Here is a 288,358-nt window from a genome sequence, read left to right as displayed (position 1 = left end):
AACAGCGGAAAGCTTAGACCATTATTCATGGAGGATTAAGGACTGACAGTATTGATTCTTTCCTGGATTTGGTTCAGAAAGAGAGGGATAATAATACTGGCCTAATTAACTAGCTTGTTGGGTAGATTAAAGTGCTTTGTAAACATTAATTAAAGATGCAGGGAGTTGGATGAGGCCAGTGTGTTATTAGTGCAAAAGAGGTCTCCCTCCTTTCATCAGGTATATCTTCCTGGGGAGGACAAAGGTATTAGGGCTCAGCCTGGAGCGCCGCCCATGACTGTCCTTCCCTGCTGCCAACCACTTCCTTCCTCAGTTTTCTGTAAACGGGGACACACCGCACATGGCATGTTGGGGGCACACTGCACATGGCACGTTGGGGACACACCGCACATGGCGTTGGGGGGACACACGGCACATGCAGGTTGGGGGGACACACTGCACATGCACATTGGGGGGACACACGGCACATGGCACATTGGGGGATACACTGCACATGGCATGCTGGGGGACACACGGCACATGCAGGTTGTGGTGGGGACACACCGCACATGCACATTGGGGGGACACACTGCACACACATTGGGGACACACCGCACATGCACGATTGGGGGGACACACGGCACATGGCACATTGGAGGGATACACTGCACATGGCATGCTGGGGGACACACGGCACATGCAGGTTGGGGGGGACACACCGCACATGCACGTTGGGGGGACAACACCACAGACACTGCACATGCACGTTGGGGGGAACACCACATGCACTGGGACAGCACATGGCACTGGGGACACACTGGCACATGGCACGCTGGGGGACACACGGCACGCACTTGGACACGCACAGGCATTGGGGGGACACATGCACATGGCACATGGCACGTTGGGGGGACACATGCCATACGTTGGGGGACACACGCACATGCACGTTGGGGGACACAGGCACATGGCACATGCACGTTGGGGGGACACACGGCACATGCACATTGGAGGGATACACTGCACATGGCATGCTGGGGGACACACGGCACATGCAGGTTGGGGGGGACACACCGCACATGCACGTTGGGGGGACACACTGCACACACACGTTGGGGACACACCGCACATGCACGTTGGGGGGACACACGGCACATGCACGTTGGGGGGACACATGGCACACACACGTTGGGGGGACACACCGCACATGCACGTTGGGGGGACACATGGCACATGGCACATGGCACGTTGGAGGGACACACGGCAGATGCACATTGGGGGGACACACGGCACATGGCACGTTGGAGGGACACACGGCAGATGCACATTGGGGGGACACACGGCACATGGCACGTTGGGGGGACACACGGCAGACGCACGTTGGGGGGACGCAGGCACACGCACGCTGGGGTTCAGGCGTTGCGACGCCTGCCAGCCGAGTCCCCCCAAGCCCCGTGACCGCGGGCTCCTCCGTCCTCCCCTGCAGCGCCGCCCCGAGGAAGCGCGGCGCCAGCGGCTCCCGCTCGCTCCCGCTCCGCCCGGCGGCTTCCAACAACCCCGCTCGGCATTTCCAGCGCGACCAGCAGGCGCTCGGCTGGCAGGAGCGGCAGGGGCGGCAGGAGCTTTTCTCCTGGAGTTTCGCTCCCGGGCTCGGGCCGCGGGCTCCGCGAAGTCGTGGGCCTGTGAAAGGCCTTCTGCGAGGCCGACAATTCCGTCCGTCCTCGGGGTTCGCATCACCCGACATGAAATAACCCGTCAAAGCTGAGGGCCCCCGGGGGCTGCTGGGGGCACGAGCCCCGCCTCCCGCCGAGCTGCAGACGCTCACCCTGGGGCTCCGCCGCGCGCGGGGGGCTCGGCCCGCGGGCCTGGCCAGGCGGCGGCGGGGCGGGCCTGTCCCTTTATCTTTAGTTTAGTTTAGTTTAGTTATTCATGAGAGACACCGAGAGAGGCAGAGACACAGGCAGAGGGAGAAGCAGGCTCCATGCAGGGAGCCCGACGTGGGACTCGATCCCGGGTCTCCAGGATCACGCCCAGGGCCAAAGGCAGGCGCTAAACCCCTGCGCCACCCGGGGATCCCCGGCCTGTCCCTTTACAGGTCCGGGGCACGCGCTGTGCTTTTTAGGGGGCTGAGCCCGGGGTGGGGGGTAGCGCGCGGGCGGGTGTGAGCGCGCAGAAGCGGGAGCGCGGCGAGTGGGGGAGGAGGGCGCGCGGGCGGGGGTGAGCGCGCGGGTGGGTGTGAGCGCGCGGCGGACCGAGGTGAGCGCGCGGGCGGGGGTGAGCGCGCGGCGGACCGAGGTGAGCGCGCGGGCGGGGGTGAGCGCGCGGGCGGGGGTGAGCGCGCGGCGGACCGAGGTGAGCGCGCGGGCGGGGGTGAGCGCGCGGCGGACCGAGGTGAGCGCGCGGCGGACCGGGGTGAGCGCGCGGGCGGGGGTGAGCGCGCGGCGGACCGAGGTGAGCGCGCGGCGGACCGGGGTGAGCGCGCGGCGGGCGGGGGTGAGCGCGCGGCGGCGGGCATGAGCGCGCGGGCGGCCCGGGCAGCAGGCGGCGCGAGGGCTCCGGGTCGCGCACTGCGCGTGGGCACCTGCGGCCCCCGGGCGCGGCGGGGGCTCCTTCCGGGTGAGTAGGCACCCTCGGGTCCCCGACGGGGTCGGAGCGGCGGGCGGGCGCCCTGGCAGCGGGGCCTCGCCTGGCACGTCGGTGAGCGCCCGCGTCTGCAGCGGGCGGAGGCTCGGGCTCGGGCTCGGGCTCGGGCTCGGGCTGGGCGGGCGGACCCCGAGGGCGCCCCTCTGCCTGCGGCGGCCCCGGCTGCGCGCCCCTCGCTCCCCCGCCGCGCCCCCGGCCTCCCGGAGCTCAGGCAAGACGCGCCGCGCGGGGGACGGTCTCCGGCCGGCGACCTCCCTTCACCCGCGGGGAGCCCGGCGCCTCCTTAGGGGGTTCGGGGGTTCGCGTGCGCCCAGGTCGGGGAGGGCGTGGGGGGGCCGCGGCGCTTTCGGCTGGGAGGTTGGCCTGCTGCGGGGTGAGAGGTGGTCCGAGGTGCGTGTGTGACTCCGGGCGCAGGGGCTTGCGGGGTGCCCCGTGCCCCCCACACCTTCCCCGGGCGCGCGGCCCCTCCCCGGAGTCGGCGGAGACTCGTCGCCCGCGTCGCCGCCGCGGCCCTCGGGTCCCGGAGTCCGCGCCGCGCGCTGCGGGGGGGGGGGGGGGGCTGTCCTAAGCCACCTGTCACACTCGCGTCCCGTGCAAGGTGACCCCTGGAGTTTCGGCCCCACCCCCGACCACGGCAGGTAGCCGGATCAGGTGGGACCCAGGACCCGCCGGGAGCGAGTCGGGGGCCGGGAGGGATTTAAAAGGGGGAAGAAACAGTGGCCCGTGCGATGCAGTTTAACAAAAGGCAATACGATAAATTCCAGTATTTCTCCAAGGCTTTGAAAGTTTCCCAGTATTGTTTTACGGAGTCTAAATTTAAGCATCGGACTTTTTTTTTTTTTTTTTTAAACCGCAGGAACTAACCTCAGAAAATTCTTAACTCTTTGCCAGGCAGGATGGTTGGTATAGAGTACAAAACTTAGCAGTGAGCAAAGGAAAGTAACTTTTTTTGGTGCCTCTCCCCCTCCCGACCACCCTTCCAAAGAGAGTAAAACAAACGTTCAGATCTGTTGCAGGGAGAAAAGTCCTTCTGGTTCCAATTTTAATGGAGAACTTTTGTTTTTTCTTTAAATCTGTATTTCTGAAAGATACAGAAACACCAAGCCAGGTGTCAGTGTAAACTTGAGAAAGATGCTCACGGGAGAAAGGTTTATTAAAGACACATTTCTACCTTCTTTTTCTTTCTTTCTTTCTTTCTTTGTTCTTTCTTTCTTTCTTTTTCTTTCTTTCTTTCTTTCTTTCTTTCTTTCTTTCTTTCTCCTTTCTTTCTTTCTTTCTTTCTTTCTTTCTTTCTTTCTTTCGCACAGCATACTTGGGACCCATGCACTACAAAGTTAGCCCTCAAATTCCATGCCTGAATGTTAGAGATTGTTTTTCTAGGTGGAGGAGGTATTTTCGTTCATGAGGCCAATGTGGAAATACAAACAAATGCCCTGTTTACTTGGGATTGGGTGGGAAGGACGGAAGTTGTCTAAAATCTCTCCTGCCAAACTTGACGGTGTATGTATGGAATCCGGTGCGTTTTCTTGCCCAGGCCAATAATAGGCACTTTTAAGTGACTGGGTAGATTCCTTGGTAGCAGCGTTTCAAATGAGCTTTTCTTTGAAAATTTTGGATGCTGATCATCTAAAAGTAACACATTTTCTGTGTTACTCAAAATCAGAGCAACATTGGCTAGTAATCATTTTGAGAAGGTTGGGAAGATGAGAGACCTGCTCTTGAGAAGATGTGGGTGTGTCAGGCCCCGTGACGTCCCCCCTTGCCTACGTTAGTGCGGGCACGGAGTGCTGGTTACTTCATGCAGGGGTTTTGGAGACTCCCCACCTTCACCATGCCGAGTACTGAGTTCATCTTTGGGCACACAGACGTATCTAGATAACAGCCATATGGCCCAAACTGATTAAAAGCAGATCAAGTGAGCTTTCAATGGGAGCTGAAGACACACCTGGCCCCAGTTCCAAAGTTCTCAGACACCTAAGGAGTCTGTAGTTGGCACCCTGTGTTGATTCTAAAGATCATCTCAAATAACTAACTACGCGAGGTAGAGTGGAGCCTTGCAGCCTAAAGGGAGCAAGGTGAAAGGTTTGGGTGGAGCCGAGCTAAGAACAGGGGAGCCTCTGGAAGAGAAGTTCAGGTGCCTCTTATCTACATGATTGTGGGACAGCCGCCAGGGGCACGGAGGCCACTCAGGGGTAGGTGCCAGGGAATCCTAGGAGCATCCCAGAACTTGAGCTCTTTGCTTTGCTCAAGGGCAGCATTGCATTTCAGTTTCCATCGGCTTCGTAGCTGCCTGCGTGCTCTCGGGAGGATGAGTCCGCCGCCCTGGCCCTGCTGCACCGCAGCTCCTCCGTCCCTCTTGAATCTTCGAGGGACTCTGCTGGCCCTTGCAGAGAAGCCTCTGTCCACAGAGGCTCTGGCACAGCAGGGTCAGTAGAGTGGAATCACTGCTGGTAGCCCCTGTCCGTGGAGAGCCAGCGGGAGGCTGTGCCTCTCAATGAATGCCCTTGTCCCCACCCCCCACCCCACCCCCTCCCAGGCTCGCAGCACCAGTATTGAAACCTATTTTAAGAAAGTAGGTGCTGGGTTTACAATCCATGCAGTCAGGATTGGCGGCAGAGGAATGTGGAGAGCAGAACATTCCACCTTGTTGGAGAGAGCTGTGATAGCGCCTTATGAATGCAGATCTTCAGGCTGGATATTTCTAAAGAGCTAGCAGTGCGAAGACTCGAATCTTTTTTTAAATCGGAGCAAAACATATGTAACTTCAAAGTTGTCATTTTAAGTGGATGTCAGTGGCATTAACTACATTCACATCCTATGTGTTAGAGAAGGCTTTAATTTTTTTTTTTCCTGTAGAGGTCCGCAGATATCCATTCCATGACCCTTACTAATTGAATTACTCTTCACTAACTTTGTGTCTGCTTAACAGGCCAATAATTGAGAGAGGTACAGATGGTCCCCCACTTGATGATGTGTAGACTTTCCAGTGGTGCGAGAAAGTGATAGGCATTCAGTAGAAACTGTCCTGAGGATTTTGAAGTTAGATCTTGTCCTGGTTCAGTCCTCTCTCGATGCTGGGCAGTGAGCCACAGCTTCCAGGCCGCCAGCGACCACGAGGGACCACCCGTCCCGACACCCATCCTGCACCCATCCCGCTGGATTAGAGGATTTTGCCCAACCGTAGGCTAATATGAGTGTTGTGGGTACATTTAAGGTAGGCTAGATAGGTTATGTGTATGAAATGCGTTTTCAACCTAATATGGATTCATCAGGATGACACCCTATGAGATAAATCAAGGAAGATCTGTATATGGAAACATAACATTATCATGGGGGATTTGTCACTCTCTCCTTGTATTTTGAGCTAGAAAATATTCTGAGACTCTGTGTATTGAAACTTTGTATGTGAATATGTAACAGTGCGCATTTGTAAATTTATTTTGGTAGCTACACAGGGCCTAATAGGAATTGAACTTTTTACTATTACATACTTTCATCTATTTAATCTCTTTTGCCTGATCTAATATAGCTAGAAGCGGTCCTTTCATTGTTGCTGTTGTGGATCTTGGCTTGATTTTTTTTTTTCCTATCACTTTTATTTTCTTTTAAGTCTTTACTGGGGTATAATTGACATTCAGTAAACTGCACATATTTAAAGTGTTTAAAAAAAAAAAAAAAAAGGAAAAAGGACATTCACAATGTTGTGCAACCATCACCACTATCTGGTTCCAGAAGTTTTTCATCATCCTGAAGGGAAACCCCATTCCCATTAAGGAGTCACTCTCCATTTCCTCGACTCCAGCCTCCTACTCCAGCCTCTGGCAACCACTAATCTGCTTTCTTTTTCTATGGATTTCTCTGTTCTGGGTATTGCATATAAATTGGATCATACAGTATGGTGACTGGCTTCTTTCACTTAGCAGTGCTCTCAGGATTCATCTGGGGGTGCCTGGGTGGCCCAGTTGCTTGAGCCTCTGCCTTCAGCCCAGGTCATGACCCCAGATGGGGTGGGGGAAGGGGGGCCTGCTTCTCCCTCTCCCTCTACTCCTCCTCGCTATTTGTGCTTTCTCTCTTTCTCTCAAATAAATAAAATCTTTTTTTTTTTTTAAGGATTCATCCATGTGATAGCATGCATCAGTATTTCATCGCTTTTTATTTATTTGTTTTAAAATACTTTATTTATTTATTTGAGACAGAGAGAGAGAGAGAGCACAAGTGGGGGCAGGGGGTGCAGACGCCCCTGAGCAGGGAGCCTGATGCGGGGCTCGATCCCAGGACCCTAAGATCATGACCTGAGCAGAAGGCAGACGCTTCACCCGACGGAGCCACAGCTCAGTCCCTTTTTTAAAGTCCCTGAATAATATTTCCTCAATAGACCACAATTTGCTTACCCATTTATCAGTTCATAGACATTTGTGTTGTTTCTACCTTTCGGCTGTTGTGAGTAGTGCTGCTATGAACATCCATGTACAGGTTTTTGTTTGAACACTTGTTTTAAATTTTGGGGTCTTAGGGAGGCCCGGGTGGCTCAGCGGTTTGGCGCCTGCCTTCGGCCCAGGGAGTGATCCTAGAGACCCAGGATCGAGTCCCCCGTTGGGCTCCCTGCATGGAGCCTGCTTCTCCCTCTGCCTGTGTCTCTGCCTCTCTCTGTGTGTCTCTCATAAATAAATAAATAAAATCTTTGAAAAAACATAAAAAATAAAAAAATAAATTTGGGGGTCTGTACCTAAGAGCAGAATTCCTGAGTAACACAGCAATGCTGTATATAACCCACCAAGGAATCACCAGACTGTTTGCCAGAGCAGCTGCACTATTTTACATTCTCGCCAGCCATGTGTAGAGGGTTCCAGCTTCTCCACATCCGCCAACACTTGTTATTGTCTGTATGCATGCGTGTGTGCGTTTAAATTGCCATCCTAGTGAGCATGAAGTGGTATCTCACTGTGGTTTTGATTAGGGTTTCCCCCATGACTAATCATGTTGAACATCGTTTCAAGTGCTTGTTAGCCACTTAGAGGGCTTCTTTGGAGAAATATCTATTCAAGGACTCGATTCTCTTCTGTGTTAGTGTGTATGTTGCCAAAATCCTGCATGGGAGTGAGAGTAGTTATTTTTATAGGGCTTGGTTTGTATACAATGTTCCTTTTCAAACCTTCATTCTGTTGTTTTGGGGGTTTTTCCCCTGCTTTCTTTTTCAGGCTTCTGCTGCTCCTCCTAGGAGACTAATTGTCTGACTAGTGCTTTAAAATATTTAATATTCTTCCTATGTTAGTTATTGTTCCAAAGGCCTGGGTTGTTCCTTTGTTCATTCAGCAATATTTGTAGACTGGCCACCTGCATTGCACTTTTGCACTGAGCCAGTCATTGGGAATACAAACATACCAGTCTGTATATGCTTCTCTTTTTGATGTCTGCAGATACCTTTTTTTTTTTTTTAATTAACAGATTAGTAGAGCCTGGCATAAGGAAAAAGAGCAGCCCTCAGCTGGGAGGTGAGGGAGGCTGCCCCATGTTTCATCGGGCTCACCACTTCGTGTTTCTAGAACCTGGTTTCCTGGTCTGTGAAAGTTGGAGTAGGACTAAATGACTTCTCAGGCCACTCAGACCTTGAAACTGAGGATTACAAATTAAGGATTCACACCAGCTTTCTTTTACACACCTAAATCTGTGAGTGTACTTAAAATAGTTTGTGTTGCACAGTTTACACTGTCTTGTGGGGAGAAAAATGATGCTTGTGCTCTTTTGCACTGGACTACCCAGCTGAGTTTGGTCGATTGCTTCCTAACAAACTGGTGCACTTGGGTTTTTTTCTGGAAAGATTCAGAGGATTTGAAGAGCTTTAGTGAGCATTTAAGTTCCTACCATGGTGGGTACAAAGGAATGTAGAGATGGATAAGGTGTGGTCCTTGCCTTTGAGAAATTCATGGTCTCATGAAGGAGATAGAGTAAATGTTCATAGCAGAGGCCCATTGCTCTCTTTTGGGAGGAGAAGACAGAGATATTCTTTTCCTTCAGAACATCAGAACATCTAAGGGAGAATGTAACGTTGGAGCTGGGTCAACAGGGGCAAGATACTGGAAAATCAGAGTGGTACCATTGTGGCTGTGGTTTGAACGCTGAGGAGCTTAGCCTTGTATCTGGGGGCATTAACCATGGAAGGCTTGTCGGTTGGGTTATGACAGCAGGTCTTGTGTTCTGGCTTCACTGTGAAGTAGACTTTTGTATACACAGGGAGTAGCTTGACATTGAACAAGATGTTCAGGGTTGAGGAAGGGAGGATAGAAATAGGAGATAAGGGATCCCTGGGTGGCGCAGCGGTTTGGCGCCTGCCTTTGGCCCAGGGCGCGATCCTGGAGACCCAGGATCGAATCCCACATCAGGCTCCCAGTGCATGGAGCCTGCTTCTCCCTCTGCCTATGTCTCTGCCTCTCTCTCTCTCTCTCTCTCTGTGACTATCATAAAATAAAAAAATAAAAATTAAAAAAAAAAAAAGAAATAGGAGATAAGATGGTGCAAGCAAGGGCATGGCATTGAAAATGTCAAATGTCAAAGAGATGGTGCAAGAAGAGTTTTAAAAAGCGTTATTCTAGGGGCACCTGGGTGGCTCAGGGTTGAGTGTCTGCCTTTGGCTCAGGTCGTGATCCCAGGGTCCTGGGATCGAGTCCCTCATTGGGCTTCCCCTGGGGAGCCCGCTTCTCCCTCTGCCTATGTCTCTGCCTCTCTCTGTGTGTGTCTCTCATAAATAAATAAAATATTTTTTTAAAAAGTTGGATGCTTAACAGACTGGGCCACCCAGGCGCCCCTCCTATTGTGATTTTAGAGGTGTCTTCTGAGGAAAAAACATTTCTGTATTAACATGTAGTAAAATCATACTTAAACCATAATTTCATTTTAAGGATTTTTTGTCCCCATGACTATTTATTAATTCTATTTCAGGAACATTTGGTTAGCCATATAAAATTACTGATATTCAGCTATTTTGGCCTATACAAATAGCAACTTCATATGATTCAATCTAATACTTGTGGGCTGCTTGTTAGACCCTTCCCTTTTCAACCATTGTAAGAACGTAGTCAGCAAACTGGAAAACTCACATAAAAACACAGTGCCTTTAAATACTGTGTTTCTTAGCTAATTCCCATTTTTCCAGGATGAAAGTCCTTACCAATGGTGTTGCCAGGAGGTGTCTAGGAAGAGTCTAGGGAGAAGAAGGCAGCCTCTCTATATACATCCACAGAAGGAGGGCTCCCAAAGGCCTTGGGAGATGGGGCTAAAGATCCAGTACAGTGGGTTGACCAGCAGGATGTCTTGTGTGAGCTTTGCTCCCCCTGACTTGGATCTAAATCTGTTCAACATGAGGTAAGATATGTCAATCAGATCACTTCCAATCTAACCAAGTGTTATAAATGCCAATATTAGATGAACATACTCTCTACCTCACCTTTATTTTCTTTGTGAGGATCAAAGAAACATTCAGCTAAGACTTTTGAGCTTCTCAGAAAGAAATCATATTATTTAATAATAAGGCATAATTATTAGTTCTAAGTAAAAAGTATGACATTTTGACTCACTATTGTAGCACGCAGTGGGCGCTCTGGGAATATTTGCTGAATAAATTCAGAGAAAGCACACAAGCTTGTTTAACAAAAGTAAAAGTTAAGTGGAGATTTTCTTTTCTTTTTTTAATTTCCTAAAGAATCCAAAAATCCAGAAATATGCAATAAGCATATAGGATGTCAATTTTTTTTTCGATGAGCTAAGAATTAAATTTGAGGTGTCCATCTTTGTATACAATTCACCAGATAGAACTAGATTTTGCTCCTGTCAGTGCTTTTCTGTTTGCTTCCTCGTGTTGCAGGGGTCATTCCATTTTATAACAAGGAACTCACCTGGAATCTAGTCAAGGTTATTTTCAGGAGAGGTTTCACTTTAGGGAAATCCAATTTCCACATCTTCTGTTCAGTGATAGGAAACGGATAACAGGAGACTTCTTTCCTTAGGGCCTGTTAGCCCAGCCTTGCTAGGTGAGGCCTCTGCTATGAACTTGTTTGCTTACGTGTGGGTGCATCATTTACTCTCATGTGCTTCGTAGCCCTAAGTAAATTACCATCTCCTATAAATAACTGAAACTATTCACAATTGAGATAATCTTGGTTTTTGACATCGTTCAGAAAGAGCTTTTCAAAAGAAAAAAAAAAGTCTAAATGAAAGCATGGTAATTGTTCTGGGGAAGTAAAATTACTAGCCTTTAAAATGTGTAATTGTATTTAATACCCTTGAGTGCCAGTTAGAGTTTAAGGTCCTAAATTCTTACAGAAGACATTTCAGTGGTAAGGGGCGGGGGGGAACCCAATCAGAGAAAAAAACAAAAAGTCATGTATAAGGGATGCTAAACCATTGGCTGCATTAATGTTTTAAAATTCCAGAACAAAACTAAGTTTCAAACTCCCAGCACCAACCAGTTCCTACCAGAAGAGGACTTTCCTCTGATCTTCAGGGCTGGGGTCCAGTTGTCATTTGCCAGTTGGCTCAGTGAGTGTTTTTTGGAAGCTTTCTTGCCTTTCCAAGGTTTTTGTTTTCTTGACGTTGAGAAAGAGCCTACAATAAAGAATAGTCACTACATATTTATTTTACTTCAGCTGTTTGTTAGAGGCTTACTTTTTAAGTTAATCTTGGGCATGGATTACACCCATAGATGTACACATGCATGCATTTACACTGATATTTATTACATGTTAATATTGGGAAGCATTACCGGTTTGGTGCTTCTGATGTATTTATTGGCGCTGACTTTTTAATAGATCATAATTTGTGAAGCTAAGTGAAGCATCTCCTCCATGACTGTATTTAATGTGACTTCCCCTGTGTGCCCCATTTGCCCTTGATTGAAATATATTGGTTGTGAGAGTAATTTCTTTTCTTTTTTTTTTTTTTTTTTGTGAGAGTAATTTCTTCTCAGTTTGACTGCTTTGGTCTATGGCTATGATAGGGGGATAAAGGATGGTCACCCCAATGAAATTAGTGTGTTTGACAGGACTCATATATGTTGAAGCTTTTCTTTTAGATCGAAGGTCTATTGGAAGGATACTCTAATTTAAAAGATAATAATAAGATGGTTTTAAAATTTAAATGTTGTTAAGTACTGAAGAGTCCGTCTCTGTTTTGTGACAAATGTTTTCCAAAGTCCTGTGTCTATATTGGAAAAAAAAAAAAAAAAAGAGTGAGAGAGCTCTCTGCCCACAAGGAGCTTGCAGTCTAATTGAAGAATAAATGATTCCTTGCAGAGTGAAACCTGAGGTGACTGGCTTGCATCAGAGTGACAAAGATTGTGGGATGTCGTCCACCAGTGGTGAAATAGACCCCGCAGTGGTGAAGGAGTGAGTGGATAGGTCAGTGATGAGCAACATCAGGAAGCAAGATTTGAGGTTTGGTTGAGTTTTTGAGCGAGGCTTTGGAGGAGAGCCACAGGGGATGCCGTCAACACCGGGCCCATGATTACGCAGAGTATTAAGCAGACCAAGCTGGATAAAAGGGTTTATATTGTGGAAAACAGGGTGGAAGAGATACGGTGAGGTGGCGTCCTGGAGACACCTTAATGCCCTGTGTTCTTACAGATAGGAGGACCTTTGGCAGTAAAATTGGGGAGACAGAAACTGTGCCAGCTCTCCCAGGCCTGTGGTAGCACAAGTAACCCTCGATCTTGAGAAGGTTCTTTCTGTCCTTGCGATTCACTGGTGAATGTCGGACTCTGTATTCATTTTGTTATTTTTTTTAAGTTTTTATTTATTTATTTGAAAGAGAGAGCACGTGTGTGTGAGTGAGAGGGAGAATCTGAAGCAGACTCCGCACTGAGCACAGAACCTCTGACGTGGGACTCGATCCCACAACCGCAAGATCAGGACCTGAGCTGAAACCAAGAGTCGGATGCTTAATCAACTGAGCCACCCAGGCGCCACTTATTTATTTATTTATTTATAGATTTTATTTATTTATTCATGAGAGACAGAGAGAGAGAGAGAGAGAGAAAGGCAGAGACACAGAGGGAGAAATAGGCCCCATGTAGGGAGCCCGATGTGGGACTCGATCCCGGGACTCCCGGATCATGCCCTGGGCCGAAGGCGGCGCCAAACCACTGAGCCACCCAGGGATCCCCATATTTGTTTTATTTTTAACATGAGTTTTCAGAGTAGAAAACTTGAAAGACAACATGTGGGACCAACAGCTACTGTCCCCCCCCCCCACCCTGCCCCAGACCCGCGGTGCACACAGGCATCTCTGTGTGCGTCCGTGCAGCCCCTGTGCCGCTTGTGCAGGGGGTACGGGAACCCAGAGCCGTTCTCAGAACCATCACCTGTTCTGTGACACCCGCTGTGAAGTCATTTTTATGGACTTAATCTGGTGAATTATCTTTAGGGGAGAAGTGAAATGGTGCATTTAGTCTAAGAATTTTGTTAAAGCCCTAATTAAGTTGAATAATAGAAAAGAAAATGTAAGTATTCAGTTTCCTTCTCAATTATGGATTGGGTTAATAAAACAATAGAACGGGCCCCTGCCTGGCTCAGTCGGTTAACATGTGACTCTTCATCTTGCATTTGAGTGTGAGCCCCACCGTGGGGGTAGAGAGGTTACTTAAAAATAAAATCTTAGAAAAGAGTCGGTGTCATTCATAGCTTCGTCTTCTAGTTAATTTCTTGTTATAAAGAACCCATTAATTTTGTATAGACTTTTTAATTTAATTTCGTAAAAAGGTTTTATTTATTTGAGAGAGAGATAGAGAGAGACCACAGCAGGAGGAGGGGCAGAGGGAGAGGGAGATGCAGACTCCCCACTGAGCAGGGAGCCTGACGTGAGGCTCAAACCCAGGACCCCAGGATCATGACCTGAGCTGAAGGCAGGCGCTTAACCCATTGAGCCACCCAGGCGCTCCTAACCATAGGGATTAACACAGACCCAGATAGAAATGATAAAAGTAGGACTCCTGCCTTTTTGTTTGAGTAAATCAGAACAGAGTGCCTATCACATGCATTAGTGTTCACATGAATGAATGTTGCCAGGACCTACTAGCATTAAGGCCGACAAAGGCTATTTTGTGTTCACTGCTTATTTCATGTAGGAGTGTGTACATTCTGGTAAAAATGGCTGTTCTCTTTATTTTCACCCACTGCTTAACCATATGAAAAAGCCCATTTATGATAATGAGCTGTAGTGACTCAGAAACCACTCCCACTGTGAAACAGCTTCATTTTTAATGTTCTTGAAGGTCCAAAAAAGAAAAAAAAAAATCCCTACTACAACCCCTACCTTTGAAAGTGGCTTGGCTGTTAAATTGTCATATTGGGATTGCTCAGGATATAACTTTAAGATTTTATTTATTCATTCATGAGACACAGAGAGAGAGAGAGAGAGAGAGAGAGAGAGAGGCAGAGACACAGAGGGAGAAGCAGGCTCCATGCAGGGAATCCAATGCGGGACTCAATCCCAGGACTCCGGGATCACGACTTGAGCCGAAGGCCGATGCTCAACCTCTGAGCTATCCAGGCGTCCCCAGGATAGAGCTTTAAAGAGAATTCCTTTGCTAGGATTGTTTTCCTACTTTTTGGAACAAGTCTTCACAGAACTCCTGTGGATGGAAGTGGGAGAGACTGGGCTGATGGAACAGTGGGACTCAGGTGCAGAGTGATCCTGCTCCCGTTATTCACAGGTGTGCACACTCACCCTACTGCACAGCCTGGTGTTTCTCAGAAAATTTCTACCCCTTTCCCAGCCCAGCTGTGCTTCTGCTGACTGAATCTTAGCGCTGTTGCCAAATGGTGGGACCCTAGACAAAGAGTGAGGGTCTGTAAACAACAGGTCTCGGAGTTCCACATCCTAGGGCCCAACCTGGGTGTTTTCTTTCGTAAAGAGTTTACCTTGGCAATGAGCTGGAGCACGTCTCTTTTTAAAGTGTCACCTAGGCACGCTAAGCAAACATTAGTTCTACGTCGCTCCGTAACGCTGGGTCATTTCTCCATTCATGAGCAGATGGAGCAGAGGCAGGGATCACCCTCCTGATTTTGTTTAGCTTGTGGGCAGGGCATCGAAGCCCCGACAGGTAGGATTCCCTACCCCCCCCCCCCCCACCTAGGAGGTGCAAAGCCCAACAACTGAACGTGAGGGAACTTACTGTTATTTGTCCCAGCTTAGATTCTTCAGTAAACTGGGTCAGCCGTCCCCTGGCGAAGTTCAGGCTAAATTGTGACCCGGGCAAAGTTTATCTTTGTGGTTTCTCCTTCCTTTGAAAGCGCTTCCCTCCTGCATCGCCCTGGGGTTTCTAGATGACATAGGTCTTCTCTTCTTCCCTCATAAATTCCAAACTCGTCTGGATTCTGCATCACCTCCTTTGGTGCTGGACCTTGCAGACATTTCCCAGGTGATGGAATGATCTGATAAATCATGAATCTACAAACCTCCAGCTCATCTACCTTTTTTGTTTTTTCCTGATAAATCATGAATCTACAAACCTCCAGCTCATCTACCTTTTCTGTTTTTTCCTGATAAATCATGAATCTACAAACCTCCAGCTCATCTACCTTTTCTGTTTTTTTCCTGATAAATCATGAATCTACAAACCTCCAGCTCATCTACCTTTTCTGTTTCTTCTGTCAAAAGAGATAGGTACACGAAGGAAACAAGAAGATATTTTCCAGGAGCGCCTGGGTGGCTCAGTCAGTTAAGTGTCTGCCTTTGGCTCAGGTCGTGATTCCAGAGTCCTGGAACGGTGCTCCCTCCTCAGCAGGGAGTCTGCTTCTCCCTCTCCCTCTGCCTGCTGCTCCCCCTGCTTATGCACATGTGCTATCTCTGTCAAATAAATAAATCTTAAAAAAAAAAAAAAGTAAAAAAAAACAATATCACCCAGCAAATGAGGCAGACCAGGTGTGTACTCTAGGACACCCATGTTGTGCCCTCCCATCCCAGCCACTGGCATGTGTTCCTGGATATGGATATAAAATACAGTGGTGTGGGTGTATTACATTTAAATAAATGGAATTGTGCTAACAATCTGATTATAATTTTTCACTCAAAATATTTTAGGACCTATCCATGCCACTGTCCAATTGATTGCTTCTGACTAAGGCATTAAGCACGGCCAGACTGCTCCATGGAGAGGTCGTATGAATTTCACACTCCCAACAGTGAGTGGTACATGAAGGTTCCTGTTTCCCCACATTTTTGCTGGCATTTGTTATTTTTTAGTTGTCTAATTTTTGCCAATCCTGTAGGTATAAGCTAATGTCTTGTGGTAGGTCTAGCTTGTACTTCTTTTGTTTACCAGCAACGTTGAATGCCTCTCACATACTTCTTAGTCACTTGGGTTTCCTCTTATTGAACTGCTTAATCATATTCCTTGTTTGTGCTTCTTTCTGATGAGTTTCCTGTCTTGTTCCTGTTGGTGTACAAGAATTTTTTTGTATATTCTAGCTAGCAGTTTCTTTTGTGAGACTGTAAAATGTCTTTCCACCCGCCTACCTCTTTTTCTGTTAATGTGGCCTAGAGTGCCTTCCATTTTTACATAGATTCTTTGCAATTTTCACCTTAGGATTTGTGGTTTTTTTGAATCCTAATGGACAGAAATATCAATGGAGAATAGGAAATTCCGAAATAGAACCTACCACGTAAACATTAGCAGAAGATAACATTTAGTACTTCAAAACAGTGGAGAAGATGAATTTTTCAGTTCTTGGTATTTGAGTTACTGCCATTTTGCATAGCTATTTGGGCTTGGGGATGGGGAAATAGATCCTTCCACACTTCACACAAAGATACATTCAAGTTGGATCAGATATTAAAATATGAAAACTGAAACCATAAAAATGCTAAGGAGAAAATATGAGAAGTATTTCATTTATATCCTTTGAATAGGGAAGGCCTTTTTAAAAATTTTAAAGTAGGTTCCATGCTCAGTGTGGAGCCTATTGTGGGGCTTGAATTCAGGACCATGAGATCAAGACCTGAGCTGAGACCAACAGTCAGATGCTTAACTGACTCAGCCATCCAGGTGCCCCAGGAAAGGCCTTTCTAAGTTTGCAAAATCCATAAACCAAAAGACTGATGAAGTCAACTATATTAAAATTGAAAAATTCTCAAAGTACACATTAAGAAAACATTTTTGTCATGTGTATCAAACCATTTCTGGGCTTTCTAGTCTGTTCCATGGGTGTATCTGAATTACTATTACTTTATAATGACTCTGGAAGCTTGATGAGGCCAGTTCCTCCAGCTTCTTTAGGACTTTGCTGGTTGTTCTTAGCTCTTTGTTCTTCCCAATGCATTTTTCTCCTTTTTTTTAAGCCCCTAATAAGTTTAAAACCCAGCCTATTGGATTTCCCACAAAACAACCCTATTGTGATTTTGATTGCTCCATTGGCTGCATGGTCCAACAGAACTTACTAGGATGATGGAAATTTTCCATTAATTAATGCTTAAAATGTGGCTAGTGCAGCTGAGGAACTGAATCTTTCAATTTAATTTTAATTAGTTTAAATTTAAGTAACCACATATGGCTAGAGTTTATTGGACAAGCCACATCTATAGCTTCAGAGCAATTCAATTTTAGGAGAACAGCTTGTCTTAATGATATTGACTCTTCCAGTCCTGAATATGGTATCTCTTAGTTCCTTACTGACTTTCAGTAACCTTTTATTATTTGCGTTTTTTGTGCAAACCTAAGTAATATAATACATATACATAGGTATATGTTATGCTGTTTTATTTTATACAATTTTAAGTTTTTGTTATTGTTTATAGTTTAGTTGTTTGTGGCTAACAAATAGAAATTGACTTTTTGTATATTGATTTATATCCAGCAACTTTGTAAAAAACAGTTGTTGATTCTAATAATTTATGAGATTCTTGGAGTTTTCTACAAAGACCATAACTATGCATAAATACTAATGTTTTGTTTCTTCCTTTTCAATCCTTATGCATTTTTTTCTTCTCTATATGTAGGGTAGGACTTAAATACAATATATTATAGAGGACAGCAGCGGTGGTAATGAGAATAGTTTGTAATATTTTGTCAGTAAGTGTGATGTTTGCTGTAATTTTTATTGGATATTTTTTATTGGGTTAAAAGAAGTTCTCCCCTCATCCTGTGTGAAGTTTATTTAAAAATTGTGCCTAATATTAAATTCATCCAGTGCTTCAGTATATTAAATCTTCTGTTTACCCCATCCACTTGAGTTTTTAAATTGCTATTAAAACAATTTTTTTTAAGTTCAATTTGGTTCTTTTTCAAGTTACCCTGGTCATTTTTTTATGACCAGACAGTTACCTTCTGCAAGGAAGAGAGAGTCATAGAGGTATTTTTCATACAGCATTCAGCATCTGAAATAGTCTCAATAGAACAGGCAGGCTTCCTTGTCTCCTCCAGCAGACTCTGGAAATGAGGGTTTCTCCAGGAGGCTTGTAACTTCTCTTTTCCCCTTAGCTAATCAGTAGGCCTCTCCAACTCTTAAAATCAAAACAAGGGGCACCTGGGTGGCTCAGTGGTTGCCCCGGGGTCCTGGGATCGAGTCCTACGTCAGGCTCCCCACAGGGAACCTGCTTCTCCCTCTGCCTCTGCCTCTCTCTGTGTGTCTCTCATGAATAAATAAATAAAATCTTTTAAAAAATATATAGGTAAACAAAACCAGTGACTCAAAATACCTTTCTCCAACCCAGTTATACCTGTAGCAACTGCCTTTTTATCTTTCCCATCACACCTCAACTTTTTTTTTAAGTTTTTATTTTCATTTTTTTTTAAAGTAGGTTTCATGCCTATTGTGGGCCCCAGCCCAGAACTTGAACTCATGACCCTTAGATCAAGACCTGAGCTGAGATCAAAAGTCAGCTACTTCCCTAACTGAGCCACCCAGGCATCCCTTAAGTTTGTATTTTAATTCCAGGTAGTTAATGAACAGTGTCATATTAGTTTCAGGTGTGCAATTTAGTGATTCAACATACAAAACCTGGTGCTCATCAAAAGCCCGTGCTCCTTCATCCCCATCACCTGTTTCACCCTTCCCACCCTCTCAACACTCCATCTTCCAAAACGACTCGCTAGGTACCCCACTCCTCCCATCCACGCGTTGGCCCACAGTGGGGGCTTTGGGTCATGTCTACTGCTGGCTCCTTGTAAGGTCACCTTCGCTGGGGAGGTCACTGGGCAATGTTTAGCCTTTACTCAGTTGTGGCTTTTGGCGGCCAGGGTCCCGTCTCTTTTGTTCTTGAAATACACTCCCGCCCTGCCTGTTAGTCATGAAAATTTCATAGTCCTTTCTCTCTCATCTCTCACATTCTTCTGTTCCAACCTTACGGCCACAGTAGTTTCCAGGTCTTTATCGTCTCTCATGTGAACTGGTAACAGCTGGATAGCTACTCGGATTGTCTCCTGAACCCGACTGGATGGTGAGTATGCGCCGCATTCCAACGACAGAAAAGATCATTCGTGCACGTGCAGGTGTTGTCTCCACCCTCACCTCCTGGCTGTCCCTTCTCCCTCCCCGCGGGTAGCCGCTGCGAGTACTTTTTTATTTTATTTTATTTTATTTTATTTTATTTTATTTTATTTATTTTATTTTTTTATTTTATTTATTCATGAGAGACACACAGAGGCAGAGGCACAGAGGGAGAAGCAGACTGCATGCGGGGAGCCCCACGTGGGACCTGAACCCCAGAATCTGGGATCATGCTCTGGGCCAAAGGCAGGCGCTCAACCGCTGAGCCACCCGGGTGTCCCTGCGACCACATTTCTGTCTGTCCTTCCAGAGAGACTCTGCACACAGGAGCACGAACTTAGGTATTTTCTCATTTCTTGCCTTATACAAGTGGAAGCAGATGCAACTCTGGTCTTGCCCTTGCTCTTCCCACACACGAACGTGTCCTGGAAACCACTCAGCTGCCCCTGCCCCAGCTTGTTGTAAACAGTGTGTGAGGGGAGCCTGGGTGGCTCAGGGGTTGAGCATCTGCCTTTGGCCCAGGCGTGATCCCGGGGTCCTGGGATTGAGTCCTGCATCACACTTCCCTTAGGGAGCCTGCTTCCCTCTGCCTGTGTCTCTGCCTCTCTCTCTGTCTCTTATGAATAAATCTTTTTTTTAAAGAACCAACAAATTATTTTTTAAAAATAAGCAATGCAAGGTATTCAGTTATAATTACTTCCAGCTCTACTGCGGGTCCACCCTGCAGAGTGGTGCCAGACTTACCCGTGTGAGCCACACGTGCCACCACGGCTCTCCGCTGGGGCACAGTCTCTTCACCCTGGTCACCTTGCCCTCTGTTGGCACTTCCCTCCAGGCCTTTCCCACTCCTTTCATCCTGTGCTCCAGCTAAGTTGAGTGCTCAGCACCCAGCACCCCTGCAGCCGCGTGTGGGGCCGCGCGTTTGCTGATTCTTTTCCTTCTGTTCAGGATGCACATCGTCATGGGTTTGACCGACTGTCTCCTGAAATCTCAAACATCCCAGGGGAGCTTGGCCTCGCTGTCACTGTCTGTGAAGTCTCTGACCACCACCGGGAGGACTGGCACCCCTTGCTCTGAGCTCCCGTGGTCCCTGTAAGGTGCTGAGCGGAGCCCCTGCTGTGTGCAGAACTGTGTGCAGAACTGTGTGCAGTGCCTTTAAGAAATACACCTGCTCAGGCTTTACTCCCATCCACATGTTCAGTAGGCCAGATACCTTACCGAATTAAGAACCGGTGTCCACATCAGGTTCCTCTGACTCACGGGTGGTTGCCTGGCACCTGGAATCTGGTCCAGGTGAGGTAGGAAAACAGTGAATATCTGAAGAATGTGCTTGGCCTAGAAAGGAGGCGAGGCCTCAAAGTGAAGCGTGTTGATGGGTAGGAACGGAGGTGGCATGGGGTAACGGCAAAGGCCACTTTGTGCTGGATGCGTCTGGGTCATTCTAGATCTTTCTGGAATGCACGAGGAAGACGAAGAAGAGGAGCCGCCTTCCTCTGTTGGCTGCAGGGCACTCACTTGGGGGGGGGTCACTTGCCTGACTCCCACAGCCCCAGCAGCCCCAGGAGCCCTCCAGCCCCATAGCTGCTGTCCTTCCCACCTGCCATGCTCACCAGGTGTAGATTTACTGAGACTGTAGATCAGCTGTGGCCTTGTCTTCCTTGTCTCTGCTCAACTGACAAACTAGACCCTTCCAAACAAGGAGGTTACTAGTAAATGATGAGGAAATAAACACAGGAAGGGTAAGAAAATAAACAGAAAGTGAGCACGGCTTGGGGGTGCCTGGATGGCTCAGTCAGTTAAGTGTCCGACTCTTGATTTCAGCTCAGGTCATGGTCTCAGGGTCCTGGGATCGAGCCCCACATCAGGTTCTGCACTGATTGTGGCACCTGCTTGAGATTCTCCGTCTCCCTCTCCCTCTTCCCCTCCCCCTGCTTGCTCTCTCTCTTGAAATAAAGTTTAAAAAAAAAAGTGGGCAGAGGCTCAAAAGTGGGCAGAGTGCTCCTGGTGTCAGGCTTGTTGGGACTTCTCGGCGAGGCTGGTTCTGCCCTCGGGTAAGAAGTCAGCTTCTTCACCTGTGGGGCTAATCTCTTAACCCAAAGGGTGAACCCGTGATTGGACAAGGATCCTAAATATTTTAGGATAGTAATGACCATCCCAGCAAGGGGCCACTGCCTTTCAGCTCAAAGGGTTACAAAAGGAGGGACAGTGTGTGAGGCTCAGTTGGTTTGTGCACTGGACTCTTGATTTCCACTCAGGGTCATGAGATTGAGCCCCACCTTGAGCTCTGAGCTCCGCACAAAGTCTGCTTGAGATTGTCTCTCCCTCCCATGCTCATGCTGTCTCCTAAGAGTGGGGGAGTCCCTCCTGTCCAACCTGTCTGCCCTGCTCTCTTCCCAGTGCAGACCAGGAAAGAAGGCTGCTTCCTTTCCCTTCTGTTTCAGAAGACTCCTCTCTCCACAGGGGACCACCATGCGATTCCATATTTTTAGTTCCCAGGGAAGTAGGAGTAGGGAGATGCCTTAGGAGATCACAGAGGAGGGCGCCTGGGTGGCTCAGTCGGTGAAGTGTCCGACTCTTGATTTCAGCTCAGGTCATGATCCCGGGGGCCTGGGATGGAGCCCCACATCGGCCCCCTGCTCAGCAGGGAGCCTGCTTCTCCCTCTGCCTCTGCCCCCCGCCCCTCACTTGTGCTCTCTTTCTCTCAAATAAATAAATAAACTCTTAAAAAAGAGAGAGAGATCACAGAAGATTGACACCTTGAACCTGTGAAGGATTTCAGATCAAGGTTTGCACTTTCTCCCCAATAACCTCTGCCTTCTGGAGAATTCTGGTCAGCTTCCTCATATTCTTTTAAGACAGCAATTTGTAAAAGTCTAAATGTTACAGTTTTACGGTGTCCGAATAACTTTTAAAATTGCAGTAACACAAGAAAAAAGGTGTGTTCTCCAACGTGCTGGGAAGGTAGCGCCCTCCAGCCGAACTGTGAACACCTCAGAGCGCTGTTCCTAAGCACAGGCCTGTTGCACAATTCCAGGCCCTTCCCAAAGACAGGGCACTTCCGCTGAGTTCCTGCCTTGTGTGGGGCTAATCAGCATCTCACCGCCCCATCCTCACCCCCTTGTTGTGTTGGGGGAAGACTGCCCCGCATCTCCATCCTTTCCTGGGAGCGGTGACTTAGTTCAGGAATGAGAGTCGGTGGGTCTTTTCTAGATTTCCCACCCACCTCACCCAGGCCCCCGACACTCATGGTCCCAGGGATGTGACATGTTTTGGTTACGTAAGACAGTTTAAATAAAGTCTGTGCATTGTTTAGGCTTGCTTCCTATTAAACAAATTTTAAAGCCTTTAACGTTTTCTGGGGCGCTTGGGTGGCTCAGTTGGTTAAAGCGTCCAACTCTTGATTTCAGCTCACGGCATGATCTCAGGGTTCCGAGATCCAGTCCTGCGTCAGGCTCCGTGCTTAGCAGGGAGTCTGCTTCTCCTGTTCCCTCTGCCCACCACCCCCTCCCTGCTTGCACACTCTCTCTCTCTCTCTCCCTTAAATAAATAAATCTTAAAAAAAAAAAAAAAAACCTAACATTTTCTGAAGTCTTTTTTTTAACCATTCAGAATAATGGCAACTTCCAAAAAGCATATCTAAGCTCAAAATCTTCTATTTCCTAGCCTTGCTCTTAAATTGCTTGTTAACTTGGGCTGATTCACCCAAAAAATGAAGAGAAGCCAGGCGAGGAATAGTTTCCTTTTTAAACTGTTCTCACACCTTCAGGATTTCCCTAAGGAGATCTCACAGTAATTTTTGAAGTTTTAAATGGCAAAGTCCACCCAGAGGTATTCAGTACTGATTGGACTTTCTCCACAGATGTTTGTTTCTGTTAAAAATGGATGCACATGCAAGCGTGCACACACACACACACACACACACACACACACACACACTTGTGCCCATGGTTATCTGAGCTCACATGCCCCGCAGAATTCTTACAAGGGCTCATAAGACCACCTGGCAGTATTTTCAGTTTAGGAATGAATGACGTGGGCTCATATCTCTCCACTGGTCCTAAAGCTCCACAAGAGGCTTATTCCCTTATTCCCTATTAATCTTGTTTGGTCTTCTAGAAGGTTTTGTTGAACTCCATTGTCCATTGTTCAGAGACTGAGCTGAATTTCCTGCTAAAAGAGTCAGAGTGTGAAACCAAGGGGCTGGTAGGGGAAATTTCGCTGTCTTTATTCCCGAAAGTAAAAATATGAACTTCCTTGTAGTATTAACTTACGGTACCTTCGTATCTTATGTAGAAATTGCAAGAGCATCACGGCCCCCAGAGAGTCTAGAGTCTCAGAGATGTCACCCAGACTTCCATTCGCAATTTGCTAGCTCTTGTCACCTCACTCAGCTCTGAACTGCACCGAAGCTGGAAGAGGAACCATAATTCTGTGGTGTCTGAGGTAGAAGAGACTAGAATCGATAAAGAGCCTGGGGAAATCCTGTATCTGAGTGGGAAAGAGCATGAGAATACAGGTCCTCGGGGCAAAGGAGGGAGCAAGAACCTTATCCTATCCATGTTTCAACAACAAAGTAACTGTTAGTATGTCCCATTTTTCCCTAAAAATGATTCACCTTGGGATGCCTGGGTGGCCCAGTGGTTGAGCGTCTGCCTTTTACTCAGGTCGTGATCCCGGGGTCCTGGGGTTGAGTCCCACATTGGGCTCCCGCAGGGAGCCTGCTTCTCCCTATACCTGTCTCTGCCACTCTCTGTGTCTCTCATGAATAAATCCATCAATCAATCAATCAATCAATCAATCAATAAATCTTAAAAAAAATGATTCACATTTCCATAATGGAAAGGGGTATAAAGAAGAGATGAAAATGAGCAAACAGGTGGATCTAGGGGCTCCTACTTCTCTTCGTCTTGACAGCTCAGGCTGCCAATCGAGGTGACCTCTGACCCACGCGGAGGCCTTCTTTTCAGGGGACCTGGCATTCACTGTGTAGACTCTAACCCCTGTGCTTGGTTTCTCCAGACGCAGTGGCTACTTGAGAATGGCACCCTGGCCCCTTCCCCACCTCCTGTGACCGGGCCAGCGGCCGGGACGTCTGTGGGGATGCCTGTAAACCGCCAGCAGTCTGACTCTTCGGACATGGACTCGGATGTGTCCCCTAGCTGCGGGCTCAGCGACCTGAGCAGAGGGGACAGCCTGGGGAGTCGAAGCAGCAGCTCCCGCTCTAGGAGTTTGACTTTGGTGAGTGACCGTCTTCTCTGATGCTCTGGCCGGCTGATTTTTGCGCCAGGTCCCTCCCTAGTGAGGAATATCTCACAACATCCTCTTGGGTTCACTAGCTTGACATCTCGGCGCACTTCCTTTGCAAAGTGGCATTTTATTTGGAATCATCTTAAGGTCTGCCCAGATGCGGAGTGCTCCACTGGGCAGCAAAGGGAATCTCACGCTGCAGCTGGTAACCCGGTTGCTGAGCCCCCCAAGGAGACCATGCCCTTCAGGGGCCCTAACACACCAGCTGGGGCCTGCTACCTTTCAGCTCAAAGGACTGAAAAGAGGGGAGCCTGGGTGGTTCAGTTGGTTTGTGCATCAGACTCTTGATTTCTGCTCAGATCATGATCTCGGGGTTGTGAGATCGAGCCCCACCTTGGGCTCAGCACAAGTCTGCTTCAGATTCTCTCTCCCTCTCCCTCTGCCCCTCCCCCCACTCATGCTCTCCAAATAAATTATTTAAATCTTTTTTTTAAAAAAAGAGTTGGAGGGCACCTGAGTGGCTCAGCGGTTTAGTCCCTTCCTTCGGCCCAGGGCATGATCCTGGGGTCCTGGGATCAAGTCCCATGTCGAGCTCCCTGTATGGAGCCTGCTTCTCTCTCTGCCTGTGTCTCTGCCTCTCTCTGTGTGTGTATCTCATAAATAAATGAATAAAATCTTTATTATTTTTTATTTATTCATGAGAGACATAGGCAGAGGGTGGTTCTAGCCCCCCACATGGTCGCTGTGATGACAAGGGCTGTTCTACATAGGCAGAGGGAGAAGCAGGCTCCATGCAGGGAGCCCGATGTGGGACTCAATCCTGGGCCTCCAGGATCACACCCTGGGCTGAAGGTGGTGCTAGCCCACTGAGCCACCCGGGCTGCCCGAATAAAATCTTTAAAAAAAGGAACTCTTTCCCCAGGATGACTGTAAGGATGAGCTGGCCAGCACAGAATATGGCCTTACTAATGCCAGCCTCTTTGGCTAAAGCCCTCTTTGCTTCCAGGTTGTGTGGGATCCTGCTTCATCTGGTTGTTGCTTCCTCTTGGATCCATGCTCTCTGTTTTGTATCTCGGTCTCATCAGTAGTCTGAGTTTTTCCTTCAGCCCCTAACAATGACACAGAAAGGGAGAACACCCGTGCGTCTCGTGCACTTCCTATCCTGGCACCTGGCTTTGGAGTGAACACCCAGGATGCCTACCTGGTGGGGGTCTTCCATGGGTCTTTCCTCCCTGGTATGTCCTGAAGTGGTCCTGCCCTGTGTGCGACTCCTCCCTGTTCCCCGGCAGCACCCATCCTTGCACCCAATGGAGCATAATTGTGGGAAGGGCACTGCAGATTCTCCTGTCAGAAAGTGCACGATGAAATTGTATTTCCAAGATGTGTGTGTGCGTGCAACTGTAAAATCCTGCCGCATACCCCCGCTTGGCTACCTCTTTCTCAGAAGACACATCCCAGTCCTGTTCTAGCATCTTCTACTTAGACCTCTGCTCGTTTCCAAGCATTTTTCTTTCTGGAAGATCATCGAGCCAACGTTAGCTGTCATCTGTGTCCTCGCACAATTGTGGATTCTCCTTAGAGCAAACTGGCAGACTGGGAAAACTTGGCATTTTAATTAGGAACTGAACTTTTCTTTTCTTTCTTTTTTTTTTTTTTTTGGTTATTAGATTGGTTATTAATATCAACATTTATTAAAATTTAAAAAAATCCAACACAGGACTTTTCAAACATTTTACATTATATATTTGATTTCATGTGCACTTGAGAAGAATATGCATCTTACTACTCTTGGGTGAAGTACTCTACATGTGTCTGTTAGGTCTTGTTGGCCTATAATGTTGTTCTAGTCCTCTATTCCTGATCTTTGGTCTACATACTCTAACCATCATTGGAGAGGGGTACCAAACTCTCCCACTATTAATGTAAAACTGTTTCCCCTTCACTTCTGTCAATGTCTGCTTCATATATTTCAGAACCCTGTTGTTTGGTACTTATGTTTATAATTACTATATCTTCTTGATGAAGCATACAATGGAACTGAACTTTTTCTCAACAACCATGCAGCACTTGACTTTTACGAAGCACTCTTAGCCGCCGGCCCCTTTCACCAGTGAACTAGCTACACCGTTAAAAATCATGTGAACTTTTGGGGAGTCTAAATGTGGAGAGGGGCTCTGTGTGTTTCTATTCTAAGTCACAGGACTTTTTCTGACTCATCTTTTTGGAATGAGACTCAGCTGTAGTAGTTGTGCCACTTGCTTCCCTGTAATCCCCAACCTCATGAAAAGAATAGTCAGTGACAGTGTTTTTAGGCTTCTTGATTGTTTGGTGTTGGAAGTGCCTCTTGGAAGGCTCTTTAAATAAGAGATGACCTAGTTCTGACTTAGGGAAGCATTTCTTTTAAGCAACGGTTATTATTTTCTTTTAAAGATTCTATTTCTTTGAGAGAGAGAGAGAGAGCATGAGTGGTGGGAGGAGGAGAGGCAGAGGGAGAACCAGGCTCCCCATGAGCAGGGAGCCTGATGCGGGGCTGGATTCTAGGGCCCTGGGATCATGACCTGAGCTTAAGGCAGACGCTTCACCGACTAAGCCCGGGTGCCCCAAAGCAAGGGTTATTTTTTTTAAGATTATTTATTTATTTATTCATGAGAGACACGGGGGGTGGGGGGGGGCAGAGACACAGGCAGAGGGAGAAGCAGGCTCCATGCAGGGAGCCCAACGTGGGACTCCATCCCGGGTCTCCAGGATCATCCCCTGGGCCAAAGGCGGCGCTAAACCGCTGAGCGGGCTGCCCAGCAAGGGTTATTTTTAAAACAAGATAAAACATTAATGCCTGATGTTAAATGAGAGTATCCGAAAGTTTTCAACCACTAGTTGAAGGGTTGCCTGGGGTATAACGGATCTTTACTCTATGGAAACGTTTCTCTTGAGCCAGCACAAGCTAAAAATGGAAATAGCAGCTTAAAGAGCGTGGTTCTAGCCCCCCACATGGTCGCTGTGATGACCAGGGCTGTTCTAAGAGGGGAGAGGATGCGGTCTTTATCAGGAAGAGGCTGGTTGTATTTGTATCTGTACTTTGTTTCTCTTGTAAGGAATTTTTCCTCTGAACACTTTTTAATGAAAGGCAGAGCTAAAACGAGAACAGAACGGCCAAATCCTGAAATCTTGAGTAAGAGGATACCTTTGGAACTTTTTTTTTCCCCTTTGCAACTTAAGAAGGATGGTTTCAGTGCAACACAAGGCAGCACATCTTTACAAAGTGGGTGAAGTGGTTCTGGAACTAACTACCTCGGTCAGTGATGCGGATTCAGAATAAAAGCTTCTAGAAGATTCTGGAGATGTTCATAAGTGGTCGCTGTTTAAGGGGACTGAGGAAGCTTAGGTCATAGGGTCACCTATATTCGTGACCCCTCCGGGCTGGGATCTGGAGCACGGATCTCACAGGATGCCCAGGGCTGCCTCCTGGTGCTGCGCTTGGGTGCCGCTGCCACAGCTGGGCCTGCAGCCTGCAGGTGTCCTGGAGCTCCCTCTAGAAGAGAAGGTGACCACCTGGCGGAAAAGCGAGGGAAACTCTTGACACCCGCTGCTCTGAAGGGACTTGGTAAGGCACAGGCTTCTGTGAGTGTGGCTTGGGAGCGCCCCGACTCCCCAGGCGTACCTCCTGTTCATCTTTACTTCTGACTTGGGCCAAACTAGCGATCCAGATTTCAATCCCGAGTGTTCGGAGGTTGACTCTGCAGTAGCCCATCCACCCCCCTCCCTGAGCTAACAAACGTCGTGGCCCCAGAGTCACATAACAAGTCTGCGGTCAGACAGCAACTGTCAGCTCCTGATTACCCCCTTCCTTCCGCGGAGCCTCCGGGTGCCTTTTGGCCTCACCCCTTGTCAAGGAGCAGGAGGGAAGGGCGAGCAGGGGTGGCCTGCATGGCTGGGTCAGGCGAGGTCTGGCTCCTGGGCAGCGATCGGACACTGCAGGGTCTGGAGGATCTCCAGGAGAGGAAGCAGTTCGGCGGAGAGGAAGGAGAAGCCGCCTGGGTCAGCGGGGACCCCGACTTCCCTCCCATCCTGGCTCCTTACCCTCCGGAGCCCAAAACTTACGCCAAAGCTTAAATGGCTTTTAGGGCAGTTCCATTCAATACACCTTTAATAAACACCTGCTACGTGCAGGAACTGGTGGGAGAGGTCAACACGGTTTTCATCTTTCCAGGAACCCACAGCTGGGTGGCGAGAGTGAAGCTTAGGGACAGCATGACCTGCTCATGACGGACCTGGGGTAGAGGGTGCTCAATGCCAGTCTTGCAAGGCGGTTCCATCCGTGTCAGGATGGAACTTTCTAAAACTGCCAGCCGAAGGGTGTTCAGGGCAGCCGGGAGCGCAGTGGTGACCCCTGGAAGCCACGGCTTTAGATGCGTAATCACAGCGGTGCGCATGGCCCGGCCCACTCTGGTTTGTGTGTCTCTTTTCCAGCCAGAAGTATAGGTTTCAGTCCCGGTGCAAAGTCACCACAGTGACCGGCCAGTGGGAACCACAATGAAGCCCTTGCCGCCCCCTGTGGTCTCTCTGGGGGGCCTGGCCAGGTCGGCACAGTGCTTGAGGCCACGTAGGGAGCTCCACGGAGGCTGACGTGGGCGGGCTGCACCCACCAGCCCCGGCTCGGCCTTGGCTGCGGGGCGAGGGGACGCTCAAAGCCATGCTCAGGTGCCTCGAAGGTCATTTGGGTGTGTGGGCAAAGCAAACGGGGACAGCAGATCACACTCTGCCAAAGCAAAATACTCTAGGCTGCCGACCCCAGAGGCTGGCATCCAAGAGATCTTGGTTCATCTCAAGAGTATTTTTAGCCACTGTAATCTTGTGATGACTTTTTTTTTTGGTTCTAGACTAGAGATGAGCTCTACGAGGTCTTTTTTCTCCCTCACAAGGAGCTGCCACATTGTCTTAGTTGGCAGTTAAGCCACATTTCTTTATTTGATTTTTAAAAAATATTTATTTATTTGTTTATTTATTTGCAAGAGAGCGCACAGCAGGGGAGTGGGGAGGAACAGGAGAGGGACAAGCAGACCTCTGAACCTAGAGCCTGACACAGGACTCGATCCCATGACCCTGAGATCATGACCCAAACCAAAACCAACAGTTGATTGCTCAACCGACTGAGCCACTCAGGCAGGCCAAGCCAAATTTCAGGGGCACCTGGGTGGCCCAGTCCATTAAGCATCTCACTCTTGGTTTTCGCTCAGGTCATGATCTCAGGGTCCTGAGACTGAGCACCACATCGGGCTCCATGCTGAGCGTGGAACCTGCTTGGGATTCTCCTTCTCTCTCTGCACCTCTCCCCACTTGTGCGTTCTCTCTCTCTCTCTCTCTCTCTCTCTGTCTCTAAAGTAATAAATGAATTTGAATAAAAAAAAGAAAAACAAAAGAAAAAACTTCATAAATTGATTAACTCAGTACTTTTAAGTCTATTATGAGTTTATTTTACTATGAGTATTTTAAGCTTCCTCAACTTTTTTGTTTAGCCAAACAAAGGTCATTTTCCTCTCTGCATTTCTGCTGACATGAAAACCTGTCCCAAATCTGGACTCCCACAGGCATATCTAGGACTGTTGACCTTTAGAACTGTTGCTAGCATTCATTATAAAAGTCTGTCATCCAGGGGTGACTAGATGGCTCAGTGGGTTGAGCATCGACTCTTGATTTGGGCTCAGCTCAGGTCATGGTCTTGGGGTTGTGAGATCAAGCCCTCTGTTAAGCTTGGAGAGTTTGCTTGAGATTCTCCCTGCCCCTCTTTCCCTCCCTCATATATCAGTGCACCTGTTTCAGGTACGCCTATCAGGGGTTTTTAGTAGAGTTGTGCAGTCACCATCACAATCACACTTAGAACATTTCCACCAGCCCCAAAGAAACCCCACACCTACTAGTGATCACCCCCTGTTTCCCCCGACTCACTTACTTCCTGGCCCCACAGATTTGGCACAGAGGCATTCCTGTGGAGGGCAGCTTCTGGTTTGGGGAATTAGGCAGCCTGCGGAGCCCACAGCTTTTTTGGGGGTCCTGCCCCTTAGGTCAGCATGCAAGGCTGGGCCAAGCACAGAGAAGGTGTGTGTGGATATGCACCAGTCTCATGGCCTCTAACTCCAGGGAGAGACCTCACATGGATTGGGGATGCAAGAATCTGAGGCCTCTCATCTTGAATAAGTATGGCATTAGAAACAGAAATGACGGGCAGCCCCGGTGGCCCAGCAGTTTAGTGCCGCCTGCAGCCCAGAGCGTGATCCTGGAGACCCGGGATCAAGTCCCACATCCGGCTCCCTGCATGGAGCCTGCTTCTCCCTCTGCCTGTGTCTCTGCCTCTCTCTGTGTGTGTGTCTCTCATGAATAAATAAGTAAAATCTTTTTAAAAAAAGGAAAGAAGAAAGAAAGAAAGAAAGAAAGAAAGAAAGAAAGAAAGAAAGAAAGAAAGAAAGAAAGAAAGAAAGAAAGAAAGAAAGAAAGAAAGAAAGAAAGAAAAGAAACAGAAATGAGTAGGGACGGCTGGGTGGCTCAGCGATTGAGCATCTGCCTTCAGCTCAGGCCGTGACCCCAGGGTCCTGGAATCAAGTCCCTGCACGGAGCCTGCTTCTCCCTCTGCCTGTGTCTCTGCATCTTTCTCTGTGTCTCTCATGAATAAATAAAATCTTAAAAAGAAGAAGAAGAAGAAGAAACAGAAATAAGTAGAACAAAACAAGATGCAAGATCAGACAAGTTCTAGTCTTGGCCACTCTACTGCGTCATTGTATGACCCTCGGGATCATTCCATTGCCCCCAACCCAGCGTTCACATCCCCCAGTGAGAGAGCTGGGCTGATTGATCTGCATGCTGTGTCTTGCGGCCCGTGGGTCCTACAGTCTGTCCTAGAACACAAAATGGTTGTGTAGGAGCTGGCCTTTCGAAGCCCGTTTTCCAAATGAAAACATTGGGATTTCTTGCTTTGAAGTTAGATTAGATCCATGAGGGTTATATGCCCTGTTCAGACTCTCTGCCCCTCACTCACTGTGAGAAGTTGGCTTGTGTCTTAAGCTGAAAGTCTGTTACAGGCCAGTTGCCTGTTTGATTCTACTCCCTGTGCACCCGACCGAAGTAGAGTATTAAAAAATCTTGTGCATGGTCCTACTGAAACACTGAGTTGGAAGGGCAAAGTGGGAGGAAGAGGGTAGAAAGCATTCATTTATTTCCCCCAACATTTTATTTGGTTATGCTTGTTATCACGTCATCCTAGCAACATCTGTGACGGTTGTAATTATTAACTACAGGGACCTTTGTTATGCTAAGAGCCCTAATGATTTTTAGATTTGCAAGCTTTTTCCCCGTTGAATCACTGAGCTGTGGTCGGGTGGGTCTGGGAAGGCGGAAGAATGGATGCCAAATGGATGGGGGGACAGGATGGCCTGGCAAGAATAAGGTGTGTGGAGAGAAGACGAGGCAGGAAGGCCCTGCACCATCCATGGTGACCCTCCAGATGATCCCACCACGTGAAACTCTGGGAAAGTCACGAAACGAATGATGTCCCTGGATTTCGTATGCAGCTTACCTGTTCTGGTTGTCAGAGGGACAAAGCAGCCAGACGTGGTGGAGAGGCAGCTGACATTCTGGTCACAGTGACAAGGCAGCCTGTGAGCTCTGTGGGTGGTTCCGGGAGACAGGGGGAGGCGCATCGGCTGCATGAGGCTCCTAGGTGTGAAGTCTGGAGAGCTGGAAAGCTGGATGATGAACAACTGTAGTAGAGAATTTTAAATGAGGGGCTGATTCTACGTTTTAAATCTCTCTGAAGCCCCGCCTCCTCCTCTCTATTCCCATCACCCCGGCTCTCGTTTAGGTGACCTTGAAGTCTCATCCAGATTGCTTCCCACATTCCATATTTCCCATGCGATAGCCCACGTCATCTCTCAGACACAGAACTACCTAACCCCATGTCCCTTCGTGCTTGACTCTCATCCACTTCTCTCAGATTGTTGACAGGTATCGTTTCCTCGCCAGAATGTTCCAGGTCAGACCCCTGCCCCCAAGAGTGTGGACTGACACCTGTTTCCTTAGCACCCTGCAGTCACCATGTTGGAGCCATTTCCAGACTCTGAAGTAACTACCTGTTTTCTTATCTTTTTTTTTTTTTCCTGTTTTCTTATCTAAAGCCCTCATGAGATGGTCAACGACTCAGCAAGAACATCATTCATGCAATTATATTTACATTGCCTGATGCTTAGGGGATGCTTAAATATTTGAATGTCTGATTCAGTAGATGCTATGGAATAGGCTGGAGGTGTGGTGACATGAAGGATAGACAAGACAGAGCTACGCAGAGACGGGCACTGCTGACATGAAAACCAGCAGAGGAGATGGCAGGTGGTTTGATGTGATTGGAGTATAGAGCAAGAGTTGGCCAACCACGGCCTGTAGGCCAACTCTGGCCCCCCGTCTGTTTTTGTAAATAAAGATTTATTGTAACAAAGCTCTTCTTGTTCATGACCACACTGTCTATAACCTTCATACTACGTGTAGAGTTGAGTAGTTGCCACCGTAAAGCCTGCAAAGCACAAATTTTTTACCCTCAGCCCCTTACAGAAAAAAGTTACCACCCCTGGAATAGAGGAGAAAGGGAAGAGTAGTAGGAGACGAAATGTGAAAGGTTAGGTAGGGCTGTATCCTGGAATTCTCTGAATAAAGTATAAATTCCTCAGTCACATGCCCTGTAGACGACCATACTGGCTTTTTAAAAAACCCATTTCTCTTTCCCTTGGTCCGGTGCTCAATAGAAAGTACTCAGTCATGAACACGTTGTGCTCATTTTCCCTCACACTAGCCTGCCCCTCTTCTAATGCCGCTCACACCGACCCTGTTCTTGGGGTATTGAGGGTCTCAGGGACTGTACATGGCTAGGTATGCGGACTGATAAAATTACACAGCTCTGGTTAATGTGAATGTGCTCTAATTGCAGCTGGAGAAAAAGTATTCTTAAACTCAGTCTTTCCTCCACGCCCCACCCCCAAAATCTCAGGAAAGGTGGAGCAAAAAGATAAGCTATGAACTAAAATTAAAATCTTAGGGCATATTGTTTCAAAAGTTGACATTTTAAGAAGAAAGGTATACAAAACCTGATCTCAGGGCGCCGGGGTGGCTCAGTAAGTTAAGCACCTGTGTTCGGCTCAGGTCCTGATCTCGGAGTCCTGGGATCGAGCCCCACATTGGGCTCCCTGCTCAGCAGGGAGTCTGCTTCTCCCTCTGCCCCTGCCCCTCCCCCTCACTCATTCTCTCTCTCTCTCTCTCTCTCTCTCTCTCAAATAAATAACATCTTTAAAAAAATAAAACCTGATGTCAAAGAGAAGAAACCTACAGGCCAATCTGTCTTGTGAATATGGATATAGAAATTATAAACAAAATATTAGCAAATCAAATTCAGTGATGTCTAAAAACAACGACATCACAACCAGACTGGACTTGTTCTGAGAATGCAAAGTTGGTTTAACGTTTGAAAACCAATAGTTGTAGTTCAGCTCATTAACAGAATAAAGGAGGGAAAATAGATGGTCATCTCTCCTCAGGCTCCTCAGCCAGGTCATTCTTTACGTGGGGAGTTGTCCGGTGCCTTGTAGGAGGTAGAGCATCACTGCTGGCCTCCAACCCCGAGATGCCAGTGGCAGCCACCCAGTCGTGACAACCGGAAGTGTGTCCAGACATCGCCAAATGCCCTGTGAAGGGTAACATCACCCCCAGCTGAGAACCACTGTAACACATAAAAAGATTTGACAAAATTCAAAACCTGTTCATTATTTTCAAATCAACATGCTCAGCAAACTGGGAATAAAAGAAAACTTTCTTAATCTGATAAAAATCATTTTTAAAAAAATCTACAGCAGTGAGCACTTGGGTGGCTCAGCGGTTGAGCGTCTGCCTTTGGCTCAGGGTGTGATCCCGGAGTCCTGGGATGGAGTCTTGCATCGGGCTCCCCATAGGGAGCCTTCTTCTCCCTCTGCCTGTGTCTCTCCCTCTCTCTGTGTGTGTCATGAATAAATAAATAAAATCTTTAAAAAAGAAAAAAGAAAATCAAAATGAGACACTGCCATATGCCTGCCCCAGAGGGAGAGCCAGCAGGCTGGCCGGAGGGAGTGTGCGCTGGCCGAGCCCTCCGGAGAGCTGTTTGTCTGCATCTACCAAAGCAGACACATGTCTGTGATGCAGCAAATGTAGGTTTATATCCGGACCCAGCCGCAGACTGGTCACCTTTCCCTGAGTCCTCCTGCCTTCAGGCTTAAACTAATGTAGCCAAGGCGAGGTTGAGAAATTTGCATGTATTCTTTGGTTGATCGTACCAAAAACAAATGAATGCTTTCAACCATCTCTGAATTTGTGAAGCCTGCAGGCTCTGCGATGGGCCTGGGAGTCAGGTGCTTTGGGTGGATGGGCATTTGTGTAACCGCCCAGATCCCAGTGGGAGAAGCATTCTCCCTGCATCACCTCGGTGAACAATTTTTTATCTTTTAAGTAGGCTCTATGCTGAGCGTGGAGCCCAACGTGGGACTTGAACTCACAACCCTGAGACCAAGACCTGACATGAAATCAAGAGTCAGATGCTTAACTGATCGAGCCACCCAGGTGCCACCACCCCCCTCCCCACCCCTCTGCTGGGGTCAGCTCTTTAATCCTGTTTGCTTCCACCACTTTTTTGGTTGTTTTGTTGAAGTTTGTACTCATAGAGGGTCAAGTAGTTTCCTAGGATTTTGAAAAACACCCTCCTCCCATATCCTACTCACTAGAAGACATGACTTTTTTCTTTAAAGATTTTGTTTATTTGAGAGAAAGTGAGCAAGAGTAAGTGAGAGAGAGCACAAGGTGGGGAAGGGGCAGAGGGAGAGGGAGAAGCAGACTCCCCGCTGAGCAGGGACCCCGATGCTGGACTCGATCCAGGACCCCGGGATGGTGACCTGAGCCGAGGCAGATGCTCAACCACTGAGCCACCCAGGTGCCCTGGAGGACACAAATTTAACTGCCCCCATTTCTTCTTTTTTTGCCTCCATCCCCCTCTCACTGCCATTGTCGACATTTTACTGTGTATACTTTAAGTATTTTGTAGGGGGGGTTATGTTAAGTATGTGTATTTTTTTTAAAGATTTTATTTATTTATTCATGAGAGACAGAGACAGAGAGAGAGAGGCAGAGACACAGGCAGAGGGAGAAGCAGGCTCCATGCAGGGAGCCTGACATGGGACTCGATCCCAGGTCTCCAGGATCACGCCCTGAGCCGAAGGCGGCGCTAAACCGCTGAGCCACCAGGGCTGCCAGTATGCATATATTTAAGTCAAATTGAGACAACTGTTTTTCTATCTGCATTTTTTTCACTTTATATTCTTTTGGAAAAAGAATGGCCTGATTTTCACTCTGGGAAGCTTTCAGGGTCTGGGTCTTTGGCATCCTGAGATTTCGGTGATGGGCCTGGATGGGGGGCTGCTGTATCCTGGTTCATTAGGTGGTTCTCATGGTGCCTTCCCATCTGGAAACTCAAAGCCCTCAGTTTAGGGAACTTTTCCTTGAATTCTTTTATTTATTTTGATACTTTCTTGCCCTCTGCTTTTCTGATTTATCTTTCTGGAGCTCTTGTTGTCAGATGTTGGCCCTCTCATACTTAATCTTCTAATTTTCTTGTCTTCCCTGTTTTTTTTTTTTTTAATTGTCTGTTTGTTTTACTTGACTCGTTTTTCTACTTTATCTTGTGGGCATTGGTTTCATTTTTCAGTGCTGCTGTCCTTGTGTTCATTTCTAAGGGCTGTTTTTGGTCCTCTGGATTGTTTTTTTCTTTTCTTTTCTTTTCTTTTTTTTTTTTTTAAATAGCATCACATTCTTGGAGGGTTCGGTATCTCCTCATCTCTCTGGGGACATTAATAGCAATCTTTTAGAAATTGTCATCAGTTCTGCAGAGTTTGTTTTGCAAGTTGCTTTCTTGTCCTGTTTGTTCGGGTTTGTCTTTCATGGTGAAGGGTTTTCTCAGCCGCTTGGTGATCCTTCGGCGTGTGCACGTATTTAAAGAGAGGACATTGAGAAGCTGATTAGAAATTCAACAAATTCACGGGTTTGTTGACTGTGGCCTCTGCCTGTGGGGGGATCTTCCTGAGCTGCTTGGTCGGGGAACCCATGGTGTCCGCCCCTTTGGGCCCCTGGACTTTCAGACACCCCAGGGAGAACTTCCAGGCTTCTGTGCAGAGGGTGTCGCTTTGGCCTCATATCCTATTTCCATTACGGTCCTTCATGATCAGCTCCGCTTCACATCCCTCTTTTACCTTCTTTAAGAAACAACATCGAGTTTGCTGCCAGGGTGACCTCATTCCTGCTGAACCCATTCTGCTCCTTTCACCATCCTCCTGGCCCCCCATCCCAGCACTGCCCTGCGCCCCGGTGCCTGAGCGTCCGAGTCCCCGACACTCAGCACGTTGGTCACCGGCTGACACTCAGCTCCCTGCTGCTTCCTCACTTCCCACATTTCGTTACTGCTGTCTCCTTGCCTATTATTTTTGTCTTTGTGATTTGCACCTTAAAAAAAATAATAATAGGGGCACCTGGGTGGCTCAGGGGTTGAGTGTCTGCCTTCAGCTCAGGTCGTGATCCCAGGGTCCTGGGATCAAGTCCTGCATCGGGGTTCTGGGATTGAGTCCTGCCTGCTTCTCCCCCTGCCTGTGTCTCTGCCTCTCTCTCTCTGTGTCTCTCATGACTCAGTCAACCAATCAATCAATCAGTCAATCTCGTTGTTTTGGTGAGGTTTCCAGAGAAAGAGGACAGAAGTGTGTGCGTAGGTGCCACTCTCTTTAACCAAAGACGTGCCCCGCTATGTTGTGGGAAGACGTCTGAGAGCAGTAAGGTGAGACCAGTGTTCCAAGGAGGTCCGAAGAAGAATGATTTCTTTGGTCATTGACTCACCAGGAACCACAAGACTGATGTTGGTAATAGGTCCTAAGACCCTTTATCTGCTGTAGCTTCTTGGCCATGTTCTTTTTCCTGCAGGTTCGATGGGGAGGGACACACAGACACACGTTTGTCAGTGGGGCCACCTGAACGGCTGACTCTCCCCAGCGGGAACTTTGAAAGGGCCGTGGATTCCACTCCGGGCTCTACACAGATCCCAGCTCCGTCTTATTTTTTCTCTCCAGACTGGCTACTGTTTGTCTTATCCCTTCTGTGTCTGTAGGATGATGAGAGCCTGAAGTACCTGACACATGAGGAAAAGGATGTCATCCTGTTTTTCGAAGAGACCATTGATTCCCTGGAAGATGACTTTGAGGAGCAAGTCGAGTGTGACAGCGGCCTACACTGCCACTCTCCGGGGACCCTGGAGGAGAGCGCTTCTGGAACCTCAGAGCCAGGAGATGTCATCGATTTGGTGCAGCCAGCACTCCCCAAGGCCGAGGAACCTGAGTGCCTCCCAGCTGCGACCGAGACAGCAGGTGAGGAGCGAAGCCCCATCCCCAGGCCTCTGGCTTGGTTCATTAGTGTTTCAGGGGACACTGTGGCCTTCCCCTGTGTGTGCCGGGATGGACGCCATTGGGCCCCATTGGGTTTTTGCAGGCCAGAGGCATGCTCTTGGCAGCTTGAGCGTCCAACCAAGTAGGTGCTTTCTTTACACATATTAAAGAAAAAGAAAGAAAAGAAAAGAAAAAAGAAAAAGAAAAGAAAGAGAAAGGAAGGAAGGAAGGAAGGAAGGAAGGAAGGAAGGAAGGAAGGAAAGAAAGAAAAAAGAAAAAGAAAAGAAAGAAAAGAAAAGAAAAGAACAGAAAAGAAAGAGGGATGCCTGGGTGGCTCAGTGGCTGAGCATCTACCTTTGGCTTAGGCCATGATCCCGGGGTCCTGGGATCAAGTCTCACATTGGGCTCCCCGCAGGGAGCCTGCTTCTCCCTCTGCCTGTGTCTCTGCCTCTCTCTCTCTTTCTCTGTCTCTCATGAATAAATAAATAAAATCTTAAAAAAAAAAAAAAAAAAAGACCAGCTGAGTGTGCCAGACAACCCTGGGTAGGCCTCAACACACCAGCCATCGAGCCTTTACTACGATCTTAACAGATACCGATTGCAGGCGGCCCAGCACTGCTTGCATGTACATCCATGCACCATCTCCTGCTGCACAACTGAAAGCCTCATCTCACTTATCTCCATCCTCAGAATCTCCTGTCCCACCTGCCCCAGCCGGTACTTAAACAACTACTGTGAAAACACCACCCGAGGGACGGCAGGGCGGGGTGGCTTTCTCTCGGGAAGTGTTTCCCTTGGCACAAGTATATGATCTGGCATTTTTAAAGGATCAGCAGTTCAAATTAACTTCAGGAACTAAAAGTGTGATAACAACAGGAAGCTCAGTCTCTTCTTTGCCGACAAGGCTGCAAACGAGGGTCCACATGTAGAGTCTAGAACCCCGGTCTGTGAAATTTGATGGAATATGTGGCCTTGCTCTCTCTCTCTTTCTCCCATTCGTTCTCTCTCTCTCTCTCTCTCTCTCTTCTCTCTCACACACACACAAAAGAAAAAAAAAAGGAAAAAAAGGAGAAAAAATACATCTAGAGGCTTGTGACAATGGCAGTATTTTGTAGTAAGAGCCAAAATACTCTCCTTTCTGTTTCTACCTCATCCTTATCCCGTTGCCCGTGTTCTTTTCCAGTATCTTTTCCAATCACACAAAAAAACAGCAAGATGATCCCCCCTCGTCCATTCCCTCTGCTCTTCCCACAGGATTCAAAAGACAAAAAGCAGGCCTCTCCTTTGCGGCCTCCCCGAATCAAGCAAACCTACAAGGAAGATGCTGAGCCAAACTCTTGTCCACTCTTTTCCTGTTTTCCTGAACCAGCTGAGTTTCAAATACTCTCAATATGAAAAGTCATGCTATGGAAATAGGGCTCTAAGATTGCTCAAAATCTGAGCTCAAACCCAAAAGCTAAAACATAAGTACATTGTACGTTTTCTTCGTAAGATGAATGATTACACCTGGAAGTCATTTCCAACTTACTTTTTTCCTTCCTTCCTTCCTTCCTTCCTTCCTTCCTTCCTTCCTTCCTTCCTTCTTCTCTCTAAAGGTTTTATTTATTTATTCATGAGAGACACAGAGAGAGAGGCAGAGACACCGGCAGAGGGAGAAACAGGCTCCATGCAGGGAGCCCAATGGGGAACTCGATCCCAGGACCCTGGGATCACGACCTGAGACGAAGGCAGATGCTCAACCACTGAGCTGAATAATATCCACTGGGTTATTATGCCCTCCTGGTCCACACATCCCCAGCAGCCTACACACTCCGTGTGTGTCCCAGGGACAGAGCATTGAGACTGGAACCTTCCCCATCACCAATGGACTCCTCATCCGGTGGTGGTGAGACTCACACAGGACGTTCTCCTGGTCCAGGGAGGGTAGGTGACAGGACGTGCTGCTGCTCACCCTGGCCCTGTGTCCCTTGGAGGCCTCGTGAATTCAGCAAGAAGGAAATGCGGTGCATTTACTTTTACCTAAGGTGGTAGCTTATGAGGATTCTGTGTCCTTTTCAGGGGCTGGTCCTGTCGCGAAGGAAGACACCCCCGATGTCGTCGTGGAATGCAGGAAACCAGAAGCGGGGGGTCCTCCCTCACCAGGCTCTGCGGCCTCAGAGGCCCCTCCCGTGCCACCAGCCCGGCCTGTGGCCACCGCCGCAACATCCCCCAGGAAGGAGCTGCTGGCCCCTCCCGCAGAGCACCCCAAACTGCCCCGCTCTGTCCCCACCCCGCTGGTGATCGCTCAGAAAATGTCCGAGAAGCTGGCGGGAAGTGAGGCATTTGCACCCCCGTCCCCCTCCAAGGAGAGCAAGCCTGGGGACTGGAGGACACTGCCTTCGGGGGCCCCTCGGAACGGGGACCCCTGCCTGTGGCCCAGACCCGCGGCGCAGCCTGCGCCCAAGATCCACCGCTTCCCGAGCAACATCAGCGTGACCAACAGCGCGGGCAAGGAGTTCAACAAGACCATCTCCAAAGCGGCCGTCAACGTGCAGGAGCGGAAGGCCCGGGTCCTGGCCAACATCAACGGTGTCTCCTTCCTGTCGCCAGGGGCCGCGGGGGCAGAGCCCGCCGAGCCAGGGAGGAGCAGCTCTCCGGAGCTGGGGCCGCGGGGCCCGAGCAAGCCGGTGGGCCCAGCCCAGGAGGCCGTGTCCACGCGGGCGGGCTTGCAGCCGGGCGCTCAGCAGTCCAGAGGCGTGCAGACGGAGCACTGCTTGCCCCTGGCCAACGGCTTCCAGAGCATTCACGACGTGCTCAGGAGTGAGCCCAGCACCTTGGTCTCGACTGGGAAGACTGTCACCTTCCGTGCAGACCCGGCGCTTGCCACCAAACTGGCACGCCAGGATGCCAGCAAGAGCTTCTATGAGCCCCGGCAGCCGGGCTGCAGCCAGGATGCTCGGAAGCGCTCAGGGTCGCTGCCCCGTGCTGTGGGCTTCAGGCCCCAGGGCATCACCGTCCAGTTCTCCGGCCGTGGCTCCACGGAGGAGGCCCGCCGCGAGGCCCTGCGGAAGCTCGGCCTTCTGAAGGAGAACTTGTGACGGGGGTGGCGGGGGTGGCCTCGAATGGATGTGCCCGTGGGAGGAGCCCAGGCTGTGGACCCTGTGGAGGACGACAGATGACAGATGACGGGTGCCGGGACTCCGCGGTCCGGGCCGCCTGCCGCCTGCCACCTCTGAGCTCAGTGAGCCTGCCAGGACAGTCCGGCCCCACATCCTGTCTCCCTTTTTCCGGGAGCTCAGAGACTAACCCCCACAACCCTAGATGCCATACCTTTTCTTGGATTTAGAAGGAGGGGGATTGGGTCTGATTTGTTACTGCTTCAGTCGCTCATCTTAGACTTTTATCCCAAGGACGTGACACCCGAGCCAGGTTGGAGGTCTTATACGCAGTCATCGATGAAAGGGATCTTTCTCTTCCTTTCCTGCGAAAATAAAACAGAAAATGCCCGTTCAATTTCCATAACATCTCAAAGCATCTCCTCCGGTTTTCCTGTTTGTTTTTCAGGGGCCAACGATGGTGTGTTTAGCCCTGGATGTGCCCTTGTTTCTGGATATAATTTGGTCTGCCCATTGGTTGTTGTGGTTGTTTTAATTGAAAACTGAAATGAAACCTTCAGGGTATGATTTACTGTAATTTTGAGTTATGGGAGCGGAATGGAAAGGTTGGATTTGGAAAAGGTGGTAATTTTCAGAAAGCAAGTCTCGTCAGCCTCCAGGGGGCTTTTGTCACTGGGACATACGTGGGTGAGCGTGCACCGTGTGTATACATGTACATAACGTGTTTATAGAAACGTGTGCTCACACGTACATACGTTTGTTAGTCCGCATACACAGACTTCTCACGACCCTATCAAGTCACTACAGGATGGAAGCCCTTCCTCTCTCGACAGGTGCAGCTGTCCCCGCTGTGACGGTGGCACAGAGATCCGTACCTCTCAGGGCACATCTCCACAATCAAAAGTGCTTCTTGCTCACCCCCGTGTCGCTCTGTACCCAAGGAAAGTGATATTCCAAGTAGGCTTCCAGAAAAGCAAGGTAGCTCCATGTTTTTAAGGATTTATCACCCCATCGTAACCTGATTTCAGTTTATCGCCCCGTCTTTGCCGTGCGTGCGCCAGGGTAGCTAGCAAACGGAGGGAAACAGAAACCGTTCCTGAGATCCCTCACGTTCTGTGAGCAGGATCTCTCAGGATTAGTTGTAAAGGGGAAAAACACCCCAGCAAACTAGGTTACACGGTATGAAAAGAACTGGTCGTCTCCCAGGCTGTGGGTTACATGCTGACTTGTAGCCACGAGCGTTATTAAAACTATTTAAGGCTGGAGTCTTAAGCCTCTAAAAATAGACTGGGAAGGGCCACAGTTACAGTCATGCCCTTTTGTTATTATGTCTCAGCCAGTGTCACAGAATCGGTTTCCTCCTGTTGAGTATTATTCAAATTAAAACTTTTAAATGTGCTGCAAAGCACCTCTTTCATAGTATTCAGTTCACCTTGTAAGTTACATAAAATGATTGTCATTTTTTTCCCCTTAGAACTACAGTATTTAGTGTCTCTGAGTCCTCCTGAAATAATCCTGTAGGTTCCCGATGGTCTTAATTTAAATAGGTGCTTTGATTTTACAGGTTTTTAAAATAGTTTTTATTGTACTCCTATTTATGTTGCATTTGTTTGAAGAGTTCTTGAGGGCTGTATTACCTTTCCACAGAGTGAGATGCCGTACACAGTGTTTCAGAATAGAGGGTCTTGATGTGGCTGACGTTTTAAATATCCTTTACGTACGAGAATTATCTCTTTTATGCTGTCCTATGACTTTGTTGTGATTAAGGTGAACGAGACACTATATTAGTATATTTGTTCTCATAATGACGTTTTTGAAAAATAAATTTTAGAGATTTATCTTAAGTTACAAACAGCTTTGTTTTTGCATTTTATACTTAACGCTCATTTATTTTTCTTTTAAATGGTTCTATCCTCCCCTCCTATTTATTCATAATTACCCTGGCCATTTCTTGTGCCCAAAACCCTAGTAATTAAAGCCATGCGTTTTGCATGAGGTTCCAACGATAGCTGCTAATGAAGTAACCTGTATGTGTCCGTATCATGTTAACGCAAACATCTAGTTTGCAGAGAGTCATTAGCTCCCTCACCGTAACTACGTGATAGGACACTCACAAGGGGTCGTCTTCAAGGTTAAGGACCACATTTCCAAGCAAAACTGTAATGAAAAGAAAAGATCGGGGATCCCTGGGTGGCTCAGTGGTTTGGCACCTGCCTTTGGCCCAGGGAGTGATCCTGGAGTCCTGGGATCGAGTCCCGTGTTGGGCTCCCAGCATGGAGCCTGCTTCTCCCTCCTCCTGTATCTCTGCCTCTCTCTCTCTCTCTATCATAAATAAATGAATAAATCTTAAAAAAAAAAAAAAAAAGAAAGAAAAGATGACTTTTGAAGTGTCCAGTTGTTTTTTTTTTCTTTTTAAAGTGATAGCTGTACCTCACTCTCCATTTTTATGAAACTCTTCATCTTAATACTTAAAATCCAGAAAAAAGAATTCTTTGCTTTTAGGAGAGGTACACGCACCCAGCCTGGAGTCTCCTCTGCACACAGTAATACTCCGCAGAGACCAGAGTAACCACATCTGTTCTGAGCCCTCTTCCAACCCCGCTCCGCTCTGTGGCTCCTCTGCGCTTGCGAATCTGCACAGAAGTGAGAGAAAGGCCGACCTTTGCTTTTCTCGCCCCAGCTGGCGTCATCCTCTTAGGAGACCCTAAGTGGTGGAAGAGGAGAGAAGACACAGGGCATCCTGAGTCCGTGCAGGTGCACAAGGCGGGCCGGGCCTGAGCCCTCCTGCTCTTGTGTCTTCCCCGAGCTGCACACGTGGACATGGACGGTACAGGGTTCTTCACCCCTAACTCCCCGTGGGTGGGCTCCCCGTTTTCATGGGGTTGATGCGTGAGGCCTCGGCAGATCCTGAGGATTGGCCTTTTTATCTGTAAGAACTCAGAGAGGGGTTCTCTTCATGACACTCGTACAGCTCTGGCCACGGGGACTTTGACCCTTCAGTGGGTTTGGTTGGGATATTTTTGACGCATGTGATCTCCGAAATCAGCTCTTTATGTTTATTCAGGAGGAACGCAGAGCGAGAACTAAGATAAATATGAAAACAATATGCTCTTATCGAGAAGCACCGTCGCCCTGATGGAGGTGACAAAAGGAGGCATTGTCTTCTCCAGGAGTGTTTCTCTATGACCCGGACAAGTTTTAATAAACTTTTCTCCCTCGGCTGTCCCTTGGGTTCTTAAATGTTTGTCATCAAACCCTTGAGTTCCCTAAGGGCTGGGGAGCCGGTGGCTGTGTTTTTCCCCCCACGGCCCCGCCCGCCCAGGAGGAGGGGGGGCGGGGGAGCAGTGCTCACCTGTGAAAGGTTCGTGTTGTCACCGCAATGACAAGCCACCAAACAGGTTCTGTTTGTTCTTTTCACGGCGAGGCTTTCTCCAGCTTTCAAGTATGGGAACAAGTTGGCATATCCTTTTCTAATCTGCTCGCTGGACAAGCCCTGCTTTCAGATACCTGAGAAAGGAGAAGGCAGGGCCGTAAGCCGCGTCCTGGGAAGACGGGGACTCAGGGACTCGAGTTGGCGGAGGAGGGCCGCGGGCCTGGGGCTGGGCCCGGAATGTGGCCACCTGCCCCCTAGCTGACTGTCCCAGTCATCCAGGCCCTGCTTCCCCGTCCTGCCGGGTTCTCTCCGTTTTCCCCAAGGGCACTGCTGGGGGAGAAATCCACCTGCCCACAAGAGGGAAGGCCAGGCATGAGGGCATAATGACCCAAGGCCACCACCCTCAGCGTAAATGGTCAGCCTTGTGTGTGACAGTCTTCGCAGTCCTTCTAAAATGTCTCTTTCTTTCAAAACAGATAATGAAACTCTTCCCTACAGATTCCGAACTCATAAGACTTCAGAAATGCCACCCCCTGCCATCACCAGCAGGCTGGCTCTGTCCTGGCTGTTGTCCTTCCAGGGAGGCCCCCGGGGCCACCGACCCCCGGGAGACCCGCAGAGCCTGTCTCCCCCAACCCCCATACCATCTTCGCACCCACCCTGCCAGCCCGGCTTCTCCTTATCATCTGAATCGGATGAACTTTCTATCCAACAATGAGCTAAAGGTGCAGAAACAGGGTGATTTCCAGAAATGACCCAGAGAGCCAAAGTAGCCAGCATGTGTTTTCGAAGCTGGGTGGGGGAACCACTGGTGGCCCTAAGTTAGGACTGGCCAAGCCTGGGACGCCTCCTAGAGTTGTTTCCTGCCTTGGATGGATTCCTTGGCAGTCCCCAGACCTCTCTGCCTTGGGGCCCCACGGGCCCTTCCACTCTGGGGATGTGCCAGGATCCAGAGCGAAGCCAAGTCAGAAGGAATCTCCCTGCCTCGACGGCTGAGTTCCATATAGGTTTCCCTGGTTCCCACTGCTTCTTCACGGTCCTTGAGGCCAGCTCTTTCCCCAGCTGAACAGGTCTCTGAGGTTCAGAGAACATTTCCAAGGGGAAGGCCACCCTAGTTTTGTGGAGGGCCTCAGGGTCTACTTTCTGGGTGCTGGAGCTGCTAGCCTGGCGGCTTAGGTTCAGGACTCGGGGGTCAGCCCCACCCCACACCTGCAGTGAAGGCTGTGGCTGTGCCAGTCGGGCCCCGGGCCCGAGGTAGGAATGCACGTTCACAAGCAGAGGTTAATGAGACTTAGTCGTTGATCAACACGTCACACTTCATAAACCAGCCTCCCGAGATTTGTGTGTGAGGCACAGCTGCCAAGGGTAATAACTTAAGTCCTGGAAATAACTTAAAGGGGTGGGGTGAGCGAACAAGGAATCTGTGTGTCAGGCAGAGAGGCTCCAGAGGACAAGGGGCCGTGTGCGCACACACGTGTGTACACTGGCAGGTGCATGCACGCTCGCTTCTAGGCCACTGGTGGGTTTCCGTCCAGGACATTCGGTGATCACTGCTGAGTGGTATGTGTCCCTTGAGCGCAGGGACATGCAGCACAAGAGGCTTGCCCTTGTTACCAAAGATGCCTTCAGGTCCCCATGGTCGTTGTAAAAATCACATAACTCCTCAGGAGTTACTGGGATGCTAACGACATAAAGGTCTCTTCTGCTTCCAACTGGTCCTCCTGTGGGACCCAGCTTCCCAGTCCGTGAAACAGGACAGAATTTATCCGGTCACTCAGACATCCTTTGGTGTCTGAGCGTTTTGAAGTTGGGGGAAATAACCTTTGCCTTGTGAAGACAATTTCAAAGAGCAGGAAAGTTCAGGAAGTGCCTCTCCGGGGCCAGGCTTGCTGTGCTGGCTGAGGAGCCTCACCTCCCCGGGGCCTGTTTTCCAGCCCCAGCCCTGGGGCGCCCCCAGCAGCCTCTCCCCGACTCCAGGCCAGGTGTTTGTGAAACTTCTTGTAAGGCCCTTTATTCTTCAGGCTGCATCTCCAAGACCAGATGAGCTCAGCTGAGATGTTAGTGATGGGAGGCAGTTGTCTGAAACTAGTAATTCGTGAAGCTTGGGAGGTGAACCAATTTGGGAGCCATAGGGTAGTCTTGATACCAGCGATTCACCAGGCGAGGCTTTGCGTCCCTCCCGTATGGCCCATGGTGCCAGAGGTGCCACAGGTTCCCACCTCTTCCTCAGGACTGCCTGCCCAGTGGGGGTATGAGGACCTCTTACAGATGAGAAAATGCAGACTTCTGTCCCCCTCACAAGGGACTCCCCGGGGAGGGCAATGCATCTACACCCTGGTTGCATGGCGTGCAAACTCCCTGCTTCCCGCACCATCTAGGATGCTGCCCATGCGGCACCAGGCCTTCCAGCCGTCCCCTCCCCCAAGTGTGGAGAGGGCTGACCCTCCTTGGTGTCACGACCCCCACCATCCCATTTCTCCTCCACAGAGCCCTTCCTGTCCCCATGGAGCCCCTTCCTCCAGTGTCCTGTCTGCCCCCCACTCGCTAGGCTGGTCCCTGACTTAGAGCTAGGCCCCAGTTTATAGGGATCTGAGTTTATAGGGCGTCTTCAGGGAATGCAGGGAAGGCAGGTGAGGACCGTGCTATTTCCGCAGTCAGGCTTGGTGGAAGGATCATTCCAGTGGGCCGCACAGAGCTTCTGGAAAAGAGGAAAGGGAAGTGAGTTGTGTTCCCCTGCCTGGGGTTGCTTGAACCTGCCGCTGCATGTGACCTGCGCCTCAGGGGATCCAGTTCAAAGCAGGTCCTTTGGCCCCCTCCCTCCACTCCCTCCTTCAGGACTTGCTTCTGGAATCCGGAATTGCCAGTCATGGTTTCCAACACCCCCGTGTGCAAGACTCCCACGCACACACAGCCACGATCACCGGGGACATTGCCCAATCGGCTCCTTGGCAGTCCTCTGAAGTTGTGGTTGCTACTGGAAAGGCGGCCGGGCTTCGGTGGCAAGTCTGGGACCCAGCTGCCCCAAGCAGCAGTGCTCCAAGCAGGGCAAGGGAGAGGGGAGGCCCACGCCTGGCCTCAGCCTCGCCCTCTGCCCAAGACCACCCAGCTCAGGGTGGGAGCCGTGCTGGAGGGTGCTGGGGCCAGACTTGATCCCACCATGTTAAATCTCTAGGCATGTTTCACGCAGGACACAACAGCAGCACGAGCTGGTGGTCCTTCCCTGGTCGTGTTGGAAATTGTTACACGTCTGCCAACATTTGTAGGTGCCATTGTTTGTTTGTTTTGTCTAATATTTTATTTATTTATTCATGAGAGACACACAGAGAGATGCAGAAAGAGAGAGGCAGAGACCCAGGCAGAGGAAGAAGCAGGCTCCATGCAGGGAGCCCAATGCGGGACTTGATCCGGGGTCTCAAGGATCAGGCCCCGGGCCGAAGGTGGCGCTAAACCGCTGAGCCATCCAGGCTGCCCTGTAGGTGCCATTGTTGATGCTTTGTCTACATTTTACTGGGACACACCAGCTCTCAGAGAACTGGGCATCTCCTTACCTTGAAAGGCTCTTCGCTGCCTCTAATAATGAATGTTGCTGGTGTTTTAAGCTGTGTTTTGGTACATTTCTTCCAGGAATGACTTCTTTCAGTGCTAATTTGGGCCAGATTTCAAAATCATTCAAGTTTATCTTTCAAACCAGTTTTTTCCTCTTAGCTGCATCATCCACGTGCACAATGATTCCAAATGATCACTTGCTATTTCTAGAAATCAGATCCACTTTCAAAGGTATATTTTGCCCGAAGTGCACTCTGCCCGATTCCAGACTCCACACTGAAACCCAAAGGGCTTCATGAGGAGCAGAGACCGCTGAGAGGACCATGGGAGTGGAAACCGCAGAGAGAAAAGACTTGAGAGGCGATGAGACCTGCCTCCAGAACAGGGAATTCTGTGCAGCCACAGAGATTACACAGGACAGATTTCAGCTCCATACAGGGGAACTTTAGGGGCTTTGAGCTGAGGGAAGAACTGTTCATGGGAGTGTGAGCCCCATCTCCACAGAGGTGTGCAAGCAGAGACTGTGCCAGCACTCTGGGACAGGAAAGTAGCAGGAACTGTACTCGGTGGCACCCCTTCCAAATCTGAGATTTTGTGATGGGTTCATATAGAGTGGGCTTTGTGGTTACCCTGACCTGAGTTTGAATCCAAGCCCTATGACTGTTGGCTGTGTGACTTAACTTCTCTGAGCCTCACTTTCTTCACCTGAAAAAAGTGGGTGGTGACCCATACTCACTCCTAAGGTTGTTGTAGGACTGAATGAGATCACATATGCCAAGTGTAGGCCTGGCCTACCACCACCACCAGTGCCACCATCATCACCATTACCATCATCACCATTGTCATCACCATCATTCCCACCATCATCACCACCATTACCATCACCATCACCATCAGCACCATCATCACCATCACCATCATCATTGTCACCATCACCATTATCTGATCATCATCATTCGCCCCATCTCTACCTCCATCATCGTTACCACCACAAAATCTGTGCCAGAATTCCTATAGAGCCTTCTGGAATGGCCTGTGCAAGTCCAGCAACATGAAGGATAAGCAGGCACCAGCCTCACAGCCCCATTCAGATACCACCACTCACCACAGTCCCATTCCTACATGTAGTCCAGTGGTTATTTCAGCAGGGAAGCGAGTTTTAGACTTAAGCTCCACTGCCAATTGAGAAACAGAATTTTGCCACTTTCTAAATATAGGTCTCCAGAGTTTATTTTCCTTCTCCAGAGCTGGGTAGGTCTGGCTTCCTGCTTAGATACACAACATCAGAGGACTCCCTCTTGCAAGTCCACACTTTTCCACGTCTCCTTTCCTTTCCCCTTGGACTCACAGAGCTCCTCTCAGAGCTGGGCTCTCTCGCCACCTCCCAGGGCCTCCTCCCAGATGAGGAAGTGCCCAGCCCAGACTAGCGCCCAAAAGGCTCCAGAGAACACTGAAGGATTGTCCAGTCAGAGCCCCTTGGCCGCCTCACTGCCCAGGAGGAAGTGCTTATTTTGAGTTGCTGGGCTGGCCAGACTGCGGCCCTCAGACTTTCCATCCTACCCAGCACACTCCCAGCCAGTTCTGGCTGAGGGAGGTGCCAGGGCAGACTTCAAGGAGGCGGGCGCTCTTCAGCCAGAGCTTCCGGAGAGGCTGCCGGGAAGCAGGTGGAGTGATCCAGGCCCCAGTCACACCTGCCTCAGGTCAGGGGGCTCCTGGGCCAGTTCCCTTCCCTTGTGGCACTACTTCAGCCTTCCTCTGCATTCTAGGTGGAGGGGTCCAGTAGCTAGCTCTTCCACCAAGTCACTGTTGCTCACTGCATTGTGACCCAAGCCAGTTCTCCTTCCGGAGCACAGTACTAGACCTTGCATCCCTCCATCCAAGAAATGTCCTTCTGGAGCTTTCCTCTGTGATTTGATGCCCCCTTGCTCTGACCGGACTCATCGTACGTAACCTTCTTGGCACTCCTGTGGTGGTGGGGATTTTGCAGGTGCCACCCAGTGCCACTAAGAGAGGGGGCAGCCTCCCATAGGAAGACCTGGGCTTAAGAGCCCATCTTGGCCCTCACCAGCTGTGTGTGCTTATCATACTCGGGCGAGAGATTCTGAGAGACTGAACAAGATAATGGATGTGTGTAGCTTCTGAAAACTGTAAGAGTGGTGTGGTCTTGGGCAGTGGTTCTCAAAGTGTGGTTCCCCAGGCCGGCAGAACGAACATCATCAGGAAATTTGTTAGAAATGCAAATTAGCAGACTCACCTCAAGTCTGAATGAGACACTCTGGAGGTGGGAACCAGGAGTCTGGTTTTAACAGCCTCCATGTACGTGAATCTGATGCACTGGACTAGCGAACGGAAAACAGGCCCCGCCTTCTAGGGTGCACAGCTGGGGAGGGTAACCTAAAATGCACAATAGGTGCTGAATGTAATATTTTGGAAGGTAGGGACCCTGCTCTACTATGTGCATCCCCAGTGCCTGGCATAGCACCTGCACATAGTAGGTGTTCAATTAATAGCTCCTATATAGACTAGGTGTGTCAACACTGAAAGACAAAAGTAGCTCAGAAGTCTTACAATGAATGTATGTTATTTTTATAATTGAGGAAGCAGACAACCCCATTTGAGGAAGAGAGAGAGGTATGGGGTGACAGAAAAAATAGTAGACATGGGCCATTCTTTTGGTGCTGCCCAGAATGGCTACGGGGAGAGGATCGGAGGGCACCTGCACCCAGAAAAGAAGCCTATATCCATGCACCACTGCATCTCTAGGTCTCCCTTGAATGGACCAAGAGGTCACAGGTTGGCTGTGATCAGCATCCACTGTTCATCCTTTGACTATTTGAGCACCTACTATGTGCTATCCTCGGGGCTAAGGATAGGGAGGTGAGCAGGGCACACACAGACCCATGCTCCCAAGCTGGCAGCCCAAGAAGAAGAAACACAGGAATTGCAAGAAGGTAGGACAGTATTGTGACAGGGGACGTATGAGGGCCAGGGGACAGAGGATGGGAGGCAGTGGGCAGGGAAGGGCATGCCAGAGTCAATGGGTAGACTGTCTCAGGCAGAGGTCACAGCCTATATGAAAATCAGAGGCACAGAGGAACTAGAGAGGTCAGGAGGGGAGGGCACCTGTGAGGGGCCATCAGCCACTGGTCCTGGTATGAGATATGGTGTGAGGCAGGGGTGCAAGGCCCTGCCATTCAGCAAACACTCTCTAGACGCTGGGGAGACCCCAGAACAGAGACAGAGCACAAAATAAGACACTTGGTGGGCTTACATCCCCGTGGCCAAAACAGAAAGAAACCACAAAGCCAAGAGCAGTGCTTTAGGGAGAGGGGTAAGCAGACACCAGGGAGGGAGTGCCTGACAAAGGAGGGTGTGGGGGGCCAAGGGAGGTGAAGGTGGTGTCGTGGCACATAGGTAGGGTCGGGTACATACCAGCTCACCCCCCACATCACCCCACCACGCAGGGCTCTGTTACTTCAAACAGATGGTTCCAGAATGCTGGTTTGCAGTCAAAGAATGCAAAAAGTGCCAAACTTTCAGGGGGAAAAAGACAAAAAGACTACTATGCTATGTTATAGTAATAATATACGTATTATACATGCTATGCTATCTGTATGCACCATACATCGCTGTTAATGCTATACGTACCGCACTATGCTCTACGTGCCACGTAGTATAGTACTGCGTAAATAGCATAGCGGAGCATAGCATAGCATGTACGACAGAGCAGAGTTTACTGCTATGTATGCAACCTACGGATTACTCCATACATACTGTACTGTGCTAAACCAATGCCCCACCACACTCTGCGCACTGTACTGTACGTACTATACTGTGGCACACTGAGCTATATGTACACTCTACACACCGCACCATACATACTATGCTATGCTATACACAATATGCTATACTATAGAGACGCCCGGGTGGCTAGCAGTTGAGTGGCTGCCTTCGGCCCAGGGCGTGATCCTGGAGTCCCGGGATTGAGTCCCACGTCGGGCTCCCTGCATGGAGCCTTCTTCTCCCTCTGCCTGTGTCTCTGCCTCTGTGTGTGTGCGTGTCTCTCATGAATAAATAAATTACATCTTTAAAAAATATATGCCATACTATATACCACGTCATTATACCATAAACACAATACTACGCTACGCTAATGCTATACTATGTGATACGTACACCATAAATGCTGCTAACACGCTACTACATTTGCTAAACTATCCATAGCACACTAAGCTGTATGAAGCCCGTACTATACGTACCACACTATAGTATAGCCTAATACCTGACATATAATCCATGCTTCACAAATGTTTGTGGGACTGAGCTAAGTCTTCTGTAGCTGAGAATGGGGGGAGGAGTTTATTTATTTATTTATTTATTTATTTATTTATTTATTTATTTTTGCTTGCCTTTGAGACTTGAGTTCTATGCCCTGAGAGCATCATTTCCAAAACTGGTTCTCTCTCCCTTCAAGTCCCAGACCTGTTCAGATACGCTCAGAGGGAAGTGGTAAATGACAGGACCAGGGAGGGGTGCTTGTGGGTGAAACATCAGCCAGGCTAATGACAGTTAATGGGAGGCTGAATCCCACACACCGGCCATACCTGCTGATCCTCTAATGAAGGAGGGTGTTTGGTGGACGTGCTTGCTGGGCTGGTAGCCTCAGGCGGGCTCACCATGAGTGGGTCCTAACCAGTTATCCTCTGAAATGGGGCTTTGAACAAGAGTCGTCCTGGATTCACACTTTATTCTCTACTTCCAAAAAAGTGTTTGGGAGGCAGTATGTATTTTTTATTTTTTTCATTTTTTAAATTTATTTATTTATGATAGTCACAGAGAGAGAGAGAGAGAGAGAGAGAGGCAGAGACACAGGCAGAGGGAGAAGCAGGCTCCATGCCCGGGAGCCCGATGTGGGATTCGATCCCGGGTCTCCAGGCCAAAGGCAGGCACCAAACCGCTGCACCACCCAGGGATCCCCGGGAGGCAGTATGTATAGGGAAAACGAAGATGGGCTCTTGGCCCCGGCCCCGCCACTAACAAGCTATGCAGCCCAGTCACCAGCTGCCTTAGTTTGATTAGTCAGGATAGGTTAGCCTCTGCTGTGGTAACAAGTAAACCCCATGATCTTAGTGGCTGAATAAAATAAAAGTTTCTTTTACTCAGTCACTTCGTGGTCAGGATCTCTGTCATGTGACTACCCGATCAGGAATACTTGGCCTCCGGGGTCCCTGCGGCAGGGAAGGAAGAAGCTTCTGGAAGGTCTTGTCTGAAAGGGGCTGGCATCACTCCTACCACACACACCATAGCCAGCTGACCTCATCACATGGCCATACCCCAGCATGCGAGGGCCTGGAACACAGTCCCTCCCCAGGAAGGGAAAAACACATGGAGAGTGCACACATCACCGTCACTCACTCAACTATTAAATCCAGAAATTATTTAATTATGTTTGGGGAGGGGTACCTAATGTGTGCCATGGAATTAAGTGTTAGAGCTACAGAGATGTCCTTGTCCTCAGGAAGTTCAGGGAGGGAGGCAGACTGCACAGTCTACTACAGGAGCAGCACAAGAGGCACTGGAGCCAGCCTGGGCAAAGGGGTGGGCAGCAGTGTGTGCATAAGAAGAGTCATGCGTGCCTATATATACATACACATGTTAATCGTGAACTTTCCTGACATAAAGCATATGTAGCATGCAATTTATAAACTGCTGAAATACACAAAACTCTATACTATGCACAGCCAATGGATTCTTGTAGAATGCATTCATTGATTTTTGCCAAACCCCCACCTTCAACCATGGGTTGATAAGCAGAGTTGCATCCCAATCAGCTCTCTCCCCAATAAATTTGTTGTCCTTAAATCTGATATGTGGTCTGCTCGTACACTCTCTCTCCCTTTCATACTAATTATATCTATTAAACTGAAACCAGGGATCCCTGGGTGGCGCAGCGGTTTGGCGCCTGCCTTTGGCCCAGGGCGCGATCCTGGAGACCCGGGATCGAATCCCACGTCGGGCTCCCGCTGCATGGAGCCTGCTTCTCCCTCTGCCTGTGTCTCTGCCTCTCTCTCTCTCTCTCTCACTGTGTGCCTATCATAAATAAATAAAATTAAAAAAAAAAAAATTAAACTGAAACTTATATTATTATTTATTTATTTGTAAAGACTTTATTTATTCATGAGAGAGAGGCAGAGACATAGGCAGAGGGAGAAGCAGGCTCCATGCAGGGAGCCCGATGAGGGACTCAGTCCCTGGACTCGAGGATCACGCCCTGAGCCGAAGGCAGATGCTCAACCGCTGAGCCACCCAGGTGTCCCTGAAATCTTTTTTTTTTTTTTAAAAAGGACCTATTATCCATCCTAAAGAGAGAGTACAAGCAGGAGGGCCAGAGGGAGAGGGAGAGAGAACCCCAAGCCGACTCCATGCTGAGCACAGAGCCCGACGCGGGGCTCAGTCTTACAACCCTGAGATCACAACCTGACCCGAAACCCGGTGTCGGATGCTTCACGGACTGCCCCACCTGGGTGCCCCTTAACCAAAACCTCTTTTGACATGAGCAACTTCTTTGCTAAATCAGTGAGGTTTCCAAATGCTGAGAAATGTTCCCTCCGTCTTTTGTATTATTCACAACGTAATGGCTGCGGACACAAAATATGCTGTTGAGTTTAATCTGAATTACTAACGTTCCTTTCTCACATCACTTTCTGAAGTATAGACAGCCAACAGGTCAAGCCCTGGTTCGCAGCATTCGCCATTTCAGGGGTGTAACTACTTCACTGTGGCCAAGACCCAGCTGCCAAGCTGATGTTGCTGAATAGAGTCAGAAAGCAAAGTGCATGGGGATCCCTGGGGTCCCCGGGTTGAGTCCCCACGTGGTCCTGGGGTTCCGGGGTCGATTCCTGTGTCAGGCTCCCTGCGTGGGGCCTGCTTCTCCCTCTGCCTGTGTCTCTACCTCTCTCTCTCTGTGTGTCTCTCATGAATAAATAAATAAAATCTTAAAAAAAAAAAAAGAAAGAAAGAAAGAAAAGAAAGCAAAGTGCAGCAGTAAAAGCCAGTCTGCAATGTTTCCACCACACAGATAGAGTGGACATGCATGATATCAAGAGCACAGAAAATAACAATGCAATTAGGAAGTAATGAATTTAGGGTATTTATGCCCTTATTTAATTGTGAGTTAACATCATTTAATTTTAAGATGTTGGCTGTGTGTAACAGCCGGCCTGTAAATTCCTTGAAAACTCAACAGTTGGGCCAACCCAGACAAGCCGGAGCTCAGGGGCAACCGGAGGCGGGTGCAAGGAGGCATTAGCTTTGCCTGGGCCAAGGGGAAGCAAGCGTTGCACCTATGCCAGAAGTAAGACGGACCGTGCAGGCTGGTGGGAGCACCAGCTAGAGCTGGAACTCGGTGACCCCCTAGCCAAGCCTGACCTTGATCGGGACAGTCTCTGCCTGTGCTCATCGTCCCACAGTTGCCTTTTATTTGAAGTGCTTTGTTAGGGGCAAAAATGATATAGCTACCCTCCACTCGGTGAAGAGCGGCAGCCCTCCTGGGGCCCCGGGGTCCTGCGAGGGGAACGGTGGCCTGGTGGGCAGAGAAGGCAGGTAGCAGGGCAGGGAGGAGGAGGAGGAAAGGAAATGCTGGAGCTGGCCATGGAAGTCACGTTCTGGGAAGTCAGGATAGAGAGAGAGGGAAGGCTCTGGGACCTGGGGAGGGTTTCTTCATGGGAGGACGGCCTGTTCCAGAACCAGAGCCTGTGCTGTTATTCACTGTAGCCCCCCACGGCCGGCTAGGGGGGAAGAAAGATATGCACATGAAAGTCAAGTGTCTAGCACCCGGTCTTACAGCAATAAGGAAAGGGGTGGGCAGGACAGTGGCCAGTGGGGTCACAATTCCCCCACGTGGTCCATCTCCTGTGGGGAGCTTGAAATTCCCAGGACAAAGCCGGAGCACCTCCCAGGTAAGCCCATCCTGAGGCTTCTGTGGGGGGTTTTCCCCACAGCTGGTTCCTATCTATCTCATCGGCCAGCAGCCTTCCTGAATGCCCCAAAGCCTCATCCCTCCCGACCTTACCAGTCCACGCATTTTCTCACTCATAGAGACAGGGAAGGGCAGTCCCTTCTCTGGGGGAGGGAGCCGGGTGGCAGCACAGCCAAGCTAGGTGTCCTTAGTCTCCAGGGTGCAGCAGCCTATGTGTCAGGGTGAGGCCAGACCCCTCTCTGGCATCATGATCCCAGATTCTAAACATCCTGAAACCTTTATGAGTCTTTCAAATCTTCCAAAAATAAAGCAGTTAGGGGACATTCTTTGGCCTTGGAGAATGAGGGGAAGACTAAGGACTCTCCAAGCTGCACGACATGCACACACGAACCTTTCTTGGTCGTGTTTTATAAAGAGCTAAATGGATAGGTAACACATCCAGGTGCCATTCTGGGGACCCTTCCTGCCTCTGTGTGTTCGGATGACACAGAGGTAGGTAGAGATAAAGTTCACATACACGAATGAGCGTATTTATCCTCACATCAGTCCTAGGAGGTGACTTCCAAAATCCCACAGCTGAGATTTGAACCAGGGAGCATTGCTCTTGACGGCCACGTTAAGGCCACTTGCCAACCCCCGGGGGGACAGGGCAGGGTCCCATCACTGGGCCTTTCCCACCCCTCTGGGACACACAGGAGCTGGGAGTCACAATCCACGTGGCATTAGATCTGGGGCAGGCTCCACCACTTAGACAATTTAAGGTCCTTCTTTAAGACAAAGACAATTAGAAAAACAAACAAACAAACAAACAAAACTGTGACTGCCCATCGTGCAGGCTGTGGACGCGGCCCAACAAGTGAGGATCCCTGTACGTTAGGCCTCGTGGGCCTCGTGGTGGATAGGCCCCAGCCCTGTAACCTCTGGGGCTATTGCTATCTACACTAGGGCTCCCTGAAGTCTCTTCTGCTCCCTGGCACCTTGTCTGTCTCTCTGCACCCCGGAAGGGGAATCTGTGATGGGGTCTGCGAGAAACCCCCCAGCATAGCCTGCCAGTCTCTCTGCATGCTGTTGAGACAAGCACAGGAGCCCGGGAGCCCCGGCAGCGCCTGGACAGATCCAGACCAGAAGCTGCTGGCACCCAGCCTGCTTCCCAGAAGCATGCACAACCAGGAGGACGACGTGGAAAATTTTCTGAAGCTGGTGGGATCATTAAAATGTAACCCATCTAAGGTCACCCAGGTGTCCCGAAGCTACCGTGGAAACACACAGATGGAAAAAAAAGGATCTGTTCCCTCCTGAATGCCACAAACGGCTCTTCTTTTTAAGAGGTACAGACAGGGGCACAGATGACCTGAGCTGGAGAGCCTCTGTCCCCAGGGATCGGGGCATGTGAGGATCACCATGGGTTGTCTTCGGCTCCTAAGCTTCAGAGACCATCACCCCGGACTGGAAGATTCCACGGTCAGAGGCTCTCATGGGCAATTCCTCCCGGCTCCTTCCCTAAGCAACAGGGGTGGGGAAGGGCAAGGTCAGGCTGTGCAGGGTGGGGCGGGGAGAGGGCTGGTGAGGGGAGGTGGCCCAGAGCCAGGGAGGCCAGGGGGGCGGTGGGCATCTTCACGGAGGAGGGGGCAGTGGGACAGGAGGTGAGTCACACACAGTGGGCGTCGAAATGGTAAGGGCGAGGGGAGCCAGCCTTGTCCCCGTGCAGGAGGGGCCACTGCCACAGAACCGAGGAAACTATTGTGAACCCTCTGGTGCTGGACTGGGATTGGAGACACTGAGCCTTTCCCATCTACATTGACGGGAGTAGAAATAAACTGAACGTAATGTGTGTAGACACATATTCGCACGCACATGTTCCCACGGGCTGCTCACAACCTGCAACAACCACAGGCACCCGTGACACGCGGATGTGGACTCCTGACCACTGGGATAGAGAAGTGGCTCGTGACACGCGTGAAGGACAGGACGGTGGATGATTCGGGGGGGGTCTGTGATAGGGGAGAACGATCAGACGGGATCCAACCCCAACCAAGACAAGTGGGGTTGCCCCCCAGGAGCAGGGTCGGGGGGGTGCAGAGGATAGGAAATCTCTAAGAGGGAAGTCAAGGGTAAGGGGCATTCGTGCTGGACAACCCCACAGAACCCCTGCTGAGCACAGGCCAGCATTGTAAGGTGTCCAGGATGGGGGACAAGGAGTGTGATCAGAGAGCGAGGGTGCTTGGTGGGGGCCGGAGGTGGCGGCAGGGAAACTGATCTAGCATGGTTCTTGCCCAAAGGGGATTCCACGAGGACAGGAGGGAGCCCAGGCTGGGCCCCACAGAGCCAAGAGCTCAGGGCAGCACGAATAAAGTTGGATCAAGGACAGTCTTTGTCACCATCCACTGTCCCCCCAAAAGACTTGGGGCTTTTCAGAGGAATGGCCAGTTCCAGGGGTTGGAACAGGAAACTGCAAGATCAGTCTGAGACCTATTTTTGTGCCAGAGAATCCAGAAGAGCTCAGGGAACAATGGGGACACATCAAAAGGACACAGAAGCCACAGGGACTGGGTTCCCACTGACCACAGTGGGGACAATCTGAGCATCAAGATAAAGGATAATAATAATAATAATAATAATGAGTCATAACCCACTGGATGGACTAGGAAACCACAAGTCCACGTATATGCCAGTTAATTAATTATATCAATTAGTTATAATTGCATTTAACATTCATTAACTATAACTATTTGATGAGCATAAATGGATCTATTTCCCTGGTTTCGAAGTACCTCCCCACAAAATACCGAATAATCATAAATGAAAACTGGCTTCATGTGGGGACCGGGCGGACAGACCCTGATCAGGGAACCAATGCTCCGTCAGTGATGGAGCAGCTGTCTCCGGGCGTCCGTGCTGTTCCCCCGCCATGAGGTTCAGAGCCCGGATCCAGGTGCGGGGGAACATCGGAACACCTGCACCGAGGGGCACCCCAGAACCAACGGGGTCTGCAGTGCTCACGAGTCTAGACGCCGTGAAAGCAGCACAAGACTGTTACAGACCGTGGGGGGCTGAAGAGAGCTCGTGCCCAGATGTGATGCATGATTCTCTGCTGGAGCCATTTGGCAAAGGGGCAAAAAATTGGGGACGGTGGGGGCATCTGGAGGGACCTGGGTGGCTGGGCGGTAGGGACGGAGCAGTCACACTCCCTGATCTGACGGGGGTGTGGTGCTCAGGAGCAGAACGCCCGGGGTGTGCAATTACAATGCTGAAATGTCCAGGGCTGTGCGGGGCCCCAGGTCAGGAACCCAGTCCCACACAGATCTGGACAATGTTGCTTGCAACTTTCCTGCAAAAGTTTGAGGCCGCTTCTAGATGAGTCAATCTTCCATAAAATTATAGGTCCCAGGGCTGGCAGGGAGCTCGGGAGATCCGTTCATGGGGCCCCTTGTCTTGGGGGCCTGGATGGGAGTTATTGGCCCCATTTCCCAGGAGACACAGTTGAGACCGAGCGGGACCAGGTGCAATGGGCCTCGTCTCCTGGCCTCCGTCGGACGTAAAACAGCACAGGCTGCCCCTGCCCCCCTGACCCTGCATGACACCGCGGGGTCCTCTGCTGGGCAGGAGGTCTCCGCGCTGAAATCAGAAGAGGAAAAAAATAACAGAATTATATGTAGACTGACCATCAGGGCTAAATGCGGAGGGCTGAGGACCTTCCATCTATAAGGTCCCCTCAAGAAGAGAAGCTGCCTCTGTGGCCCATTCGCGCACCGGGTACCCACGGGGGATACGAGGGCAAGTGGAGAAGGAATTCAGGAGAAGCCTTCCCCACGAAAGAGGTAGATATTGCTTGTGAAAAGACAGTTATTTTCGGGGAGACAAGGACATTTATTTTAGGGGAGGGGGTCCCTCACGGAAGCTAAGAGTAAGAGGTAGAAGGCCAGGCCATGTGATCGGTGGCGAGCAGCAGGGGACACACGGCTGTTCCAGGGAGCCTGTCTGCGCGGCCCTGGCCTGTGACGGCAACAGACGGTCTCATCTCTGCCTGGAAACACCCTCTCGTCTGTGCTGGGCCCCATGACACCCGCTGGCCCTCACGACAGCCCGGCCCAGCCACACTCAAGGTTTAAAACGAAACACAAGAATTGCTGAGGTCCCATGGCTGCTGTGTGACAGGCAGGATGGCCCCAGGGACCCACAAGGGGCACCAGCTAGAAATTCTTGCGTCAACAGCAGAGGGGACATTTTTCCCCGGAAGCCAACCTCCTGGAGGCCTCCGATCGAAGACGGCAGTCATCTTTCAAAACATACAACCTGCCATAGACTTGAAAAGAAAAAATGCTCCCAGGTTCCTAAGGACAGACCCTGGTGACAAGGCCCTGTGAGGAGCAGCCACTGTCATTTCTGTCTTTACATATAAAGAAACTGGTCCCGGGCCACTCTGCGACCTGGTCAGAACCAGAACACAGTCCTGCTCCCTGCCCTTGGGGCTTTTCATCCCCTATCAGCTGTGTTTTTATCAAAATAACCTCAGTTTGAGGGGTGCCAGGGGGGCTCAATCGGTTGAACATCCAACTCTTGATTTTGGCTCAGGTTGTGATGTCAGGGTCGTGGGATCGAGCCCCACCTCAGGCTCTGCACTGTGCGTGGAGCTTGAGATTCTCTCTCTCCCTCGCTCTCTGCCCCTCCCCCCACCTCATGCTCTCACTCCTTCTCTAAAAAAATAATAACAATAAGGGAGGCCTGGGGGGCTCAGTGGTGGAGCGTCTGCCTTGGCTCAGGTCGTGACCCCGAGGTCCTGGGATTGAGTCCCACATGGGGCTCCCCTCAGGCAGCCCGCCTCTCCCTCTGCCTGTGTCTCTGCCTCTATCTCTCTGTGTCTCTCATGAATAAATAAATAAAATCCTAAAATAATAATAATAATAATAATAAAAATAGCCTCAGTTTGAGTGAAACAGAACCAGGTTTGGTTCCCTTTATCCAGAAGCACTGACCAGTCAGCCTGCCTGGAAGTGGTCGCAGGCTTGCAGGGAAGGAGGCTGCCAGGAATGGTCTTCTCTTCTGTTTTCCGACAAACTCCTTCCAAAATTCACTCCCTTGGAGACCACGCAGATGGGGTCTGGTACTTGCAGAGCCTTTACAGCATGATGTTTCATATATGTGAGAATTACCAATCACACCCAAAGGGCACCTGGGGAGCCTATCTGAGCTTTGAGCGGCATTAGTAGGACATCAACTTGCTTGAGACCCAAAAAATATTGGCTTAAGACAGAAATCTGTACTCCTGTCATGTGAAAGTTCAAATATGCAGGCAGAGCTAGCATGGCAGGCGCACAACTATCAGGATCCAGTACCCTTTAACTATTTGCTTTGCCATCTTCAAACATGTGCTTCCGTCTCGTGGCCCCAAATCGCTACTCCGGTTCCTGCCATCATGTCTGCATTCCAGCCATGAGGAAGGTGGCAGAGCAAAAGGTAAGGGCACACGACTTCCTTGAGGGACATGACCCAGAATCTGCACACACCTCACTCCATGCACATGGCATTTGCCAGAACTTTGTCACATGGTCCCAGCCAGCTGAAGGCAAAGTTAAGGACCTAGCACCTCTAGTACAACATACTATATCATAATAACAGTACTATGCAACATAGTGCTATGTCATCAATGCTTACTGGGGCATCAGCTAGCAAGTCTGTCCCACAGTAATGCATTTTAGGGGCTCAGAACTAAGAGAGGAGTCCTTTTCTCCAGCGCTCACACTCTTAGGCCGAAGCTGGATCCAGTGTCCTCGGCTCAGAAGTGCACACTGGACCTGAGCCAGGCTAGACCAGCGTGCCTACCTCGCCTCTCTCAGGAATCTGTGCTAGCATTCCACCCTCTCTCTCCCTTGTCTCGTTCACATGCTTTCTGCTTTGGATTTGGCCCGGGGCTCTTGCTCTGTCTTCAGGGGGAAGCTGCTGGGCACCTCCTCCTGCACATCAAGACTTCACCTCCTTCCATCTGGCCAGGGAGAGGTGACCCAGGAGAAACAAGCCTCCCGTGGCAGAGGGTGAGTTCTCAAGCTCATCGACTAGCCTCCAGCGCAGCCTGTGCCGTGGGCCAGAGTCAGAGCCAACCTGCTGGCACGGAGGGAGAGGGTGAAAGTGACCCTCACCGGCGTGTGCAACCAGTGTCGGAGGCGGGTGCCCACAATCACAGGGATACCCGTCCCAGAGGCACAGTGTGTGCCCCGCTGCGCACATAGCTGGCAGCTGCATCCCTGCATTTCTTTTGCAACTGAGCCGTTCTGGAGCAGCCTCCTGTACCAAGGGAGGTGCTATTTGGCCTCAGACGTTGGGCATTCGGGACGGCTTCAGCAGAGGTCAGAGATATGGGAACCCAGGGTCCTGTGTCTAACAACTCGGTGACCTGAAGGGCAGTGCAGCATGGTGGTGAAATACATAGGCTTTGGAGTCAAAACTTCTAGACTCTGGTCCTGGCTCCAGTGTTTATTACCTTGGGACTATGGGTAAGTTACCTGGTATCTCTAAGTCTCAGCTTCCCATGTGTAAAATGGAGATGACTGGGGCGCCTGGATGACTCAGTTGGTTAAGCATCTGCCTTTGGTTCAGGTCATGATCCCTGGATTCCGGGGTCTGGGATGGAGTCCCATGTCAGGCTCCCTGCTGGGTGAGGAGTCTGCTTCTCCCTCTCCCTCTGCCCCTCCTCTGCTCGTGTTCTCTCTCCCTCTCAAATAAATAAAGTCTTTAAAAAATAAAATAAAATAAAATGGAGATCCTTGTGCCTATGTGGTGGGATTGGTGAGTAATAAATGGGTAACACAGGTAGGTGTCTGGCCTGTAGGAAGCCTTCCATGAGCATCAGCCACACTCAGTCCTTAATCTCCTTGAGCCTCAGTTCCTCCTTGCACATAAACAAGGAAACTATTTCTACACTCAGTGTAGGACATTAAGGGTGAAAATGACTTGCATCTATAAAAGGTTTTTCTCTTTTTTTAAGATTTTATTTATTTATTTGACAGAGAGACAGAGAAAGAGCACGAGCAGGGGGAGGGGCAGAGGCAGAGGGAGAAGCAGGCTGCCCACTGAACAGGGAGCCTGATGGGGCTCGATCCCAGGACCCTGGCATCATGACCTGAGACCAAGGCAGATGCTTAACCGACTGAGCCACCCAGCTGCCCCAGCCATGTTTAGTTTCATGAGAAACCGCCAACATGTTTTCCAGAGTGCCTGTGCCGTTTTATTATGCCACCAGTAAAGTACACAATGCATTTATTTTTTGACCTGCCTTGCCATAAATGCCACTAATCTCATTCTCCCAAAGTACATTTCCTAATTATAATACTGAATGTCCCGAGAACACCACCACGGGAGCAAAAGTCATCAGAGAGCAAATAGAAGCTTTGGGAACTAGAAGCAGTGACTGTCAAAAGTCAGTCCCTGCACTTGGACTTTGAGCTGGCTAAGATGCTAGGAACTTTTTCCTTCTAAAGATGCAAGGCTTGTTGGGTGTGGGTGCAGAACGAGGATGGGGTCCCGCACTGCTCCTCTTAGACTCTCCCCATCCAGCTCCTGTTTGACGGGCCTAGTGCTGCCCCTCCCCCTGCAAGCATCCTTCCTTGTTTTTAATGTTCTCAGCTGTCCTTGCAGCCTGTACTCTCTACCAAGGTTGCATTAAAAGTTTCCCCCTGTGATTCTGCAGTTTTACAGCTGGTTCAGTCACGTCTGCCTTTCTTAAAACTTGTGAGCCTTTAAGTAAACACATGCTCAGAAACACAGAACATTCCTGTGAATTCCTTTGAAGCTCCGTGTTAGGTTCAGAATGCGTAACATGGGTTTATGCCGACAGAAAGTCTGACCTTAATTTCAAAAATATTTTGTGGATGTTTGGAAAAGAATGTAAGTCTTGTATACCCGTGGTCTATCGGGTATCCCTGGAGATTCGTGTTTCAGAAGCCAAGACTAGGGCCATGTCAAACCTGTTTAAAAAAAAAAAAAAAAAAAAGACAGAGAAAGAGAAATGCCAGAGGGCTGCCAGTCATTTACACTATAGTCTAAATGCTATGGTCTAAAGTCTACCTTTCCTGAGGGACGTTTCAAGTCAGGAGTGGGAGGAAGAAAGAGGACAGCGATGGGGAAGGGACAGCCAAAGGGGCGGAGAAGGGCGGAAGCTGGGATTAGCAAAGTCAGCCTTCACCTCTTTGCATCCTCTGACATCACTGAACAGGCATTTGTAGCATGTGTGATACACCTCCTGGTCCCAGAACATTCCATTCTGAGGCTCTTTGCCAAGAGAGGGCTGTCTGAAGCCCCAGGGAGACCAGAACCTGGCTGAGACCAGGTTGGAAGTTCAGGCCACTGTAATTATCGAGCTGGGCGGCTTCCTCGGGAGATCCTTTCAGCTCCTCGCGCAGCTCCTCTTTCAGTCATGGCCCCTGGGCTGCCTGGGCCCCACCCTTGGGGAGGAGGAGGCCAAGTGTGGTGTGGCCAGGCCCACCCAAAGGTGATTTACAGGCCAGGCCAGAAGTGACATCATGCTTCCCCCATCCCCCACCCCACCCGCAGGGCCCAGAGGGCAGCTGGCCAGAGTGTCTTTTCCTCAGGGGTCTTGGGAAGGGGATTGAGCTGGTTAGTTTGGGTTAGTGCAGCCTGTCCAGGGAGTCATTGGGCCCCAGGAGCCCTTTCAGTTTAGGATGACTTCAGACCAGTTGGGTCTTACCTATGTCCCTGGGCCCTGGTGTGCTAAGGGGTCGGCATGGAGTTCACATATTTAAGTTGAGTGTGTCATTTAGGACAAACAAAGCCCCTCCAAGGTAAGGCTGTTTCAAAGCCAAGTGGCCAGGACTCAATTTGATGAGGCCCTATGAACCTCTTGACTCCAAATGAATACTCGCTCACTGTTCTCCTGCAGCAGACACCTCAGACTCAGTCCCAACCCCCCTCAGCTGGGAGCGCTCACAACCCCCGGTCCACAGCGGCCACACAGGCAGTGCGTATTTCTGTGCCACGTATGGTGCCAAGGGCTTTATGTGACTCCACCCCATGATGAACTCATGGAATTAGCTTCCCTTATCATTTCTACTGAAGGACGAGGAAGCTGAAGGTTAGAGAGACCAAGGTCCAAGGTCACAGGCCAGCAAGTGACCAGAGAGACTGGGCACCCAAGAAGTGTCTGACGCCAGACGCTGCACCCCACCCAGAGTCCTGTGTGATGCCATTGCTCCAGGGAGCACAACGGGCTGGCGAGGCTGCATCCACACATCTGAAGTCAAACGGCTGGGTTAGGGGCACTGTCCAAATATCCTGTCCAGCTGGGTATGATGCATTCCCTGGTCAAGGGCATTCAAGAGCTGACTGGAAGACCGTTATGCTCTCCACCCCTGCAGCCCTGAGATCTAAGCCACACACGGGACAGGTTCCGGAGGTGGGGTAAGGTCACATCCACACTTGCAGGGGCTCCCGGGCCTGAAGGATCCACACTGACCCCGGGTCAGCTAAGAATGGAAACAGTTCCTGCCACATCAGCAGGAAGCAGGGCCTTCCTCGGCAGGCCCTTCGGGGCTTAAACACACTCATTTCTTTAGTAAACCAAACACCGTGGAATGAAGGCTATGTGCCCACTGACCACATTTCCCAAATCACCAGTCTCCCCCCCAGAGCCGCCTCTAGGGACTGTGGGGCCGAGCATCTGGAATCGGGATTGAACCAAAACCCAGCTCCTGTGGCTCTGGACATTCTGCGTCCCTCCTTTGCCCATGCACCTCTGCTCGCCCACCAAGGGAGGGCGCGGCCACGAAAAACAGAGCCAACAGCCGGCCTCGAGTTTCCTCCATCACCCTGGTGGGATGGAAGCGTGGGGTCCCGTAGAGCGGGACTCTCTCCCCACCCAAAGGCAGCGTCCGAGAGAAGGGATCTGTGTTCTGTAGTCTTCTGGAATCTCTTTATAAAGAGAGGAGGCTCATTATGTTATCTGTGGCCTCCCAGGCTTGGGGGTGGGTGGGGACCTCAGCAGCTGGCAGCCACCCAGAGATGCCCTTCCGGCCTCTTCCTTTCTTCTCTGGTCTTCTGAACGAGGGCAGTGGCTTCATTCCACCGAGCCAGGAAACACTGAGCCCAGGTCATAATCAGGCTGTAGCAAGAATTGACTGATTCATTCTTGTGCCCTCTCCTGTGGTCTCTCCAAAGACCATGTATCCCACTGCAAATCGGGAGTGACACTGCTCAGAGTGCCAATCGCTCACTCACATGACCCGACAAGGCAGGTCTCGGATTTTTCCTAAAAAATGGCATCTGTGGGTCTGAAAGGGATGGTGGAAATTCATTTTTCAATGAAAACATCATTTTCTCAAAAAAGAGAAAAAGAAAAAAGTCTTTTGGGCCTGGGTCAGGGCAGAATTTTGCTGTCAGGGGTATGGTATGGGAAGAGAGAGAGGGAATGAGAGAGAAGGAGAGAGAGAGAGAGAGAGAGAGAGAAGGAACATCACAGCAGTTAAGGCTGTCCCAGCAGAGGTCCAGCAGAGCAGGGATTAGATGGAGTAGGATTGCCTGCAGGGGAGCCTTAGAGAGGCTAAGATACAGGAGGAGGGAGAAGCAGGCTCCATGCCGGGAACCCGACGTGGGACTCGATCCCGGGACTCCAGGATCACGCCCTGGGCCAAAGGCAGGCGCTAAACTGCTGAGCCACCCAGGGACCCCTAGATTGACTAACTTCTTGGTTTAAGATTGTTCATGGTTTCTCTCTCAATAAATAAATAAACAATAAAAAAAAAAAACACCTCTCTCTGAGAACCCTCTCAGCTGGGCTGCAGCCACCCTGCCCTCCCCACCCCCAGCCCCCACACCAGTCCCCACCCTGGGTGGCAGCTGCCCACAGCTTCTCCTGCCTGCTCTGACCCGACCTTGCCCACCCAAACTTTGGCCCCCCTCTGCAAACACAAACGGATGCTTATCTGCAATGCCTAACCAAGGTAAACAGCCCGGCACATGCTCTGCTCCCTGCCCTCACCCCAAGGTCAGGCTGCTGGGCCAAAGGTATGCTCAGGGAGATTTTTTTTCAGGGACTATTTCCTGCTGGCAAGCCTTCTGGATTAGAAACCTAATGTAGAAACCTAAATCTAGATGGATCTTCAGTTATGAAATCCATTCCCCGGCCCTCTGCCCAACTTTCTGCCATTTTCCAAGTTTAAAAAACCAACAACCCGTAATTGCCACTGGACACACTTGGCGGGGACTCAATTTTTTCAAACAGAAAGTCTTCCTGAGGTCTAAACTAAACCCTTCAGGGTTTGGGGTGGGCCTGTTCCCCTCTGCTCTTCTCTCAAATAAACAGAGAATTGCTGGTGAGGGGCGTGCCTATGGCAGGCCTCGCCACACTCAGCCACATCAGCTGGAAGACGCTGTCCTAACGGCCACAAGTCTGGGAGATGTCAGGCCTGACCTCCAATCTGGTTGTGATGCTAGGTAACTGTGTGACCTTTGGCAAACTGCTCAACCTCTCTGAGCTTCAATTTCCTCATCAGGAGAATAAGGGGGCTGGACTAAATGGTCTCTTAGGCCCTGTTATGGACTGAATTATGTCCCCTCACAAATTTGTATGTTGAGGCCCTAACTCTCAACAGGACTGTATTTGAAGATAAGAGCTCTAACCGTTTGCAGTGATGTGGATAGAACTAGAGCGTATTATGCTGAGCAAAAGACGTCAATCAGAGAAAGACACTTATCATATGACTTCACTCATATGTGGAATTTAAGAAACAAAACAGAGGATCATAGGGGAAGGGAGGGGAAAATAAAATAAGATGAAATCAGAGAGGGAGACAAACCATAAGAGACTCTTAACTGGGAAACAAACTGAGGGTTGCTGGAGGGGAGGTGGGTGGAGGGATGGGGTAACTGGGCGATGGGCATTAAGGAGGACACGTGATGGGATGAGCACTGGGTGTTAGATGCAACTGATGAATCACTGAACTCTACCTCTAAAACTAATAAGACACTGTATGTTAATGAACTGAATTTAAAATAAAAACAAATGAAGATAGGTGCTGGTGCTCTGAGGGCTTCTAATTAAGGTTAGATGAGATTGTAAGGGTGGAGCCCTCATCCAGTAGGGGTAGAGTTCTCATAAGAAAAGACACATCAGAGAGCATGCATTCTCTCTCTCTCCCTGCTCCTGTAAATGACAGAGGAAAGGTCATGGGAAGACACAGGGAGAAGGTGGCTTCTGCAAGAGGCCTCCCAAGGCCCAGCCCTGCCCATACCTTGATCTGGACTTCCAGCCTCCAGAGCTGTGAGAACTAAATGTCCCTGGGACTTGGTTATGGCCGCCCAGGCGGACAAACTCTTCTCCCTCTGTCATCCTGGGTGACAAGTGGATCTGCTCTTCTGCGCTGCAGACTTCGGTTGGAGTGAGACCTGGGTCAGGTCTGCTGCAACTTTCACCTTTGAGAGACATTAAGATGGCCTGAAACCTGGTGGGAAAACCAGTGACCCCCAGGCTCTCCAAATATTCTGAGTAGGAGATATGTTCCTGATGCTCTCTCTGGCGGAGAGTGTCTGCTTCTGCAGAATTCCTTCAGATACAGATAATCCTTCACTGCCCACCCCTATCCCGACACCACCCCACTGCCAAAGGGCCCCTGACCCAGAGCCCATGAGGAGCTGAAGGCATGGGGGAGCAGAAATAAAAGGAGAGAGAAGAGATGGTGTGTGTGTGTGTGTGTGTGTGTGTGTGTGTGTGTCTGAGTGTGTCTCTACTGTTTATGACCAGGGACCCAACTATACTTCTTGAGTCCTTGTCAACCGAAATGTCCAGCAGCTACCCACATGCATCACACTGCTGTGGCTGACTTTTCTCAGGCGGCGACCTCTAATTGGACTCTTCTTTATCCAAGTATCTCCCACCACTCTTAGAAAGTTCTCAAGGGTCCCCTCCTTTGGAAGCTCCTTGCCCACCTGCTTCTTCTGGGCTCACATGGAAACTGCACACATACTCTGGGCTCATCAATCCTACTAGGCTCTGGGATCCTGGGGAGAAAGAATGGGTCTTCTTCATCCTCCCCCAGGGTGTGGAGCATAATGGGCACCTAACAAATGTTAGTGGATGGCAGACAGATGATGGATGGACGGGTGGGTGGGTGGGTGGATGGTAGATGAATGAATGGGTATGTGGGTAGATGGATGGATGGATGGGTGTGTGGATGAATGGGTGGGTGTGTGGATGGATGGGTGGGTAGGTAAGTGAACAGGTCGCTGAGTGAGTGGGTGGGTTGGGGAATGAATGAATAGAAAATCACTCTGCCTTTAGTTGCCCGGCTCTGTGTCTCCATTGAGTGATTTGCAGGCCAATCTTCCTAAGGTCCGGATTGGCTCACTTCATGACCCAAATACCTTCAGAGGTTGTGTGCTAGCTGCCAAATACAGTTTAAACTCCCCAGGCTAGAATCTGACCCTATTTGTCTAATTCTTCTGTCCTTCTCCCCCACTCATCTCCAGCCAATTAATAGCAGATGTTCTCTACACCCTGGCTCCTCGAGCCACCCTCTGACCTGCAGCATCAGTTGGAACTCTCAAGCCCTCTCCAAGACCCACCAAATCAGAGTCTGCATTTTAACATCTCCACTGAGTCACACCCACACGAGCATTTGATAATCACTACTCTAAGCTGTCCCTGAAGCTCCTGCCAGTTATCTGTCAAAATCCTGTGCATCTTTTAAGGCCTGCTTCTCCCTTCATGGAAACCCCTTGCTCCCACTTACCCTAACCCATCCCCTACACCTACACACACACACACACACACACACACAGACGCACGCATGTACTCTTTTCTCAGAAGGACCACAACAGTTGGTTTATGCCTCTCTTGTCTCAGAGCTGACATTGTTCCTGAGGTGTAAGTATTTGAGACTCTATGTCTCTGTTGTAAATTACAAATGTTTGGTTAATAAGGACGCTGTTAGTCTATTTCACCCCGCGCCATGTCTTAAAAGATGCCTTGCACCTAGCTGGTGCTAGACAAATGCATTCAGTAAGTACAGGGATTATTGGAGGAAGGAATAAATGAAAGTCAGTTTCCTACTACAGGAAGAAGGCCCATGGGTTCCCCATTGTTGACAGCTGGCCTGGGCACCTTGGGACAAGAGTTCCATGTGCTGGCTTTTGGTTTTCTTCCCTGGAATGGTGAGGAGCATCTCAGTTTGCCTGCCCAGCCCCAAGTCTGCTCTACACCCTGGAGTGATGGGAAGTGAGACATCCCCTGTGGTGGCACAAGACCCTCTAGAGACTGTTTGGCTGTCTTATCCATGGGTCTGGTGGGAAGGAGAGATCTACCCTGTTGGGGAAGCACAGCCATGCCAGCAACAGCTTCAGCAGTCCTGAGTCCAACCTCTTCAGCTATCAGCTCCAGTACTGGAAAGTCAGGACAAACTCAGACTTCCTGACCTCGGTGAGTTCATCCTCCCAACTCATTTCCTTGGGAAGCCTTTCTGGAGGCCCTTGCCCAACCCACCCACCCCCTTTACCAAGAGGCTAGTTCTTGGTCAGTATATGGTTTTCTCTGCACTATACTACATGATGAAAAACAGAATGCTTTCTTCTAAGATCAAGAGCAAGGCAAGGATGTCCACTCCCAGTATTTCTACTATCATACTAGAGATTCTAACCAGGGCAATCAGGTAAGAAAAGGAAATAAAAGATATCCAGATTAGAAAGCAACAAGGAAAACTGTATTTGTGGAATGACATACTCCTCTATGATGAAAATCCTAAGGAATCCACAAAACAACCACTAGAGCTAATTAAAGGGTCAATGTCACAAGATACAAGGCCAATGTAAAAAAAAAAAAAAATAGACTGCATTTCTAGATGTGAGCAATGAACAATCTGAAAATGAAATTCAGAACATAAATTCATTCACAATAGCTAAAAAATAATAATGCAATTCTTATCAAAATCTTGGCAAAATATTTTGTAGACACAGACAAGCTTATTCTAATATTTATATGGAAAGCCAAAGGATCTAGATGAGCTAAAACAATCTTTTTTTTTTTTTTTTAAGATTTTATTTATTTCTTTATGAGAGACACACACAGAGAGAGGGAGAGACACAGGCAGAGGCAGAAGCAGGCTTCCCACCGGGAGCCCGATGTAGGACTCCATCTTGGGAGTCTGGGATCACACCCTGAGCAGAAGGCAGACGCTCAACCACTGAGCCACTGAGGTGTCCTAAGCTAAAACAATCTTGACAAAGAAGAATCAAATGGGAGGAACCACTCTACCTGATATGGAGGCTTACTACAGAGCTACTGTAATCAAGACAGTGTGGTATTTGCAGAGGACAAGACACAGAGCTCAATGGAACAAAATAAAGAAACCAAAACCAGACCTGCAAAATATGTTCTGTGGTTGGTTTTTGTTTTTGTGTTTTTTTTTTTTTTTTTCTGACAAAGACTCAAAAGCAATCCTATAGAAGAATGACAGCCTCTTCAACAAATGGCATGTAACAGAACATCCTAGGCAAAAAAAAAAAAAAAAAAAAAAAATCCTTGCCCTAAATCTCACATCTTACACCAAGATAAACTCAAAATGGATCACAGACTTAAAATGTAAAATGTAAAACCAAAAAGCTTTTAGGAAGGAAGGATGGCAGAAAATCTTTGAGAACTAGGATTCGGCAAAGAATGGAGTACTTGGGGCATGAAATAATTTATGGGGATAAAAAAGTAAGTTGAACCTCATTAAAATTAAAAACTTTTGCTGATAAAAAAAAACCACTAGTAAGAATGAAAGACAAGATACAGATTGGGGGAAAATATCTGAATATTATGTATCTGCCTTGTATCCAGAATCTATAAAAAAAATTCTCAAAACTCAAAAACACTGGCGCAAGCCTGCTTATAATCAAATTAGAAAGGCCACAGACCTGAACAGGCGTTTTACCAAAGAGGAGATATGATTAGCAAACAGACACATAGAAAGATATTTAACATCCTCAGCCACGGGGGAAGTGCAAATTAGAACTACAAGGTGATACAACTCCACACCTATAATGGTAGCTAAAATAAAACAGTGGTTAAGCCCGAACCCTGGCAACAATGTGGAGAAACTGGATCTCTCATACACTGCCGGTGCCATCACTCTGGAAAATAGCTTGGTAGTTGTTTCTTACGAAACCAGACATTCATATACCATAGGATCCAGCAAGTGCATTCTTGGACATCTGTCTCAGGGAAATAACAACTTGCATTCACACAAATGCTTGGACACTAAACTGTAATAATTAAAGGTAGTTAAAATGGCAATTTTTGTGTCTATTTTGCCACAATAAAAAAAAATAACCTGTACACAAATATTCGTAGCAGTTTTATTTAGAATAGCCCCAAACTGGGAACAATCTAAATGTCCTTCAGTGGGTAAATGGTCAAACGAACTTTGGTACATCCAGCAGGATACTGCCCAGCAATCCGAAAGAATAAACTTCCAACACATGCATCACCCCGGGTATCACAGTGTATGATTCAATTTATATAACATTCTCAAAATGGCAAAACTATAGAGATGAAGCCAAATTAATAGTTTCTTGGTGTGATGGTTGATTTTATGGGTCAGCTTGTCTGGGTTAAGGGATGCCCAGATCACTGGCAAACAGTATTTCTGAGTCTGTGTCTCAGAGATTTTCTGGAAGAGAATAGTGTTTGAATCGGTTGACTGAGTGAAGAATATTGCCCTACCCAGTGGCAGTGGCATCCTCCAATTTGTTGGGAGCCTGAATAGAACAACAGGTGGAGGGAGGGCAAATCTGCTCTCTTTGCTCCACTTGGGACATCCACCTTCTCCTGACCTCAGACACAAGGGCTGGTGGTTCTTGGGCCTTCAGACCCAGACTGTGAATTATACCACTTGCTGTCCTGTTTCTCCGGCTTGCAGAAGGCAGACTGTGGGACTTCCCAACCTTCATAACCCCATAAACCAATTCCTATAATAAATGTCCTCATATATGTCTATAAATATCCTATTGGTTTTGTTTCTCTGGGGAACTCTAACCTACCCAGAGACAAGAGATAGTGCATGAATTCCTTTGTGATGATGGAAGTCCTCTATCTTGATTGTGGCAGGGTTACATGAATCCCTACATGGAATCCCATTGTACAGGACCACCCACACAAACGTGTATGTATAAACTAGTGGAAATTGGACGAAGTCTGTAGTCTAGTTATCAGTATTGAACTAATGTCAATTTACTGGGTTTGATACTATACGATCGTCATCAAGATGCCACCACTGGTGGAAGCTGGATGAAGGGTTTGTAGGACTCTGTACTATTTTTGCAACCTCTCTTGAGTTTATAATCATTTCCAGCTAAAGGGTTTAAGAAGTAAAATGGGATTAGGGATTTTGTAAATATTTTAGGTTTCCTCCCTCAGTAACATGAGGGGGGTTGCCCGCCTTTCGTGCATTTAATCTCCATATTTGTTTTCAGACTGAGCCAGCAGGAACTGAGGGCCCTGGGAGCCTGTGCGGAAACACTGGTTGACCATGGAAGGGGCAGAGTCACACAGAGCTGGCACTAGAAACCTAAACATTTCTGCCAGCCCCAGATCTCTCTCACCTTCCACCTTTCTCCCACCAGGCTCTGAGTTAGCAGAAGTCTTTCTCCCATGGGGGCCCTGCTGCTGATAAGAAGGCAACTTCTCCTGATTCCTACTGCAGTTGGCAGGGGAGGGGGAGTGCCCGGGTGGGTGTGGTTTGCCTGGCACTGAACCTTTAGGAAGCCCAGGGTTTTGCTGCTAAGGTACTGGTCTCTGTGCCGCAGCTTGTGGGTGTCCAGGCTGCAGCACGGAGACCTCTGGCCTGATCCAGGTGTGCAATGACACTGCCAGCCTGGCCTCCTCTTACGTCTCTTGAGTCGCTCGGAGACAATGCAAAGCAAACAAACAAAAGTCAAATTAAAAGGAAAGGAAAATCCAGGTCACACAGAACAGAGAGAGAGGGATCAGTTTGCAATCAGCCCTGTTCTCACGGGTCTGCACAGCCCTGCAGGGAGCATTCCCTCAGGCATCAAGCCCCAGGCCCGGGGCCCAAGGGGCCCAAAGGACAGGCAGGGCCAGAGCTCTACAAGTTTCACGTGGAGCAGTTCTGGAGAAGAAGCCTCTGGTGCCTCCTTTCCCTTTTCCAGGGCAACGAGATCTCAGCTGTCTGGCTAAGACCTTTGCCTGCCCACCTGCCGACTAGGAAGTCTCCAGAAACCAGGTCCATTTATTTGGCAGTGTCCATTTTCACTGGCAGCCTGTGAAAACTAGGTGTGGGGCCCAGCTCTGCAAAGGGGAAGCGGGAACCTCCATGAGACTCCCTTCCCCCATGAATGACACCTGCCTTGCTCTCTCTCAGCACCCCACCAATCAACTGCTCAGGCTGGGGACTTAATGGTTCTTTCTGCCCCCTCCCCATGGAATCCACCAGCTGACCCTCTTGGCTGTCCTCAGGAAATAGGTCTGAAACCTGATCCTTTTCCCCACCGTCACCCCCATGACCTCTCACCCTCTCCTCGGGGCTCCTGCCTCAGGGGTCTCTCCAGCTCTCCTATGATCTTGCCCTCCACTCAGCAGTGACTCATTAAAATCAGATCAAATTAATGCTATCACACCTGGAAGGAAACCCAAATTTCTCACTCTGGCGTACAAATTCTCTCCAGTATGGGCCCTGCCTCCTACTGCTTTTCCCCTGAGTTCCTCAACAGGTCACACTCTTTCCTTTTTCTGCAATCTCATGTGGCATGTGTGTCCCCCATTTCCAAGGGCTGGTCTTTGTCATTTGCGTCTTGGCTGAGCCAGTTCTCTTTGCAGAAGGGAGGACCCCTTCTCTACAGACCCAATCTCAAGAAGACGACTGGCCACAGCGGCTCCACCAGCACAGCAGCTGGGTTACAGTGTAGTCTCAAGAAAGCAGGCCCTGAGGAGGAGTTTAGAGCATGGAATGTTTATTCCATGAGCAGGACGGATAGGTAGAGGGGCAAGTGGGCTGATGCAGGCCCAACAACACTCCTGTGGGGAGCTCTACAGTTGGAAAGGCCCCAGAGCCCTAACCAGGAACAAGGATGGTCAGGCCTTCATACTCCTGCACTGACCAGTCTCTGCCTGTGGGCCGCCCCAGGCCACATCCGGCAACGTCTGCAGCCCAGCAGTCCCATAAGGAGCGAACCGCTGAAGGCCACCTGCCAGCAGTGCTCCCAGAACAAGGACGTCAGCCAAGGAACTCTGGAAGGCACACCACAGTAGCCACCCATTGTGGCTTCTCTGACATTTTTAACCTTTTTTTGATTACATGTCTCTCTCTCCTAGAATGTAAGCGCCATAGAAGCAGGATTTGTTTGGCCTTGTGCATCCCTGTCACCACAGCCTAGCACATACCGGGTGTTGAACAAATGCTTCAATTTTTTCTTTTTTTTTTTTTGAATGCTTCAATTTTCAAAACAACCCTGGAATATTCATAATTTCTCACTGAATAAATGAGTTAAATGAGGCTTAGGTTATGACACTTACCCAACAAGGGGCAGGACCAGAATTCCAGTCGGCGCTGTCCAGCATCCCTCACCACATTGGGGTCATGGAAGGGGGAAGTGCGGTGGTTGGTCCTGCGTTGACGTGGAAGGGTACACATTCTGAGTGCAGCTTTGATCAAGGTTATAACTTTCTGAAGCATTTGGGCCATTCCTTACAATTCCTCTCAATGCTTCATCAATGGCCCCTGTGCACACAGAAGTTGTAGTAAACTTGAGCTCACTGATTTGAAAGCCACGCCCCACATGCCCTTGTGCTACACACACAAGCAGGTTGTCAAACTGGTTAAAGCAAGGAACTGCACTTTATTTCAAAACTGCTTCTTGTTTTGCCCCCCTTCACTGATCATTCTTTGTCAGCGCCCTCTCAAAGAAGCCTAATGAAAATCCCACCTCAGTCCTAATAGGGCTCTGAAGTACTTTCCTGGCCCACCTTGCCTGCTGGAAGAAGTCGCCAGCCTTTGGAGTTTCTAGGACCCCCATCTCTTCCAAAGAGCATCTGGGAATTTTGTCAGTCTGACCCCCATCCATGATATGCTTTGGGAAAACACTGGGGATGGCCTGAGCCAACAACTCATTCTCATTCAGGAATGTTAGGACTCAGAAGCTACCACGATACTTTTGGAGTCATATGAACTACGACCACCATGTAGTTCTCCTTAATATTCAAGTCAACCACTGACTCTCTGCTGTTGAGGAAGTTAGACAGGAAAACAATTAGTGAGAAAATAAGAGGTTTATGACTGAATTTAAGTGGCTGGTATTCTTTGGGGTAGATGGGCAAGGAGACAGGACTTAGTCCGGGCCAAATTCACTTGGAAGGGTGGCTTTCCCACTGCTTTTCGGGCACATCTTTGTATGGGCAATAAAGTTTATAATTTGTTGGAGGTCATGTGTATGATTTTAGCCACCCAGTTCTGAACGTGACATTCATTCCCTGTACACTTGAAGGATTTATGAGTTCAAGGGCAGAGTGTGTCAGTCAACTTTTAAGCAACACTGCATCTGGCACATAGAAGTTGTGGTGGTACTATAACTACTACTACTCCTACTACCACCATCACTACTACTAGTTAACCTTCACTGAGTACTTACTACCCAACAGCTGCTGTGTTAAGACCCTAATGTTCATTATGCCAATATTTCTTCATACAACCCTAATAAATTATCCCATTTTACAGATGAGAAAACTGAGGTCTAGAGGTTAATAACTACCTAACGTCACATAGGAAGGAAGTGTCAGAGATGGTGCTCAATATACAACTAGTAAATGAGTGATCAGTGGTTACCTTGGCCCCTTTGAACATAGTAGGTATTTCTGGCCTTTGGGCTGCTACTGAAAATATGTTCCAGACCCGAGCATCCCCTAATGGTAAGTGTATACAGGCACACACAGTTGTTGGGGGGATACATTAAACCCATTTCTTAGATTACAAGTTTACCTCTTAGATTACAAAAAGTTCATAGAACCAGAATGACATTAAAAACGTGAGCATTTGCACACACATGTACACACTCTACAGAATTTGAAATGTTTTTCTCAAAAACTAGAAAATTAGAATTGCTTCTGAGGAAACAGTTGAATAATAAAGTTATTTATTCCTCCAAAAAAGCTTATTTATTGAGATAACAGGTGGCTGAATGTCCTTTGATTTCCAAAAGTTAAAAAATATATTTAAATGAGAATGTCAAAAATGTGATTTTACTATAGCATGTTAAGTATTTTGAAATTTATTTTAAATGGATCCTACTTCAATTTTGTTTTCATTTAAAACAAGTCTAAGGACAAGCACCAAATGGAGAGCTTGATGCAGCCACACAACGTAAAAGGGATGCTTTAATGAGAGGTTGTACAGATAAAATGTTTGGGGTTCTTTAAAAATCAAACTTGAGAAATAAACTTAGAGCTGTGTGGGAAACCTCACATTTAAAATCTGAGAACCAAAAAAAAAAAAAAAAAAACAAAACAAAAAATAAATAAATAAAATCTGAGAACCCCCAAAAATAAAATAAAATCCGAGAACCCCAATTTTGTAAAACTGAGAGTAGGAATTGGCCCTCCCCCAGGTAATTCGGAAGGTCCCTGCAAGAGCAGCCACGATGTCGATGTCGCAGAACCGTCCCTCCACCACAGCTCATTGGCCCAAGGTCAGAAGCCTGTGCCAACTGGGACCAGCCGGCTGCGTGTATGCAGATGTGGTTGCAAACCATCAAGTCGTCTCTATATCTACAGACAGAAGACTCAGCAGATGTCAGCAACCAAGTTGATGGTGAATGCTATCAACTGAATCATGTCCCCCAAATTTCATAGGTTGGACCACCAACCCCCAGTGTGACTGTTGTTATTTGGGAGGGGCCTCTAAAGGAGATAACTAAGGTTAAATGAGGTCATAGGATGAGGCCCTAATGTGATAGGGTGGTGTCCTTACAAGAGAAAGATGTAGAGAACATGGAAAATGCAGAGAGGGAAGGCCACGTGAGGATATTGTGAGGTCAGCCAGAGAGAGAGGCCTCCCCAGAAGATAAGTGTGTGGCACTTTGACCTTGAGCTTCCAACCTCCACAACTGTGAGAAGAAATGCTGTTTAAGCCGCCCACTCTATGATGGCAGCCTGAGGAGACTTAAGACAGTAAGGAAGAAAAGAGTGGAGGAGCAGAGAGCACATGTGGATTCAGACTGCATGTAGTTATTTTAAAGTCCAACAATTCTCCTGTGTTGGTTTCAAACTTTAGGATTCTTATAGTCTCCCATGGGTTTAAGCAAATTCAAATCTTCTGTTTGCAACTACATAGCACACTGGGCTTCTGGAGAGCTAGAAGGTCATCCATAAATGTAAAACTTTTAAACCAGTTTAGAAGGAAACACAAGATGTTTCACCTCTGCCTTTTATAAGAGATTTTGCTGTTTTTTAAATGTTAGGTTTTCCATTATAAGTGCTATTAAGATTTTACACACTACAGTGGGAGTTATTAGGAAATCTGAGGGCTCTCTTTGCTATTGGCCTCACCACTTTGGGCCTATTTCCTTCCTTAAAAAAAAAAATTATTTATGCGGATTACCAAAATTCTGATTACCACCAATGACTGACTTCACTACATCAAGTGGTGTGAAGTCACCGCACCCTGCAGGATGATTCACCATCTGTTCACTGTTTCTTCCGGGACTGACATTCCACATGCTCCAGGACCACCAGCCCACCAGCCCGGCTCTGCACCATGCTCTCTTATCTTTTGTGTGTGTCTTGCTCACGTGATTGTTAGGTTTCTAGTCCTGCTCCTCTTCACCTCCTCCAGCTACTGCATACTACCATTGTCCTTCCTTCCCTCTGTCTGGCCTGGAGGTTCACATGGGGATGTTTGTGGTGACTATATGCAGTCAGAGAATGCAAGGTATGGGCAACTCCCACAGCAGAGTGCAGGCACTCACCTAAAGAGGGACTTTTGGGCTGCCAAGAAGCCTTTTTGGCTCATTAGTTCCCAAACAGAATCAAAGGATCAAAGTCTGGTATCTGATCTGTTAACACCTGCTCATCTTTGATGGGCCATAAGAGAAAAAAGAGGCCTAAAACACTGTGACAAAGTTATGAGAATCAGAATGTTCCCTAGAAGTCAGGAGGCTTCCCTTATTTATTTTTAACATAAGTAAGCTTGCTGGTGGTTAACACATAAACTATCTTCCATGGTGCTATTTCGTCACCAGTAATCTACCTTTGTTCCAGTAATCTAACTGAATAAAGTACCCATGCTACACACCATCTTGTTTGGTCCACTTTCTTGATGGTTCCCAAAACATGTTGACACCCACTAATGACCTTACTCTTTCTAAATAAAAGATTGAAGGTGAATTATCACAGCTAATTTTCAGATACTCTCTGGCTGGTACATGATACACATTAGAATTAACCTTGGCTCTAACAATTTAAAACTTCGAATACAAAAAAAAAAAAGTAAACCATTGTCCCTAACACAGAATCACAAGTAATGGCATATCGAACAATGATAAAGATAGTGATGAGGGTGGGAACATGGGGTTAAGGGAATTAAGTGGAGTTTTGAAACTTCCTTTTCTAATTCAAAGTTTATTTCTTTTCAAATCTGATGACTCTCAGATGAATTTTTAGAAATTTTAGCAATAGTGATTACAATCATTTCTTTTGGATTGTGTAAGGCTGCCTTGAAATGAACACCTGGAAAGAAACTGAAAACAATGGTTCTTGTGATTCCCTTCTGAGTCGCACAGAAGCTTTTGTCAACCGTGCTGCACACACATGGTAAGACTGTGAACACTGCCTCACGCTGGGCCAGGCTATGTCAACCTGTCCCATCCTAACCAGCTTTAAGCCCGTTCTGAAAATGCTTATTCTACTCGACTCTGTGGCTTCCCTCTGCACCAACCCACGGGCGAGCTGACCAGGCACTCAGGAAAACCATGCAAACACAGGAATGGTCTCTGAGACTGTCGGAAAGGACAGGGGTGACCCTGGAAGACACAGATCTACACATTTAATGAATTTCCAAAACCCAAGCCAAATAAAAAACGCAACCATGCCAAATCTAAATTACAACACTTTATTGCAGCATCGGCAAAGGTCAGATTTCTGAAGCTGGTGAAGATCGGGCAGCATTTCCATGTGAAATGTTACAACTTTACAAGTTTTGTGTCTTATTTAATTCTACATGCAGAAACTGAAACATGGTAAAAGAAAAAATGCAAAATAGCTAGAAAAAAAGATGTAATCAAGTTGTAGCATACGGAGGTGCTCTTCAACTTAATTTACTATGCCTACCGGAAAGCCAACGGAAGACAACTACCCTAATAAATTAACAGATCGCCAGAAACAGACTAAGAACCCTCATTTCTATTTAGTGGGGCTGGGGGGGGGGGGGGACAAAACAAACAAAACAAAACAAAAACAAAAACAAACGCAAAATAAAAGCTCTACTGTTTCCATACTTTGTTTAGAGACAGAGGCTGTAAACCCATGAAGGTCAACAAAATCTTCTGATCCCCTTCTTGTTGTCCTTCGTCCATTTCCTGTGACATGCTGACCGCACGCTGTTTGTTTTCAATGATACTTACAATGGGCTCAAATCTCCCTGTTCTTGGGCTGGTGTCAGACTCCCCTAAGCCATCTGAACTCATGCTCTTGGTATAGTAAGTCTTCACATTTTTCTTTTACCCTAATAGGCAACTTCGTATTACTGACTCTGATGGATAAAACTGATTTTCTCCCTCATCCCTTGTTCCTCTTGAAACAAATTCCTAAACAAAAGCCTTCCTGGTGGATTATCTGGTATTTGGTTATCTTTCATCATTTTGTTGTCCTGCATGTAAGTTTTTACTAGAAGATTTTACTGCTTGCTCTATACTTTTCTACTGTAGTCCTGGAGCCCCCAAATGTATCTTCTTCCAACATGGGATGTTCAATTCAGAGACACTGTAACTCAAATCAAATTTAAACCTCAAGTTCATTTCCCCCATACCATTACCATCACAACCGTCTCTTCTCTGGCTCAGTCATCTCACTGACGCTCTTCTGGGTGTAACTGCTCAGGAGTCAAGTTAACCGTCTCATTTCTTGACTGCCATTCTCAAGAGAAGATTAACCCTCACGTGATTTCCATTACAAAAGGCCTTTCCGCCTTATCTGGAAGCGTCGGCTTGTTCCGGTGTTGGCAGAGGCTGCTGTTCCCGCCTCATGGCCCCAGCCTGTCCCAGGTTTAGATTCGCAACTCTCTAGACCGACATGCTGAGATGTGTCCACTGCTCTCATTCAATTGCTGGAGGACTCCACTATCCACAACATCAGATACAGGACCTAATGAAATGACACGTGCTGCTGGATCAACGTCTCCTGGAGGCACAAACAGGGCAACGTTAAAAAGAACTAGTACTGAGGGCAAGCTTGTGGTAAGAAAAGGCCCCCTCAACACCACCAACCACTGTTTTATGAATGCCTCCCAGGTAAATCGGTGCTTCTTAATGAGCACATGCACTCCTACTGGACTAAGAAACAATAGGAGCAGAGGGCCATCAGAAAGAGCAATTCTGATGGCCGGCAGGTAGGTGGCCCTGGAGTCTCTGCTATAATTACTTTCTAAAAAGCTGAGGATAGGGTTGATGTCCCCCCAAGTCCCCAGGCTGAAGTCTAATGCCAGCACCTCAGGATGCGACCAAACTTGGGAAGGGTCAGTGCAGATGCAATTAGTTAAGAAAAGGCCACACTGAGGTAGACCAGGCCCCTGGTCCAGCCTGTGTCCTCCTAAGGAGGGGAAATGTGGACAGAGACACACTTATAGGGAGAATGCCAGGTGATGATGGAGCTGCAAGGATCAACAGTACTTCAGAGCCAAGAGATGCAAAGACAGGCCAAGCAGCAGAAGCTGAGGGAGGGACCCTGAACAGACCCTCCTTCACAGTGCTCAGGAGGAGGCAAACCTGTGGACGCCTGCCCACCATGGCCTGTCAGTCAATGTGTGCTACTTCCTTCCGGCGGTGCTAGCTAACAGTTCACTACTCACAAAAGCAGCTTACATGAGCAAGAAACTGATTTCGAAGAATGAGATGCGAATATGGAAAAGTATCTTTGGCTGGATAGATCTATAACAGGACTGGAACTGAACGGAACAAGTTCAATAATACAAGCATCCCCTGAGAGAAAGAAAGTCTTTTTCCTGAAGTCAAGACCAATGGTCTAAGATAGAGTATTTTAAATAAGTACAATAAATGACAGGAAAAGAAATGTCCAGTCTTTCATAAGACAAATATATCCCTTGGGATCCCTGGGTGGTGCAGCGGTTTGGCGCCTTCCTTTGGCCCAGGGCGCGATCCTGGAGACCCGGGATTGAATCCCATGTCGGGCTCCCGGTGCATGGAGCCTGCTTCTCCTCCCTCTGCCTGTGTCTCTGCCTCTCTCTCTCTCTCTCTGTGTGACTATCATAAATAAAATAAAATTCTTTAAAAAAAAAAAAAATATATATATATATATATATCCCTTAATACAGGCTAGAATGTCATTTGACTGCTTTATAGGCAAACAGTCATTTTGAGAGATTTAAAAATTTAAGAGCTCAAAAAGTAATTTAAATGTACACTTTGGATTAAGCACTATTCTACAAGGGACACTATTTACAACAAAAATATCATTTATTTAGGTTTATACAGGGACATAAAGAAAATACCTAATAAAAAATGCACATCTTTTCAAGATGGATCAAAAAAATTCTGATAGTGTAACACCATACTCAGAGTGTGATCTGTGTTCCAGCAGTTTTGACATCACCTGGGAGATGTTAGAAACGAATGAGAAGAAGCAGTTTAGTATGAGTCACTATGGTTAAAATATAGTATTTTAGGGGCACCTGGGTGGCTCAGTTGATTGAGTGGCCAACTCTTGATTAAGGCTCAGGTCAGGATCTCAGGGCCATGAGACTAAGCCTCACATCGGGCTCCATGCTGGATGTGGAACCACTTAGGACTCATTCTCCCTCTGCCCTCCCACCGTCCTCAGCTCAGGCATGTACTCTAATATATATATATATATATATATATATACACACACACACACACACACACACACACACACACACACATATAATGTAATTTTAAAGTTTAAGGAGCACTGGTCTAATTCATATGAATTTTAGCATAGAAACCATATCAGCACTAACACTTGCCAAAGTTGTGAAGTTTCACAGTATTTTCAACACTGGTAGAGTAGAAAACAACCTTTTCTGCATTGGTTAACTATTTTACTAGAACCCTATTGCCATTTTAACTCATTATAAGCAAATGCTTATGCTGTTAGGGCATCACTGCCCAGTGAGAATGGCTGCAACTTTAATTTACAGCTTATTTTAAGAATTCCTTGTGATTAGAAAAATTTTACATCATTATAACTAACGTCTAGGAACCTAACAAAATCTGCTTTAATAACAAAGTCCAAATGAATTTTCACCTTATCTGCCATACAACATTGACAATATTAACAACTAATTTTAAAAAATAAACATAGTCAACGTTAAGAGTCAAGTTGAAAACAGTTTCTCAGACCTGATTCGAGTTTTCTCCTTCCTCCTGTTTAGGGATTCACCTCACAGCACGTTGTCCCTAAGGGATCTGATGAACCACTGCTCCAGATACACATCTTTCTACGGTCTGGCCCAGTGTTAAAAATAGAATAAAAAAGAGGTGCCAAACCACCAGGAGACTTCACCCCACCAGTTATGTTCCTTCAAATGACATTTCTTCACTTAAAACTTATGTTTAAAAAAATGGTTGGGGATCCCTGGGTGGCTCAGTGATTTGGCACCTGCCTTAGGCCCAGGGTGTGATCCTGGGGTCCCAGGATCTAGTCCCACATTGGGCTCCCTGCAGGGAGCCTGCTTCTCCCTCTCTGTGTCTCTGCCTCTCTCTCTCTGCATCTCATGAATAAATAAAATCTTAAAAAAAAAAAAAAAAAAGGCAAAGAACATTTAGTGTTTGAATGGGTCAAAAACTTAGGTTTCTGTGATTCCTTATTCCTCTACCATGTTCACTCACATCTGTATTATAAGAGCACTGGCTTTAAAAATATTATAATAATACCTCAGAGAGAGCCATTTTTTAAGAATGATGGACAAGTTAGCATTTTTTATTGAGTTATGGCTTTAAGAAAAAATGTAAAACAGGAAGAGATAATAGCTCAAGAATTGGACTTGCACAAAATCAGGAAATAAGGAAAGAGGGAGCAAAGCTTAGGGGAAAAGTTTATTAGATGACTAAATACAGATTTTTTTAAAGATTTTTATTTATTTATTTATTTATTCATGAGAGACACACAGAGAGAGAGAGAGAGGCACACACACAGAGAGAGAGTCAGAGACACAAGCAGAAAAAAAAAAAAAAAGAGACACAAGCAGAGGTAGAAGCAGGCTCCATGCAGGTAGCCTGATGTGGGACTCGATCCCGGGACTCCAGGATCACGTCCTGGGCCAAAGGCAGGCACTAAACCGCTGAGCCACTCAGGGATGCCCCAAATACAGATTTTTAAAAGTTTCTTTGTCCACTCCACAAATATTAATTGCGCACTTACTATGTGCTAGGCACAAGAGCTACAGAAGAATTATAAAAAAACAAGACAAGGCTTTATTTCTGCTCTCAATCTTCAGTCTCACGAGGTTTAGATAAAGACATGGTAGCAAGAGATGGATCACACAGGATAAGATCTGTAGAAATATACAGTGAATGAGGGCAGCATATACGCACCAACCTACATCAGATTTGAAGAATATCAAGGTAAGATCTGAAAGAAGAGCAGGAGATATCCCCAAAGGAAAGCATGAGAAAGTTCCAAACAGAGAACATTAACCAGAAGGATTAAAAGGCCAGCTTGGTTGGGAACAGAGGGAGAGAAAGAGTTAAGGCCAATAAGGTAAATACAACCAACCACCCCCCCTTCATGTAGGGCCATGGTAACCGAGTTTAGGAGTTTGGACTTTATCCTATAAGCCATGAGGAGCCGCTGGTTTTAAGCAGAAAAGTTCATTTACCCAGACAACAGATGTACATTTTAGAAAGAACATGTGAGTACAGCAATGAGAAGGAATTGGAAGGGGCTGATATTGGAGACTGAGAAGTAGGTCAGGGCGCTGCTAGCAGCAATCCTACAAGAGGTGATGGTAGCTTCATCTAGCTTGATCTACCTCCTCTAGCAGTGGAGGTAGAATAAATAGGCAAGTGTGAGAGGCATTCAGTAGTAGAATCAAGATTTGTTAATTAACTAGATATGGGAACCGAGGGAGACAACAGTCCAAACTTTTCTAGTGTGGACAACTGGCCTGGCAGTGCCTCCACTTGCTGAGCCAGAGAAGATAGGAGGACAGAGGCTGGGAGCAGGTGACATACCTTCTAGGTAGTTGTTTAGAAGACAGGTAGATATACAGTCAGAAACGAAAATGTGTGACCTAAGCTGGAGCAAGGGAAGGTAACTGGGTCACAGGAGGGAAGGACACCTCCCACGGAGAGTATGCAGGGGTAGGAGTGGAGGGGCTAGGACCGGCCCTGAGGGACACCAGCATCTCCAGGCAGAGGCTAGCCCATAAAGGAGTCAGGAGACAGGAGGAGGAGTCAAGGAGAAAGAGAAAGACCAGAAGACAGGAGAGCCACATGAGTCCAGAGAAGAGAGTATGTCAAGGAGGGGTCCACATGCTAAGTGCTGGTGAGGCAGCCTGAAAGAGACAGAATGGACCCCTGGGAGGCGGCTGGGGGCAGGCAGGAGACTGCAGTCAGCCACAGCAGTGAGAGGTGAGGAATAAAGAGCAAATATGGTCAATCCTTCCAAGTTTGGTTAAATAGGGCTGGAGGGAGGGGAAGAAACAAGAAATTAACAAAGAGAATTTTGAAAAACTGAGTAACTGGTAGCAAACTAAGAAAGCCATACCTTTGTGTTCATCTATCACACATCTATTAGCATATAAGTTTACACATCTGTTTTCCCATATTTTCTTCCCCTGTTGCTTAATAAATTTTGTTGCCTGGTACTTAATAAATTTTCAATGACTTTTTCAAATAAATATATGACTTGGACTTGAAAGAATTAGCTCTTTCAAATACCTATACTTAGTTTTCCTATTGGACTAGAAGCTTGTGCATACTTTGTCCTTTTTTGTACTTTTTAATTTGGCATGGTGCAGAACTGAACCCGTGGTAAGTGCAGTAGGAGTGAACGCTCAGGGGGGCAAATGATATTGCAAGTATCAATTAGGCATCAAATGTCATAGTTACTGATTCTTAATTCTACCCAAAATTTAAAAATTAGGAAAATGTACTATATATTAATAGAAATAATCCCATTCAGAGATGTGAAGCTCTAACATGGAAAAGCGAAGTTGATGGAAAATATCAAGATAAAAATATTCTAATAGTTCTGTTCACCTATCATGAGAAGAGAAATGGGTATTATCAAGAATACTGATACATATTTAATGCTCTGTAAAGAAATGTAAAAGCAGAAAAATAAAATTTTCATGGCCTGTTAAAACTACCTAGATTCTACGTTTTAGTAGCAATAAAAGGTTTTATTAAAGGACTTTAATGAAGTGTGAATAATTAAAAATGACCTAATATCTTATGCCTAAATAGATGAACTTGTACTTTACTTCTAACTTGGATTTCTAAAAACATTATACTCACTAGATGTTAAAAAGTAGACCCCTTAACTGCTATGACAAATCAATGTTCTAACCTGTAATTTGATTAGTTGTCTGAGCATATAGGTCAAAGAAAAAAGTTATCAAGAACACATAAACAGGGGATCCCTGGATGGCTCAGTGGTTTAGCGCCTGCCTTCAGCCCAGGGTGTGATCCTGGAGTCCCGGATTGAGTCCCACATTGGGCTCCCTGCATGGAGCTGGCTTCTCCCTCTGCCTGTGTCTCTGCCTCTCTCTCTCTCTCTCTCTGTGTCTCTCATGAATAAATAAAATCTTAAAAGAAAAAAAAAAAAAAGAACATGCAAAGAGTGAGGACAAGACAGAGACTCCTGTACTTTCTCGGCACTGTTGTCCACAAATATTGAACTATTCTGCTCCCAACCCTTAGCATACTCCTTCCACATCTACTTTGCCCACCCCCAAGAGCAAGTGACATCCTTGGGACTCTTTTACGTCCTTAGCCTAAACACTAATATCTTGAAGATCAGTAAAGCAGCAAAGCCAATGTCACCTTTGATTATAACCTGACCACAAGACAGAAAATTGAGTTGATGGTACGGGTCCTTTAGATCAAATCCCAGAAAAACTTTATTATTTTTTTTAATATTTATTTATTTATTCATGAGAGAGAGAGAGAAAGAGAAAGAGAGAGAGAAGCAGGCTCTTCGCAGGGAGCCCGATGCAGGACTCAATCCCAGATCCTGGGATCACTCCCTGAGCCAAAGGCAGACACTCAACTACTGAGCAACCCAGGCATCCCCCAGAAAAACTTTAAATAATATTCCCCCTTAAAAGATGATGAGTAGGTCTTATTAGAAAACATCCTCTAGGGGCTCCCCAGTGGCTCAGTGGTTGAGAGTCTGTTTTCGGCCCAGGGTATGATCCCAGGGTCCCGGGATCGAGTCCCGCAGAGAGCCTGCTTCTCCCTCTGCCTAAGTCTCTGCCTGCCTCTCTGTGTCTCTCATGAATAAATAAATAAAATCTTTTTTTTTTTTTTTTTTTTTTTGCAAAAAAGGGAAACATCTTCTATGTGAAATTCCTTATGGAATTTTAACTGTTTCACTTTAAGCAACTCAAGTTTAAGTAGAACTGGCATGGATCTCAGCAGGACATTTTATAATTAAAAACAAACAAACAAAAACACGTCAAAACAAATTCAACCTCCAGGCTTAAAAGTGCAGAATATAGGTTTTGGGTTTTGGTAAACATTAACACTGACTTGAAAAGTTCTAACACAAAAGTGTCATCTCTAACTAGTCATCTCTGTGAATGCAAAAGAGAAAAGTAAAGAATCCAAAGAAGTCCACTCAGAGAGTGAAAGCCAAAATCAATGGGGCTGAAATTAAAAAACAACTGTAATTATTTTAAAATTTTTTCTTTTTCTCAAATAGTTACAACTCAAAGACTTTTCTATTTTGCTAATTAGGCCTTTATCAGTAAGTATAATCCAGAACTATCTAATTTATTCATACCTCGTGAAAAATAAGTAGCTAAAGGAAGAAAAGAAAAAAAGAGAGATGGTCCTACCTCCCACCAGTCTTAAAGATTAGATCCGCATTAGGTGCTCCCTTTGGATGTTGGTAACGAGGGCGCCGCTCCCGATTGGTGTTTGCTGGAGCTGGGCGCTGGGCAAGAGACTGCAGCATTTCTGTAAGCAAGAGCAAAACAGAAAAGGTGGTTAACTCTCATAAATGCATTCCCCTCCGTGAAGCAAATAAACCCGTAAGGAGATGAAGTCTTTTAGTTCTGTCAGGTAAGCGATTAAAGAAAAACCACCATTACACAGACTACAATGATTAAGAAGTTCTGAAAGAGTACATCAAGGGAGGAGACATGCTCTGGAAGCATTTAATATCCAATGTCAATTTGGCCACTATATAAGTGTCTTGTGAGGCAGTAAAACAGTATGAGAAGCAGTCTGGTTCAATAGCTACAAACACATCTGGAGCCAGACAATATTGGTTCAAATCCCAGATCTGCCACTTATTAGCTACAGGACTTCCGGTTCATTTCCCTAAATGCCAAATGGGGGTAATAATAAGCACTTATCTCCTGGAATTGTGGTGAGGGTTAAGTGCTTTGTAAAAAATACGTAAGACAGTGTCCAGCCCATAGTAAGCACTTACACCATTGGCTGTTACTGATTTTTAAAAATGTTGATATCAACCAGAAGAGACTCTACAAGAGAGATTCAAAGAAAGAAAACCTAATGTTTATTTACTTAACAATGTCTCTTGCACAAAAAGCAGTTTGTCAGTACAGTGCTATATAAACAACCATGTTAATGGCTCTAAAATCTGGGCGCCACAGAAACGTCAAGAGGCTGGTTTATGAGTGGACTCTATACATAAGGTTACAGTTAATTGAAGAGTGTAGGGTATATCTGCGCAAAACTAGAATCTTAATCTGAGTACACCCTCAAATTTGAAGAAGCGGTCCTCGAGACAAGATTCCCAAATAGACAAAATGAGATAATAATATGTGTTGAATTAATTTGCTCACAGATGACTGGAAACATGAGACAATTAAAAATGATGATCAGGGATCCCTGGGTGGCGCAGCGGTTTGGCGCCTGCCTTTGGCCCAGGGCGCAATCCTGGAGACCCGGGATCGAATCCCACATCAGGCTCCCGGCGCATGGAGCCTGCTTCTCCCTCTGCCTGTGTCTCTGCCTCTCTCTTTCTCTCTGTATGACTATCATAAATAAATAAAATTAAAAAAAAAAAAAATGATGATCATCTCAGTTGCAAACATAGCTGTAACAGCACAGAATCTAACTGAATTATGGAGTTAGCAAAATAGGATGAAAATTATATCATTATTATTTTGTAAGTGGGAAAAATGAAAACAGAATGGAATATAAAAACAATTTCTTAGGCTCAATATTTACAAAGATGTTGTGAAAAGGAGGGGGAGGGTAAGGACTCTGGTATTCTATATTTAAAAAGCCCAAAAGACATCCAAATTTCCCACTTCTGTCCTATAAATTATTGCATACCTTGATAATCTTCTTGCTCTTGCCGTTCATTGATATCTAGTGTGAGTTTTTTCATTCTCATCCTCTCTTCTTGTTCTGCCTGTTGCTGGTTCCAGTGATTTGCAGCAAGTTGGGAAGACATGGGTACATTAAGGATCTTAAACTGAGAAAAAAATAATAAGGAAATGACAAATGGCTTGAGAAAATCAAAGAAAAAAAGATTTCAAATAAAATGCTAAGTAGAATTAAACAAGTTTAGAAAAATAATATCTTTCCTGTAAGTCAATAAAGACAGTATCATCTAAGAACATAAGGACATAGAGACCTGTGGTCAAGATCCCAGACCTCTCTCTGATTGATCTATGCCATTTTGAATGCTTGCATCCTTGAAATGATTAGTAAAGCTTAATACTATGTAAGTCTCTGATTCATCTGAATCTGACTGAACAATCTGATTCTTCACATTATCTCAAATGTCCTCTTTTGGTAGTCTCTTTAATATGATGCACTTTTTAGTAAGTCCTCTTAAAATGTAATTCCCAGAACATTAAATGCACCAGGCCAGATACACTAAGGTGAAAAATCTTAAGTGTGGGTGTGAAACATCTACAAACCAAACTGCATTTCATTTTTTATTACAGTAGATAACTATTTCCTGTATCAAAATAAAAATATATTTGAGGTAGTCCATTTGGCTACCAGCCTAGCAGACCTCACTCACTCTTCCCAATGAGATGAGTCTGACTTAATGTGCTCTTACTGGTCAAGTACAGATTCCTTACAACTACCCTTTCTATTTATGAGCTCAAAACCATCTTTTAAAGAAAAAAACACATACACATACAATCAAGAAAACCTCACTGCTATCAAGATAATGAGCATGTCCATTGCTTCAAGAGGCTCCTCTGTTCCTCTGTAACCCATCTCTTCCCCTGCCCTACCCCCAAGCAACTGCTTACTTCATTTCTGTCACTACTGATTAGTTTGAACTTCCTAAAATTTTATGTAGATTCAATTATACAACACATTATTTTGTCCAGCTTCTTTTACTTCCCACAATGGTTTTGAAATGCATCTATGTTGCTGTATGCATGAACAGTTTGTTCGTTTTTATTGTAGAATATACTTGTATGAATGCATTACAATTTGCTTATTTACTCACTTGGGGTTTCTCTTTTGGGTTATTAAACTTATGTTTGTGTGGACATAGGTCTCCAATTCTCTTAAATGCAAAATGCTAGTAATGAAAAGCTGGGAATGGCTGGTGCATTTTACTTTTTTTATTTTTTTAAAGTAAACTCTATACTCACAATGAGGCTTGAACTCATGGCCCCGAAATCAAGAGTCACATGCTCTACTGAGCCAGTCCAGCACCCTGTGGTGTATTTTACTTTTTAAGAAACTACAAAACTGTTTTCCAAAGTAGTTGCACCACTTTACACTCACTAGTGAATGAGAGTCCCGGTTCCTCTACACCCTTGTCAACACTTGGTATGGCCAGTCTTTATAATTTTAGCCATTCTAGTGAGTAAAGAGTGGTATTTTCATTTTGGTTTTAACCTTCATTTTCCTCATGACTAAAATCATTTTTTAAAATTCAATCTAGAATTATGCTAAAAGTTGACATCAAGTTTACTGGATTGTATTGTCTCCAGAATGTACTTTTCCCTTGCTCTTTGAACAAGGAAATTATCTGCCCATTATGAATCTTTTGACTACTGTCTCATTCTGAAAGACTTTCGAAGTTTAACGACAACTGCTCTACAATAACACATAGAAGTTATTTCAGTCTTTGAGGATATAACTTGTTTTTGCCTAAAGACTGGGACTCATTTAAAGTAGATAAATTATCCCTTTTGGCACTAATTTTACCCAATCTTAAACTTACCTTTCCAGATTGAAATCTTCCTTATTGATAAAAGCAAAAGTAAGTTGTTCCCCCCCACCCAAAATCTCTCTGTAACAGTGGGATTACCCTTCCTTGTTCTTATGACCCTGAACATAACCTTTTAAAAAGTACTTCCTCAGGATGCCTGGATGGCTCAGCTATTGAGCGTCTACCTTCGGCTCAGGTCATGATCTCGGGCTCCCTGCAGGGGGTCTGCTTCTTCCTCTGCCTATGTCTCTGCCTCCGTGTCTCATATGAATAGACAAATAAAATCTTCTTTAAAAAATTTAAAAAAAAAAGTACTCCTTCAGGTCAACTACATTCCAATTTTTTTAAAAAGCGCCTAGGGGCACCTGGGTGGCTCAGTCAAGCATCTGCCTTTGACTCAGGTCTGATCCCGGGGTCCTGGGATTAAGCCCCGCATGGGGATCCCTGCTCAGTAAGGAGTCTGCTTCTCCATCTCACTCTCACCCTGTGCTCTCTCTCAAATAAGTAAATAAAAATCTTTAAAGAAAAGAAAAATCCTCCACACCCTCTTAACTACATCTCCTTTAGAAACTGCAAGTTGTGGGTTATTTCTAAATTCTACTGTATATGGTTTGATGATGGTCCATTTTTCCTTCACCCACAATTATAAATTCTGTGTTTTCCTGCCCCTCCCTCAAACTTCCTTTCAGTTCCACATTACAATCAGGGCTTTCATGAAATGTACACTTGCCAGGCACTGCTGTAAAGAAGACCATGGATTTTTGTGGTCAGACAGATGGGGTTCACAGCTCAGCCCTACTAATTATTACTACAATTTAGCAAAGCACTTAAGAGTGTACTTTCTCTCAGCTATAAAATGAGGATATGAACACTACCTTTTAGGGTTGCTGTGAGACTGAGACATATGTACAGTGTACAGTATGGTGACTAGCACACAGTAGGTTCTCCACAAATATTACCTATTAATAATGCATCAAAATAACAAAGTTCAGAATAATAGCTACCCTCAATAGTTAACTATAACAGCTGAAACTAAAACTGCAGCAAAATAAAAATCACCAGTCAATTAAAAACATTACCTTCTTAGCAGAATATGACTGACAATCACCAAGTAGAAACTGAAACGCTACTTCTGTATATTGTTTTGAGGCCTGTGTAATATAGTCTGCATCAGGAATGTGTCTGTCTCAGATGGCACTTGCCCCAACTGTGTCTTATTTTTACTAACAAAAACTACTGAAACAAAGTTCAAATAAAATGGCCATCATTCTCTCTAATAAACTTTTATTTTTCACAATCAGGAAGACACACAAAAAGTAAGTTAGTGGAAAAGTTCAGTCAAAATGAATTTTCTGCCACTCTTTACATGTTACCTAATTATGTGAAAGAAAAATAAAAGAAATAAAAAGTAATAAATTTACTCTTCCTAAGGAGAATTACTGATTGGTCACATTAATTCAAAATGAAATTTTGAATTTTCAGCGCTATTCATGAGGAAAGCATTCTGTTGCACCTGCTTTTTCAAATCCAGGTGCCATAAACTATTGGTAGATAAAATCTGAATTAGACACTGCAAACAGAGTGGGCCAGATTATTGACAGTAGAGACAGAGATGTCAAATTCTAGAAAGACCACAACTATAAGAATCATTTCTAGAATGATGACTTGAAGCAATTTTCTAATCTTCCCGTTACAGAATACAATTATGAAATCTGATTACCAGATATCTAATACAAAGATTCTAAATAAAATTTAACCTACCAGTATAAATCAATAAACAGAGCTACATAAATTAATATACATTAGTTTTAAATATAGGATTACACATAAAAGAACAATGTCTGAAATATAGTAGTAATTCTTTTTTTTTTTACACTAGTAATTCAATATGTTTTAGCTGTTACTATTATCACAATTATTTTATTTTTACTATAAGTAAGAAATCTGGCAATGCGGAGTACTGTCTCAGTGAAATACAAAATACCTGTTAGGTTTCAAGAGTCATTTATCAACTCTTTAGGGCTCTTAAAAAACACTGTCAAACTGCATTAAGTTCATATTCAGTAAAAACAAATCAACCGAGGGCAGCCCGGGTAGCTCACTGGCTTTGGCCCAAGGCATGATCCTGGAGTCTCGGAATCAAGTCCCACATCGGGCTCCCTGCATGGAGTCTGCTTCTTTCTCTGCTTGTGTCTCTGCCTCTCTTTTTCTGTCTCTCATGTAAATAAATAAAATATTTTAAATATATAAATAAATCACCTTTATAACAATTATTACTCCAGAAAATCTAGTTTGAATGGCTTCAATTTTTTTGTCATCTAATTTGCTATAAAGTTGTAACTTTTTTATTTTTTTTATTTTTTTATTTAAAAGATTTTATTTATTTATTTATTTATTCTTGAGAGATAGAAGGAGAGAGAGAGCCAGAGACACAGGCAGAGACAGAGCCAGAGACAGGCAGAGGGAGAAGCAGGCTCCATGCACCGGGAGCCCGACGTGGGATTTGATCCCGGGTCTCCAGGATCGCGCCCTGGGCCAAAGGCAGGCGCCAAACCGCTGCGCCACCCAGGGATCCCCAAGTTGTAACTTTTTAAAAAAAATGTTTTGGCAGCTTTACAGTAAAGGCACTTGGTAAGGGTGGCATCAGGAAATTTGTGTCCTGTGCTCTCTGTATCTATTACTATCTCTTTTAAATCCTTTTTAAGTACTCGAGAACATTTTCCTTTGTAAAACTTGTATCAGATCAGTCTTATAAATAAATAGAAACCTATATTTTTCACATTTTTGATCAAATCATTATGAAATTTCTTTTATAATGTTATACTGTTTCATTAGTGTGATAAGTACCATAATTATTAATCTCATCAGTTCTGAATTATGAAGGACAGTTCAAATATTATCAGGAACCCAGTAAGGGGGGGGGACGGCCCACCCTCTTTTCTTTGTGTTAATGTGGTGACAGATAGAAACATCTTAGAATTGCAGCTTGTGATTTCATGGTGATCAAGAAACTATGTCTGCCTTTCTTATTGGGCTGCTTTGCCTTGAGTATTTTGTGAAATAGTAACATGTCACTTTTTCTGTGTTTGTATATACATTTAAAACCAGTTTGTAAAGTTTCTCAGGAAAACCAGCTAGCTGAATAAGTAAGAGCATTTTAATATTGGAATCTGTAACTTACCTTGAGGAACTCAAATTTTCACCTCTCTTTACCCTTATCATCTCAAATAAAGCATCTATTTGGTACTAGGGACAGAAAATGACTTAGAATTTAGCTGTGATTCTTTTTTTAAATAATTTACTCAAGTAATACAAAATGCATAAAGTCCAAAAGTATCTTTCCCCTACCCCACCTACCCATATTCCTGGCCATCCCCACTGCTGCTGTAAACATTCCTATAAATATCTTTATATATTTGCGGAAGTATATAGTATAGATATGTAGAAGTGGAATTGCTTAAAGGTTAAAGAAATAGAAATTACTAATTTGAAAAACTAGTCATAGATGTGCTCATACTGTCTCTCAAATAAATAAAAATAAAGATAAGAAAAGTGGTTCACAAGATGTTTGCCAGTGATACAAACATTCAGCAGCTAAATTGGAATGGGAACCAAGACGTATCTAACTGAAGTTGCCATGTACTGCCCTTCACAATGGAAAAAAATCCAGGCATCCAATGAAGGTGTTTTAGGTTATGTTTTATTTTTTTTTCTAAATATTTTATTTTATTTATTCATGAGAGATAGAGACAGACAGACAGAGAGAGAGAGTGAGTCAGAGACACAGGCAGAGGGAGAAGCAGGCTCCATGCAAGGAGCCCTATGTGGGACTCGATCCCAGGTCTCCAGGATAGCACCCTGGGCCGAAGACAGGCGCCAAACCACTGAGCCACCCAGGATCTGATTTACGTTGTATTTTTTTTTTTTTCTTAAGATTTTACTTATTTATTCATAGAGACACACAGAGAGAGAGGCAGAGACACAGGCAGAGGGAGAGGCAGGCTCCCTGCAGGGAGCCCGACGTGGGACTCAATCCCAGGTCTCCAGGATCACACCCTGGACTGAGGGCGGTGCTAAACTGCTGAGCCACCGGGGCTGCCCTAGGTTGTATTTTAAAGCTACTTCATAACTGTAGTTGAAATTGAAACATACACACACATGCACACTCACAATCCCAGGTATAAATTGCTCCAGTTAAAAGATATATAAAACAAATGATTCCTTATAAATATTTATTGCAAAAAAGTGAGTTGTTTACGAATATTAAGCTATAATAAATATACTGTATATTTGTTTAAAGCAATCAAAAAAGCTCATTAAAACATGATATAATAGTTCTATTACATTAAAACTTGTTTTAATGATCAAAATATTTTTTAAATTCATTATTCTAGTTCATAAATATTTAAATCTAGAAAAATAAAATATAAATAGCATTATCCTCTTTTCAACTACTCATTTCCTTAGTAAAAATTTTTATTTTCCTAATAACTACAGAAGAAAGTTCTTTCTGAGCACAAACCTGGTGCACAAAGAGATCATTCACCTAAGAACTAAAGATTCCTATAAGGCAAAACATTTCACATTTCTAGAAAAACTGTTGCACCAGAAGGGCCAACACCCAAAAGTTAAATAAAGAAATAAAAATCTGAACAAAATAACTTTCTTTTTCAGACCACAAAATACCAGTGATGTTTCTTCAAATAATGTTCCTAAAATTGAACACTTTCCAAAATTCCAAATAAAGTTTATGAGTTGAAAATGTACTTAATAACCAAGTACTCTGAGCTCTCATTTCATGTTTAATATTTTTAATAAAGTTCAATGAAAATGTTTCCTTAAAAATTAAACTTTCATATTTTAAGAAATATGAATTTCCATTCCTCGTTTTGTATAAAGTTATATGGGTTATACAGAATATATACGCCAAAAATATTCCTTCTAAAAAATGAACACATATTTTTACTTTGATCAATGCAATTTAGAATTTAAGACTGCTGAAATGAACTTACCTTTCAAAGTGCAGAAGTTTCTCAGGGCAGGCTATGGTTTAATTTATGCCTACATGTTCTAAAAAGGTCAAACTGGGTATGACTTGACAAAGTTAAAATGAATTTTCACATGTGCCTCACGAAAGGGAAGGACAAATGAAGAAAACAGATTTAACTTTTGTGCTCATACTGTCTCTCAAATAAATAAAAATAAAGAAAAGTGGTTCACAAGATGTTTGCCAGTGATACAAACATTCAGCAGAACTGAAATGGGAACCAGACGTATCTAACTGAAGTTGCCATGTACTGCCTTTCACAAAGGAAAAAAACTCTCTCTTTTGTGCTCAGAAAATCTGGTATGGGGGGACACCTGGGTGGCTCAGTGGTTGAGAGTCTCTTTTGACTCAGGTCACAATCCCGCATCAGGCTCCTCACAGGGAACCTGCTTCTCCCTCAGTTTAAGTTTCTGCTTCTCTGTGTCTCTTATAAATAAATAAATAAAATCTTAAAAAAAAAAAATCTGGTATGGGGCACAGGGGAGGAGCTAAGAGCTTTTAAAGAAAACAGAGAATGAAGCAGACCTAAAATGTAATGATGAAATAGAAAAGTGAAGCTCAGAGAACGAAGTAATCCCTAAAAAAGAAAACAAACTCTGGGCTTTGAGAATCCTGGGAACTGTGATGAACTAGCAGTTTCAGGTGCTCTGAGGAGAGCAGTTTTGCAAAGATCTTGGTTCAAGACCAAGTGTGGGATCTTGGTCAAAACACCCCCTTATTTTCCTAGGGGCTGAGTAGAGGATGGGGGTACGGGGGAAATGCCAGAGCTCAAACTTGGCCTGAGGGTGGATGAGGACAGAGCTCTCCTAAAAAAGCAATGACCCCAGCAGCGGGGATGGAGGGGCCATGACGGGAAAAGAATTATGAAGGCAGTTTCTGAAAGACACAGCAGTGCACCAAGACTAAGCCAAAGTTAACTACTGACATACAATGTGATGTGAAGCCTTCCCTGGCCCTCCTTGTCAGGATTCTAAGTGGTGTACAGTTTTGCACCTCAAGATTTACTTGCAATACAGCAAAATAATGGTATCCTGAACAACTCTGAACCTCTGAGTATAGGAGAGGTTACCTGACAAAAGCAAAGATAAAAATTAATTTGGACGTCATCTCTTCGTGGCTATACTAGTGGAGAGGAACAACTATCCTTTCCATCACAGATGTTCTCTTATTAGAGGTCTTGTAGACCTTCAGCACACAGACTCCCCTCTCTCCCCACCCCAGTCTCTCTCTAGCCTCTATTTTACTTTATTTTCCTTCATAGCATTTTCCCCATGTCTCCTGACATTATGTATTTCTTTTTTTTTTTTTTTAAGATTTTATTTATTTATTCCTGAGAGACAGAGAGAGAGAGAGAGGCAGAGACACAGGCAGACGGAGAAGCAGGTTCCACTCCATGCAGGGAGCCTGATGTGGGACTCGATCCTAGGTCTCTAGGATCACACCCTGGGTTGAAGGCGGCGCTAAACCGCTGAGCCACCCGGGCTGCCCGACATTATGTATTTCTTCACTGTCTGCCTCTCAGCACTGGAATGAAAAGTCTCCCCTCACCACCTCCAGAGGAGGGACTCTGGTAACTGCTGTACATTCTGCACCTGGGACAGTGCCTGGTGCATACAGTGAACATCAAATTACCTGTTACAGGACTAACTGAAAGAATACAGCTTGTCTCTAAGTTGTGGTAGCCACCATATTTCATAGAATCTAACATTCCCTTAATTTTAAGATGCTCCATTATTTTACATACCACTAAAAGCTGAATAAAAAAATGTTGCCGATTATCACAAGATCCCATCAATGCTAGAAGGCATAATGTTAATGTGGGAAAACTTTTATAGAACTGGTGATGGGGGATATATCCTAGAGCTGTGTCTGAGAATTGGGCTTTTTTTTTTCTTCATAGCACGTTGCATTCTGCAAATAGACATTTGTCTATCACCCTTGGCAGGATGTGAGTACACAAGGACAGGACTTTATCTTATCTATGCCCATAGACTCAGCAGCTGGTATTTTTGGCAGTAGTAGATGCTCAATAATCAATAAATATTTGATGAATGAGTATATAAATCCCTAAAGTAACAACTTAGCAGTCAGGGAAATGATTTTGAGGAGCGTCTATAAGATAAGGAAAGATAGGGGAAGCAGTATAAGGAGAATGGAAAAGGATCAAAGGTCAAAAAACAATGATTTTCTTTTTCTTTCTTTTTTTTTTTAATATGGTATTTATTTGAGAGAGAGAACGAGCACAAGTAGGGTCAGGAGGGCAGAGGGAGAGGAAGAAGCAGTCTCCCTGCTGAGTAGGGAACCTGACATGGGGCTCAATCCCAGCACCCTGGGATTACAACTTGAGCCAAAGGCAGACACTTAACTAACTGAGCCACCCAGGTGCCCCCAAAAAACAATTTTCAAGAGAAATCTTAACAAATGAAGATTTTCTTGAGCTGTATCTGTCATCATCTTCCTTTCCTTTTCTATTTCTACCCTGAGCTTACTTATGAAACCTTCCTCCTGAAAGTCAAATTATTTATATATTCTAATATATAAGAATTTAAAATTTAAATGTCCTTTCCTTTAAAAAGTATCCATTCAACAGAAGTCAGGTGTGTCTTCCATACATATAATAAATAAAATTATTTCTACCACTGAATACTTTAAATATTTCTAACTCTTTCCACTTATAGGCAAATGATAAACTTAGAACCTACAAAACAGTTACTACTTAAACCTGCGAACAATCAATTGTGAATGTAGAGAGGACAGTCTCTTACCTGTTGTTTATTGCCTTTTCTAGTTAACATGACAAACGGCATCGTGTCTGCAGACTCTGTTTCTCCCTCCCCACCACCAAGTGGGGGCCCTTTCCTCAGCTGGCTTTTGAGATGCAAGGGAATAGCAACATCAAGTTGGTGCACTTTGACAGATTCACCACTTCGTTGCTTAAAGACAGAAATGAAAAAATATAAATATACTCTAAAGTACACATCAGTATATGTAAATACAAATTGCAAACAATTCATTCAGTGCCGTATTTCTTAAAACACACTAATCATTAGAGCCAAAGTAATCTTTCTGAAAGGTAGCTGTAACGGAGTCCCCCACCCCACCCCGCTCCCAACTCTTTACATATGACTTGGCAGGCCTATGTGACTGGCTCCTGTTTATCTCTGCAGCCTCTCCCAAGCCCAAACACAATGCTGTCGGTTCTCCTAACTTCACTTGCTCCTGAAATGCATACCTATACCACACATTTTCCTTCATAATTATCCTGTGTCATAAGTGTCTGCTCATCTGTGAGAATCTTCCACTAGGCTAGTGGGGTTCAGCACTGGACACCCTTCCCGGGGTATTCTTAGCAGTGTTTTACATACCACAGGTGCTCAATTAATATTTAAGAATGAATGAAATCTATTAATGTTCAGATTTGTTTGCTTTGTTAATATTAAGTTTTTAACATTTACACTGGATTTATCAACCAATTATTTAACCAAACCTTTATTGAAGACTTACTGTGCATTACGCTTAGGGGTACTAATACTAAAAACATAGTCTCTACCCTCAGCTCATAACTTAAGTAAGAGAGAGAAACAAATTAATCACAATTTACCCAAGTTATATATATAACCTGGGTGGGGGTGGAGTGATTATACAGGTCTGGTTGGGAGTGGGTACATGTGAGATTTCATAAAAGACTGAATAAAAATGGGAGACTTGAGAATGCCTTTAAGGCTTCATATGATTTCTAGTAAGTAGATGGTAGCAGAGCAATTTGGGGATATGGAGGGAATTTAGGAAGGGGAAGAACAGGTGCAAGAGCAAAGGCATGAAACAGCATCATGCATTTCAGGAACTGCATGTATTTTCTATATTTGCTGATGGAATACAAATGAGGAAAGAGCTGAGCATGATTCTTCAAAGCTAAGCAGGTAATCCTGAAAGGGCATGAAGGTTTTGAAATTGCTTTACTACAATTTAAATGGTCTTTTGATATAGGCTCCCTATTTTCAAAAGACTTCACATCAAATAAAAAGGTAATAAAGGTGTAAAGTTTTATTTCTAAGCTCCAATTTATTAGAATTTGCCAGAAGTTCTCCAAGGTTTATAAGATTTATAAAGACTTTTTACTTAAAATCTGAAAGGATCAGGTTAGATCACTTGATTCATAAATTACTTACTAATATAAATATAAGCTGCAACTATGTATACTGTTCTATATTACACACGTTTTTCTTCTTTTTGATTCTATGTCATGGGTGTCTTTCTAGTTGTATATACAGGTTAATTACATAGCTCGCCTCACTTATATAGTTGGTCCTCTATTGACAGTCTAGACTTTTTTTTCTATTACAGTATGACATCTTAGTATATTTTAATTCCATGCATTTGAGAGAAAGTTAGTAAGGGAAGTTAGTAAGTTTATATATCTAAAAATTTAGATCAAATAGCATGCCCATTTGACAGGCATACTAAATTTTTCTTAAAAGGCTGGGCCAATTTACATATTCCAAATGTAGATGTTTATCCATATTAACCACAATGGGTATTATTATCTTAATATCTGATGATCTGAAAAAAAGGCCCATCTTTATTTGCTTATCTTTGATTATCAGTGAGTTTCAGCATGATTTTACCTAATTTTTTTCAATCAACAAAAAAATCCTGGGTCACTGACTGGCTGCATCACTCAGCATCACTGGCTTATAGGATCTGTTGCTATAGTACAGCTATGAACCCTGTGTTATTTTGTAGGCTATATATATAGCCTACAAAGGGAATAAACTGCTTATCTGTCTCTCCAAAGGGAGTACGATTATGTCTTATTTGATAACTTATGCTAAGTAACATGAATTTAAGACTTCCATGATATTTCTATATATGAAGAAACTTTAAAATAAGTAGGAAGCAGCAAATTGGCCTAATATACCTAAAACATGAATTTGTACCTTATCATAGCTACTGGCCCTGTAGCATCCATGAAAGTAAAATCCAGTATTTCTTTCCTAAAGAACTACTCCATCAGCTCAAAAAGAGACTATGATATCTTCCATCCTAAAAATAGCCCTCCTCTTTTACCTCGTTAACTCCCCCTTTCTCCTCCCTTTCTAGTAAAACTCCTCAAAAGTCCTTTGTCTCTGTATCTAGTATTTTTACTTCCTCCCTATTTTCCAATGAGCCTGCAGCATAGGACCCTCATTCCCTTTCCCCAAAAGAAGCTCTTTCCTTGAGTCACTAATGGGTTTAACAACAGCCATATACAAGGTGGTAGTAAAGAGTCCAAGGTATATGACCTCTAACTAATGAAAAATATAATTAACCTAAATTACTGCAAAGATGGAGCTTTTTATAAAATCCAGGGTATTGTCAAGAATATATTAAACAACATTTCTTTAAACATCAAATGAATGACCAATATTCCTCTAAATATTTACAATAAGTTGTTCAAATTTTAAATCAAACTTAAGAATTTGGCATATTAAATTTCTCCAAATATTTATCTTTGGCAAAGTTTGAATCCTAAACAAACTAGAAGTAAAAAGGTCTTAGAAACAGATAGGACTTCAGAGAGAAAAGGCAGAGACTGGTATAGTGAAATTACTCTGTTCTAAGTCTTATATTTACGACTACTATTTATTTTCCTGCAGTGTATCTCAAAGAAATGTGCAAATGGGGATGTGGGATACAAGAAGTACTGGCAGCTACAAGCTGTATAAATGAGGAAAAAGCTGCTGCAGAGGCAAATGTTTACATGCGGAGACCCCTGTCTCCAGAACTGAACATGCTGCAGTATTCTATAGTGAGAAGACACTTAGGGAGTAGAGTAACTGATTTGTACCTGAAGATTTTCCAGCATCATTTTATCCAGAGCTTGAATGAAGTCCTCATCTTCCACACAAGGTACATGCTTAAGTCCACCTCCCTTAATCATTACCTCCTTATTAAAACAAAACAAGAAACCAGACAAATCTTAACTATAAAGTTTTGGAGAACAGAGTCTTTTGTACTGATAACTTGGTTCAACATAACTCAATGAATGAATAAGCAAAGTATGTAATATGATTATGCTAAAAAAAAACTTATTAATATAGTAAAGTACTTAGGAAAACAAACTGAAAATGAATTTCCAAAGGAGTATTTTTCAATAATCACAAGAAACACACCTTCAGTGACTAAAACTAAAATAATAATGAGAATGTTGCATGATTTCAAAAGTCAGTTTTCAGCCATACATACAGTATTTTCTTCATCAGTTTCGTTCTCTTTATTGGAATCTGTAAGGTAATCAGTATTCTCTTCCTCTTCCTCCTCGCCTTCATCATCATCATTATCAGAACCCTCCTGAAATTATTTAACATTAGTGGAAAATTAAAACATCTTGAAAAGGGTTACTATATTTTACATGCCTTAAGATTCAAATACTTCTGTATAATTGTTCATTATTCTCAAGTTCCAGCAGTCTGCCTACAACTCAGGGCAAAGTCAGCTGGCAGCCTTAACTGAAAACTAATGCACACCAGTAGCTGAAAACTCATTCACTATCTTCTACTGATCTAATAATACAAAGATCCTTTGTAGAGACTCTTCCTTGAATTACACAAGGAATGAGCTTCCTGAACCTTTTGTGTTATTTCTCTTCCCTATTTTTTTTTCTCTTCCCTATTTTGAGACTATATTTCTCATAGTATTTCTTTAATACCCATCTAACTCTGGAATGAAACTCAATAAATAGTTCAAATTTAACATGGTTAGCAGCTGAAAGCAAGGACACTAAATTTATAAAGTGCTACATTGTATAAAGCACCTCAGCTTGGAAGGTGCTCTCACATACTTCATTTTGTTTGCTCTACTGAATTTTGAGGAAGGTAGGATAAGCTTTCATGTCTTCATTTTTATACATGAAAAAACTAAGGCTTGGATAAATTAAGTGACTTGCCCGAAGACACATTCCTTATTAAGCAGAGGAACTAGACATTCTGATCCCCCTCACCACTTCTCTCCATCCTCTCCTGCCAATGTCCCCAGCTCTTCTTCTATCAGCCAAATTTCTTTTTCAAACAGAAGACTGGACAGAACTTGAGTGATTTTTCAAAAGGGCACACACACACACAAAAAGCACACAGTTTGTACCCCATCTGCCTATTCTTCCACTTTCAACAAAACAATTCACTCTCAGTTTAAAAAAAGACTACACTAAACTCAGCTTCTTTTCATTGTGTTAAGAGAAATAATGTGAATGAGAAATAATTCAAGAGAAAAATGAATTATTTAAATGTTACAACTCTTTTGGTATACATAACAATTCCCACAGTCCAAATAGTGTCTTATAATTCACTATATAGATATTTGAAGATTTTTTACTGTTTCTGAAGTGGAAATATTCTGGGAATGTAAGAAATACATTTACTTATTTCAAATGTAATGACTTTTTAAAACATAAGTTTATGATTCAAAATCAAATTTGCTCTTAAGAGATGCTCTTAAATTTGCTTGAACAAAGTAATCATTTCTTAACATTTAAAAAATACTTCCTATTCAAAAATTAAGTTACACTAAGCTAAAATGCATTTTTTTCTCCTTACCCTTTATTATATTACCCAGGCAAAATAAAATGGATTAACTGTTGAAATTGAAATGCTGAACAAGAATTCCACTATCCTAATCCCTATTTTACACAATAATCTGTAGGATCAGGAAGTGAATGGATCACAAACGCTGGCTGAGGAAAGCAGAAGGGGCAGCACACAAGTCACACTGTCTGAGTCCAGATACTGGCTCACCACTTCCTACTATGAGATTTTGGGCAAATTAACTTACCTGTGCCTTATTTTCTCACCTACCTCATGAGAGGTAGGTGGTATGAGAAATGGTAATGTAAATATTATTTGCATTTACAATGATAAATCTGTACTTACTGTTAAATTATGTAAATGCTACAAAATACTAAATTGTAGCAGAACATTTACTTTAAAGTTATCTTTAAATTTACATAGCTGATATTCAGGAGGAAATATTCTCATTTAGGTGCTAGGAATAACTTCAACAGGCCATATGGAGCCAGGGACCAAGGTGAGGACCAAGATGAAAACAAAGTACAATTTGTCTGAAGAGTGAACTCTAGCCCTTTTCTTTCACAGCTGAAGCAAGCAGTTGAGTATCTCACACTGCTCTTATTAATCAACCTATCTTCTCTAACAATGTTCTCCCTATGCTTGGAGAACAGCTGTGGGAAAGAGTGGTCTTAGGTAGGAGGAGAAGCAAACTCTTCCAACTTCATTTATTAAACCACATCTTTTCACTTCTCCTTCTGGATGAGGCTCAGGCCAACATCAATTGAACACTGTTATTTTTCTATACTTAGCAAACAAACATAAATCATGTAGGATATTCACAACTGCAAATGGAAAAGTAAGCAATGGTTAAAAATGATACAACTTTCAAAATTACAGACATTTACTTTTGAAAAAGAGGAAATACATCCCAAATCTTCAGATAAGAAATTTGTAGGAAAATGAGTCACTTTTTCAGTGACGAATTTACTAAGGATGTTTAATTTATTAGATTCTGTTTAAATAATGCAGCAGCAAAATCTACTCTTAAAAAATGGTCCTAATAAAAAAATGTCCTATGATCCTCTGATCAATACTATGATTTTCTTAAAAACAAAAACAAAAAAAAACCACCTTAATTCCATAGGTTTTCTAACAGAAATACACTACTGGTTACAGTTCCTATAAAAAAAAACTAAGGAGATTTTATTTTATACATTAAGGAAGTTTGGCTTAAATAATCAATATACTCTTGTACAAATGTACCTATTGGCTATAAATAAAAGTCATCACCTCTTCTTCTGGTTCATTTACTTCACTCTCATTTCCAGACTGTTCTTCAGTTTCAGCTCCTCCTTCTTCTTCTTCTTCATCCTCTTCAAGATTTTCTCCTTCTGTCATAGAATCTTTGGAATCTTTGTCATTAACTAGGCCTTGAAATGAGAAAATGGAAAAGTACGTTAAAAAGGGTAAATTTTCAATATTATACAACTTAATTCAAAAGTATGTATTAAGTAAGATAATTCAGCAGCCAATTTCTCAGACTAAAATATAAGAATACAATTTAAAATTATTTGAAAAACATTTTATAAAAATTAGAGGCTTTCATTTCAACAAAAAAAATCAACAAAAAAAAAGGCAGTAAACGTTCATCATATATATAAACCAGCATCTATATGTGTATACAAACATATATGTATTTTTTCTCTTTCAGCTTCTGTTTATCTCCATTTCAGAAGAACATGGACAACATATACCAGCATATAAAATTACAACCTCAACCGTGTAAGCTGCAGCTTTGGTCACACTTTTTATCAAGTGACGTTTCAGAATCTCTCAAACATCAAAGATATAAAATTATGTTGCCTTTATGGAGAACACACATTTGGCTATCAATCTGAGTGTCTGCACATGAAGACTAATAAGGGAAGGAGACAAAAGTGTGTCACCAAAGGGCTTCATTTTTTTTCTTCAGTAAGAGCATTTTCCTCCTAAGGGAACTTCCTGGCTGGAATTTGCTTCCACCTCCCAAATTCATCCATATCTCACTATCTCATCAATTCTTCTTAATTAACATATAAATTCCAAGCCACTCTATTTGCAAGTGCCTTATCTGATGTGCTCTCTCTTCTTCTGCAGCCTTCTATAGCTGGGTCTCTTCTCAGTCACAAAGCATACTATCTTGGACTCTTGCTCATCTGATATTCTTAATAGAGAATATCCTCAATGTGCACTTTCAAGTCCTCCCTATATATTCTCTATAACTCGGTCTAAATTTTACTTCCTGTATAAACACAATGAATACCTGAATCTATCACTCTTCCTCCTACTTGCTCCTAAAGCACTTGGAGAATAGCTCATAGCATCTTACATTTAAGGATACACCATGTAATGTTTTTCTCTAATGATTTCACAAATATTACATCAGATCATAAGAACCCTTGAAGACAAAGAACTATTTTATATATTCAAAACTTATCAGAGCCCAATTGATAAACACACAGTAGATGCTAAGTAAATACTTGTTTATTCAGACTCTTAGATTAGAGCAGAAAGAAACTTCAGCAATCATGTAATGATTTAACTCTTTCATTCTGAAGCCCAGAGTTCGAATAACCTAATCAATAAGAGTAAAAAAAATTATTCCAGTGTCTTAAGTCTAAGAAACTAACCAAGAACTAACAAAATATGAAAGTACAAGGTGATTAAAGTTGGCACACTCAAGTGTGGAAATAAAAAAAATTTAAAAAGTTGGATAATGCTCAGAGAGAAAGGAAAATTAATGCTGAGAAAAGATGGTGTTTTGGAATGAAAATCCATTAACTTAAAATATTTTCTCTTATCACCTATTAGTTTTCATATACAAATATATTCTAGGTTTTATACACGTAAATTTTATATATTAACTTATTATTTTTTTTTTATTTATTTTTTTTTTTATTAACTTATTATTTATAGGGACTTCAAGAAGCAGAATATTGGATTGTTATTTAGGTTATCAAAGACAAAAAATTTAAAGTCACGACTGTCTAAACACTCTCAGCAAAAATATCACAATGTGCACATGAAATATCCTTACACCTTTGTTCTTTCTATCCACTTAAAACACACTGTGGGAAGAACTATAACGTATAAGTTGCTTTGATAGTCATACTTCTAATTTGTAAGGAAAATACATACTATTTCTAACACATTTTTATTTGCATTGCAGGTTACTTTCAAAAGCAATTTATAAATATATTTTGCATTTGCTGAACAGTATAATAATTATCCAGCTGTTGATCCCCAGGACACTGTCGATCTAAAATACACAACGGAGGTAAAAATGTACACCCACAGGACACCGGGATAACAAAATACAAAACACAAACAACAAAATGCTGCTTTGTGCCTCAGTCCTCCTGCTCAAAACAGAGATAGTAATAATTGTAATACTTCCTTTCAGACTGCATTAAATTACACTTCTCTACTTACTAGACAGGTTGTGCGTTTCCTGGCTTGACAGGTTAACCGAGTGTTGATTTGTCAATGACTAAAGTAATGACTAACATTACCTTCCTGTGTCATTCTAGCATCAGATAGTACTCAACAAAAACACCAACTCTCAGCTGCACTCGCGTATGTAACTATGTCATTCTATTTTATTACCAATCTGCCTGTGCTTTTTGTGTAAGTGAAACTAACCTGGCATGGAAACTATTTTTACTTTATTTTTCTGTTGTATATAAACTTTAAACACCCAAATCTGTTGCCATGAGAGCGCTTTCTTCTACTGTTTTAGAATTTGGGAAAATTAATACCTCTCCAAATATTTGGAGATCCAGTTTTAAAAGTATTTAACTCTTTAATCCGTCTGCAGTTTAGGAAGATGTGGCTCTGTATCAATTTTACTCCAAAATGCTGATCCATTGTCCTTATCCTATTTTTAAGATTCCTAGTTTATTAGATAGTAAATTATTTTCTATTTAATTGGAGGTGCTTCTAGGCCTTTTATTCTGTTCTACTGATTTTATATCTGATTTGTGAAATACACTGTTGGCTTTATAATTTATTCATGTACCTTTTCTTTTCACCGGTTTCCCTCATTTCTGTTCCTTATACTACAATACAATCTAAAAGTTCCAAACCAGATTAAATTATATTGCCTATAACCATTTTGGTTTTGTTCTTATATTTAAAGAGGATGTCTTGGCCAATAATTCTATATCTATACTTAGAAAACCAAGATATACAAAATTAACACACAAAAATGTTACTTATAGTAACATAAAACTGGAAAGAACCTAAGTGTCAAATAACAGGATTAAATAAATTATGGCACATTCATACAAAGGAATACGGCCAATTAAGAAATTAGGAAGAAAAAGTCCAGCTATTAAAACTGCAAACATGCGAAAAAATTTTAAAGAACAGAACATATACCAAAAAATGTTAACACATGATCATCTTTGTATATGGAATGTGATTTTTGTTTTCTTGGTATTTTTCACAATTTCTGCCATCAAAAAGTACTACTTTTTTTTTTTTAAGATATATTTATTTGAGAGAGAGAGAGAGAGTGCACAAGTGAGGGAGGAGCAGGGAAAGAATCCTCAAGTGGACTCCACACTGAGTGCAGAGCCTGCTTGACCTCATGACATTGAGATTATGACCTGAAAGGAAATCAAGTTGGCCATTTAACTGATCCACCCATATGCCCAAACAAGTACTACGTACTACTTTTAATAATTAAAATGACTTTAAAAATACAAGGGAACTTTGTAGTGCTTTCTCATGAACTATTATGTTAGCACTGGGATGTTATCAAGTTAAAATAATAATGAATTTAGAAAGTGCTTGAAAACAAAAAATTCCAAAAGCAAAATATGTTATCTTATGGTTTATCAATAAGAAATAGTTAATATAGATTCATTCATGTACATCTTCCTCCTGATATTTACACTCTAAAACAGAGGAAAATGGGACAACTTGGAAGCAGGGAGCATACTGATTCTAGTTGCCATTATCTTTGGAGCTTGGTTCACAAATGGTGGCCTGTTTTTCCTTCCCATATTCTAAACAAGAACAAATCCCTTAAAAGAAGCCTGAGGTCCTTTAATTTAACCCTTTTGTCTATAAAGGATAAAGCGTACTATATTCTTCATCGCTACCAAACTAGGTGTCAAACTAGTGTTACCTGACACCCATACATAGTTCCATTTGTAAAAGTTTTGGGGAAACAAGGCTAAGACTTAAGTATATCAAAGCATTTGAAGTAGGGGCACCTGGGTGATTCAGTGGGTTAGCCTCTGCCGTTGGCTCAGGTCATGATGTCAGGGTCCTGGGATGGAACCCCCTGTCAGGCTCCTTGCTCAGTGGGGAGTCTGCTGCTCCCTCTCCTCACTTCCCCTCCCCCCTGCTCCTGTTCTCTCAAATAAATATTTAAAATAAAAAAATGTTTGAAGTAAAGGAAATAATTAAGATAAATTAGTACTCTTCTTGATATGATCATTTTCTACAATCAGAAATCTGAAAAGGAAAAAAAAAAAGATAACTTGGGACAAAGTTCAAAGAATGAAAGAAATCACTTAAGTCCTTCTGTGTGGAATGGTAAAAAAGTGAATAGCTGCACAATCAGTAGCACCTTTAAAATTACTGCTCAAATAGATGACAGTAAACATATTCTCCAAAGGAGGATGGACCTTTGGAGAAAGAAATCCTATGAAAATGCTGGATATAATATGAAAAAAATAGTTTTAGAGGAAAAAGTCACAAATACCTTTGTTATGAAAAGCAGTTCTTTAGATACATAACATAGCAAGTTTATGCCATTGGCATAAATGGTGAAGCTCAAGGATCTCCTAACGACAGGCATATGGGTACCAAGTGCTAGCAGGAAACAAAACACTAGCTTCAAAGCCTAAAAACATGTTATTTTGAAATAATTATAATAAACATGCTAACATGCTAAGAACTATTAGCAAGCAAACCAGGTTGGTATGTACCTCATTCCAGTTATTTCCATTGACAAAAGTTAGTCGGCTCCTTATAGTCTCCTGTGGGAGCTGTTCAAGAGCTAACTCTTCTTCCAGAAAAGTCTCAGAAAGATGAAAGTAAACAGACCAATTCTCCTGCAGCACATAATTCTCACATTTTCTCTAGTTGTTAGAAAGAGAGACAACTCTCCCAGAGAATAAGGTCTGAAATTCCACAGGGTAGCTCCAAACTTCTAACAGATACTCCCTCTACGGTGTCCAGCCTGAACTAATATCTTAGGAAATAATGCTTGTTGAAAACATATACTGTGTATGTGAGATGCTTTCATCAAAAGTGTTTTGTATTAGCAACTGAAAATTCTAAAAAAATTAAGAGAGGCTGAGAGGATGGTGTTTTTCCATCACTATCCTTTCCTTCAAGTCTTACGTGACTATTTTCCTCTAATTTGGGATTTAATGAAATCAAGAAGTATGCCACCGAGGACTTAACACTATTATATAACACTCAACACTGAAAACAGAAAGTATACGAAAGCAAATATAACAATATAAGGCAAATTCTAGAAACAATCTGTTAAATATAATTTTCATTTTTCCTCTATAATTAACTGCTTACCTAGTTTTATTAAGAATTCTCGTTCCAAGTCGTGTACCTGCCTGATGGATTCTTCCAGAGAATTACAAAGTTTGATCTTTGGTCTAAGCAGTTCTAATGTATCACTGATCATGTAATCTATGTCAATAGGAAATGGATGGTCTTTTGTCCAAACCTCCAAACTTTTCTTCCACCAAACATAACGCTGATAACAAATGAAAAATAAATTTAGCTCTAAGAAATTAATAATAAAAATATTTTAAAACAACAAAATATTGTAATGTTACCTAGTTATAATAACTAAGCTAAAAAGTTGTATAAAACACCTACCATTTTTATTAATGGTCAACGGTAATAAAATCTTACAGTTTCTAAGCCATTTGATTGTAATTTGAATTTTTTTATAGCAACTGTCAAAATCCTTTTTAAAGGGAAGGAAAAAAGTCATAAATAAAATACCAAATAAATTCCCAGGTACTGAAAAGAGGCAGAAATCCAACTCCCAAACCCCTAAATGGGGTTTAAATATTTATTTTACCAAACAACAAAAGCAACCAGATTCAAACCCATAGTTATGATATTTATTTATTATTTTCTCTATGCTACCTGCTTTGATTTCTAAGCAGGTCAATTAAAGTACCTGAAAATACAGTTTTTGAAAATGTAAAAATTATTTTATTGAACTCACAAGCATTTACTGAACAACTGTTGTATATGTGGTACTGTTTAGAGATCTTCCCTCTCTCTTCCAAGCCTGGTTCCTTCATTCTATTTTCTACTTTGTAATTCATAAGTTTAACTAAAAAGCACAACCCAAGAATTTGCTTGGATATAAACGGGTATACTTCCAGATGCTTTCTCTTCTCTAGGTTGGTCTAGGTCCCTGCTACTCAAAGTGTAAGTTGTTTGAGCTGGTTAGAAATGCCGACTCTTAGACACGCCCCCCCCCCCCCCCATCCAAGACCAAATGAATTATAATCTGCATTTTAACAATATCTCTGGGTGGTGCATATGTATTTTAAAGTTCAGAAGTGGGCAGCCCCGGTGGCTCAGCAGTTAGCGCCACCTGCAGCCCAGGGTGTGATCCTGGAGACCAGGGATGGAGTCCCACGTCAGGCTCCCTGCATGGAGTCTGCTTCTCCCTCTGCCTGTGTCTGTCTGTCTCTCTCTCTCTCTCTCTCGGTCTCCCATGAATAAATAAATCTCAAAAAAATAACAATAAAGTTCAGAAGTACTGTTGCAGGTGGTCCTCTCCGTCTGATCTTCCCATTCTCCAACCTAGGAGAACACATCACCCTCCTCCCCTTAGGCCTCCCTCACTCCTTGCTCCCAATTCCCAGGTAATATCCTGCTGCATGTTAACTAATATGGAAAATATTTTTGTCTCTTTCTGCTCCGGGATATTTCTGAGTGGCTTTTTTCTCTCAGGCTAGGATTTCAAAGTGAATGCAATATGGACACGCTTCTGAAAGAGAGTTTACTTTTGATGCTGATAGTTACAGCTAACATTTTGCAGCAAAACTTTGGTTTTCAACAGTCTCCAACTTAAGATAATCCTTACATACAACAGTCAATCTGACTCTCAAATTTGCCTAACTCCCCTCATTTTCTTATCAGTTCAAAAAACCAGGGAGTAACAAGCTGTCCTCTGCTGCACAGGTATAGTGATAGAACAAAGTTAACAAACTGCTCTTCCCCCAGAGTATTTACCCTACTTAACATCAACCACTATGTGGATGTATTTTTGATATCTCAAAAGTTATAGTTTTAAATTTATTTTCTTCACCAATAATGGAGAAAACACTAACAAGATATTCTATAGAATAGAATGATCAGGGACGCCCTGGGTGGCTCAGTTGTTGAGAGTCTGCCTTCAGCTAAGGGTATGATCCCAGGATCCGGGATCTAGTCCCACACATTAGGCTCTTTGCAATGAGCCTGCTTCTCTCTGCCTGTGTGTCTCTGCCTCTCTCTGTCTTTCTTGAATAAGTAAAATCTTAAAAAAAAAAAAAAAAAAAAAGAATGGAATGATAGTATAGAATTGAATGCTATTTTGGGACTTTATTTCAGTAATACCTAGAGAATTTGATAGTGAGCAATTCAACCTAATCAGTACTTAACAACATTGTATTATATGGGAAATAGTGATTAGGTTCCAAACAACCAACCTATAAGATAACTAAGGTGGAACACCAACCTTACAAAAGTTGTAGAACTGTCTCCGTATGTATCTGAATTTAATTTATACCATGCTTGCTCTACACTGTAAGTTTACATAATTAACTGAACTTAGAGAGGGAAAGTACAACCCAAAAATTTACCATGAATGAACAAATATTTTTCCTGTTTTGAAAACATATTTTCCAAAACATGACATTTCTAAAAAAAAAAAGGTTAAATTGTTTAGAAATAAGAATTTTATTTATTTTTTTTTAAATCTTTATTTATTTATGATAGAGAGAGAGAGAAAGAGCGAGGCAGAGACACAGGAAGAGGGAGAAGCAGGCTCCATGCTGGGAGCCCGACGCGGGACTCAATCCCGGGACTTTGGGATCGCGCCCTGGGCCAAAGGCAGGCGCTAAACCGTTGAGCCACCCAGGGATCCCCAGAAATAAGAATTTTAGATATACAAACAATACAAATGAGTTAAAAATGTTTATTAGATATATAAAAATTGCAAGTAATTCATAAACTGCCATACCAAATACGACAATCCATAAATTACTGCACCACATATAAACCATATCAAAATAATACCCAGAATTAATGATCATTGTTAATCAAAAAAGTGACAGACAGTGCAAATTGAATATTTATATAGAATTCATAATATATTTTAATCTCTAGAATATTCTTAACAGGAAGAAAAAAATCTAATGACAAACACATCTTATATGTGATACATGAATGCTACTGCATTTCTTCTCTAATATTTTTCTGTAACACAAGGAATGCATTAAACATGCCAAACTGCATATTTGAGTTTACATACCTGAAAGTATACAAGGAAGCAATCAAGTTTTCGTTTACTGGAACCTCTGTCAAAGTACTGGCCACAAGTATCCAAAATAGTGCACACTAGTCTAATTCTGAAAAGGTGCTCAGGAGGGTCTAGTGAACTTGGAGAGCCATCTGAGTTAACACCAAAGGAGGTAAAAGAATAAAGTGTTCTAAAAATAACAGCTGATTCCACCATTCGATAATTATAAAGTTCCCCTAAGAACTTGGCACTGCTGATACGTCTCTGATTAAATTTAGGTTGATTAACCTAAAGGAAAAAATACACATAGATTTCCATTAAAGAACAGTAATGTGTTGAGGTAAAATTCTCGTCACTTGATAATATCAATTACTGAAAGAACACTAAACAGAAAAAATGAGTTCTTCCTTCTTTTCTAAAAAAGTGATCACTCCTGGGTATTCTTTATTCCTAAAAAATGGCTGTCTTTACCTCCCTATCAGCTTTCCATAACTTACTTTTTCTGTAACCCATGAATTAGGGAAATGGTAAGTCAACAGAAACAGGAAATGGTTTACAGAAATTCTTATCAAATGATTACCAATTCACCTAATTAAGAGATTTATAGAGTTCTAAAGTTGAATTCTAGTGCCCCAGAAATAGTAAAAATCTCGTATGCTCTTCCAAAATAAGCCTAACTGAACTTGAGAAAAAGCAGCAAAAAACTCTCCAGCACTAGCCTGAAAAAGCCACAAAATCTGAAACAACAGGGTTCACTAAAAAAACATAAGTTGAAGAAACAATAAGCTGACATCATAAGGGGAAAGGAAGGTTTCCAAATTATTATTTTTAAATAATCAGATTTAAGAGTTGTTTGAATTCTCTACAAACTCCAATTCGATGACTTTAAGGGAAGTCCTCATTACCTCCATTCCTAATCGAATATCTTCTAAAACTCCATCCACAACATGGATTCCAACATCTTCTTGGTAGAGCACCAGTCCCGCTAAGAGGTTGGCTACACAATGAATACTATTATATTTCACATTCCAGATGTTTATCATACAACAAATAACATAGTCTTTCACTTCTTGGTCCTGCCAAGGCAACTTTCGCATCTGTCTCAAAACCTACACGAAGGGAATTTTGTTTTAATTACTAAGATAAGTACATAATACTCTAATACATCCAATAATATATTTGATTGTGCGGTCATAGAACTTTTGGAAAGAAAAATAGAGATCCTCTACCAGCTTCTTCACTTTAGAGATAAAAGCGAGATATTTCTAATTATGGCAAAACTTATTCACATTACCCTATATCTCTTCATAATGCCCCTAAGTTTTCTAGAGTTTCCAGATCTTCAATAGTAATAGTAATAGTATACACTCCTAAAATTTGTAATAGTATACACTCATAAAATCTGGTTGCTAAAAACAAATACCTATATGGTTTATGAAAAATAGTACTTTCTTTTGCATATCACTAATATAAATAATCTCAGACACTTTTTTATAAATCAAAAATTTCCAGGGCACCTGGGTGGCTCAGTGGTTGAGTCTTTGCTTTTGGCTCAGGTCATGATCCCAGGGTCTTAAGATCAAGTTCCACATCAGGCTTCCCACAGGGAGCCTGCTTCCCCCTTTGCCTGTTTCTGCCTCTCCATGTCTCTCATGAATAATCAAAATTTTTAAATAAATAAATAAATAAATAAAACTCTACTGGTAACGAGATGGTGAGTAGAGCTCTACATAAAATGGAGCTCCTTCCATTTTTATTCTGGGGGGGAAAAGGATACTACTGGCATATTGCAAAGCACTCTTCTCATCTCTACTCTATAGCCACCACTCATCTTTCAAGCCCTTAATATGTTCTCAAATCAGCTTCAGTGGAAATGTTAATGTTGTCTCAAATATATAACAATCTGTATTTTTTAATCTTTTAGCTAATTCCGAAACAGCTTTCAAACTGCTTGTTTGAAACAACTACTATCTCTGACTTTGACTCAAAAGTTGAGTCCAATTTCCAAAGTCGTGTGATCATTCCTCACTACCCATGTAGACTGCATGTATTACTGCATGCCTTTCCTCCTCCCCACAGGTTTTCTCTGTCCAGCAGTCAATGTTTTACATTTTTTTCCTAAAAAGAAAAAAAGTTTTATACTGTGTTGTTTCAACTTCTAGAGTTATCCATGAAATGTTCTGTTCAACGTATCTTACTTAAAAGTGAAGTTTCTAATAACTACAATAATTAAGAAAACAGGTCAGCACTTCTTAACCTTTTCTGGAAAGTGTCCCCTGCTGAGAATCTAAGGAAGACTACAGATCCTTCCTCCAGAAAAATCGCAACAGCCCCAGAGATCCAAAACTATGAAATTTCAGAGAGCCATGGACCTCCTTAAGCCCATTCAAGATTAGAATGCATATACTATACTGCATGCATATAGAATGCATATACCTATACTGAAGCAGAATATTTAAAGTCAAAGCATTTAAAATATCAGAAACAAAGTAGTAACTTCAAAGGAGCCATGGACCTCCTTAAGCCCATTCAAGATTAGAATGCATATACCTATACTGAAGCAGAATATTTAAAGTCAAATCATTTAAAATATCAGAAACAAAGTAGTAACTTCAAATATAAATAGCACCAAAATAAAAATTAGAAGAATTACTACTTCAGAGTAAGAATCATAAAAAGAAAAAAAAACATATGTCTTATATATTCTGTATTGTCATATGAATTCCATTTTAGGATTACTTGTATAGAAGTAATCCCAATTTAATTTGCAATCTAATCTTAACTCTGCTAAACTTCACCGCTGAAGCTCTGCTTCAACTTCTCCAGTTACAAAATGTGAATAAGGCAAGCTGCTTACATTCCTTATCTGTATTTTGCCTAACACTGAAGCAATTTATGAACAAACTGATCTGGAGAAACTGAAACATATGTTTTGACCTAAACAATTTAGTGCACAGGCTAGAAGCTAAGTACGCGCACTGCTCTTAAAACTATCATCATTACGATGAAAAAGAATTAATGTGGTTGAATATTGTATCTTAGCGCTACTACAAACCTCGAATTGACTATTACTTTATGGTTTCAATGAGATTTACCTTCTCAGTGGTAACCTTGGAGAGATCCTTGTACAAAAGTTTCCGGACATATTCTTGGAGAGGAGGACGTTTCTTTTTCACTGTTTTTTCAGCTGGAGGTGGGTTGCAGTAGTAGTATGCATTCTCCACCATTGTAACATACCTTGCATCAAGGTGCATTGCTTGTTTCTTTCTCATCATTTGCTCCTAAAAATAAAAAAGTCGAAGTCAAAATACTTTCATTCTAAATGTTTATTCCTAACCAAATTTTTATTTTCAGAGATAAGATTTCAAGATAAAGGACTAGAAAAGGAAAAACAACAACAACAAACCAATCACTAGGTATTCCTAAAAATATGCAAGCACACTATTTTACCAAAACTGTATTTTTAGAACAAACTAGTCTATGACTGCAGCGTGTTAGGCCTTACACTCTGACACAAGAAAACTAAAAGCACCCAAGGTTTATAACTTGGGTTATAAACATCAACTCAAAGGCAGTGATTCAACACAGATGCAGTCAATCAATGATAAAGGCTAGCTAGCTGCTTTTAATATAAGGGGAAAGATCCACCGAGCCAATCCAATATTCATCCGTACCACCAAGATCAGCAAAACAGAGAATTCAAATATTGTAAATAAATATAAGACATTAAAAGTTAGCTCTATTACATTTTTACATGCACTGTCTCATTTAACCTTGAGAGCCTGAGCCAAAGAGCAAGAACAATTTTTTCCTTGTTACAATAAAACTTTGAACTTGGAATGACTTTTAAGTGGTTAGTGTGATATAAGCCTAGACAGATTGTGAAAATCAATTCCACTTGACGGCCTTCCATAATATTTTTACTAGAAAAAAACTGTTTCTTCATATTAAATGTTACTGGCAGAGACTATTCAGGCTTATGTATGGATTCCAAAAAGTAGGTTATCTAAAGCAAACGACACAGTCAAGACTTTTGTAGCAGCAACACTGATCTAATGACAGTATATGGCCCAGGGATTCCTAAACCTGAGCTCTCTTTAACACCAATATTCCCTCTGCCACTATACTTCCTATTTTCCCAAGGCAATGCATGGATATTATCGACAAGCATAATAACTTAATTGCTTAATAAACTTGATAACTGTTTCAGCATCCTAAAGTAACTTAAGAAGTAACTTCCTTAAGTAGCTTAAGTAGTAACTTCCATCCCAAGTTAATTTTTCAAGCTTGGGCAGCCCCGGTGGCACAGCAGTTTGGCATCGCCTGAAGCCCAGGGCGTGATCCTGAAGACCCTGGATCGAGTCCCACGTCAGGCTCTCTGCGTGGAGCCTGCTTCTCCCTCTGCCTGTGTTTCTGCCTCTCATTCTCTCTCTGTGTTTCTTTTTTTTTTTTTTTTTTTTTATGATAGTCACAGAGAGAGAGAGAGAGAGGCAGAGACACAGGCGGAGGGAGAAGCAGGCTCCATGCACCGGGAGCCCGATGTGGGATTCGATCCCGGGTCTCCAGGATCGTGCCCCGGGCCAAAGGCAGGCGCCAAACCGCTGCGCCACCCAGGGATCCCTCTCTCTGTGTTTCTATGAATAAATAAAATCTTTTTAAAAAATTTTTTTTCAAGCTTATAGTTTTTAATTTAAAAATTAAATTTTGTATTTTTAAGCTTATAATTTATATACTGATGGCACATTAACAATGGCTTCTTTGAAGATTCAAGAACATCCATAAAAAGCTATAATATAACAATATTAACAGTACTTGCTCATTTGCATCATCTATCAAGTTATTTGGGATTGAACTCAATCCTCCTTTAAAATATTGTGAACTCACTGACAGCCAAGTGAGAAAAATTCTTACAACTCCTGGAATGGCCACAACATATATATATGAGTGGTTCTAATTTAGGGAGAAATGCTTCTACTTATATAGCAGAGCAAGATCACAGGCACTGGTTAATATTCTAACCCCTGAAGTAAATCAAGAACTTCAAGCCCTTACCAAAAGTACGCTGGTCCTCAGGTGTGATTCTGGCGATCTGAAAAGAAATCTTCCACATGTTTCCAGCAGAGTACATGCCATTTCAATATGGTGATGGGAAAAGTCTGACAGAAGCATCTGTAATAATAATGATGATGATGAGAAAACACAAAGACAACACTTCAATCCTATTAAAGAAAGAAAATACAGATCTAATGTGTATAACAACTTCAAAATATCAGTGTAAAAAACAAAAGCTAGTCTACTTTAACTTAACAAGCTTCATTGCTGGGACACCTGGGTGGCTGAAAAGAAAAAAGATTTCTTTTCAGATTCTTTTCAGATCGGTTAAGCGTCTGCCTTCGGCTCAGGGCATGATCCTGGAGTTCCACATCAGGCTCCCTATAGGGAGCCTGCTTCTCCCTCTGCCTATGTCTCTGCCTCTCATGAATAAATAAATAAAATCTTAAAAACAAAAACAAAAACAAAAAAACAAGCTTCATTGCTGAGTATCTTTTGTGTTCAGCCACAAAAATTTAAATAAAAACTTCAATATACTTAACTCCTTTTCTTTCAGATAAATAAATACATGAACACCAGTATCAAAGTCCTTTCTAGGGATCCCTGGGTGGTGCAGCGGTTCGGCGCCTGCCTTTGGCCCAGGGCGCGATCCTGGAGACCCGGGATCGAATCCCACATCAGGCTCTCGGCGCATGGAGCCTGCTTCTCCCTCTGCCTGTGTCTCTGCCTCTCTCTCTCTCTCTCTCTGTGACTATCATAAATAAAAAAAAAAAAAAAAAAAGTCCTTTCTATAAGGACTATGAGATGCTATGTACTTAAACATCTGTGACATACACAGCTAACATTTCCTAAATGGGTTTTTTTTTCTTGTTTGTATGACATTTACTTGTAAAGTTCTGACCTATGTGGTTAGACCACATTATCATAGCATTTCAATATTCATCCTCCCAATCTTTCTCTATGTATATTTTCTAAACCAAAACAGATTCAAACAAACCTCATTTAATGACTTGGTGTTTTTTAGTTAATATGATTTTTGCTGTGTCCTTATTTGTCCTTCTGTGGCATGATTTAAAAGGGGATCATTACTGTATAACATGAACTACACTACTGGATTATTTATTGGATATTAAAATTGTTTATGATTTCTTGCTACTTAAACTGTGGGACAAACATCCTTAAAGATAAATTCGTGCATGTTTATGATTATTTCATTAAAACAAACATAGAGAAATGGAATTTCTATGTCAAAGAAATGTATATCCTTCCTATGTATTTGTGATAATTACTATAAAGAAATATACTAATGTTTAAATTGTTCCATAGTATGATTCCCTTCAATTACAGCATTGGGAAATCTTTCACAATCCCTCTTAAAATGCTGTCCAGAGAAGACTCTGTTGTCTTCTGAGATGCTCCAAGTATATTTAGGAAACTTAACCCCTTGAATATTTACAATGACTATTAATATTTTAAACACTCTTAAGAAACCAAGCAATAAGAAACTTGAATATATTAAACTCAGAGTTTTCCAAATGTTTTTGAATCCAGAAGTCTCACTTTGTATAATATACCTAATATCCTAAGGAAATCAATTTTTTTTTAAATTTTTTTTTTTTTAATTTTTATTTATTTATGATAGGCACACAGTGTGAGAGAGAGAGAGAGGCAGAGACACAGGCAGAGGGAGAAGCAGGCTCCATGCACCGGGAGCCCGACGTGGGATTCGATCCCGGGTCTCCAGGATCGCGCCCTGGGCCAAAGGCAGGCGCCAAACCGCTGCGCCACCCAGGGATCCCGAAATCAATTTTTTTAAAAATTATTTATGATAGAAAGAGAGAGAGAGGCAGAGACACAGGAGGAGGGAAAGCAGGCTCCATGCAGGGAGCCCGACGCGGGACTCGATACCGGGACTCCAGGATCGCGCCCTGGGCCAAAGGCAGGCGCCAAACTGCTGAGCTACCCAGGGATCCCCAGGAAATCAATTTGATACAAAATATATCATTGTTAGTCATGATACGTTCCAAATGCAGAGTTATTCCATCTCTGCTGCATCAACTTTACCACATATAATTACTTACCAACTTCTAGCTTAACTCCATTGTGGACAGAAAACATAATCTGAATAATTTGTCTTTCCTAATTTGCTATGATTTTTTTGATGAATTTTGATGATCCACCTGCATCTAAAGAGATTTTAAATTCTGATGCTCTTGGGTATAGTGTTAATTAGATCCAGGTTAACTGTATTGTTCAATTCTGTATATATGTATTGATTTCGTCTGCCTCTTCTTTTAAGCTACTGAAAGGTATTTCTAAGTCTCTATGATTGTGAATTTGTTTACTTCTTTCCTTGTTCATTTTTGCTTTATATATTTTGAAGGTCCCTTACTGGATTCATATCAGTTCAGGAAGGTAATACTTTCCTGTTAAAATTAGCTTTTCACCATTACAAACTGTCCTTTATTCCTAATAAATGCTGTGTACCTTAATTGCTTGCCAATAATGAAAACAGGTAAATTTTTTTTTAAAGACTTTTTTATTTCTGAGAGAGCATGAGTGGGAGGAGCAGCAGGGGAAGGAGAGAAAATGTCACATTGACTCCATACCCAGCACAGAGCCCAACTTGGGGCTCAATCCCATTACCCCAAAATCAATCACCACTGTAGCTGAACCAGATGCTCAACCGACTGTGCCACACAGGAACCCTGAGACCAGGTGACTTTTAGTCAATGCTTTTTTTTTTTTTTTAAAGATTTTATTTTTATTCTTGAAAGACAGAGAGAGAGGCAGAGACACAGGCAGAGGGAGAAGCAGGTTCCATGCAGGGAGCCTGATGTGGGACTCGATCCTGGAACTTCAGGATTACACCCTGAGCCTAAGGCAGGCACTAAACCACAAGCCACGCAGGGATCCCTTAGTCAGTGCTTTCATGATATATTCCACCCAACTTTTTTGTTAGCCTTCCTGGTCTTCATACTTAAGGGTATCTTTTTTGCAGGCAACCTACAATGTTGTTTATATCAAGTCTTATATTCTTCAGGCTCTTGTATTTTGTCCTTTTACATTTCACGTAATTGCTGTGATAGCTACGTTTCTACCTACCATATTATTTGTTTTCTAGTCTGCTCATCTTTAATGCTCCTTTTTATTCCTTTCTTGTCTTCCTTCAGATTAAACAAATATTCCTTACTTATTTCATTTTTTCCAGCATTTATAACTAAAACTTTAAATTTGTCTATTGAAAACAACTCAAGGGACACCTGGGTGGCTCCGTGGTTGAGCATCTGCCTTTGGCTCAAGTGGTGATCCTGGAGTCCTGGGATCGAGTCCCACATCAGGGTTCCTGAAGGGAACCTGCTTCTCCCTCTGCCTGTGTCTCTGCCTCTCTCATGAATAAATAAAAACAAACCAAATAATGTAGCACTAACCTTTAAACAATGTAGTGTATCATTTTTAGTGAACATCTTAAATTTAGTTAATTCTCCAATAAAGCGAACAGTTTTGTTCTTTGTTTCAATATTGATCTGGTCCTTTTTTCGTACCTACAAATTAAGAGAAAAGAGACATTAGCTTAGAGAATTAATATTTTGAAATCTCTGTGACAAGAAATGTAATTTTAATAAGACTGCATTCACTCTAAATATTTTAAATAAATTTAGCTAAATTTCTTGCTATTCAGATTATTTTAAGTTAAGGCAAAATATGCTCTGTGGAACACGAGTGCTGGGATATGATTTGCAAACAGTTCCATGGTCAAATAATTTGGGGGAAACAATGCACTTTATTGGGCTTAAATAGGTTCCCAAGTAAAGAAGCCTATTTAACCTAATCTAATTCAATTTATCTCAAATTTATTTAGCAATATAGACCTCCTTTTGTAATAGTAGCAACTACTAGTTAACATCCCATTAAATTAATACTATAAGGAACAAATTTTAGGAAATGTTGCTTTAAAAACAATAAGTACCAAGAGCTCACCTTAAGCAAAACTATTAAGGCTTGTGTATTACACTTATAAATTGTGGATTTTTGTCATAAATTCATTACAGTGAAATATCCAATATAATCATTGTTCTTTTTTATCATCGTTAACAATTATATATCAAATTTTAAATCCTTTGCAAATATAACCCCTCTAACTTAGGCACATACTTCAAGAAATATTCAGTACAACAAAATCCTATTCCAACAGTACAATGCAAACATGTTATATCAAGGTGTATGTAAATGGGTTACATTTTCATCAGAAAACAACCTACAGTCTAGAAACCTTTTATGTAAACAACGACAATAACATGGTGGTTAAATTAGCCTTAAACTAATTTAATGTACTTTTATAGAATACTCTCCTATCTTATTCATTTGTTCCACATGGTGCCCTGAACTAGTTTAATGTTTTCTACTTTTCCAGATTACTATCCTAATCTTATTTGTTCCACATAAAAACATCCTGAGAAACAATAGCTGTTATAATTCTGGTTTAATAATTAAAACAAAACAACACAAAGCTCTCAAATGACTTGATGAAAGATCAGTACTAAAATCCCAGTCTCCTAACTATGACTTGAGAATTCTACTACCTTAGTATATACTGGGTTCTAAAATAGGGCCTAACCTCACCAGCAGCTAGACAATTAATGACAGTCATTTATATAAATACTAAGCTTCTATATACTCAGGGAGCTAACACCTTAGATTAAACTCATCATCTTCATTTTTAAGGACCTACCTTCTATAGCAAGCAAAGATAAGTGTTAAAATTTTTTAGCTCTTCAGGGATAATTTTTAAACAAAACTATGTTTACTCATTTAAAACATCAGAGCAAACTAGAAGCTCACTATAAAGTTATTAAAGCATAATAAAACTGCACTGATTAAAAATAAAATCATAAAATTCAACTTATAGAACTTTAACCTTCCTTGACTGTTTTTGCAATTCAGAAAAGAGCACAGCTTTCATAAAGATCCTTTCACAAATAAGTGTTTGTTAAGTACTGCCTATGAGAAGCTCTTCAACTGATTTATCTTATTTTATGAACTCCTAGGATACATTAAGAGTATGGACATTGGATCAGACTTGCTGGGTTTAAATTCTAACTCTATTACTTACTAGTTGTTAAACTCTGTGCCTCATCTCATCTTTAAAATGGAATAAAAGTAACCTACCTCATAAAGTTGTTGCCTTAAGCCAACTGATACACATAAAGCATGCACAATAGTGCCTAGCATCAGGAAGAGGTCAACAAATTAGCTATTATTATCTATCTTTGCATATATGTATCACTAATATGTAGACACTAAATTATTGTGGAATGAACAAATAAATGAAAATGCTTAATGTTTATAGATGTATTGCGGGGATACAAAAGAGCAAATGATCTATAGTCAGAAATCTGAGTTCCTGTGGTCATTCTGCACCATTATGGAGGTATATGACCTTGGATAATTCACATAAATTCCGTGAACCCATCGGCTCAGTTGGTAAAATAAAGATAAAAATAAGGATGGTGATGATGATGGAGGTAGTGGTGGTAGTAACAATAGCTATACTTCACAAAACAAAAGACTATACCCTCACCCCTTTAAAAAGATGTATAAGAGGTATCTTAAATGGCTGCAAAATGCTTCTCAGTGAGAAATAAAGAATGGAAAATTACACATATACTATGAATTTATCCCCCCTCCCCCTCTAAAAAAAATTACAGAGGAAAAAAGGTAAAGAAAATATACAAAAAGATTATTAGGTTTGTTTTAAAGTGATGAAATTATGGGGCTTCCCTCTTCTTTCTAATTTATTTTATATTTTCTAAATAACCCACACAGAACATGTGTTTCTTTCACAGACAAAAAACATACATGCAAGCATTTCAAAAATAATACACTAAAACTGAATCTTCAGAGGAAGTGGGGCTGGGAAATATACAAACATGTCTTTAAATCTCTTTGGGTGATTCTGGATACGTAAGTTCTTAATAACTGCTGTGAAACATCATACAATTTTAGGTATTACTGAGCATTATAACTTTCAAAACATGAAACATATAGTGTATCATTCAAAATTATTCTTAAATATTACTGAAAGAGGTACAACCAACATGATAGAATTTTTAAATGTATTATGAAAAATCAATTATCTCACTCCCTCATTTTCAGATGAAAAAAGATGAAGGCTTTTTAAAACGCTGTAACTTGGGGTGCCTGGGTGGCTCAGTCGGTTAAGCATCTGCCTTCAGCTCAGGTCAGGATCACAGGGTTCTGGGATCAAGCCCCTGCATTGGATTTCCTGTTCAGCAGGGGTCTGCTTCTCCTTCTCACTCTGTTCTTTCTCTCTCTCTAGTAAATAAAATCTTTTTAAACAATTTAAAAATAAAAAAAATAAATAAAAGGCTGTAGCTTATAAAAAAGACTAACTTATTCTGACTCCTCACTCATTTATTTTCCTGTCTCATTTGTTGACTCCTTATGATCACAAGGTATGTCAAAACACTTCTGCACAAGTAAATGAATTAACAATGTAAAATTTTCTATATATTTCTAATTCAATGTCTCATAGAATTTTACTTATATAATCAATCTTTATTAGTAAAAATGTTGCTTATAACTCATTAATGACAGTTGAAACTGAGATCAACTGAATAACTAAATTCATAAGCATTAATAAAAACTCTTCAGATACATCAACATATAAAAAGTATGGACTTCTCATGCCTATCTAGGAAGATCCTCGGCCACAACCTAGTCCTTCATTACAAACTCACTCAAATAGACATTATACTTCATCCTCTATAATTTGCTCACTTTGTTCTACATAAACTGTATTCATTTAATCATTCTAATTTTTTGGAAAATCTACTATATGTGAGACACTAAGAAGGCACTAGTCTATAAACAAGTAAATTTGCCTTCAAAAAGTTTATTTATTTTATGCTATGGACCACTGATCTCCAGGGTAGGGTAGGTAAGACTCTTGATCTACTAGAGTGTGAGAAAAAAATCTTGGAACTTCTATTTATGTGTTTGATCTCAGACTTTTCAATTTATCTTTTTTTAAATAAATTTACATAAAATATTTCATACAATTGCAAACAGATAGAATTTATATATAAATATGCCAAACTGGGATATGTGGTCAACTTATTTTACCATTACAGAGACTTGATTTAAAAAGCTAAAAGACCACTTTTTTTTAGTTTTATTTATTTGAAACAGAGAATAGAAAAAGAAAAAGAAAAAGAAAAAGAAAAAGAAAAAGAAAAAGAAAAAGAAAAAGAAAAAGAAAAAGAAAAAGCAAGCACTAGCACGGGGAGTGGCAGGCAGAGGTAGAGGGAGACGCAGGCTCTCCGCTAAGCAGGGAGCCCAATGTGGGGCTTGATCCCAGGTGGGATCATGACCTGAGCCAAAGGCAGACACTTAACTGACTGAGACACCCAGGTGCCCCTGAAAGACCACTAATTTTAAAAATGTCAATCAGTTAGGCTGGTATGCTTATATTTAAATAAAAGCTGTCCCTTTTTTTTTTTAATTAAGATTTTATTTATTTTTTAAGATTTTTAAGATTTTATTTATTTATTCATGAGAGACATAGAGAGAAGTAGAGACACAGGCAGAGGGAGAAGCAGGCTCCCTGCAAGGAGCCCAATGCAGGACTCGATCCCAGGACCCCAGGATCACCACCTGAGCCAAAGGCAGACACTCAACCACTGAGCCATCCAGGTGCCCCTGTCCCTTCACTGTTAAAGATGTAGGAAAATCTGTTGAAAATCTGTTGAAAATCTAGAGAACACAGAAAATTAGAAAGGAAAAAATACTTATTGTCCCACTATCCAAAGACGGCTGCTGCTAACATATTAATATGTAATTCTTTTCTGTTTACTTTCAAAACAATTTAACATAATTGTAAATTTATTCTGTGTAAGATTTTATAGCTTGCTTTTTTTTTTTTTTCCACCAAAAGCAGCACTTGCTATATGTTATGAAAATTTTTTGGTAAATGTTACTTTCAATGGCTTTATATCATTTCAGCATTGTCATTATGTGACCATTTTCTTAATTCACTGTTGGGCTTTTAGCTTATTTTCCACTTTTTCCCTACAATTCATGATGTGAATAAAGCTTTTTTGGATATATAGGATTATTTATTGAAAGCTGTCCAATGTATAAATGCCTCTACGGATCTTGAAACATACTACCAATTTCCTACCAAATTCTGACCTCAAGTACATGTGGTTTTTCACTTCTATTATCTCTACTATTCTGTTGGTCAAATTAGCAAATTCTGTTGTTTTAACTACAATTTCTTTGACTACTAAATGAGATTTCATATAGTTTTGTTATCTAGTTTTCTCAGGTGAGGTTCTTAAGCAAAGGGCAAGTATGATTGTGACAATATGTTGGAATTAGACAGTAGGCCTCTAGAGATAGGGAAGCCTGAGTAAAACGCTATTCTCCTAATTCAAGCTATGAAGAGGAGATATTAGATTTGAGGAAGCGTTTCAGAAGATATTACCAACAGAATTTGGTGAACATTAGCTCCTGAATGTCCAAGGGGCAAAAGCAGAAGTATTTCTCTTAGTGATTAGAGAAAAAATATTTCAAATTTACAGATGCAACAGAAGTTGATATGAGGCAGTGAAGGATAACAATGTTTTCTGAGAAGTCATGAGTTTATTTAATGGACATATGAATTACATGAGAACTTACTAAGCACCAAGAGAGGTTCTGACAAGAGAAATGTATTTGAAGCTGTTGAGAAATAAAAGTCAACTGGACCCCAGGTAAATGTGTTCTGTCAAAAAGGAGGATAAAGGAAGAAAGTGTGGGGAACACGAACATACAAACTCAGTTGGAAAAAAGTAAAAGGTATTTAACTATTGATAAGAGATACTGAGAGTAACAGTCAAAAGTAAGAACCATGAGAGTGATGGGAGAGAAGGGATAATTATTATTGTAAAAATACCTACGTCTGAGCACTGTGTGATGAACTTACATTATCATAACCTAGTTTAATCCATAAGAACAATCCCATTTAAAAAGATACCAGTATAACTCCCACTTAAGTAACTTGACCAAAATTAACAATGCCAGCAAGTGGTAGAGACAGAATGACAGAAAACAACAGTCCAGCAGTTCAGAATCTGCAAGGACCTCAACTAACATAAAGCAATTAGGAGGCTGCTGGTGGTCCCTGCCAGGGTGAGGACAGTGAGACAAAGGGTAGATGTCAGAAGCAGAAGAGACAAGTATCCTCTAAAAAATCCCAAACAAGAAGCAAATGAAAGAGGATGGACATGAGGTTGAAAGACATTTTCTTGTGGCTATTATTTTATTTTCACTTACGGATGGGAAAGTGTCAAGCATACATACAGACCAAAAACAAGGCGTTGGCAAAGTCTGCAGATGTCAGGGTAGGGAAAGATAGATCTCGAGGAGGCAGAAGTGATCCGTGACCTCAAGTATCTTTTTTTCTCTCCCCTGAAAGCAGTGGTTCCCATAGTATTCTCCCAAAATTCTGCTCCATCTTTGAGTTGTAATACAGCATTACAGCAGGAACAAAACTGCCAAATCCCTCAACTCCCATCCCAACTATCAGAGGTGCGAGGCAAAAGATACATGAATAAAATAATCTTAAGTTCTCACCAAAAGCACTAATTAGGCTTAGTCTAGCAACCTGTATGTTGTTTTTGGATTTGGTTGATGGGCATATGCATATAGCTCATATAACAGAGTCATACTGTCTGCCAGTACAAGTTTCTTTTTTTGCATGATAGGATTAAATAAATCAACAAGAACATCATGACTCTTGATGCATCAGTCCCCAAACTGGCAGCATTTATCAAAATGTGTTCTTTGAGTGACTACATATTTGATCCCTTCCAGAAAGCTCAAGGTGCACATTACCCTATTAAACCTTTAGGAATTCTTATAAGAAAACAAAAAACAAAACCACTTAACTCTTTTGGGCTCAGTGCTTCCAAACTGCTTTTAAAACACAGAAACTTGTCCTTGCCTAATACTATGTATGAAAATCCAAAACACACTTCACCAAAAACTGCCCCAGAAAAATCTTAACCACAAATCTCATATAAATTAACTCCTATGGCAAGAAGCCTTTAGAGATCATCCCACTCCTCACTGAGACATTCTCCTTCCTCTGAACTCAAGGCTTTGACTCTTGAACAATTCACTTGGCAATGAAGCACGCAATTCCTCCTAATATCATATATATTTAGAGTTTAAATGTTTATTTCACTTATTTTTGTATTTGTGCCTTGTCTTCCCAACTACATTGTGAGATTCCTGATCTTAGAAATTATTTCTGTTCTGAGGACTCAGCAATACCAATTTGTGTATAATGAGTGCAATAAAGTACATACTGAGCATAGCAAACATTTATTTGCATTCCAAGCAAATTGCTATAAAGCTAAGTTGTACTGACACCATTTTCCCAACGGCTAACATAACCATCTGAATTTCATGTCTTTTCAGTCTACCAATATTCACTTTCAGTCACTTTTAAGCAATCATTTTCTGCTTTCAATTCTGTATTTATACCACTTGCACAAGGTGACTGGGTGGTATGGGTTTGGAGAACCACTAACAGGCAGTCTGTTAAGATTCTTAGGACTCCAAAGGGAAAGAAGCTGTCTGGAAACCAGTCCCTGGTACTTACCAGGCTACTCTTTAAAGAACTTACCACTATACAAGGTAAAGATTGTTAAGGCAAGAATCAGTAAAAACATGGGCTAAGACAGCATTCATTGATCAACTCAATTATGCAACCTTGTATGCCCCATTTAGACTCCCAACATCTAAAAGAGCATCCTCCAGGCACTATGCCCTGACTTGCATGGCCAATTCTATGTTTCTTCTGGGAACACAAATGAGACATGCTGGCTCTCTTGTCCTTAGAGAATGGTTTTTCCTTTATAAAAGCAAAAAGTGTAGAACCTGTAGGAAACAAAGTAGTGGCGACAGCTCATCTCCAAATTGGAATATCACTCATCAATTTCAAGCTTTGTTGAGAAAATTTACATTTTAAAAACTCAGAAGTCCATACATTCTGAACTGTTAAACCACTATCAAATTTCAAAAATATGCTTATCAACATAATAATCATATTCTTAAAGAATCCTCACTCAACTTAGAAGTATATAAATGTGTGTGTATACATATATAACAAAAAATGCTTAAATACATACATGAAATCTGAAATCCCCCCTCAGCATGGAACAAAGATCCTCTGCTACATCAGACATGCAGGGATGCAATGTAGCAACCAATCTTGCATAAAATGGTAGCAAATCCAACCTGCAAAAGTTATATGTGATATATGTAAAAGGAAAGACATACCAGAAGTAATTCATTTTAAAATTTAAACTTTCTCAGATATATTCACACATTAAATGATGATAAAAACTAGTAATTGTACAGACGTGCCTATTTATTGCCATCATAATGAAGTATATAGAAATTTAATTTGCTTTGCAAAAGCTTATCAATAATCTGGTATCTTCTATTCAGTGCTTTTACTGCACATCCGTAATTTCACTGAGTATACAATTTTGATAACATGATATACTGAGTGCAGAAAACACCAAGTTTTGACATGGCCTGAATTTTTAATCACATAATTACTAAGTAAACAAACCCAATGGTAACTTAAATAGTGCAAAACCTTTTAAACCATTTCCTTCATTTATCCACAAATAAGTTATTTGGAAACTTTAATGTCTAAAGTGAAAGGGTAACCAATAACCAAAAAAGCATCTAAGAAGTCAAAATATTATCACAAAACCCACACACTAATTTCTGCATCTTACTCATTATAGAACCTACTCAGATTCACCTACGGTATCTATCTTCTCTTACTCTAGACAATAACCGGCAAATATGTGGTTATTCATGCTGCCACCCCCCTTTTATTATCAGAGCACTTTCTCATCAAATCTGAATGCTGCTCCAGAATCCTGCTTATTAACACAGCACTCTAGAGCAGCACTACTAATCAGAATGAACACACAAGCTAAAATTTACTTTCCATTCCTGCCATAGCCATTATTTTATAAAACATGATTACCCAATGATGCAACACTCAGCAGACATTGTAGATAAGAAGCAGTGAGGAATTAACAAAAGCGGCTGCGGTGACCATATCAAGTTATGGGGAACGCAGTGATGAAGGAACCTTAAAACTATAAAAATTCAACACAAGAGCTCAAATAACTAGGCAGCCTAAAGCCATTGAGAACAGAAACACATAATCCTACAGGTTATCCCTGAATACATCACTATAGAATAATACAGGAAAATGGTTTCATCATCAGAGAAAACAATGCACACCATGCAAGGCTTAGGATTAGATCTGGAAAACTCTCAGCATGGACAGATTAAGGCTCACCTGGAAGAAACATAGCAAAGGAAGGAAGAATGGAGGTAAATTTGAAAGGTAGAGGAAAGTGCTTAAATTCATACCTAAGAGACTGAAAACCTTTGCATTCCTCTTTGTTATAATTTCTTTTAAAAATTATCATTTAGATTTTACTAACATGCCAGGCTCTGTCCTAGGCACCTAATAATATACTATAGTGAGCATGTTAATCCTAATAACCATTCTATGAGGTGGGCATTAAAAAAAAAAATTATTTATTTATTCATGAGACACACACAGAAAGAGGCAGAGATATAGGCAGGGGAGAATCAGGCCCCTATGGAGACCCAGTGAGGGACTCGATCCTAGACCCCAGGATCATGTCCTGAGCCGAAGGCAGATGGCTCAACCACTGAGCCACCCACGTGCCCCTGAGGTAGATATTTTAATCACCATTTCAGAAATAATAGATGTTGAGAGAGGTCAGGGAAAAAGTGGCTTTGTAGTAGTGACTCAATTTTGTTAAAGGCATCACATCCGTGTTTACTCTAACAATAAAAAGTTCAATCCATTATGTAAAGATCTAAATCAAGACACTTAATGTTAAATGTTCCATTAAATGTTTCTTTAAATTATTTAGAAAGTTTTATCAACGAAGGTTAACAGCCCGTTATAAAGAAAATGTGCACATGTGGGGCACATTACTCCTTGATTATTACATAAATGAAGTTTTCCTGTGAGATACTCTCATAAGTATGTAGTCATTTTCTTCATGTCTATTAGTATAAAAAAAGCCTGGGACAAATGAACCTTCAATTTTCTTGCATAACAGATTCACACTAACAGCAAGTTTACTTTCTAAGTTTTTAAACTTTGGTTAGAATATTGTATTTTAATATAACTAATGTACATTATAGTTAGAATATATTATGTTTTCATTTGTTTTTCAAACCCACTTTAACAACAAATACTTTTTTCTGTTTCAGTTCATAGCCATTGGCCAAACACAAATAGATGTATTTAAACTATGCCTAAGTTCTACTACTCCCAAATGCCACAATTTCAGATCAGAAAAATGAAGAATACATTGAATGAACACAAAAACTGAAGTCATAAGACAACAAAGAGGAAGGAATGTGCTCGGAGTCAGGAGGCTCAGGTTCTAACTCTCTCAAATAGTGCTTCTGTGGCTTTCAGTCTTAGCTGCCTTGGTTAAACCCTCTGATGGCTTAGACGTTCACCTCAGAGCTCCACACTGGCTCTTCTTTCAGCCGGAAGATGCTTTTTTCTTCCTCCAGATATCTACACTTATTTCCTCACAAAAGCCACGTCTTACTTCTGACACCTCCTCAATGAAACTGCTTTCAAATACTCAGCTGAAACCACAAATCTACCCAGCCCACGCCAAAATCCCCTACTCTGCACTATTTTTTAAAGTAGCATTTATCACCTTCTTACATATTATACAATCTACTTAACTTATTGTGTTTATTATCTTGTCACCCTTCCCCACTAGAATGTAAGCTCCAAGTTTGCTATTATTCAACACAGTGCCAACAATAGAGTAGGTGCTCAGCAAACATCTGTTAAATAAATAAATGTTACTTGTATCCCACACCTAGGTTTATTTTTTTAATTATTATTATTATTTTTTAAGTAGGCTCTGTGTCCAGTGCAGAGCCCAATGCAGGGCTTAAATTCACAATCCTGAGCTGAAGAGTTGGACACTTAACCAACTAAGCCGCTCAGGCACCCATAGGTTTATTGTTTTTTTTTTTTTTATTATTATTGTTAGTTTTTAGTCTAAAATATTCTTCACCACCAAAAGGAAGTACCATGTGATTTTTTTCCATCTGATTTTTATTTTAAAAAAAATTAAATTTCATCAAGTTTTACATTTGATCAATGCTAGCTTCTCAAATATTTTTATGCAATTAATAGGATAATCATAGTCTCCTATTTTATGTTTCCTATTTAAAATATCTTTTTTATCCTGAAACCAATCCTCTAATCCTGCTAGATTTTTATTTAATATACATTAAACATAATTTGCTAGTTTTTACTTAGGATTTTTATATCAATGTTCAAAAGTGAGATTGGTCAAGTTTTCAGACTTCCTTGCTCTTTGTTAAGAGTCTGCCTAACTCATAGTATGAAATGGCAAGTTTGCTTTTCAACACTGGAACAAACGAGACAGTAGAGAAATCACTGGTTCCATAAAAAATTGAAAGACCTCAATAAAGCTATCTAGTCTTGGTCTATTTAAGATGAAATTAACTGTTCAGGGATCCCTGGGTGGCGCAGCGGTTTGGCGCCTGCCTTTGGCCCAGGGCGCGATCCTGGAGACCCGGGATCGAGTCCCGCGTCGGGCTCCCGGTGCATGGAGCCTGCTTCTCCCTCTGCCTGTGTCTCTGCCTCTCTCTCTCTCTCTCTGTGTGATTGTCATAAATAAATAAAAAAAATTTAAAAAAAAAGAAAAAAAAAAAAAAAAAAGAAATTAACTGTTCACTGGTCTACTTTATTTTATCTTGAAATAATTTGGAAATGTTTATTTTTCCCCAACAATTGTTTCACTGAGATTTTCAAGTGCGTTTAAGAATATTTCTAGTGTATAATCTGGCTCATTTCTTAAACTTTTAAATGTTCTTTTTCTTTGTATTTTCTAAATGTTTTCCTATTTAGATTTTAAGAACCAGTTCCAGTTTTTAAAATTAATTTTAATTTTGGATGTCTTTCTCAATGTATTTTTCACTATAATTTGTGATTATTCTCGCTTAACACCAAAAATTTTAACCTATCATTTCCTTTTTCTTCCTTTCCTGGACAAGGCACTTATACTTTATTTCATTTTTTCTTCTTCTAGGAGGTCAGCCCAATCTATATCAAAACTTTTTCCCAGTCCCAAAAGAAAGGTAGATATGGCTAACTTTCTTAAAGTGAAGCAGTCTGTGCTAGCCATTCAGGCTCCTGTCAGTGACCTGACAACTGAGGTAAGTGATTTCAAAGATTTTTAAAATAATAATGATTCCCCAGAAGATCTTAACTCTTTTATGCCTTTCCAGGTAGTTAGCAATCCTGGTTTTTGCTCTGTGGGAATTGGCCACGTGAAAGTAAAGTTAGATATCCTGTTTTTTCAGAATCTTCTACTTCTAAAAAGCTCACCAAGTCCTTCTCAAACAGGTTTCTAAAATTCCTTTTTCCATTATGCCTTTCACAATTAAAAGGATAGCTGATAGCAAATGCCACCCTACCTTATTTAAATCTTCAAGCTGTGACTGTTCATTCATTACTTTGCAAAATAAAATTCCTTATGTTGTAAATAAAGTAATAAATTATATAGTTCTTCAGTGTTAGTCCTGCTTAAGTGTGCTTTTCTGTTTTTTTCTAACCCTCTGTCTTTTCTGTCCTTCTAGCAAGGGAATGGAGTGCTAATGCTATACCAATCACATTAAATGCATTAACCACAAAATAAAACATTTTAATGAATTAAAGAGAAAATTTCTGTATTAAAATTTTAGCTAGATATGTATTTTTAGATTTTTCTGAATGTCAACTAGAAAGTAAACTGAGATCTTCCCTTTGAAAACTGAATTTTTGTCTCAAAGAGTATTATTTTTACCAACAGCTAGTAAATGAACCATTTAATAAAGATTTTTTTTTCCTTTAACAATAAAACCTTGCTTACATTTTCAAGGTCTCTTAAATCACACATTTAAGTATCTTAATAGCAGTTAATGATCAAGTTAGTAAACATCCAGTCATTAACTACAAGTAATAAGAATGCAGAAACACATTTTGTTACTGAGAGGAAGAAAAGAAATTCTTCAAGATTTTTATCTCATAATCAATCAGCTTTCTAAAAGAAATGTCCAGCTTTTTTCCTCCCTCTAAAATCTAAAGAATTTAACTGTTGGAAGCTACTGATTTTATACTATACTGTTCAAAAATACCTAGGAAAAGGAGGAATGTGAAAGCACACTGCTACCACTCAATGAAAAGAATACAAAAAAATGTCTTCATTTAAACAATGAAGCAAATGATTCAAAAAAAGATGAAACATAAAAGATTGGAGTCATACTCTGAAATCAACAATCATATGCTCTAAAGACTTTGTGACAATGTTGCAGCTCCCAGTCCAACAGCACCATCAAGTGGTACAACATGCTGAAAGACTTCAAAGACTAAAGAGGAAAAGTTGTTTAACAATCAGGGGAAGCACTTCATTCACTCAACAGTTTCTGTTTATATTACTCTAAGTCTAAAGAGATTCTGATCAACCATCTATAAAAACTTGGCAAACCATATGGCTTCCAAGTCATTAAAACCAATACTGAGTTTGACTGCACCAAAAAAACTAAGATTCCCAGGTACTTTGCCTGATTCTGACTTTATGCTCAAAGTTAATTTAGGTGAGGGGGTCTTCTAAAGTGCTAGGCCTCAGCTCTAGCTTGATCTTGGTGGTGGATACATACATATACCTAAGATGTAACCCTTCATATGAAATTTCAATTTATGAGTATTATATTACAAATTAACTATAAAATGATGTGAAATATTTAAAGCAATGTCTAGTAGGTTTCATTTCTGTGGAGCCCTTCAATAAGCTGAGATAAAATGCCAGGCTTCATTAGAAACGACAAATACCCACCATTTGCTTCAACGTGGATGAACTGGAGGGTATTATGCTGAGTGAAGTAAGTCAATCGGAGAAGGACAAACAGTGTATGTTCTCATTCATTTGGGGAATATAAATAACAGTGAAAGGGAATATAAGGGAAGGGAGAAGAAAAAGACTCCTAACTCCGGGAAACAAACTAAGGGTGGTAGAAGGGGAGGAGGGCGGGGGGTGGGGGTGAATGGGTGACGGGCACCCAGGATGAGCACTGGGTGTTATTCTGTATGTTGGTAAATTGAACACCAATAAAAAATTAATTTATTTTAAAAAAAGTGCCAGGCTTCTAAGATTTTTTTTAACCAACTATTTAATGAGGAAAGAATAAAGTTAAAACACCTTTTTAGACCAAACCTTTAAAAACTGTACAGATGAGAAAAGTTGTACAGCTGGACATCACGTTTTAAAACTTTTGTGCTACAAGTGATACCAAAAAAGTGAAAAGACAACTCACAGAATGGGAGAAAATATTTGCAAGTTGTATTTGATAGGGCACACATATAAAAGAACTCTTGCAACTCAGTAATAACATAATTAAAAAGGAGGTAAAAGATTTAAACAGACATTTCTCCAAAGAAGACCTACACACAGAAAGTAAGGACATGAAAAGATGCCTAAAACCACCAGCCATTAGGAAAACACAAATCAAAATCACAGTTGAGATACCACTTCCAACTCACCAGATAGCTATGAGCAAAAAAGGAACAGTAACAAGTGTTTTGAAGATATGGAGAAACTGGAGCCTTCATCATTGCTAATGGGAATATAAAATAGCACAGCCACTGTGAAAAAGTTTAGTAATTACTGAAAATGTTAGAGTTACCATAAGACACAGCAATTTCACTCCTAGATATATACTCAAAAGGAATGAAAACATACCCACACAAAAACCTGGTCATGTTCAGCATTTTTCCTAGTAGCTAAAAAGTGGAAACAATCCAAATATCCATCAACTAATAAATGGGTAAACAAAATGTGGTGTATCTACACAATAGAATATTCGGCCTTTTAAAAAGGAAGAAATTCTAATACAGGCAACAACATAGATGAACCTTGGAAACATGACACTAAGTGAAAGAAGCTGGATACAAACACATATTGTATGATTTCATTTATATGAAATACTCAGAATAGGCAAACCCATAGTAACTCAAAGCAGGTTAGTGGTTTCTTGGGGCAGGAAAAAGGGTACGCAGAGAAAGTACAGGACTGACTGCTAAGAGAAAGAAGGTTATCTGTATCTGTGGGCAGGATAAAAATGTTTTAAAAATTGACTGTAGTGATGGGTGCATTTATTTAGAATACTGAATTGTATACTTCAAATGTGCAAATGTATAGTATGTGATTACATCTCAATAAAGCTGTTTTTTTTTTTAAAGAAAAGATCTATAAAGAACCTTCAAAGTTATCTAGTTTAGTGCTTCCTAAACCAAAACAGAGGTTTAAGACTAGGTAAGACAGCCAAATTCTCAACCAGACATATATAAAGATCCCCTGCCTTTCAAAAGTTCATGTTATATCACTCTGCTTTTGCTTCAGCCTTGTATTTTACCTGTTTTTGCTAACTGAAAAAAATCCAGAGAAGATTTTTCACTTTTATGAAAAGGGGGAAAGTAAATATAGTGTTTGGTGCTGATTTTGAAGAAAAACAGTTGCAGAGGTGCTGCACACCAAGAGTGGCACAGCCAAGCTCCATCCCCAAGAGCTACACTCAACAGCTTGGCATCAAAGCACCATAGCTCTGAACTGTGTGTCTGAGAGCATCTGTGCCTTACCTAGATTTATTTTGCATTCTTTTGCCAAGATGTGTCCCAAGGTATCAGAAAAGCCTAAGAAAGGCTTTTTTCTTGGGGAGGAGGAGGAGTCTGGGCACATTCAAAGACTTTTCCATATAAATTAATGGTAATTACTATTTTATACCATTTCAGCTTAAAAAAGGTTTCATATAAACATTCTACTTTTGGATGGTGGGGGAAACATATATAGTTGATCCTTGAACACAAGTTTGAGCAGTGCAGGTCCACTTAAATAAGGATTTTTTCCCCTGATAAATAGAGTACAATATTGTAATTGGTATTTTTCTCCTCCTTATGATTTTCTTAATAACATTTTTTCTCTACCTTAATTATAAAAATATATAACACATGTAACATACAAACTATGTGTTCATCAACTGTTTATGTTATCAGTAAGGCTTACGTTCTGGGGGAGTAAGAAGTTGTATGTGACTTTTTGGCTGTGCAGAAGGTTGGTGCCCCAACCCCCATGTTGTTCACGGATCCATTGTATTTTTAAAAATCTGTGGGCCTCACAGTCAGAGGCACTCAAGCAACTATGAAATCATTCATTCTGACTTTGGTAGCACATTAATTGTTCAGCACAGGCGGGAGGGGCTGGATGAAGGAGGGAATCTTGGCCATAAAGACACTCAAAAGAATTCATGTCCTTTGGGAAGGGTAATGGAGAGAAAATACCACATGAAAAGAAAGATGCACCTTACCAAAGGGATCCTCAGGGGTCTAGTGAGGCACTGTAGACAATGAGGCTAGATAAGAGCAAGAGCTAAAACAAGGTGTAAAGAATCTCCTCACGCCTCTTTCCCTAGTGCCCCAGCTTGTCCCTAAGTCCAGAGGCTCAAAGAATAACTGGCTACCTAGGAGAATATTCTGGCATGCACACTCTAGACCAACCTTTGTTCCCTCTCCCTCCCACTCCCCTTGAAGGGGATCAGTCATCTCTTTAAGATGGAATGAATAAAATGAATAAAAGATGGAGAACAGTTTGTGAGTCTATGAGAAAAGAAAGGAAAGAGAAGAAGAAAGGGAATGAGAAACAGGATGAGAGGAGACTTACTGGCACTTGACTATTATCTTTTTACTCCAGCCTCCCTAGAGACCAAGCTCTAATCCTCAGGACAAGCCAAATACTGCAGGTAAGGTAGAAAGATGTCAGGAGGTTAAGGACAACAAAACCCATTCAAAATTAAAGGCTTTTCCAAATCAATAAAAATATACAGTCAACAGACTAGGAAATAGCAACTGAGTCAAGACTCTAATACACCATTTTAAGGATGTGTAAACAGAGGCCTTGACTTTCCAAGTACCCTCAGAAACATAAAAAAGGCAATGTTTTAGCTAAACACTGAAATCTTTAGAAGAGACAGGAGAGTACTATTTACACTAGAAAAGCAGAAAAATGAGACATCTGTTCTCACATAAATTAGAGATTTTTCTATAACTTACTTCATTAAATGTATATAAAATACAGAAATGCCAATAGAGTAATATTCAATGTTACTTATGAATTTCATTGTTGAAAAGACTGCCCTCTACCAGCCACACCATACTTATTATCTTTTATTATTTTCAGTAACTTACTAAAGAAATAAAAACCATAATGACCCCCAAACAAATCCCTAGGAGTATATCTGAATCAAAGGCAATAGTGCTACCCGAGTGCTCCATGTCCTTCTCTACGTTTTCCAAATGTCCTTATTGTCTTCTTAGGCTTTGGGCTGAGTGAAAATGATGTGTCACTTTTTGTTCAAGGTACCTAGGAATGAGCTGAGTTCACACACTGTCCTCTCATGCCACAACAATCCTGGAAGCTATGGCAATGATATAAGATGAAGTCTGTAAAACTTCATTTTTCAGAGTAAACTCAAATGTTGCATGAAGTTTGAATGGAGCTACCAAACAACCCAGATTCGATGGGTAAATGATGGCAGAAATCACAAGTGAAAAGTGAATAGAGAACTAATCCAAACAGGGCACATTTTCAAAATCTATTTAGTAATATTATTAACCACAATTTATTTTAAAAATAGAGGGAGGTGCCTGGCTGGCTCAGATCACTCTGGTCTCAGGGTCATGAGTTTAAGCACCACAATGGAAATACAGATTACTTAAAATAAATAAGAAAAATAGAGAAACAAAGAGGGAAAAGAAAAGGAAAACTTCCTTAAAATATACCAAAATTTACCAGAAAAATATTACCACAAAATAAATGAACTTTTGGCCAAACTTTTTGCCATGATTTTAAAAATACTAAGTGAATCCTAAAAGAAGAAATGAGGAAGAGAGCACAGGGGAGAACAGACTTTGCAGAATTGTGACTAAAAGAGGATTTAAAAAAAAAAAAAAGACACTGAGAAAAGTGATTAGTGAGAATATGGTAGCTGGAAATAAGCAAAGGAGATTCAACATATACATAACTGAAGTACCTAAAAAAAAAAAGAGAGAGAGAACAGAACAATTATTTAAATATACTTAAAGATGAAAAAAAAAAATAAATAAATAAATAAATAAATATACTTAAAGATGAAAAGTCAGGGAAAACTTCCCTGAAGTATTCAATATGAAAACTCAAAGGGCATGGAGAATGACCCAAAATGATCAACACCAAGGCATCTTCATCCTAGGAAAGCCATTGGATTTACTAGAAAAAGATTATTTGGGCAGCCATTTGCATGACCAAGTCAATTACAGAGGAGAAAGAGGAAAAAGGCAGGCTGGCCTCCAGGTTCTCCACAGTAATAGCAAATGCCAGATGACACTGTGGTTAACACCTAAAAGGTATTTGAGGGTAAAGGTATGAGCCATGGATCCTACAACCAGCTAAGCTGTCTTTCAAGAAACAAATCCACAGGAACGCCCGGGTGGCTCAGCGATTGAGCATTTGCCTTTGGCTCAGGGCGTGATCCCGCCGGGGTCCTGGGATCGCGTCCCATATCAGGCTCCCTCTATAGAGCCTGCTTCTCTGTCTCTACCCCTCTCTGTGTCTCTTATGAATAAATAAATAAAATCAGAAAGAAAAAAGAAAGAAAGAAAGAAAGAAAGAAAGAAAGAAAGAAAGAAAGAAAGAAAGAAAGAAAGAAAGAAAGAAAGAAAGAAAGAAAGAAAGAAAGAAAGAAAGAAAGAAAGAAAGAGAAAGAAAGAAAGAAAAGAAGAAAGAAATCCACAGACACATCACTCTGAATGTATAAAATATAAAAACTCAAGGGATATTTTTCCCCCAAGAACTCTTCTTGCAAAATTAGAAGATGAACTTCAGCAAACCAAGAGATAACAGAGGAAACCAGAGAAACAGCGTTGGTGGGGGCATGGAGGATTTTAAACTGTAGAACTAATAAGATAAAATAAACGAGGGGGTTAGAGTGACAAATTAGGATGTAGATATTATATTCCCTATCAGGATGAGCTATCAACACAGAGACAAAAACAAGAAGAGGGTGAATGGAAAAGATGAAAAGTCAGGTTAAGTTTGCTGCTTGCCTGTCTATAGTGTGGCGAGTGAAGTAACATTAAACCTAAGCTGACAAAAAAACAAAAACAAAAAAAAACAAAACAACCTAAGCTGACAAACCAAATGACACAAGTATAAGCACATTTAATGCTGAAAAAGGAAAATGTTAAGTAAGACAACATTACAGACCAATACCAGGTGGGTGAGGAGAAGAGAAGAAAGGAAGAGAACACAAGCTAATTTATCACTTGTGGTAGGAACAACGAGGGCTATCTATAAATAAATGATCATGAAGTGAACCTATAATTATGAATATAACTACTAAAATAAAAATACAAATCTCCCTCAAATCAAAAAATACATATACCCACAAATGTATAAAAATTAAACAATATAAACAGATTATATAATGAAAGACTTTTTAAAAATTAAGCCAAAAAGAAATGATATAACAGAACTTGGACCAATCATATCTGTCTTACCAAACATATAAATACCCTAACTTGATAAGAAACATATTTTTAGAACAGATAACAAAGTAAAGCTCTAGTCCAGAATATACAAGAGACTCAACTAAAATAAAGCAATTTTGAAAGAGTGACTATAGAAGGGAAAAGCATGCTAGTAGAAGAAATTAGAAACTGTACTCTTAATACCAGATAAGGTAGTCTCAGGCCAAAAAAGCATTAAATAAGACAAAGAATGACACTTTATAGTGATAAAAGGTGCAATCCACAATGAGGTGTACATTTTATCTTCATACCAAATAATACAACAATAATATTCAAAAAGCTGAAATTGTAGTAATTAGGAAAACACCATACATCACAGTAGTCTTTAATTCACCTCTCTTTGCCCAGAACCCCTGGGTAGAGAAAAAAGTCAAGAAAATGGGAGAACTTAATAAAAGTTACTTACTACTGTAAATCTCCCTGATCAATACATTTAACTCTGCACCATATAAAGAAAGAATGTAATCTTTTCAAAAACGCTTGTGAGAGGTGGCTCAGTTGGTAAAGTGTCTGACTCCTGGGTTTCGGCTCAGGTCATGATCTCATGGGTCATGGGATGCCCTGCCTCAGGCTCCTTGCTCAGCACAGAGTCTGAAGAGCCAAGATTCTCTCCCTCTGCCCTGACTCCCCCCCCCCCAATATGCTCTCTCTCAAATAAATAAATCTTAAAAAAAGAAAAAATGCTTGTGACATGTTCATGAAAATTGCTATATAATAGGCCATAAACAAAATTTCAAAAAATTCCAAAAAGAAAAGTCCATTTTCTATTCATAGTACAGTAAAATATGAATTATTAACCAAGTCAGACAACAAAACAAAAAGTCTCACTACCTGAAATTTCAAAACTCTCTCAGATACCTCCTTAGGGAACAAAAAGGAAATACAAACTAAAATTGGAGAATTTCTAAAAAACATAAAAATAGAAATTGCCAAATGTTGGAACTACAAGATACAGCTAAGATCATTCTCAGAGGACAATATGCTAAATGCCAAAAAAAATTAACAAAATGAATAAGAGAAACCAAGAGAGAAGAAAACGGTAAAGATCAAAAGCCAAAAATAATGAGTAAAAAACAAAATAGCAAAACTGGGGATCCCTGGGTGGCTCAGTGGTTTAGCACCTGCCTTCAGCCCAGGGCGTGATCCTGGAGTTCCAGGATCGAGTCCCGCATCGGGCTCCTTGCATGGAATCTGCTTTTCCCTCTGCCTGTGCCTCTGCCTCTCTCTCTCTCTCTCTCTGTGTGTGTGTGTGTGTGTATCTCATGAATAAATAGATAAAATCTTTTTTAAAAAATAGCAAAACAGTAGAATAAATTATAGTTTGGAAGCTGTTTTTTGGGGGGTGGTTGTTGGCAGGAAAAACAAAAATGAGTAAACCATTAGCTGACATGCTCAAGAGGAGAAAAAAAGAAAAGGTAAGTACAAACACAGCACCGTCTATAATGGTAAAGACTAGAATGTCCAAAATGGTTAAATACAGTACACCCATAAACAGAAACACTACAGCTTTAAAAGAACAAGGGAAATCTTTATATACTGATATGAAAAGCTCCGCAAGATATGCTAATGAGAAGAGTAATATTCAGAATGACAAGGTACAGTAAGTTACCCTTGTATAAAAAAACAGGAAATATAAGAATTTATAATTGTATTTTCCTGTACATGAAAAAGAAACTTAGAATATACAAGAATCAAGACAGTTTCCAACTAGAAAAAGTGGAAATTGGGTATAAAGAGACAATGATAGAAAAGATATTTTCAGGCACACAATGTTTTAAACCTCTAGGTTTTGAGCCTTATAAATGTATTAATTTTTTAAAATGAAATTTTAGATTTGCATACAATCAACATTAATTCATCAAGTATCATCAAGCACCTACCAGAACTATACTTGGTGTTGAAAATTTACAAAATGAGAAGATCCAGAACTTTTTTTTTTTTAAGGTCCAGAACTCTTATATTAAGTAATCTCTACACCTAATGTGGGGATCAAACTCACAATCCAAGATCAAGAGTCACATGCTCTACCGAATGAGCCAGCCAGGTGCCCCTCCAGAACTCCCTTTTAAAGAGCCTATAGTTTATACAGTTTGGTAGGGATACAGATGACACAGCACACTGGGTTACGTGCCTGATTCTTTGTATGAATAAATTCTCTTGAAAGTGCTACAAGAGCACCCATGTGTACATAATGGAAACGAGGATGGCTGTTCAGGGAAGACGATTCTTAGTCTAAGAGTTAAACGGTGAGCCACAGATTTTCAGTGGAAAAATAAAGAATATCCCAGACACATTAGAAAACAGAGGCTTGGAAGTAAAGAGAGCAAAGAGTATTCAAGAAATCATTGCATATCAGGCTTTTGTAAGAGGAAGAGTGGCTAGAAGTTTGACTGAAGTTGAAGGGGGGCTAGACAAAAAAAATGCATTAAATATGATGTAATTTTATCACCTTCTACCTGTCCAATATTGAGTACTGGAGATAAAGTAAAGAGAGCCCCATCCCTGGAGCTTAGGCTAGATAACAATGTCCAGAGAAACCAAGGAAGCAGTTTTTGCAAACCTTTCCTGTCTCTAACTCTGCACATACTCAGCTGCCTCCACCAGAATGTTCTCTCTACAGTTCTCTTTCCCCAGTCATGCCTGGCCTAATTCTTTTCTCAAGACTCACATTAAATGACCCTTTTTCCAGGCAGTCTTTCTGGACTCCCCAAACTAAATCAATCAGTTCCACTTGCCATGTACTTCAAAGCACGCTGTGATTCTTCCTGGTTACTGCACTTAGAAGTCTTTGTCTTTCTTCTTCCCAAACTGTAAGCTGTGTGAATACAAGAGCCTAACCTGTCCTGTTCACCACTGTTATCTCTAGCACTAATCACAGAATACAGTAGATTCTTAATGAATTAGTTAATAAATGAATAAAATTTAGAACATAATTTAATCTTGGCTGATCACTCAGGTGGATTATAAAAAACCTAAATGACTGTATTTACATATTTCAGGTATATAAGACTATATATAGGTCTCTTCCTCATGGCTCTAGCATGCTATACACTTCAAGTACTCGTCTCTTTACCTTTGTCTCTCAAACCATCAATTGTCACTTCTATTACATTTAAGTCTACATTTCTAACAGATTCCAAGTACATCTAATTTGCAACTATTCACAGAGCTAAGCAGATAAACGGAGTTATAAAGGATACAACTAGCAAAGACTAATATGTAGTTTTTGAAGACTTTCTTACGGGGGTAGAGTAGGACAGAATGGGTACACAGGGAGACACAATGCTTTTTTATAAGTAAACTACTTAAACATCATTGCATGATTTCTTTTGTAAACAATGCCTTTTATTTTTGCTAACTTTGGATTATTCTGTTGTATATGTTCAAATAATTAATACATGTTTCCTCATTCAAATAAAAGAGTTAAAAAAGATCTGAAAACAAATATTCCATTGTATAAGTAAAGAAAAGAAGCACTTTTTTCACTTGAAAAAAAATCAGTATTTGAATTTTCATCAATGCAGGCTTAGTTTTTCCCACCTGCAAATACATAAAAGTGGGATGTGTCTCACAATTAAGGACTTAAAAATAACTGGCAGTATTTTTTCTTACTTTTACATAAAATAATGATGTGCCTCATAACTGATGTCACCTCAGATTTGATGAAATGACGTTCTCTCTTAATTATTATTATTAACACATTCCATCTCTCTTGTCCCACTAAGATGAAAAATCAAATGCTCATATTAATGACGCTGGCAGATTTAAAAACCAGTATGAAAGGAAAAAAAGGTAGTGATTTGGTTTCACTGAGAAATCTTACATCAAGAAATCATGGGCTTCTACCAACAAATGGACCTAATCAAAACTATGCTTAAGAAATCTTTTTTTAAGATTTTATTTATTTACTCACATGAGAGAGAGAGAGAGCGCGCGCCAGAGACATAGGCAGACGGAGAAGCAGGCTCCCAACAAGGAGCCCAATGTGGGACCTGATCCCTGACCCCAGAATCATGCCCTGAGCCAAAGGCAGACGCTCAACCACTAAGCCACCCAGGTGTCCCTATGCTTAAGAAATCTTTAGTGAAATTGCTCAGAACCCTTACCTTCTGGGGAAAGTATCTACATTAGCCATGTTGTATGTAATCATCATAATAGTTACCAAAATTACTTAATTATCCATTGCTGAATAAACAGAAAGGCATCTCCTCCAGGTTCCTAAGGTCAATGGTCTGAGTGGTCCTCCATATTTCAGGGACCATTAATTTAGTGTAATTTATAGAATTACTATTCTCTAAAAGCATTATGCGACTAAATATGCTTCTTGAATTACTAGCAACATAATCACTACTGTAACTTTTAATTCTAAACTATCATAATTACAAAAACAAGAACTTTTCATCTAAATACAACTGTAAAAATGATACACTCAATTAGTCTGATCTTTATACAAAATAAAAACTCTCCAAAAAATTTATATACCTTTTGTTATTTTTTTCTCCTCAGAGGCAAAAATGTAAACCAACTGCTTCTAGAAATGATTAAGTTATTAGAATTCTTAAGTTACTATTATTCTGGGATCCCTGGGTGGCGCAGCGGTTTGGCGCCTGCCTTTGGCCCAGGGCGCGATCCTGGAGACCTGGGATCGAATCCCACATCGGGCTCCCGGTGCATGGAGCCTGCTTCTCCTTCTGCCTGTGTCTCTGCCTCTCTCTCTCTCTCTCTCTCTGTGTGACTATCATAAATAAATAAAAATTAAAAAAAAAAAAGTTACTATTATTCTCAAATATTTTCTCTTAAAAAAAAAAAAATAGGTAAGCATCAGAAGAAATATTTCCACTAGAGCTAATGAACAAAAGAACGGAAATCAATGAGCAACAAGTTCTAGAAAATATACTGAAAACAATGATGTCTGTTGACAATACATATTTTTAAAGAGATATTAAATAAGGACATTTATCTTACAGTCATCACTATAGAGTAAAAATACTAACAAATTACTTTTTGTCTTTTAGTACCTACCTTTGTCTGGGAACTATAAAGAGTGCCCGTACCAACTTCTTCCTATTTGCTTTTGTATTCATGTTCATGCAAAAATCCATTGCTGCCTAAAGGAGAAAAAGCAAACTTTTTTCCTTAAAAATATTTTTTAATTTAACTAATGAAAGCAAAAACCACGCATGCTACAAAGGGCTTCTACTTGCTCCTAAACATTTCAAAATGGTTTTAGAACACTAGTATTATGAGCATATGCCAAACTAAAAGATCACTAAAACTTAAATTCTTCTCCTTTTAGATCTAAAAATACGTCTCACAGACTTTTTAATTACAACCTAGTGTTAGAAACAGAACCCCAAGTGGGAAGAGACTGAAGAGCTACCATGAATTATCTGCCAAATAATTATATGAAACAGCAATTAGTGCCTTTGAGTTTACTGACGTCAAGTAAATCAACATTAATATCAGAAAAATATTCGGACAGAATTAAAAAGTAGCAAAAATAGTTACCAGGAACCCAGAAAATTATTGTCAGTAAGGATAATCAAAAATGAACAAGGATAAAACTAGAAATGAGAGAAAGGCATATATTATTCTCAAGAACCTGTAAAAGTAAGTGCCTCAGCATTGACTAAAAAGGTTTAGTTTAGTGTCAAGAGTCAGATTTGACAATTACTTTAAGAAACCAAATCACAGGACTGTAATAAATACCCAAAACTGTTATTTAGTACAGTATCCATTTTATACTGCAGTAACAAAGAAGTGCATATTAATATCTTCATCACTATGACTGACATACAAGTACATAAAAAAAGCTGGGAAAGGTGTGTGTTCTAGGAAGGCACTGGAAAGCAAAAATATGAGTAACTGGTATTTTTAAAATATAGACATGTATATTTTTTAAATGTTAAGGATTTTCAGTATATGTGTTTTAAGAAAAATAAATTATACTTTAAAAAGGAATAAACTACCTTTAAATATACTTCTGAGGCTAGGCTCTCAAATATTGTCCTTCTATAGAGGTTCATATGTAATGTAATGAGTAACAATTATTATTAATCTCAATCCTCAATCTGATAATTTCTTGACTATTAGATGCACATACAAGATCCACAGAGTTCCCAGATCTATTAAGAACTTCTACTCTTCACTATGGACAGAATGCACTAAAATACCTCCCATTTGATTAAACCTTTGATAAAAGAAATGGAACACTAATTAGATTCAACCCAGGACACTAATTCACATTGCAAGTATTCACCAAGATCAAAATTTTACATCAACATTTGTCGAGAGAGTAAAATCAATTTAAATTTTTCTTCTGTTTGTAAAAAGAGTATAATAAATGTTACTAAAGCTTACATTTTATGACACTAAATCTATCATAGCTAAGTAATAAAAGAGAAAAGAGAAAAGTACAATAAAATGCCCTTTAAGCAATTCACCCATATGAAACATTGAAAAATTCTGGACCTAATAAATAGAACCCCCAAAGTCATGTACTCAGAAAATAGGTTAACACTGGAAAATCTCTCTCTCTCACTCTCTCTTACACACACACACACAAAAAAAACAAATCAACATTTTTGAAAATATAAAGAAACATTTTAAATGGCCAATAATGGCTTATGTTTCACCATAAATTACAAAACATGAATAAATATATTTCAATAACTACCTTAGAACACTGTCCTTTAAAATATGTAAATAGTTTACATACTGTAGCTAAATAAATTTTATAAAGACAGAGAAGGAAATATCACTTCACCTACCACAATAATCAAAGGACAGTTAGGTAGGAAAAAACCTACAATGTTCAAAACTCTCCACAGATTAGGAGTCCATAAAGCATGTCAATGCCTAACACACAGTAGGGGTTCAATAAATATATAGAATAAATAAAAGACAACATAAAAAGAAAAACTGTAAAAATTAATAAATTTCAGAAAATTAATAAGAAAAAAGTTTCATATATATATTAATTCTTAGATTTATCCAGTCCTGTCCTATGAGAAAAAATGGAAAAAAAGGAGTCTCTCTGGTGGTATGTATCTGCCTGAGGAACAACTGCTGATTGACAACTCAATAAGCGGTATTCTGAAAACTTGTTTCAAAACATTTGAGATCAATGAAAGTTCAACAATCATTTATTTTATTAAATAAAAATAAATGTTTATGATCATTAAATGTATGTAGAAATACACATTAAAAAAAATAAACACCACCATAAATGACATTATTCACAGAAGTTACCTAAAAGAAATCTTCACTCTGGTCTCTTTTTTTTTTTTTTTTAATTTTTTTTTTAATTTTTTTATTTATTTATAATAGTCACATAGAGAGAGAGAGAGAGAGAGGCAGAGACACAGGCAGAGGGAGAAGCAGGCTCCATGCACCGGGAGCCCGACGTGGGATTCGATCCCAGGTCTCCAGGATCGCGCCCTGGGCCAAAGGCAGGCGCCAAACCGCTGCGCCACCCAGGGATCCCCATTCACTCTGGTCTCTACATTGTTACATAATTACTGAATTCAAAGAATTCTTAGATTTTTCTGTTTCCCAAGTACTTTTCCTTCTTAAGCTGTTTGGACCTTTGTGAATGTATATGGAAGAAATTCCTTTCATGAGTATGCTGACTCCCCAGAGGAACCCACTGGAGTCCAACAGAGAAGAGTGGTTCCTATTTTTCTTCTGACTCTCAGACGGTTAACTCAGAATTTACTGTGCAGTCATTACTGGCAATAGCTCTTTTTTTTTTTTTTTTAAGATTTTATTCATTCATGAGAGACACACAGAGAGAGAGGCAGAGACACAGGCAGAGAGAGAAGCAGGCTCCATGCAGGGAGCCTGAAGTGGGACTCAATCCTGGGTCTCCAGGATCACACCCTGGGCTGAAGGCAGCGCTAAACCTGATAGCTCTTAATACTGAGCTGAGCGCTACAGTATACTTTATAGTGCAAACTCACAACAATATGACTATATACAAAACCAATGAGATCCTTCCCACCTTCAATTTTCATGAGAGTACTCAAACTGGGGTATGGAGGTGGAGCAGGAGTGTCAAGGTATCTGTCATCCTGTTTATGCCACATAAATGAAAATATGAAAATTTGGTAGGGGAAAGCTTCAATCATATTTCAAACTTAAGTTCTTGAAAACTGTTCACTGACCTAATCACTTTAAGAAGTAAGCCAATTTGGAAACCGAGTTTCAAGTCTACTTGATTACATGAAAAGTTACTAAAATACTTCTAAATGATTTGGAGGAGGACTAAATGAGCTTTCAAAGTTAAAGAACAACGTAACTTCTATAGTTCTCTATAGGAGGCTGTCAAACCATTATGACAAAAAAAAAATGGCTTAAAGCAACAGTTTTCAAACTTTGGGTGTCTTTACTTTATACTCTCAAAAATTAAGGACCTGAAAGAACTTTATATAGGTTGTATTTAACATCATTTACTGTGTTAGAAATTAAAACTGAGACTTTTAAAATATTACTTCACTTAAAAATACCAATAAACCTATTGTTACTTTTTTTTAAAGAAATAACTATATACTTTTCAAAATGAAAAAAAAATTAGTGACAAAGTTATACTTTTTTTAGAAGATAGCTAGATTTTTGTATCTACTTATGCATTCAATCTGTTATGATGTTTTTGTTTTTTGGATGAAGTAAATGAAGCAAATCCAGCTGGAAAAGGAGGGTGTATTTTAATATACTTTCCACTAATTGTAGATATTCTTTGATAATACACCGAAATACACTTGACAAGTGGTAGCTTCCTAATGGTTAATTGCAATGTGGAATCAAAACCATATAAATCAATTTTTCATGCTACGTTACATTAAAATCCATTGGTCTATCTTGCACTTTTGAGTGAATCTTTAACATCCACGCAAGAATTCTGTAAACACTGTCATGCACTTAGAACAATGGTTCACTGAGCTATGCAGATCTTCAACACATACATATTATATATTTAAAATTATATTATTTAATATCACTGCCAATTTCACCAGAAAAGTCTCACCAATAAAATCTCTTCAGAAAAGAATTGTGAAGGTATCACGCTTATGGTGGTAGACCTAAGTTTCCCAAAATTATAACTTTTGGTGAAAACTTCAACTCATTCGTTAATACTTTGTTGCTGTCCTTGAAGTGAGATGCTCGCCTTGTTCATGTTGGAAAACTGTCTGCTAAATAACCCCAGTTTGAATAAATAAGTTTGTCCATCACTTCTTTCAAGTAAAAATGGTATTCTATGAAAGAAAGGAATTAGTTCAGCTTGCAACTCAATCACACAAATGGTTTTTCTCAAGACAACCTTGAGAAAGCAGAAGTGCCTTACATGCAATCCCCATTTTTTCAGATTAAAAGGATGTGCATTCAAAGGTTGAAATGAAATAAAATCACAAACTTTTATAGAATCATCAAGGAGATTCTTAAGTGAAAGTAGCACTCTTTAATTGCAAATGCGTAGCAGTGAAGAATACAAAGGCTAAGAGTACAGTTTGCTACCACTGCACCCACTCATACTAAATTACAAGTTGCTTTTGCAAATGTCAAAAACAATGAAAAGGCGGGGCTAGGGGGACCCTAGTATTGGTATGAAGAGTTTTAACTTTATAGACCTCATGAAAGCGCCTCTGAAGACTCCAGGAATTGACAAAGCATACTTCAAGGATTTCTGGTCTAAAACCATATTTTCCACACTGTGGGGTCCCTACATGAAGGGAAGAAGTGTCAAGCCAACAGGATTCTAGACACACTTCCACATTCAAAGAGAACATCTACAAATTGGCTCCAATTTTCTGTTTATCTGGATTCCCAGTAAGATTTTACTTGAAGAAATGTTCATTCTATGGCTAAAACAGTGCAAAACCCACAGACATTCCTAATTAGAACTATCCCATAAGGTCTATGTGCTTGTATAAAGTTAATCCATAACAATTATACCTTGTCTATCAGATCTCGGTTGACACAGTTGGGCAACTGCTGGAGGAAAGCATCTACTATGAGCTTGAGATGAGATCCAGTGCTGGCTTCTTCATCCTCTTGTTCTAACATAATAACAAATTAATTTTTAAATAGGTTAAGAAAATGTATACAGACAATACAGAGAAACATGAATAGAAACATTAAGTTATATAGGAAATAGATAATCTAGAGTTTTTCTTACTGATGAAAAAAATGGAAGGCTGTTTTGAGCTATTACCCTAAAGTCTGGGTATCTCTCCAAAGACACTACAGTCTTCCAGATATCGAATATAAAAAGGCAAACTTTCGCGTTAGTCTCAAAAACTTAAACATAAATTGCATGTAGTTTTATAGTGGATTTGTTATTTTTATCTGCTAAAGCATCCCTCCCCCATGTCTTCAAATAACAGCACTCCCATCACACTTGTCTTTGAAAGCAACCCATGGAATTCTGATAGGGAAGGACACATCCAAAGCACAGCACATCAGCTTCTGCTTAGCCACAGGCAACCATGACACAGGACTAGCCAAATCCTTCCATGATACTTATGTACAGACAGTGTGAGAGACTCTCTTTTCTTTTGATGTTACTAACTGATAGAATTTGGGCCTAGGGCAGCCTCCAATCATGCCCACCCGCCCTTCATGACATGGAGAAAAGAAAATCTGCAGTAGGAAACAATGCACCCAATAGAGAAATAAGCAATAATGACAAAAGTATCCTTCTAACAAAAAATTCCTAGCTAATAAATGGATAAGGAAGATGTGGTATACATATAAAATAAAATATTACTCATCCATAAAAAAGAATGAGATCTTGCCATTTGCAACAACACGGATGGACCTAAAGAGTATAATGCTAAGTGAAGTAAGTCAGAGAAAAACAAATACCATGGGATTTCATTTATATGTGGAACTTAAGAAACAAATGAACAAAGGAAAAAGACAAAAAAGACTCTCAAATACAGAGAATAAATTGGTGGTTGCCAGAGGGGAGGGAGGTCGGGAGGCAGATGATATAGACAAAAGGGATTAACAGTAAACTTATCATGACCACTGAGTAATATACAGAATCACTGAATCATTATATTGTACACTTGACACTAACAGAAAAGGCTATATGTTAATTGTGCTTCAATTTTTAAAAGTCCTAATAAAAAACCCAATAGTATTTATGAAATAATTAACATTTTTAATTATTAAATACAAAACATTACTCAGTTATAAAGACAAATAAAATTACAACAGATAAACCCATCTACTAGTTGTCTTTTTACCTCTCAACCATTAGAGTAACTTTCAAATACTTTTATGCTAAGATTGTAAAGATTATACCATAGAATTAAAGTAAATTCAGGGCAAACTAGCAAGTAAAAAAGTAGAAGAAATATCTATTAAGATATTCAGAATTTAGATGATCATTTAAGTGTGTATTCACATTATACGGACATGTGTTTCAGTTCTAAATCAAATTCCAAAAAAGTGATGGCCTGGAAACAACAGGAAAACAGAGAATTAAAGAATAAAGCAAAAGCTCTGTGTAAAAAAATTAATCAAAAATTAAATCGTTGGCAAACAGCACTTACCTTGCTCATCAAGGAGTTTCTTTGTGAGATCCTCAGCTTCATCTCCACCTTCTAATTCCAAGGCATCATCATTAATTTCTAGATTCTCCAACTCCAGTTCCAAATCATCAGGATTTGATACCTCCTTATTATCCTTAGGTTCTTTTGCCTCTATTTGAAAACAAAGAAACAGTATCTCTGAATTAAAAGTTGTATTGATCTCCTGCCACGAAAAATAAATAAGGATTTAGAAAATTTGCATCGTTTGTCTTAGAATCTACCCATATACTTGGCAATAAACTTGAGGATATATTTAATATGCTCAGATTTTATAAAATGTAGTATATTTATTGAGAACAAATACCATAATTTCTTGGATTTTATATGCCATCTATTAACTGAAGGAATGGATAGATTGGATGGATGGATGGATGGATGGATGGATGGACAGATGGAGACATACAAAGCACGAGGGTCTGTAGTAAAGATGAGAGGGAAATAAGTTGATTAGATAACGCGAACTCAGATTAAGGTGGGTCTCAAACTCCATGGTGACAAGTTCAGACTTTCTCTTTTACACAGGATGAGCTTTGCTGGGTCATGAGCAGGAGATAACATTTAAATGTGAAGTGATGTAAAAACTGACTTACCAACAATACACAAGATAAATTAGAAAGATAGGAAAAACAAGATGTAAAAAGACTAATTAAGGAAACATCCTTATAATTTATATGTCAGGGGAAATTAAAAAAATCCATCAAAACAAAGGAAAATGGCCAGGAGTTGCTTATAAGGCTCAAGATAAAAGGTAAAAAAGAAAAGAGGAACTAAATTCAATTTCAACAAGTTTGCCATAATGTTGATAATTGTTGCTGGCTGATTGGTAACTGCCAGTTCACTGTACTAGCCTTACTCTTGTGCTTGAAAATTTTTATTGAAAAAAACAAAAACAAAACACCTGAGTTCAAGACTTTATGCTTAAAAGAGTGACAGACTTCAGGTATCAACTGAAACTATTATATTTCTCAGCCTCATCTTCTCTTATAGTCTCTAATCTCATAATTTCTGCATCAAAAGCAGGAATGTTTTACTGATACATGACGCCATCCCATATTTCGAAGAATCAAAGCTCTAATTAATATGAATTGGTTTTGCTGCCTCTACTGGAGACAATTCTCATTCATTCACCCTGTCATTCAACTAACACTTAAATTCTTACTACATCCAAACTACTGTTCTAAAGAACAAGGATACAACTTTGTACCAGACGAAAACCTCTGCCCATGTGGAGCATATAGTCACTCCCCAATATTCTCTAATGTCTGGCTATCAAAAAACCAACATTTACTGACTAGCCACTGTATATTCAAAGCTATGCCAAGCTGCTGAACATTCACAAAAAGTTTAAAATGTGACTGTGGCTCTCACGAAATGCACAATCTAGCCAAAGAAATTAAATTAATATACATGAGGGAGTCAGAGGTACATGTGAGGAGAGGATTCTAAGCACGCAACAATGAGGGAAGGCCCTTGAAACAAGAGGACTGTTCTGTTGCAGACACTGAAAAGAGGAAAAAACTAAGGATAATGTGGTATCAGATATTGGACAGGAAGACCTAAACCAAACTATGCAGGGTCCAAGAGACAATATTAACAAGTTTACATTATATTCCAAATAAATGCAACACCATTAAAAGATAGGAGAGTAAAATTAACTTTTTAGAATGAACAGAAGGCAGCAAGAGCAAGAGCAAATCCAGGGGAGCCAGGGAGGAAGTATCACATAGCAATCCAGGCTAAGAAACGATAGTACCTTAGATCAGAATAGTAGCAGTAAGGACAAAACCAATCTGAGATATATGTAAAAGGCTGAATTAATCAGACTTGATTACTACAGATTGCTCCTTCCTCTTCTATCTGACCCTGAAAGACACGGACATTTGTAGACCAGTCAGGAAGGTTTAGTGCCACAGAAGCCATGAAATGGAAATGCTCCACAAAGGACATAGTAAACTCTGTTGAATGGGTTGAGAGAGCAAATGACACAGAGAGTGGAAACTGCCCATGAGATTCAGCAACATGAAGGTGATTGGGAATTTTGGCAAAAACAGTTTCAGGGTAGAAGTGAGGCTGGAGACAGACTGAAGTAGACTAATGAGGAAGTAAGAAAGTGAACAGTCCCTCAAGAGGACTGAATAAAAGAGAGACAGGACAGTAGCGGACAAGGGGTGGTTTCAGAGTACTCCCAATGTATGTTTGTTTGTTTATTTATTTAATTTATTTATTTTGTTTGACAGAGGGAGAGAGAGAAGCAGAGACACAGGCAGAGGAAGAAGCAGGCTCCATGGAGGAAACCCGATGTGGGACTCGATCCTGGGACTCCAGGATCCAAAGGCCGACACTCAAACAACTCAGCCAACCTGTCTTGTTTTTTAAAGATGAGAATATGTGTGAATACTGAGATTAAGGATCCAGTAGACGGAGAGAGAGACAGAGAGTTCAATACCAAAGAGATCAAAAAGTATGGTAATGGATTGCAACAAGAGAAAGAGAGAGACAAGACTCAGAACAGAAGACAGAGTGGTCTGAAATAGAAGGTGTAAAAGTTCACCTGATCACCCAGGGGATAAACATTCTATAAGCCCTAAGACAGGCAGATTTATAAATCAGAAGCGGCACACCGTTGAGGGAGTTCTGATGGTTTCCATCTTCTCTATGAAATACTACAATGCACATCACCCTCTGCTAAGGAGGGAAGCAGAACGAAAACAGGAGAAAGAATGAAAATGTGTTATAGAATGTGGGACAGTGAGCTGAGGATAGAGATGCTGTCAAGTTTCCATGCAGTGTGGAGGACCTGATTGAGGTTGGTGACCACGAGTTTATCAAGTTATCAAGCTATCTAGGAGAGCTCAAACAGTGTGGATACAGAAACCAATATGGTGGATGACTGAATTTGTCCAGGGCTGAACTTGACAGGGATTTAGGAATGAAAGACAGGAGAAAGAATGCACAGGAGAAATATTAAAGATATATACATGCAATCTAGAAAAGAAGGTGGGCAGCCCGGGTGGCTCAGTGGTTTAGTGCCTGCCTTCAGCCCAGGGCGTGATCCTGGAGACCCGGGATCGAGTCCCACATCAGGCTTCCTGCATGGAGCCTGTTTCTCTCTCTGCCTGTGTCTCTGCCTCTCTCTTTCTCTCTGTGTCTCTCATGAATAAATAAATAAAATCTTAGAAAAGAAAAGAAAAGAAAAGAAAAGAAGAGAAGAGAAGAGAAGAGAAGAGAAGAGAAGAGAAGAGAAGAGAAGAGAAGAGAAGAGAAGAGAAAAAAGAAAAGAAAAGAAAAGAAAAGAAAAAGAAAAAGAAAAAGAAAAGAAGGTAAGTGAAGGCAGGTGGAGTCTACTGGAAAGGAAAAAACATTGAGGGAGCCAAGCAATAAGTCTCAAAAAGGCAGAAGGGGGACCTGAGAAAGTGAGGTATAAGGACATATTTAAGTGAGGTATAAGGCGATATTTAAGTTAGTGATTTCAGGGGTCAGGGATACAGTTTGGGAAGATTAATTTTCTATCAAGCTGGTAAGAATGAAAGGCAAAGAAAGATGTCTTAAGTTCAAACCAGCTGCGGATATAAACTGTCCTATAGTTTTTATCCACAGAATACCTCTACCAAACAAAAGGGTATTTTCTTTTAATAAGTTCAATTGTTTAGCCAGTCACCAAATCTGATCTGGTCATGCTTGGGTTTATTTCTATAGGTTAAGACCATATATATCCCCCTTCTTTCTTTTTCTTTTCTTTTTTTTATTTTTTTTTTATTTTTTTAAAATTTTATTTATTTATTATTTATGATGGTCACACACAGAGAGAGAGAGAGAGGCAGAGACATAGGCAGAGGGAGAAGCAGGCTCCATGCACCGGGAGCCTGATGTGGGATTCGATCCCAGGTCTCCAGGATCACGCCCTGAGCCAAAGGCAGGCGCCAAATCGCTGCGCCACCCAGGGATCCCTCCCCCTTCTTTCTTATTACTGTTCCTATGACTGACCACTTATATTACTAAAACAGAGACCCAGCTGATCCACACCATATTTCTACTCTATGTATAGCACGTACAGAGTAACCTTTAACAGAAAGTATGCTATGAAAAACTTAGACGATGGCAGAAATCATACACATTTTTCAAATCCTTAAAATTGGAAGAAATACTTAGGTAACTAATGCTTTAGAAACTACTCCTCACTTGGGGCTTCAATTGTATATATGAGGAGATGCCTTCTGAAAACTTTTACAAAACTGAACAGTAGGTAACTAAAATGAGCATTTTATGTATGTTTTCTTTATACTTTTTGAAATATTTCAACAGTGCTCTTCATAAAAACAGAATAAAATTTATCTTAACATAAGAACACCTCTGAGGGGTGCTAGGGTGGCTCAGTGGGTTAAGCGTCTGCCTTCAGCTTGGATCATGATCCCAGGGTCCTGGGATCAAGCCCCTCAGGCTCCTTGCTCAGTGGAGGGATCTGCTTTTCCCTCTGCCTGCCCCTCCCCCATCCCGTTTGTGCCCACTCGCTCGCTCTCAAAATAAATAAAATCATATATACATATATTAAAAAAAGAACATCTTTGAGATTAACCAAGAAATTTGTATATTTTTATGGCACCACAAGGGCCACTTGTAAAGTGTTCCCACCATAGGATGACCTCAACTACCATTTTCATAAAAATAGCCTAATTTTCACAGTGTATTTTAACTTTAGATTCTGAAGAATGTTATAAAAATAAATTGTATTATTATTCTTCTAATTAGTATTCTAACTAGCACCACCCCATATTTCATTTAATATATATATTATATATGCCAAAAAAAACTCACAAAGCTAATCCTCTAAAAAATTTTTCAGTTAAAAACTTTTGTGTTTGGGCGATAATGATATGTTATTACATACTGTGGTGGGGACATTGACAGTGAGGAATGCTGCACATATGTAGGGGGACAGGGGACATGGTAACTGTGTGTTCTCGGCTTAATTTTGCTGTGAACCTGAATCAGGTCAAAAAATGAAGTCTAATATTAAAAAGTCAAAGGACATTATCAAGAAAGTGAAAAGACAATCCTTAGAATGGGAAAAATATTTGCAAGTCTTATAAGTCTAGTACCAGAATATTTTAAAAATTCTCATTACAGGGCACCAGGGTGGCTCAGTGATTGAGTGTCTGCCTTTGGCTCAAGTCGTGATCCCAGGGTCCTGGGATCGAGTCCTGCATCAGGCTCACTGCATGGAACCTGCTTCTCTCTCTGCCTATGTCTCTGCTTCTCTGTGTGTCTCTCATGAGTAAATAAAATCATTAAAAAAAAAAAATTCTCATAAGACAACTAAGTTAAAAAAAGGCACAGGACTTAAGACATTTATCCAGGGAAGATATATAAATGGCCAACAACCACATGAAAAGCTATGCAACATCACTAGTCATGAGGAAAATCACGAAAACCACAATACCATCTTTACAATGGGTATAAGGAAAAGGGAAATCATGTAATAACATGTGCTAGTGGGGATGCAGAGAAACTGGGACCCAGTACATGGCCGGTAGGAATATTAAAATGACTCAGCCATTGTAGAACACAGTTTGGGAGTTCTTCTAAAAGTTAAACATAGAAGTCTGTATCACTTAATCTCCTTCACCTTATTCTTCCATCCCTCTGCAGCCCTTCCCTTGGGAAACCACCAGTTTGCTGAGTGTATTAATAAACCTGTTCCTGTTTTTTTTTTGTTTTTCTTTTGATTTGTTTTGTTTTTCAGATTCCACATATAAGTGAAATCATATGCTATTTGTCTTTGTCAGACTTACTTTACTTATTAGCATAATATTCTCTATGTCCATCCAACAACATCCAAGTTCTAGCAAATTACAAGGTCTTATTCTTTTATTTATTTATTTGAGAGGGAGTGAGTGAGAAACATGAGTGGGGGAAGGGGGCAGGCAACAGCAGAGGGAGAAGCAGACTCCTTACTGAGCAAGGAGCCCCACACAGGGCTCGACCTGAGCCAAAGGCAGATGCTTAACCAACTGAGCCACCAGGCACCCAAGATTTTATTTTCTTATGACTAACATTTCATTTATATATATATATATATATATATATATATATACACACACACACACACACACACACACACACACACACATACCCCATACCCTCTTCATCCATTCATTTATTAACAGGCACTTAGTTTGCTTCCACATTTTGGCTACTGTAAAAAGTGCTGCAATAAAAATAGAGATGCATATATCCTTTCAAATTACTGTTTTTGTTTTCCTTGGGGAAATACCCAACAGTGGAATTAGTGGATTGTATGGTATTTCCATTTTTAATTTTTTGAGGAAATTCCATACTGTTTCCTATAGTTGTACTATCAATTTACATTTCCACCAACAGTGGATGAAGGTTTTCTTTTCTCCGCATCCTCACAAACACCTGTGATTTCTTGTCTTTTCTGACTGGTGGGAGGTGATATTGCACTGTGGGTTTGATTTGCAGTTCTTTGGTGAGTAGTGGTATGGAGCGTCTTTTCATGGTCTATTGGCCAGTTATCTGTATATGTCTTTTTCAGAAAAACCTATATTCAGATTCTCTATTTTTAAATCCAATTATTTGGTTTCTTGGTGTTAATTTGTAGGAGCTCTTTAAATATATTTTGGATATTAATTCCTTATCAGATGTATCATTTACAAATATCCTCTCCCATTCAGTGGTTATTGTAATAACTTTGTGTGGTGACAGATGGTAACTACATTTATAGTGGTGAACACCATACAACATACAGAATTATCTAATCATAATGTTGTACACCTGAAACTAAAACAATATTGTATGTCAACTATACTTCAATTTAAAAAAAAATGAAAAAAAAAATGGAATTACCACACAGCCCTGCAATTCCTAGGTGTATACTCAACAAACTGAAAATAGGGACTCAGATAAGAACATACAGCAGCACTATTCACAGTATTCACAGCAGCCAAAATGTGGAAATAGCTCAAAAGTCCACTGATGGATAAATGGAAAAACAATTTGTGATATACACACAAAACGAAACTTAATTCAACCATTAACAGGAATGGAGTACTGACAAACTCACAATGCGATGTACCTCCAAAACATGATGCTATGTAAAAGCAGACACAAAAGAGCATACATTGTGTGATTCCAGTTACATGAAACACTAGAAATAGGTAAATCCATAGACAGAATGCAAACTGCTATTTACCAGGGGCTAAAGTAAGGGAGGAATGGAGAGAAATCGCTTAATGGGTACAGGAGTGATGGAATATTCTAGAAGTGTTAAAATACTTGTACATTGGGACGCCTCGGTGGCTCAGCAGTTGGGCGCCTGCCTTTGGCTCAGGTCATGATCATGGGATCCGGGATCGAGTCCTGCATCAGGCTCCCTGCGGGGGAGCCTTCTTCTCCCTCTGCCTATGTCTCTGCCTCTCTCAGTTTGTGTCTCTCATGAATTATTTAATAAGATAATAGTTTTTTTATATAAAAAAACTACTTGTACATCAAAAGCTAAGAGTATTACTTTCTAGTTTTACTGTCAGGTACATAAATTACTAATCTTAACATAACTCAAAAAGCAATATAACATGGTAATTAAGGGCCCAAGTCATTCATTAACAAGGATGAAATTTCAGGTCCACCTCGTGCTAGCTGTGTAAGTTACTTAACCCTGACAGTTACTCAACCTCTTTGTACCAGTTTCCTCATCTGAAAACAGGGACCATAGCAGCTGCCTCACAGGGACTATGAGAATTAATTTTTTTACTTATAAAGTGCTAAAATGATGTTTGGCATGAAGTGATTACTAAATACAAATTACTAGCTATTATTTTTTTAAAGGAGTTCCCTAGTAAGTATATCAGAATACAAAAGTACATTTAAAAAAAATTATCTGCTATCTCTTCAAAGCCCTGCCACCATTCTCTCCCATCTCCCCTCCACCTCTACAGTTTGGCCGAATTAGAATTCCCTTTAGAAAGCATGGGCTGACTGGCATTCAGGACTTCCCACTCTGTCAATGATCTCAAAGCTTCTGATTTCTCTAATGCAACCCTCTCTCACCAAGAGCTAGGGATATCTGGCCTAGAAAGAGCCTTAAAGATAAAGAACACTACAGAACTAACACTTTCCCTATCGATCCAACTGGGGGAAATTCAAATCTTACCAAGATCTCACATGAATTCATTACATTATAAACAGACATTTTCAAATTATTTCATATTAACATTAAAATTTTGGCACTGCTAAAAGTATGTCGTTTATCAGCCTTTCATGCTCCATTCCACATTCTGTCATTCATTTAAAGACTCGATGTTCATACTAACTAGTAACTAAAAAAATAATTTTACAAATACTATTTTGAACCTAATTTTTATAGCACTCAATGTAAAAATTTATTGTTTAGAATTTACCTTTGGATTCATCTTTGTTGGAATCTTTATTCTGACAACTTTTCTCATTATCTTTAAACAAGATGGCTGGAACAAAAGCTTTCAGATCAATGAGGTTCTCATAAAAATTCCGAGCATCTTCGTCTTCCCATATACCGCCTTCCAAGTCATATTCTCCAGGTTTACCAGGTGTAAAGATATCAATTCCAGGCCCATGCTCTATGATAAAATAAGCCACAGGGAATTAAAACCATTTCAGGTGTAGCATGCAAAATCACTTATCAACAAGATATTTTATATTTTCAATTTTACAACTGATGAATCTTGAGTGTTTCAATGAACAGAAGCTTCTTCAATCAACAAACACTCTGGATTGTTCATGTAACCATCTTTAACATCAAATTATAATTTATGCTTTAAGTAAAGCTCTAAACCAGGACAGACTAGAGGACAGCATATGAAAAAGATGTTTTTTCTCTTAAATGTTTTAAGCAGTTAATATGAGATGAAGTACCCACTTGATATAATAGGTCTACCCAAGAAACTTAAAACCAAAATATGAAAAATACATAAGCCTGGCCATCCCTAAAACATCCACATTTCCTATGAAGAATTTTTTTCCATGACTCCCAACCCTCCGTACTACTTATAATTATCTTCACAAGTAAACCAAAAAAAAAAAAAAAAAAGTAAGTTTTTTTTTTTTTTTTAGGTAATCTCTGCACCCAATGTGGGGCTGGAATTCAAAACCTTGAGATCAAGAGTCACATGTTCTGTCAACTGTGCCAGCCATGTGCCCCAAAAGTAAATCATAAACTTTTAATTAAGAAGCATCTCTCCTTCTGATATAATCTGTGGTACAAGGCAGATTACTATAAATGGTCAACTGATAAATAACTAGAAAAGAATGGAAGGAAAGATGAAGAAATATACAGATATTTCAGTAGAAGGCAGAAAACCATGCATATATTTGCACACATATATGCACATACACACAGTCTACCTTTTACATACAACTATAAATTCTTAAACTCAGAACAGCAAAATTATTATCTAACTTCACGATCACGAGATCATTTGTGAATTTCTTCTTACTGTGCTTCTCTACTAACAAGAATTGTAAAGTAGGAGAATGATCATGTAGATTAAAAATAACCATAAGAAAATGATTCATTTCATAAAAAAAAAAAAAAAACAAGAACAAAAACAACAAAACACTGGCTCCCTAATACACTCCTTTAAATGCCTTACAACAAATACATTTAAACACAGGACAGTAAATCCATATGCTATAAGGGAAAAGACTGATAAATTTATAACTTTTGTTTAGTGAAAAATATAAACAAAAGCAAAGGGCAAACTAGAAGGCAATAATGGCAATCCTCGTATAAAGAAATTAATACTCATAATACAAAAAGCCCTACAACCAAAGACCAAAATCCCAGTAGAAAACTAGATAAAGCCTCTGAACAGGTAAAGAGCAAATGAAAAGAATCTTCAGTACTAATCAGGATAATATTAAATAAAACTAACATTTATCACCTTAACACGTTAGGTTATGTTTAAAAGATTAATATCAGCAAATGTTTACAAGACCACAGGGAAGTAAGCACTCTCATACAGCACTAAGGAGACGTCATCCGTCAGTATCTATCAATATTTAAAATGAGTATAATCTTCGATCCTGCAAGATTCCTTCTAGGAATCTATACTAAAGAAATAAAATGTGAAGTAAGATTTACAGGGATATTCACTGTAGCACTGTTTCTAACAGAGCCAAATCAGACAGAACCTCAGTATCTACCAGTAAGGGTTGACAAACTGCATTCATACACTCTGTAATATTAATCAAATACTAAAAAATGAGGCATATCCACCTGAATTGACTGTAATTTCTCAAATGTATGTTACTGAAAGAGAAAGTCATACAAAATAACATACTACATAAATTAACAATAAAGCTATGTATCAATACCTGATTATGTATTTTACATATATATTTTGTATTAAAAAGTCTGGACAGATTTATATCACTCTTAATCATGGACATCCCAAAAAACAGATTATATAAGATAGGAAACTTTTACTTTCTATTCTATAATATGCATGAATATTTTATATATATCAAAAATGTATTTGCATATTCATTAGAAGTTGTGGGAAAAAATCACCTTCTGAGAAACAAAAAAATGCTACAAAGTCATAAAGCAGTAATCACAGGAAACTTTTTGCAATGCATATGACAAAGAATAATTTCTTTAACATGCAAAGTACTTTTATAATTCAATTAAAAATAGATAAATGTTTGGTTTAAAGAAAAGGTAGGGGTAAAGGATTCAAATCAATATGTCACGGGGAGGGATGCTTGGGTGACTCAGCGGTTGAGTGTCTGCCTTTGGCTCAGGGCATGGCCCTGGGGTCTTAGAATCGAGTGCTGCATTGGGCAACCTGCATTGGGCAACCTGCAGCCTGCTTCTTTCTCTGCCTATGTCTCTGCCCCTCTCTCTCTGTGTCTCTCACGAGTAAATAAATAAAATCTCAAAAAAAAAAAAGTCACGGGAAACACACACAGACACACACACATATATATAAAACACAACCGATAAACTTAAAAGATGTTCAACCTCACTCAGAAGGTAAAAAATCAAGAACTACAATACAGTAGTATAAGGAAACATTCCAAGTAGTTTGTGTCCCAGGATGAAGGTCAATGATATTTCTAAGAACACACAAATATCCAGCAGTCATTCAATTAAACATGATGAAATGACCAAAGAAGTACAAAAAATACTAGAGGCTGTAGAGATCAATCATTCAATCAATTAAAACCAATGCAAAAAATTACATATGATAAAATTAGTAGACAAGGACATTAAAACAGATATTCTAACTACATTTCATATACTCAACAACCTAAGCATGTTTGAGACCATGGAAAATATAACCAGCTTCTAGAGATAAAAACTACATTTCCGCATAAGATGAATAGTATAGGACAGCCCGGGTGGCTCAGTGGTTTAGCGCCACCTTCAGCCCGAGACCCCAGGATCATGCCCTAAAGCTGAAGGCGGTGCTAAACCACTGAGCTATCCGGGCTCTCCGCGGAACTTCTTTTTAAAAAATCAAAAAGTTTGAGGCTCATTGATCAAGAGATATAAAATTGGTAGGAGTTATATACATGATTATATATAAATAAAATAAATGCATTCACTATACACAATAGGTGTTTCTTACTGAGATATAAAATAAAAAATATTTTGTCTTATAAAAGAATACCTTACAAATACTTTACTCTTAAAATTTTTAAGTAAACCGATTGTCAGATAGCTTGAATAACATTAACACATCTACTAACAAAATATAATTATTTTATAAAATAGTTGGTGTGACAGATTAATGTATTAAGAGTCCTACCAACTTATGGACAATCAAAATGGAACTTTAAAACGTCTTTGAAATAGTACGGAAAACAATTTATCTCGCAAAATGATAAATTTACTCACAAAGCTGCAAGTTAAGCTCTAGTCCTAAATAACAATTTAAGATAATGTATCATTCAAAACAGATTCAAAGTAAAGATAAATATTAAAATATTAGAATCCCTTGGGTAGCCCAGGTGGCTGAGTGGTTTAGCTCAGGGCGTGATCCTGGAGACCCAGGATTGAATCCCACGTCAGGCTCCCTGCATGGAGCCTGCTTCTCCCTCTGCCTGTGTCTCTGCCTCTGTGTGCCTCTCATGAATAAATAAATAGTATCTTTAAAAATAAATAAATAAAATAAAATATTAGAATCCCAAAGACCCAATCTATTTTATGAGAAATAAAGCGAACCTTTTCATAACCTCAAGTACGGTTTAAGACAGGCCCCTGTTGGGGGTGCCTGGGTGGCTTGGTTGGTTAAGTGTCTGACTCTTGGTTTCGGCTCAGGTCATGATCTCATGGTTGTGGGATCTATCCCCACAAAAGGCTCACTGCTCAGCACAGAGTCCGCTTGAGATTCTTAGATTCTTTCCCCCACCCTCTCCATTCCCTTATTTCTCTCCTCCTCCCTCAATCATGCTTTTGCTCACTCTCTCAAATAAAATCTTTAAAAAAAAAAAAAAAGAGGCCCTTATTGGATATAATTCAAAGATATCTAATATAAAAGAACTCGAGGGAATGCATCATAAGATCCTATGAGTTAATTACTGTTCTCTAGGTGCAAAGCCTTTTCCAATTATCAGAGCGTTTTAAGTAGTTGCTTTATAAAGTTACTAGGTTTTAATACTACTTCATTTTAAAAACTTTAAAGGCATGTTTAAAAACTTAAATTTACAATAATATACATCTGATAAAAATAAAGATAAGTGATGGTGTTTATTGAAAAATCACAATGTTTTTAGGGTTATCTTACCTTCTGGTGTTGGTTTGTCTTGAGGAAGATCTGGCATATTTTCATCCAAGAGGTCTGCTAGGGATTGAGAATTTGCCAGCAGCTTCTGATAGGACATAGCAAATTCCTCATACTGTTTATGTCTATCTTCACTTAGCTCCCCTTTAGAATGGAGAATACGCCTATAAATAAATGATGAAATAATCTGATAATCTCATCAAAATACATGTGATCATGTATTGTTACACTGGGAATGTTCCACAAAATTTTTATTTTATCACCTAAGCTTTTTGCACAATTTTCTTCAACTTATTTTTATTCACATTTTCAAGATGTATCTGAAAATTAAAACTGGTATGATCAAATTCACCTAAGCAATTAAATTTCAACATCAGTTCTTAAAAGAACATTAAATGTGATTAACTATGCCTGCAGAAATATAAAATATAACGATGCCACTAAATAAAAATTATTTTAATGTATTTTTTTAAAGTCATACTCCCTTCAGATACACAGTTCATCAAAAAGGTTTAACATACCTAAAAAAGTTACTGTTCAAAAACAACAGGTTATGAAATCAGTATCCTTACACTTTCACAGTGATTTGAATCAGTATTTTTTGAAAAAGCCCACATCTTCCAAACAGCCAATTCTCAGTTTACTGCACAATTACTGGTTATTTATCCATTTAAAAAATATCAATGAGTAACACACTTAAGCAAGGCCAGGCCATCTCAGGAGCAGAGAACACAACTAGTCTTCCACTCTACAAACAGGTCACTAATAGTGACCATAGTTAGAAATGTAGAACTTCTGAAAATTTTCAAAATGATTAGTGAAGTAAAAACCTTACTCTCTATACAGTCAAGATGCCTATATTTGCATCTACTTATAACTAAATATACAGAGTATAACATGTGAAATCTATAAACTTTAATGCAAATATAACATAGCTAACCAAAAGTCAATTGTAAGTTGTAAATTAAGTCATTTTCAAAATATTTAAAAGTTTTGTATTACTTGTCATTTGAGTTTTCTTATGAACAAGGAAGAAAATGAAGTGGGGTTTTTTTTTTTTTTTTGATGATGTTATCTTCTTAAAAGTCAGAAAATAAAGTGAAAATCATGCCTACACTTATTCATCCCTGCTTAGCTGGAATAACTTCCAAACTTTCCTATCTTACCCCATTCCTACCCACATAAGCTTTTGTTTAAATGCCGTAACATTCCAGCTAACATCTTCTATGTTATGATTATCTGCTCCAATTACAAGCACAAGGTAGATCAATGAGTAGGTTACTATTCATTACATCCAATCTTTTTTTCAAATCCAGCCTATTAGGGATCTAAAATGAGAAATTTCGGGATCCCTGGGTGGCGCAGCGGTTTGGCGCCTGCCTTTGGCCCAGGGCACGATCCTGGAGACCCGGGATCGAATCCCACGTCGGGCTCCCGGTGCATGGAGCCTGCTTCTCCCTCTGCCTGTGTCTCTGCCTCTCTCTCTCTCTCTCTCTGTGACTATCATAAATAAATAAAAAATAAAAAAATAAAATGAGAAATTTCCATTCATTTTCTTACGACTTAAAAGTACAATAGTATCGTTCTGTGAACAAGAACAGTTTTTTTTCTGTCTTCATTTATTCCAAAATAATCTTATAGGAAATAAGTCTTTCAGTAAGTTTTATGAATGAATTCTAAACCCAAAACATTCAAAAATACTCAACTCATTCAAGAAATGACTATAACTTTAAAGGAGTGAGCTTGTAATTAGAAGTTACATCATTTTTGAAGATAAAAACACTAAAATTAAATAAATTGCTTTATGCTCATACGTAGGCTATTCTAAAATATTCTGCAATGTATTTAGAAAAATTGTTAATCAATAAAAACTTATTCTATAGCAAATTATGTTAAGAATTCTATAGCAAATTATGTTAAGAGTGATAATAGTTCTAAGAGATTTGAAAACACCTACTGACTATTAAGATACAAAATCATTTCAGTACTTGAAAAATAAATTGGAAAATATCTCAAAATAACAGAGCCTGGAACTTTTTTTCTCCAACAAGTTCTGACATTCTAGTCACCTGAAGAACATACATGCAGTTTTAGGTTATACAACATTCACTAAAGATTTATGACATATAAGTAGTAACAAAGTGATTACTATTTTATCAGAACAAAAAAAAGGAACACTTTTTCCAATATCAACCCCATTTTCAAACATTTGCCTGTGATCAATTAAAAGTGATTTAATTCTATCATAGTTCCCTTTGTATGTATTCCAGTTTCTTTCTAGTCATCCTGGAACCAATTTAAAATTCTGAAGCTCCAGAGGTAACTCCTTATTCTCCCCCAAATCTCAAACCCATGATCAAGTTTTCTAACTGCTTAACTTACACGTTCTTAGGTTACGACCTAGTGAGAACAGTCCTCAGGAAAAAAGGTTAGATTTTTGGTAGACTTATTTTCTAATCATATCTTACACTAAATACTTAGCAAGCAGGACTAGATACCAATGAAATAGCATTGGAAGAGTTCTATCATACACAAAACTTATGCAGTCCTACATATTTTCCTTGACCATTTATTTAATATATTTACTAAACATCAGACTAAACACATAGCATCTAGTAAGACTATAGATTTTAAGCAGAGAAATAAATGCATCTTAAGTACCTAAACATTCAAAATCCCTAGAATCATTCAGAGGTATTCATCAAATTAAAATGAAACATTTTTTAATGAACATATTATATATGGCAGTTTTTTATGTTTATGAAGCCCACTGGAAAAAGATCTTCAGTTTGATTAACTTTTTTAGAAGACCTGTATGAGGGAACTAAACATTAAGCAGCACATTTGACCAAAGTACCTATCCTATTTGGTATATATCTCATCAAATTTCTTATGAGAAAAAATATATATATATCTTATGAGAATTCCATAGGAATATATCACTATGCAAAATCAAGCTGAATATGATTTATCACATATAATTTTAAATTACAATCTCTTCAGAAACACATACATTCAGAAAGTTGAACAGAAGACATTCTTTTTGAGACTGTCATAAATTAGAGGTTAGCAAACTATTTCTGCAAAGGGGCCAGATATAAATATTTTAGGCTCTAAAGACCATACGTTCTTTGTTGCAACTACTCAATGCTGCTATGATACAAAAGCAGCCAAGACAATACATAAACAAATGAGCATGACCATGTTCCAATAAAGCTTTATTTATGGACACTGAAATTTGAACTCATATAATTTTAGTATTTCACAAAATATTCCTCTTTTGATTTTTTTCCAATCATCTAAAAAAGTTAAGACCATTCTTATTCTTAGCTCACAAGCTTTATAAAAAGTAGTGGTGGGTCTATCTGACCTGCAGGCCATAGTTTGCCAATCCTTGTCATAATTAGAGTTCACTGAATCAGTATCATTGTTAAATGATTATGAATAAGTACATTCCCTCTCATGACATCACTGTAAAATAGTGAGTTACTGGCATCATTTTAAAATTATGAAAAGTAAGCAATGAAAACAAAATTAATTCCAAATCTTACTCATTATAATAAAAATACAAGGTAGCAGACCTCCTTTATCCAATGTTGAGCTACCACTATCTAGAAGCAATCCTAAGGTACATCAATCTTTGATTTCTAGTGTTTTTTATATTACTAATTCAATATTCTAAAACTGACAGAAAATATCAAATAATCCATTCTGGAATTGAGTATTCTATCTCATAAGAAAAGTCATAAATGCCTCAAAAAATTCTAGTATTAAGAGACATATTTTTTGTTTTCTTTTCTAATTGTTATTCTTATTGCTTGTTATTTTGTATATTGTTTATTGTTGTTTTGCATTATTTTAAAGATGAAATTTTTAAATAAGCTATCAAAATTTAAGAAATTTAACATACTCATTTTCAAAATCATAAAAAAAACACAAGAGAAATTCTTATCAAATCTTTCTGAGGGATTAAGCAGGCAACATATTACAAGTAATAACCAACATTTACTAAATACTTAAAATGAGCCAGATACTTTTTTTTTTTATTTTTATTTATTTATGATAGTCACACAGAGAGAGAGAGAGAGAGAGGCAGAGACACAGGCAGAGGGAGAAGCAGGCTCCATGCACTGGGAGCCGGACGTGGGATTCGATCCCGGGTCTCCAGGATCGCGCCCTGAGCCAAAGGCAAGCGCTAAACCACTGCGCCACCCAGGGATCCCGAGCCAGATACTTTAAATGCTTTTACACATGAATTCACTATATCGTTTACCTTTATCTCAGAGGTAGAGTACTACTGTTATTCCATTTTACAGAAAAGAAAGCTGAAGTACAAAGATGTGAGATAACTTCCCACGAGTTACAGATCTGAGTAAATAATGGATCAGAGATTGGAACCTAAATAGCTGGCTCCAGAGCCCATGCTCACAGCTACTGCACTATACTGCCTCTCAAAATTATCCACTTGGTACCTTATACTGAAATTATAATGTCTCTCAAACGATGTATCAAAGGCAAGCCTTCTCAAACTGGGGTGTTTATTTTATATTCTTTTGGGTCCTTGTGTTTGGATCTGACTCGGTAAGCACTAAGTGGCTAAGTTGTTTACTAGACACTTTAAAATCAAGTACAAGTACTAAATGCAGAAGAAGATGACTAATATGAATGTTGTGAAAAATACAGTATGAAGAGATAAGAACTGGATCTGTCACCTGCTATATAAATCACAATGGGCAAGCTCTTTAATCCCTAAATCTATCACTTTCAAGATAGAGGTACTATGAGGATCAATTAAGATCAAACAAGTGATATACTTCATCAATGTACAACAGTATTTTCATGAGGGAAAAAAAAAATGCCATAGCCCACTGGAAAAAAGGCAAAAACTTCAATGCCAAATATTATTTGGTCTTGTATTAGCCAAATTAAAAAAGAAAAAAAAATCTTGGCAAGAACACAGAAAATCCATTTTAGATTTAGAACACATAGCCAAAATCTCGAAACAATAATCATGAAGCAAACTTAGGAAAAACACTAGGTTTACTTTTCGTAATTCACCACTACTGAAAAAGAGAAACTTTTGCCACCACTCTTACCAGTTAGGAAGGAACTGACGCTTCAAAATTATCCAAACAATAACTGACTTAATATATGAATTCATGATTTCACTACTACAAGAAACAAATTCTATTACATAATTAAGTTATACATAATAAAAATTAAATCACTTCTTCAATCTTTATTAAATGCCAAAATAGAGTAGGTAATATTACCTCTATGAGTAATATCTCATAGTACAAAGCATTTTAAGTATAAAGAGAGCTGAACGTTATAAAAGCAAAACCTACCAAGTAAAGCTATTAACTCTAAACTAGCAGATGTTACTAGATATTTTTAAATGTGTAAATGTTAATTGTAACTCCCCAGGATCAATCACTTAAACCAAAATGCACTTTTAAAATTCTCTGAAGTACAAAAAGCTTTTAAGTGCAAATTTATTAGAATTCATCAAACCCTAGGGTCAGTTGTATCACTTGCTTATAATTATTTACTTGCTTATAATTTTAAATTCCCCAGGGGCTTTGAAACAGAACTAGCTATCTAATACCTATAGTATCAGCCCAGATAACATGAGAAAAGAACAGCTAAGACTCAACAGGTCTTATGCAGTCACGGTCTTCATTCACTCATTCATTAGTGTCTAAGAAAATACCAGAGATTTTATTATTCTATTTTTTAAATTGGTTGCAAGAATTCTTAACTATAGACATTAATGAGTATAGACAGACTTCACAACTTCTATGAATAGTGCCATCTCCCAAGTTAATTAAAATGACCAAAAGCATTTGGAATTCATAGACTGAAAATAGAATGTATTTTTTAAAAAATTATTAAAGATACCAAATAAAGTCTTAAAGTAATTTAACTACATGAGTCTTAAAAAGCCCCTAGTTCGGCACTTAGATTTCCAGCCATCACCATGCCTGGAAGAAACCTTACTGGGAAAAACTATTGTCCATGAATGTTCCCATGATGTAGAATAACCTCAAAACTCTGACTAGAAGGGGAAACTTTGGGAAATTGGTCATTTTAACAGTACACTGTACTATACTAATACTAGGCCAAGGGAGTCTGCACTAATCCATTCCTCTTGTCTCTTGGTCAGTAGGTATTCAAATCTACATTATAGAACCTGCTCAATTTGAAGCTATCCTAAAACATGAGTTATTTATTAAGCTATATCCCAATTATTTTCTATATTGTGATTAAGATTTTTCCACCTTCCAAATTACTACATCTAAGTAGATAGTATTCCATGATAAAATGACTGCTAAATGCTAAGGTCAATTTATACTAGGTAAATAACCTCCTCTAATACCACAGGTTAACAGTTCCATATTTAAATGAATAGAGTTACTAGGGAAAGCCACAAAACCATGCTCTTAACACTATACCCTGTTCAAAATTTTCATGGTGACTTGAATAATGTGACTAAAAAAACAGGTCTGCTTATCAAAGCTGAATGTGACCAGCAGGTAAGTACATACCAATACATACAGCAGATAATAACATAAACAATGTTTAAAATTGTCATTAGGATATAGTAATATGCCAAAAACAACTAAATAAAGTTAGAAGAGGTAAGTCTGCATTCAGGTTTAAAAGATTATTTCCACTAGTTCAAGGTGAAGAATTGGTTTGGCAGCAGTTCATTTGAGAAATTAAGTGTATGTAAATCCCAGTCAAAAGAATGACAAGGCAGCTAGAAAAAGTAATGGAATTTGGGGTTACAAGCAGGAAAAAATGCATCCAAAACGAATGCCCTAAGGATAGTCGTGTGGAAATCATGGAACTGAAGGAACAGGAGGTATTTAGCCATGAGAAGATGAAAGGGAAAAATCCTGGCAGTCCGCAAATATTTGAGATATTATCATGGGTATGAAAGAGGAGACATGTCCCATGTCAGTGTTTCTCAAACTATTTCTCAAACTAATAAAGGTATTTCTCAAACTAATAAGGGAATTCCTTTTTCCTAATCATTGCAGACAGTTTTATAAAATAAAGTAACAATATCCAAGACTATGGAAAACTGCTATAAAGGTGTCTTAAATGCTTTGTCTATTCCTATACTTAATTCATTGTGGGTAGGTAAACAGTTCATGGACCCTCACTTTAAGCAGCTTTATTCCACTGGTACAAGAAAGAAAGTAAATCAAAAGGAATCAAATTTCAGCTTGAATTCCTTGTAAGTAGGTGTGCCCAACACTGGAATGGTGCTTTCAAAGGAAGAATACTTTATCTGTCAGATAATCTAGAAAAAGGACTCCTACACTGGAAAGGTGATTGGATTAAATCACTGTAGACTCTAACCTCTAAGCTTCCCTGAGGCCAATCAGAAGTAAACACACATACAAAACCCTTAAAAAGTAATCAAAGCATACTTACAAAATCAATGTGAGGCATCAGGAAGAACATAAGGGAAAAAGAAAAGGAGTAGGAAAATGACAAAATACTATGTATGTCATAATTAAGAAACCTTAAAGATGTAAGAATTAATAGAGGGCCACTATTTTCTTTTTTTTTCTTTCTTTTTTTTCTTTTTAAACTCACTATTGACTATTATATATAATACATCCTGACTATATATAAATACACCCTGAAGTGGCCTAGTCAAAGTTTAAACAGTGCTCACTATTTAAAAGCACAAAACAAAGTTTTTTTTTTAAATTATTTTTAAAGAAACCTTGAGGAACACCATTGCCACCTTAAACTCTCACCTTTTGAGTGACCCTCAACCACCATGGCTTAGTCAAACAGTCGGTGCACCTATCTTGATGCAGACCTAACCGCACTACTACAGTCTTCACTTCTAGTTAAGTTCATCACCTTCCGGTGGTAACTACTTAAAATCAGTAGGTCCTGCAGGTTTATGAAAATAGACAAATGTACTCTCCCATACTAATTCTTGAAAATAGCAATTTCAGACTCCTAACCATGTACTTTAAATAGGTACTAGGTACTTGGCCAAAGGCTATTGCTTTATTGCTATATCCTTTCTGTACTCCCTCAGCCCTCCTCCAAATCCACCCTCCATAAAAGCAGACCTAATGCTTACCAACTACATCAACTTCTAGCTTGTTGATGCCTCCTAGGAACAGAGGCTACACAGTAGTATCTTGTAACAAGGTGGCCCTCAATCAGGTACCCTTTACTAATTACCACTGGTAAAGGTGCATACATTATTCCTCAATCAGGTACCCTTTACTAATTACCACTGGTAAAGGTGCATACATTATTCCTTAAAACTTTAAACAGTTGTTCCCAGGAGAGAGACTCCTGGAAATGCACTTTACATGGTAGCATTTAAGAAATTTTTTTTCACCTCTGATTTGTTGCAGTTTTCTTAATTTCTGATCTTAAATACCACTAATAATGACTCATTTTCTAAGAACAAATATCAACAGTGACATCAATAAATTAAGATACAAAACAACGAAAGCAAACCTGCTATAGAGAGGACACAACAAACCACACCAAAATAATAGCAGAAAGTTAAAGTGACAGAAAAAGAAAATTTATCCCTCAACATTAGGGAGTTTTTAAATTATAGGAACAAAACACATCCACAAAGTAAAAATCACCATATACTTGCCAGGTTTCTTCTAAATTCAGAAACAAAATCTATCATAGACTCCCATTTAAATATGAGTACTTAGACTGGTACACTTTGAAATTCTCCTGGAAATGTTAAGAAATCACCTGCAATGAGCCCTTTTCCACATGTTCTTTCAGTGGCCTGAAGACTTTAAAAACTTTTAAGTATGAGCTCCAAAATAAATTCTCAATTCTGAGAAATATTTGAAAATCACCTGTTTTGTCTCTCAGTATTCTGAAGCTCCCTGTGGTCCCTTTTCAGGTGTTTGGTCAAAGATGTAAAGTATTCTTTTAAAAGATTCTGGAAAGGTTGTTGTTTCTCTGGACTAATTATCTCACTAGGAGGAAAACTCAAATTAAACTTCTCTGCAGCACTCTTCACTTTCCGTGGCACAAGCCCAGCAATATCATCTCCACAGTGTCGACAAAAACTAATCACCACAGAAACATGAGTATGGGATTCCCGGTCAGCATTAATAATATTTTTTAGCTGTTCATAGATTAAGGAAAGACCTTCCTTGTCAGTGAAAATCCCAACTATTGTCAACTCTGCAATGAAACGCAAATCAGTTCTTAACTTGGTAATGTTAGGGGTTTTCTCTTCTTTCCTTGCTTCAAAATGTTTTTTCCAAACCTGAAGAAGTGATGGAGCAAAGTCGGCATAACGCTGGTGAAAGAGAGAGCACAAGTGCACAGCACAGTTCACATCAGATATTTTTAGCTTTGCTTCCACAATAGAAGCTACGGCTTCCGCAATGTATTTGCTTAAATTCAGGCCATTAAAATCATGGGACAAGGAGTCTCTCTGTTGTTCGGTAATAGTTTTTAGTTTCTTGACAAAAGCAGTATTTTTCTTCAAACTTGAGTCTAGTCGGCTAAAGAAATTTTCCTCTGGTCGGTTGTCTGGAGCATTTTGGTTTTTGCTACGAAGTTCCTTCCTTAACTGATGTCGTTCCCAGGCTTCCTGATGAAGCTGAAGGGATTCCTCTTTCTCTCTATATAAAAAACAAATAAGTAAATAAAATACTTTGCATATTTTGTAGAATCACTGACCAATTTCAAGAGTGAAAGACAATGAAAGCGTAATCATAAACATCAGCATCTCAAACCAAGCAAAACATGCAAAAGGCCCTTTACCTACTTTTAACTTTTAAGGTTTTTTTTTTTCAACTCATGGCCCTGAGATTAAGACCTAAACAAGAGACAGACACCTAACAGACTGAGCCACCCAGGCATCCCTTTAAGATTTTGTTTTTAAGGGATACCTGGGTGGTTCAGTGGTTGAGCATCTGCCTTTGGCTCAGGACGTGGTCCTGAAGTCCCGGGATCTAATCCCACACTGGGCTCCCCTGGAGGAGCCTGCTTCTCCCTCTGCCTAAGTCTGTGTCTCTCATGAATAAATAAATAAAATCTTAAAAAAGAAAAAAAAAAAGAACTCACAATCCTGAGATCAGAAGTTGCACACTGTACTGACTGAGCAGGTCAGGCACCTTTTCCAACTTTTAAAAACATTTTATTGACTTAAGATAATGAGAACCTACAACACTGAAAATACCAAATGTGGCAGAATGGATGATTCTTAATAACTAGAGTAAAAATCATTCTGCCAACTGGTAAACTAAATAGATAAAATACTTTGTCAACTCTACCTCAATAAAGCTGCAAAAATAAACAAATTAAACACATGACGTATAATACGAAAAATATAAATTAATATGCCCAGGAAGGTGTAAAACCTAGAACAGGTAAAAGCACTGGGAATATAGAAAAAGAACTGTCCACAAAAAATACTTTAAAGTATTCTTTAAATACTTTAAAATTTAAATTAAATTAAAAATTAATCTCTTAAAGTATTCTTTAAATACTAAATAATACACTATTTAAAGAATAATGTTTATTAAAAAATAATAAGGGGATCCCTGGGTGGCTCAGCAGTTTAGCACCTGCCTTTGGCCCAGGGTGTGATCCTGGAGCCCTGGGATCAAGTCCCACATCAGGCTCCCTGCATGGAGCCTGCCTCTCCCTCTCTCTCTCTGTGTCTCTCATTAATAAATAAAATCTTTAAAAATAATAATAATAAAATAAAGAGTAATGTTTATAAAAGAATGCATTAAAAATGTTTTGGTATGTTAAGTACCACTCTTCCATACTTCAGCATTAGCCAAACCTCTAATAAAGTACCTTTCTCAGTTTTGTCTTAAAATTCAAGTGTAATTGGGGCGTCTGGGTGGCTCAGTCAGTTAAGACTCTACCTTCATCTCAGGTCACAATCCCAGGATCCTGGGATGGAGCCCCACATTGGGCTCTCTGGCTCAGCAGCAAGCCTGCTTCTCCCTCTCCCTCTGTCTCCCTCTCTGCCTACTTGTGCACTCGCTTGCTCACCTGCTCTCGGTTAGATAAATATAATCCTTAAAAAAAAAAAAAAAAAGTTGAGTGTAATTAAGAAAATTTGGAACCAGGGATGCCTGGGTGGCTCAGTCGTTTAACGCCGCCTTCAGCCTAGGGCCGGATCCTGGAGACCCGGGATCGAGTCCCAGTCGGGCTCCCTGCATGGAGCCTGCTTCTCCTTCTGCCTGTGTCTCTGCCTCTCTCTTTGCATCTCTCATGAATAAATAAATAAATTCTTTTAAAAAGCATGGTGCTCTAGTCACTGAAAGTAATAGAACAAGTAACTGAAGATACTCCCAACTCTCTTGGAATTGGACCTCAGCAGTCTGATTTCAAATCACCATTGCTTTCCTAACATTTCAATCTCCCCATTCCTTCATATCAACAAATAAAATAAATGTTCTTACTTCAACTGGGCAGCTTCTTCTTCTTGCTGACGTTTTGCCTGCTCTTCTTGCTTCTTTTTCTCTTCCTCTTCATGTTTCTTTTTTTCTTCTTCCTCTTTTTTCTTTAATTCTTCCTCCGCCTTCACCTTTTCTTCTTCTTTTTTCTTTCGTTCCTTGTCTTCTTTTTTTCTCTTATCTTCTTCCAGTTTCTTCTTTTTATCTTCAGGGACCTTAATAATCTCCTTCTTGGCAGTAAGCTTGATCTCGTCTTTTGGTTTCTCCCTGCTACTTACTGGCCGCCTTTCACTGCAGTCTTTTTCCTTGTTGTTTAGTAAAGTTTCTTTTTCTTCCATACTTGCTGGCTTTTTACGCTCAGCTGGCATTATGTTACCCAGAACAATCTGTAAAGTAAAAGAATGTCAGTATTCTTTGTAGTATTGTAAATCCAGTGACTTTTTAGTAATGTGACACTTTTTTAAACAGAACATATTAATGTAATGTTGTGAAAGATTAAATAAATGCATGTAAAATGAACACTATTTCTGCAATAAAATAATTTCTTGGTCACATTCCACATTCTATCATAGTTAGTTATGCTTTGCCTTAAGTACTTTTTTACTTTTTATTAAGGAAATACTCAAACACACAAGTGAAAGTAGAGAGCACACTATAACCAACCTCCCTATACTCATTGCCCAAATTCAACCATTATCAACTACAAAACAACACTTAATCATAAACACTTCAGTATGTATCTGAGAATATTTTCAATTGGTTTTAATCCCAACAGTTCACATCCATTAGGAGAGGCTGGTGACATTATTTCCTACAATCTGGAACAGAAATTATTTAAGTTGGTACAAAAATGAGCTCTTGCCTCCTACAAATAGACACAGAAGATACAAACTTCACATCATCGTTCTAACCTTATCAAACTTTCAAATACAGAAAGCTTCAGCTATCTCAAATTAAATTAAACTTTAGTCTTTTCATTAGTCTATAACATAATGATGATTCTAAAATCTGTATATTCTGTCTATGTCTGCCAATACAGTAGCCACCAGCTCAGGGTTTCTCAGCCTCAGCACTATTACCATTTCAGGCAAGATAATTTTTTGGGGGGGGGGGTTGCTGGGGGAGTGATGTTGACACGATTTTGTGCACTATGTGTTTAGCAGCATCCCTGCCTTCTCTACTAAGGACGTGCCAGCAGGATCTCCCCAGTTTTGACAACCAAAAATCACTCAAGATATTGCCAAACGTTGCCTGGGGACAAAACCACCACCAGCTGAAAACCACGGCACTAGCCACATGTAGCTACTTAGCTACAGGAAAATTAATTAAAAAGTTTGAAATTTCGTTCTTCAGTCACTATCCCTATTTCAAGTGCTCAATTTCACATGACTAGTGTCAACCGCATCAGACAGTGCAGATACAGAACATTTTAATTATCACAGGACGTTCTATTGGATAACATTAGGTCTATAGTACAGGCTCTATACAGTTAACTGGAAATCAACTGTGGAACAAAAAAAACTGTATTTCCCAGCAAAATTCAGCATTTTTCTTTCCTAGAAATAAATTTCTCTACTCAGAACTAGTGTTCTAATATAATTTCTTTTATGGACAGTACTTCATGTTTTAGGCCCTAAATCATTTGAAAGCCGTATATGAGAAAATCAAAATACCTTCTATGTAAGAAATACAGAATTAACTTAAACTTCCTACTTTATTAAAAGCTAAAGATATACATATTCTCAATTATTTTCAAATATAGATTTTAAGTTATAGCAGTAAAAACTAGGTTAGCAAACAAAATATTTGCAAAAATAACTATTCTATAAACACACAATGCATTTATTTCAGCACTCCAATAAATTATCAAAGAAAGAGGGATCCCTCGGTGGCGCAGCGGTTTGGCGCCTGCCTTTGGCCCAGGGTGCGATCCTGGAGACCCAGGATCAAATCCCACGTCGGGCTCCCAGTGCATGGAGCCTGCTTCTCCCTCTGCCTGTGTCTCTGCCTCTCTCTCTCTCTCTCTATGTGACTATCATAAATAAATAAAAATTAAAAAAAAAAAACAAAAAACAAAAAAACAAAAGTCCAAGATCAGATGGCTTCACTGGTGGAACACTTCTGAAGTCATTTAAAAAAAAAAAAAAAATTATCAAAGAAAGAAAACCTAGGCCAGTAGAAGCACTTTAAGTAACTTTTGGAGGCACAAGCAACATTCCGTATCTTCTCCCAACCACTTCTTCCTTTCCCTTTTACTCTTTCACTCTGATTCTATATCACGTCCACATTCTATGCATTTATTTTAACAATAACACCCAAAGGCTTCAGTTAACCTCAATGGCAAAACTCAAGAAAAAAAAGCTGTTAATCCTGTTTAAGCAACCATTATAACATGAAAGAGCATAACTACTACTTATTTGCTGGCAAAGCAGTGTTAACATTTATGTTATCTGTCAGCTTCAAAGACCCACCTTAATGTGAAAAAAGACATGCCCTAAAGCAAGTAAATTTTTTTTTTTTCTCATTAAACTTTTGTTTTAATGGGTCTCAAAATTCTGTGACAGATTTTTGGTCAAGTTGTTTCCATTAAAAAGTACTGATTTTAAAAACTAATAACTTAAAACTGCCACACACGCACAAAAAAAAAAAAAACAAATGGTCCACAAAACATTCTCCTTTCCTTCTGAAGGTTTTACGATGCATTGTTATCATTAACCAGTCTTTTACTATTAAACTTAAATGGCCAATTGACACAAACAGTTCTGAGACCGTTCTTCCACCACTGATTAAGACTGGGGTGGCACAAGTAAATTTTTAAAAGAAAATACTCATAGCCACCACTCACTGGCCTCACAGTAAACATCTCACGTACATTATCTCATTTAATACTAAAATCTTTATGAGATGAGTATTATCTTCCCTATTTTATAAATGAGTAAACTGAGACTTGACCAAGTAACTTGACTAAGGCTTCCACAGCTGGTGACAGAGCTGGAATTGGAACCCATACTCTCACCTAAAGTTAATAAGAACTTTGAGAGTACCAAACTGTGAAGTGAAAGACCTGATCTTAGATACCACAACAAATCACAGAATTACGTATCTGAATAGAAAGAATCCCTGATAATGGCTAAGCAGTTTTTATATTACTTTTCTAAATTTCGGCATATACTAGTTAAAACATATGGGGATAAGATTATTTCTAACGTAATAATACAATCTTTCTTAGGGATATTTGTCATTATGTGCAAAACATAATACTCTATATAGAGAGTTGGTATTTTCTGAAGTTTATCAATAAGCAACACTTCAGTGATACAAGAACTACAGAAAATAAAAAGAATGGCAAAAAAATTTGACAGTTAATGTCTCATTTGTGAAGGTAGTATTAGATAATAAGTTCTATGAAAACATTTATAAATTCACTTGAAATCTGACAAATTTCATAAAGTATCATGTATTAGCTTAACAGAGCCTCCTAGACTTTTGTGACTCTGTACAGTGTTCATTTCTTCAATACCTACTGTGTCAAACTGTAGTAGGCACTCATGAATTGATCCTGCTCTAGAACACAAAGAAACAGATTCCCAATAAAACCCTTAAAATCTTTGGATATATTCTTTCAATCACTTCATCCTTGTATTAAAAACATATCCAAAGTACACTTCGAACTAAGTTTCAGTGAACAAAAAATATGACAGAAATGTAAAGGTTCATGTAAAGACTAGCAATGCAACATGTGAAAACAACATAGGTTTTGAACTCAGACTTTTAAGTTTGCATCCCAACTCTTCATCCTGCTAGCCGTGGGAACTTGGACAACTTAACTTCTCTGAGTCTATTCATCAATAAAATGGAGAAATTGCTACTCTTACAGAATTCTTAAACTACTAACATTGAAGGAAGCATCAAGGCAGCACTCAACAGGGACACCTGGGTGGCTCAGTGGTTGAGCTACGGCCTTCAGCTCAGGATGTGATCCCAGGGGTTGGGCTCCCCACAGGGAGCCTGCTTCTCCCTCTGCGGGTCTCTGCCTCTCATGAATAAATAAATATATTTTTTTTAAGGCATCCAAGGGACGCCTGGGTGGCTCAGGGGTTGAGCATTTGCCTTTGGTTCAGGGCGTGATCCTGGAGTCCTGGCATCTAGTCCCACATGGGGCTGGCTCCCTGTGAAGAGTCTACTTCTCCCTCTGCCTGTGTCTCTGCCTCTCTGTCTCTAATGAATGAATAAATAAAATCCTTTAAAAAAAAGGGGGGGGGGATTCAATTAATGTCTATTGTTTCACACAGAGCACTGGAAAGTTCTTTGGAAGGTGAGATTTTTTTTTTTTAAGAATTAGGCCTACTAGACTTTACTCCAATTCTCAATTTTTACATTGACATGGCAGCAGAACGGTGACTCACCCCATTACGCCAGTTTAATCGTTGGTTGGGTCAAGGCTCACTGTCCAGTGCTCTTATCCACTATCTACCCTGACTCAAGATTTTAAAAGCCAAACAAAATATACAAACAACCTAATTTAGACCCATATGCATGTGTATGTGCCGTCAATGAAACTATTTAGTAGTGAAATGCTAACATTTCTTTGAATCCCTCTGACAGTCCCTGCTTGAATACACAACCAAATATTTCACCTGAACGGCTTCAAGAAGTTTTTCAAGTGAAAACCACAGTTTCAAACAGATTCTTGCCTCACAATAACCCAAGATAAATCATTAGTGATCTTTTTTTTTTTTTTTATCGGAATATCATTAAGCCCTTACAAATGACTTTACTGAGTCCCTTAAAAGGAAGCCACGTCTTTAAAACCACCTTCCTTCCTATAGTGCCCTGGCCGGTGGACTGGATAATCTGGTTTTCGGAAGAGACTGTGAAAAGCCCAAAAGAAAGTAAAACTACTTTCTTGGTAAAACGAGGAGGTACCAGCGGAGCGCACCGAGGGGGGCAGAATGCAGAGAAAAAGGGGGGTGTCTCCCTCATCAAAGATACTCCTTTACCGAAGTACCATATGGACTGTATGAAATCACAATCAGAAATGCTCTGAAAACGCCCCAGAGGAAGACAATGCCGGTTCACCTTGTAGTTCTGTGTCACTCAAAACGTCCTGAGGGCAGAACCGCACCGGGGCATTATCTCTCCACCCCCCCCCCCGCCCACCCCCCAACGCTGGCTTTACCCAAAGGAAAAAAAAAAAGTGTTGAAAACCAAAGACCCACGGAAAGTTTCCTTACACATTTCACCACAGTTCAGAACTGGCTCTCTCTCGACGAGCTGTGGTATCTTTCAGAGACGCCTGAAAACTACGGTCAACGAGAAGGGTGAGCGGCGCCGGGGCTGCTCCGGTCGCGGGTCCTGGCGGGGCAGGAGGGCGGCTGGTCCGGGTCGGCGGGGAGCCCCAGCTCGCCAGCCCGACGACCCTGGCCTCCGCGCCCAAGCGCTCAGCAGGGGCAGCGCCGGGGACCGAGGCACCGCGAGGGAGCCTCAGCCCGTGGGAGACTTCGGGGCAAGCGGACCCAGCGCAGCGCCCCCCGCCCGAAGCCCCTTCCCCCGCACACGCATCTCCCACAACCCCCTGCTCCGGCGGCACCCCCCGGCCCGCACTCGCGCCCCCGTCCCCGGGGGCCCCAGCGGTCACCTTCGCCGACCATCGTCGCCCCGACGCCAACTTCTCCCCCTCACGCTCCGCACCCGCCCGACGCCCAGACGCCCCGGCTGGGCTCCCGGCTCCACATCCTCCCACGCGCGCGCGCCCTCCCCACCTCCTCGCCGTCGCGTCCCTCCGGCTCCCGGGAGCCTTCCCGCAGCTCCCTCGCTCGACTGCACACCTCCGCCCCGCCACAGCGGCTTCAGCCCCGAGGCCCAGCCCGGGCGTGGAGGGGCGGGGAGGACACCCCCGCACCCCGCACCCCCCCGCCCGCCGCGGCCGCCCCTCACGTCTGCCCCGGGCCGGGGGCGCCCGCCGTGACGGGAGCCTCCGGGAGAGGGGTCTGAGGAGGACGCCGCCGGAGCTGCGGTCCGTCTGCTGCTCGCCGCCCCCGGAGCGCTGAGGTGCCGAGTCGCCTCTCGGGTCCCTCGGGGAGCCGGAGTCCAGGCCGGTGCTCCCCAGCCCCGCTCCCTCCCGACGGTCGGAGCCGAGGCGAAGGAGGCTCCCCGGGACTCACCTCGAGCCTGTTGTCAACATTAGCCCCGGGTTTCCCAGCACCAACTCCAGCGCTCGGGCTCTCCCCTCCCCTCCCCCCACCTAGCTCGCAGCCGAGGGCCCGCCTTCCCTCAGCTCCCCCTCCTCCCTCCGCCCGCCGGCCCTCCCGCCCGCCACTCACCAGCGCGGCCGGGCTGCGAGTGGGGGCGGGGCGGAGGGAGGAGGAAAAGGGAAAGCTGTCCGGCCACGTGCCTGATCCAAAGCGGCCGCGTCTCCCTTCCTCCGGCGTTTCGGTGCGCTGAGGCTTCACTCTGCGGTGCGGACCGCGACCACACGCCCAGACAGTGCCACGCACGCACAGCGGCTTGCTGCGGATCGTCCGCCGGGCGACAGGAGCGAGATTTCCAGACAGGCAGTGAACAGGGCAGCCACAACCAGCGCCTCCAGCCAGGTCCCCGGCGGAGGGGCGGAGCTTTCCAAGGCCCGAAGGCAGGAAGTGGATTGGTCGCCAGGAAAGGGAAAGCGCCTGAATTGGAGATGCGCAGGCGCAGGCACTTCGGGCGAGGGGGGGGAGGGGAGTGGGGGGGGGAACGCTAGAATGGGGCGGGGCGGAGCTAACAGGAGGTGAGGAAGGGCGGTGGAACGGTAGGAGAATTACGGAGCGCCGTTGGGGACACGTTTGGCCACGTGATTCTCGGGGGAGTTTCCTGGAGCGAACGTCAGGGAAAGGTCTAAGAAGGGAAAGTTTGATTGGACTAATTCGAGGGGTGAGGTTGGAGATTTGGGGAGTTGGAAACCCGAGAAGCTGAAGAATATGGCTGGTGGGGAAAGTAGAAGTTGGTTAGGAATGAGTCTAGATTTAAGAGTGCCGTCGAGTTTCCGAAAGTCCCGTTTGGGGAAGAATGGGGGGCGGGGGGGAATTTCCAGAAGCATTTTTTTTTTTTTTTTAGGTGTCGGACGTCAAAAACGACCCAGGGTGCAGAAGGAGAAAGGTTTTCCTCGACGGATCCTGGAAAGCGCTCTGTCCTAGCAAGCCAGTTTCAGAGACTGAAATGGAATGACTTCCCCGAGTTATTAAATGTGATCACTCGTTTAAAAAAAAAAAAAAAAACAACAACAACAAACAAACAAAAACAAAAAGTTGGCCCAGTCGTCATTTCTTCGCTTTGCGAAACAAAGTCAACCTTCCAAAAGGGGCATCAGCTTCTCCACACAACTTCACTCCTTAAGTTGCTGAGGTTTGTGTATCTGGCCTGCAATTTTTTTTTTTTTCTTACCAAAACTGCTTGGATCTGCTGCTAACGTGATCTCGCTGGTCGGCTTTGTTCAGGACTCAAAGGGGCAAAGGTGCAAAACTGGACTTGATGCTGGAGTGACGCGTGTCGCGCCCCCCCCTCACGTGTGAGCCCACAAAATGAGCTGCTACCAACCGCAAATACTTGAGGCCAGTCTAGGTTCACTTGTATTCAGCTTTTGCCCATTTGCCTCTATTTGCAGTTCTGATTTCCATTTATTATTAGCTTGAACATCGCCTTCACAAATTCAGTGTTGTTTCCTGTACTTTGCTTTCTACCCACCCCCCCACCCCCCAAACACTACTGGTAGGTCAATCGTGAAAAGACTAGCAAGAGAGAAAGGCAAACACCGCTAATATGTACCACTGATAAGCAATTAGCAGAGGAACACCTGGGTGGCTCAGTCGGTTAAGCATTCTTTTTTTTCTTTTTTTAAGATTTTATTTGTTTATTCATAGAGACAGAGGCAGAGACACAGGCAGAGGGAGAAGCAAGCTCCATGCATGGAGCCCAACGTGGGACTCGGTCCCAGGCCTCCAGGGTCAGGCCCTGGGCTGAAGGCAGGGGCTCAACCGCTGAGCCACCCTGGCTGCCCTCTGTTAAGCATTCTGTTCTTCGTTGATGCTCAGAGCTGGATCTCAGGGTTGTGAGTCCACGCCCTGTGCTGGGCTCCATGCTAGGTGTGAGGCCTACATAAAAACAGACACAAAATCATCACGAGAGAACTGTCCCAAACCACCATACTGGAGAAGGCCACCCCGTTCTTTTCAAAAGTTATTTTACTCACAAAAAAAAAATAAAAAAGTTATTTTTCTCATTTTGTCTGGCTACCTTAAGAAAATTGATCTCTATGCTGTTAATAAATATATGTACGTATTCAAGTCTATCTTTGCCTTTCATGAGGTTTTGTTTTGTTTTTTTAAAAGATCTTATTCGTGAGACACACAGAGGCAGAGACACAAACAGAGGGAGAAGTAGGCTTCCTGCAGGGAGCTGGTGGCAGGACTCGATCCCAGCACCCTGGGATCACGACCTGAGCTGAAGGTAGATGCTCAACCACTGAGCCACCCGGGAGCCCCCTTCATGAGGCATTAAAAGGAAATCATGTGAATACAGGGGTCAAAAAAAACCTTCTTATTGAGCTTTTGCTTATTTTACATTTGTTATTTTAATTAATAATCACAATCGTCATGTAGGTATCCTGATTCCCATCTTATAGAAACGGAGTTACAGAAAGATAATTTAATTCAATATCAGAAAACTAGTAAGCATAGTATTCCTTTCACACAAGTCTAACTCCAAAAACCCAAGCTTTTTCTGATGTATCCCACTGCCTTTATGCCCAGATTTTTTCACAGACTGAAAATGCACCCCATTGTTTTCTTTCTAAAGTAAGATATCAAAAGCCACCAAAGCCTGCTAATGTGGGACTATATTGCAATCTCTAACTGGAAGAAGCACATTTCTCTGAAGAAGCCATTGGTTTTTACATTCTGATCAAACTTCACTATTTTCTGTAACTACATTATATCTAAGCATTTAAGTATTTATCTAGATACTTCATTATTTGACAAAATTCTAAAGAAAATGCCTTTTCCTTTTTGCCTGTTTCAGTTGACAGAATTATACCATATGAAAAGAGGAAAAAACCCACAGACGTGTATATTTAGATAATACTGTTTTCTGTTTAAAACCCAGTTACAATGCTGCTTTGCATTAGGAAGCAAAGGCAAGAGAAAGAGATTACAATCGCAGGGCAAGATAAACCCTAATTTAAAAAAAAACAGGGCTTCTGTGGCATGAACTCCCTGGTGCCCTGCTGAATATGTACTGCACCTTGAACAAGTCCACCTCTGTCTTTTATTTTTTTTTTTTAATTTTTTTATTTATGTATGATAGTCACAGAGAGAGAGAGAGGCAGAGACACAGGCAGAGGGAGAAGCAGGCTCCATGGACCGAGAGCCCGATGTGGGATTCGATCCCGGGTCTCCAGGATCGCGCCCTGGGCCAAAGGCAGGCGCTAAACCGCTGCGCCACCCAGGGATCCCCACCTCTGTCTTTTAGAAGCTGACGTCTAGTTTAACTAATTTAAGCTAGTTTTGTCTCTTTTAGATTTGTATTTTTTTGTATTTGTAATGAGAGATCTAGAGGAAGTATACTCATAGGAATGATCCAATAGGGAGGGAAATATTAATGATGGAGGAAAGAGAGGGGAAAAGGTAACAAAGGAACAAAATCCTTGTGAGGAAATGGAATCCAAAGTACAAGCAGGAAGAGTGCTTTTGAAGGACAACCTGGTTTCTCAGTCAGTTAAGCATCCGACTCTTGGTTTCGGCTCAGGTCCTGATCTCAGGGTTGTGAGATCAAGCCGGTGTGTTGGGTTTTGCGCTGAGTCTGCTTGAGATTATCTCCCTCTCCTCCTACCCCCTCTCTTCCTCTCTCTCTAGTAAACAAATAAATCTGGGGGGCGGGTGGATAAAGAGTGCCTTTGATAGAAGCAGTGGCACTTCCGCAAGATATTAAGAGGGAACACAAAAAAGATGAGTACACTGACAGATAGGCTTGTAGACTTGGAGATCCTCCTTGATCATTCCTGTTTTCTCAATGAAATTGTCGGCAAGTTCATTAGCTAAGAGTGGGATGAGGGAAAAATTGGGGGGAGGTTTGAGAAGAGAAAGGGAAAATAGGAAAGAGACGCTTTGAAGAGCCTGAAAGCAAAGGAAATGCATACTAAGGACTGCTGCTGAGGAAATGCATACTAAGGACTGGTTGATGTTTCTGATGATGAATTTAAAGCCATGCAGCCCACATATGCCAATTTCTCCAGAAGAGATGAACAGTTTTAGCCAGGGTTGTGGCTTTTCTTTTCCCCCATAAGAGTGATGGCAGAGAAAGTGAACAGTAAAGGGATTGTGTGTTTGCAAGAGGATGATCATCCTAAAGGATTGTCGAATCTCGGTGGGTATGAGGGAAATGAAGGGGAACAAGGTGTGTGTGTGAATGTGGATGGGGTTAACAGACTGACAGGAGCAGAGGTTGCCAAGAAAATGGTGATGAAAGAGCCATTTAATAACAAAAATTCAATTGAGTAAATTTGAGGATCTAATTGGCTTTATTAAATGATTCATGAATTGGGCAGCATCTCATCTAGCCAATAGAAAAAAGCTCCATCCAGCTGTAGAAAAGGGACAATTTTTAAAGGCAAAGAGGGGAATAAAGGAAATTATTAGCAAAGAATGCACTGGTTTAGGTAAGGTCACCCTCCCGAGGGGAACGGAAGGGGTCCATCAGTGTATTTTCTAGGGCTGACCAGGAAATTCCATGTTGACTGGTTAAAGGTTACCTTCCTGTGGGGATGGAAACTGCAATTACGTTAGGTATTAAGCCTCAGTTTGCTGACGAGGGGCCTGTAACGTATGTAACTCCATTTGGAGCCTGTGCTTTTCTCCTTAACAAAGCCAAAAATTTTAGTGAATTAAAGGGAACAGATCAGGACATCAGAATGTGGTTCTGGAGAGCTGCAATAACCAGGACTATGGACGGAAGGAGTGAGTCCAGAGGAGCTGAGCTTTTCAAAGAGGACAAAAGAGAACTGGCTTAGAAGCCACAATGGAAAGCAAGGTGCATGCATCTCTGAAGTCAGACTACGTGAATTCAAATTCTAGTTCCAAGCAATTGGAGCTTGGGCTAATTCTTTTTTTTTTTTTTTTTTTAATTTATTTGAGAGAGAGAGAGAGGAAGAGGGAGCATAAGTAGGGGGAAGGGCAGAGGGAGAAACAGGCATCCTGCTGAGCAGGAAGCCCAACAGGCTCCATCCCAGCATCCTGAGATCATGACCTGGGCAGAAGGCAGGTGCTTCACCCACTGAGCCACCTGGGCACTCTGGGCTAATTTTGTAAACAGTTTGGATCACAGCTTTTAATTTGTAAAAATCTTGATAATAGGTGCACCTGGGTGGCTCAGTCGATTAAAATGACCACCTCTTGATTTTGGCTCAGGTTGTGATCTCTGGGTCCCAAGATGGAGCCCCACGTTGGCTCCATACATGGCATAGAGTCAGTTTGGGATTCTCTCTGTCCCTCTGCCCCTCCCCCAACTCGAGTGCCCTCCCCCAAAACAAATAAATAAGATCTTTAAAAAAATCTTATTAATAACAGCACCTTCCCCTAGGGTTTTATGAATAGAAAACGAGGTAATCAAAATAAAAGCAACTTAGCACAGTGTTCACAGTGTATGTTCTATAAGTGTTAGCTATTACTAAATCATTTTAGAAATGGGAAACACAATCCTCTAAAAGGCTTTGCAGGTTGAGTAAATAGTGCTTCCACAGCCCTTAACTCTGGTGTAACATTGCCTTAACTCTGCTGTGACACCAGTGCACCTGAAACTTTTCCCTCCAGGCACTGGAAATCTGTGCTAAGGAAATGAACTTAGAATGAAAATTAAAAAGGAAAAAAAATCAAATCACCACGACGTACATGTTAAATATTTTACAATTTTATTTTTAAGTTATACCCCAATAAAACTGAGCAGGGGGCAGGAAAGGGGAAAAAGGATAAGATTTCTCAGCTATTATAACCAAAAAAGGCAGAGGTCTGTAAGCATCATTTTTTTTTTTTTTGCAGATTTTATTTATTTATTCATGAGAGACACAGAGAGAGAGGAGGAGACACAGGCAGAGGGAGAAGCAGGCTTCCTACAGGGAGTGCAATATGGGATTCAACCCCAGGACCCCGGGATCACACCCTGAGCCAAAGGCAGCCACTTAACCGCTGAGCCACCCAGGCATCTCTGTAAGCATTATTTCTAATTCTGGTTTCACTTCAGTTTGTCCAACAGAATAATCAATCTTAAAATTTGGGTAGGTGGGGGGAACTAATGATAAGTGGTGAGAAAGCTAACCCTATATCATCTAATTATCTTAATTCCATATTTCTAAGTCTTTGCTGTGGGATGGTTTTCATGAAATATTCCATGTATACTTCAAACTTAAAATGTCCAAAATTGAACTTCATGTTGGTCTCCAACTCTGTCTACTTTTTTTGTTTATTTTTATTCTTTCAGTTAATGGTGCTAAAGGAGGTCAGGATATGCCACCCCAAAATGTGACACTTCAGCATAATGATTATTTTGAGCTGAAGGCAATTGAGAATCAACAAATGTAGGAAGAATTCTCTAGATCTCCCCTTATCTGCCTAAAAGCAGTGCATGAATTTCCCTTTGTGAGGGCATCTGCCCCCCACTAACCCCCATGTCAGGAAGAAGAGAGGGACGTATCGCTGGTGATAGAGAGTCAACACCCAGAAGGTTTGCATAAACAGATTGGACTTATCTCTCATCAGTTTCCCACATATTTCCAAGTCACTCCCCCACATTCACTTATCCCTGAAAACCCAAGTCTCTTCTGTGCCTTCTCTCCTATTAATCTGCCTTGGTTAGTTTATTGTACACACTTCCAAATGAAGAACGTAAGAGGGTAGAGGACAAGTTTTTCCTCTGCAGTAGTTAGGTAGTTCTCACTCCTCATCCCTTATCCAAATGCAATTGATATGTTCCAGAAACATCTTGCCTGGGTCTTCATCCATATCCCTACCCGCACAGCCTTAGGTCACACCCACCGAACTCAAACCCATGCTACTGGCAACCACCTCTTAGTTCTCCTTCCTAATTGCTTCTACTCTTGCCCTCTACCAACCTTGGAGAGTATTAGATCATTTAACTTCCCTTAATGGCAATCATCCCCAAAGTTCCTTGATCATATAATCATATCAGCGGAGGAGGAGGTCATCCTCCCAGTCCATGTATATTTGCTTATATACAAATTATATATATATACGTGTGTGTGTGTGTGTGTGTGTGTGTATACATATATATAGTACACTCACCGAGACAGAAAATAATTTTTTAAAAAACCCAGAAGTTTTGGGACGCCTGAGTGGCGCAGTGGTTGAGCGTCTGCCTTTGGCTCGGGGCGTGATCCTGGGATCTGGGATCGAGTCCCACGTCAGGCTCCTTGGGGGAGAGCCTGCTTCTCCTTCTGCCTGCGTCTCTGCTTCTCTCTGTGTCTCTCATGAGGAAATAAATAAAATCTTTAAAAAAAAAAACAGAAGTTTCAATATTTTTGCCTAAGTAAATCATTTTACATACATCTTTGTGCCAACCCACTTTGCAAACCACTGACTTACAGGGTAAAATTCAGATCTTTAGCGGGAACCCTTAATAATGCATACTTTTGCTTTTATGTCTAGTCTCACTTCCTGCTATTTCCCTCACAGGTTTAAGTTCTAGTTAAAATAGATAACCTCCATTGACTGGACTCCATCTTTCCTGCTTCTGTCTAGAATGCCCTTTCTGTCATGAATGTTTCCTAACTAGGAGCTCAAGAATTATTTCCCTAGGGAAGCCATTCTTTATCATCACCACCCCACATATATCAAATTAGGTCTCTACCCCTTCCTGGGTCCCCATAGCAGCCTCTGAACATCTCTATCAAAACATTCCTTGAATTATATTGAAATAATATGTTCATATTTCTTTTCTCATTAAAACTATGAGCTCCTTGAAGCTATAATTTATACCTTATTAGTCTTTGTGCCCTGGGGCCATAGAAGACACTTATTAATATTATGATAGAAGGGGCAGCCCTGGTGGCTCAGCAGTTTAGCACCACCTTCGGTCCAGGGCGTGATCCTGGAGACCCGGCATTGAGTCCCACATTGGGCTCCCTACATGGAGCCTGCTTCTCCCTCTGCCTGAGTCTCTGCCTCTCTCTCTCTCTCTCTCTCTCTCTCTGTGTGTCTCTCATGAATAAATAAATAAAATCTTTTTAAAAATATTTTGATAGAAGGATCATTAAGTGAATGAATATGAAGGGGATTACAACATTCTACTGCAAAATATGCCACATTGGTAATATGGATTATTTTGGGTTGAAGGCCATTGAGAATTAACATATGCACAAAGAAAACTTAGATATTCCATTATCTGACTGAAAGTATGAACTTCTAAGAAATGAAGACTTCCATTGATCCTTTCTCTGAGAGATTTGTGACCATAAAGATGGAAAGTTGATACCAAGATGAGTCTGGACAAACAAACCTTACTAAAGCAAGCCTTATGTTCCATTAGTTTCCACATACATTTACTTTCCACAACTTATTGTCCTTAGAAGTCCAAACTCCCCTTGTCCAGCCACTTTTCCTTAATTCATCACCCTTTGTTAAAATGGTATGTAAGCTTCTGAATATACTTCTTTGTGATTTCGTTTCTTTTCTGCATAGCCTCCTTGAATGTAAAGTTAAAAACATGCATTAAAGTTGTATACCATTTCTCTCTTTAATCTATCTTTTGTCAGTTTAATTCACAGACCTAAGATACAAGACAGAAGAGGGTAGGGGAAATGTTTTTCCTCTTCTACAAATGCTGTCATGGAAGAGGGAGAAAAATCTGGGTACTGACGCAGGAAGGTAGGATTAAAATAGAGTGAAAAAAAAAACCACAATATTTTAGAGGAAACAATCATAGACTGGAGTTTCATTTTTTGATAACAAGCAATATACAAACAGCAGCCCAAATATAGGCCTCCATACCCCTTTTCATGATTTGCATTAAAGCTAACTCAAATTTTTAACACTGAGTGATTCAGCAGGTAAATGGAAAGAAATTAACAGATGCCTTTTAGTGTGCCTCCACCCAATGATCCTATTTGGTTATTTTCCTTGTTTTTAGAGATGAGGAAGCCAGGGTTTAGTGTAGTTAAATAACGTGGCCAGGATGGCAGAGCTACTAAATAGAATCTCCTTTCTTGTCTGGATTTTCTGATTCCAAAGTTCAAGCTCTCATGGAATATTTCATACTGTTCTAGGATGTTTTCCTCACTATATATATATGAGTTCCATGCATGGAACAGATATCCTCTTTTACACAATTACAGAGAATATAGGGTAAGAAATGATATGATTTTATAATCTAGTTCTAACAAGACCAGCCAATAGTTATAATATAACAAGAATGTCTGCCTAGATCAGACCTGTGTGTTGCTAAATCTATGCCCATGATAGTACAAAGGGAAGGGGAAAGGCTGGAAATCAATCACCCGGTGTCTGGTCTTGGAGCCTGGCTACTGTTCATGTGACACAGTGAAACTAGGGCATGTCACTTGTAACCTGTGACTCAGATGCTTTATTTTAAAAATCAGTAGATCATACATTTTGATCCCTAACTTCATTATTTTAATTTAATTTTGGCAACACCTCTTGTCATTGCTTCCAAGTGTTTAAGAATCCAAGTGAAAAGTGGTTGCCTTCATAACCCAGGATGATATTGTTATAATGAAAAATATAGCTGGGGAAAAAAGTTATCACCCAAAGAGTCTGACATCACATCACTTCTTGTGTCAGCTGCTAAGGGTACGGTAAAAGAATGGGTTTAATTTCCAATTTATTTTTCTTTGGGAAGATTCTGTACTGAAGACATATTATGTCTGCATTATACTTTCTCAAGTTTTCACCATAAACGCTACAGAAGTAGCCATTCTACTGTGTTTTGCCCCCTTTCTTCCATCTTTGTGAAAGATTCATCTAAACAATTTGGAATAAATTTTTCATACCCAACATTCAATATCATTTTAATAATAATGACAATAAGCTAGGGGCACCTAGGTGGCTCAGTCAGTTAGGGTCCACTTGATCTTGGCTCAGATCATGATCCCAGGGTTCTGGGATGGAGCTCACATCCAGCTCCATACTGGGCATGGAGCCTGCTTAAGAATCTCTCTCCCAGGGCACCTGGGTGGCTCGGTGGTTGAGCATCTGCCTTTGGCTCAGGTCATGGTCCCGGGGTCCTAGGATTGAGTCCTGCATCAGGCTCCCCACAGGGAGACTGCTTCTCTCTTTGCCTCTCTCTATGTGTCTCTCATGAATAAGTGCATATGTTCACTCTATCTCTCTCAAAATAATAGTGATGATGATGATGATAGTAAGCTAATAGTAACAGTTATCATCTTGTGGTACTTACTGTTTTTCAAGTTCTATACCACTATTTTTTTTTTTTTCATTTTAAAACAGTGCAACCATGATACAGCTAACATTACTTAACTGTGTGTCAGGCATTGTTCTAAACATTCTACATGCACTAATTATTTAATCCTCACAATAATCCAGTGTGATAGGTACTACTAAGATCATTTTCTGGGGATCCCTGGGTGGCTCAGCAGGGATCCCTGGGTGGCTCAGTGGTTTAGCGCCTGCCTTTGGCCCAGGGCATGATCCTGGAGTCCCGGGATCAAGTCCCACATCGGGCTTCCTGCATGGAGCCTGCTTCTCTCTCTGCCTGTGTCTCTGCCTCTCTCTCTCTCTCTGTCTGTTATGAATGAATAAAAAAAAATCATTTTATTAATGGGAAAAATGAGGGATAGAGACGTTAGGGAACTTGCCCACATTCCCAGCTGGTCAGTGACAGCCAAGATTAGGAGTCAGGCAGTTAGGATGAAGTTACTTAGCCATGAGCCTATGCTAGCTTTCTCTAAAATAGGCATAATTGTCTCCATTTCGCAGATAGAAAGTAAGATGTGTTCCACCATAAGATGTGACCAATATTAGCTATGCAGTCACACAGTTAACAATGGGCAAAGCTAGAATTTGAACCTAGACATGCCCCTTCAAAAGCCCAGTTTCCTCAAAATTCTCTAGCTGTATCTTGTTTCCTTTGCTGGCAACTTCTCAACCAACCTTTAAGCTTTTGAGGTCCTCAAAATTCTAAAGCTAGGCCTTCTCATTCATACCCAGGTTTTCAATAACATTTGTGCATTGAAAACTATCAAATGCGTTTTTCCAGTCCCTACTTTTCTTCTGAACTCTGACAGGTGCATCCAAACTGCCTAGCTAACAGTTCTACTTAGTATCACAGATAAAACTCAAGTGTTCCAAGTGAACTTTGCCCTTTGCCAAGTTTGTTCCCCTTCCACTCTTCGTCTCAGTCAATGGCATCAACATCAACTCAGTTGCTCCTGAAGCAAAGCAAAGAAGGGGACAAGGGATGAGTCACTTACCTTGCAGACATTTTCTGAAGGAGCCACATTTATAAATAGCTTTTAAAAACAGCATGTTGACATGATAGTTGTTATGGCTCTGATGAAATGATGTAAGAGGAAGGAAAGTTAAAGTAGGATCATAGTACAAGTAGAGAATATGGTTTTTAAGAAGGGTGCTTTAAAAATACATTCCCTCCAGGGCTTCTGGGTGGCTCAGTTGGTTAAGCAGCTGCCTTCAGCTCAGGTCATGATCTCAGGGTCCTGGGATCAAGCCTGCATCTGGCTCCCTGCTCAGTGAGGATTCTGCTTCTCCCTCTCCCTTTGCTCTTCCCCCCACTCATGCTCTATCTCTCTCCAATAAATACATAAAAATCTATATATTATATATAAATCTTAACTAAGCAGTAGAAGAGAATAAGGAGCTTGTTAGAACTTGACATTGCCCTTGAGTTATCCATCCTTGATACCTCTTTTGCTTGCCTAACTCCTATTTCATTTTCAAGATTTCACTTTACATAACTCTCCAGCCTAGATAACATTCCTCTCAGTTATGTGGTTTTATAGCATCCTATACCCATCCTTCATGATTCGTTTATAATTACAATTAATTATTTTTATGATTATTTAACTCTTATTTGAGATTGTAAACTCCTGAGTGTAGGCTTTATGTCTGACTTCTTCACTTCTATATTCCAAAGCACCCAGCATAATGCTGACATATAGTAGGTACTCAACAAGCATTACTTCAGTAAGTAAATGTCTATTACTTTCCATCAGATGATTATATGCCAGATTGATCTTCAATAAAGTAAAACAATTTCATGCTTCTACTGTGTTAGGTAGGAGATGGGAGTCATCGAGTTATAGGATGTTAGAATTGGACTTCTCATTCTTAGAGGCCATCAGCTTTTACAGAGCACTGAATATATAAGCAAACAGTTAAAAAAGTCATATCCCCACTCAAACATTTTATCTTTTGGGCGATGAGATAAGCAAAGAAAAAAAATGTTCAACTGAAGACACCACCTCTAGGTGTGTGGAATTCAGGAGAGTAACAGGTCAGCTTGGGTCTATCAGCAGTTTCACAGAACACAGTTTGGAGAGCTGAGCTGGAAGTCTCAATGGTGACATATGGACTTTCTGCAAGACTGAGTATAGAAATGAAAATCAGAAGTTGAAAAAAGGGGGTGCCTGGATTGTACAGTCAGTTATGCAACCAACTCTTGGCTTCAGCTTAGGTTGTAATCTCAGGGTTGTGAGATTGAGCCTCACATCTGGCTCCATGCTCGGTGTGGAGTCTGCTTGAGAACGTCTCTCCTCTTTCTTCTGCCCCTACCCCCACTAATGCATGCTTGCTCTCTCAAATAAATAAATCTTTAAAAACAAAACAAAGAAGAAATTGGAAAAGGAAAATAACTGAAAAAAAAACATTCATGATAGAAACAGAAGAGATAGAGGACTAATAAGACAGAGGGTCACGGCATCCAGTGGAAGAGTTACATGAGAGAATACATGGGTGACAGGCCAAAATGATGAGCAGAGTGCACCCTTCAATTATACATCTCTAAAAATGATTATGTGGTCACAAGGCTGTGGAAGATGGCCTCTAAGATAGCTGTGGAAGATGGCTTCAAGGATGCCAGCATCTTGGTCTTCATACCCTTGTGTAATCCCCTCCTCTTGACAATAGGCTAGGTTTAGTGACTAACTTCTAGTGAGTATAATAAAGCACAAGTGATGGTGTGTTGGTACCAGTGTTAGTTTACAAAAATCTTGGAGCTTTCTCTCTCTCCCTCTCTCCCTGAGGACAGCCAGCTGCCATGTTGTGAACTATGCCTTGGAAAGGCCCACACAGCAAATAATTGAAGGAGGCTTCTGGCCAACAGCCAGTGAGGAACTCAATCCTTCCAACAGCAACGTGGCTGAAATGAAAGTTGATTCTCCCACAGGTGAGCCTTCAGATGAGATCACGATCTCAACCAGCAGTCCAACTGCAACTTTCTGAGAGGCCTTGAGCCCCAGGTACTGAGCTAAGCTTTGTCTGGATTATTGACCTGTAAAAACTGTGAGATAATATGCTTGTTGTTCCAAACTAACACATTGTGGGGTAATTTGTCATACAGCAATAGGCAACTAAAATGGTGATAATCAAAATTATCGTTATTATTTTTAAAGATTTTATTTTTAAGGGATCTCTACACTCAACACAGGGCTCAGTCTCACAAACCTAAGACCAAGAGTCACATACTCCACCAACTGAGCCAGCTGGGTGCCCTAATCAAGATTATTTTTAATTTTATATGTTACATATACATTCTTATATAAGTATGTTTTATTTTTTTAAAGATTTTATTTATTTATCCATGAGAGAGAGAGAGGCAGAGACACAGGCAGAGGGAGAAGCAGGCTCCATGCAGGGAGTCTGACATGGGACTCGATCCAGGGTCTCCAGGATCACGCCCTGGGCTGAAGACCACGCTAAACTGCTGAGCCACCCGGGCTGCCCTATAGGTATGTTTTATAAGTTAGATATATTTCACAATGTAGAGGGGAAAGTCTTGAGAACAAAAATATGATCTTTGGTATTAGCTAGAGGAAAGAAAAGATATTAAGAAGTAGTTGCTTTTTAAGGAATTTCTATTAATCAGGGAAGAAATGAGATTAAGTAACAGCAATAGAGAAAAGGTGTTATTTTTTAGCGTAAAGGATTCATTTGAATAAATTTCACTTTAAAAAATTTTTTTCACTTTTTGCTCCTCACTTTCTTGGGTCAGAATAGTTAGTCATGTATACCTTACTCTTAACATCTCTAATAAAGTGAGCAGGGGTAAGGAAAGAAAATGAAATTAGTTACCTTTGGCAATATGAATTTTGAGTTATATATGAAAAAGAGTAGGGATCCCTGGGTGGTGCAGCGGTTTGGCGCCTGCCTTTGGCCCAGGGCGCAATCCTGGGGACCCGGGATCGAATCCCACGTCGGGCTCCCCGTGCATGGAGCCTGCTTTCCCTCTGCCTGTTTCTCTGCCTCTCTCTCTCTCTCTCTCTCTCTCTCTGTGTGTGTGACTATCATAAATAAATAAAAAATAAATAAATAAAACTTAAAAAAAAGAAAAAGAATAATGCATGTATGTGTCCCATTATTATGATAATTTGCAAATTCCTTTTAATAAAAAGTTGCTACGGCAAGAAATCAGTCTACCTTCAAAAGTATAAGTTCTAGATTGCTCAATACTTCAAATAATAGGACAAAGAACCCAAGAAAAGACCTTTCTTCAAAAATAAAATAGGCCCGGGGCACCTGGGTGGCTTAGTTGGTTAAGTGTCTGACTCTTAATTTTGGCACAGATCATGATCTCAGGGTTGTGACATGGAGCCCTTCATTGGGTTCAGCACTGGTCGTGGAACCTGCTTGATATTCTCTCTCTTCCTTGCCTCCCCCATGCATTCTCTCTCTCTCTCTCTCTCTCTTTCTCTCTCTCTCTCGTAAAATAAAATAAAATAAAATGGGCCTGTTTCTAGCCTGGTGAATTCACCATTCCCATATTTGATTAACATTCTATTGATAAGACAAAATAAGCTGTGTAAAGGAATGAAAACCTTATCCCTCTGTCCTCCTAGACTTTTAGCCTGGGGTCCTGCAAATCAGACTGACAAAAGACACGTTAACAAGAGAAAAACAAAATTTATAAGCACATGTACTGCCTGCATGCACGCATGGGAGAAATTCAGTGATGAGTGGTTAAAGGAGTGGTTGGAACTTGGGCTTACATAGCATCTAAACAAAAGAACAATGAATTTGTAGGGAAAAAATGAGACAGAAGAAACAGGGCTTAGGTTTGCAGGAAGGGCAAACTGTGGGAAGGTAAATATACAGAGGGACTAATGGAAGATAAGGTTGGTTTCAGTGAGTTTGTTATATAGATTCCTCTGGTGCCTTCTCTGGGCTGATTAGAGTCTATAATTGTCTCCAGTGATTAATAATCATCCTTCCCTTCTTGTATTTGTTTCTGTTCAATTGTCCTCAACTTAAAATGATCCTTCTGCCAGAGTGGCATATTTTGGGGTAGCTTTCCCTGAACCCCTACAGTTGATACCTAGAATATTCCTATTATTATAATCAGTCATTGATAACTGTCTTGCACCCTGACACACAGACTTATCAGGACTCATGCAGGCTCAAGATCATCACATCCCAGGAATCATGCTGAGGGCCACAACCATGATTAAGACCTTCTAATAACAATATAATAATATTAATAATAATATTAAGAAGAATAGCTAATATATATTGAGTATTTACATTATGTCAGGCATTGTTCTAAAGCATTTTACAGGTAGTTACACCAACCTTTTTAGGTAGGTACTATTACAGTTTCCATTTTATGGATAAGAAAACTAAGACTTAGAATATTTAAGTATCTTGGCCACAGATGGAAAGTGGTAGCATCAGAATTCAACATAGGCAGTCAGGTTCTGAATATCCACACATTCACTGAACAAATGTTTCTGGGATATCTGTTTTATGCCAGGCACTCTCCTAAGCACTTAAGACACATCAGTGATCTATAATGATCTTTGTCCTTACAGAGCTTACATATTAGTTAAGGGAGATAGACAAAAAAATGATAAACAGGTATGTTAGGAAATGTTATATATAATGAAAAAATAAGAATGGTAGAGTAAAGGGGAGCAGAGGTATGAGGGGTGATGAGGTTAGTTGCAATTTTAAGAAGGACATCAGGGCAGACCTTTCTAATTTTTAGTTGTAATTTAAAAAATATTTTATAAATGTTTAAAATTTAAAATATTTTATTTCTTTTTTCCCAATGTGGGCAATAGTTACATAAAAATATATATTTTTTTATTTTAAAGATTTTATTTTTAAAATCTCTACACCCAAGGTGGGGCTCAAACTCACAACCCTGAGATCAAGAGTTGCATGCTCTACCAACTAAACCAGTCAGGTGTCTTTAAAGTTTTAAATATTTTTAAATGAGGGGCACCTGAGTGGCTCAGTGGTTAAGCGTCTCCCTTTGGCTCAGGTTATGACCCTGGGTCCTGGGATCAAGCCTGGCATTGGGCTCCCTGCTGCTTCTCCCTCTCTCTGCCTGATGCTCCCCTTGCTTGTGTGCTCTCTCTCTCTGTGTCTGTCAAATACATAAATAAAATCTTAAAAAACATTTTTAAATGGTGAAAAATACAAAGAATCATAAACCAAATACCCATGTTCGCATCACCCATGATTTATACTAATACTAACATTTTGGCAAATACTAACATTTTGAAATACTAACAGAGAGTAACATTTTGCAATATTTGTATGAGACTTTTCAGAAGAGTTATAGCACTGTAAATCATAAAAGTTCCTTCCCCACCTGTCCTATCCCTTTCCATGCCCTCTCAAACACTTTACTGAAATTGATATGCATCCTACCTAACTATATATTTATACTTTTGCCATATACATACAGATTCATTAAAAACACATAGATTAATTTGGTATATTTTATTTTTAAAGATTTTATTTATTTATTCAAGAGAGACCTGAAGAGACAGAGAGACATAGGCAGAGGGAGAAGCAGGCTCTCTGCAGGGAGCCTGATGCGGGACTGGATCCCAGGACCCCAGGACCATGACCTGAGGTGAAGGCAGATGCTCAACCACAGAGCCATCCAGGTGCCCCTAATTTGGTATATTTTAAAAGTCTGCGTGAATACTATTCCTATCATTTTTTTCCTCTCAATTTTATATTCTTGGAACAATTTATGTTCTATGTGCACATCTAGTTCATTCTTTTTTGATTTCTGTATAGCATTCCATTGTATAAATAAGTAAGGCCTGCATTTCCCCCTTCTGCTGTAGTGGCCCAATACATATTCTTTCACTTTTTATATTAGGCTTTAGAATCAAAAACATTTTGAACTTGAATTGACTTTAAAGGACAATGTAGACCATGAGGAAATAGAGGGGCTGTGTCCTCCCAAGGTCACATAGCCAATCAATAGAAAAAATGGAATTGGAACCCCGGGATCACGCCCTGAACTGAAGGCAGATGCTCAACCACTGAGCCACCCAGGTGTCCCTATACACTGCAGTTTTAAAATAGCATCAGTAATACAGTAATGATTACAAGAGTTCTTTTTCCAGTCTGCTATGTATTTTTTTAATTGAATGCTCTTATTTTCATTCAGATACTAGCACTGTGAATCAGATGCTAATTTTTGGAAATAAGTCTTACTCAATGTGGAAGAAGTATGGCAAGGCAAGGAAAGACCCGAGGCCAGACGACCATTTAGCAAGCTACTGTGGTCCTCCTGGAGAGAAGTGCTGATGGTTCGGACTAGGCGGTAATGATGGAGAGTGGACAGATTTGAGAACTATTTCTGATATACTGTACCCACAGTCCAGAAATGGTATCTGTGTCATCTTTATTCCCAGCTGCTGCCTATATTTTTGCACATCTCCCTGCTGATTTGAATCCATGCATTAGGGATATGTCACACTTCCTTCCCTTCCTCAGCATCATCTGCCAACTTCCTAGTTGTTCCTCTTTATTCACGAGAGCCTTCAACACGTGACTAAGAGTCTTCCTCTACTTCAACTCCTGCCGTTTCCAAGGTAATATAAATGTTCCTATGGCATCTCATCTAAAAATTTGACCTCCTCACCTCTGATGACATTCTCTGTTGTTCTACTTTAGTCAAGCAACCTTCCTTATCATTATCAACTAAAAAAAAAAAAATTTGCATTACTTCCACAATCATCACATGAAACACACCATTTTCTTTCTTTCTTTCTTTCTTTCTTTCTTTCTTTCTTTCTTTCTTTCTTTCTTTCTTTCTTTCTCTTTCTTTCTTTCTTTCTTTCTTTCTCTTTCTTTCTTTCTCTTTCTTTCTTTCTTTCTTTCTTTCTTTCTTTCTTTCTTTCTTTTAGTGCAAAAAGGTGTTTTTTATTAAGGCACAGGGACAGGACCTGTGGTGGAAAGAGCTGCTCCAAACACTGCATTTTCTTACTATGACCACCTGTTCTAGCTCAGATTCTCAGGCACCCCTAGTTTACCTATTCTCTAATCTCATTGGAACTGCCAACTCATTGGCACTTTCCTTCTTTTATCAGTCCATTCTTATATTTCCAGCCTTTTTTCCAGCATAAGAGTCCATGTTTTTTTTTTGTTGTTGTTGTTATTGTTCGTTTTTAATTTCAATCATTCTCTAACTAGTATCTTAAATGTCTTTGTCTCTCAGCCTTTCTATCATGTCTGCCTGGTAAATTATAGCCTTAAATGGATCCAATCATCATCCTTCTCATCTTCTCTGTACCAAGCAGCTGAGCACCAATGAAGAAAATCACAAAAAAGTAGAAACTGATATCTCTTTTTATTCACAGTCACCAACCTCAACTGGGTGGTCCCCAAAACTTTAGGACAATCTTTCACATTTACGACTTCCCTCAATGACAGTTTCCTACTGTCCCCACCTTTCTTTCTTTCTTTCTTTCTTTCTTTCTTTCTTTCTTCCTTTCTTTCTTTCTTTCTTTTGTTTAATTACTTCTTAGAACTTTATTTTTCTTTTTTTTTTGAAAATTTTATTTATTTATTCATGAGAGACACAGAGCACAAGAGAGGCAGAGACACAGGCAGAGGGAGAAGCAGGCTCCATGCAGGGAGCCAGACATGGGACTCGATCCCCAGTCTCCAGTTTCACGCCCTGGACCGAAGGCAGTGCTAAACTGCTGAGCCACCCGGGCTGCCCTGTCCCCACCCTTCTAAGCTCTGACTCACCTCCCCACTCCCCAGCATCTTCTCAGATAATTCTTTGGGGGAAATTATAGCCTCATACATTACATAGCGAAATTCCCTCAGAATTCCACCACTAAATCTATAATTATGATTGCTTTTGGACCAATCTTCTCTACTTTCCACCTGAATCAATGCAAGACATGTCTCTTCTCCTTTCTAGCAACCTCTGTGCTTGGATCCTGTCCCCTCCCACCTCTGCATGGATCTCCTTCTATTGGATTATCTCTCCCTTCTGTATTTTTGATTTAGTACTTTGTAACTAAAATTGTAACTTTTGTAGTCCATCTTTCAAACATGCTCTGGACTCTTCTGTGTTAAAATTATAAAGAAAAAAAATCATAATCACCATAACCAGCTTCATCCCTAAAGATTCTGTTCTAGTGTCCTTTCCACTTGTAGAAGCTCCCCGGGTATACCTGTTTGTACTAGATGCTGATTTTCTTTTCGTTTTAAAAAGATTTTATTTATTTATGCATGAGAGACAGAGAGGCAAAGACATAAGCATAGGGAGAAGCAGGCTTCCTTTGGGGAGCCCGATGCAGGACTCCATCCCGGGACCCTGGATCACGACCTGAGCCAAAGCTGGATGCTCAACCACTGAGCCACCCAGGTGCCCCTAGATACTGATTTTCTCTGATTGCAAGGCACCTGCACTTGCCTCTGTCCAAGTATCTCTTATACTGTGTGTTGAGTTCAGTCTGCAACTGGACTGGGAACTGATTAAGGGCAGACACTGTATACCTTACTGATCCTTGGGACGTAGGAAAGTGCACAGTGGGCACAACGGTTCTGTAAGTGAGGTGGAGAGATCTCTTGGGCTCATATGTGTAATGTTCTTAGGAGTATGGGGCAGACTGGCATGATGGATGACTGATAGGGAAGGATTCAGACCCCTTCCATTCCCCACCACATTGGCAAAGTTAAAGGGTGAGTCGTGGAATAAAATAGTCTGGAAAGTTCTGTCGGAGATTGGCCAACGGAGACTCTCATTATCTACACACTGCGTGATATCTTCCATGCTCAATTCTTTTCACTTTTATTTTATCCCTTTCTTATGAGCTCCTCCTCTCCTATTTTCTACTTTCTTCCTCAATGTTTCCCCCCTCCCAATGTTTCTTTTTCCTCCTCCCTCCTCCTCCTCCTCCTCCTCCTCCTCCTCCTCCTTCTTCTTCTTCTTCTTCTTCTTCTTCTTCTTCTTCTTCTTCTTCTTCTTCTTCTTCTTCTAGATTTTATTTATTAATTCATGAGGGACACACAGAGAGAGGCAGAGACACAGGCAGAGGGAGAAGCAGGCTCCATTCAGGGAGCCGGACGCGGAACTCGATTCCAGGACCCCGGGGTCACGACCTGAGCCAAAGGCAGATGCTCAACCGCTGAGTTACCCAGGCCCTCCTCCACCCTCAATTTTTCTTAAGAAAAAAAAAAAGGAGCAAATATTGATTTTTCTGGATCCTTCACACGACCTTTCTTACGTCCCTTGGTCTCAGTCCCTCTACTTTTTTTTGCACCCTGTCGTTGATTTTCCCCTTCGTGTCTGTGGTGGTGCTCCGGGGCTTGCAGCAGGAGGGTGGAGGGTGAGTATTCCTGGCGGGATTCCCTGAAATACACGGAGATAACGAGTTTCGTGCGGGAGAGCAGAGCTCGCTCGGCTGCACACTCCCGGCTGGCTCAGCCTCCAGGACCGCACGAGGCCCGCGGGTCCCGGGACGTGGCCGCGCCCCTCCGGCCGCTGGCCTGGATTGGCTGCCAGGGCCCGGCCTCTGACCAATCAGACGCGGGGGCGTTGTTCCGGGGGCGGGGCCCCGCTTCCCGCCTCCAGCGCTGCGCCTGCGCGGGTTCCAGGTGCCCAGGAGAGCCCCCGCTGGCTCCCGGCGGCTGCTGCCTCTCGTCTTCCGACCCGGGGTGCAGGCGGGACATGGCCGCGGCCGCCGTGACAGCTGCAAGACGAGGCTTCTGCCGAGCCCCTCCGCTGCTCCTCCGGCGCGGATACCAGACGGAGAAGGGAGTCTATGGCTACCGGCCGAGGAAGCCCGAGAGCCAGGAGCCCCGGGGCGGCCTGGCGCGCCCTCCAGGTCGGGGATGGAGCGGGGCCGTGGGTGCAGGGGCTGGGGCGGGGGGGGCGGGGGGGGGCGGGGTCCTCCCAGCTAGGCCCGAGGTGGGGTGCTCCTGTGGGAGCGGAGAGGTGGGGCCTGGGGGTCTGCAGGGTGCGCTCAGGCGGGTGGGGGCGGGGGAGGGGGGCGAGGGCGGCAGGTGTGGGTGTTGTCAGGGTCGGGGTCGGGGTCGGGGTCCTGGTCTGACCCGCCTCGGAACTGGGGAGCCCAGGGCTCGAGGCCTCGGCGTTGGTGCCGCGCCTGGGCGATCTTCCCCTGGTTCCTGTGTGGACTGGTTTTGCGAGGTCTCGTCTTTTCTATTCCCCGTTGGATGTGAACTTGTGGGAACTTAGTTCTTTGCGAAGGCGGGGCTGCGGGGGAGGGGGAAGAAAAGAGTTCTCAGATCTCCCAGCTCCTGGGGTTTCCTCAAGGACGCATTTCCAGGGCCCTGTCGAGCAGACTGTAGGGTGAGGGTGAAGAGGGCAGTTGGCTGGTGGTCTTGGACCACAGCATGGTGTGAATTATTTGTCTCCCGGACCTAAACTAACCTCTTAACTTAGATTTCAGAGTTTTAAACCCCTTTCTGCATTTAGGACTGTATTACTGGTGGTCTTAATGGATTAGGAGACATGAACATAAGTGTTTGAGACTTTCTCTTTGCATGCTCATGTGCAGGAGACCTATTTTGAGTATTTGGTTTATGCCGCAAAGTTGTCTAAATTTTCTTAAAAACAAAACAAAACAAAACATTTATTTGAGAGAGTGAGAGAGCACTGCTGGCACTGGGGAGTGAGGGGGAGGAGCTGAGGGAAAGAATCTTCCAGCAGACTCCTCCTGATCCTGAGCCCGCCCCTCTGGCTCCCTGATCCTTGAGATGATGACTGAGCCACCCAGGCACCCCAAGTTGTCAATATTTAATCCTTACAGAATAGAAGATGAATACAGATTGATTATTAGAGGAAGACCATTTGGCATCTCCAGTCTAGTTATGAGATTAACAATGAAGATCCTCTTCATCATATAAGTACCCAAACTTTGAATCTTATATTACCCACTGGAACCTCAATATTTTGCTCTTGTCCTCAGGGGACATTTATAGCAGACCCGATTTCTGTCTCTTGGATGTAATGGGCGTTCTTTAGGGAACGCATTTTGGCCAACTGGATTGTTGTTAATCCCTTGAAGGTAGGACTCTTGGTGTCTTATTTCACTTTGCAAATTGAGTGTCAAGAATTTTACAAGTCAATTATTCTTAGACTTAAGTGTGTATTCAAATCACTTTGAATTGGTTTTTAAAATGTCAGCTTCTGGAGCACTTGGGTGGCTCAGTTAGTTGAACACCTGATTCTTGATTTTTGGCTCAGGCCAAGATCTCTGGGTGATGAGATCCAGCCTGAGGGCCCTGAGCTCAGAGAGGAGTCTACTGGAGATTCTCTCTCTCCTTCTCCCCCTCCCTACTGCTCTCTCAAATAAATAAATGAACAAACAAACAAATAAATTGTTTAAAATGCCAATTCCCAGGCCTCCCCTTATCCTACTATTCTAATTCAGTGGTCTGAGATCAGGTTCAAAAATATAGATTTTTATTTAGGCACCCCAGGTGATTCTCTAGCAGAAAATACATAGCCATCGATGGCCAAATGCTGTTATAAGTCATAAGGGATGTATGTGTAGGACATGTTTGACAATCTCTTCTTCATTTAAAATCATATTAGTGTGTGCTCAGTGTACAATTATTGTGATTTTGTTTAAGATTTTCCCTCACAATTGAGTCTCTATTTGATTTTTTTTTTTTTAAGATTTTATTTTTAAGTAATCTCTACAGGCAACGTGGGCCTTGTTCCATCAAGTGAGCTGGCTAGGCCCCCGATTCATTTTTTTAAAAAAATTTATTGATTGATTGAGAGAGAGCACAAGCAGAGAGATGGGGAGACAGGCATAGGGAGAGGGAGAAGCAGACTCTCTGCTGAGCAGGGAGTCTGACTTGGGGCTCAATTCTGGGACCCTAGGTTCATGACCTGAGCCAAAGGCAGACACTAAACTGAGCCACCCAGGCATCCCTATTTGATTCTTAATAACAACCGGACAGCTGAAAACTAAGCCTTTCTTTGGAAAAACCTGAGCCAGTGGTTTTTAACTGGAAGACTGTATCCAAATCATCTTGGGAGCTTTGAGCTGGTGTGGTGTGAAACATATTTCTGGGGTTGATTTTATATATAATCCCTTCCCTCCCCATCACTAGTAATGAATTTGCTCGATTGTAAGGTGCTTGATGATATTTGAAAGTTCATTACTGAGTCAGAACTGCAGGCCAAGGGTGGCCTCATGTGGTATTGGGAGGCAAGAATGAAATCAATGCCTGGAAACCATTGTTTGTTGCAGTCATAGGGTCTAGCTTAGGGAATTTTGTTGTTAAGGGCAATAATTTTCTTTATATTCTTTTTTTTTTTTTTATTCTTATTTTTTAACTACTTTGAATAAAACTGAAGGGCAAGTGGGCCACTCTGTAACTTTCTTCAAAATTACCATTGCATGCAAGATCTGTGACAGGTTTTTCTTCTCTTCTGTTTCAGAATTTACTTCATTATTTTGTAGTGACTCTGTTTGTAGATCACGATCTCCTACTAGGCTGGGTAGGAGAAAGGGGGAAGGAGAGTTGGGTCTGTCACTTCCAGTAGCATCTCTCTGGCCAGAACTTGGTCACTATATATCTTCAAAAGAGACTGGCAAGCATAATTATTATTCAGGGTGGCCAGGTACCAGCTAAAAATTATGTGGGGAAAATGCTGGAAAATAATTCATAATCACTGCACTCCACCCTTCCGGCCACTCAAATAACCTAAGCTTCCCATACATAGAATGTATTCATGTCTCTTCTCTTCCATTCATTCTTGAAACCAGCTCAGAGTCTATTATCTCTGGAGAATGTACAGTCCTCTGTAGGACTGTCTGTGTCTTCTCATGATCGGGAATGTTATAAACTGCCATGCATCCCCTATTGACACATTCAGTATACAAAGAAAACTCTCATGTGGAAAAAGAAAGAATGAGGAACTTCAAGCAGTCACTGTTCAAACGAGTTATCAAATCCTGTTGGAGAGGAATGATAAAAGCTTCTTGATGTGGCTCCCTAGTAAGGTCACTACATTCCCTTGGCTCTGCCTTCTGCGTCTTCATCCATTGTCTTCTGGGGCCATTCTGATGTGGGCGTGGGGGAGTATGCCCTCCTTGGGGGCTGCACACCTTCCACAATCTACTTTATTTTGGTATAGTTGGGAGCCTGAGAATAACTTTAACTGAGTTTACTTTACTCAGTTGCAGGGCTTTTTTTTATGACCGGAACTAGGATTTGTTTGGCAGTACAATTTTCTTTTTTCTTCTTTTTAAGGTTTTTTGTTTATTTGAGAGATAGGGGTAGGGGGGAAGGGGCAGAGGAAAAGGGAGAGAGAACCTGAGCAGACTCCTCGCTGAGTGCAGAGCCAGATGTGGCTCGACCCCAGGACCCTGAGACCATGACCTGAGCCAAAATCAAAAGCTGGATGCTTAACCCTACTGAGCCACCCATGCACTCCAGCAGTACAATTTTCTTATGACAGTCATAGGTTTACAGTCTTTTTGCTTGTGGTCATTCTATGAGCAAATTGCCTTTAGTCAAAGATCTCATCTAGACCTACTTTTAAAGCCTTGAAACCTCTGGTCTTTTACTTACTGCTTCTGTGCTCTACCCACTCTAAACTTAATGGTGCTTACCTGAGACCCTCTAGAATAATAGTGGGAAGGCAACACCCTTCATTGGACCTTGAAGGCTCAGCTGGCTCCCATTGTCTAATAGTGAATGCTTTCTAGAAGGTACTGGAAGAAGAGTTTGTGTGTTCTCTTACCTCCTGCAAAGACAGCCTCTTCCAAACCACCTTTTTCTAAGTGCTTCTAGTTTCCCAAATTTGCCAGGACCTGCCTTCTAGGTCCAGAGGCCTCCCATTAGCAGAGCTAAATTTCCCTTTATCTTTTTTTGCTCAGTCTAGCTTGACCCCATCTTTCTCCCAGGGCTTTCCTGAAGGAACAGTGATCACCCATTACTAAGCCATAGCCCCGTGGACATAAAGTCTGCCTGCAGGATATCACAGGTGATACTTTCACTGCGTGTTTTGTCAGATAGCATCACACAGTGCTCATTAGCTTTCTTGTCTGAAATGTCTGGTCCTTGACACCTGCTGCCTGACTGCTAAGCCAATGTCACAGGCATTTTAGGCTCTGTTAGGGTAGCAATCCACTGGGTACCAAATTATGTATTAGATAGGATAAATTCAGGGGCTATGTCAGAGATCTGGAGTATTAGTGACTTAATTAAGTAAGATGAGTAAAGGTCTGAGCTGGGATGGCAGCTCTGCTCTGCAAAGTCATTAGGGATTCAAGATCCCTCTGTGTTGTTTCTTCACCATCCTGTGGGTGTTGCTCTCTACTCTGGTCCAGGATGGGTCACCACTGCATCCACAGTCTCTATCCACATCCTCCAAAAGGGGGAAGGAAAAGAGAACACCTCTCCCTTTAAGGGCAAGACTCAGAAGTTGCATACATCACTGCTGCTATCTTCTCACTCATCAGAACTTAGTCACATGGCCAACTGGCTGTCTAGAAGGCCGGGACATATGTCTTTATTCTGGGTGGCCATATATTCAACTATCTATTACTAAGTAAAAGAAGGGAAAATGGATATTGGGAGTTGTAGGAGTCTCTGCTACAGACATATTGTAAAAATCTCGGGCAAGCAACCCACCTTCAACTTTTTCATCTCATACTAATTATCAAATTTGGAGCACTGTGTTTCTCAAAGCCTTGCTTTCTTTCTATTTTCACTACTGAGATCCTAGTCTCGGCTTTTAATTCTGGTCTGCTGCTGCTGCAAAAAAAAATAATAATAATAATTCAAATGTTCTTAACCAAGATCCACGGATCCCTTTGGAAAAGTTTCAGAGGGTCTGTGGACCTTGAGCAACTCTGTGTGTGTCTATTTTTAGGAAAAGAGCATGTAACTTTTACTGAATTCTCAAAAAAAGAGATCCATGACTTCGAAAAGATAAAACTGCTAGCCTCACTGGTATTAAGATTTGTAGCCTAGTTCCTGTCTGGCTTAGAGCAATCTTTCTGAAACATTGGTTTCATTGAGTCGTTTTCTTAACTCAGATGTCCAAAGGCTCCACTTTGCCTCTCAGAATAAAATGCAGATTCTCTAGCTTGATAGTCAATGCTCTTCATTTTTTGTGACCCATTCTGCTTTCTTTCTTACCTCTCTCCAACATAAATTCCCCCACATTCTAGGCTTTATCCTATATGCCTTTCCACTGCTTACCCATCTCCATTCCTGTCTCCTCCATGACATCTTCCCAGACAATGCCTGCCTATCCTAATCTGAGCCACTTCAACTCTTAGTATGGGATGGACTAAGATGGACTTGGACTCTATTGAGGTTGTTGTTTTTTTTTTTCCAAGATTTTATTTATTTATTCATAGACACAGAGAGAGAGAGGCAGAGACACAGGCAGAGGAAGAAGCAGGCTCCATGCAGGGAGCCCGATGTGGGATTCGATCCCGGGTCTCCAGGATCGCGCCCTGGGCCAAAGGCAGGCACCAAACATCTGAGCCACCCAGGGATCCCTCTATTGAGCTTTTTACGACTGAGTGCGGTTTTGTGTAGGGACCCATCATCTCACCTTGTAAAATTCTGCCTGGTAAAGATCTTGTCTTACATTCCTCCCAGCTCTACATTAAACGGAATACCTATTAAATGATTTATTCCCACAAGGAAATGGAAATATGATTCTGTACATGTAATTTGTTTGTAACATTTAGTGCACTTGAACTTTGGGTACACCACCATCATACCAAGTATCAAGAAAGGAAGCACCATACACATTGGGTAATATACTGTATTACTGTGTTTTAGAAAAAGTAATAATTTCTTTTTTACTGATGAATACAGTGAAGACTTGCTGGGTTTTTTCTTAAATCCCATTGAAGTGTGTGCTTATGGTCAGTTCTATTAATTAGAACAGGAGTACGTGGTTTAATTAATGCCTGCCAGTTGTCCTGAAAGGTACCCTACTGGTTGAGAAGAACGATTGAGTTGATGTGCTGGATCATGTCACCTTTTTGGTATTGGCAAAGTCAATCGAAGGACAAGCCCTACTGAAAATAGTTGCATGGCACCACCCACATCGCCAGTGACAGTGCAGTGGGAAGACTTGCGATCAAAGTTATGGTGCCTCCCTCCTCCTCTTTGCCCTTCCTTCATCAGCCTTCTTTCTTCAAATATTTATCATGGCTGAAAATCAATGCTTGCATAGGACAACTGCATCATTTGCTAAGACTTCCATTACATTAAGGGTTTAAGGAGATATTGAATTTGCTTCTAGTAACCTCTTAGATGGCAGTGGTTTCACTAGTTAAAATTTGACCTATGATGAGTGTTCTTTGTAGCTGGTGATTAGTAACAGCTTGTACTTTAACCTCTGTAAACCTCAATTCAGGTAAACTTGAATTTTCTTATGAACAATCCCACTTTAAATGGAGGAGTGCTGATTCATGAGTATAAATGTAATTATGGAGGATTTGGATCACAAAAAAATGGCAGGATTTAGGGATCAGCAGAAGATGGGAGCCATAGGATTCCAAACAGCATTGAGTGGTTACTGACCTTGCACTGAGCTTTAATAGTTGAAGTTGTGGGTATATTGCATATTAGAAATAACAGGAGCCTCTACTGGAGTCATGGGAAAAGTAGTTGAAGAAAATCTTATTGCATTAGAGATTTTTAAAAATTTACTTAATTCTGGAGTACAAATGCAGACCAAAAAAGGCTAATGGCATTAGCTTTTGTCCTTTTTTTTTTTTTTTTTAGTTATCTCCATGATTTCCAGTTCTCTCATCCCTTTTGCCATTCTGGGCTTCTGTTTTCAATTTTTTAAAAAAAGATTTTATTTATTCATTTGCATGTGAGAGTTAGTGAGAGATAGAGAGAGCACACAAGTGGGGGGAGGGGCAGAAGGGGAGGGAGTAGTAGGCTCCCCACTGAGCAGGAAGCTGGATTTGGGGCCCAATCCCAGCACTCTGGGATCATGGCCTGAGCCAATGTCAGATGCTTAACCGACTGAGCCACCCAGACGCCCCTTCCCTTTTCAATCTTTGTTGTAGTATAATGGATAAAAGACTGAGTTGAAGTCAAATATGCTTGAGTTCAAATTCCAACTTCTTCAACTATCTGGTCACATTTTGGAAGTCACATAACCCTCTTTGAGCCCCAATCAACTCTTCTGCAGATAAAGATACCTATTTCAGAGTTGTTGCAAGGGTTAGGTAAAATGATATGTGTGAGGCACTGGCTACAGGGTGTAGCAAAGGTTAGTGCTCACTATCATTTCATCTGTGACCCTTATCTATCTTGGCAGTGATTTAGAAAGGATTGGGAGAAAAACAGGATCAGAACAAAGTGGGGGTTTGTTTTGTTTTGCTTTTTAGTTTAGTTTTTAAATTTTTTTCAAGAAAAATATCTGGCGAAATAAATTTATTTTATAAGATACTGTGTTTGAGGATATACTTCTGCCTTTGGCTCAGGTTAGGATCCCAGGGATCAACCCCTGCACTGAGCTCCCTGCTCAGCGGAGAGTCTGCTTTGCCATTTCTCTCTGCTGCTCTCCCTACTTGCTTGCTCTCTCCCTGCCTTTATAAATAAATAAATAAATAAATAAATAAATAAATAATAAACAAACAAACAAACAAAATCTTTCTAAAAAACGATATTATTAGTTTGGGGTGGAAAGAGAGGATATGACATAAAATGAACTCAGTTTCACAGCCTACGTCTGTGTTGTACAGAATATGGTACTCTGGTACAGAGTCTTAGTGTTAATGTGGTTATCTACGATGTTCCTAAGCTGAAGCTGGGGTCAGCCGTCACATTTTAATGGGGTTCAGAGGGACTCCAGTTATAACATTCTCATTCTTGGAATTTTCATGACTTCATAGATACCCAACATTCTCATTCCCACTTGCTATAAGGATATGTTGCCTTGAATACAAGAGACTGTGGATACTATCTAGATATTTTTGGGAAGAGGCTATTATGACCAGATGATGAAAAAGAACTATACTGACTTTAAATATTAAGTTTAGTTTATCTATGTACTTCATAATGGTTAATATGAACCCCTTCTTCCTGAAAATAAAACATTCCTCATTGCCCCCACTGTGCTTGTTTGAGAATAAAGCAATTGATGTAAATATCCCTACAGTAATTTTTTTTTCATTCTCCTATTAGCTAAGGTTCTTTTGGTCAAAAGCATCAGAAACCACTGTGGCTCTCTAAAGCAAAGAGGGAACTTTATTTGAAAGATACGAGGGAATCTCCCAGAACTGAAGGATATGTGCAGCACCCAAGACTGGGGTGGAGCGGAGGGGAAGAAGACCAGAACTAACTCTAGGAATATTGGTAAAAGCTGTGTGTGAGCTCACAGGGCACAGCTGTTAATGTACTTAGCTCCTTTGCTACCCAAAATGCGTGTTGGGGTCCTCAAGACCCCCCCTACATATAGAGATTCACCAGAAAGACTCATGGCACTCAGCCTATAGTTGTACTCATGGCTCAGGTTTATCACAGTGATGTAATAAGGATCTGGATCATAATGGAGAAAAGCACAGGAAAAGTCATCTCTGGAGGCACCTTTGTGCAGGCTTTCTCATGCTCTCTGTCCCATGAGGGGTGACACAGACTGCACTCCTCTTCTAGCAACACAAACACAGTAGTATATATACCCTGGAAGTCCATTAGCAACTTGGCCCCCAAGGTTTTTATTGGCAGATGTTCATGTAAGCATCCTCTGTGTGTGCCAAAATTCCAGACTTCCAGAAGAAAAGCAGGTGTTCAGTAGAAGCCATGTTGTTGGCACAAACAGGAGGCGTAGCGAACCACCCTTATCTCCCAAAACCAAGTCATAAATTCTGGAAAGATGAAATCGGGCCCACCTTGATTCAGGTGTCTTTGGAATCTGGGAATTGGGAAGGAGGCAGAATGGAATGTGGTAAACATGGTCTCAGGATCCTACTTTCTGGAATGAGAGGATGTGGCTCTCAGAAAGAGGGGCTCAAAGCGAGGAAGGAGCATCCACTGCAGCTCTTGTACTGTGTGTTTGAGGGCTCTGGAGAACTTTCATCAACGATGATTGTGGACTCTCTTACAATATGCTGAATCTCAGGACTTGATTCAGTTCATAACAGATGTTTCTTGAGCATCTACTATGTGCCAGTCTCTTAAACCAGAAGCATGCTTTCATATTTTCCATTTTGTTTTGAAGAAGCATGTGTCTCTATGCTGCTGTTTTCCCTATTTTCTCTGGCTTCTTAGTGATTGAAACATCAAATTAAATTCTTCTGAACTTCTATAGATAACCTAAGTGCTAAGTTGTTTGGATGGTATTATGCCTAACGTAAACATATGCATTTTTCTTTTACAGTAATCCTTTGGTTTATTTTTACAGTGATAGAAAGTTATTTTTATGAGGAATATATGTATTCAGTTGCTGTGCTCTCATCCTCTTGTCTTTTCACTATTTGCCACAAAAGTAATACAGGTGAAGCACTTTCATCCAAAGCATTTGAAACTAGAACGTGTTAGTTTCATGTTAATTTCAAAAAGGTCATTAAAGCAAGGAGTATGATAAAGGAATGAGAGATGCTTTAAATATTTTCACAAATATATTTATTTTTGTTTTCATATTTCCAAATCTTTAAAAATAAGAGCACTTATGGAAGCAATCTGAATGCAACATTTCTCCAGATTTTTTTTTAAAGATTTATTTATTTATTCATTCAGAAAGAGCGAAGAGAGAGGCAGAGACACAGGCAGAGGGAGAAGCAGGCTCCATGCAGGAAGCCCGATGTGGGACTCGATCCTGGGTCTCCAGGATCACACCCCAGGCTGCAGGCGGCGCTAAACTGCTGCGCCACTGGGGCTGCCCCCATTTCTCCAGATTTTTATGATTTCTCCTCCAACATTTTATTTTCTCCCATAGCAACAGCCTTAGGTACAAATATACCTGATTCTTACAAGCATGAAGTCCATGGGTGGGGACAGGTGTGCCAGGTGTACTGGAGAAAACCCACTAATCAAAAGCTTTCAGAGTGTAGTAGGTGGCAAGTCAGTTAAATGGATACAATTTAAAGAGTTCTATGCATGTTCACTGTGGAGAATTTAGTAAATATGATTAGCAAAAAACCAAAAATCAGGAATTTTAATATAGGATAATCCCTAAGTTTTAGTCCATTTCCTTTACACATATGAAATATATATACACACATACATATATAGAAATAATATAGATACTAATATTATGCTATATAGACTATGTAATGAAATATGTTTCATGTATTATACACATGTACATTTTAACAAAGAGCAGGCTCCTGCTATATATGCTGCATATAGTCTTTTTTCCTCCCCATACACTTAAGTTTCTCCTACAACATTGTTTTGCAATGGCTATTGGCAAAGGGAGATTAGTTGACAGCACTATGGCTTGTCTCTCAGAGGATGGGCAGTTTGCAGAATTAGAGGACCGATAGTAGGGGAAAGTCTATGAGGAACAATAGGTACTTTCTCGGGGAGGGTGTGGTGATGAGTAGCTTCACCTCCTATTGTTCCCTGATGGAAAGCAGGTTCCAGTTAGGTCAGGGGTATAAGGAATGTTTAGGGAAGAGGGAGAGAATGCAGAGAGATTTGTTAATCATGGAGCAGAATTCCATGGAATTCCAATGGAAGGATCTGGGAGGCAGAAAGGGAAGGGATATGGAATTGGATCTTCAAGAAGAAACCAGAGGGGGGCTCCTGGATGGCTCAGTACATTAAGCATCTGCTTTTGGTTCAGATTATGATCCCAGGGTCCTAGGATAGAGCCCCATGTAGGGCTCCCTACTCAGCAGGGAGTCTGCTTCTCCCTCTCCCTCTGCCCGTCCCCCTGCTCATGATCCCTCTCCCTCTCTCTCTCTCTAATAAATAAATAAAACCTTTAAAAAAAAAAAAAAGAGGAGGAAGAAACCAGAACAATAGAAGGAGGGCCTGAGAGAAAACAGAGGGCCAGGATGAATATAGAGGTACAAGGGAGGAGAGGCCCCCACTCTCTGGCTCTGCCAGAGCAGCAGTGGACATGTATTCTTTGGAGTGAGCAGCATGCTTTTATGCCAACTCCTATGCCTTTGCTCTAAAGTAGCTTGAAAAGCCTGGTGAGCAGTTAAAAATGGGAGCAGTGATCTCTATGAGCGGATATAGGTTCACTAAGAGAATGTTTTCAACAAGGCTACTAATCTGAGAATGGTGATGATAACCTTACATGTTTACTATTGGACTTGTCCCACTAGAGATGTGGTTTTGTACATGTTATTAGAAGCTGTGGAAAGTGTAGGAGATCACCCAGAGAGAAAATAGATTGAGAAAAAAGCTCTGAGCAGACGTGCAGAGCACTATTTTAGAGATGATCAAAGAAGTGGAACTTCCCACAAAATGACTAAGGTTGAGTAGCCGGTGAGGTAGGAGGAAGGCCAGGATCTTGCAACGTCACAGAGTCCAGGGAAGAATATGGGATTTTTTGTTTTGTTTTTGGAGGGTGGAGGGAAGGAGAATGTGGTTTAATTGTGTTTTATTTATTTAAATTCAATTAATTTACATATAGTGTATATTTAGTTTCAGAAGTAGAGTTCGGTATTCATCAGTTGCATTAAGACACCCAGTGCCATTCCATCACAGGCCCTCCTTAATGCCCATCATTCAACAACCCCATCCCTCCACCTCCCTCCCCTCCAGCAACCCTGTTTGTTCCCTATAGTTAAGAGTCTTTTATGATTTGTCTTCCTCCCTGATTTTGTCTTGTTTTATTTTGATCTCTTCCCCTATGATCCTCTGTTTTGTTTCTTAAATTCCATGTATGAGTGAGATCATATAATTGTCGTCCCCTGTTGACTTACTTCCCTTAGTATAATACACTCTAGCTGCATGCACGTCATTGCAATACTACTCAGCCATCAAAGAAAAGAAAAATGTGTTTTTAAGGAGTGGCCAGTGGGGAAAATGCTTTAGATGTGGTCTATCTGGATTTTAGCCATACATCCAAAAATTTCCTATTTTGTAGCACAGCAATTGAGAACTTCAATAGGGTTCAGAATAGAACCCCTATAGCAGTTTATATGACTACCCTCCAGCCTGAAATAAATTCATTTACTGGGATTGCTTGATTAGTTTACTAGACATAATATGGAACCTCCTGTCGTATTAGTGCAAACACATTCTTTACATATTCATTTCATCTCTATTTTTCCTGTGAGCCTGCATCAAGCCATACATTTGGCAATCCTCTGACTACAAACCCAAGCACATATGTAGCTCACTTCATTGCAATAAATGTTCATGAACGATAATTAAATGTTTCAAAATATGCTAATAGTTTTCCCTGGGTTCTAAGAATAAAAACAAACTGAAAAAAAATGTTCAGAAAACATTTTTCATTTTTCATTTTCTTGTGTGCACTCAAGAGTGGATCTGCTCATCTTCAGGGATTTGCAGTCAGTCTGTAAGGCTGCCTTGATGAACTGAAGGTGAATTGAATGTAAGCATGAAGGAATTTTTTTTTCTTCAAAGTTTGGAAGACCTTTCATGTGGAAAAGGGAAAAAAAGCAATTTTGGGCTCAATATAAAATCACCAATTGGATTCACTGAGAGATAATGCCTCTCCTTTAAGCAGAGATGGAGGAACTGCACATTTAGGGCTTTATAAAGGAGATTTTTCTTTCTTTCTTTCTTTCTTTCTTTCTTTCTTTCTTTCTTTCTTTCTTTCTTTGTTTTTTATTTGCACTATGTGTGTGACAAGATCATTTTTAAGATCTTTTTCTGGTCTAAGATTTCATGAGTCTGAAATAACTGTGACCTGGGGCCTTTAAGAAATGGGGAAGGAAATGTAACATTGATTTTGTAGTTCTACCTATTTCTACTTTTTTATGTAAAATATTTAAAAATCTCAAATAATAAGAGGACTATAATTATCCCTAATCTCAGCATTTTAACAATTCTTTTCGATTTGAGGTGTTTCCTTTTACTATCTATCAATGGACATAGTTGTTTTACAAATGTGTGCTCATAGTTCTGTTCCCTTTTTTTTTTTTCCAGTGTGTTTTCCTGGATTCTGGTAGTCTTTAATGCTGAGATATGGTGGGTGGAAGCAATGCATTAAAAATAAAAATGTTTTAGGCTACAAAGTCTTCTTCGAAAAATTGTTTTGTGTGTGTGTGTGTGGGGGGCATTTCCTAAATTGTTTGTATTATTTTCTTTTCCATTGGAATTAGTTGATCATGGCCTTGCCAGATTGGTGACAGTATACTGTGAACATGGTCATAAAGCTGCCAAAATCAACCCCCTCCTCAGTGGACAAGCCTTGCAGGAGGATGTGCCTGAAATCCGAGCTCTTCTGTCGACCCTGCAAGGACCCTTTAATACCTCAGGTAAAGCTGGTTGAGGGACGCCTGGCAGGCTCAGCGGTTGGGTGGCTGCCTTTGGCTGCCTTCAGCTCAGGTCGTGATCCTGGGATCTGGGATTGAGTCATGCATCTGGCTCCTGAGAAGAGCCTGCTTCTCCCTCTGACTGTGTCTCTGCTTCTCTCTGTGTGTGTCTCTCATGAATAAATAAATAAATCTTTTTTAAAAAAAAAGCTGGTTGACACTAGACTGTCCATATGACAGTTAGCTGCCAACATGAGGTAGAGCTCCTTTCTCTGTTCTTGAAGAATCCACATGTCCCCCTCAACACCCCTGGGGCTGAGGCTTCCAAGGGATATGAGCTGACAGTGAGGGGCACTTTCAAGCATTGTCTAAGAGGACCTGTCTTGAGGTTCTAGAATAGTCTTTCAGTAAGACCCATTTCTTCTGAGTTTGAAAACATATTCACCAAAGAAGACATACAAGTAGCCAGCAGGTGTATGGAAAGGTATTCAGCATTGTTCATCATCAAGGAAATGTAAATCAAAACCACGGTGAGATATTATCACCTCATACCTGTTAGAATGGCTGTTATAAAAAAGACATGAGATGACAAGTGTTGATGAAGATGTGGATGTGGAGAAAAGGGAGCCCTCATGCACTGCTGGTGGGAATGCAAGTAGGTATAGCTACTCTGGAAAACAATATAGAGGTTCCTCAAAAAATTAAAAATAGAAATACCATATGATCCAATAATCCCACTTCTGAGTATTTATCCAAAGGAATTGAAATCAGGGTCTTGAAGAGTTACCTGTACTTTCATGTTTATTGTGGCATTATTACAATAACCAAAATACAGAAACAACCTAAATGTCCATCAGTGGATGAATGAATAAAGAAATGCAGTAAAGGGGCACCTGGCTGGCTCAGTTGGTAGAGCATACAACTCCTGACCTTGGGGTCATGAGTTCAAGCCCCACATTAGGCGTAGAGCCTACTTTAAAAAAAAAGAAAGAGAATGCAGTATGTGCACAGAATGGAATATTATTCGGCCTTAGAGAAAAGGAAATCCTGCTATTTGTGACACCATGGATGAACCTTGGGGACATTATGCTAGGTGAAATAAAACCAGTTGCAGAAGGATGGATACTACAGGATCTCACTACATGAGGAATCTCAAGTAGTCCAACTTGTGCTAGCTTCAGCAGCACAGATATTAAAACTGGAATTATACAGAGGGGGTTAGAATAGCCCTTGCACAAGAATAACATGCAAATTCATGAAGCATTCCATATTTAAGAAAAATAATGAAATAAAATAGTCAATTCTTAGAACCCATAGAATAATGGTGCCCAAGGCCTGGGTATAGGTGGAAAAGAGAAGCTGTGGGTCAAAGGTACAAAGTTTCAATTATGAAAGATAAATAAGTATGGAGATCTTCTATACAATGGGGCCTACAGTTAACAATACTGTATTTTATACTTAAAAATTGGGTAGAAAAGAGTTATTATGTTCAGTGCTCTTTCCACAAAATAAAACAGATTATTTGAAAAATGAATAAAAAATTGCAAGCCCTGAAATTAAAAAGAAAAAAACAGTCAGACTCCCATTATGTGCCACTTTACATCTATCATGTCAATTCATTCTCATACCTACTTCCTAAAGAAGTTACTGCCATTTTTATTTTACAGATAGAACAGAAACTCAGAGAATCTAAGTAACTTGTAGCTAGAAAGTGGCAGAGGTACGGTGACAACCCACATCTGCTTCCATTCTGTAGCCTGCACCCTTTCTGCCTGTTTTCTTTCCCACCCTGGGAACTTAAACGAAGTTGGTGCTGGATAACCAGTCAGGATCCTGGGCTCCTACCTCATGTCATATTTTATTTTATTTTTTTGTTATTTTATTTTATTATTATTATTATTTTTTAAGATTTTATTTATTTATTCATGAGAGACATACAGAGAGAGAGAGAGAGGCAGAGACACAGGTAGAGGGAGAAGCAGGCTCCATGCAGGGAGCCTGATGTGGGACTCGATCCTAGGTCTCTAGGATTACAACCTGGGCCGAAGGCAGGCGCTAAACCGCTGAGCCACACAGGGATCCCTATTTTATTTTTTTAAATTAAATTAAATTATTTTATTTTATTTTATTTTATTTTATTTATTTATTTTAAGATTTTTATTTATTTATTCATGAGAGACACACACACACAGAGAGAGAGAGAGAGAGAGAGAGGCAGAGACACAGGCAGAAGGAGAAGCAGGCTCCATGCAGTCCCAACATGGAACTCGATCCCGGGACTCCAGGATCATGCCCTGGGCTGAAGGCAGTGTTAAACTGTTGAGCCACCCAGGCTGCCCTATTTTATTTATTTTCATATTTCTTTATGACTTTTAAAAATTTTATTTTTAAGCAACCTCGACACTCAATGTGCGCTTGAACTCACAACCCCGAGATTGAGAGTCACATGCTCTTATGACTGAGCCAGCCAGATGCCCCTTTTGTCGTTTTTTTTTAAAGTTAATGTTGGCCAATGTCCAATTCTGGTATATGCATCAATTAGTAATGTTCTAGTAATTTATTGCAGCGAAACGAACCACTCCAAAATATAGTGACTTTTAAGGGCACAATTTTATTATCTTGTGGTTCTAGGATTTGACTGGACTCAGCTAGGTAGTTCTCAGTTGGGATCTCTAAGACAAAATCTATGCCTCTATCATAATTTAAATGGCCCTTCAGGAATGGAAACACCATTTTTATGTCATCCCTGTCTCTGTGTTGTGCCTTATTCTTGCTGAATCTGTGTACTCCCTGATATTATTGTGTCAACTCATTCGTTCTTAACTTTGCATGGAATATCCTTCTATCTCTACTTGATCAAACTATGACATTCCTGTTCATTTTTAGGATTCAATGAGCACTGACTGCTCTGTGAGGCAGAGCTACCCAGGGCTTGCTAAGGTAGAGTTCAGTATTCCCTCACCTATGCTCTCATGGTACTGTGAGTAATGCTCAACAACAGTACATCCACCAAAACAGATACAAAACTTAATATGATGTCAGAATAAGGCCATCCTAAAAATATTCTCAAGTGTTCCATTCAGCATTAACCAGAAATATGAAGTTACTTATCAGAAAGTGCAACCTTGTTACTACTAGGAAAAACTACCTCTCTATATGACATAGTATAATCATTACTTGTTTATAAATTTTTCTCTGTAATGCTTAAATTTCATTTAGGAAAAAGACTTTGTTTTCTTTTCTAAGTAAGGTCTAGGCACAATGTGGGGCTTGAACCCACAACCCTGAGATCAAGAGTTGCATAAAGCAGCATGCTCTACCAACTGAGCCAGCCAGGAGCCCTGGAAAAGACCATTTCTTTTCTTTTCTTTCTTTTTTTTTTTTTTTGGAAAAGACCATTTCTTAGCCATGTTTATTCACTCAGTGTCAATACAGCTTATGGTAAATAGTAGATTCTCCAAACTTGCTTATTGGACAGACAGATCTATGTTTATCTCTAACCACATATTTGTATATTTCTTCTTTTAGAAGCATAGGTCTGCATATTTGAAATACATGTAGTTTATAAGAATACCAGAAAATGTGAGAAACAAAGCTGCATGCTTCTCTGCATTATCACATTTAATGATTTTAATTTGTTGAAAATATTAATTGGGGTAAAGTACACATAACCTTTGCCACTATAACCATTTTTTAAATTTTATTTTAAGTAATTTCTGTACCCAACATGGGGCTTGAACTCGCAACCCTGAGGTCAGGGGTCACATGCTTGACTGATAAGCAGCCAGGCACCCCACCACTTTAACCATTTTAAAGTATGTCATTCAGTGACACTTAGTACATCAACAATGTTGTGCAACCATCAAGTTAGTTCCAGAACATTTTTATCACCCCAAAAGGAAATCTTGTGCCTAGTAAGCAGTTACTCCCCATTTTGTCCTCTCTCCAGCCCCTGGCAACCACTAATGGTATTTTCCATTTCTATAGATTTGCCTATTCTCGACAATCTGTATAAATAAAGTCACCGTATGTGGCCTTTGGGGTCAGCTTTTTTCACCTAGCATAACGTTTCCAAGTTTCATCCAAATAGTAACATGAATTTGTACTTTATTCTTCCATGTAGCTGAATAATATTCCATTGTATGACTGTATTACATCAGGGGACATTGGGTTATTACCTATCTCATTTAATCTTAACAACCACCCCGTAAGTTGCTTTGACTGCCCTCATTTTATAGATTAAAATGGAAGGCAGAGAAGCTAAGCAACACACAAAGCAATTTCTATAACTTGAATGGTCAATCAGTATCAAAGAGCTAAAGTTTATTGTGAGAAACCATAAGCAATAATAAGGTAAATGTTGGTTTGTTAAACACAGGTTGTAGGTTGATGCAAATGACTGATAATTGATTTGGTGCTAAACTATTAATATATTAAAAACCTTCCCCTTGATCCCTGGGTGGCGCAGCGGTTTGGCGCCTGCCTTTGGCCCAGGGCGCGATCCTGGAGACCCGGGATCAAGTCCCACATCGGGCTCCCGGTGCATGGAGCCTGCTTCTTCCTCTCCCTGTGTCTCTGCCTCTCTCTCTCTCTCTCTCTGTGACTATCATAAATAAATAAAAATTAAAAAAAAAAATTAAAAAAAAAAAAAAAAAACCCTTCCCCTTTTTTGACCAGGGGTTGGGTAGATTTCCCTTTACCTTAAAATGTTGCTTTGCTATCAATATTAAGTCACATTAAGACTGACTGTTCAACAGTAGACACTACTTCATAGGTATTAATACGACCTGAACATTTGGGAAGGTATTTCAGATAAAGGTAGAACATCTGATTTGTAGCTATAAAGCAGATAAATGTCAGGTTTCAATTTTTAGTTTGAAATTACAATAGAATCAAAATTTAGCATAAAGCAGCTTGGCTCTGTCCTTGTGGAGAAAGATTTATATTCCTTCTGCTATTCTGACTACTTCTAGGCCTCTGACTCTATTTTGAGTCTTGCCTTTATAAAAACCTAGCTAGCCATTGATGGTGACCTGAGTTATACAGAACAAAATGCTCTGACTTGAAATAATTATTTTGGTATGTTCTTAATAAATTACATGATTGTTTTTTAAAATGATCCTTTGACTCCATTTTTAGGATTGTTAAACATGGGGAAGGAGGAGGCCTCTCTTGAGGAAGTCTTAGCCTATCTTAACCAAATCTACTGTGGGCAAATTTCTATTGAAACCTCCCAACTTCAGAGCCAGGAGGAGAAAGACTGGTTTGCCAAGAGATTTGAAGAACTGAAAAAAGAGACCTTTACCACAGAAGAGCGAAAACATTTGTCAAAACTAATGCTGGAATCTCAGGTATAAAAGTACCAGCTAATGTCAATGGAATAGGATGACTCAATTTCTGCAAAGATACATAAATTTTAAACAGAGGGAATTAAGTCATTTACCTACCCCATTTACCTCACTGCCTCAACACACCAGACAATATAACATACACCACGCTGTTCTCAGTAGAAACAAGTAGATCGCCAAACAACAGAGCTATTGCTTCTCTTCAGAGTCAAAATGTTTTTTATATATTCGCCTATTGACTCTCTAAAAGACTGCAAAATCCTTAAAATCTTACTTCTCTTTTTATTACCTGGAATGATCAAAGAAAACTATGCATGACGGCACTTGGTACAAATTAATGGAATTGAATCTCTCAGGGCTGTGATCAAGATGACAAGAAAACGATTCCCCGTAGTTTGGATAGTTGGATGGTTTGTAGTCTTGATGAAACAGTACTGTGGAGCCCTCTTCTCAAACTCATGGGCTGGGAAGGTCAGAATCTCAGGCCCAGCCCTTGTTCTAGCCGAACACATTCTTTTTCTTTTTTTTCTTAGAAGAACACATACTAAGAGGCTTCCTCTGCGGCTTAGTTATTCTACAACTCATGTTATTTTCTCTGCTTTCCTGCTGGTGTCCTTGCCAAAGCTTTCCTGCCACGCTCTGTCCATCTCTGGAGTGTGTCATGAAGGGGTACCACTATAACCACTTGGAGTAATGTGGGGTCTTCCTACAACACACATAAACGTTGTGTGTCTGACTTTGGCCGGCTGTCTTCCTGCAACACATGTGTCTGCCGTGCTGTTCCATAGGAGTTTGACCACTTTTTGGCCACCAAGTTTGCCACGGTGAAGCGGTATGGGGGCGAAGGAGCTGAAAGCATGATGGGCTTTTTCCATGAGTTGCTGAAAATGTCAGCCTACAGCGGGATAACGGATGTTATTATTGGCATGCCCCACAGAGGGAGACTTAATTTATTGACAGGCCTTCTGCAGTTCCCTCCAGAGGTAAGATACTTTCTCTGATGCACAGTTGACTGTGACACAATAGAACCGATGGTAATAATTCCTTGTAGAAACGCGAGTAAACATCTGTACTGTTGGTCCAAGAGGTAACTTAATTAATGGATGGTTAGATTTCGTGTTTGGGTTGCTTTTCTGTGTATTCTTATATGCATCCTTTCTTCTCTCAGGGAAGTCAAAGGTTAGTTTGGTTTCTTGCAGATGATATGAATGGATTACTTCTGCTCTTTGAAGCACACTTTCCTGATTTCATAAAAATTGTTCAAACAAACATTAAGATCTGTGCGATTATTTATAATTTTACCTTCCAAGAAGTCCATTCTACCCTCCATTTATGTGCAGGGTTTATACTTAACATATTGTACTAAAGCTACTAATGCATTTTTATCCTGGGAGACCACCCACGGGAATGGTTTTATAGATAATTGGATTTTGGTGTTCCTGCTCCATCCAACTCAAAAGCCTTGAGAGTCAAGGCTGCAGATTTTATGTCCGGGAACATCAGAGCGACTTGGAATTTAATCAGATCGTGGCTACTGTGTATGACTAAATCTCACTTCTGATCTTGGCCAGGAGATTAAAAGTAATTGTAAATGTTAAAGGGACTGTGAGAGGTAATGGAGTGAATAGAGCCTATGGAAGGAGGTATTACCCATAAACCATTAGAAAATATAATACGACGTCGTGTCTCAGAGCCAAGCATTACCACTACTACTCATACCTCAGTTTTTCTGATGCCAAGAAATTGATAATCAACCTTTCAAAGACAAATGCTTTCCAAAAGGCAGACTATGACAGAATAAAGCGATTGACAGGTGGAGGCATGTGCTTAAACACAGGTAGAAATCCCTGAACCACAAATTGCATTCCTAAATTATTGCAGACAAAAACATGACTCAAAGGTGCTGAATTATAAATGCTCATATTTGTGAGCAACGTGGATGTACCCACACTCTAATTATGTGTGCTTCTATAGGTCAGTAAGCAGCTTTTGGGTCATTCAAACCATTTGGATAAATGAGGATAACATGCTATTTTTGGTAACTACCTTGGCTTAAGACCCGGCTTTAACCTAGCCAAGGACCTTGAACAATTTTGATAATTTCTCTTGCTTATGCATTTTTAAGATGGGTAGTAACATTATGTCTCGAAGTAGACTATGAAAATGAAATGAAGTCCTTTGAGAATTGAACAGTAGAATTTTTTAGGTGAGACTTGAACTAATAGATGTGTGTCATCTTGTGTCTAAATGGGATTAAGTTCTATTCTATCATTTTCTTTTTAAAAAGATTTTATTGGGACTCCTGGGGGGTCAGTGGTTGAGAGTCTGCCTTTGGCTCGGAACATGGTCCTAGGGTCAAGTCCTGCATCAGGCTCCCCTCAAGGAGTCTGCTTCTCCATCTGCCTGTGTCTCTGCCTCTCTCTCTCTGTGTCTCTCATGAATAAATACAATCTTTAAAAAAAATGATTTTGTGTGTTTAATTGAGAGAGAAAGAGAGCACGAGTGGTGGGAAGGGGCAGAAGAAGAAGAAGTAGACTTCCCATTTAAGCAGGGAGCTTGATGTAGGGCTGAATCCCAGGACCCTGGGATCATGACCTGAACCAAAGGCAGGCACTTAACCAACTGAGACACTCAGGCACCCCTTTCCTGTTTACCTTTAACAAGATTCATACAAAGTCCTTTTGGAGAATATATTCTAACAGGTATATTTAAGAAAAATTATTTTGCATGTAGCAAGGCAGAGGTAACTATCCTACACCTTACTACCTAGCTTACTATCTACATGTCTAACTAGTCATGTTGAGATCTTTTCAAAGTGTTGGTATTTCATTTGATGGTGAAGATCTCCAAACTTTGAAGTTTGTACCTTTCTTTTTAAAGAATACATGGTGATAATAGTTATACAAACATAGGTGTCAAAGTTTTTTTAATTGTATGATTTAAATTAACCACCTCTTCTCTGTTCTCTATTGTGATAAAAAGACATTTTTTCTTGTATGTTTATTCATAATAGCTGATGTTCCGTAAAATGAGAGGCCTAAGTGAATTCCCGGAAAATGTTTCAGCCACGGGAGATGTCCTATCTCACTTGACCTCCTCGGTTGACCTGGACTTTGGCGCACACCATCCCCTCCACGTGACCATGCTGCCTAACCCCTCACACCTGGAAGCTGTCAACCCTGTGGCTGTCGGGAAGACTCGTGGCAGGCAGCAGTCTAGACAGGATGGAGACTATTCTCCAGACAGTTCAGCTCAGCCTGGGGACAAAGTCATTTGCTTACAGGTACTTGTAGCTTCAGGAAGTAAAGCCAGAGGTTGGGGAGACCAGGAGAAAGGGAAGCCCAGGCTGGTAGTTCTTAAAGAAGGTGGTAGTCGTTTGAGATGAAATTGAGATGAACTTTTGGGAAAAGAAGATTCCAGGCTTGTTTTTAAAAATTAACAGCAGACATGAGGTCTAGTCTCAGAGCAACTGGCTTTACTGAGGTTTCACATGTTTTGTTTTATTTTGTTTTCTTGAGTTGTGAGTTATTTAAGGAGGTATCAACTGGTATCCCTGATGCTTTTCAGAGGACAGATGTCATTACTCCTAGGAAACTACCTAGTATTCATGTATCTAACAAGTCTTGCTTGTTTCTTTTATAATAAAGATCTTGGGGCATCTGGGTGGCTCCATAGATTAAGTATCCAACTCTTGATCTCAGCTCAGGTCTTGACTTCAGGGTTGTGAGTTCAAGCCCCATATTGGGCTCTATGCTGGGTGTGAGCCCACTTAAAAAAATTAAATAAATAAATAAATAAATAATAAAATAATAAAACAAAATAAAGGTCTTTGGCAGTAAGGCATCAAGTACAAATTATTAGTGTGGCTCTTGCGTCCTTTACCTGCCCACCCCAGTCTTTTGTAACCCAGCAGCCTAGGGGTTTGGGCTGTGGGTCACTTTGGTTTTCTATGAATATTCATTTAAATTTGAACTTTTAACTACTGGACAGTAGTTAATTCTGAGTATCAGTAACTGATACTCTGAGTTTTTAAACCCCAGAGGAATAGGTAAATCTATAAGGCAGAAAAATATTTGGCTACCTACATGAATAAGAACTGTATCTTATTCATGTTAATTTTTCATGAGCCAGAAATTTATAGTAGGTAAATAGGTGGTAGGCAGCATTGCATTTGTCTATAGTATGGTATTTTGAAATAAAAATGTTGTTAGCCAACACTCTCTTTACCTTTCACTTGACTTAATTCATGTTACTCTAAAATATTTCAGTCACTCGCATTTACCCAGTGCATTAAGCAGGTCTTAACATGGACTTCAGTAGTAAGAGGTGGATGTGGCATTTTCTTTAAAGTGACGAGAAATTGAGTACTCTCTTTTGTCTACTTTGTGTTCCAAAATTATTTTGCCCTGCTCTGTCTGTACATGTCTTGCCTTGTTCAAGGACACAATTCTGATTTCTTGTGAAAACTCTAAATTTGGAGCCCATAAAAGTGTGGTGGGTGAGATTCTGGATGCTACTTTTTCTGCCTGTCTTCTTCTGTTTATCTGGGTCCTGAACCCCGTGAAAGTAGATTGTCATTTATACCATGTTTGGCTAAGTAGCTTCCACCTCACCTAGCATTTGTGTGTGCTTATGGACCCTCACTCCCAAAAAGCTTTATGGGGCATGGTGGAGTGGTTTCTCTTCCGATTTAAGAAGAAAGTAAAGTTAGCAAATGGCACATGTGTGCTCTAGTGCCAAGAATCTAAAGACCATGATAAAATGATGCAAGTTATGAACAGATGTTATGTCTTTTTTTGAAAAATTTTTGTTTGAGTATAGTTGACACCAGATGTTATGTTATTTTTCCTTTTTATAGAGGGAGTGTGTTAGGGGGGGCGGCAAGGAGGGCCCGAGGCGGAAGAAGAGAGAGAAAATCTTAAGCAAGCTCCACACTCAGTGCTGGGCATGGAGCCTGGTATAGGGCTTGATCCCACAACCCTGAGATCATGACCTGAGCCAAAATCAAGAGTCAGATGCTTAACCAACTGAGCCACCCAGGTGCCCCCCCCCCCAATGTTATATTCTTATCAATGCCTCTACTGTAACATTTTTGTAAAGGAGCAGAAGAGGCACACATCCCTCCCTCTTCCTTGCTTTATTGAACTACTCTTATATCACTACCGCCTAGAAATCCCATCAGCAAGGAGGAGTGTTCAGATGCCAGGAGTCCCTGGACCTTGTGGCTAAGGGTTGGACTTTACAGTGTAGCATGGTGCAGAAAAGACAAAGACCATGGAACCAAGAAGGCTTGAGTTCAAATCCTGACTTTGCTGCTTTCTGGCTTAGTGTGCTTGGTTCTGTTGCCTAGATTCTCTGAATCTCATAGGTCAATGGGAGTACATTACATTCCTCATAGTGTTCTGAGAATTAAATGAGAGCGTGTACATAAGTTCCTTGATCCAGGAGGAAGACTTGGAGAGGTGGAGAAACAAGTAGGAAAAAATCCCAGAGGTATTATAGAAGCCCCAGCGACTAGTCCAAGGTGAAATATACACTGTTAGTGAGCCTGGGTTTTCTCATCTGTGAAAAGAACAGTTGTGACTTCCTTATCTGGTTCCCCAACCTGGCTGTTGAGTGGATTAATGCTGTAGAGATAATGTAGGGGTAGGCTATTACTAGATATAGATACTCCAAAATGGGACTCATACCTATAGACTCCTAGCCAAGGGAAGGTGTGGACTGGAAATGTCACGCAAAGGAGTGCTTCCTTTCTTAGCCAAAACATTCTATTTACATAATAATGACTGTTTTAAAGATATTTTCAATGTCCTTTTAACAAATCTACCTCAAAGTATTCCTTCTTCACTCATATTTAGGTCTTCTGTTATTGTTAGAGTCACAATGGTTATCTTGTTAGGGCTTCTCAGATCATTTTATTCTTTAATCCAGCATTTTGACTGTTTATGATAATAGTTTTTTATCTAATTTATTTTTTACTGCAGTATATTTGACAACATTACATAAATTTAAGGTGTATAAGATTTTGTTGGTTTGACAGGTAATTGCCTTTTAGCCTGAAGTCAGTAGAACTCATACCTTCTTCTAAGATCTTCCAAGATCTACCATTCATTTATTATTTGCTTTTAACTTTCCTAAAAAAGATTTCCCCTTTTCTCTACCACTTTCTGTCTGTCAGGTTTTGTGATAATATTGTGATCTAACAGACTTCAAATGTTCTGGATGTTGCGTGGTAGTATTTTGTTGGTTCCTCAAAGCATCCTCTCACTTACCTGTGATAAACTTTCCTCCCTGCCTCCTCTCTTTGCTGTCACATCATCCTCCTTAATAAAGTTCACAGTGGTGGCCAACACACCTAGTGGGGACCAGGTGATGCAAGCTGCACACAGACTTTTCAGGGGCAGGATGATTGAGGAAGAGAGAGGGTTCAAAGCTGTGCACTCTTCCTCATGTCTTGCAGGCTGTTTTCATGAAAATTGTACTGGAGCTGATTTTCCTTCCGTACCTCCAATAGCCCTTCCTTCTGCGGTGCTGCTGTGTGTTTTAGAATGTTGATGGGTATATCAGAAGTGATGGGTGTGAGTGACAATGTGGGGATAGGTAGAGTAAATAACCTGGTGGCCACAAGAGGAGAGAGGCTTTGAAACCTGCTTGAGGTCAACCTAATCATTCTAGAAAATCCTATACAGAACCAGCAGAATTTGGGGAGGGCAGGGGAGCAGGGAGAGAGAGCATGGTTGTTTTTTATTCCTGTTACTATTGGAAAACAATTTATTCCAAATTGGGAACATAAATTTCTACAGCCCTTATGAGTTCATTTTCTCGTTTTCTCCTCCATGATTTAGGTTCACGGTGATGCTTCTTTCTGTGGTCAGGGGATTGTCCCCGAAACATTTACGCTGTCTAATCTCCCACATTTCAGAATTGGTGGGAGTGTCCATCTGATTGTCAATAACCAGCTGGGTTATACCACTCCTGCAGAAAGAGGAAGGTCTTCCTTATACTGCAGTGATATCGGTATGTAAAATAGGGAGGCAGCCCTAGATCAACATCTAGTTCACTCGGAAGAGTGAATCTTGCTGGTTATCCCATTTTAAATTTTGGATCAGATATGGTCAGTAGTTACCAACAGTGTTATTAATATTCCTTTAAAAGTGTGAGTGTGATCTTTGAACCCAAGGAAATAAGACAAGAATGGAACTGAGAAGGTGTCATCTCAAATGGCCCAAGTACCCAGTTGAGTGATCTGGTGAAAACCAAAGATCAACATAGTTGATACTATATCAGGGTACATGTCTTTAAGAGATTCAGACCTGGGGTACCCAAGACCTTAGTCAAGAAGGATATGTTCAGTCAGTGAATTTGGCTAAGTGGTCTTGGTTAAAAAATCAGATGTGATGAAGCAAAGTTGACTTGTTTTACCTTGGAAATTGGCAGTTTTAAGACAAAGGCAGGGCTTTTTTACCCATTACCCAGTTCACAGAGTTACAAAAACTGTTAGTTGGTAGGAATAGTTGTACCCAGACCCTGGCCTGGATGCCTTTTGGGGATCTCTATGTGAATTTTCTTTTAAAGTTCATTTATTTTTAAGCACACTCTATACCTGATGTGAGGCTCAAACTCATGACCCCAAGATCAGGAGTCACATGCTCCTCCAACTGAGCCAGCCAGAGGTCCCTATCTATTTGAAATTTTTGTGATTAGTTTGTTAGAGATACCAGAAACACATTCTAGGACTTTTTTTGTTAACTCATGTATGCTTTACATCACTAATAGGTAGGAGCTATTATTCCAGTTTTATAGATAAGAAAACTGAGATTCTTAAGTTTGCTAAGGTCACAGAGTAAGTCACAGAGCTGGGACATGACCTCTTTCCTGTCACCTAGATTCCAAATTATGGGTTCTTAACAACCCAGCCAAACCACCTCTGAGTATGTGGGCTGCCTCCCCACACAGGCAATAGGACTTGGAGGTGGGCTAATGTCGCTTGGGGTTAGCTGGCTGGTTTCATCTGTCTTCTCTGCCTCAGGGAAGCTTGTGGGCTGCGCCATCATCCATGTCAATGGAGATAGCCCAGAGGAAGTGGTCCGTGCCACACAACTGGCTTTTGAATACCAGCGCCAGTTCCGGAGGGATGTGATTGTTGATTTGTTATGCTATAGGCAGTGGGGCCACAACGAGCTGGACGAGCCCTTCTTCACCAACCCAGTCATGTATAAAATCATCAGGTACAACTATAGACATTTGTTGAAGGTCCCCTTGCCCCCATAGTGCTCACATTATTTTTACTATTTTTATTAGACACTCTGAGGTAGGGTGACCAACTCCCTGGGTGGCCTAGCACACAGAACTTTCAGTGCTAAAACTGGAAGAGTCTTGACCAAACTGGTATGGTCATACTATGGGTCCTAGGAGAGCTCCTCATATTCTTCAAACTCTACACGTTTGCTCAATGAATGAACGAAGGCCATTTACCAACCTCATTTGCAGATGGGAGACTAAGGTAGTAGGAGACTAAGCCCAAAACCCAAAGCTACTTGTTATGCCCTTGACAGGACCAAAAACCGGTCCTCCAGGACTTACTCGGTGCCTTGGCAAGAGGTAACATGATGGATTGTAAGGAATCTTGAAAAACATGCTGTCCAATATGAAAGCCACCACCATACATGGCTACTGAACACTTGAAATGTGGCCAGTCCTCCTGGAGATGGCCTGTAAGTGTAATATACACATCAGATTCCAAAGACTCCCTCTGACAAAAAGAATGTAAACTATCTCAATAGTTATTTTTAATGTTGATAAAGTATTGAAGTGACCATATTTTGCATATATTGAGTTGAATCAATGTTACTAAAATTAATTCCACCTGTTTTTTTTTTTTTTTTAACCTTTACTCAGATGACCACTAAGAAAGTTTTAACTACACATTGGCTCAGGCTACATTTCTATTGGACAGTGCTGGGGCAGAGGGTTAATGTGACAGAGAGGAATATATTACTTGGGAATTTCCTTTCTTGATACTAGAAAGTACAACAGAGCCCCTTCCCCACTTTATTTCCTCATAGATATAAATGGAAGCAGAAGAATAAATTGGGTGACATTTTACAGGTCTTTCTGGATACAGGTAGTGAACTGCTTTTGGAAGAATAAATCTGGGTTCTCTGTTTTTTGTTTTTTAAAGCTTTTACTTATTTATTCACGAGAGACACAGAGAGAGAAGCAGAAACACAGGAAAAAGGAGAAGTAGGCTCCCTGTGAGGAGCCTCGGCCTGTGGTATCCAATTCCCAACCCCAGAATCACAACCTGAGCCAAAGGCAGACACTCAACCACTGAGCCACCCAGGCACCCCTGAGTTCTCTGTTTGAATTCAGCTGCTGAGTGGCTTGATGTGGCTCAGGGCCTCATTAAAAAAATAAATATCTGGCTTACTTCTCACTCTTGTCAGGACTAAATACAATAAAGTATGTGAGCAAACTTTGTAGTTTAAAGTATTCCGTGAGCGTAGAGTGTCCTTATTATTGTTATTAAACTGAGTTACTGATTATTATAGTAACTGGATTACTAAAGCCACCTGAAATAGATGTTGGTAACTTTGAGTTCAATACTTTTTGCAGTAAAGGGGTGGGTAGACAATGTAGGTTAGTCTTATAAAGAATAACTGTCCAGAATGTGTCAATTTATAGGGAAACTCTACTAATTACTTCTGCCTTGATGTAGATGAAAGCTTAAAAAGATGAATTTGTTTCTTCGTTATTGTTTGCAAGAGGTTATTACTCACTATTGCCTTAAAAAAAAGTGAGGTAGGGGCATCTGGGTGGCTCAGTCAGTTAAATGTCTGCCTTCGGCTCAGGTCATAATCTTAGGGTCCTGGGATTGAGCCCCACATCGGGCCCCCTGCTCAGCGGGGAGTCTGTTTCTCCCTCTGCCTGCCCCATCTGCTTGTGAGGCTCTTGAATGAATGAATGAATGAATGAATGAATGAATAAATAAATAAATAAATTCTTAAAACAAAAAGGTATTGGAGTGAGAATTCCATAACATGAAATGGATTGTGTTGAAGTGAACAATTCAGAGGCTTTTAGTACATTCACAATGTTGTGCAACCACTCCCTCTTTCTAGTTCCTAACATGTCCTGTGTGCCTTTTTTTAAAAGATTTTATTTATTTATTTATTTACTTATTTTTAAAGGTTTTATTTATTCATGACAGAGAGAGAGAGAGAGAGAGAGAGGCTGAGACACAGGCAGAGGGGAAAGCAGGCTCCATGCAGGGAGCCCGATGTGGGACTCGATTCCTGGTCTCCAGGATCATGCCCTGGGCTGCGCTAAACTGCTGAGCCACCCGGGCTGCCCAAAATTTTATTTATTTATTCATAAGAGACACAGAGACAGAGACATTGGCAGAGGGAGAAGCAGGCTCTGTGCAGGAACCCTGATGTGGGACTGGATCCCAGGACACCGGGATCATGACCTGAGCCAAGGGCAGATGCTCAACCACTGAGCCACCCGGGCACCCCCCACTTGCCTTGTTTATAGTGATGATGCTCTGTAATACCTTTGACAATCACTGTATCTCTCACTCTTTGATTTTTACAAATCAGATTGACTTTTCTCCCCTGTTTCTTGGCCAGAGCCCGAAAGAGCATCCCAGACACTTATGCAGAGCACCTGATTGCCAATGGACTCATGACCCCGGAAGAGGTGTCAGAAATCAAAGCCTCCTACTATGCAAAGTTAAATGATCATTTAACTCACATAGACCACTACAACCCCCCAGCCACTAACCTGCAGGCGCACTGGCAGGGCCTGGTCCAGCCACAAGCTTGCATCACCACGTGGAACACGGGTGTGCCCCTCGATCTCCTGCGGTTTATTGGCAGGAAGTCTGTGGAGGTGCCAGAGGAACTCCAGATGCACAGTCACCTTTTGAAGATGTACGTTCAGGTAGGGAGCATTAAAATTTCTGGCTATTGTTTGTTTGTCTTGCACAGCAAAGAAATTGGCCTTGATCTGTCTTTTCAGTTGGCTAATGATTTTGACAATCACTTATTGTATGTTATTAGGTTCTAGGAACTGATCCTAGGGGTGTTTTGGTACTGATAGTCACCTAACTTGGACTTGTCCACTTTTCCTCTATTCTTTCTTCTTCCCTTCATACACACATACATGTTTTGGTACTGATACTCCATTCAGATTTTGCCTATTTCTCATTTTCCTCCTTTTATTTATTCATACATGTTTGATACATGACATGCACATGTACTACATGTATATCATCCAAAATACAGCTGTACTGGAATGCCTGTTTTGATTTTTCTGACCAGTGAGCAGAAAATGCTTTTTGCGGGGAGGGGTAGCATAAACAAAAATAAATAAAAATCAACACGCACATCTCCAAAGGCAACCATTTAGACCCTAATACACGTTGCAGTTTTACATATTGTCTCATGTTAAATATAATAGCTTTTTTTTTCTTTAAGATTTTATTTATTTATTTGAGAGAGAGAGAGACAGAGATAGCATGAGTGGAGAGGAGAGGGAGAAGCAGAGTCCCCACTGAGCAGGGAGCCAGACATGGGGCCTGATCTCAGGACCCTGTGATCATGACCCGAGCCAAAGGCAGATGCTCAACTGACTGAGCCACCCACGCGCCCCTCATGTTAAATATATTGAAGTTTTGGTTTGCATGGGCCTCGGAAGTTTCCCAGAACATGGGACTCTCCATGCTGAAGACAGAGGAGCAAGAAGCTAAAGGCCTTTCTTAAGCTTGAACAAGGCACTGTCCTCTGGATGATCTTTACAACACTAGCTTCATTTTTAGGTTTTTATTATATGTAAAGAGACTTTTAAAAAAATATTTATTTATTTGAGGTAGGGGGAAGGGGCAGAGGGAGAGAATGTCCAAGCAAACTCCTGCTGAGCGGGGAGCCCGTTGCAGGGCTCGATCTCACAACGCATGAGATCATGACCTGAGCCAAATCTAAGAGTCAGAGATGCCTTACCAACTGAGCCACCCAGGCGCTCCAGGTACAGAGACCCTTAAAACAATCTATGTACTTACCATCCAGCTAAGGAACTAAAATATTAGTACAGTTCCCCTCGTGCCCTCCCTGGAGCCATTTCCTCCCCATGCACAGGTTAACCACTAACCGGAGTGCCTGCTTACTGTGCCTGTTTGAAAACCTACAACTGTGACCATCCTCTTACATTTCCTTCTGCACTTTCTCTTTTACTTAACATTACAATTTTGATACTTCCTGTTGTTGCATTACATTTTTTGTCCTCCGTGTGAAAAAGAGGGTAGACTCTTAAAAGTGTCTTTTTTCTTTCTCATTCCATTTTTTGCAGTCCAGACTGGAGAAAGTGTTGGATGGAACAAAGGTAGACTGGGCCACCGCAGAAGCTCTTGCCTTGGGCTCATTACTTGCTCAGGGTAAGAAGTTTCTGTTTAGCTGCACAGCTGGCAGGGGATGCTCTGTGTGACATTTGTTATATGTGACTCCCGTGGTTTTGAATTAGAACTATCTCCTGTCGTTTTCATTGACTAGAGAGGTTCTAAACTTTTCTTACTCGACAATGTTATTTTTATTTAATCTTAGTATAACTCATGTTGGTAACCTTCATCAGAGAAAGACTACAGAACATTTCTTGCTGGGAAACAAAGGGCTCTGTGAGGGATAAATTGGAAAGATATTTTCCTCTAAAAATTGTAGAGCAAATGATGTCTTTCTGTTCTTGTATAATCTCATCTTCCACAGACGTTTGAGTATATGACAGGTATATTTTATTTTTTTACTTTAATTTTTATTTTTGGACAGGTATATTTTAATAAGGGAATGTCTTTGCTAAGGAAAATTCTCAGGATGAGCTGATGTATGGGAACTGAGGGTCACCATGCCTTGTTAATGCTTAGGTTATTCATTGGAATCTGGATTTTTCTTTTATCCTTATTTATTTGCTTAAGGTTTTAATGTCCGTCTGAGTGGGCAGGATGTTGGCCGTGGAACTTTTAGTCAGAGGCATGCGATGGTGGTTTGCCAGAAGACTGATGACACCTTTATTCCCCTGAACCATATGGACCCTAATCAGAAGGGGTTTCTAGAGGTAGGATGTCTTTTTCATCTACTGTAAAACCTAGGTGCTGATAATTATGCTTACGGGATTCTTTCTTTCTTTTTTTTAATTCATGAGAGACACACAGAGGGAGGCAGAGACATAGGCAGGGGGAGAAGCAGGCTCCCTGTGGGGAGCACGATGTAGGACTTGATCCCAGGACCCCAGGATCACGACCTGAGCCAAGGGCAGATGCTCAACCACCGAGCTACTCAGGTGCCCTATAGTTACAGGATTTTTTAAAAAACTAGAAACATATGTCAGCAACTTTGGATTCAAACTTATTTTTTTTCCAATTAGTTTTCAATTCCAGTATAGTAACATGGTGTTATTAGTTTCAGGTGTACAAAATAGTGATTCAGCACTTCCATATCTAGATAATCATACTCTTAATCCTTTCACTTATTTCACTCATCCCCCAGTTTCCCATCCACCCCTCCCCAACCACTCCTCAACCCCCCATCCACTTATCCACCTGTCCCCCCCATCCTCCTATCCCCCCATCCACCTCCTCCCCATCCACCCATCCACCTCCGCTCTTGTAACAATCAGTTTGTTCTCGAAGAGTCTGTTTTTTTTTGTTTCTCTTTCTTTTCATTCATTTCTTTTGTTTCTTAATTTTACACGAGTGAAATCATATGGTATTTGTCTTTCTCTGACTGATTTATTTCACTTAGCCTTATACCCTCTAGATAGTACTCAGCCATAAAAAAGAATGAAATCTTGCTATTTGCAACAACATGGGTTCGATTCTTTTTGAAATAAAGGGTGCTGAGTGGGTGGAGAATGTAGGTCTATACACTTGGAATGCAAGCAATGCACTAGTTAGTGAGTAGACTAGAGCTATCTTACTCTAGCTACTTATCTGCAGTCATATAAATGTCAAACAGATGTTCATTTTCTCAATCCAAAATTGACATTATAATCTGTGTGTTGCTGAATTCATTAAAGTAAGCCGAGCAAGTGGACAATAAGCCAATATTTCTTGTCTGTTAAAAAAAAAAAAAGCCCTGCTTAAAAAAAAAAAAAAAAAAAAAAAAAAAAAGCCCTGCTTCAGTCAGTAGAGCATGAAGCTCTTGATCTTCGGGTCATGAATTCAAGTGCCACAGCAGGCATAGAGCTTACTTTAAAAAAATGTCCAGCTTTCTCAAGATTACCTTATTTTTTAAGGTTTGGTGGTCTTGATGAATATATCTATTACCATGTGTTTCTATGTGCTAGTCACTGAGCTATTCTCTAGGGTCAAAGGCTAATGAGACCCTGGGTCTTTCATTTTTATGAAGACTGGGTCTTTTCATTTTTATCTCTCTGACAACTAGCATAATGCCAGGCACATAATGTTTATTAAGATAAATTATCCTTCAAGGTATGCTTAGTGTCATGTCATCTTTTTTCCTACTCTAGTCATTTGTTTGAGTATAATCTTGAGTTTACTGATATTCAATATTTTAAAAAATTCACTTGTCAAAAGCAAGATTCCAGGACAATTACTTAAAGGGACATGAAGCTCATCTTTACTTTAGTCTAAGATCTACCCCTGGATCAAGTCAGGTTGGTGATCTAGATATTGAAATCTTAAGGATCACCCCCTGGCCCCAGTGTCTTTTATTGAATTGTGACTTGTTATGTAGTATCAGTTCATTTTGAATATTACTATTTAGAAAGCCCCAAGTAAATGCCTTGCATCTGTTATGAAGATGCTGTCAAAGATTTCATTAATTTTCTGATGCCATGTCCTTTATATGAATACCCTCGCAGGAACTCCTGCTTGCTTGTCGTACTGAGAGTGGTTGCAATTCACTGAGGAGTAGCTTGTCTTTATCTTGTATGCTCCATGATTTCTGCAATTGTGCAGCATTCCCCTATCAGCAATGGCTCTCAGGAAGGGGTGGGGGCCATGGTACCCTTGGTAACTATAGGTCACTAGGTTGTCTTTCCCCTCTGTTGTATGTCTCAATCTTTATCTTTTTTCTCTCTACTTACATTTACATGATCACATTGTATATCAGGTATGTTGTGAGCCATCTCAAAAGCATTTTGGAATAAATAAAAGCAATAAATTCAAGAAATGAAGGTAGATGTTATACAAGTGTGCAAAGTACATGAATGCACATGTGAAGGTGCAGAGAGTCTACTTGGGAAGTCAGGAGAAGCTTGGGGAGGAGGCCAGATTTGAGCTGGGGCTGGAAGGACATGAGGAGTTGCCCAATCTGATGCATGTAGGGAGAACATTCCAGGTGGGCACAATAGTACATACAAAACCTGTGAAGTAAGAGGATGGGAACTCCAAATAGCTTCATATGACTGGAGGTTAAGCTGCAAAGTGGGTACAGGAGTGAGGAAGAGGAGACTGGCCAGACTCCTTGCATTATGAAAGACTTAGAATATTATGTAAGCTGGAAACCTTGGAGGAATTTTGAGCAGGTGATCAAATTTGTATCAGAAAGAGCCCTCCTGACCGTGCTATGGAAGCTGAAGATGGGTGAGAACTTTGGATAGTTTTTCTATCCCAGCTTTATTGAGGTAAGGGCAGTTTCTAAGGAGGTTTCTCAATAGTCTAGGCAGGAAATTGTGGGGACCTGAATTAGGGCAATAGTGGTGCGGACAAAAAATGGGGCCAGATTTGAGAAGAACAGCTGTAAGACTTAGTGGTAGATGTAAGGAGTTAGAAAAGAAAGACTAATCTTGCTTATCTCCTGGCTTCCTGACTCAGACAATTGCTACATGATGACAGCATTCACCCAAATGTAAAGAGAAGGAATGAGTTTGGTAAGGAAAGATGATTCAGTTTTGGACGTTTGCCTTTGATGTGGCTGAATAACATAGAAGTTTCTGTCCATTAGAGAAAAGTAATTTAGGTATGTCTGTCTGGAGCTAATGAAGGAGTGTAGTCTAGAGGTACAGGTTCAGATATCATCAGGGTGTAGAAATGTTTGAACCACAGGGGTGGGATTATTTCCTTAGGAGAGAGCAGAACAAGAAGAGGGCTGAGGGGTCCTGGGAAAAGGTTTTTAAGGTGCTGGCAGAGAAATATCTCCCCCACCCCCAAAAGCATCCAGAAAGGCAGGAGGAGATCTGGGAGTCACTGTGTCATGAACTGAAGGAGGGAGAAGTCAGATGTGAGGAAGAAGAACGTGGCCATTGGATTTATCCACTGGAAGGTCAAGGGTTGACCTCATATAGAGCTGTTTTAGTGGAGGAGTAAGAACAGAAGCTAGATTGCACTATCTTGAGGGGTAACAGGAACTGGAGTGGATTAGATAATTCTTCTAGAAGCTTGACCATGAAAGGAAGCTACAGCTGTAGAACACTGGTCAGGGGAAATTTTTTTTTAAGATTTTATTTACTTATTTGAGAGAGAGAGAGAGAGAGAGAGAGAGAGAATGAGAACATGAGCAAGGGGAGGATCAGAGGGAGAGGGAGAAGCAGACTCCCCGCCCAGCAGGGAGCCCAACGTGGGGCTAGATCCCAGGACCCTGAGATCATGACCTGAGCCCAAGGCAGGTCATAAGGAAGGTCTGTGCTCATCTTCACAGAGAGCAGTAGATCTCCTTTCTCATAGAAATGTGGAGATGAATGGAAAGAACGCTCCCCTCTATGCCTCTCCTCCCTTTTGAGAGGGTTTGTGATGCCTTACTCATTCATGCCCCATCTCTCTTTGCATGACAGTATTTCTGTTCTCTCCCTTTGCATTAGGTCAGCAACAGCCCATTGTCAGAAGAGGCTGTCCTGGGATTTGAATATGGGATGAGCATTGAAAGTCCCAAGTTACTGCCTCTCTGGGAGGCTCAGTTTGGTGATTTCTTCAACGGTGCTCAGATCATTTTTGACACGTTCATCTCTGGAGGTTGGTGTTGGCATATGCATGTGGAGTGGATGCACGGTCTCAGCGTCTTGGGGACAAGTACATGGAAAGGGGCCATAGTTGCTTTTGAGATGCTGGAGCACAGCACAGCCCCCCAGGAGAGTTTGGGGGCTGCCCTGCCATCCCCTTGGGCAGGCATGGCAGCCGGAGGATGGTTACAAAAGCTGCCAGGGGACGGGGGACGCTCAGTGACTGTGGGGGCAGCACCTTCTCAGGGGACTGTGCTTGGCCGTAAGGAGCAGGGCATGGACCTGCCAGCTCCCGGGCAGTGGGACTTGCGAGAATGCGCCTGGGGCAGGCGCAGGCAGGACACCAAGCAGGCAGGGGTGACTCAGTGAGGATTTATGGTCAGAGCGAGTGGCAGCCTTGAAAGTCCACTTCCCTCAACCCATGGATGTTTAAGTATCTGAAAGCTGGTAGTTGTGCGTCTTTATTGTTTTCAGTCATCATTTACAAGAGCAGAAGCTGCTTATTGTGAAATTTCAAGTACGTAAAGTACACGTGTGAGTCCCTCTTACCCCATTTTCTGGGGGTAAGCGCTCTGGGATTTTGTGCCTTTCTGGCCTCTCTGTGGCTGTGTTTCTCTGTAACCTTGTAGTTGTAAGGAAGAGAAGTGCCTTGGGGAGACTGGCCTTTGACCCATCCAGAGGCTGTCCCAAGTGTCACACCTGCAGTCTGCGGACAGTGGCCTGTTTTAAGTGGTGCTGTGAGGAAGGGCAGGCGCCACCTGTTCTCCGTAGGCACTGTGTCTGGCGTGGAATCAGAGTGGTACCTGCTGTCCTTGAAACCAGGACATTCACCTTATAATTTGTCTTCCGTCTGCTAAAGCCCTTTCAGTGATCATGTCCTATGGGGTTTCAGCCGGTAGGGTGGATATTTTCCTCTGAAGCGTGTAACGCTGCCTGAAAGGGCATGGGATGGAAATGATGCCAGAGGGATCAGACAGCAAACTAAACTTGTGTCACTGCTCAAATCACATCAGACCGTTCTGCTCCTGCGTCAGAGGGTTCTTACTTCGCGTCGTGTGCTTTTCCAGGAGAGGCCAAGTGGCTGCTACAGAGCGGCATTGTTATTCTCCTTCCCCACGGGTATGATGGGGCTGGACCTGACCACTCCTCTTGCCGCATCGAGCGTTTCTTGCAGGTATGTCCAACACCTTCTGCATTCCAAGAAATCCTTTCCTGCTTCCTAGGTGCTTTGAAATAGAACTACCTCCTGTAGATACTTAACGCATGCCTTAAGCTCTAAGACCTTGGAGTATTTGAATGAAATAGATTTAATGCAAAGTCATTATTCCTTATCAATCTGATGCCTTGGATATCTTACTATCATGGCTTTATGACGATTTAAAGTGGTTCTTGGATGGCAGAGGTCAGTGGTTCCCAAACCAGGCTGATCATCAGAATCACCTATGGAGATTTTTTGCAAAGACACACAAGGACCAATACAAGATCAGATTATTCCAAGTGGGGCCTAGAAATCTGTATTTTTATTTAAAAAATTGTTTTTGATTAATGATAGTATTTTATAAAACAATTCATGATTGAGACGCCTAGGGGGCTCAGTGGTAGAGCATCTGCCTTGGGCTCAGGGCGAGATCCTGGGGTCCTGGGATTGAGTCCCACATCAGGCTCCCCAAAGGGGAGTCTATATCTCCACCTCTCTCTGCCTATGTCTCCACCCTCTCTGTCTCTCCCTCTGCCTATGTCTCCGCCTCTCTCTGTTCTCTCATGAATAAAATAAATAAAATCTTTAAAATAAAATAAAATGATTCATGATCATGAAAACAATTTTGAATAAACACCCAGAAATAACCACTGTTATTGTTTGGTAAGGATCTTTACCTACGTCTTTTTATACCTATGGCTTCCTAATATTTTATTATGAAATATTTCAAACCTATGAAAAAGTCATAAAATTTTACAGTGAATATTCATATGCCAACTCCTTAGATGCTACCATTAATATTTTATTATACTGTACTTGTTTTAATCACATCTACTCATCTATCATCCTTCTATCTATAAATCTTTATTATCTTCTGGTGCATTTTGAGTAAATGGAGACATTTATGTACATCACCCTAAGTACATGAATATCATTAGCTATTTTGGCATAAGTGCAGATAAAATATACAGCTAGGTGACAGATTAGTAGAAAGGTAGATAGAACAGTAGATAGATAGTTTATATTGATAGCTAATAATACAGGAAAATGACTTTATAAAAACTAGTTGACAGAAATAAATTGCAGGTAAGTTAAGGACTACACATGAAACACAAAACTACAGTTTGAGGAAGAAATATAAAAACAGGTGTGTGGAAGATAAGATTGAGAGTCATCAGTATACAGACGTGTTTCCCTTAGGACAGGGATTGATTGATTGATTGAATTAGGTGATCTGAACATTTGTTCCTTTCTTTTGTTTCTCTTTCAGATGTGTGACAGCAGAGAAGAAGGGGTAGATGGAGACACAGTAAACATGTTTGTGGTGAACCCAACTACCCCCGCACAATATTTCCACTTGCTCAGGAGACAGATGGTCCGGAACTTCCGAAAACCCCTCATTGTTGCTTCTCCAAAGATGTTACTCAGGTTTCCTGTAAGTAGGAAAAAAACTGGTTAGGAAGCCTTTCTCCTTTTATTATTTTGTAAAGATTTTATTTGAATTCAAGTTAACATATATGTATCATTAGTTTCAGGGTAGAATTTAGTGATTCATCAGTTGCATAGAACACCCAGGGCTCATTACATCAAGGGCCTTCATTAATGCCCATCACCCAGTTAACCCATCCCCCGGCCCACCTCCCCTCCAGTGACCCTCAGTTTGTTTCCTAGAGGTAAGAGTCTCTTATGGTTTGTCTCCCTCTCGGATTTCCTTTTATTTTTCCTTCCCTTCCCCGATGTTCATTGTTTTTCTTTTTCAATTCCACATATGAGTGAAATCATATGGTAATTGTCTTTCTCTGAATTATTTCACTTAGCATTATACTCTTTAATTCCATTCCCTTGCAAATGACAAGATTTCATTGTTTTTGATGGCTGAGTAATATTATATATATATATATATATACACACACACACACACACACACACTACATCTTTATCCATTTATCTGTCAGTGAACATCTGGGCTCTTTCCTTATTTTGGCTATTGTGGACATTGCTGCTATAAACATTGGGGTGCATGTGCCCCTTTGAATCACTATTTTTGTGTCCTTTTCATGAATACCTAGTAGTGTAATTGCTGGGTCATAGGGTAGCTCTATTTTTAACTTTTTGAGGAACCTCCACATTGTTTTCCACAGTGGCTGCACCAGTTTGCATTCTCACCAACTGTATAAGAGGGTGCCCCTTTCTCCACATCCTCACCAGTATCTATTATTTTCTGAGGGGTTAATTTTAGCCATTCTGACCCTTGTGAGGTGGTATCTCATTGTGGTTTTGATTTGTATCTCCCTGATGATGAGTGATGTTGAGCATTTTTTTCTTTTCTTTTTTTTTTTAAGATTATTTTTTTATTTTTTTATTCATAGACACAGAGAGAGAGGGGCAGAGACACAGACAGAGGGAGAAGCAGGCTCCACGCAGGGAGCCCGATGTGGGACTCGATCCCAGGTCTCCAGGATCACACCCCAGGCTGCAGGCGGCGCCAAACTGCTGCGCCACCGGGGCTGCCCAAGCATTTTTTTCATGTGCCTATTAGTCTTCTGGATGACATTTCTTCTTGGAGAAATGTCCTTTTATGTCTTCTGCCCATTTCTTGACTGGATTTTTTGGTTTTCGGGTGTTCAGTTTGATGAGTTCTTTATAGATCTTGGATAATAACCTTTTGTCTGATACATCATTTGCAAATGTCTTCTCCCATTCCATAGGTTGCTTTTTAGTTTTGTTGATTATTTCCTTCTGTGCAGAAGATTTTTATCTTGATGAAGTCCCAATAATTCATTTTTGCTTTCGTTTTCCTTGCCTCTGGAGATAGATCTAAAAATAATTTGCTGTGGCTGAGGTCAGAGAGGTTGCTGCCTATGTTCTCTAGGATTTTGATGAATTTTTTTTTTTTTTGATTTTGATGAATTTTTGTCTCACATTTAACTCTTTCATCCATTTTGAATTTATTTTTGTGTATAGTATTAGAAACTGGTCCAGTTTCATTCTTTTGCATGTTGCTGTCCAATTTTCCCAACACCATTTGTTGAAGAGACTATCTTTTTTCCATTGGATATTCTTTCCTGCTCTGTTGAAGATTAGTTGACCATATAGTTGATGGTCCATTTCTGGGTTCTCTATTCTGTTCCATTGATCTATGTGTCTGTTTTTGTGCCAAACCATATTAGCTTGATAATTATAGCTTTGTAATATAACTTGAAGTGTGAAACTGTGATGCCTCCAGCTTTGGTTTTCTTTTTCAACATTACTTTAGCTTTTGGGGGTCTTTTCTGGTTCCACATAAATTTTAGAATTGTTTGTTCCAGCTCTGTGAAATTGCTGGTATTATTTTGATATTGAATGAGTAGATTGCTTTGGGTGGTATAGGCTTTTTAAAAAAGATCTTATTTATTTATTTATTTATTTATTTATTTATTTATTTATTTATTTACTTATGAGAGCGAGAGAGAGAGAGAGAGAGAGAGAGAGAGAGAACGAGCAGGGGGAGGGGCAGAGGGAGTAGACTCCCTACTGAGCAGGGAACCTGATGTAGGTTGGATCCCAGGACTCTGGCACCATGACCTGAGCTGAAGGCAGAGGCTTAATTGACTGAGCCACCCAGCTTAATTGACTGAGCCACCATGACCTGAGCTGAAGGCAGATGCTTAATTGCCTCGGTTAGTATAGACATTTTAATAGTATTTGTTCTTCCAATGTTTTTCCATTTCTTTGTGTCTTCCTTCATTTCTTTTGCAAGTGTTCTATAGTTTTCAGAGTACGAATCTTTTACCTCTTTGGTTAAGTTTATTCCTAGGTATCTTATGAGTTTTAGTGCAGTTTTAAATGGGATTGATTCCTTGATTTCTCTTTCTACAGCTTCATTATTGGTATATAGAAATGCAACAGACTTCTGTGCATTGATTTCATATCCTGAAATTTTGCTGAATTCCTGTATCAGTTCTACCAATTTTTTGGTGGAGTCTTCTGGGTTTTCTGCATAGATATCATGTCATCTGTGAAGAGATAAATTTGACTTCTTTTTTGCCAATTTGGATGCTTTTTATTTCTTTTTGTTGTCTGATTGCTGAGGCTAGGACTTCTAGTATTATGTTGAACAACAGTGGTGAGAGTGGACATCCCTGTCATGTTCCTGACCTTAGGGGAAAAGCTCTCAGGTTTTCCCCATAAGGAGGATATTTGCCGTGGGTCTTTTGCATATGGCCTTTATGATGTTGAGGTATGTTCTCTCTATCCCTACTTTGTTGAGAGTTTTAATCAAGAAAGGATGCTGTATTTTGCCAAATGGTTTTTGGCATACAGCACCTATTGGAGAGGATCATATGGTTCTTGTCTTTTCTTTTACTAATGTAGTGTATCACATTGATTCATGGATATTGAAACATCCCTGCAGCCCAGGAATAAATCCCACTTGGTTGTGGTAAATAATCTTTTTAATGTGCTGTTAGATCTGATTAGCTAATACCTTGTTGGGAATTTTTGCATTTATGTTCATCAGAGATATTGGTCTGTAATTTCCTTTTGTCATTTTTGTACACATTTTCCGTAACTAGTTTTATTTATTTATTTAAATTTTTTGGCTTTTTAAATTTTCATTTTGATTTGAGTTAGTTAACATACAGTATTATATTAGTTTCAGGTGTACAATATGGTGATTCAATATTTCCATACATCACTTGCTGCTTCTCTCAAGTGCACTCTTTCATCTCCATCACTTATTTCACCCATCCCTCCACCACCACCCTTGTATCTAATTATATTTAAACAGAAACATCTTTTTAGTTTTAGCTGGCCTCACTGCTTTCTCTCTTTTAAAAACATCTTTCTGGAATAACTGGGACTATAGGGAGCAGAAATGATTTTTTAGAAAAAGTTTTAAAGTGCAAATAGTATAAGCACCAATATCCTTCCTTCATCTGTGAGGAATACATTCTAAGACTCTCATTGGATGCCTGAGGCCACAGATAGTACTGAACCCTACATATACTGTCTTCCTATGCATACATCATTATAATAAAGTTTAATTTATAAATTACGCACAGTAAGAGCTTAACAATAACTAATAAAAAATATAACAATCATAACAATATACTATAATAAAAGTTATGCGAATATAGTCTCTCTTTTAAAAATATCTTATCGTGCTGTACTTACCCTTCTTTAATGGAGTGAGATGATAAAATGCCAAGGTGATGAGATGAAGTAGGTGAATGATGTAGGCATTATGACAAAGGGTAAAGTTACTAGTCACCTTCTGACCATAAGTCAGGAGGAAGATCATCTGCTTCTCGACATAGGTTGACTGTGCTTAATGCAAAATGTGGAAAGCAAAATCTCAGATAACCAGGTGTATGGTACTATATTGATAGTAGCAAGTTGAAAATTCCAAATATTTTGATGAGAAGCAGTGGTGGCATTCATTGGCTTTTAGTGAGTTTTTTTTTTCCTGTTAAATGATTTATCACACAGAGGTAGACTCCTGTTTCAAACATTATTAATGATATAGCTTATTGCTACACCGATAAAAGGGTACGTTTTTATCTTGGTTTACCTGAACTGAGTGTTAAGCTCGCATTATGTTTTTTATTTTATTTTTAACTTTTTTTTAGAGAGAGAGAGAGCATGTGTGTACAAGCGGGAGGGGGAGGGGTAGAGGGAAAGGGAGAGAGAATCCTATGCAGGCTCCACGCTCAGCACAGAGCCAGAAATGGGGCGCCATCTCATGACCCTGAGATCGTGACCTGAGCCAAAATTAAAAGTCCAACTGAGCCACCCAGGCACCCCACAATATGTTTTTTAAATCACAAGAATATGCAGAGTTCAAGATAATAAATATTGCAAAGCAACTATTTATACCATCTGTTAGAATCTTTTTTTGCAGTTTTATATGGGTCTTAAATAGGATTAGCACTCAAAAACCTTTTGCACTTATTTGGAGGCTAATAAGGTGAAATAAGTCATTTAGGATGTGGCTCTTCAAGGCTACCTTGTTCTTCTCACAAAGGTTTGAGAGTGTATATTTGGAATTGAGGGATGTTGAGGAAACCGGTGAGTGAATTGCCCCCACTGGTGGCCAGCACTTGCATGAGCCTAGCGTGGGCGTCTCCTTAAATTCTGCTGTGTACTTCCACTGTGTCTCCCTGGCCCCAGCCCTGGGAGTCAGTACTCAGGAAATGCACTTCCCGTTCATTCATCCACAGCAGGGTTCATGCATTTGATCTCATTCTCTAACTCAATGTTCCTTGAACAATCTTGCATACTTTGAGATGGCTTCGTGTGTCTAGCAGCATCACAGGACATTCAGGAAAAACTAATGCAATGCAATCTTTTTAACACAGTCTTTCTGATGGGGCTCTTTTGACACAGATATTTTGAAACAGTAATGGTAAAGAGGCCAAGACATACTGTAAATTACTATAATTTATTTCTAAGAAATATACACATCCGCGATTCATGACCCAACTTTCATTGTACCCCTAAGGGTGTCACCTGCTCCCTCAGTCATTACTATAAAGGAATATAATCCTATTAAATATAATATATGTATATTACTAAGTATTGAGTGAACAGTTAGACATTTTATTGAGAATTTCTTTTGCTGTTTGTAATGAGAATAAGAGTTCACATTCTGGCCCCAAGAGTCCACTCCTCTCCCCATGTCTAATATATAACTTACCAAATAAGTGAAGCCTTGCTCTGGAACCTTAAAAATATCAACAGCTGGGGCACCTGGGTGGCTCAGTCGGTTAAGTGTCTGACTCTTGATTTTGGCTCAGGTCATGATCTAAGGGTCTTGAGATCAAGCCCTGCCATTTGGCCCCATGTGGACCATAGAGCCTGATTGAGATTCTCTCTCTCCCTCTTCCTCTGCCCCTCTGCTCTCTCTCTCTCTCTCAAAAAAAAAAAAAAAATGCAATAGCCAACCTATAGATTTTTCAAGTGAGAAGCTAGTCTTATTAAGTAGACAAATATCTTCATCAACCATAGAAGTCCTTTTATTAATTGAAAATAAGTACCTCCATCATTATTTCTTCCCCAATATTAGATTATTGGTACAAGTGATCTAGCTGAACAGAAGTCCACCCTTTCTTTCCACGGCGTATTCAGAGATGACTTGCCATGTGATAAACATGACTCAGGACTATAGGGACTTTGCCTGTCAAGTGGTACCTAACTTCTACCCAAATTTCCCACCTAGCTCTGAACTCCAGTTCCTTCTTTTTTTTTTTTTAAATTAGTGAGCTCTATGACCCAATGTGGACTTGAGCTCATGACCCCAAGATCAAGAGTCGCTTGCTCCATTAACTGAGCCAGCTAGGTGCCCCTCTAGCTCCTTTTGATTCCTACCCTAGGAAGTGAGAGCTGACCAAGGGCTCTGGTTCAGGATGGAGAAAAATTGCTTCTATCGTACATTATTTAGCAATAAGAATAAATAAAAAATAAGAATAAATAAATATATATGATATATAATAAAATATATATCTATTACATATAAATAGATATATATTTTCTATAATATATATTTTTATTTTATTCTCTTAGTTAATATTAAGTTTTTAGGTTATATCACAGTATCCCACATCAACATGGCTGCCTATCAGTGGACCAGTCAAAATGTCATATTCCCATTCGGGACTAGACTATAGGGAAATGAATTAGAGTTGTCTACTCTAAGTTCTTTGCAACAAGTACTTATTTAAATCAAACTCATTAATAACATTTCTTTTCTTCATGGAAATATTCATGTATTGCTCCTGCTTGTTCTGACTCATTAGATTTTGCTTATAAATTATAGTCAGAATCCTAAAGATAGAAATCTCTGCCCTAGTTTAGCTGTTTTTGTTCACAAATGTCATTTCTGACTCTGACAAATGAAAGCATATTTTTATTGATACTAAAGTATGATCAAACTGAAATTTTGATTCTTAAAATTTTGTTGCAGCATCAGACAAAAAGCAATCTTATGAAATCTTGAAAGAATCATTTTGTTCCAAGATATACACCATTGGTATTTTTTGGAAAGATATTGTGTTTATGAGTACATATGTTTACTTATAGTCCTAGGAGAAAAGTTTGATGTTATTTCTTGGTAAAGATCCCTTATAAGAAAGGCATCTTCAGCTCCTTTCCTTCAGTTGATAGATTTGTGGTTTCTCCCCTCCTTAGGCAGCTGTGTCAACACTTCAAGAAATGGCACCAGGAACAACATTCAAGCCGGTCATTGGTGATTCATCTGTGGATCCCAAAAAGTAATCTGATGTGTATCTTTGTTTTCATACTCTGCAGTAGTATTCTAATTACTGGGAAGACTAGTTCACATTAAGGAACCCAAAGTGACCCAAATCTCCTCTATCCTGATAGAAGTTCTTTGCATCCATGGGACAGGAGTTAGAGTACACATGGAAGGGTGAACTTTGGAGGGGTGTGTTGCTGAAGGAGGCTTGCCAGGGCGTAGCATGTCACTGATCTCAACTACAGAGCACCCCACCGCCCCGCTTCTGTAATGAAGCATTTTCATCTATGTAGTCTGTGCTTTCTTTTGATACAGTTCTTTCAGATATTTCTCCTTCACCCCTTGTCCCTTTTTTACCCAACAGCGTCAAGAGTCTGGTATTCTGCTGTGGCAAACATTTTTATGCCCTGCAGAAGCAAAGAGAATCCTTGGAGGCGAAGAAGCATGCCTTTGCCATCATCCGATTAGAGGAACTCTGCCCTTTCCCACTGGATTCATTACAGCAAGAGATGAGCAAATACAAACATGTGAAAGGTACAGCGTTGTTCTTGTTGGGGTTCTTTGGGTTTCAGATACCTGAAACCTATTCCAATGTCTCATATGAAAAGAGGTTCCAGGGGCAGTGAGAGTCATTAGGAAATTGAATCTTTTGAAATCTGGAAATATGAAAAAAAAATACTGCTAGAACCAATGTCTCTTTGTTTTTTTCTGGTGTCTTTTTCAGTCCCCCATCCCCCTTCTCTCACTTAGGACATGTCATTTCTTGAGAGGTCAGAGGTAATCAGTGCCATACTATTGCTTAGGATAAATTGATACAACTATAAAAGGCAAGCCTTTTCAACAAGTGGGCTGCAATAATTGGACATCTCTATGCCATGGGTACAGAAATTCACTCAAGATCTCAGACCTAAATGTAAAATGTACAGTTCTAAAACTTCAAGGAAAAAATCTTCATGACCTTTGGCTAGGCAAAAAGTTCTTAGATGTAACACTATGGAAGCATGTCCCATAACAGAGGAATTGGACTTCATCAAAATGAAAGTTTTCTGCGCTGCTGAAAGGCACCACTGAGAAAATAAGCCACAGACTGGGGGGAAGTATTTGCAAATACATATCTGACAAAGATATGCAAATACATATTTGAACATCCAGAATGCTCAAAGAGTTCCCCGAACTCAGGAATAAAAATAATCAAAGTTTTCAAAATGTGCAAAAGAGGGCAGCCCCCGTGGCACAGTGGGGCAGCCCCGGTGGCGCAGTGGTTTAGCGCCGCCTGCAGCCCAGGGTGTGATCCTGGGGACCCGGATCGAGTCCCACATCGGGCTCCTTACATGGAGTCTGCTTCTCCCTCTGCCTGTGTCTCTGCCTCTGTGTGTGTGTGTGTGTGTGTGTGTCTCTCCTGAATAAATAAATAAAATCTTTAAAAAAAATGTGCAAAAGATTTGAACCAAATAATGGGGTGGGAAATAACTGTATGAAAAGATGCTCAACATAATTAGGGAGCGATAAGGGAAATGCAAATGAAATCAAAATGAGATATGGCTACAGCACCTATTAGAATGGCTAAAATGAAAACAAAACAATAAGTTGGCAATATCAAGAGCTGATGAGGAAGCAGAGCAACTGGAAGCCTCAGTCACTGCAGGAAGGAATGGAAAGTGGTACAGGCACTCTGGAAAACAGTCTGTCAGTTCCTTACAAGGTTACATACAGAGTTCCCATACAACCCAACAGTCCACTCCAAGGTATTTACCCAAGAGAAATGACAACGTGGACACAGAAAAATGTCTCCAGCAGCTTCATTTATGATTGTCCCAAACTGGAAACCACCAGGATGTCCCTCAACCTGTGGATGAATAAACAAGGATGTAAGGTATATCCTTACAACATCATGCCACCCAACCATAAAAGAGAGTGAACCATGGCTAGCGGCAAAATCCCTTTGCGGATTAGATCAAAGGAGCCAGAACCAAAGGCCGCATGTCATAGTTCCGTTTATCTGATATTCTGGAAAAGGCAAAATTGTAGGGAGAGAGAAAAGGTCAAGGGTTGCCAGAGGTTGGGGCTGGCAGAGGAGTTGCCTTGAAAGGGCTAGGATGAGGGAATTTTGGGGGTTGATAGAATTATTCTGTATCATGAGTGAGGTGCTGGATATATGACTATACATTTGTCAAAAGAAAAAAAAAAGATAAGCAATAGCAGGCCATATCGGAAAGGCATATATTTACTTGAAGAGAGCTGTAGGTGCATACATTCTATGTATATACATGTGTATACAAATGGCTATAATCTCTCTCTCTCTCTCTCTCCGCATGTATATAGTGTGTGTGTATGGTAGATTTACCTGGAGTACTGAAGTGAACTTTCTTCTGTTACAGATTTTATTTGGAGTCAGGAGGAGCCTCAGAACATGGGCTCATGGTCCTTTGTTTCTCCAAGGTTTGAAAAGCAACTGGCCTGCAAGGTAGTAGCTTTCTCTCTTGTAGGGTTTTGCGTATGTGCGTTATTTCTCCTGAAGGGCCAGACACTGAGATTATCCTCTATTAGTAGTCCAATTCTTTTTTTTTTTAAGATTATTTAATTAATTAATTTTTTCGTTTATTCATGAGAGACAGAGAGAGAGAGAGAGAGAGAGAGAGAGAGGCAGAGACCCAGGCAGAGGGAGAAGCAGGTTCCTTGAAGGGAGCTTGATGTGGGACTCAATCCCAGGACCCCGGGATCATGACCTGAGCCAAAGGCAGATGCTCAGCCACTGAGCCACCCAGGCAACCTACAGTCCAATTCTTTTAAAGTTAAAGTAAAATGTAAAATCTAGGAATGCCTAGGTGGCTCAGTGGTTGAGTGCCTGCCTTCAGCCCAGGGCATGATCCTGGAGACCCAGGATCGAGTCCCACATCGGGCTCCCTGCATGGAGCCTGCTTCTCTCTCCGCCTATGTCTCTGCCTGCCTCTCTCTCTCTTTCTCTCTCTGTGTCTCTCATGAATGAATAAATAAAATATTAAAAAGAAAAATAAAATGTAAAATCTAATTTAGCCTATTTTCAGAATAAAATGCTGAATATTGATCAAGATATATATGTGTACATGCTAGTGTCATATAAGAAAAAGTGATTGTACTTAAAAAAGTAAAGTCTCTTACCTGCCAGCCACCTTTCCTGCTAGTCTGTTCAGAAGTCTTGTCCTAAAGGTCACTCTCCAAGCCCTGGGGGGCAGGGTGATGAGCAGGCTAGTCGGATAATATGGAGGAAGAGATGCCCACTGACGCTTGTTCCTGGCTCCACCACATAATTGGCATCCATCAAAAGGCAAATTCTTCCGGATGATGCTCTAGGAAGGGAAGAACCATGAGAAGAGGAAATGTGCTTCCATTTATCTTCCTATTCTGGTTTAATTGGAACTCAGTTCACACATGTGTTACGACTTCGCTGGGCCCAGATCATTTTCATTTGTTCTAATTTAGGAAACTACCGCTAAAACCAATGAATAGTTACTGAAGAAAAGGACAAATTCAAGAGTTTATCTCCCCTTACGGTGAATTTAGTTTTTAGCTGTGACAGATATCTCCTTGCAGTATATTCTAGGTAACTCATTATTTTTCCAGGAAAATAATTATTATTTTTCCAGGAAAATAATGAGTTATGGTTAAACAAGCTAAGAGCAATGCATGCACTGCCTTGGGAGAATGAAGCAGGGCTCTGATCAGGTCAAAAGGTCATTTTGGTTTTTATTCCTTTTCTGCTCTAATCATAGCTTCGTCTTGTGAGCCGACCCCCTTTGCCAGCACCCGCTGTAGGAATTGGCACCCTTCATCTGCAGCAGCATGAAGACGTCCTCACCAAGACCTTTGCTTGATGGTGTCCTTTGAACCAAAATTACTTCATTTTAAGAAACAACCATGCAAAGAAAAGCCAGCTCCTCTACACCCTTCTTCCATTAGGTGACATGAAAAGTCTCTTCCTCTAAGACGTTGGGATTGATGAGGACAATTTAATCAGAACCTATGAACTAGCCAAGGGAATTATCCATCAACCCAAGAATCTGACAAGTCACCTTTATCCTTAAAGGTACAACAACAGTTAGATCTGAGTGAGTTGTAGAGTTAATACATTATCCAGATTTTTTCAGACCACTTTTTCTCATTAACTATATATGCCCAGGAAAAATTCTTTAGCTTGAATTTACAGAATTTACATGCAGGTCACTTTGACGTCACTTCTCCATTTGCTTGATGCATGCCACTTTCATCAATTTTGCCATTCTTTATTCAAAGTCCTGTGACTGCCAATATTTTCATTTTATGGGATCTCTGGCGCTGCTTTGCATCCACTGTGAAAAATGTTTCACCAAACACCATAGCAAAGCTGTACTAGTCCTGATGTGTATTCTTCTTCAAGAAGGTTCTATCTTCTTCAAGATAGCTGTTTTTACCCTTGTCCTTAAGTAGCAGTCCCATTAATTATGACTCTTTAATTTCACAATGAAATTGATTTGTGGTCTACTTTATCATAGTATCACTTCCCCCCCTAAATTGTTCTTGCAGTGATATCTTAATATTTTTAATTGACTTTCGGTATCTGATATGGGGATTTCAGCTCCTGTTAGTTTTGCCTCTAAAAGGTGTGATGAAATGACATTCATTTGTGGTTTTTAAGGAACATTTTAATTTCAACATTGGAGACTTCCCAGCACCAGGTACTTGGAGATTTATGGAGATCACTAACCCACTGCATTAATTCTGAAACTTTGGAAGCACAACGAAACAGCAGCAAACTGTGTAGCTTTACATGACTTGGTGCTGCAGTGACTGTGCCATCTACCATTCGGGTGCCATGACGTTTTTTCTCAGAAATGATGGAGGAAGCCCTGGGGCCCTGGAAGGGCCTCTCCACTTTTCCTGGCAACTGGTAATGTCTTTCAGAGTCAATGTGTAGGTCATTCTGGCCACAGGAGGAGGTTCATGATTCACATCTTAAATGTATGCATTAGTGTATTGATTTAATATTTCTGTAATATTCACAGCCCTCTTATTCCGATGCACCTTTAATGCTTCCTTCTTAAGTCAAGCTTTATAAATCATGTAACTTAGTACCATGCATGTAAATCTATATAATTACAAAGGTCTATTTAATGCAAATGGCTATTGGTGTTGTATACTGAACTTAGAAAAACAGGAAAGCCCTGCCATTTTTTTTTTCAGATGTCTTGGTTTCTTGAGTTAAAAATTTCAAAGTCTAAGCATAAAATGAGATGGAAAAGTAATTTGTTTTTCAAGTTTAAATTTCTCCAAATTTCTCTGGTATCTTATTATATCTTCTCCACCAGGAGCCATGAAATGTATCTTATTAAAAAAAAAGTGTCATCTGTATCTTAACCATCTTACTGTCAATCACTATTGCAACATGGGCCAACATTTTGAATTACCTTGTAGGAAGGAACTATTCGAAGAATTCTGAATCAAATATTCCCATAATAGAGTATGGGATAAAAGTATCATAGCAAAGTAAAATAAAAATATTTTACCATATTCCTCTGGGAAATTTGATAATGTGCTATTTGTATCCTGTTCATATCTATTTATGCTAATTTTATATTCAATTAAGAATAGAGCTCGAATCAGTTATTCAGTGAAGAGAAATATTAACAAAAAATGAAAAAAATGTTGATTTTGTCTAAAGTGACATATTCTTAATAAATTAAAATTATCTTCCTTAAGAGCCATTTTGGGGGGATCCCTGGGTGGCTCGGTGGTTTAGCGCCTGCCTTTGGCCCAGGGCGGGATCCTGGAGACCCGGGATTGAGTCCTGTGTGGGGCTCCTGGCATGGAGCCTGCTTCTCCCTCTGCCTGAGTCTCTGCCTCTCTTTCTATCTCTATGTCTATCATGAATAAATAAATAAAATCTTTTAAAAAACCCATTTTGTTCAGTTTTCTATATGTATACTATAAGGAAAATATTCTAAAATATGACTTCTTTTAGTCTGACTATATTACCTCTGAAGTTTTATTGTTTAAAAAAAATCCCTCAACTGACAATATAAGTAGTATCTGTTTTACAAACTTGAGGAAATGCAGTTTAAATAAATTAGAGGTTCTATAGGAATGAAGTCACAGATAAGAATCAAGACTTTTGTCTTAAGCTTCCAAAAGCTTCACCTCCATTTCTCTTGGTTGTACTTGGATATTTGCTTTTCATCTTCAGCTTCTCATGAGTTTCAGGCTAAAAGCAACACCTTTGGGGGAAATTTGGACAAAATGTTTTTGAATCCTCAAAACTTATCCTCAAAACTCAATACTTATAGCCCACTATTATACAAATAAGCCACTCATAAATTACTCAATAGGAGTAGTAACTCATTGTCATGTTTGTATTTAAATCTGACAAAGCGGTGTAAAGCAGACTTACTTCCCCAATGCCATTTGCAAAATCAGTTAATCTTAGAAAACTTTTAATAAAAGTGTGTTACTTTAGTATTGTTTCCTCATGTTTTCTTTGACTCATATGGAGAACCAGCTATAATTGAACAAAAGTAAGAAATGCCCCTATAAGAGTAGAATGGTATTTCCCCAATACTTTATTGGACACTTGCTGCATATATGGCATTGTTCTGGATATTAGAGGTACACGGTAGTAAAACAGAAATTGTTTGCCATTTGTCCTCAATGGACTAACAATCTATTTGAGATGACAAAGCATCTTACACATAGAGAGAGACATTCTTGTTGGATGTGCTAATTCAATGAGGGAAGTCAAGGTAGAGTGACATTCCTGATAGATGGAGATGAATTGGCATATTATAGTTACACAAGGACAAGTCCCGGGCAGCCTTTAGTAGGAGAAACACTGAACAATGTTGGAAGGATAATTCACAGAAGTTATCCAAAGTGTCAGAGCTTTTTCCTAGCCTCTTACTTGAAACATGGAGCTGTCCTAGAAATGGAAAGTAAAGAGAAGTGCAGGCAACTCTTCTGTCAGACTTTCAATTTAGTGCATCTTTATTGAAAGGATATCATATCCATGAAAGTAGCTCACAATCTAGGACCAAAACTATATGTAAGTCAACCATTTGCAAGCCACCATAGATGATGCAAAAATTAAGTTTTTGCCATTTAGAAGTTTATAGATAGTAGGGGAGCTTAGACACATATAAAAATGACTAATACAAAGCAGAGTGAGGTAAGAATGAAGTCAAAGGATGGGGGATTGTAACTACGACAAATTGTGTTTTCCCAAAGCAGCTGGTGCAGTATTTTGTTCCACCTGCATTTCCACAAGAGGCAAGAGGTAGAGTCACCAAGAGGTAGAGTCTGTTTTCCCCGTTTTTGAGATTGAGCAGGACTTTGTGGCTGCTTCTATAAACATGATGCACTGAATGTGATTCTTTTTTGTTTGTTTTTGTTTTTATTTATTTATTCATGAGAGAAACAGAAAGAGAGGCAGAGGGAGAAGCGGGCTCCATGCAGGGAGCCTAACGTGGGACTCGATCCTGGGTCTTCAGGATCATGCCCTGGGCTGAAGGCAGCGCTAAACCGCTGAGCCACCTGGGCTGCCCTGCACATGATTCTTAATCACTAAAAAGGACATCCCTTGGCACCCAGCGGCCATGTTTTGAGGAAGCCCAGACAACATGAAGGAGCCCTCTGGTGGGATGGGGGTCTTGAAGAAGACCTGTGGAGATGTTGAAGCTGAGATCCAGCCACAAATGCTGGACTTGTGAGAGAGCCTTCTGATCATTCAAGTCCCCAGTCTTGGAGCTGTCCCAGATGACTCCAAGTGGAGCAGAGATCTGTTAGGCATGCCCAGCCTAACTTGCTCTATCTCTGTGTGTGTATTCAATAATAATTATTGAACAATAATAATTCAACCCCACACCAGTTAAAATGATGAGCGCAGATTTTAATCAGTAGTATAGTACTGCAGTAGGAGAGAGTCCAGCGTGAACTGCACTCAACTTTGATTTGTACGGAGGTCACTGGAGTTTTTTAAGGGCGAATGACAGAACGGGGAGTGGGTGGTTGGGGCTCAGAGTCAGGCAAGCAAAAAATGTCAAAAAGCTGGAAGGAGGAGGGGTTGGTCCATGTGACAGCCATCTGGGTTTGTTAATTGGCACTTTTGGAAGTTAGGCTCCTACCCTCCACGGAGGCAGGGGGACGGAAACCCTATCCTCAGGCATTGGAACAAATGGTAAATTCTCTGGGCAGTTTTGAGTTTTCGCAAGCAGGGTCATCTTAGGGATGGAGCTGTTAGATATCATGTTTAAGGGGCACCTGGGTGGCTCTTTGCTTTTCGTGTCTGCATTTGGCTCAGGGCATGATGCTGGGGTCCTGGGATCTAGTCCTGCATCCGGCTCCCTGCAGAAAGCCTGCTTCTCCCTCTGCCTTTGTCTCTGCCTCTGTCTGTGTCTCTCACGAATAAATAATATCTTCTAAAAAAAAGAAACTATGTTTATAGTCCGGTCTATAGTCCAGTTTATAGTCTTTACACTGTCTTTGTAGGCCAGTCAAAAGCTTAGTAGAGAAAGGGTCAGAGGAGCCTTGCTCAAGTTTGGTCAAGGAGAAAATCAACCTTTTTCTCCTTCATCATTTGTTTCCTTCTTGGACACAGATGAAAGCATTAGAACAGATCGTTGGATTTGGTGATTATGGATCATCAGTGAGCTTTGAAATAGCTTGTTTCATTTTAAGTTAGAGCAGAAGTTACATTGCAGGGCTTGAAAATTGAGTTAGAATACATTTGAGGGCCTGTGTGTGCTAAGCTTTCACACCTGTAGGAGGTGGCTAGGATCCTTATTTTATTGATGTAGCTCAGAAAGGTTCATCTCCCAAAGCCACTAGGAAGGAGAGGAGGGATTAAAACGCAGGGCCGGCTGGTTTCTAAGACTGCCTCCCTTAGGGCACCCCATCCATAGACGGGGTAACGGGGGACCAGGTCCTGATGTCCTGTGCCCGGGAGAAGCTGAGAGGAGCTCCCGTGAGAGGTCACGGGGAGTTCATGCGCTGTTAACTATAGACAGAGCGTCACGGATTTTTGACAACTTCCAAGAAGTCTCGATAAGGTGGGAGCAAAATTAAGAGGGATGTTCGGGCACACCAGGTCTCGGGGCTGCTCAGCCCCGTGTCTCAGGGATGCGACCCCGGCGCATGACCCTCGGGAGGCCCGGGCCCCGGACCAGGCGGTCGAGGAAGCCGCCACTGCTCGACTGGGAGCTCGGAGCTGAGCTCAGGCAGGAAGTGGCCCCGCAGCCGCGGTCCAGCCCGGGCAAGCGAACTCCACTGTGCTGCTGGAGCACGGGCCCCGAGCGGCGGCGGGGTGGAGCACAGGGGCGGGAGCACGGCCTCAGGGCGGCGGCGGGGTGGAGCACAGGGGCGGGAGCACGGCCTCAGGGCGGCGGCGGGGTGGAGCACAGGGGCGGGAGCACGGCCTCAGGGCGGCGGCGGGGTGGAGCACAGGGGCGGGAGCACGGCCTCAGGGCGGCGGCGGGGTGGAGCACACGGGCGGGAGCACGGCCTCAGTGCGGCGGCGGGGTGGAGCACACGGGCGGGAGTACGGCCTCAGTGCGGCGGCGGGGTGGAGCACAGGGGCGGGAGCACGGCCTCAGGGCGGCGGCGGGGTGGAGCACAGGGGCGGGAGCACGGCCTCAGGGCGGCGGCGGGGTGGAGCACACGGGCGGGAGCACGGCCTCAGTGCGGCGGCGGGGTGGAGCACACGGGCGGGAGTACGGCCTCAGTGCGGCGGCGGGGGTGGAGCACAGGGGCGGGAGCACGGCCTCAGGGCGGCGGCGGGGGGGAGCACAGGGGCGGGAGCACGGCCTCAGGGCGGCGGCGGGGTGGAGCACACGGGCGGGAGTACGGCCTCAGTGCGGCGGCGGGGTGGAGCACAGGGGCGGGAGCACGGCCTCAGGGCGGCGGCGGGGGTGGAGCACAGGGGCGGGAGCACGGCCTCAGGGCGGCGGCGGGGTGGAGCACAGGGGCGGGAGCACGGCCTCAGGGCGGCGGCGGGGTGGAGCACAGGGGCGGGAGCACGGCCTCAGTGCGGTGGCGGGGTGGAGCACAGGGGCGGGAGCACGGCCTCAGTGCGGTGGCGGGGTGGAGCACAGGGGCGGGAGCACGGCCTCAGGGCGGCGGCGGGGTGGAGCACACGGGCTGGAGCACGGCCTCAGTGCGGCGGCGGGGTGGAGCACACGGGCGGGAGCACGGCCTCAGGGCGGCGGCGGGGTGGAGCACAGGGGCGGGAGCACGGCCCCGGAGCGGCGGGCCTGGAGCACACGGGCTGGAGCACACAGGCTGGAGCACAAGGGCTGGAGCGCGCCCGCGGGAGCGCCGGCGGTAGCTATGGCAACGCGGCGACGTCCGCCGCGCCGGGGGCCAACGGCCGGGGCCTGCGTCGGCGGGGGGCGGGGCCGGGGGCGGGCGCGCGGTCACGTGGCGCGGGGCGGGGCCTGCGCGGGGCCGGCCCGGAGCGCGTCGGGAGCGGGCGGCGAGACCCGAGCCGCGGGACGGGAGCGAAGGCCGCGCTGAGGCCGCCGAGCCCCTCCGGGCCGCCGCCATGGGCAGTGAGTAGCGGCGGCGCGGTCCCGCCGGGCTGCGGGCGGTGGGGCGGGCGGCCGCCGGGTCCCCCGCCGAGGCTCCTCGGGCGCTGCGGCCTGGCCGGGGCGGCGGCGGGGCCGGGGCCGGGGCCGGGAGGCCGGGGGTCCCGGAGGCCGGGGCCGCTTCGCTGGGCGGCGAGGAGCGCGGCTCGGGACGGAAGGCCGCGGCGGTGGGGGCGGGGGCGAGGCCCCGACGAGCCTGCGGGACCGCTTCGCGCTTTCCCAGGAGCTTGGGAAGCTCGTGTTTTCGCTCCCACGTCGCCCTTCCTCGGCGCGTCCGTGGAGATGGTGCCCCAAGCGCTCTGACTTGTTTGGTTTTTTTTTTTTTAAAGTGATGCGCGGCATCATTTAGGGGAGGAAAGAAGTGCGATTGGCAGCGTAGCGTTTTCCCTGAAATGTTCATTTCAGTTCTTCTGTAGCGTCGGCTGAGAACCCACCGTGTGTAAGGTTGTCTGAGCCTCGGGGACGAGGCCTTGGATCCCGGGCGTCTTGGGGGCCGGCTCCCCAACACCGCAGCCACAGGCGTTCACCTGTGCACTAGCCTAGCCGCGGAGCTGTTTGTTGGGTGAATGGGTTTGCGTTCATCCGACATTCCTACCTCCAAAAGTAGGTAGGATTTTGCACGACCTAACCTGCAGAACCTGAGCGGTGCAAACCTGAGCGGTGCACCCACTGGCCAACTAGTGGACGTTTAGAAAGGAAGTGGGGGGGGGGGACCCCCTGACCTTGAATTTGCAGTGTAATCGGTGAAATTCTGCAGCACAAGATAGACAAGCGGCCGACGAGAAGCACGGCTTGCACGTGAACTCTCCCAACACGGATGATCGCAAAACGCCACGAAATCCGGGAGGGTGGCCTGGATTGAGGTGGGATGCAAAAGGGGACAAGGAGTCCAGGAAGTTTCCTTGATGTGTGATTGACAACTTGTTTTGCATCAGAGAAGAATACTTCCGTGATTCAGGGTTACTTTCCAAATAGTCCAAAATGGTACTTGGACGATGAATCTCTCTGCCCGTGGGAATTTCTCAATTCTTCTGTCAAACATCAGTGACTTACCATTTTGAGAAGTTTCATGAGATTATATAGTCCGCTTTTGGCTAACTGTGCAAGTGTAATTAATTACTCAGGTTTATTTTATTTTATTTTATTTATTTTTTACTCAGGTCAATTTTAAATCCATTTCGTGATGTTAGTATACAGGATCCAGGGTCTGTAGGGGAAGGTAACTCACAGCTGGTTGTGCCTTCTTGTGTGTCTGCACGTTACAGACGCTGGCAAAGGCAGAGGGAATATCATCTTCATTCTCCAGTTCTTTGGCAGGAGTTGACGTAAGCTATGCCAGAAGATAGTGTCTATCCTTAAAGAACCTTGGTTTGTCTTACTTTTATGTCGAATGAGTTAATCTGGGAAAGCAGTACTTTCTCATGAAATGTAATGGTCGCGTTCTGCTGGGCTGGATATTGTACATACACAAGTACTTTGAGATCATCATGTGGGAGAGCAACCAAGCAGTGAAATGTTGACTTAAGTGAAATGAAGTAGAGATTGTATAGTTTAAAAAAAAAAAAAAAAAAAAAGCAAAAGCTATCTCTGTGGAAGATGATTCTGTGATCTTTCTCAGGCATTTCAGCTATCTTTCGGCCTAAATTAAGCCAGTTCTGCAGTTTCGGCCCATTTCCTGTTGTACTTTCCTCCTGTATTTCTCTGGATATGTTTTATTTTCTTCTAGGGTGCGTTGTCATGTGGGTAATGTAGTAGCCTGCATTTGCTTTTTTTTTTTTATCCAATGTAGTGATGCTCATTGAATTATTCCTTTTCTGTATATATAAAAGGGCTGGACACACGCATGGGGAAGCAAAATCATGGTAAAAGGATATTTGTATTTGCTTCTACTGACTAAACCCTTAAACCTTTTGGATTCTTTTGTCCCTTAAATTACCTTTTTTCCTTGATACAATATTTGAAATGGAGAGCACTAGGATTACTTTTGGAGGTAGGAACGGGATGAATTACCATTAAAAGTTAGAGAACATTTGTATTTGTTTCTATAAAAAGGTACATCTCTTTTTAAAGACTTTGTAACAGAGAAATTCTTTTATTTATTTATTTTTAACAGTCAAATTTTTAGAAGTTATCAAACCTTTCTGTGCAGTTCTACCAGAAATTCAGAAACCTGAAAGGAAAGTAAGTATAACATTTTGGTAATATAGAGGGTAGCTAAGTGATTTATTCTACTGACCTAGTAAGATTGATTTATTGTCCCCAACTCTTTTCTGGTGTATTTGGAGAAATATTACCTGCTCCTCCTTGCAAGAGGCACAAAGTAAGTAAAACTAGTATAGACCAGTTTAGATAGATTATCTTCTGGTTTTAAGAATGCCTGTTCTTTAAGTTGGGACATTTCCAAACCAAGCGTCTCTTTGGCCTGTGTGTTACATAAGAGACAATATTGCCCTGTCTCTGGTGACCCACCGCACTATGAATGACTCAGTGCGGTGACCCCCAGAGCCAGGTCACTTTTGAGAAGTGCAACTGTTTGACAGAAATGAATTACAATTGTGCAAGTATAAACCTCCCATTTCTTGATCATTCAGTACAAAGAAAAATCACAATGCATTCATAAAAAAATGTGACTGAATCAAATTATTCTTCTGTCATTGTGCACTTTTGGAGCTCAGGTATTTAAATTCAGGAATATTGTTAATCCCAAACTGGCCAGTTCCTAGACAGTCCTCTTTTGTGCTTTTGATATCTCACAAAACTAACAGGAATAGGTGCGTATAGGAAGAGATAAGTAAAACTTTTGTTAAACTTATTGTTTTATCTAGAAGTATCTTTCTTCCTTTTTCTTTCTTTCTTTCTTTCTTTCTTTCTTTCTTTCTTTCTTTCTTTCTTTCTTTTTTTTTTTTAATTGCTTTTAGGTTTCAAAAATAGTTGTTCCAGTTACATGTTAGGCATCCCAAGAAGCTCTCACTTTCCATATCTCATGAAATATTCATATAACATTATCACGGGCAGTCCCAGCTCTGCACAATGTTATGTTAACTGAAATGCGTGCATATTGGATCCGTGTTTTGCTTTCTCATCCTTTTTGGTTTCAGTCAACATAGTATAGTGTGATGAGGCCTGCCTCTGTTTAATTTACTTAATACTTGGAAAAGTAAAGAAGGTTATGTTTGAAAAGTTGAGCTGTTTGCTTTAGCTGTTGCTAACGAGGTGAGAATATCTTAGTGGTAAATAATAGAAGCATGTTGTGATGCAGAATGTTAGTTATGCTTTAATGTGGAATTTTGCTTTGTATTTGTTATTTCTTGGTTTTGATTGATCATCTTTATTTTGTTGTACAGATCCAGTTTAGAGAAAAGGTACTATGGACTGCCATAACTCTCTTCATTTTCTTAGTATGTTGTCAGGTATGTAACCAAAATATTAATTCAATGTTTATGCTGTTATGTGAGGGTTTTGATTGGTTACAATTTGAGAAATTTTATCTATTTATTTATTTAGATTTTATTTATTCATTTGAGAGAGAGAGAGTGCCCCTGAGAGAAAATGAGCTCGGTTGGGGGTGTAGGGGTAGAGGAGGGGAAGGGCAGAGCATGAGGGAGAAGCAGGCTCCCTCCTGAGCGGGGAGCCCGATACAGGGCTCGATCCTAGGGTGGGATCAAGACCTGAGCCAGAGGCAGATGCTTAACCGACCGGGCCACCCTCGTGCCCAAGAAATTTATTTTAGTTAAAATAATATCCTGAATTATTTTGAGCATTGTTATTTTTAATCTGAGTTGATAGTAAAAATGATTATCTTGTCCTACTGTGAATTTTTTTTTTATTAGTGGGTTTGAACATTTTTTTCTTTTTTTTCTCTTAGTGTGCAATTAATGATCTTTAGCCACTTTTCTCTTGAGATACTTTTGGTATTGATTTCAGATAGATTTTTTATATGGAAAAATGTTAAACCTTTGACCTAGACATTGCAAATATATTTTCTGTTTCGTAGGCCTTTAATCATGTTGTAAATAGCATGTGTTAATTTTAAAATCCCAAAAAGTCACATTCTGGAATTCCAGTGATATACTGTATTTATAAATAGATAAAATTCAGTAATGCTTTTTATTAACATTTGCGAGATTAAGTTCACAAAATGAGGATAAAATGTGACATATCCTTGTTACAGGATTGTTGTGAGGATTAAACTAGATGATTTGGATGCAAGTTTTTTGAGGATTTTGAAAAGCTATTGAAATACATGTAAGGAAGTATAAAAAAAAAATATTAGGAAGCAGTAGAGCAGATTAAGTCCATAGTCTGGGAAAACCCAAATACTTTTTTTTGAAGAGTGAGATGATTTGGTCATTAAGATATATTACTACTGTACTTGGTTTAAAATAGTTTTGGGTGGTCAGGGAGAGAGAACTTTTTTTTTTTTTAAGTACAGAAAAGTAGTGAGAAAAAAGAATAATCATCCATATTTTTACCACCTACTTTTAACATCTTAGAAATTCCCCTCCCCTCCATAAAAACCTCCAGCTTTATAAAGGTATAATTTATGTATCGTAAAATACACTTATTTTTTAAGTGTACATTTTGAAGGGTTTTGACAAATGTATACACCCACATACCTACTACCTCAGTGGATACAGAACATCTGTCACTCCAGAAAGTTCTGTGTAATGTCTTAGTCCCCACCTCACCCCCAGTGTCAGGCAAGCACTGATCTGGTTTCTGTTCCTATAATTTGATTTGTTTTTTTTAGAATTTCATCTAAGTGGAATCATACAGTATTATTCTGGCTTCATCATCAGCATTTTGAGATTCATCCATGTGTTTGGTAGAGCAGTAATTCATCCCTTTCTATTTCTGAGGAGTGTTCTGTTGGATGACTCTACACAATTTGTTCATTTATTCACTTGTTGGATGTTTGAGTTGTTTGCAAATTTTGGTTTTGATAAAGTTGCTGCAAAAGTTCTTGGGCAAGATTTTCTGTGAATATTTGTTTCAATTTCTCATTGGTGAATACCTAGGCGTAGAATTGCTGGGGTGTATGATAATTACAGGTTCAGCTTTAGAAGATGTCAAACTTCTTTCTAAGTGGTTGTCCATTTTATATTTTCACCAGTCATGTATTGGAGTTCCCGTTACTCCCCATCCTGGCCTGCCCTTTATATTACTGAGCATTTTAATATTAGTTATTCTAATGGGTGTGGTTTTAATTTGCATCACCTTGATAAATGACATTGACATTTTAATATGCATTTCCCTGGTAAATGATATTCAACAACGTTTTCATGTACTTATAGGGCATTTGTTTATTTTCTGTGAAGTTTTTTCAAATCTTTTGCCCATTAAAAAAATCCTATTGTTACATTGAATCATAAGCTTTTTGAAAAAGGTTTTTATTTATTTATTTGAGAGAGAGAGCACTCATGAGCAGGGGGGAGGGACAGAGGGAGAGGGAGAAGCAGACTCCCCGCTGAGCAGGGGGCTTAACTTGGGGGCTCCATCCCAGGCCCCTGGGATCATGATCTGAGCTGAAGGCAGATGCCTAACCAACTGAGCCACCCAGGCACCCTGAATTATATGTATTTTAAAATATTTTCTGAATACAGGTCCTTTGTCAGATACATGTACTGTGAATATGTTTTCCTAGTCTGTGGCTTGCCTTTTCATTTCCTTAATGTCTTGTGAAGAGCAAAATTCTTTTCGTTTTGAAGAAGTTCAATGTGTCTTTTCTTTGATGGTTCATGGTTTTTGTTTCCTATCTAAGGAATTTTTGATTATTTTAAAGTTGTGAAGATTTTCTCTCTGTCCTAAATATTTAGTCTCAGCTTGTATGTTTTGGTCTGTGATCTATTCCAGGTTAATTTTTGTATATGGAGTAAGTAAGCCTGGGTTCATTTTTTTCTGTATGGTTAGCCAGTTGTTGAGAAGGCTCTCCTTTCTCCATTGAATTACCTTGGGATCTTTGTTGAAAATCAATTAACCGTGTAAGCGTGGATATATTTTTGTACTCTGTTCTGTTCCATTGATGTATATTCCATGGTTATGGTTACACCGTTTGATTACCGTAGGTTTGTATTAAGTCCTGTAATCAGGTCGTAAAAGTCCTCCCACTTTGTTTTTCCTTTTTGAAATGGTTTTTGGTTATTCTAGGTTCTTCATATTTCTGTATAGATTTTAGAATCAGCTTGTCAGTTTCTCTGAGAAGGCTTACCGGGATTATGATTTATATTGCTTTGAATTTATGGATGAATTTAGAGAAAATTAGCTTCTTGACAATATTGAATCTTCTAATCCAAGGATGAGTGAACATTGTTCTGTAAAGGGTTGGGTAGTAAATATTTTAAGCTTGGCTGTCAGAACCCTAGAACCATAGGAACTGTGTTGCTCAAAAAGTGGTATTTCTCATGACTGTTTCATGCAATAAATTAATGTATGCATTTTTGTTAACTTTGGTTATTTTTTCCCCTGCAGTATAATTGCATAGTTGCCAAGCTCGGTTTTATTTATGTCTTTCTCCTGCTTAGGCAGTTCTCCCCAGTGCTGGTGATTTCTTTCCACTGAATCTCAGGCAGGTTTATTTTCCCCTCCCCACTGCAGGTAAAGGGCTTGGGGGTCTCCTGTCTCACCCAGTTTTCTTTAGCCCCAGGGAATGATGGGAGGTGAGTTAAGCTGTGACAAGTGCAGTAAATGCTCCCTGGGTGGTTCTTACCAGGTGACTGAGGAGGGCTCCATTCCACTCCTGACCTCAGATCCCTCCCTTATCCCCACCACACCCTGGCCCTCTGTCACCCATCTGTTTCTTCCCAGCTGCCATTTCTACTCCCTTCCAATCAGAGGAGGCTGAAAGATAAGGGTATCTGTACAGCCTGCTCTCCTTCAGGTCATGGGAATTGTCAGCATTCAGCTGCCTTCCTGTGGTGATGGTGGGAGCAGCTCAGTGCTAGGCTCTCTGCTCCTCAGTTGTCTGCAGTGTTCTGGCCTCCGTGACCACCAGCGCTTCAAGTTCATGATCCTTTTTCTTCTTTGGTTGTTTTACTCATTGTTTTCCTTAGCTTTTTAAAATTAAATTTTATTTTTTATTTTTTTAAATAGTCTCCATCTGCAGCCTGGAACCCAATGCTGGGCTTGAACTCACGACCCTGAGTTGATCTCAGGACCTGAGCTGAGATTGAGTCGGATATTCAATCGACTGAGCCACCGTGGTGCCCTGTTTTTCCTTAGCTTTTTTCATTCTTGTTAGTGTCTGCTATTTTATGTGTTTTAAAAAGTGTGGTTTCTTACGCATTGGGGAGTTGTGCCCAACTACTGTTGTACGTAACCTGTAGCTGTGGATATTACTGAGAGGAATAAAACCAGACACTGAGTTTAATAATCCTGTTGACTACAGGAGAGGAAGGAATGCCGTTACTTAGGGTGGTTGGCCGACTTTTTCTTGTTCGTTGTTCCACACATCACTTAATTATGGAGGTAATGGCCATCTCTATCAGCTGCAATTAAGTAAAGTAATTTGACTGATTGACCTCTCTCCCAGTTAGGGAATATTGTGATGTGGACTGTCCTGTAGTGTTAATTAGTCTTCATACATAACCTCCTTTCTCCTTGTCTCTCACATTAGCTGAAGAGTATTAGCAGCGTTAGGGTACACATAAAATACCCATGCATCCTGCCTCACCAGTTTTGCTACCCAGCTAATAAATCCAGATGTCGAGAGAGGGTGAGGTTGACCAGATGGATTGTTCAGAATTGTTGGCAGCATCTTTTGGAACTTAAAAAAAAATCAGCTTTGTATAAAGAAAGTTTTTGAAACTGGAAATGTATTTTTCTTTGTGTCTGATCCCTGCATGGTGAGGGGAGGGGTATGGCCCGGTGCTGTGTGTCCTGGACATTGGTCATATAATAGGAAGCATTCTGAAGTTGAGTTTCTTTTTTTTTTTTTTTCTGATAAAGTAATTTGTACTCCTAGAAAATTTGATAAATGCTGAGAAGAATAAAGAAAAAATTAGCCATAATCCTACCACCTACAGATAATTACTCCTCAGTATTTTAAATATTTACACTTAGGTTTATCTTTTACACATTTTTACAGTATTGAACCTAGATTTATACAATTCTGTACCTTTCTTTTTATACCAGGGTTTCTCAACAGCAGCCCTGAATTTTAGGCCGGTTAATTTAATTCTTTGTTGTGGGGGCATTGTAGCAGCATCCCTGACCTCTACCCACCAGATGCCAGTAGCATCTCCCAAGTTGTAACAACCAAAAACGTCTTCGGGTATTGCCAGGTGGCTGCTGAGGGGTGGAATTGCCCCAGGTTGAGAACCACAGTATTATACTTAGTGTTAAACATAAGCACTTCTTTATGCTGTTACAGGATTCTTTATAATTTTCAGTGGCTGCGTAATATTCATCTATCTATCTATCCTTCAGATTTATATTTGGAGTGTGGCTGTCATTGGTAGCCCTTAGCTTAGCAAAATTTTTCCTATGACTGGGTAGATATATCCTATTACTTACTGATAGGGGTATTTTTTTAATTCTAAAAAAAAAAAAAAGAAATCTACCATCTTAGCTATTTTTAAGCATAAATTTCAGTAGTGTTAAGTGTATTCATGCTATTGTGCAACAAATCATCCTGATAGGTGTGTTTACTAGTAGATTGCTATAGTGATTTCTATTATTTTAATTTTTGTTCAAAAACTTTCCTTTTAGGGTTACAGAACACGAGAAGTAGTGCTCTTTTTTTTTTTTTTTTACAGTATTGCAAATATTAAGTAATTGAAGTTTGAATTAAGTTAATTCAACTTAATTTAGATAATGCATTTTAATAAACTGTTTTATGTAATATTATAGATACCACTATTTGGAATCATGTCATCAGATTCTGCAGATCCTTTCTACTGGATGAGAGTTATTCTTGCATCCAACAGAGGTATGTACTTTTTTTTTTTTGCCTCCATACTAGGCATTAGTACTGACATCAAATAGATGTGAAAATGTAGAAATAACTATTTTGATGTCTACAGGGGTGGGGAGCATATGGTAAAAGAAACTCGTTGCCTAGGAGAAGAGACCAACATGTAAATACTTACAAATCTCTGTATGTATTGTAATAATAGAAATATGTACAGAGTATAGATGTACAACAGAAAACGGAGTGATAGTGCCGTCTGGAGCTTTGATTCTCCATCCCTTTATGGGTTATATTTTCTTTGAGACTCTATTAAATTTATTTGTACTCTCCCAAGAAAAAAATTCAGATACACAGATTTTGCACAATACCTTTGGAGAGTCATGGACCCTTTGAAGTCTGTCCTTGGGTTTCCTGTGGGATTGAAAGACCCCAATCTGCAGTGTCTGAGGGGACAGTACCAGAATAGCATTTGCATTGGAGTTCAGGTTGTGGACTGAAGGCAGAGGGCGGCCTGAGCTAAAAGCACTTGTGTGTGAGGCAGTGGCTAAAGAGATAGGAGGGCCTGGATCATGGGGGGTTTTGTTGGTAATTTTTAAAATACTGATTAATCATTAAAAAATGTACCAAAATTTGTATACAGTTTTATATAAACCTGAAAATACAAGTGTTGCATCTCAGGGGTAACTCCTGGGAAGGATAATAGTTTGGTGAATATCCAGACCTTTTCTCTGCATATACATTAATGTATATAAATTTATATTTAGAAAAAAAATAATAAAAGAATAAAATAAAAATAAATTTATATTTAGTTGACCCTTGAACAACCTGGGTTGAACTGTGTGGGTCCACTTATATGTGGACTTTAAAAAAAAAAAACAGTGTAGTGCTATAAATGTATTTTCCTTAGGACATTTTTCATAACATTTTCTTTTCTAGCTTACTTAATTACAAGAATATAGTATATAAAACTTACATAACATACAACCTGTGGTAATTGTCTTTGTCATCGGTAAGGATTCCAGTCAACAGTACGCTATTAGTAAAGTTTTTGGTTTAGGGGAGTCCAAAGTTATATGTGGATTTTTTATTGCATAGGAGGTCAGTGTTTCTAACCTCTACGTTGTTCCAGGGTCAACTGTGTGTTTTTTGTTTTTTGTTTTTAAACTAAAAAAATGAGATAAATTATGTGACTATTCTACTACTTAGTATGTTTACTTAATTTTTTGGATGAGTTATTTCATTTAACAGCCATACATGTTCCATTATATGGATATGCCATGCATTATTTAATCATTCATGTATTTTTTGAGTTCTTACTGTGGGGCAAGCATTGTGCGAAGTGCTGAGATTAGAACAGTGATCAAGACCATGTCCCTGTTGCCCGGAGTTTATGTTATTCTATTTGAGGAAATAGCCTCTACACAAAGTACATTTAGGGCGAGGGGACGGACATTGGAGCAGAAACCTGTAGGACATGAGAAAGAAGGCCATGTGAAGATCTGAGGGAGGAACATTCTAGGGAATAGCCTGTGCCAAGGCCCCAAGATGTTTAATGTGTTCAGGGACTGATGAGGGGTCAGTATGGTTAGAAGGAAATAAGGAAAGAAGTAATGAGGTAGGACATGATGTTACAGATGAGTCCAAGAGCCAGATCATAAAGGGCTTAAAGACAAAGCAAGGAAAAAAAAAAAAAAAGAAGACAAAGCAAGGAGTGTACTTCAAGTGTGATTCCGGGCTACTAGGGTCCTCTTATGTCACACATTTAGTTTTTTCCCCAATTTTGTATTATAACCAGTGCTACCCTGAATGCTGTCACTGTAATACTATCTACTATAATTTTTTAATAGAGTTAATTTCTAGAAGCTTCACTTTGCAATATAATATTCACCTAAATTTTTGATAGATAATGCTAAATTATCTTTTAAAAGATTATTTTATACACTCAGCAGCTGTATATGAGAATGACATTTTTCTTCCAACAGTGGATATTATTAGTCCTTTAGTCTTTGAAAGTTGAACAGGTAAAAATTGGTATCTTATTTATTTTATAGTTCTTTATATACAGGCGAACTTGAACATCATTTTATGCCTTTATTGGATATTTGAATTTTTTCTGAGTGGACTTGTTTTAAATAAGAGAAAATTACTGACTAGTTTAAACACAAAAATGGAATTTATTAGAAAGATACCTGTTGGGCAGCCCAGGTGGCTCAGCGGTTTAGCACCGCCTTCAGCCCAGGTGGTGATCCTGGAGTCCCGGGATCGAGTCCCATGTCGGGCTCCCTGCATGGAGCCTGCTTCTCCCTCTGCCTGTGTCTCTGCCTCTCTCTCTCTCTCTCTCTCTCTCTCTCTCTCTCTCTCTGTGTCTCTCATGAATGAATAAATAAAATCTTGGAAAAAAAAAAAAAAGAAGAAAGAAAGAAGTATACCTGTTATGTTTTGGAATCTATAGAGGAGATAGGACAGCTAAGCCTGGGCTGGGAGAGAGATCCAGGCCAGCTTTAGATCAGCAGCAGGGATTTCCTTTTCTTTGGGATTTAGCTCCCAAAATTCCTGGGTTCTTTGGTTCTTAGCTCAAAATTCCAAATTACAGAATTTACACCAGGTTTGGTTAGAGTTTAAGGTCCCCTCCTGTATGGTATTTCCTGAGTTGTCATTGGGAGCAGCCATACTGTGTTAGCTATTTTTCCTTTTTTTTTTTTTTTTTCTTTTAAAGATTTTATTTATTCATGAGACACAGAGCAAGAGAGAGGCAGAGACACAGGCAGAGGGACAAGCAGGCTCCATGCAGGGAGCCTGATGTGGGACTCGATCCCAGGACTACAGGATCACGCCCTGGGTGGAAGGCAGGCACTAAACTGCTGAGCCACCCTGGGATCCCAGCTCATTTTCCTTTTTAAAATTTTTTTCTATTGATTTGTTCATTTTAAATTGAGTTGTAAGAACTCTTCCCAAATTGGAGATATGAACTCTGTCATTTGTGTTCAAATATTTTTCTTTTAACTTTTATTAAAGCCACCTTAAAAAAAAACAAAAAAAAAACTTGGTGCAGTATTTTGCCACATGGAATTCTCATAGTTGTAGCTAACCCTAGCATCTACCTTTTTCATTGTGGGTTCTAGGTTATTGTCATGCTTAGGAAGGCTTTTTCTTTTCCGAGATGATAGGCATGCTCACTCCTAGTATTTTTGTCATTTTGTCTCTTATGGTTAAGTTTTCTATACATTGGGCCTTTATTTCTTTCTACTGGTTGTTACCTTTTACTGTTGAAGAAATATTTGAGAAGACATGAATCATCCTAGGATGGAATCTTTTCTCATATTAAGGGCACCTTTTCAACATTTATAAAAGCTGGGACTTAAGGTTGTGTTATGACAGAATGACCAGTGGGAACATTCTTGATTATATAGAATTACTTTGTTATACACGTTGCCTTGCACACTTGGCGTGTTTGGTTTTATTTTTCTCTATAAGTACCATATGTGTTTTCTCTAAAGAAAAACTTGAGAAGCAAAAAGAAGAAAATAGAAATTATCCATAATCTCAATGGGTAAAAATAACCATATTTTGACAGCCACACTAAAATATCAGGAAACTGTTTTTCCATTTAGTATTAAACTAACTGGCATCAAACTGTAATACTGTTTTCCAAATTTTTTATTTTGCTATGTCATGAACATTTTATATGCCACTAAATGTTCTATATTGATTTGGATGACTCTATGTCATTTTAGATTTTAAATTAGAAGAGTCACAAATATTTTTAAATGTCATTTTTTATTAACTTGATATTTAATTTTCAGGCTTGGTATGTAATTTCTTATTTTGCATTAAAATAAAATCCAATGTAAGTTTTAAAAAATCATGATTTGTGCAAAAATTTTGGATTTCTTTAACATTTTAAGTGTAGAGTTTACAGAAATTTACCTTTTTTGGGGATAGTAATTTTGATTCAATGAATTGTTGCAAAGTTGTGTTAATAAAGGAAATAAATGTGTTAATTAATAATGTTTAAAGAATGAAAATCTGCCTTTAAACATTTGAGAATGTGTTTCAGTAGACATTGTTAAGGATTGCAACACTTGTTAACTAATCTGCACTGGGTATAGTAAAGATTATTTACTTTTTTCCTTCTCCTTTACAGGAACTTTAATGGAATTGGGTATCTCCCCAATCGTAACATCTGGTTTGATTATGCAGTTGTTAGCAGGAGCCAAAATCATTGAAGTTGGAGATACACCCAAAGATAGAGCTCTATTCAATGGAGCCCAGAAACGTGAGCTATTAATACAATTAAAGAGTCTTTTCCAAATTTGAGAATTTTGTGGCAAAGATATTTTTCTAGTCTTTTTTTGTCTTTGGTTGTAAGTATGTACTCCTTTTCCCCCAATTTTTGTCAGTATTTGGTATGATCATTACCATTGGGCAAGCCATTGTGTATGTCATGACGGGCATGTATGGGGATCCTGCTGAAATGGGTGCTGGCATCTGTCTCCTTATCATTATTCAGGTAAGAAATCCAATTTTTCATCTGCAGATAAAATAGTTTGATCCCTTTTTTCTAACAATTCTTTAGGTGATATATTAATTTTCTTACTTTTGCATTATTTAATTATAAGATTTTGATTGTTGAAGTGACATGTATAAATTATGTTGATATAAAAGTTAAAATTTATAATAGCTTCATAGCTGCATGGTATAAAGAATTATAGATTAGCTGTACTTCATTGGTTCTGAGATGCACATTTTTTACTTTTTGATGTATCTAAAATCAGGATTTTTTTCTTTTTTTAAGATTTTTTATTTGCGGGTGAGAGAAAGCAGGAGCAGGAGGAGGGGCAAGAGGAGAGGGAGAAGCAAATTCCCTGCTGAGCAGGAGCCTGCCTCGGGGCTTGATCCCAGGACCCTGAGATCATAAGGGACTGACCACCCAGATGGCCCATAAGGGACTGAACCACCCAGATGGCCCCTGGATGTGTTTTCTTATAGCTGGTAGTGCTCTACAGTTGCTGTCAGCCAGGCAGCAATCATGATAGTAGTCTTCGTCTGCATATGTGTGTCAGCTGGTTAGAGCTATTCGGATGTTTGTTGCATCAATTGTTTATGGGAATTGTTGATGTAAAATGTTTTTGAGATTAGCTGCTATTTAAAATGTCTGCAGAAGTCTATGACTTGTTATGGAACAGTCACTCTGTGTACACAAAGGCACAGAACAGCCTAGATGATAAAATCTGTGTTTCAGTCTAAAATAACTTTTCTTGTAAGTAGAAAACAAAACAACTTTGTGAAAAGCTATTGTCATAGTTTAATTGACAGTATTTTTTTTTTTAGTGGTACACAAAATAATGGCATCACAAATAATATCTCACACCTAGTAAACTACATGAACCTATATACATATATATTCCATGGATTTTTAAAATAGACCCTTTGGAATTGAACTTTTAAAGGCCAACATAGTTATCCTTTACTAAGTATCTCAAAGTGTGTCAAGTTTAGAAGATACTTTTCTTTTTTTTTTTTTTATTTTTATTTATTTATGATAGTCACAGAGAGAGAGAGAGAGAGAGAGAGGCAGAGACATAGGCGGAGGGAGAAGCAGGCTCCATGCACCGGGAGCCCGACGTGGGATTCGATCCCGGGTCTCCAGGATTGCGCCCTGGGCCAAAGGCAGGAGCTAAACCGCTGCACCACTCAGGGATCCCAGAAGATACTTTTCTAATGTACATTCCATAAAAATCATTTAGAGAAGTTACCCAAGAATGGAGATATATATATATATATATACACACACACACACACACACGAACACACATACATATATACACACACACACATATACACACACACACACACATATATATATACACACACACACATATACACGTATATATACACACATATATATAAAATAGTCCTGTTATTTTGGAAATGCCTATTCTTGCTTCCTCTATGGAATTAGGATTATTTTAGGAAGGTCTTTTTTTTTAATGGTTACAGCATTAATTTCAGAAAAAATATTTTTAAGTAAAACTAAAATACCAACTTACTAATATATACATAGATAGATAGGACCATTTCAGACTGGTATGATTGACCCTTCTTTTTTAATGAGAAACCTCATATAGGCAGCAAATCAAATCGTGAACAGAGTTATTATTTCAGACCAAGGAGAATTAGGTTGTTCAAGTATTTATTGGTGTCACTAACAACAGGGAGAGCTCTTCTAACTAGATGGAAATACTTTCTTTTGACCACGTGAAAATTTTCATGGTAGGTTTCTGAGCCCTAGTGAGGTCCCAATTTGGGTATAAGGTAGAAGTCTTTAGAGTAACGTCGTTTTTTCTCCATTTTAAAAAACCTGATTGGCAAATTTGTAATCTTTGAGAGTTAGAGGAAGAAGTGTTGCAGTGGCTTGGGAGAGAAAATCCTCTGAAAACTGACTTGGATCTTTCTGTGCTTAGGATCTCTCCATGTGCTTCTGGCATTGTTGAGACACTGACATATTGATTGTCTTATTTTGTTTCTTTATACCCTTTGCTTTATGCAACCCGTAGTTCAGAATAACCCTGATCTTGAAGACACTCAGGATCGGTACTTAACTCTTAGAACATTATGCTCTAGTATGATTTTTCTAGTATTTTAGTAAGGATAATTTTGGATTCTTAAAGAACCTCATCTGATCAGTTCTGGGTTATTAAAGCATTGACTTCTGTGGAGTCATTACAAATTTGAATTGGAGATAAAATGGAGTTAAGATATTTTAGTTTTTTCCCCCAGGATAAGAAGTCTAAAAATAGTTGTATTCAGAAATGAAATAAGTGGGTGTATACTTTTTTTTTTAACATATAAATTCTGTTAGACGAATACTTGTGGTTAATTTTTTCAGTGTTAATGTATAGAGAAATGTGTTTGATCATAGGTGGGTAGCATGTCTTTTAAGGCATTGCTAACATTGAAAATGTGTGGATACACTGAAGAGAGATGATTGGATCAGTGTGTTTCGCCTAGAAACATAGATTTTGAAAACTGTTTGCATGCTGTTAGGTAAGGTATTTCTCACATTAATTATTCTTGTTTCATTCACGTGATCATGTCTTTCAACTAGTAAGATTTGAAATCTTAAATGGTGGGTCTTGATTAAAATCCCAGAGTAGAAAATATGTGCTTGGCATATAGAAAAGGTAAGTATTGTTTTGTCAAACTGTGTGAATGCAAAGTAGAGTTGAAATGTAAAGAGTAATTTTTATGCCTAATTTAGAGATTTATATGTACGGCATATTCCACAAGAGCATCCAGTTAGCATTCAGTTTCCATCACTGTTGTAGTCAACGAGATGCTGTGACTTCCTGGTTTCTCACCCCGCCCCCACCCCAACCTTAGAGGTGTAGTTCACATGCTTTTTAGTAGCTTTTATCTTATTCTTTTGATTATAGAGACCATTTCTCATTTCAGCTTCTTTGTAATTTCTTTCTCTAGTTAGAAAAAAAATGGGTTTGATTTCCACCAGACATACATGAATCACTCTGTGGTCTGATGGTCATTGGTCTGAACAGGGGGTTTGGAGAATCACAGGTGTTTCAGAGTGACTTTATGACTCTAGACAGGTCATTTAATCAGAAGCCCCTGATCATACTTTTTGGCGGGCTAATAGTTTATGGACAGCTCTTATTCCATGCACAGGGTTGGTTTCTGATTGGGAGTATTTATTTACTTTTTACATAATTGTGATCAATGTAAAATCTCAGTAGTAAGTCCTAACTTCTGTTTTATCTTGTCAAAGTGTTAAACTTGGTTTTCAAACAGTAAAGGATTCATGAGCACTCTTAGAAGTTTGAAGAATTGTACTCTTTTTCCAATCCTTTGAAAATCAAATTAAGACTGTAAATAGACAATTTAGGCTCTGTACAACTACTGAAATGACAGTTCAGGAAAAAAAAAAAACACCGTGGAAGGTAAGCATGCTTGAAATGGTGTACTGTAGTTTGTTTGCTCTCTTTTGTAATGGGGGATGTTGGGTAAACTGAGTAAGCAGTGGGGTGGGAGTCTTCAGAGCTGGGAAGAATGGAAGTGGCATTTCCTCCCTTTGGTAGGATGGGGTTCTTAAAATGGGGACAGGTGTGAGGTTGAAGGCATAGAAGCATCTTTTCTTTTCCTCTTGATTAGGTTACTGAAGTGACTATAGGTCACGACTTGCAAGGCCAGGAGTTCTTTTTAATTGATGCATGCTTTTATAGAAATGTCTTCTCCAAGAAGAAAATTAAGAATTTTCAATTTCACATAAATTAAAGTCAGTATGCTTTCATTTTGTTAAAAAGGGTAAGGTTAAGGACCTGGCAAATCCTTGTCTTCAAATTTACATTCAGTCTTTGTCACTTTATGTACGGAGGGCATTTCTTACATTATAATCTCTACTCATATTAATTTGTGCTCTTTTTGGCTTATTCTCTCTATATATTACAGTTGACCCTTGAACAGCACAAGGATTGGGGTGCTGACCCCTCCCCCCACAGTTGAGAACTGCATGTAACTTTTGACTCCCTCAAAACATAACTAAGTCTGCTATTTACCTGAAGCCTTCCAATAATGTAAATAGTTGATTAACGGATATTTTGTATATTATATACTGTGTTTATACACTGTCATAAGCTAGAGAAAAGATGTTAAGAAAATTGTAAGGAAGAGAAAATACACTGATAGTACTGCAGTGTATCTATAAACAAAAAGTCTGGGTAGGTCAAACCTGTGTTGTTCAATGGTAACTGTATATGTAATATATAAAATATTACATATAATATCTTAAAAATAAATTTCACATACTTTTCCTTCAGTGGTAGCATATAATTGTGTCTTGTTATTATACCATACTTCATTTAGTCTTTCACTTATTTGGAACTACTTGGAACATTTTCAGTTTCTTGCTGTCCTAAATTCAACAAGTTTGAACATTTTTGTTTTCAGTGTGCTTTTTCAATCGGTCTTGTTTAAACATTGTAAGGGAAACTATTCAGGTGGTTTATCATCATGCTGTAAAGGTTTAAATGTCTGCTTCCTAATGTAACAATGTTTCCACCCCCCTGATCTCCAGAAGTGACTTCTCACTAAGGTGGGGTTAAAGAGGTGCTGAGAGTCATAACGGTGCTATTGCAACAATCAGGTTTTAATATGAAAAATGCCCATGCTTTTTGAAAGTAGTCAATGGTGTTCATCGTCCCCTTCCTTGAGTTTATTCTTGCTTCAGCTTACTTGCATTTCTTTCCCCACAGTTGTTTGTTGCTGGTTTGATTGTGCTGCTGTTAGATGAGCTGCTACAGAAGGGTTACGGCTTGGGGTCTGGTATTTCCCTCTTTATTGCCACCAACATCTGTGAAACCATTGTCTGGAAGGCCTTTAGTCCCACTACTATTAACACTGGCAGAGGTACATTGCACAGTGACTGCAACTGCACGAGTTTTGCTGGATGTGTGCTGGAAAGTAACCCATCACGGAGCAGGACAGGCCTGTAGGCATCCTGCTTGCTGTCCCAGGGGCCAACCGCTGCGGATTGCTCAAGAGTTCAGCAGCAGAGATTTGTGGAGTATGAAATATTACTTCACAAAGAATAACAGCTACATTTTAGCCTCTGCTTGTTGAAAATTTCAGTGGTTGCAAACAACTTTTTAAAATATCACTTGCTTAAGCCATTGCCACAGAAGTCATTGATTTGTCCGATTTCCACATTCCCAGGGGAATAAAAAGGTAGTGGATTAAGATTTTTCGAATGAAAACACTATTATTTACTGTACCATCAGGGAGCATGAATACTTTTGCTGCTATTCTACTTGGCTTGGTAACGGCAACTAAATTTTGAAATACCTCATCTGTCTTTCCCCTTCCCCATCTCCATTTGTCTCAGATGCCATCCAAGATTCATAACGGTTAATGTCTAGAATGACCCTGGCCTTAAGAAAAGAGCAATGATGGTTTATTAGTTTTCTTAAAAACAAGCTCGATAGAGTAACGTGTATCTTTTGATTCTGACATCTTTATTCTGCTTTGCTGCTGCTTTACCCCCCTCCCTAAAAATATTCCTTTCCCTTCCCTACAGTAAAGGGGAGGCAAATCATTACAACCTAAATACTTGCTTAGGTTTATTCTACTTTGGCTGTTTTCATCAAGAATAGTGTCTTGAGAAAACTTGAGATTTGTGCAAAAAAAGATTCATTTGCTTCCATGATGTAAATATTTTTAGAAGCTCCGCACATGGTTGTATCGTAACGTAAACATTGATGAGTGATTTTGACTCCGATTTTCTGCCATGTACTGGAGTTTCAAGGGTATTTGTTTGAGCTTTGAGACAATTTTGGGTAAAGAGTTTACAGTTAATTTCTCTCTTGATTTATCAGGTACCGAGTTTGAGGGTGCAGTCATAGCACTCTTTCATTTACTGGCCACCAGGACAGACAAGGTCCGAGCTTTAAGGGAGGCCTTCTATCGTCAGAACTTACCCAATCTCATGAACCTCATTGCTACAGTTTTTGTGTTTGCCGTCGTTATATATTTTCAGGTACGTATACTTGCTTCACTGAAGTCAGAGGGATATGGATTTTTATTTTGCTTTCAAAGAAAATAATTCCATTTGAAATGTCCATATTTAACCAGTGTTACGGAATCTAGTCAAGCAAATGATTCTATTCCTTAGACTCTAAGGTGCGAGATATTAGTGGTGATGGCACAGAACAGGAGTTCTGTGTGGAAGGAGAAATGCCAGTGTTGCTTCTCCCACTCCCCCTGTATTGTTCTGCTTGTCATCTGTGTTCATTACTTGAGATGTGCAGTTACTCTTACTTCCTCTTCATTTTCATTTTCTAGGGATTTCGTGTTGACTTGCCCATCAAGTCGGCCCGGTATCGAGGACAGTACAGTAGCTATCCCATCAAGCTCTTCTATACCTCGAACATTCCCATTATTCTCCAGTCGGCCTTAGTGTCAAACCTGTATGTTATTTCCCAGATGCTGTCTGTTCGATTTAGTGGCAACTTTTTAGTAAATTTACTAGGACAGTGGGCTGTGAGTATTTTGTTATTTATTCTAAGCATTCAAATTTACTGTAATTTGCATTTCGTGGTTGTATTTTTAACTGAAAGAGATGAGCCATAATGGAAGCCATTGCTGTAACGTTTTCAGATTCACTTACCTGTAGCAGAGTTTATCATTCATTTAGAAAGATTGATAAATGTTGTAAAACTAAGGTGGGCCAGGTACTTTGTATTAATTTACTGTTGAGAGCATTTTCACATCTCATTTGAGGACCTTAAGGTTAAAAATCACAGTGGTTCTCATGAAAGTGGTTCCCTGTTTTGGTATCTTATTCAGCTGTTGTCTAGAATATTTTTTTTTAAGAAGCTCTTTGCTGATTATATGTGGGGTGCTGAGATCTCCTGCTTTGCCCCCATTTTTCATGGCTCGAGTGGCAATAAACTAGTTGTGATTAACTGGGCTAGAGATAGGCATGTGATTACTAGACTGGAGAGAGAAGAGAGTTACTAGAAATAGAATCCAGCACTTTCTGACTTCCCTTTATAGATCCTGTCATCATAGCTTCTTCCAGAGCAGTCCAGCCACGTTGTTACTGAAGTGTGAGTTCTTGTCGGATTGAATTTTACCTGGTTTAAGTTCTGTCATATGACCCAGGAGCTATTTTTCCTCCTTAAAACCATAGAATTAAAAGAGACTATGATCCTTTATTCTTTTATAGAGTACATAATTGTACAACTTGAATTTCACCAGCTATTTTTTATAGTCCTTATTTCTGAAGTACAGTGTTTCTTCTATGCATTTATCTTAATATGCTACCTGTTTCATTGTAAGTTACATGACCTAACTTTCTTCTACTAAAGGTCTTTTTTTTTTTTTTTTTTTTTTTTAAGTTTAAGAGGATAAGACAGTAACTCTTGAGTGTTAGTTGAAGGAAATAGGATTCCCTTTATCCATAGTACTCTTTTTCCAATCATGTTACGGAAACGTGACTACCTGTGATGAGGGAAGATGTGGTCCCTCCCCTTGTGAGATAATAATCCATCAGTAATTATTACTGTAATAATTTCATAGCAATAAATGCATTTTGTGGTCTTATGTAGGTTGTGTTGTGATCTTAACTAAGTTCCTTTTTAATGAGAATTACTAGAAATTGAATTATCTATAAATAATGCTCTTGATTGGGGATTAGTGATTCTGGGGGCACAGTAAATAAATGATACTGAAATGTATATTCAGGAACCAGACACTTTAATTATTGCAGGCAGAAACTGCTGTTCTATCCCTCCCACCCCAAAACTTACACTGTTCCTAGTTCTGTTACTGTAAAAATTCTTGAATGTTTATCTGGATAAAAATCCTATTTTAAATATTAAAAAATTACTTCTTATACAAACCTATAAAGTTTAGGCAGTGAGTTGTTAGTCATCTGTCAGTATTTCAGTTGATTGTATTCTTCATAGAATTTTTTGAAGTTAAAAGAATATGTTATGTACTCTTGTACAGTGCAGTTTCAGATTCTAAATGTAATCAGAGATTGACTGTAAATGTAATTATATTCCTGTCTTTAAGAAGAGAGGGAAGATTTTTTTGTAGGTGTATTGTAATGTTGGCTTTTAAAAAATCACTCTTTTGTTAATACATTCACAATGTCCTTTATATAATACATGCTCACTATACAATTTTGGAGAAGTGAAGACATTAGACACAAAAGTCAGTCTTTTTTTTTTTTTTTTTTTTAAATTTTTTTTTTTTTTTTATTTTTTTATTTATGATAGTCACAGAGAGAGAGAGAGAGGCAGAGACACAGGCAGAGGAAGAAGCAGGCTCCATGCACCGGGAGCCCGATGTGGGATTCGATCCGGGGTCTCCAGGATCGCGCCCCGGGCCAAAGGCAGGCGCCAAACCGCTGCGCCACCCAGGGATCCCAAAAGTCAGTCTTTCTAAGTTACATGGAATCGTTAGCTGTAGGTGCTTTGAGCTTAAAGATTTGTAATTTTTGAGGAGTTTGAAAAGTCATAAAAATGTATCTTGACCACTTGGGTTCACCATCTATCCTTTTTATTCTTGTTCTGTAGGATGTTAGTGGGGGAGGACCTGCTCGTTCTTACCCCGTGGGAGGCCTTTGTTACTATCTTTCTCCTCCTGAGTCCATGGGCGCCATATTTGAGGATCCTGTCCATGTGGTTGTTTATATCATCTTCATGTTGGGATCGTGTGCATTCTTTTCTAAGACATGGATAGAGGTGTCTGGTTCCTCTGCTAAAGATGTAAGTATTTGTTATATTTGAAAATAAACGTTTTTAATTTCAAAATGGTAATTGAAACACTCTTACTTTTGTAATTTAAACTTTTAAGTCATACTTTTTTTTTTTTTGAAGATTTTATTTATTCATGAGAGAGAGAGAGAGAGAGAGAGAGGCAGAGACACAGGCAGAGGGAGAAGCAGGCTCCCTGCAGGGAGCCGGACATGGGACTCCATCCTGGGTCTCCAGGATCAGGCCCTGGGCTGAAGGCGGCGCTAAACCGCTGAGCCACCCTGGCTGCCCTAAGTCGTACATTCTTAATAATGATCCCTAGAGGGTTAAAAACTGGTTTCTGGAAGGTGGAAAAATTCTTAAGAGTTTTACAATGGTTTGTAAAACCACCCTCCAAGGCTGAACCCTACCCAACAAACTCTTACTCCTTAGTATTTAATTTCTGTTTAGGGAGGTGATCGATTAAAAAAAAAAGATTGAGAAACAATTGTTTAATGTGTGGGTACTAGGTGGTGTGCAGCCTTGAGCCTCAGGTGTAATGGAGAGGATAGGACAGTGCCTACCTCAGGGCTCTCGTATTTTATTTAGTAGTGTGTGGGAAGTACTTCACACAGAACCTGGTAGGTAGTAAAGTGAAATATTTATAGTTTGATTTTAAAAGTTGCTTTTTCTCTTGGCAGGTAGCTAAGCAGCTTAAAGAACAGCAAATGGTAATGAGGGGCCACAGAGATACCTCCATGGTTCATGAGCTTAATAGGTAAGGTCATGAGATCTGATCTGTGTGAGTATGTGTGTGTCTGTGTATAGTACAAATGTATTTGGTTTTTCAACCTTTAATTTACTGTCAAATGTTATCCTATTTGAACATGAAGCATTTTTCTTCTGCTTCACACAGAAGAACCAAAATTTAACAAAATACTGAATTGTTCTCTAAAATTGTTCTCCATCAAAATTGACATCTAAATGATTTTTAAAATTGAAATTGTGTTCCCTTCACTGCTTAGCCCAGTATTAAAATATTCTTGAGTGGAGATCCTCGTTGTCTGGCTGCACATAAAATCACCTGGGAGCTTTCAAAAAGTACTGATACTCCACCTCTACAACTTGTGATTTATTTGGTCTTGGGTCAATTCTTCCATTAGTCTGTTTTTTGATAACAGCTCTACTGTGTTATAATTCATACCATGTAACTCACTCATTTGAAGTATATGGTTTAGTGTTCTTTAGTATATTCAGAATGTGTAATCATTACAGTGTAATTTTAAAAACATCTTTGTCACTGGAGCATCTGTTTGGCTCAGTCAAAAGAATGTGCAACTCTTGATCTTGGCGTTGTGAGTTTGAGCCCCATGTTGGGTCTATAGATTATTAAAACAATAATAACAACAACAACAACAACAACAAAAAACCTTAAAAAACAAACCAAAAACATTTTCATCACCCGGAGAGAAACCTTGTAACTCTTGGTTATTCCCCATTCCTATCGCACCTTCCCTTCCCTGAGCCTACTTCTTACTTTTGATCTCTACAGATTTGCCTCTTCTGGACATTTCATATAAATGGACTTGTCATCTTTTGTAAATAGCTCTTTTCACTTAGCATGAAGTTTTCAGGGTTCATCCATTACTTATGAATAATACTCCATTAAATGGATGTACGACAGCACATTTGTTTATCCATTGATCAGTTGGTGGAGATTTTGGTTGTTTCCAGTTTCTATCAGGAATGATGCTGTTAAGGACGTACTTGTGCATGTTTTGTGTGGCATATGTTTTCAGTCCTGCAGGAGTAGTTGGGTGGTACAGTGATGCTGGTTTAATGTGTTGAGGAAGCTACCAGACTCTCCTCCAGAGTGGCTGCACCGGTCTGCGTCCCACGAGCAGTGCGGCTCGCCGTTGCTGCGCGTCCTTGCACAGTTCCTGCTTTCTCATTACAGCCACTATGTGGGTATGAAGCGGGAGCTCACTGTGGTTTTGATTTGCTTTTCCCTGCTGAGTAATGACATTGGGTACTTTTCTTTCATGTGTTTTATTAGCTATTTGTGAATCTTCTTTGGAGAAGAATGCGCAACTCTTGATCTCAGGGTCGTGAGTTTGAGCCCAGTCTTTTCAGATCTTTTGCTCATTTGTGTTGTCTTTTGTAAGGTTCAAAAAACAAATATTTTGGATAGACCCCTTCTCAGGTTTATGATTTATATTTTGTTGCCATTCTATGGGTTGTCTTTTCACTTTCTTGGTCTCTTTTGATGCACAAGTTACTAATTTTGATGAAGTTCAGTTTCTCATGGTTGCTTTGTGCTGCTTTTAGTGTTTATCTAAGAAACCATTGCCTCACCCGAGGTCATAAAGATTCATTCTTGTTTTCCATTACGAGTCTCGGCTCTTCCATTCAAGTCTGTGATCTGCTCGCAGCAGTTTTTTTTGTTTAATGTGAGAGAAGGGTCCAGATATCTTTTTGTGCATGTGGATGTCCTGTTGTTCCAGAACCATTGCTTGAAAAGGCACTTGTATTTTTATGAAACTCAGAGTCGTAGAACGAACCTCCAGGTACCCAGCTCCAGCAGTTGGCCTCATTCTGCTCTTCCTGTTCATCCGTCATCTCCCCCCGGCTTTTTTTCCCTTCTTTTTTGGAGTATTTTAAATACAATCCCATTATTTTTAGCAGTGCTCCAGGTGATTCTAACATGCAGCCAAGACTGTGAAGAGGATCATCCACATCTTATCACATATAAATCTGGTACTTAGAAAGCATTTTGGAATTTACTCTTCATCTACAAGACTGAGCTACAGACGACCTATTTAAAATAATAAATATTTTCATCTTCAACCTGTCAAGGATTCTTTTTTTTTTTTTTTCCTTTTCCTGTCGAGGATTCTAACCTCCTGCTATTAAAAAAAAAAAAAAAAAAAATTCTGTATGGCTTCTCCAGGCTGTTTACTGGTTTCTGGAAAACAGCGGCCCGTCTTGGCCTGGTCAGTCTGCCCCATGGCCGTGTGCGCGCCCCGCCAACCGATGGCTCTGTGTTGCAGGTACATCCCCACGGCAGCAGCGTTCGGCGGCCTGTGCATCGGCGCCCTGTCCGTGTTGGCCGACTTCCTGGGGGCCATCGGCTCCGGCACTGGCATCCTGCTCGCCGTCACGATTATTTATCAGTATTTTGAAATTTTTGTCAAGGAACAGGCTGAAGTCGGTGGGATGGGTGCTTTGTTTTTCTAAATGTTCCAATATTTCTTCTTGTGTGTATGAAAGGGAGAAGAATTTTGGCACATTGTTTTTGTCCAATAACGCGATTCCCCTTTTCTTCCCTCAGTTTCTTGTTTCCCAGTGCTCACCGTCCCATTTGTGCAATGGGCCCCGAGCTAAGCCTGTGTGCAGCATTAGTACCAGCTGCCTTAAAACTAAAGTTTACAGTATTCATTCACAAACGTACTTGTAGTGTCGCCCGTGATGCTGGAAACCAGTGTTCCCGCCTTGCCCTGTTCAGCCGTGCCGGTGAGATGGTGACGTGGATCAGTTTTGCACACAACATTCAGAACACTCACTATTCCCCCCACTTGTTTAAAAATAAATGTAGTTCAAATTGCCACTTTCCAGTATTTTTGAGCTTATTTAATGAGTTCTGGAACATTTCTATCTAATCTGTATTTTAGATATAATTAACTTTTTATACTTTTTTAACTCCTCGTATCCACGTTCCCACCCTCCCTCTCCGTCCACTCCCCCGACTGGTCCCCTCTCAGCTGCCACTCAGCCCACGTGGGCAACATCGAGCTTCAGTTCCAGCTGTTCAGGAACAACTGCTTGTGTGTGGTTCCCACCTCCCCCCCAGCCCCATTTTCATTCCTTTCTCCCCAGTGACAGCAGTCCATGCTGTTTTACTGTATTGGCTATGCCTTTGAATTCCAACACATCGACACATCGCTGGAGAACACGCTTTCCAGATCTGATGGCCCAGTTTTTTTTTTTTTAATCCCTAAAGCAAAGATCTAATTCTCAAGCAATGTCTGTAGTTCAGTGGGGGCGAACAATGAGTAATTCATGCTAGCAATTTGTGTATGTTGTTGTACTTTACAGCAGCAACATGAGTGTCAATAGTAGAAAATAAACTTTTATTTAATAAAATTGTTTCAGTTTGTGTTGGAAAAATAAAATCGGATACTAAATGATTTCTAAGATTATAGGTTCATCTAATCATACAAAACCCATCCTGAGAGGTCTGTGGTCACAGGTCCAATGGAATTACAGTTTTGGGTTTGATCCTGAAATTGCTCAGGAACAGGGACCAACTTAAAAGCTGCTCAGTTATGCGATGGACACTGAAAAGAACAGGAAAACTGTCTCAGATAACATCCAGCCTCCGTCTGAAACAGCAGAAAGTTTGTGCCCAGTGTCCACAGAAACCAAACTTAATCTTTGAAGTTCCTTTTCAGAAGTAAAGGTTTCCAGTGTTTCCTTTCTTAGCGCAGGAAGTACATCTTATTCAGGTCAGGATCACAACCCAACAATGATGACAGGTGGGCAGATGCGGTGGCGGCCAGCAGGACAGGACAGTGGTCACCAGCAGGACATCGCAGGGCCTCGGGCCACTGTTACCATAGACACATGGATCCAGTGGCATTAGGATATATGCATACATTTTTTTTCCCCCAAGAGAAGGTAGAAACAAAGTTTCTTATAGGAAACCTTTCAACTTTTAAATGCTGATAAGTTAACAGGGCCAGCCCAGGGAAACCTCCAGACTGCCAGCTCTCAAACTGCCCAAGTACAGCCTTTGATGTTGAAAGGTTAATATAAGTGGCATTGGGGATCTGTTCTACAATTGAGCGGTCACTTCTAATTTGCACTCTTAGGGGGAGAAAAGGGCAGAAAGGACAGGTAGGGGTTATGAAGACCTCCCCTGCACCAACATTTAAGAGTCGGTTCCTCAACTCCTGTGTGGAGCGGCTTTGGAAGAGCTAGTCTGGAGACTGTGCCTGAGTCTGTATATTTCCCATCGCCTTCCGTGTCTTGACTGTGAAGGAGGGCAGTAACAAGGGAGATTAGAGAAGTCGGTCTTTGGAGAGCTCAGGGAGGAGGAGTAACATCTCTGGAGAATCATGATGCCTATGATTAAAAACAGGATTTTTTTTTTTCTTTTTTAAAGGGTTAGGGGCACAGGGCAAGGCTACTATTAGAGCAAGTGGTTGGGTACCAATATTTGCAATATTTAAAGTAGACCTGATCTAGACAGTTCTCCAGTTCCAAACACAGCTTCCCCCTTTGTCTAGGAAGTCTAATAGATGTTATATTTTTGCTCACAAAAATACCTGTGGATACAGAGATGAAAACAGTGATACACACTGAATACACAGTGACCCTGTAGACAAATGAACTGTAGTAGAGCATTTTTGGCATTAGCATCCTGGTTTTACGTGGTTCGAAGAGCCTAAAGCCAGGGCTGGACAAAGGACTTCGGGCTGGCCACGGAGCATCACCCTGAGACTTTCGCTGGGTGCTCACCTGCAGGGTGATAGTTCTGGAGCTGCTGGAGACCACAGAAGTCAACACGGGCCGAGCTCAGCCAAAAGATGTGAAAATGGCCCAGGACACTGGGAGACCTTCTGGATGACCGGGCTTTAGGCATGGCAGGAAGTGGAAACAATGCCCTCCTGTCCTCCACTCTAAGGTGGTTGTATTGGGTTTCTGGAACTTGCTGGCTACATTCATGGTTTTAAAACCAAGACAGTGATGCCCCCCACCCGCAGCCATGTAAATGGATCTGGTATTAGGAACTTCAAATACTTTCTCAGGTAAG

The 288,358-nt window shown here is 41.4% G+C and overlaps 5 protein-coding genes and 1 non-coding gene across 10 annotated transcripts; 5 read left to right on the top strand and 1 right to left on the bottom strand.

Annotated features, from left to right (window-relative positions):
- The first annotated feature begins 2,406 nt into the window (after nucleotides 1–2,406).
- Nucleotides 2,407–43,198, top strand: PROSER2 (proline and serine rich 2). 4 transcript variants are annotated; one of them, XM_041767086.1, is made up of 4 exons: nucleotides 2,407–2,430; nucleotides 24,117–24,335; nucleotides 37,546–37,801; nucleotides 39,878–43,198. In XM_041767086.1, exons 2-4 carry the CDS (start codon nucleotides 24,198–24,200, stop codon nucleotides 40,894–40,896), a joined length of 1,413 nt encoding a protein of 470 aa, XP_041623020.1. In that variant the 5' UTR covers nucleotides 2,407–2,430; nucleotides 24,117–24,197; the 3' UTR covers nucleotides 40,897–43,198. The 4 variants fall into 4 exon arrangements, with proteins under 4 accessions (XP_041623020.1, XP_041623018.1, XP_041623022.1 ...); XM_041767084.1 differs by lacking the exon at nucleotides 2,407–2,430 and adding an exon at nucleotides 2,454–2,595; XM_041767088.1 differs by lacking the exon at nucleotides 2,407–2,430 and adding an exon at nucleotides 2,758–2,833.
- A 36,694-nt stretch (nucleotides 43,199–79,892) lies between these two features.
- Nucleotides 79,893–183,478, bottom strand: UPF2 (UPF2 regulator of nonsense mediated mRNA decay). 2 transcript variants are annotated; one of them, XM_041766607.1, is made up of 22 exons: nucleotides 183,353–183,478; nucleotides 177,195–177,574; nucleotides 174,615–175,394; nucleotides 165,748–165,908; nucleotides 161,377–161,574; nucleotides 152,924–153,073; nucleotides 151,317–151,420; nucleotides 146,388–146,473; nucleotides 129,769–129,877; nucleotides 121,999–122,112; nucleotides 118,568–118,684; nucleotides 116,611–116,796; nucleotides 114,421–114,624; nucleotides 113,528–113,803; nucleotides 110,557–110,740; nucleotides 105,259–105,398; nucleotides 102,653–102,757; nucleotides 102,255–102,353; nucleotides 99,193–99,360; nucleotides 89,526–89,667; nucleotides 88,055–88,175; nucleotides 79,893–81,192 (listed from the first exon to the last, which is right to left on the bottom strand). In XM_041766607.1, the coding sequence occupies exons 2-22, from the start codon at nucleotides 177,554–177,556 to the stop codon at nucleotides 81,183–81,185; spliced, it is 3,816 nt and encodes a 1,271-aa protein (XP_041622541.1). In that variant the 5' UTR covers nucleotides 177,557–177,574; nucleotides 183,353–183,478; the 3' UTR covers nucleotides 79,893–81,182. The 2 variants fall into 2 exon arrangements, with proteins under 2 accessions (XP_041622541.1, XP_041622543.1); XM_041766609.1 differs by lacking the exon at nucleotides 79,893–81,192 and having other exon boundaries at nucleotides 88,051–88,175.
- Nucleotides 183,479–204,288: 20,810 nt separating this feature from the next.
- Nucleotides 204,289–255,322, top strand: DHTKD1 (dehydrogenase E1 and transketolase domain containing 1). Its single transcript, XM_041766879.1, has 17 exons — nucleotides 204,289–204,525; nucleotides 217,921–218,076; nucleotides 223,213–223,424; nucleotides 224,210–224,404; nucleotides 226,435–226,704; nucleotides 230,267–230,438; nucleotides 231,451–231,649; nucleotides 234,053–234,365; nucleotides 235,770–235,854; nucleotides 236,386–236,525; nucleotides 240,231–240,381; nucleotides 241,436–241,542; nucleotides 242,837–243,001; nucleotides 249,733–249,815; nucleotides 250,164–250,333; nucleotides 252,178–252,263; nucleotides 253,549–255,322. The coding sequence occupies exons 1-17, from the start codon at nucleotides 204,369–204,371 to the stop codon at nucleotides 253,648–253,650; spliced, it is 2,763 nt and encodes a 920-aa protein (XP_041622813.1). The 5' UTR covers nucleotides 204,289–204,368; the 3' UTR covers nucleotides 253,651–255,322.
- Nucleotides 219,242–219,348, top strand: LOC121498311. Its single transcript, XR_005989706.1, has one exon. It is a non-coding gene; the product is annotated as a U6 spliceosomal RNA (small nuclear RNA).
- A 3,612-nt stretch (nucleotides 255,323–258,934) lies between the features above and the next one.
- Nucleotides 258,935–260,311, top strand: LOC121497752 (glycine-rich cell wall structural protein 1.8-like). The gene has a single exon (XM_041767476.1). It carries the CDS (start codon nucleotides 258,935–258,937, stop codon nucleotides 260,309–260,311), a length of 1,377 nt encoding a protein of 458 aa, XP_041623410.1.
- SEC61A2 (SEC61 translocon subunit alpha 2) lies at nucleotides 260,239–286,686 on the top strand. Its single transcript, XM_041765455.1, has 12 exons — nucleotides 260,239–260,346; nucleotides 262,496–262,563; nucleotides 263,727–263,792; nucleotides 269,230–269,308; nucleotides 273,435–273,566; nucleotides 273,691–273,800; nucleotides 278,557–278,710; nucleotides 279,676–279,836; nucleotides 280,142–280,339; nucleotides 282,385–282,576; nucleotides 283,245–283,321; nucleotides 285,594–286,686. The coding sequence occupies exons 1-12, from the start codon at nucleotides 260,340–260,342 to the stop codon at nucleotides 285,778–285,780; spliced, it is 1,431 nt and encodes a 476-aa protein (XP_041621389.1). The 5' UTR covers nucleotides 260,239–260,339; the 3' UTR covers nucleotides 285,781–286,686.
- Nucleotides 286,687–288,358: the final 1,672 nt, after the last annotated feature.

The sequence above is a fragment of the Vulpes lagopus genome, chromosome 8 (genome assembly GCF_018345385.1).
Source record: "Vulpes lagopus strain Blue_001 chromosome 8, ASM1834538v1, whole genome shotgun sequence".
NCBI lineage: Eukaryota > Metazoa > Chordata > Mammalia > Carnivora > Canidae > Vulpes > Vulpes lagopus.
The sequence above is the reverse complement of the archived record's forward strand: the minus strand, read 5'-3'. Positions and strand labels throughout refer to the sequence as shown.

Coding starts and splice junctions, on each gene's coding strand:
- PROSER2 (XM_041767086.1), top strand. CDS start 24,198: ATGCCTGTAAACCGCCAGCAGTCTGACTCTTCGGACATGGACTCGGAT. Junction 24,336..37,545: donor GCTCTAGGAGTTTGACTTTG/GTGAGTGACCGT, acceptor CTGTGTCTGTAG/GATGATGAGAGCCTGAAGTA. Junction 37,802..39,877: donor AGCTGCGACCGAGACAGCAG/GTGAGGAGCGAA, acceptor TGTCCTTTTCAG/GGGCTGGTCCTGTCGCGAAG.
- UPF2 (XM_041766607.1), bottom strand. CDS start 177,556: ATGCCAGCTGAGCGTAAAAAGCCAGCAAGTATGGAAGAAAAAGAAACT. Junction 105,399..110,556: donor AGAATTCTTAATAAAACTAG/GTAAGCAGTTAA, acceptor TCTCATTTCAAG/GCCTAGTTAATGACAAAGAT. Junction 88,176..89,525: donor AGAGCAAGAAGATTATCAAG/GTATGCAATAAT, acceptor TCTTGCTTACAG/AAATGCTGCAGTCTCTTGCC.
- DHTKD1 (XM_041766879.1), top strand. CDS start 204,369: ATGGCCGCGGCCGCCGTGACAGCTGCAAGACGAGGCTTCTGCCGAGCC. Junction 224,405..226,434: donor TTCTGCAGTTCCCTCCAGAG/GTAAGATACTTT, acceptor TATTCATAATAG/CTGATGTTCCGTAAAATGAG. Junction 230,439..231,450: donor CTTATACTGCAGTGATATCG/GTATGTAAAATA, acceptor TCTCTGCCTCAG/GGAAGCTTGTGGGCTGCGCC.
- LOC121497752 (XM_041767476.1), top strand. CDS start 258,935: ATGACCCTCGGGAGGCCCGGGCCCCGGACCAGGCGGTCGAGGAAGCCG.
- SEC61A2 (XM_041765455.1), top strand. Junction 269,309..273,434: donor TATTCTTGCATCCAACAGAG/GTATGTACTTTT, acceptor TCTCCTTTACAG/GAACTTTAATGGAATTGGGT. Junction 283,322..285,593: donor ATGGTTCATGAGCTTAATAG/GTAAGGTCATGA, acceptor TCTGTGTTGCAG/GTACATCCCCACGGCAGCAG.